Source organism: Aedes aegypti, chromosome 1 (assembly GCF_002204515.2).
Source record: "Aedes aegypti strain LVP_AGWG chromosome 1, AaegL5.0 Primary Assembly, whole genome shotgun sequence".
Lineage (NCBI taxonomy): Eukaryota > Metazoa > Arthropoda > Insecta > Diptera > Culicidae > Aedes > Aedes aegypti.
The window spans coordinates 305,302,822-305,591,179 of record NC_035107.1 but is presented as its reverse complement, the minus strand read 5'-3'; the positions used below and the strand labels follow the sequence as shown (position 1 = coordinate 305,591,179).

At 39.0% G+C, this 288,358-nt stretch overlaps 5 protein-coding genes across 13 annotated transcripts; 2 read left to right on the top strand and 3 right to left on the bottom strand.

The window, feature by feature from the left end:
• Nucleotides 1–18,309: 18,309 nt before the first annotated feature.
• LOC5576138 (UDP-N-acetylglucosamine transferase subunit ALG14 homolog) lies at nucleotides 18,310–20,149 on the bottom strand. Its single transcript, XM_001662435.2, has one exon. It carries the CDS (start codon nucleotides 19,406–19,408, stop codon nucleotides 18,707–18,709), a length of 702 nt encoding a protein of 233 aa, XP_001662485.2. The 5' UTR covers nucleotides 19,409–20,149; the 3' UTR covers nucleotides 18,310–18,706.
• A 29,657-nt stretch (nucleotides 20,150–49,806) lies between these two features.
• On the bottom strand, nucleotides 49,807–51,487 carry LOC110674230. Its single transcript, XM_021838430.1, has 3 exons — nucleotides 51,252–51,487; nucleotides 50,178–51,194; nucleotides 49,807–50,057 (listed from the first exon to the last, which is right to left on the bottom strand). Exons 1-3 carry the CDS (start codon nucleotides 51,318–51,320, stop codon nucleotides 49,902–49,904), a joined length of 1,242 nt encoding a protein of 413 aa, XP_021694122.1. The 5' UTR covers nucleotides 51,321–51,487; the 3' UTR covers nucleotides 49,807–49,901.
• A 9,906-nt stretch (nucleotides 51,488–61,393) lies between these two features.
• Nucleotides 61,394–231,011, top strand: LOC5576136 (DNA-binding protein RFX2). Of its 9 annotated transcripts, none has more exons than XM_021838428.1 (11): nucleotides 61,394–62,137; nucleotides 85,993–86,464; nucleotides 86,582–86,625; nucleotides 86,704–86,932; nucleotides 178,050–178,140; nucleotides 192,747–193,089; nucleotides 193,849–193,968; nucleotides 208,091–208,531; nucleotides 208,594–208,899; nucleotides 209,111–209,788; nucleotides 227,931–231,011. In XM_021838428.1, exons 2-11 carry the CDS (start codon nucleotides 86,230–86,232, stop codon nucleotides 228,123–228,125), a joined length of 2,682 nt encoding a protein of 893 aa, XP_021694120.1. In that variant the 5' UTR covers nucleotides 61,394–62,137; nucleotides 85,993–86,229; the 3' UTR covers nucleotides 228,126–231,011. The 9 variants fall into 9 exon arrangements, with proteins under 9 accessions (XP_021694120.1, XP_021694119.1, XP_021694117.1 ...); XM_021838427.1 differs by having other exon boundaries at nucleotides 86,689–86,932; XM_021838425.1 differs by having other exon boundaries at nucleotides 86,686–86,932.
• A 12,260-nt stretch (nucleotides 231,012–243,271) lies between these two features.
• On the bottom strand, nucleotides 243,272–264,105 carry LOC5576135 (zinc finger and SCAN domain-containing protein 31). Its single transcript, XM_001662432.2, has 3 exons — nucleotides 263,820–264,105; nucleotides 263,589–263,754; nucleotides 243,272–244,363 (listed from the first exon to the last, which is right to left on the bottom strand). The coding sequence occupies exons 1-3, from the start codon at nucleotides 263,858–263,860 to the stop codon at nucleotides 243,611–243,613; spliced, it is 960 nt and encodes a 319-aa protein (XP_001662482.2). The 5' UTR covers nucleotides 263,861–264,105; the 3' UTR covers nucleotides 243,272–243,610.
• Nucleotides 264,106–287,225: 23,120 nt separating this feature from the next.
• LOC5576133 (electron transfer flavoprotein regulatory factor 1) lies at nucleotides 287,226–288,090 on the top strand. Its single transcript, XM_001662431.2, has 2 exons — nucleotides 287,226–287,653; nucleotides 287,731–288,090. The coding sequence occupies exons 1-2, from the start codon at nucleotides 287,609–287,611 to the stop codon at nucleotides 287,938–287,940; spliced, it is 255 nt and encodes an 84-aa protein (XP_001662481.2). The 5' UTR covers nucleotides 287,226–287,608; the 3' UTR covers nucleotides 287,941–288,090.
• The last annotated feature ends 268 nt before the right edge of the window (nucleotides 288,091–288,358 follow it).

The following is a 288,358-nucleotide window of genomic DNA, read 5'->3' as shown; positions in this document are numbered from 1 at the left end:
GGTTCTATCACAGTCGGCAAAGAAAATAAACCACTAGATTTGTAGCTAATCCTGAGGCAGTGATCTGAAACAAGAACTATAGGATAGTCAAGGTAACTTACTTTAGTAATACATTATCAGAAGTTAACAAAACATGCAATATTGAAATGCAGGTATCAGGCACTGCACCCGCAGCAATACCGTACAGTACCGATTTTCGGACCCAACGGAAATTAGGAAATAGACACTAAACGTAAGTAAATGTAAAATTTCGAGATTTAACTAAAGTGACTCTGGCAAAGAATTCGTCAAGATGAATAATCCATAAATTTGAATAATTGTATCCCAACAGGGAAAATTTAACGTGCCAGCCGTAATAATAAACGTTGTAAATTGAATTCGGCGAGTCGTTTAAGTTTTTGGAAGTTCGTCTACCGTATTGTTGCCGATTGCGGGAACAAATTAAATTTTCCGTTTAATTCCGGAATGTCAAGCGGAAGCGTAGCGGCTGCCGGGGAATTTTCCCGAAAGAAACGGGATTCCCCTGGTGGTGAGGGAGCGAGTTGCGGGTCGTGCCGTCGTGTCGATAATAGTCGAATGGTGCAATGTGACGAGTGTGACGTGTGGTACCATTACGACTGTGTGAATGTGGACGACAGCATCCGGAATCACGATTGGAGCTGTAATGGCTGCCTAAGGACAGCACTGGAAAAGCAGAGATGTGCTTTGAGCGAGCAGATGAAGCGACTTGAGCAGCAACAGAGACAGTGGCAACAAGAGCAACAGAAGCGTGTTGATCAGATGGAGGAACGGCAGAAGCTTGAACAGCTGCGGAAACAACAAGAGTTGCAGCGGCAGAAGCAGGAGCAGTTCTACCAGACGCAGACAGCACAGTTGCAGTTGCAGCCACAGAGTTTGCGGTTCGAAGCAGCTATATCAGAACTTGAAGCTCCTTCAAAATCGCTTGGTGTTATCCCGAAGCAGCAGCAGCAGCGTGTCACGATCTTGGAGAAAGCTGCATCGAAAGGAGTCGAAACGAATGATCGACGTGATCTGGAACCGTTGGCAAACTCAACCGTCACTAATGCGAAACCACCTAGCAGAACCGACGGAGCTTCATCGATGTCATCGAGGCGGTCAACAAAACTTCGGCTTTTGCAAGCTAGAGCTCTGGAAGCGAGACAATCGTTGGAGAAGAAGCAGCTAGAAGAGCGGTTAGCTTTGGAGCGTGAGATGCTCGAGACCAGCGATTCCGAGGTGGAGTCGATTATCAGTATCGAAAAGATAAATGATTGGCTGGAGAAAACGGAGAACATGGGGGAAGAAGCAGGAATCTCGATGAACGATACGCCATTGCCGATATACGACGAATTATTGCGGAAAGCGACCGTGTCATCATCTCAACTACGTCCCACATGCAGCGGTGCTACAGCTGGACACTCCGTTCAGCAACAGTTCATCGGGCCGATTGATTCGATTCAGTCACGCATTCCTCGGCAGCAACCTGGTGGAAGTTGCACTCACGCGAAACATCCACAGTCTGGCGTAAACATCTCAAAAGCTTACCAGCCAGCGTTTGGTGAATATCCACCAGCATTATCCGGTTTCGCTTCGCTACCTGTACACGGCGTAGCATCGCAGCAGCCACCGTCAACAGCCTACCCGGCGGCAAACCATCCACGCCACGTCGTTCAGAGCATGACGTCCGCTGTTCAAGGTATCGGGCAGCCACCCCTGACCACATCAACTCCGCGGCAAAATGTCGAGTCCTCTCAGCAACAATACCCACTGCAGATGAGTAGCGATGCTGTACCGCTGAACAGTGGTCATTTAGCGGCGAGGCAGACGGTGAAAGATTTACCCAAGTTCGGAGGTGATCCAGAGGATTGGCCGCGATTCATCGCTGCCTACGAGCGCACTAGCAGGATGTGTGCATTCCGGAACGATGAACTGCTCGATCGTCTGGAGCGTAGTCTGCACGATAAAGCGCTCAACGCCGTTAAGAGTCTGCTGTTGCATCCCGACAACGTTCCGGTGATAATGAGTCGGTTGAAAACTCTCTTCGGCAATCCGGAATCCATCGTCGAGACTATGGTCCGGAGAATCCGTATGATGCCACCACCGAAGGCAGAAAAAATGGAAACAATTGTCGACTTCGGCGTTGCAGTACAGAATCTGTGTGCGACTATGCAAGTGTGCCAGATGGACGAGCGACTATACAACGTCGCATTACTTCAAGAGCTTGTCGATAGCCTGCCATCAGCGTTGAAAATGAAGTGGGCGTTCCATCGGAAAGATAAAGGAGCTGTCACACTATTGGACTTCAGCGACTGGATCGGTGAGCTGGTGGATGCCTTATGCCAAGTGATTCATCCAGCGGTGTGGGCCAAACCACAACGGTCCGAAAGCAAGCCCGAGAGGAAGGTAAGGAGAGATGAAGCCTTTGTCCACGCGCATTCGACAGACCCGCAGGAACAGTCAGATAGGAAAGAATGTCTAGCGTGTGAAAACGAGTGTACTTCCCTAGAAAAATGCGACAGCTTTCTCAAAATGACACCGAATGCACGATGGACGCTAGTGAACCAGAAAAAGATCTGCCGGAAGTGCCTTACCAAGCATTTCAAAGCCTGTGAGAGGAGGGTTCCCTGCAACCAGGGTGGGTGTAGCTTCCTGCATCATCGGCTGTTGCATGATGACAGTAGACACCAAAGGCCGTCACCCAGCATACCGACGCAGGTCGCCTCAGTCAACACTCACAGCTTGCTGGGAAGGGTACTGTTGAAGTACGTTCGTGTCACGGTATATGGCAAAGGTAAATCAATCACCACATACGCATTTCTCGATGCCGGATCGACTTCAACGCTGATGGAACACAGCTTATGGGAGGAACTAAACCTCAGCGGAGAGAAATCCCCTTTGTGCATATCGTGGACTGGCGGACAAGGCCGATACGAGAAAGATTCGGTTGTATTCTCTGCAGAGATCACCGGCGCCCATACGCCAAAACAAAGCTACCGTCTCCCGGAGGTGCACACAGTTCGAAGTCTTGATCTTCCTGCACAAACACTGTCGGTATCGACTCTAGCAAAGAAATTCCATCACTTGTCGGGTTTACCGATCGAATCATACGTCGCAGTGAAACCACGAATTTTGCTCGGCGTCGACAGTTCCAGACTGGAATATCCGCTCGACTCCAAGGAGGGTGACGAAAATCAGCCGACAGCAGTCCTGACGCGGCTGGGTTGGATAGTTTACGGTCCGTGCTCGGCGCCAGGGCAACCAATCCCGAAGAAAGAAGTTTCTTACGGCTACCATATTTGTCAATGCGAGGGGCTTCATTCGACCGTTAAAAACTACTTTTCCATGGACAGCCTCGGAGTACAACTTGCCGATAAGCCACTGATGTCCAAGGACGACGAGCGAGCGCTTGAGCTGCTGCAAAAGAATACGATTCGCCGAGGAAAAAGATACGAGACGTGTCTGCTGTGGCGTTATGACGACCTTCGGATGCCGGAGAGTAAAGCCATGGCCTTGAAGCGACACGAATGCTTAAACAAGCGCATGGCTCGCGAACCAAGGCTAGCCAAGGAATTGCATGAGAAAATCATGGACTATAAAGCCAAAGGGTATATCCGAAAGCTATCGGCACAGGAGGAAGCAACACACACCGAGCGTTCGTGGTATCTACCAATCTTTCCGGTCGTGAACCCAAACAAACCTGGAAAGCTGCGAATTGTTTGGGATGCCGCCGCCAAAGTGGGAAGGATCTAGTCATGCCACTGCAACACGTCCTACAACGGTTCAGAGAGTTTCGAACAGCGGTGACAGGAGACATACGCGAAATGTTCCACCAAGTCCGAATTAATCCTGAAGATCAACACTGTCAGAGGTTCCTGTGGAATGATGGCGTTCCCGGAAAAGTTCCTTCGACGTACGCGATGCAAGTGATGACGTTCGGTGCGAGCTGCTCCCCAAGTAGCGCACAGTACGTGAAGAACCTGAATGCAGAACGATTCAGAAGCCAGTTTCCAGATGCGGTTGAGGCTATATGTAACGGAACGTACGTGGATGATATGCTCTGCAGCGTTGAGTCCGAAGCAGAAGCTGTGAGGCTTGCGCAAGATGTTCGTGCAATACATGCAGAAGGTGGATTCGAGATCCGGGGATGGTTATCAAACTCCGAGAAAGTTGTGGAAGCCATGGGCGAGTCAAAATTGATTCAGAAGGACCTGAACAAGAATGGTGAGCTGTCCACCGAGAAAGTTCTGGGAATGTGGTGGCACACAACCAACGACACATTCACCTTCAAGATTCCGAAGCGATGCCAACATGAGCTGCTATCCGGAGCGTGAAGCGTGAAGCGTGAAGTGCTACGGATCCTAATGTCCGTCTTCGACCCACTGGGACTCCTTGCGAACGTGCTTATGTTCTTAAAGGTACTACTTCAAGAGATATGGCGTTCTAAAATCGGATGGGACGAACCGATAACCAACTCCCAACTAGAAAGGTGGAGAACCTGGCTCAGCGTGCTGCACCAAGTGGAGAGTGTTTCTGTTCCTCGGTGTTATCGGACAATAACGACGTCGTCAGTCAAAACCAACGAAATTCAACTGCATGTCTTTGTTGATGCCAGTGAAAATGGATACGCAGCAGTTGCCTATTTCCGATTCGAAGAACGAAGTACAATAGAATGTTCATTTGTCACTGCGAAAACACGTGTTGCACCCCTCAAGTACGTTTCCATCCCTCGGCTGGAGCTTCAAGCGGCAGTGATTGGTACTCGTTTGGCAAAGGATATTGCTGAAACCCATCGAATCCCGATAAGAAAACGGTTCTTTTGGACCGATTCTAGGGATGTTCTATGCTGGCTGTGCTCGGACCACAGAAGATACAGCAAATTCGTCGGTGCCAGAATCGGTGAAATTCTGGAAAATACTGGACACTCGGAGTGGTTTTGGATTCCAACAAGGGAGAACGTGGCAGACGAAGGCACAAAGTGGCAGAAGCTTCCCAATCTTTCTCCATCAAGCCGCTGGTTCAAGGGACCGGATTTTCTGTGGCGTAGTTATGCGGTGTGGCCAACTCAGCCGGCAACCCACGGCATAACCACGACCGAAATAAATGCTTCAGTTAATGTCCACGCGGTACACGAACCCATCCTAAACTTTGCTAAGTTCTCCAGCTGGCGCAAGCTTTTAAGGGTGACGGCATACGTATTCCGGTTCATCAGCAACATTCGAGCCAGATTGCAGAATCGTCCATCATCTACTGGCATTCTCGATCAACCGGAGCTGATCGCAGCGGAACGTTGTATATATCGGCAAGCCCAACTAGAAGTCTTTGGCGAGGAGATCTCTCAACTGAAGCTTTCCACGAATGCAGAAGGAAAGTCAGTGGCACCAATTCCTAAAAGCAGCTCACTCTACAAGCTATCACCGTTCCTTGATATCCACGGAGTGCTGCGTGCGAGTGGACGGACCGCCGGGTGTCAATTCATCGATGAAGACGCTGTTCACACCATCATACTGCCGAAGAAGCACTCAGTTACGACACTCGTCGTTCAGTTCACCCACGAACGTTACCATCACCTTAACCACGAAACAGTAGTCAACGAGCTGCGACAACATTACTGGATTCCCCAGCTGCGAAGAATTTGCTACAAAGTCCGTCTGCATTGTCAGTACTGCAAAAACGCTGGAGCTCGACCACAGCCACCCGTTATGGCTGATCTACCACCTGCTCGCCTAGCCGCTTACTCGAGACCGTTTTCCCATACCGGGATCGACTTTTTTGGACCAATGCAGGTTATTGTTGGGCGGCGAATCGAGAAGAGGTGGGGAGTGCTAATCACCTGTTTGGTGGTACGGGCTATCCATATTGAAATTGCCCATTCACTCAACACTAGTTCTTGCATCATGGCCTTGCGGAACTTTATGGCACGACGTGGAACCCCTGTGGAGCTATTCAGTGATAGGGGAACAAACTTTGTTGGGGCTAACCGTGATTTAAGCGAAGCGCTCCGAGCTCTCGACAAGGACAGGCTCATGGAGGAATTCGTGACGCCAAACACCAAGTGGACTTTCCTGCCCCCAAGCAGCCCGCATATGGGAGGAAGTTGGGAAAGGTTGGTGCAATCGGTGAAGAAGATCCTTGGCAACATGCACCTTCCAAGGACACCCACCGACGAAGTTCTTCGTAACAGCTTGATGGAGGTGGAAAGCATCATCAACTCGCGCCCTCTCACCTATGTTCCCATCGAAGACGCCGAGTGTGAAGCACTAACGCCCAACCACTTTCTTCTGGGTACCTCTGGTGGCACGAAACCATTAGTGCCCTACGACGATAGCCCCGCTACGCTAGTGAACAGTTGGAAAACTTCGCAGGTTTTTGCCAACATGTTCTGGAAACGTTGGCTTCGTGAGTATCTGCCAACGATTACCCGCCGGACTAAATGGCATTATCCAGCTAAGCCAATCCAAATCGGTGACATAGTTATAATCGTCGATCCAGACCTACCCAGAAACTCGTGGCCAAAAGGGCGTGTCGTAGACGTGAACCTTAAAAATGGACAGGTACGTAGTGCAACGGTACGAACACCCTCGAACGTTTACGAACGCCCAGCAGTGAGACTTGCAGTATTGGACGTAGGCGCAATAGGTAGTACACATCAACCCGGATCCTGTGTACCGGGGGGGACTGTTCCGCCATCCGCGGACGCGCCTCCGCTACCAATAAGCCCCCACAAGGATTCGACGCCACTGACTCAGCGTGATGCGCTTGTGTCGGTGGACAAACCTCAAAGGCTTGCGTATGTATAGCTGAGAATGTGTAGGCATACGAAGTAGGGAGACAGAAAAAATATCCAAGTATAAACAAACAACCTGTGAACACTTCCCTGAATTAAAATCCACTTCATTTGCAAATAATTATAAAAAAAAAACCAGTAGTGAATTAGATCGTTTTTGAATTAGTCGGTAGTGGGTTTATCACTGAAGAATCAGCAGGTAAAAATGAATTTATTATCCTAGATTGTAAACTTAAAACTATATGTACTTATACTATGTTGTAAATATCACAGGTTCTATCACAGTCGGCAAAGAAAATAAACCACTAGATTTGTAGCTAATCCTGAGGCAGTGATCTGAAACAAGAACTATAGGATAGTCAAGGTAACTTACTTTAGTAATACATTATCAGAAGTTTACAAAACATGCAATATTGAAATGCAGGTATCAGGCACTGCACCCGCAGCAATACCGTACAGTACCGATTTTCGGACCCAACGGAAATTAGGAAATAGACACTAAACGTAAGTAAATGTAAAATTTCGAGATTTAACTAAAGTGACTCTGGCAAAGAATTCGTCAAGATGAATAATCCATAAATTTGAATAATTGTATCCCAACAGGGAAAATTTAACGTGCCAGCCGTAATAATAAACGTTGTAAATTGAATTCGGCGAGTCGTTTAAGTTTTTGGAAGTTCGTCTACCGTATTGTTGCCGATTGCGGGAACAGGTATCATACGCTCCATTTCAGAATGGATTAGTCGAACGTTACAATCGAACACTTTTGAAGTCCATCAAAATAAGCGTTGCCCAAGCACGTGACTGGAAAAATGATGTTTATGATTTTTTACTAGCATACAGAAACACACCACACTCTATTACAAATGAAACGCCAGCGAAATTAATGTTTGGTCGTAATTTGAAGGATAAACTTCCAGATTATTCAGATGCAGATGTACAAGGATCATGGGCTAAGCTCCAGAAAACTGATCATATAAAGAAGGAGAAAGGCAGAATATATGGAGACAACAAGAGACGAGCTAAGCATTCAGCGATTGATATCACGAGATCACGTTGTAGTGAAAAATTTCTTGAAACGTAACAAACTAACGCCAACTTTCGATCCACAGCCATATATAGTTACAAATAAAAATGGAACCCGTCTCACTCAGGAGAATTTAGAAACCGGGGTTGAGTATGACAGACACATCAACCATACCAAACGTTTAACTTGTATTGCTGTGTGCGTTTGAAATGCAAATATCAAATGCGGGAACACTAAATGCGGTAAGATTTTCAACAAGGAAGGCGATGTCAAAATTTGATTTTCTTTGCTAGGTTGGCGGTGATTTGCATCATGGTTGCTAAGTATCCTTTGGTTACTGTGTGTTACCGCATTTGAAGCTCAGTTAGACTGGATTTGCACGTCAAACGCAAACTGCAATAATAGCCTGTTTTTCAATCTTGACCAGCCAGCATTGGTATTTGATGAAATTGTCAAAGCAACCGAAATAATTGACCATCCGAAGGCGGAAGATGATACACCGGCAGCATCTGGACCTGTGAGAACTAAGAAACGTCGTGAAGCTTGAAAGCCAGAATATTTGAAAGATTATTTAGTATATTATCTATCTATATAAATAAAAATGGAATGGTGTTTGTATGTCACGAAATGGCTTGAGAACGAGCTATCGGATATTGAAAATTCTTCCACAGTTACGTTCCTTAAGTGTTCCGACGTGTTTCTGTACATAAAAAGCTAAGGATATTGAACGGAAAAGTCAGAAAAACGGGAGTGAAAAAAACTGTCATTTTGTACGGAACGTTTCATGATGTTTTACAACAGCCTACTTGATGGCAAGACGAAGTTTGCCGGGACCACTAGTTTAGTATATAAATGTAAGAGAATTGCTTAGTTTTACGGAGTTCAATTTAAATAAATTAATTTAAGATGAAAGGAGAGATGTAGTAGGCGGATATTCATGTATTAGATCATAGTAGGAGTTGGAATAAAAACCTCATTCATTGTTGTGACTTTCACTGGATCAGTCAAGCTTTGAATTCTTTCCGTAATCCGAACGACTGGGACACTACATTTTCGTAATGGAAATTTCCTTGTCTTCCCTGGGCATAGAGTATAATCGTTCCAGCCACACGATGTACGAATGGCAAAGAAAGCTCTCAGTTAATAGCTGTGGAAGTGCTCTCAAGAACACTAAGCTGAGAAGCATGCTCTGTCCCCGTGATGACGTAATGCCAAAAAGAAGAAGAGCCTACGAAGTAAGATTTTTTCATTGCCTTTCGAATGCGCTATAGAAAGTTTTAATTAGACATGTAATCACAGAGTTATGATACTTTTGTATGTTTTTAGGGGGTCAACCCGAACTATGGAACGGGGGTGTATCTAGGTATTTTATGATCTGTCTTTACTCCAATCATTTGCTTATTTCTTGATTTTTTAATCTACTTTGTATAATCACGTGGTAGCTTACAACGTGCATAGATAACTCCAATTATCGCATGCCATAGTCTTACTTCAGACTACGCGATGGACGTCGAACTTAGGCAGAACAAATCTTCAGAACTACCCCAGCGACATTTCAAACTGTTGGTAGTACATTTTCCAAGTACCTCCGCCGACACAAGAGACCAGTTCGGAATCACGCCGTTGGGAAATGATTAAGTATCTACCTTTCACGGAAGCCGAACCTCTTCGAACCAGACCAGGCCTCCGCCTAAACTGGCTCTGGAAATTGTTGCATTGGCGGCGCAGCAATTATATGCGTGCGAGGGTACCTTCGCTACTTGGACGACTGGTAACTACAGTCGAACCTTCATGAGTTGATGTTCCATGATTCGGTACATCGACTCATCAAACCATGCCGGAAATTAAATCTGACTCTTGGTACCATATTGGCGTAACTTCAATGATTTTTTTTCCTTTTCGTCAATTTTTCATTGATACGTAATTCAGCCGATTTTCAGTACCATAAACCAAATTGATCACTATTTTATAACTTTTTGTTATATTATCCCTACGGATTAGGACATTGTCAGCTTAATTTCGACAAAACCAGTACCGAAATTTTTCAATCGATCGATACATATAACTTTTTAATGAATACTAGATTGAAAACACCGGGTATTTCCGTTTGTTTGACCGCTTTTAATCTGAACACTTTTTAATTTGTACCAGTAGAAGCATTAACCTTAGAAAGCTAATGTCGCTGCTGTTCGTGTTACCAACATCTAGTTTGCCACGAACTGACAGCCTGAGTACCGGGCATCAAAGTGTCAAATTAATTATAAAAACATAAACAACGACAAGGCATTGAAAAAACAAATAATAACCATAATTTAAGGTAATAATAATTAAAATCAGTTTTGTGACAACAGCGCTACTAGCGTTCTACTACTAATATTTCTATTTTTGTACCCCACTAAATTGCACATCGTTCAGATTAAAAATGGTTTAAACTTCATTTAGCTCATGCGACGGAGTAAAGTGAGAAGAAGCATTATGTAATGGAACGCAGAACAAAACAAAACAAACGAAAAAGTTGAAATTTAGCGTGACATAATTTGTGTACCATCCCTTACTGCTAAGGTAGTGATACTTTTAAAAAATGGTTGTAGATCGTCGCAGTTACTTCAAATCGTGTTGGTGTCTTCTGCGCGATTATTCCTGATTTTCCGATCATTCGCGCAGAAGACATCAAGACGATTTCAGGTAACTGCAACGATCTACAAGCGTTTTTTTCTCTTTAAGATCCACGGCGCAAGAATTTTCTGAGCCACTCATACACAGTATTGCCATGAATTCATGGTCCCATCAATTTCGACCCGCGAAGGATTGACTGTGAGTTCCCCAGGTTGAGGTATCGCAGTTCAGTTGCGCGTCGTCAGAGCAATGCGCGTAAAACCAAATTGAATGGTAATCATGCTTAAGGAGATCTCAGATTGTAATGTGTGTTTGCGTTGATATTTGCTTACTTACCCAGCTACTTACTTTGGCTTGGCTCGGGTTGGAAATTGCTTCCGTCGTGATCGTCGACGTCGAAGAAGTTGGTTATTGCGCTTAACTGTGGCGGAAAGGCAAGCCGATAATTATGTTGATTGAGTTTACGCAACTGTTGGTGAGAGTAATATTGACTGCTGGATTATATCGATTACTACTCACTGAGGTATTGCAGCATAAGCTAGGACAAAGCGCTTGAATTCTTTGAAGGGTCAAACATACACTGTAAACTAATGTTTGTTTTCGTGAATCAGAGTATGTTAAAACGGAATATCTTTCATAACATGTTTTATCAATCAGTTAACGATTGCAAAAGTTAAGGGTATTTATATGATACATACTTCATGTTAGAGCTGACGGATTTCACGCCAACTCGACACGCGATTGGCAGCACCCCTTCAGAATTCAATGAAACTTTCTGGATGTCAAAAGTATGTGAACTAAGATACTTTGCATATATTGTATTTTCAAAATCGATCTAGACTAACATTTGGAAAGGGTCAAAGTTTTTTTTACTTTTTTTTATAAACCCGTACAACTCGAAAACGGTAAGACCTACAAAAAAGTGTTGTATGGGGGACTGTCGTGAAATTTTAGAAAAAAAGTTTTAGAAAAAAATATTGAAAAAATAAAAAAAACATTTTCTACACCGAAAAAACAATGATTCAAAACTTTAAAGTCGATTTTAAAAAAACGGCCATTTCAGATTTTGATCATCCTTAAGCAAAAAGTTTCGTAATTAAATTTACTAAAAGTCGTCCATACATTGCAAATTGGGCATATTTTAGGGAAAAAAGTTTTTCTAACAATGAATTTTTTAAGCCCTAATTTATTTTTTTTTTTTTTTATTTCGCTTTAAATAGTCTAGTATGCTCATATTTTGAAGTGATAAATGAGTTTTAATCACAAAATAGATTATATTTGTTTTATTGGGAGTAGTTAAAAGAAATAAAACGGAATTATACAGAGTTTTTTTTTAATTAAATACAATTGATCTCGCACCAAACCGCTTATGAGAAAATGAACTCCGTCTAACAATCCGATGGGTTTTTAATGGTTGGAAAGATATCACAATAATATTTTATTTCTTATTTGGTCAAAGCCAATCTTAACAGGTGTTTGGAAAGGGTTAATATTATGCTTATAAAAAAAAAGTCGTGGTTTTTTTTATCATGCATCATTATTTTTATTATTGCTATATATCCTAAAACGTAGTATCTGCACATGAATATTTACATTATTTTTGGGCTTTACTGAATATATTGAATATTTTTGGTTCATCCTCTGAATTGGTATACCGTTTGCCTGCAATTTGTGTATCACTAATAGGCATAAAACAATGATATTTTTGGGTACCAGGGACAGTTTTAACCTTATCAAACAATTCCATCAATTCCTCTGACATTTAACATACTGTTCATTAGATATATAACAGAAATTTAATTTGGTGATACATGTATCAGTTTGTTGCACTGTCCAGTCGAATAGTTCTCGCGGAGTTGCGATTGTGTTTCCATAGTCTTTTGCAAGACTTGGCCTTGCGTGAATTAAACAAGTCGTTTTCATGTATTCATTAGTATTATGTATATTATATGTATGAATATTATGTATATGTATAAATATTATATGTATATGTATATATGTATAAATTAAAATGAATTAACAGATTACACGAAAATATTTTTTTTTTTACCAGGATATTTTTTTTAGAGTATGATTGATGAGTTTCTAAATGTTATATATAAACTTTAAAAGTTTTGGATTTGGGTATGCGTTATGAGATCATGAAAACATTTTATTAATACTTATTTATTTATTTATTGTTATTCATTTTTTTTACAATATCGAACACTTTTGCATCATTATCAGTACAGTCCGAGTATAGTTTTGCTTTAATTTTATTTTCTGACATTGGAATGAAACAGTGAAATTTTTGGGTTCCTTGGATCGTTTTCGCGTTATTATATTGCTCGCTGAGCTCTGATGCCGTTAATTCGTACTCTTCAGTAGTAGTAAAACAAAATGATAATTTTGTTAAATCTTCTTCTTTTCTGCGATTCGCCCAATCAAATAGTTCTTTTGCAGTTTTAATTGGATGCTCACGTTCTTTGGCTAAACTTGCTCTTGTGGCCATGTGCTTTATGGTTCCTCCAATAGCATCACAAGGACCTTTGCCATGTGACGTAGCAAAGAAATGCCATTCTGCATCAATTCCGTACTTTGATTTAAATTGACATAGGCTCGAAAAATTCTTACGGTTTTTGTACTGCGATGCTGCTCCATCAGACATGAAATATATCTTTCTGATTTCTTTATCCTTATCAACGCGTAAAAAGTTAATCATTTTGGCAATGAACAAATTTACAGATACTGAGTCGTGTCTCAAATCTTCGGTAATTACAATAAAACTAAAATGTTCAATTTGCGTACTTCCATTGAAATAAATAACGAATGGATGAATTGTAGCTTGTTGTACGTTCCAGTGATGGGACTGCACTTCATCTTGCAATACAAAGCTATAGTTTTCAGAAAAATCACAAATGACTAAAAATTCACCATCTTGTAATGTATTTTTCGTATTTTTTAAAAAGCGGGATTGCTCTGTTTTAATAAAGTCGTGAGGAATTAAACTTTCTAATTTCAAGCAAAAAAATGACACAAACTCATCTACAGGTTTTACAATAGTTTCTAGGTCACACCTATCCGTGGTCACCCATTGCTCAAATGATAACTGATCAATATAATTTTCTTCAAACTCAGCGAATAAAGTATTTTCCAATGATGAAGAATCTGGACAATCCGAACAAGATCGTAGATAGCAATTTGATGTTGTATTTTCACACAAAAGACTACCAGTTAACATTTTAATATCCTTTGATAAATTGATTCTTTTCAAACTATGTAAGATTAGGTTAATATTTTCGTGTGTTGTGCACACACAAACATTATGTGTTCCTGAATTGGATAGAAGCTTGCATTGCCTTGGACGAAGGCTTGCAAATGAGGAAAAACCTACCTTAATATTTTCGTTAATTTCCTTGAAGCGTGTATACGCTTCTTTCAAAGTAGTCATCATTAATCGTTTTTGGATTGCTTGACGCTTTCCATCTTTTTTTACAGATACATAATCTTTTTGGCCAGGCATAGCTCTACTTACTTCATCGTCTTCAAAACATTGAATTATTTTTTCTTTTGTCTCATCTGTTAATGAAGTACTCGACCTAGCATTTTTGGTTGCAAGACAGTTATTTTTGAATTGTTTTGCCTCTTTTGCTGTATTTCTATTGGTTTTGAACTCATCAATGGCGTCTTGAATAGACCACGAGCTTGGCAGCATCGACAAAATCAATAATTTTTCTTTCCTTGTCGTGGCTAGATTCGAGAACCTTTCCTTCATATTCATAATTACCTCATCGTAGTCTGTATTATCCTCAGATCCTAATTTGAAGAGGTTTCTTCGTACAGCTTCGTTGATTTCACGGTATTTTTTCTCGGGATAATTGACGTAACCCATCTTCGTCCATTTAATCGGAGTCACTTTTATTCCAGCTATCCCTTCGTTGAAGCGTTCGATGTTGACCTTCTGGATGCACTCATCTTCTGATTGATTTGTTGAAACAGATGTCGCTGATGGTACCGTGGCAAGACTATCTGCACTTGGTACTTCTGGTAACTCCTCAGTTGTTGTCGGTGCATCTAGTAATTCCTCAGTTGTTGTTGTTTTCGAACTTCCTGCAACCTGACCCACCGATGATGTACAGATTGCCCGTTTGTCAACGTTTAAACGGCAGGACGTACAAATGCGTAAATTTGTATTCAATGTAGACATTGGAGCATAACCAGCCGCTTTCAGATTATCTATGGTGCTTTCGGTGAGATTTCGTAGCTCTTTCGAATACTTTTTTTCTGCAAACGGCCTGCAACAGTTGAGAAAGCGACTACTCATGTTGCTCGTTAGATTTTAATAAACAAAATCACCTTTAAGTTTTTACTGACTAGTTTGGTGTCGTTTGCTTGACTGAAGAAAAATTTTACAATTAAATCTTTTATAACCATAGTGGTAGTATATTTTTAGCTTGTTCGTGAGTATGTTCATGGTATGTACCTATCATGTTTTTTAAGTTGTTGAAGTTACTCGCTTTTTCCCAAATATGATTAACAAAGTCTATTCTCTACCAAGGCGGGTCTATACCCAGGTGTAATCAGATTTCAACTTTGTGGAGAAAACCAGCGCCGAGAAAACCGACCTGCTTTACGTATACTAGATCACCTGGGTATAGACCCGCCTTGTTCTCTACGAGGTAAACTTTTTGCAGGTAAACTAGTCGTATACCTGTATAGAAAACTTTTTTTGTAGCTTTTGTCTTCAATATTAGATTTATAGGTTTCTTTTATCAAAAGGTTTCAACACTATTGAGAGAATTTTTCTTCAGTTACGTACAATAAAAAATATGACACAATCAAGACTTTAGATCACAACACTTGATCGCGTCTAACTTTCTAATAGATGCTATAATAGTTATGAATAATTAAATAAAATATCATGAAAACAACTTGTTAACCTCATGTGGTACCCTTAACAAAAAATTCAGCAACAAACTGCGGTCCTAAAAAAAATTAATGAAAAAAAAAATTCACTAAGGGCAAATTTGTGAAATATTTGAAATGTCATAACTTTTTTGTTTATTGGCTTACCATCACCAAATTTTTATGGTAGATAGCTAATATAATGGACCGTTTTCCCTCAAAAAATTACCTTGGTATTCCGATAGGGTTTTGAGATATTTGAGTTTTTGTGACAAAAATGATGTTTTTTAATGCAAAAAAAATTTTTTTTTACTGTGTGTATTTTTTTTGGAATCTTTATTTAGTTGTCTAACTTTGTTTCTTTAGTTGTCTAACAATCGAACGAACCGTTTTTGCTGTGCAGCTTTTTGAATATTTTTGAACCATTTTCACATACACCCTTTTGAAAAGTTAGTCGTGACTCAACTTGAAGATTTGATATCGGAAAATGACGATTTAGATGGAACTGAAAAACTGTGCAAAGTTTCAGATATTTTTGAAATGGTCGATCAGAATCGACTTGCATGCCTCCGTGGAATCCCTCAACTAGACTGTAGTTAGTCTTTTCGAGACTGAGACAAATTGTTGATAACGCTCGCATTTGAATATCTTCATCGACGACTTGACCCTCCTTTTGCATAATAGCGCACCAGGAACCTTCACGTATTAAGGTCATCTTCATGGCGAACGCCCATGACGCGTAATTTTCTCGGCCTTTGAGCTTCTCGATCGAAAGACATATGCTATTACTACCAGTCGCACGAACCACTCTCGGATCCACAGTACTTCCTGCCCTTGATCCAGATTGAACTACACCGGAAACTGCATCTCCAGATCCTCCGCTACCAGCGCTCGAGAACATCTTCACAATTACCGTTTGATAAACTTGAAACTTCTTCAAGACTACGTTACGGCCAAATTCGGATTTGCGTTACGGCCAATGTCCTGGGCCCATAACCAATCGTAAGTAAAACACGTCTGATAGGGTTTAACGTTGGAAAGCGAATTAAAAGTTTTATTGATTATTACAACTAACAAACTTCGGTTACTAAGGTCGTCATGGATTACTTGATGCTAACAAATTCGTTCCAATATCTCTAAATCTCCTGATCCTCTTCCGGATGTAAATTGTTGACCATTTGAAATAACCACACGAGTTGTTTTTTAAGGCTCAAGAATCCATCATTCAATCATCATAAATTAAAAACCAGTTTTTTCGCTCAATTTTAAACAAATCCTCATGAAAATCTATCATCGTATTACAGATGGCAAATGCAGTGCAATGATAGATTTTCCTCAACGTTGCTTCAATTTTGAGCAAAAAACTGGTTTTGAAAATTTGTACATCGATGATGGTTATTTTCCTCTTAACGATGATCGAAGTGTTCATCTCCTCTAGAATGAATTCCGCTGGTCTTGATTCGTTGGTTTTTCCACGTTGAGCGAGACTCCCATCCCCAAGAATGGATTGCGCAGGTTTGTTTCCCGAAGTTCTTACAGAACGATTTCTGCTGGTTTGGATCCGTAAGATTGCATTTCTTCGGTACCTAGTCTTCTGGCTACGTAGAAACATCTTGCCGGTAATCCCACTTCTGATGTTGCTAAAGATTAAAAGACGATCTTCTCTTGCCAATGGTTTATTTCAGATTAATTGTCGCTTCATCATTATGTCATGTCAAAGCCTACTTAATTTAGAAACATTCACCACAGCCTACTGCATTCGCAAGCAGTTTCGGGTATTCGGATATAATAATTTTACCTATGATTAGGAGACCCAAATAGCCGTAGATGTTTAGCAAAACCAAGCTGAGTAGAATGGGGTCGACTCCCACCGTTAGAGGATCTTTTCAAGTTGGAGAGAAGTCCAGGGTACCATGTTAGAGTTTCATATCTTTCATATAAAGCTTAAAGAACGAAAATCGGTTCGAAAATGGATTTTGGTGGTATTTCAAAATTATGAGTCATTTTTGACCCTTAACGATCAACGATCCGTCATCGTAATCATCGTCATCATCGAAACTTCAAAAGCAGTTTTTCTGTTCAAAACTAAAAATTAGTTACATAAAATGTGTTCACTGTGTTTCGGTTGAAAAATAGAATACAGTGAACACATTTTCCTGTAAATTTTCTTGATTTTGAACGAAGAAGCTGCTTTTGAAAATTCCGAAATCAATGACGGATCCTGCCCCCTTAATGCATAATGTGTTACTTTTTTGTAGCGCCACTGCTAGAGGTCACTTAAAGCTTCTTTCAGTACGAATATGTACGTTTTCAAAAGTCAGAAAATTTCAGATTTCTATTTATTTTCTCTGCAAAGTTACAGGTTAAGGCACTTTTAGAGCCTAGTGGATTGAGCAAATTTCTACAGCATGCTGTAATTAAAATAATATTTATATATCAACTAAGAAATATGATTTCTTGCATTTAGAAAATTAATATTTCTGTTTGGCTTATCTCAACACTTAGGAAATTGTGAATATTATATTGATGCCATGTATTAAGTTTCCAGTCTAAACACGGTCTTACCTAACATATAACATCTTTCGAACGTTTCAGAATTGCAATCGCCAGCAGAGTATAGTATAATGAAAGATGTTCCAACGATGATACCAAACGATAATCGTTTCATTACCACACCGACACCGGAAGCGAAGAAAGACGCAAATTTATGCTTCAACGCTATTTTATAACGGGAAACTATTTCTCGTATCGTATTGGCCTTCGCTTCGCCGCTGAAAGACATTGTCGTTTGTATAAGCAAGTGGTTCTCGCGAAAAAAAACTCGCTCTCCTCCACCACCACTGAATTTAGCTTTTTTTTGTCGAATTTCATTACTTTTTTTGGAGTTGTCTCCTCCCTCGCACTCAAAGTGTAGTGTCTCCCCCTTTCTGCTAACACTATTCAAACGGAAAGTCGGTTGATGATTTCTTTCATCTGCCTCAAAGAAAATGCAATTAGCTACAAGTTGAACCTATAAATTATTTATAAAACATTACGACGACAATACATTATATTTAAACGTAAAGATAGATTGTAAAAGAAAAAAACAATGATACACCAGAGCACTGCTAATCCATCTATTATAGCATGTTTCAAATCTAGTAACCGATAGGCGATTACCTAGGCGATAAGTGATAAAAGATACATAAGACTCCGCACTGAAATCACTCGCCAACTTTGTGATTCGTTTCTCTCACTCTTGCACGCACGCACGCACGTTCGTCTGTTCTCTTTCTCTCTCTGTCGTTCTCACATCGGATCATAGTAGGTCGGAGGAATTGGTAGAATGGTTGGTTGGTTGGGTTGCTTGGATGTGGGGACTGGGACGCTCTCTCGCCTGCGACGACTGTTTGGCTTCAAGACGATAACCGTCCAAAGTATTCCTTCTTCCGGCCGAGGGCGGAACCGTTCGCTGCCGTCGAGGCCAGCCCGGGCCACTGCACCACAAACAGATCCGTTATCCACTGGAGAATTTGGCCGCTCAGAGAGAGGCTTTTCACGCGGCAGAAGCTCTCTACGAAAACTATTTTACAGTTACGGTTGATGAAGAACAACTTGGACAGGAATGCTACCAGGCAGATCGGAACGCACGTTCCGGGCCCATTGGTCAGGATTAGATCCGGTCGCGATCGCAACACCACCGGAATGCTGTTGGCCACCGCCATCAAGGTGGTGAATATCGAACTGAAGTAACCCTGGTGGACGTGACGACTTCGTGTGATGGTCACGATTTCGTACTGCTGCTTGGCCAGATCAGGTTCCCGACGAACCTCTACGTCGATCACCTTCACGACACTAGTCTTGTCGGCCTCGGCGATCACGTACTCCCGGGGAGCATACTTGGCAAAGTCCAACTGCTCCACGATCTGCAGCATTTCGGCCGTATGACCTCCGGAACCCATCACGATCATCGTATTGGCCGGACCTTTCCGCTTGGTTCCCACAACCTGAGCACCATCTTTCCGCCTTGAAGTGGCTTGGATCGCCACCAATAGATAGACTAACCGCACCAGGACCAGCCCAGCCAACACTAGCACCAACTGAAGCCACAGGATCATCTTCTACAGAGGAGCAAAAAAAAACTTTCTCCTTTGTCACCGAACTGAACAGCACAGCACAGAGTCTCTTTGCACTTGACGATCGTCCTCGATCATCCACTTGTCCACCTCATCACTTTTGTTTACATGTACTTCTTCTTGATCGCAGCAGTCGTCGTCGCGGACGTCGGACGTCGTAGTAGACCCGCAGACAAAACGGCACACTGTTTTGTCAGAATCCTACACTCGATCTCAATGATCTCCAATATGTAGGAATATAGTAAGCGAATGATCGAAGAAGGCCTCACGCGCTGACAGGTAATCTCCACCTTCCAACACTTCTCGCGTCGCCACGACGACGGCAACGAAAAACGGATGAATGAAATTCCTTCGACTGCCTTCCCTGTCTCGTCTTCTCTGGGGCGTCTTCTGATGATGACGATGACGATCACGGCGACGATGATGATGATGATCTACCACCACTTTTGCGCATCGGTATTACTTCCAACTATTGCTATCTGCACTGCATCTCTTGGCACTTACGATGGTTAAATCTGACCGCACCGAATAACTGCCTACTGGGATCTGAACTGTGGTGCGCGCGCGAAAGCTCGGTTGTCATGGACGGATAATACCCGTAAATTACGCGAGATTCAAAACCTGTTGAGAAGGGATGCAAGAGGTAGGCTTGCCGATGGGTATCTAATGCCTTTACGCGAACGAACTGTCTGTCACTTTGCGCGAAGTGCAGATAATTTATATCGCATATCGGAGCGGACTGTCACGATGACACCCCACAGTGGGCAGGTCGCAAATTTCGCGCGTGTCATCATCAAGCACTCCGTTCCCGATGATGACGGCACATGTCATCGTGCGCTTGTGGAAACTCCGGTGCCAATCCGTGCGTGCGCTTGAAATGACCGTTATTGGTGGTGGTCGGAGGTGTTGCACTAGACGTGCGCTTTACTTGAGTTCGATTGCGATGGCACATGTTCAGGTCGTTCAAGGCTTCAATTGTCTATCGTTGTATCATATCGATATTGAAATAAACTTGAAAGGGAACAAAATGTTGTTAGCATTTAAGGAGTTAATTCCATAAACTTACCTCTTTGGTTGGATGCGATTCAAATGGCTTTACATTCCCTAAATTGGAAGCTGCTAAGTAGGCTTTGGATGCACTTCGGCTAGGCATATATTGATGCGCGCAAAATTCAAGCAACGAATCGATAGCAAGCGTGTGCTAGAATAAGGGCGTAAGTCGCATGATCGATTTTTCTTCATCGATCCTCTCTTCTGTGGATAAAGGCGACAAGATGCAAGTTTGTCAGCATTTTTTCATCGCAGGACGCAAGATTGCATCGCTGCCTAGCGTCCTGAGGTGAAAGAATACTAACAATCCCGCATCTTGTCACCAGATGCGGGTTTGTTGGAAATTTTTCACTTCAAGACGCTAGACAGTGATGTAATATTGCGTCCTGTGGTAAAAAATGCGGACAAATATGCGTCTCATCGTCTTTATTCACAGAAGAGAGGATAGATTAAGAGAAATCGATCATGCGACTTACGCCCTTATTCTATAACACGCTTGTTATCGTACTGCACCGTAAAATATTTCGGAAATCGATTGAATTTCATGTAATAATGCACTGTGTACTGACAGCTTTAGTAATGGTGCAGAGAGGCGATTCATCGATTTTCGACAAACACTAGGTGAAAATTTTCCATCAATCAGAACAGAAATCAATGCCACATGCACTATACACTAGGGATACGGAAAATCTCGCTCAACTTTTCTAAAGGACCTATCTAACATTGAGAGGCTCTCTTTGTTTACTTTCTTTTTAATCAATAACTGAGTCACATTAACCTCCTCTGTTGCGTTTTTTGTATGAAACGCTAGTCAAGGAAATTGCCTTTCGATCTATAGCGAAAAACTTCCCAAAAGCTTTAGTATTCCACTGTTATAATTGAAAGAGAGCGAGAGAGGAGAGAATCTCTCATTTGTACATAGGTCCTTTAGTAATGTTTAGCGAGAAATGTCATAGGGTCGATAGGGGCAGTATGGTCCACCTAAGCAAAATGCCTTGAAAAGCATAGAAACACAATAGAATTTAATATTTCCATAAGGTTAATTTGTAGTTCGAAATATCTCCATTCATACCTCAGTTGTTTTTTTGTAAAAAAGGTTACTTAGAATTTTCTTGTGAGCATTTTTGAAAAACATTATTTTGTTTGTGATTTTACACTGTACGGGGCGAAATGGTCCTCCTTACGGGGCTATAGCAGCCACCGCACAGGTCCGTCACACTCGGGCTCAGATTGTGTACCACTTCTAGTACGCATTTGGTCCCTCGGTAGTACAAAAGGTACCCAAGTTTGACAGATCGCAGTACACTTTTCACGGCATTCTAGATTACCTTATGAGCCATAAAATTTTGGGCAACTGCAAGGGACATCGGGGTCTTTAATTTGTCTTTGCACCGCACGAAACCTCATTACTTTAATTAGAAAAATCGTTTACAAGACATAATGTAGAAAAAGACAATATATATGAAAGAGTTTTGTACAAAAACTGGGCAAAAGTCTGATTTGAATCGTGAAATTTGTTTTGCTGACAGTTCAATACATTACGGTTCTAAGAGTTTCATTTTTCAAACATTGTTGTTCAAATAAGTTTAGCCAGTCAAAAATTCTAGTTTTAATCAAAATGACGTGCGGTTATATAATATTGCAATGAACCTGCAAAAATGACATGCATTGATTGTCTATTTTCGTGATAAAATAGCTTTGACTGGCTATGGCTTTTTACGCTGGCTATAAAACTGCAAGGGATGATTCGTTTTTGGCATTTCTTGCCTACACATTTTATACCAATAGTTCAATATCCAGCTTTTTACGCTGGCTATAAAACAACGAGGGGTGATTTAACTTTGACATTTCTTAGCATCCGATTTTATAGTTTAATCTTAAAAGGCAATAATTTGAAATTGTTTATAATGTCAATTATTTTCACTGGCTTTGTTTCGTAGCAGCGTTTTTTTTTGTGCTGCAATATCTACCCCTTTTTTCATCAATTTTTATTCTTTTCATTTTAGGCATAAGTGGACCCCAATTTTATACATAGAAAGCGTTTCTGATCGAAAGGAGAACATTTTGTACACCATCTTTGGCTTGAATATTCAGACAATTACAGTCAGCAAACATAACGGAACCCTGACGAGCTCGGCCGTTAAATTTTTGAAAACTCACGTAAAAAAATGGTGGAGGAAAGGAAAAATTGAAACATGAACATTTTCTAAAGTCTACAAGACGTGGTCTGAGTTGTTCCAATATCGATGGTCGTCAAGGTCTGTTGTGTCGTTCATGAACAGTACTTTGCTATTACATGACTTGAACCATTCCCCATGGCTGGACTGGTCGAACAATTAGCTTTTTTCAGTAGGGTCAGTGTTCCCTTAGTGGACAGTCCCCTATAGTCGCACTAGTGGCTTTTTACGGCCGTTTCGCTATTGAACGGTTCAAAATATTTTTTGACATGAAGGTCAGGAGCTATTTATCTAAGTAACATTAATACACATCTTGATTTTGTTCAAAAAATGATCGAAAAAATTAGTTTTGCTTAAAATTTGAGCTCCCTTGAGCCTATAGTAAACCTATTGTTCCTATAGTAGCACTACTGAGAGAAACTATTTTTTATTATACGAAATTATTGATAAATTAAGAACTTTTTATACATCAAACGAAAGCTTTTGATCCACACTTTAAAGGAAAAATATAAAAGTTTTGTAAAAATACGGGTTTGATTTGTATTTTGCCAACGCCGTGGTGCTAGTGCTACTATAGGAACAAAAATTAGAAATAGTGCTACTATAGGCACATTTGTTCCTTTAGTGGCACAAGCGATAATAAATACAAACATATGAGTTTTCGTAGTTTTCGTATTTTTCCTACAAAACCAATATGAAAAGCTTTCGGATGATGTAAAAATAATGACGCTAGCGTCATTTTTCGATTTTATATGAATATTTGTTCTTAGCTATGCGGCTATTGGTACATCGACCCTACTATGAATAACAATTGTAAGGGACAGTTGTTAAAAACTAGACAAAGGACGGTGGAAGACAAAGATTGTTTTAAATCCTCCGCAATCCACACCAACCTAACGAAAAAAAGGGGTCTTGAATTGCTTCAGTCACGCTTTGGGCTGTTCTATTAAGCGAGATTATCCCCTGAATTTTTAAAAGGCACCTACATATATGTTCACTAGTCTTCGATAGTCTGTGTTGCAGAGAAAACTCAAATATTTTCATTAGTATATATTTGATTATTAAAGTAATCAGTTAGCCTCCGACGTTTTGTTTAAAACACTCTTGCATGTAGCTCAGTCATATACCAAGAACTGGAATCAATTCATCGGATGGTTGCTAATCATAAATCATTGAACAGAAAAATATGAAAATAGTTTTAAAATTCCCATTCCCTGTAATTGCGAAATTTTGACGTTTCACTTATATCAATATGAAAAAATTTACATCGCAAAGTTTGCTTTGATGAAACCATAAAAATATTATAGTGTGGGCAAGATACGTCAAAAAGGGGTGATTCAAAGTTTATAGCGAGCTAGCGTGAAAAGCTGGATAAATACAATGTACTGCAATGTGTTTGTCTTGCTATAAAAAAGTAATGTCATCCATTCACGCTAATTTTCTCCCCATGGTGAGTCATTTTGGTAATTTGGGCCAGAGTTACTTTATTCTGACCAGATGTCTAGAGTATGCAAGAAAAATGGTCTGGGATGTTCCACGTCTAGGTTTATGTGGATTATGTAGAATATGGTATAACTTTAACATAGTTTCCCGATTGGGTCTTAAGGTAAGGAGGAGTATTTTTTCTGACTGATGATACGTCTCAGTGAACGTTCTTCTTCTTGGCATTAACGCCCTCACTGGGACAAAGCCAAATGGTGGAGGGCAGCTGTCAAATGGGAGTAAAATTGAAAAGCCGCCAATCTAAGTCCAGAACCAATTTTAAGGCTTAACGCGGAAAAGTAAAAAATATTTTTCGCAAAATTTCAGGTAATCAAGCAGTTATTTGCTACGTGCTACTGCAGTGCGCTGTTGGCAATTTGATCAGCAAATTATGCTAAATTCTCAAAATGAATGTTTTTGAGAAAATTGATTACGCCTTCACCATTGTTTGGTCGTAATTTTGTATGGTTGTTTACATTTTAGAACCAGCGACACGTTGAGGTAGCAGTATAGAGCCAGTACCGTAAATTCGGGTGAAATTGATCATTTTTCACTGTTTTCACACTTTTCTTCACTTTTATCAATATCATACAACTAAATGCAGGAAAACAAGTACGACGGTGAACCTAATTGGCTCATGCACCGAAATTTTCTAACAAATGTGGTATTAGTACCAAAAATCAGCTCTAAAATTAAAAATCGTGGGATCCCATTTCGGGGTGAAATTGATCACTTGTCAATGTGATTATTGTTTTTTTTTTTAAATCAACCCTACATACTTAATTTGGGCCTCCTGAATTCAAATATGCTTGCCAAATTCTTAACGAGACAATATTTATGGAACTAATCAATAATTAAATTTCAAGAATACCGCAAAAAACGCCTATATGTAGACAATTTCCAAAGGATTTTTGTACTTTGTAGCAGAAAATCAAAGTTTCGATAGTAAAATCTGTTTTGGAGATATATTTTTAGCATCCTCACAAACTTTCAGGTTTACACCATGTCCAACTCCTTGTTTAGAACTATAAGTTTATGAATGGCTATCAATTTCATACCAAACTTGATTCTGGAAATTTACATTTTTTCATAAAAATAAGCATTCTGTGGCACAAAAAACTTCACTTTACACAAATATACATTATTTAAGACAAATATCGTTCATTTCCTATAGGTTGCAATTAATTTGGTGCACTATTAGTAAGAAATAAAATCGCTTGACACGGTGATCAATTTCACCCTACTGATCAATTACACCCGAATTTACGGTACCTCCCTTTGACAAAGCCTGCTTCTCAGCTTAGCGTTCTTATAAGCACTTCCACAGTTATTAACCCAGACAACCAGAATGTGCGTATAACCAAATCACCTTTTGCGTTATGCGATGCTTATATTTGCAAAGTTTCACGTATAAGATTTCGCGAAAAGGCCTTATGCGTACAAAAGTGGAGGCGATATACGTGCATATCTTATATGACGAAACATAACATGCATTGCGAGTGTGTAGATTTTCTTGCGAATTTGTCTGTACTCTTATGCGACTTAATTTATGATAACAAAATTTATTTGACAGCTGCTACGGATTGATCCGACTTACTTTGTACAAGTATACGGCACGAAATGGAATGTACAAACGAACTCATAAAATAGCGTTTTATGCGGGGAAACTCATCGATCAAACGATTTCATCCACCATGCAGTGCGGGAGTGATGCAGTTTGTACAAATAAGCGATTTTGTTCGTATACTGCTATGCGACTTCTGGTTCACAATGGTCGGAAAAAAATGAAGTTTGGCCAAAACTAGTTTTATCGCCTTAATCGATGAAATATGTAATCTGATTATGTTATTTGACGTTTTTATTGTTTCAGAAGGGGTTATTCAAATATTACGTAACTTTTTTTAAAAAGCTTTTTTTTTTATTAGAAATGCAATCAAATTTGGCTGAAAGCACAAATTTTGTTTCTATTTTAACGAGTTTGATCAAAAAATGTATGAAGAGTGGTTAAATATATTTTATATCAACTTTGTATGAAAATTATCGTAAAAATGTATGAAAATATTCAATAATTCAAATAGCTCTAACTTGCAAATCAGCAAATTTCTGCAAAAAAATTAAACGTTTTTTGTAAGATCTAAGGATGTATTTTAATGTGCAATATTCGAAATGGCGGCGACATGACGCGACAAGAGTTGTTTTCCATGTTCAAAATCATCAAAATTACTAAAATGTAATATTGAATAGTATTTAAGCTTCAACCAAATATTTTTTTCCATCCTCATGCTCGATAAAAGTGTTGAACCATGAGCTTTCAGAAAGTGCGTAACTTTGCGAAAATATTGCAATCCTTAAAAATGAATTTTGTACTTGATTTTATTGTTCCATTTTTCAATTTTTCGACTTCAGTCAGTTTGACGCCATAAAAGTCGAAGAAATTTAAATTTTAGTTCAATTCCAATTAAGAATTATAATAATATAATACATGAGGTATGTTTTAAAATCATTAAAACCGTAAAAATCTCAAAAAAGTGTTTTGGTAGTTTTGGCCGCTCCTTTATATGGAGCCCGACCATTGTGTGGTTGTCTGGGAACTGAGAGCTTTCTTTGCCAAAGTTGCCATTTTCGCATTCGTATATCGTGTTTCAGATACGATGATACTTTATGCCCAGGGAAGTCAAGGAAATTTCCATTACGAAAAGATCCTGGACCGACCGGGAATCGAACCCAGACACCTTCAGCATGGCTTTGCTTTGTAGCCGCGGACTCTAACCACTCGGCTAAGGAAGGCCCCATGATGGTTTAGAACGGGGTTTCTCAACCGGTGGTCCGCAGACCCCTAGGGGCCGTGACGACTTCCCAAGGGGTCCACGAAGTCTGTAAATAACTATCGTTTTTCTTGATTGATGAATAAAGGTGAGGAATCTCTTATTTTTTTTTTGTTTTACAAACAGCATAATTGGGTCCTAAAGCCCTGTCCCAATTTTAGTTGCAAACGCTTAAGTTTAGGCCATAAACACTTGTTTACTCATTTTTTGAATGTTTTCCGTTTGTTTAAGTCCACACAACATTTTTTATGTTTTTTATTAGATTTTGTCACACCCCTTGGCTTAAACTCAAATTTTGGGTATATTTTGTTTTCCGTGTCCCTTCCGAAATGTCAGATAGGAACAACCCCAGTGAAAAAACTATAACCCCTGTGGTGTTTATGTCGACTGTGCGAACGTCAAACATGATCTTAAGTGTCAAGGTTCATTTATGGACCCAATTTTTAAATAAAAGTTCAAACATGATATAGCCGTTATTTGAGCGGGAAAAATTGCTAAAGTAGTTACAGTAACATGCTCTTTCGTGTTATTAAATAAAAACAAGATTTCATTCAACATTTTAGGACCCTATTAGCATAATATTATCTTGTCGAAGAAAATTCATGAAACAGATTTAAAATATAACTTATTTGATTTTGTTTTGTGAATACGCGAATAATGTTGAAACACAGACAAACAGACGTCACACTCTCACCATTGTCCATCGACCACCTTTTTAACGGTCGATTTAAAAATATAGTAGGTGGCCAATCCATCACCCGCAGCGCTCGCATCGTTTTTGTTTGTATTTGACATTTACACACTACCGCCATCTGTTGGCCCGTCGGCCAAACACCCCGATTTTAGCATTGGGCGTGTATGTCCTCGTGACTATGATTTTAATACAGATTTGTTCTAAGTGTTACGTCTGTTTGTCTGTGGTTGAAATATAGGCTATGCCATTTTGTTAATAAGAGATTGTGAGTCTTATTTTACTGGAATTATAACTGGAATTGTAAAATGAAACTAACATCTTTCCGAGACTTCCACATGTTTCTGAACATCGGCAGCTAGATAAATATCAGTCTATATTTCGTGTGATTGTGGTGAGACTTGCACCCGTCGATTCGATCCTAAAGATTTCAACCGGAAATTCCTGGAATATTTCAAGCTTAGTCCTTTGCAAATTTTAGCAAAATTCCTTGAAAGTTTATTATCAAACTTTTTATGGATTGGAAACATTTGAAAGCATTAGCGGAACTCTCTCGAATCTACCAGAAGGATTGTTTATAAAGTATTCAACTGATATTTGAGAAGATTTCTGTCAACATTTTAAACACATTTTTTTCAACGACTGTATGTTGGCTCCTTTAACCTCAATAGTAAGTTTCTCAGAATATTCAAACGAGCTTCTATCCACCAAGTTGGGTATCTAATCGATCATTGGGAAAATTCTTGGCGAGAACTTGGTGGATTCTGGTGGAATTATATTGGATACTTGGAGAAATCTTTGAAATCTTGTGAAAACTTTCAGTGATGATTCTCAAGGAATCTGCATCAAGATTGTTTATTGGATTTTGGTTACTTTTTAAGAATTTTCAAATCAGGCTCTTGGAAAGATGTTTTGTAGACTCGTACTTAGATTCTTAGTAATTTTAGTGAACTCTCGACAATCATAGCAAAACTCTTACATTATCTGTGGTGAATTACAGGCCTGCGTTTTGAGAGTAGGTACCTTCTAAAAATATCTGTTGAATCATTAATAAATCTTTCCATGAACTTTGATGAGCTTGAACATCAATTTTTAGGGGTCCGCACCATATTTGAAGATTCTCAAAAAGGGTCGCCACTTCGAAAAGGTTGGGAACCACTGGTTTAGAAGTTACAAATGACTGTTCTATCATTTACCAACTGGATCGAAAACGTTTCGCACTTATATTAGTTTAAAGATTCTGGTGTCATCAGATAAACAGTAGGGTAATGTAAATTAACCAAGTTCGGTATTGTTTTGGATTTTTTTTTTTTGATTATTGGTACGTACGAAACTGTGTGTTTGGGATCATCAGTGATTTAAAATTCACAATATTGTTAATTAGACCTTAAGAAATTGACTTCCGCTTCCTTCTTGTGCATGACTATTCGGATGTTTTGGATTTTCTAATCACTATGAGCGCTTTAGTTAACTCCCTGAATTGGTAATTTTTACCGACGAGACTCGCGGAGCCAACTGAGGTTTTTAATAATAGTTTATTTCGAATACAATACTTGTCACTTTTTCAGCCATAAAAACGACGGGCTGCATTTGACGTTTCGTGACAGCAGAATCTGGACTGCGTATGACGTTGATATTTTTCCTCTTCGCGAGTCCCTTATAGATTTTTACCACATTAGTTTTTGCGTGTTAAAAACGCTATGAAAATCTTATCCAGCTTTTTACGCTAGCTTGCTATAATTTTTTAATCACCCTTCACTGACATTTCTAGCAATCACTGAGAGCCTCTGTACGTGCCATGAATTCTTTTGTTCTCCTGACTTTTACTGTGCGCCGTGTGTAGGTGCTGTCTCGCTCCCTCTTACGGGCACAGGGTGTCCATTGAAAATCAGTTTTCCGATTCCCGGATTTTTCCCGGGTGTCCAAGAAATTTTTTTCTTTTTTATACGATATTGACAAATTTGGAGGACATGATCTAATTTATTTATAAATTATTATTAATACAATTAAAAAAACGGTTTACATTTTAAAAGATTTAAAATATTTCTGCACATCTTCATCGATCCTCTCTTCCGCTAATAACTTTGCTAAATTAGATAAATCTTCAATATTTCTTATTAATGAAGAAGATATAGTAATTCTTCATTCTACGACAACAGAATCAGTTTTCTGCAATAACGCAAAGAGATTAACGATGAAGAGAAATCGATGAATGTAGATAGGCCCTTATGAAAAAACAATGCTGATTTGCTGAAATATCTAAAAAACCGTTACCCCCTGGAATTCGTAGGAAGTTCAGAGAAATTATGGAATAATATAAATGCCTGCTTTGTACATCTAAACTTCCACAAAAAGGTAAAATTCAATAGGTTGCTATTACCTTCTAAGAATGCCTCAAGAATTATGCGTTAGGCATGGCTTATGCTTGATTTATGGAGAAATGATTGATCTGTGATGAATCTCATTTTGGATCCAAGAAAAGTTCTTTTAACAGAAACAATATTTCCAAATACATGTTATTGTTCTCCTATGAAGCTGGCTAAAACTTTGGCATGAATCCAAGATTGCATCTTCCAAGTAATCTTCAAAAGATTTAATCAACATATCAATAATCTAGTCAAATACTTTACAAAAATTTTACCAAGAGTACCTAAAGGACATCTTTATTTATTTATTCATCAAAGAACTAGCCATGACATTTGTTTTGGATTATTGAAAGAATTAGCTGTCAATCTGCAGAAATCTATACAAAATCTCGTCAGAGGCCTCATAAGAACCATCTAAGCCAGTGGTTCCCAACCTTTTTGGAGCTGTGGCCCCTTTCAAATTCTACAAATATCCCGCGGACCCATGCAAACAAAAATTGTAGCACAGACAAACAGACGTCACACTCTCATCGCTGTCCATCGACCAACTTTTTAACGATCGATTCAAACATTGAGTAGGTGGTCAATCGACCACCCGCAGCGCTCGCGTCTTTTTTGTTCGTGTTTGACGTTTACACACTACCGCCACCTGTTGGTCCATCGGCCAACTACAGTGTTTTTAGTATTGGGCGTACATGATTTCGCGACTACGATTTTGATCGAGATTTATTCTAAGTGTTACGTCTGTTTCTCTGTGATTGTAGAAATCTTTTATTGTTAAATAAATGAAAAATATTTGATTGGTTTTTAGTATAAGGTGAATTAAATGCAGATCAGAAAAAGGATCCACGGTGTCTCTGGTAGAACAACATTAATATAAAAAAATCAGTATCGCTAAAACATCTACCAAATGAAAGCTTAGGCTTTTCCCTTTCATTTGAGACCTGTTTGGAAATGTTCTATCGGGGGGTCCTGAACATTTTTTTCAAAACAGTACAATGCCGTTTTTTTCAGTACTTATTTCTAAATTATGGTTCACATAGTCATTTTCTTTCATGCTTATCTAGGTAGCCATGAGAAAATTTACTACGAATAAATAACCAATTAATAAAAAGGATTTACCATTATACCATTCTATTTAAACCAATTACAAACACGACATATCGATACAGTTAATACGGCCTACAAATGCTCACTATTGTACATTACTACAGCTTAAAGATGTTGTCGATCACATGCTTTGGAGTTCTCCGGAACCTTAACATGATTCCATGCAACTTGAAGATCGAAATGCACGGTTTCACTGGCTTGTTTCCCGTATTTGCTCAAACCACTTCCTGTGATTTTACAAAACTCCGGGATATGATAGCGCCAATATGGAACTTCCAGCTATTGGGTGAGCAATCCACGTTTTTGAAAAGTTCTCAACCTATTCTGCAAAATCATCATCCAGACTCCTTTGAAAACAACTTTTATGTACCTGATCAAAATGATCAAGCGCCTGAAATACATTTTTTCATTGAACATTGATAATTTACAGAACAGTACGATAAATTTCAATTGCTAGCAAACTTGGATCTCATTTTACTTCCAAAACATGCCGATTTTTCAAAAGATTCTGACAGTTTCAGCTGGTGAATCCATATTTGCTGTGGCTTAGGCCTCACCTGTAATAAAAGAATTAATTTTAAAGTCAATTCCTCGAAATTATTTGGATTAATGTATTATACTTTTTTGTCAATTGGATTGACAACACCTAGTGAAATATGCAAGGAAGGTGGCGGGCAATTTGTTCGTCGGGTGATCTATCGAGCAGTGGATAGTAAATACATGCTCCTCCAGTTTATGGTCCGAGCCGAGACTTTTCCATTTCGCGGACGCGTATGTAACCAAGTATTCGTGGATGAGCAGCTACATTGGATAGATCTTTTTTTGTGTGGTACAGTATGAGCAAGGAAATGTTGAACTATCTCCCATTATAACGCAAAATTGACAGATTGACGATTTTAAAACCTCCAGCAATGAAGCACCTTTTTTTTTTTTTTTTTTTTTGTTTTTTACAAGGGGGAAATCTGCAAACAGATCCCCTGAGAAGATAACTCAGGGAATGCGGGGATGACGCACCAACGACGACCCGCTAAAACCAGCCTATGCACTGTGCATGAGCAATTCAGTTAGAATTGCTCAAGTGGTGAACAGTGCATCGACTGACCCTTGGACTCAGACCCTCATCTCCCCGGAACCACCTTACGGTATTTCTTTGGGTTCGATTCCCACTCCAGTCGGTGGAAACTTTTCGTCAAACGGAAAATTCATCATTGGGCTACTGGGTGTTTCGTGTTGTCCGTTGCCTAATGTTTGTGATTGTTCAGTCTGTGCAGCCTTGAGCTGAAGACGGTGTAAATTGTCTTGCCAAATTGGTCGTCAGGGCACCTGTGAACCGGAAGTCATCCACCAACCGGAATCGCAGGATCGACCTTGGCTCCTATCCGGGCAGCATCGGTACCGGAAGAACTTCCACCTCCGGGGAAGTCTTCGTCGGGGTAGGGTAGATTCACCGCCGGGGACTATCCGAATAGTGCGCGAGAACCTGGAGTGCTAAATGGCATGCGTCCAGCACCGAGAGAACTTCCTTCGTCAGGGAGTTTCTGGCACCCATGGTATCGTGAGCCGAATGGCTGAATATGGCATGTTTAGATCACAAACTAGGAATACTAACAAATTATTAATGGGAGCCGAAGGGCTCAGCATGGCATGGATTAGGAACTAACAAATTAATGATGGAGCCGAAGGGCTTAATGAAGGGTGCGCGTAGCATGTGTCGCCTTTTCTTCGAAGTAATACCGCAAGGTGGTGCCGGAGAAGAATTCTTTACGGTGACGGTGTACCTAGGAGACTGTTTTTTAGTGGGTAGGCGCCCCATTGCGAATCCCACACAGTGCCAAACCATACACTGTGGCATGAGCATGAACAAATACAGGCCAGTCTTGAGAAGATTTTTTAACTCCTAGAGATGCATGAAAAAAAAAAAAAAAACATACACACACACATACGCACACACATACACACACACATACACACACACGGACATGTGCTCAGTTCGTCGAGCTCTATCGATTGGTATACGAGACTTGGCCCTCCGGGCCTCGGATCAAAAGTCGGTTTTTCAAGCGATCTTTATACCCTTCTTATGGTTGTAAGAAGGGTAAAAAGGCCTCTGAGTTTTCTAGACTTCAGGGGATTTTTATTTGTCTGTCAAAACCATAATAAATCTCACCTTGTTTAGTTGCACGCGAGTAAATGTTCACGAACATTTTAATATTTGTACTGGTATGTTCTCCCGTGCAGGCAGGTGCAAACTAGTGATCCTTTATAGAGAGATAAGCGGAAGTAAAATGGAATGATTTGGCAACAGACCAGCAGTGCTGATTTTGCTCGGCGTCGAGAATAATATTGTAACACGGACATGACTTCATCATTGCTAAAAAGTGTATTTTGTTTCTTTGAGCTACATATCCAATCTAATAACCAGCCGAAAAAATCAACAACTAAAAATCGCATTGACAAAAATTTTAAAAAGAAAAATATTTATTTATTTTTTTGCTTCAGAGGGATTCCACGGAGGCATGCAAGTCGATTCTGATCGACCATTTCAAAAATATCTGAAACTTTGCACAGTTTTTCAGTTCAATCTAAATCGTCATTTTCCGATATCAAATCTTCAAGTTGAGTCACGACTAACTTTTCAAAAGGGTGTATGTGAAAATGGTTCAAAAATATTCAAAAAGCTGCACAGCAAAAACGGTTCGTTCGATTGTTAGACAACTAAAGAAACAAAGTTAGACAACTAAATAAAGATTCCAAAAAAAATACACACAGTAAAAAAAAATTTTTTTTGCATTAAAAAACATCATTTTTGTCACAAAAACTCAAATATCTCAAAACCCTATCGGAATACCAACGTAATTTTTTGAGGGAAAACGGTCCATTATATTAGCTATCTACCATAAAAATTTGGTGATGGTAAGCCAATAAACAAAAAAATTTCAAATATTTCACAAATTTTTTCATTGTTAATTTTTTTAGGACCGCAGTTTGTTGCTGAATTTTTTGTTAAGGGTACCACATGAGGTTAACAAGTTGTTTACATGATATTTTATTTAATTATTCATAACTATTATAGCATCTATTAGAAAGTTAGACGCGATACAGTGTTGTGATCTAAAGTCTTGATACTGTCATATTTTTTATTGTACGTAACTTAAGAAAAATTCTCTCAATAGTGTTGAAACCTTTTGATAAAAGAAACCTATAAGAAATCTAATATTGAAGACAAAAGCTACAAAAAAAGTTTTCTATACAGGTATACGACTAGTTTACCTGCAAAAAGTTTACCTCTTAGAGAACAAGGCGGGTCTATACCCAGGTGATCTAGTATACGTAAAGCAGGTCGGTTTTCTCGGCGCTGGTTTTCTCCACAAAGTTGAAATCTGATTACACCTGGGTATAGACCCGCCTTGGTAGAGAATAGACTTTGTTAATCATATTTGGGAGAAAGCGAGTAACTTCAACAACATCAAAAACATGATAGGTACATACCATGAACATACTCACGAACAAGCTAAAAATATACTACCACTATGGTTATAAAAGATTTAATTGTAAAATTTTTCTTCAGTCAAGCAAACGACACCAAACTAGTCAGTAAAAACTTAAAGGTGATTTTGTTTATTAAAATCTAACGAGCAACATGAGTAGTCGCTTTCTCAACTGTTGCAGGCCGTTTGCAGAAAAAAAGTGTTCGAAAGAGCTACGAAATCTCACCGAAAGCACCATAGATAATCTGAAAGCGGCTGGTTATGCTCCAATGTCTACATTGAATACAAATTTACGCATTTGTACGTCCTGCCGTTTAAACGTTGACAAACGGGCAATCTGTACATCATCGGTGGGTCAGGTTGCAGGAAGTTCGAAAACAACAACAACTGAGGAATTACTAGATGCACCGACAACAACTGAGGAGTTACCAGAAGTACCAAGTGCAGATAGTCTTGCCACGGTACCATCAGCGACATCTGTTTCAACAAATCAATCAGAAGATGAGTGCATCCAGAAGGTCAACATCGAACGCTTCAACGAAGGGATAGCTGGAATAAAAGTGACTCCGATTAAATGGACGAAGATGGGTTACGTCAATTATCCCGAGAAAAAATACCGTGAAATCAACGAAGCTGTACGAAGAAACCTCTTCAAATTAGGACCTGAGGATGTGGAAAATACAGACTACGATGAGGTAATTATGAATATGAAGGAAAGGTTCTCGAATCTAGCCACGACAAGGAAAGAAAAATTATTGATTTTGTCGATGCTGCCAAGCTCGTGGTCTATTCAAGACGCCATTGATGAGTTCAAAACCAATAGAAATACAGCAAAAGAGGCAAAACAATTCAAAAATAACTGTCTTGCAACCAAAAATGCTAGGTCGAGTACTTCATTAACAGATGAGACAAAAGAAAAAATAATTCAATGTTTTGAAGACGATGAAGTAAGTAGAGCTATGCCTGGCCAAAAAGATTATGTATCTGTAAAAAAAAGATGGAAAGCGACAAGCAATCCAAAAACGATTAATGATGACTACTTTGAAAGAAGCGTATACACGCATCAAGGAAATTAACGAAAATATTAAGGTAGGTTTTTCCTCATTTGCAAGCCTTCGTCCAAGGCAATGCAAGCTTCTATCCAATTCAGGAACACATAATGTTTGTGTGTGCACAACACGAAAATATTAACCTAATCTTACATAGTTTGAAAAGAATCAATTTATCAAAGGATATTAAAATGTTAACTGGTAGTCTTTTGTGTGAAAATACAACATCAAATTGCTATCTACGATCTTGTTCAGATTGTCCAGATTCTTCATCATTGGAAAATACTTTATTCGCTGAGTTTGAAGAAAATTATATTGATCAGTTATCATTTGAGCAATGGGTGACCACGGATAGGTGTGACCTAGAAACTATTGTAAAACCTGTAGATGAGTTTGTGTCTTTTTTTTGCTTGAAATTAGAAAGTTTAATTCCTCACGACTTTATTAAAACAGAGCAATCCCGCTTTTTAAAAAATACGAAAAATACATTACAAGATGGTGAATTTTTAGTCATTTGTGATTTTTCTGAAAACTATAGCTTTGTATTGCAAGATGAAGTGCAGTCCCATCACTGGAACGTACAACAAGCTACAATTCATCCATTCGTTATTTATTTCAATGGAAGTACGCAAATTGAACATTTTAGTTTTATTGTAATTTCCGAAGATTTAAGACACGACTCAGTATCTGTAAATTTGTTCATTGCCAAAATGATTAACTTTTTACGCGTTGATAAGGATGAAGAAATCAGAAAGATATATTTCATGTCTGATGGAGCAGCATCGCAGTACAAAAACCGTAAGAATTTTTCGAGCCTATGTCAATTTAAATCAAAGTACGGAATTGATGCAGAATGGCATTTCTTTGCTACGTCACATGGCAAAGGTCCTTGTGATGCTATTGGAGGAACCATAAAGCGCATGGCCACAAGAGCAAGTTTAGCCAAAGAACGTGAGCATCCAATTAAAACTGCAAAAGAACTATTTGATTGGGCGAATCGCAGAAAAGAAGAGGATTTAACAAAATTATAATTTTGTTTTACTACTACTGAAGAGTACGAATTAACGACATCAGAGCTCAGCGAGCAATATAATAACGCGAAAACGATCCAAGGAACCCAAAAATTTCACTGTTTCATTCCATTGTCAGAAAATAAAATTAAAGCAAAACTATACTCGAACTGTACTGATAATGATGCAAAAGTGTTCGATATTGTAAAAAAATTGAATAACAATAAATAAATAAATAAGTATTAATAAAATGTTTTCATGATCTCATAACGCATACCCAAATCCAAAACTTTTAAAGTTTATATATAACATTTAGAAACTCATCGATCATACTCTAAAAAAAATATCCTGGTAAAAAAAAATATATATTTTCGTGTAATCTGTTAATTTATTTTAATTTATACATTTATACATATACATATAATATTTATACATATACATAATATTTATACATATAATATACATAATACTAATGAATACATGAAAACGACTTATTTAATTCACGCAAGGCCCTTAACAATAAAATCAGCAACAAACTGCGGTTCCCGTAATAATTTACACCGAAAAAATTTTTGTTTTTTCTACTAAATGTGAAAATTGTGACATGTTTGAAATGTCATAACTTTTTTGTTTATTGGTTTACCATCACCAAATTTTTATGGTAGATAGCTAATATAATGGACCGTTTTCCCTCAAAAACGTTTGTATTCCGATAGGGTTTTGAGATATTTGAGTTTTTGTGTCAAAAATTATGTTTTTTAATGCAAAAAAAAAATAATTTTTACTGTGTGTATTTTTTTTGGAATCTTTATTTAGTTGTCTAACTTTGTTTCTTTAGTTGTCTAACAATCGAACGAACCGTTTTTGCTGTGCAGCTTTTTGAATATTTTTGAACCATTTTCACATACACCCTTTTGAAAAGTTAGTCGTGACTCAACTTGAAGATTTGATATCGGAAAATGACGATTTAGATGGAACTGGAAAACTGTGCAAAGTTTCAGCTCAATAGAAAAAAATGAATTAAAAAATTTACCAAATTTTGGTGCTGTTGCTTGGAATCACTCATCTGTTTTATCGAAATGAAAAATTAAAAAAAAAAATTCGTTGTTTTTCAGGATAGGGAAAATATTTGATAGTTTTTATTTAATTTGAACTGTTTGCTATTTCAGGATGAAGAACAATTAACGGCGTCCCCATATTCAAAACCAAATCGTGGTCATCCAGTAGGAGATACATATTTCCGTTACGATCACTGATCATTACGACATGCAAAGTTTGAAAGAGCAACTGTAATTGTAATTGCTCAATCCACACCCTGGCAGACAATTATCCGCCCATCTAGACACGGGCTGGGTGAGGACCTACCAAGCCTCCCCCGTTAACATGTCCTATACCGTTTAGCACACCGGGATCTTCCACAAGCAGGCGCCGGAATTAAAGCGGTCCCACAAGCTTCAGATACATTAAATAGATATAGTCCCTCTGGCACTAAACCGAATGGCGCCCTCCGCTTCACCACTAGTACTGCTTCCCCACACGCCAAGCACAATATCGAAAGTAGCGCGTTGTATAGCAAATACAGTACACCACCTCCGACACTATGCCAAATGTACAGGAAAAACAGCACCAGTAAGAAAGCGGAAGCCGCACCACTCGGTTCAGTGCCAGAAGGACTATAAGTATAACGAAGAAGAAATGAAAAGATAGTAGAGTTGGTTCGGTTATTTGATTGCTGAAACGAAAAAAAACAGAAAAAACAGAAACAAAGTGTTAACATTAAAACGGGGTTTTATAATTGATAAATGTATCGATAGTTTCTCATCTGTTACGTTTCCTTATCGTAGCGCTGTCGATTTTTTCCATCTCCAGGGTGTTCGTCTCCGCTCGAGCAATGAGGACCATGATGAAATGAGAATATAAAAATGTGAGCATTAGTGTTGATCTAGTAATAGATTAATTTAAACTGCTTTTCATGTGCTAAGTAACTTGTAAACTGCTACTCAATTATGTTTTGTTGGCCTACACGTTTTATTTAGACACAATTTTTATTTAGAAAACTATTTGGATCCGAGATTTTAGGTGCAGATTGAGCATGTTTGATAAAACAAGCATCCTGTTTTCAGTTAAAGAATGTTCAAGAAGTTGATGATTCTGTTAATTATACTGGCTACATACAAGAAATCACTATTGATGTAATATATGGATATTGAAAGTTCCAACACGCGATTATAATACTTCAGTTTTCGTGCTGTTGTATTGGTGTAAGTAGTGGGAAACCAATCAGTTTGGTGATTCTAACGGTAACAAATAGCAAGACGAAAGGAAAGTTGATAATCTATCATCATTATGATTTCATTCCTAATTTCATGATCCGTTTTATAAATTCCGCGTATGATTCGGCAATTTTAACAATTTATACATGTGTATTCGAAGAAAACAGACTACGAGCATTTATTACCTTGCAACACATTCCTAAGTGATCAGATATTTATCATTTTCTACAGCCTAATTTAATAATAACTACATTGGGTTGTAACAAAAATTTGATCTTGGGATGTTGATTTGCCTCCTAATCATAGTTTCGACAATAGTCACATGCTTACTATCCCTTATGGCAGTGTTGTTGATTCTATTGTCTATCGCTCATCAGTTTCGCGCCACCCGGCAGGGACTTGGTCCTATGTACCCAATACTCTGCTGTGTCTTAACTTCACGCAATACATTCTGTAGATGTGTGATACAGTTTGCGGAATATTATGATTTATCACTTCGTTCAGATGGAAAATTCTGTTATGGTACCATATTCACATATCAGATAACTCCCACCTGGAACGATGTAATACATCGGAGACATGTAGATTCAGATGTATGTATACGAACTATGCCTAGTTCGGCTCTGATCGACAGGCAATCAGTGTATTCAGTTTTTCAACTAGCTTGAAGCGCTGAACGTTTCAAGACAAGCTCTCCACTATATCTGCTAGCAATCACCGGTCTTCGATAGACATTTCGGTTCTTTTCTGCTAAAGATAGATCCGATTGTATGCCAAAGACTATGGCTCATGCTTTTCAATACAGCTGGAAAAACAAGAACTACACCCAGCACCAAATAGTAAGTAACTATGAGGCGGACCGGAAGGTTTGATGAGCAATCCCCACCACAAAGTTTGAAAGAGCAACTGATTTAGAAAAATACATCCCCCTCCGTGGGCGTGTAAATTGCGGTTCTTCAATTGATTCTTTGGAGGTTCTAATGATAACACTGCGGACCACGGTTTTGTCTCAAGCACCGAAATGCCGCTAGTCACTCAATTAAGAGTTGCTGAATCCATTGCCGTTTTTAAAAATATCATAGCACCTCTAGTTTTTGAGATATTTGCTATTGAAAATGCAAAACTATTTTAGCCAACTTGCATGCAAGTTTACCAGCTTGTGAGGCAATCTATTTGCTTAAATTGCCACAGAATTCAAACTTTACGTGTATAACAATACTTATCAACAAAGTTTATAATATTTTAGATGCGGAAAAGTCATTAAGAGAAACGAAGAACTTTGTATGGAGACTGCAAGCATGTTGAAAAAATCGGTTTAATCTAAATTAAATCGTGCAATTTCATCCAAATCTCATCTAAAATGAAAGTTTAAGTGTAAAATGTATTGGTGGTTTAGATCACAAAAAAGTTTGATAAATTATACTTTAAATTTTATGTAAACATCGTTAAAACCAGTGTTTTATACAACTTTGGCGACCTGTAGCTAAAAATTGTGACGTGCTGGAACATTTCTGAGAATGGTTTCAGATTCAGCAACCCCAAATCTACCAGAGACACATAATTTGATCCTTGAGACACGCAAAAATGTCATTTTTGTTAAGCTGTGTAATTGGTGTTTTTATGACGTTACATTCAAGATATTAGAAAAAAAATCACATCTATGACCTCCGCAATATGCTGAATCTCCCATATCCCCTTCAAAGAATATACACTGTACCTAGGACTGTCTTAGCACTGTACTTTTGATTCTTTGTGTATAAAATTGCATGTGTGCATCTTGCATGCAAGAAAATCCACGCAGTGTGCGGTGATATTTCAAATGAAAACAAACATCAAATATGACTGACAGCAGTGGCGCAACCAAGGGGGGGTTTTGGGGGTTAAATCCCCCCCAGAGCCAGAAAAAAATATAATAATTACCAAATATATTTTTGAAATTCAACACTACACATCGTACAACTAAGAACAACGAAGTAGTAATTAAGTTTGGTTTGAATTGAAATTGTGAAATTCAATGGTTTTCACAGTTATATTCTCCTAAAGTGTTTTCTTTTTATTTGTTGACCCCTGTAGAATTTCAAAATTACATGCGAAATTAATGAAATTTTGTTGCCTTTTATGGAAAACAAACAAAGGGCTTTATGTGAGAAGTTTGTTAAACATTCAGATATATGGGGACCTTTTTAACAGAAAATTGACGCAGTTCCCGAAGCATCAAACAATTTTACGCCTTTCAGAGCATATGAATTCCCGAAAAAGCTATTCTTCGGTTTTTACAGATTGAAAATCTCAGAATGCATTAAACATCTGGTGGAAGCATCTCTGTCTTATTGAGCGTTCTAACATTTTCGATATTTTGCAGGTGTTGATAGTGAATAACATTGAATTTTTAGGAAAAAGGATGCATGAAAATTGAGTCTTTTTTAGGATAATAAGCGTCCCACTATAGTAGTTGTTCAGTCTGGTTACAGAGTCATCCTAAAACAAAGTTGGTCGCATTGAAAATTTTGAAATATTGCACAGTTTTGTTCATAAAATCTTCACAATGAAAGCAAAACACCTTTCTGACCCTCAACTCAATTTTTTGGATTTACAAGTCAAGTTCTCCAATGCTGATTTACTTTTGATCTACTGCAAGAATCGTGGCAATGAGTTCTATTGTAAATTGCTGTGGTCATTAGCGTTAGCGTTAGCGTTAGCGTTAGCGTAGTTACGGTATACTTCGTAGATTGGATACTAGCAACATTCATGTTTCTTTTTAATAATCTCATCCTGACTACTTTCAAGAACAAGGCAGGGGAGTATACCTTGTTCAAATCATAAACAAGAATACTAAAAGCATGAATATCGCTATTCCCGGCCACGCCCATCTTTACCGTAACTTGGGATAGGGGAAGGAAATGTTGATGTAGCACTTACTTAATGAGAGGCCACCGACTCAGCGACACCCTCATAAGTGCTATGGAGTTGGAGGTTGGGGAAGGTATATTGTCAGGATTCGCCTAGAAAGCTGGCGATAGACCATAAATATTTGTTGTTTAAGCGTTTTCAAATTAATCTTTTGAATGCCGGCAATCAAAAGAGAAAACAATAGCTTATTTATAGTATAAATAGTATTTCGCGAAATGCTTGTCGATTGTGCAGTAATATTTTTGCTCAACAACCAGTAAAAAGCAAAACCGATCCCTCCAGGGTCATCGGATTGTGTAACGATACGCGTAAAAAAAAATCACGCCTATTGAAAAACTGTACTGTGCTCATTGAAAAACTGTACTGGGTGGTACTGTATTTTTAGATAATCGAAAAACGAAAGGAAGCGCGTTCGAACTAAACACCCTAGGACACAGTCGGTTTTTCTGCTCAAAATTATACGAAAAGCAGGATCGATCCCTCCAGGGTCATCGAACAGTTAAAAAGCATCCACAACCGATTGTTAGTTGCGTTACACCCGCCCGGATAGAATGCGCAATCTGAACATAATTATCAAACTCCGAAAATAACATTTTCCGTTCAAGAAACGATCAGAAGTTCCACGACGCGAACAAAAACGATCCGGAAGGCTCACAAAAGAAAAAGTATCATACTGGAACAAACTCACCGGATTGATTCTCTAAATTTATGTGCTGCATGTCACTTCCGGATGGTTCGGTGAACTCAGGGCAGCCAAAAACCAACAGTACTGAGGACACAAATCAAACAAATCACTTTTTCATTTTTCACTTTTCACTATTCCATTTCTGAATGTAAAAACGGTCCTGCTTGGGCTTCACGAAGCACTACCCAGCAAGACGCTCCAAAACAGGAAAAAAAAAAAAAATCTCCGGCGACGAAAACATGCGCGAAACCGTGAGCCAAATCTATCGGACGACGCAAAACCGAACTGTCCTGCTTGGGCTTCATGAAGCACTATCCAGCAAGACACTCCAAAACAGAAAAAAATATCTCCGGCGACGAAAACATGCGCGAAACCGTGAGCTAAATCTATCGGACGACGCAAAACCGAACTGTCCTGCTTGGGCTTCACGAAGCACTACCTCTATTGTAAATTGCTGTGGTCATTGTAGAAAAACTTGAAAACATATTTAAGCAGTAACACAGACGAAGAGCGATTGAATCGTATCATGCAAATATATTGTTATATTGTTCAATCTATTTTTGACATATGTGTTAAAAAGGTGTAATATACATGAATTTCTCGACTAATTTTCAAACATAACTACGTTTTCAAAAATAAACCTTAAAGTTTACAAAACCCCCCCTAGAACCAAATCCTGGTTGCGCTACTGACTGACAGCAAAACACTTTTGGGGCGGCATTTTCAGTGGCATTTTTCATTAAAACATCTCAGAATCCAAAGATGGCTGCCACAATGGCCGACTTGTGCCCCTACTCACGTTTTCAAAGGCACTAAACTAGAGAAATAGTTGGCAAACTTTTCTGATCTTCTTATTTTAAGCTTTCTGCTAGTTCACAAAGCCATAAAAGTGCACTGTTGTTGGATGCTTCTCTCGCGAGATTTGTGCCTTTGAAGTTTTAGTGCAATCTTAGAACACAGACTGTCTGTGCTTAGAAGTTGATTCCAAACTGTTTCACCTTAATAATTATTATAGGGAGTCGATGCCGGTTATGGACCCTTTGCGTATTATGGACCCCCTACAGAAAAACATAAAATTAACACTCAAAGCAACTTTATTCCTATGAAAATCCACCGGGGGCGATTACATTGTTAGTCAGCAGTTTCAGGCAAAATATTTGGTTTGAGACGCATAAATACAGATATTTGAACAGTTTTGTAAATGAAACCACACAAGAGGGTCCATAATACGCATTTCCAGGTGGGTCCATAATAGGCTCGTCGGCAGCGAGCCGGATTACATGGGAATCAAATGGAGGGTCCATAATACGCAACGTCAAATCTGTAAACAATCCTATTATGGACCCCGGGAGGGTCCATAATAGGCATTCGGACAACAGTTTTTCAAATGCATATTGCGCTGGAAAAATCGAATGATTTTGTATGTTTCATAGACGTACTATGAAGTAACGACATTGAATTTGTTGTTAGACTCCACAAAACGTATATGGGGTGTGATTTGTGAGCACCCCTACTGCAGTGATTTATGATCACCCCTGTCGCAGCGCTTCACGAACATTGGAGACAGAGTGGAGAATGAAAAGTGGAGACAACTGTGGCGCCATTCATGTTGCGCCAACCGAAGAGTAAAGAATCACGTTCAGACTTGTGAATAGGAAATAAAGTAGTTATAGATTCAATTCGGTGTATTCATTCTTAATCGCTTCCGTCCACCACAGTTGGTGACCCCGACGTGATTTCGCGGATAAGTTAACGCGTCAGTGAAAATCTCGTTAAAATCCGGATTCGGTTTCGATCGGTTCAGTTTCTGGTTACGTTACCTAACTTCCGCCGATTTTCCGCCATGCCAGATAACGAAGTTCAAAACGTTGCGTCGCAAGCTGCCGTTGTGTCCGTGAAGCTTCCAGAATTCTGGAAAACGGATCCAGAAATGTGGTTCGCCCAGGCGGAAGCGCAATTTGTCCTTGCGAATGTCACGAAGGACGAAACGAAATTCTACCACATTGTGGCGAAGGTGGATCAATCGGTGATATGCCATATCGCCGATCTTGTGTCGACACCACCTCAGCAAAATAAGTACCAAGCAGTTAAAGATCGACTGGTTTCTCGATTTGCTCTTTCGCCACAAGTACGGTTGGAACGTCTTCTGGGTTCCTTTGATCTCGGTGACATGCGTCCAACGCGTCTTTTGGCCAAGATGCAAGAACTGGCCAGCGGCCTGAACGTTAACGAAGAGCTCCTGAAAATGTTATTTTTGCAACGGATGCCGTATAACATCCGGCCCATATTGGCCATCAGCGACGGTACGCTGGCTAAGTTGGCGGAAATGGCCGACAAAATGGTTGAATCGCCTCAAACATCTGCAGTGTCTTCTACGCCAATCGTCAACGAGCAGATGGAAAAGATGAAGGAGCAACTAGAGGTGCTTAGCGCGGAATTTCGTCGTTTGAAAGCCAGCCCATCTTCCGGTCCGGACCGGCGTCGTAACCGCTCAGCATCACGCATCAGGAATGGAGCAGAAATATGTTGGTACCACCGTAAGTTTGGCCAACATGCCGAGCATTGCAAGGAACCCTGCAAATACAATCAATCAAAAAACTAAATTCCAACCCATCTGAGTCGGCTGAGGTGGGTAGTATGTTTTCAAGCCGGCGACTAAAGCTATTCGACAAAACAAGCGGTATTCGTTTCCTGATTGACACCGGTTCCGACGTCTCCATCGTTCCAGCTTCAAGACAAGACAAACTCTCCGCTCCGATTCCGTTTGTACTTCATGCTGCTAATGGCTCGGAAATAAAATCATTTTCGACTAAATTCATTACAACGGATCTCGGCCTCAGAAGACGTTTCACTTGGAATTTCCTGGTATCTGACGTCAGCCATGCGATAATTGGAGCCGATTTCTTGGCTCATTTCGGCCTTCTTATCGATATGAGAAACAGAAGCCTCATCGACGTCAAAACAAACTTGCGATCCGCTGGAGAATTGATGATAGCTGATATCCATACTATCACCACCGTCAGTTGTGAACACCCTTTCCACGAGCTGCTAAAGGAGTATAGAGAAATCACCCTTCCAGCCACTATGCAAGCCGAGACTCAACATGACGTCACACACCATATTGTCACCAAAGGACCCCCCGCCGCATCGAAGGCAAGAAGAATGACAACCGAACGCTATCGTGGAACGATCAGACAACTTCTGCTTTTGAACGATGCAAGACTTCTTTAGCTGAAACCGCGCTCTTGTATTATCCAGATTCAACTAAGGATTTAGCACTAATGATCGATGCGTCAAATACTGCAGCCGGTGCGGTTCTTCAACAATCATCTGGGTCGTCTTGGCAACCGATTGGTTTCTATTCAGAGAAGTTCACGGATTCACAGAGGAATTATTCCACATTTGGACGCGAATTGACGGCTATGAAGATGGCTGTCAAGTATTTCAGATATTTCCTGGAAGGTCGAAAATTCGTCATTTTTACCGACCATAAACCTCTCACTTACGCCATGACCACAAATTCCTCCAGTAGGCTTCCCCATGAAGAACGATACTTGAAGTACATATCGCAGTTTACCACTGATATCCGTCACATCAATGGTAACGAAAACACCGTTGCTGACGCTCTTTCCCGCGTGGAAGGTATAAGTTGGCATTGACCTTTCGGTCATAGCAGAGGATCAAGCGACTCTTAGGATTGAACCTGTCCGAATCCCCAATATCTCTCGGCCCGTTTATTGCGACGTGTCCTTGGAAAATCGTATTCGACCCTTCGTGCCAGAAAAGTATCGTGCCACCATCATGCAGCACTTTCATGGTCTAGCTCATCCAGGGACGAAAGCCACAAGGAGACTAATCTGCGATAGATTCGTATGGGCGTCGATGAATCGAGACATTAACAAATTCGTTCAAGCTTGTGTCGATTGCCAGCTATCAAAAATAAATCGTCACACTAGTTCGGCATTGGCTCAGTTTGATCCACCTAAATCTAGATTTCGACATATACATATTGATCTTGTAGGTCCATTGCCGCCATCGAAAGGAAATCGATATGTATTGACTATCATCGATCGTTTCACACGTTGGCCCGAAGCAGTACCATTGCCCGATATGGTAGCCCCCACCGTGGCTAGGGCATTAACTTCGATCTGGATATCCCGATTCGGTACTCCTGAGACCATAACATCGGACCAAGGTCGTCAGTTCGAGTCGGATTTATTTCGTGAGTTGGTTTACATTCTAGGATGTCATCACATTCGCACAACTGCATACCATCCTCAAGCAAACGGATTGGTGGAACGTTTCCATCGAACCTTGAAGGCAGCTTTGATGTGTAAAGGAGGAAATCAATGGAGCGAGGAACTGCCGTTAGTACTACTTGGTTTAAGAAGTGCTTATAGAGAAGATTTGAAATGCTCTGCTGCTGATCTCGTCTACGGCCAGCCATTGCGCCTACCTGGAGAATTTTTCGATCCTCCCGCTTCGAATGTTGATCGATCGGATTTCGCAAAGGCACTCCATCAGTATTTCTCGAATTTGCGTGCACCCAGAACTCATCACCACTCCAAGCCATCGGTCTTCAAACACAGTGCGCTGAAAACTTGTAGTCATGTGTTTGTTCGTGTCGACTCGGTTCGACGATCTCTGCAGCAGCCATACGAAGGACCCTTTCAGGTGGTAAGCCGCAACGACAAACATTTTGAAGCAGATCATTTCGATAGATAGAGTCAAACCAGCGTTCATGTGCGATCAGCAAATCGGAGATCACCCAACAGATGATACGCGAACAGTAGTTACCCAATCTGGTCATCGTGTCCGATTTTTGGTGTAACTGGGGGGGCGCCTATGGGGTGTGATTTGTGAGCACCCCTACTGCAGTGATTTATGATCACCCCTGTCGCAGCGCTTCACGAACATTGGAGACAGAGTGGAGAATGAAAAGTGGAGACAACTGTGGCGCCATTCATGTTGCGCCAACCGAAGAGTAAAGAATCACGTTCAGACTTGTGAATAGGAAATAAAGTAGTTATAGATTCAATTCGGTGTATTCATTCTTAATCGCTTCCGTCCACCACACGTATATGCGTCTGAGATATCATTGCGAAAAAGCGTCTAGAATGAATTTCAGCTACTAAGGGTTCCATTACTAGCATTGAAACCCTATTTATTGGGTCTGAAAGTCTATAAAACATACAGTGGCTCAATTTCATTTTCGTACGGGGCACTGTTTTCATATCAAGTTGGTATAAAACTATTAAATGGTGCATGGACTTCGATATACTTTATCAATAATGAAGGTTATAGGTGTCATCTATTGTTTGGCAATGACAAACTGTATTCATTTGCTTAAATCTTTGGAATAATGGAAAAGTATTGAGATTGTGTCTATAATTGACCCAATTCCATATTCGTACACCTAACAAAAAAGAAATATACAGCATTCAAAACTAATTTTTAATGGACTAGATGACTACTTAAGCTCTTCGCTATGTTGTTCAGATGCAGTAGAATACATTTGGAAAATTTATAAACGGATATATTTGAAACTTAAGTAAATTTAAGAAAAATACCAGTTTTCCCATGTTTTTTGCTAAAATATTCGGTAAATCGAACAATAAATTGCATTTTTTTTTTCATCATCACTTCCTTAAGAATGATAATTGCGAATATTGCACAAGTTTCAAAAAATTATAATCAGTTTTAGAGTAGCTAAGAGTGGATATCGACAACTTATACTTTTGAATCTTAGGTAATATAATATTTATAACAAATCCAAAACCAAAAATTTTAGTCAATTTCTTTATGTTTGGCTCCTAAATGTATATACATAATCCATAGTTAATGTTCCTATCAAAACATTGCGTAATTATCATTTTTAATTTACATTTTACTACCAAACATGATTATAGAGATTTATAGAATAAATATTATTGCCATAACCGCAACACAAACGAGTTTTTAAAATGATGAAAACAACAGGATATATTCTATTAAATAGTGTATCAATGCTTTCTGCTCATTCAAGTTATTTTGTATTTTTCTTATAAAATCAATAAATTGCAAAATAGGGTGCTATTTTGAATATAATTTAAAGATAATTTCAAAGATAATTGAATATTACGATGACATCAATTACGTGGAGGTATGTACAGCGTAGTTTAGGGTACTTTATTGTAAAACGAAGTTCGTAGTTCAAATTATTTTTACAGACAAATTCGAAATTAACATTTACCTGTTGTTTAGAATGAAAATTTGGTTTACATTGATTGAAAATATCATTTTAGAAGAGTTTTGAACTTATGGCACAACAATTTTCTGAACTCAAAAGGGATAAAAACTGTTTATGATTTCTGTAAAGTGTATATATTTCAACTAAATTTCTATCAGAGCTTACGAGTATAATCTATAGATTGGATCCAATGACAAAAATAAACGTAATTGTTCGAATTATTGGATTTTATAGCAAAAATCATTGGAAAACTGGCATTTCTCATAATTTTACCTAAATTTTATATATGTCCACTAATAAATTGTCCAAATGTATTTCACTACATCTGAACATCATAATAAAGCACTTCAGTAATCAAATAGAGCTTCTAAATTTAGTTTTGAACGTTGTGCGTTTGAATTTTGGTAGGTGTACGAATATGGAATTGGGTGAATTTTAGACATCAATTCAATACTTTTCTATTAATCCAAAGATGAATGTAAATGGAAACATTTTGTGATTGGCAAACAATAGATGACACCTATTACCTTCAATGTGGATAAAGTAATTGTAGCTCAATACTTCATTTAATAGTTTTTTACTAACTTGATGTGGAATCAGTATCCTGTACGAATATGAAATTGGGCCACTGTAACCACGCGATTGCCTGAATGCGTTAAGAAGGTTAACACATGAAATGTGTAAAGCCACGCTAACACAAATTTGATGTTGTTTTACAAAAACTCGATTTACACAATTGTGCTTCAATTGTTTTAAGCGTTTAGATTTTTTGCGGAGCAATTCAAATTTTGATTTCATCATTTAAGGCCTCGAAAAGAAATGTTTGAGCGTGAACTTTCGTGAAATATTTCAACATTGAGCTAAAAAAAGTTGCACTTGCGCCAAAATATAGGCACGTTTACGACAGCGCTCGTCAGTGAAAAGTATACACAATAAAAAGATTCTACTCGATTACTTTACTCAGATAGTAAAATCTTTGGAGAGGAACAACTCATTGCTATGAGTTATTCCATTATTTCATACATTTAATGCGAAAGTTGAAAGTATTTTTAGATCGTTACAAAAAAAAGTGTAATAGTCAGAACAATAAAAACAAAGAACTTGTCCTCTCCGGTCTACTTACTCTCCCACTACACGGTTATCAACGTGTAGGTCAGGCGGCACGTGGGCCTGATATGCTGCAACCGGTACAGCATACTGTACTCGATACACCGCCTGGTGCGAATCACAAACTCCTTCATGTTCTCGTTCTGCATCAGCGTCGCCTGGATGGTTTCCATTCGGAGCTGTAAAAGAAAAAGGTCAGATTTGATTCGTTGGATACATATCCAGGGTGGTCACAGGGAATCCGTTTTGTAATTCCCGCATTGTTCCCGACTTTTTCCCACATGTGGAATGTTTCTTACCTCATTGCTGCACACGAACAGATTCTCCACCGGCAGCGCCCCGCACCCCTCGAAACGACAGTCCGGATGCTTTCCGGTCAGCGTGATCGATAGCTTTCTCAGCTTCGTCAGCCGATGGATGAAGCAGAACCCTTCCCTCGTGATCCTGTCCGAGGCGAAAATCAAATCCTCCAAATTCGCGCAGCGCTTGGAGATCTCCCAGAGGCAGAGATTGTCGAATTGCATATCGTCGGAAATCTCCAGGTGGGTTAGCAACGGGAAGGCGTGTGGAAATCCGGCATAGAACGGGCGTCCGGAGGTCACTCCTTGAACAGTGAGCTTCTTGAGCAGGAATGCATCTGAAAGGACGATTAGTCCCGTCCCGTTGATCTCCATCTCCTGGAGACGTTCCATCTCTACCCCGACGTATCGGAGCGTCTTGGTCCGGGTGTCCTTATAGTTGTTGACTCGTTTGATCCGGAGTCGTTCCAGCTGAAGGCACTGCCGGTACATAAAGGCCAGGAAGATTTCCTCGATTCGCCGGTATTTGGCCTCCTCCTGCCAGAGGTTGGATTGCCGTTTGAGCTTCTCCTTAGGAACCGCGATCAGCAGCAGACACCGGTCGTAACTCTCTATCTCCTGCTCCCAGAGCATTTGCTGGTGTTCTTCCAAACCCATTTCGATGTCCTTCATCCGAGTGAAGTGCAACTGCATAAACGACGGATAAACGCACCGGTGGTCCAGCGTGAGGCTCAGATCGGTCACGTTCCGTCCAAACTTGCGCAGGGCCATCACCGCCACGACGAAGGACCGATGGTCGCGGATCACGACCTGTAGTTTCCGGTAGGACCGGTTCGATCGGCTCAAGAAGTATGCGTATGCCTTAATTGAGTTTTCGTCCACCAGCGAAAGATCGATTCGGAGGGTAAAGCTGTCCAGCAGCTCGCTTCCGCTAATAACCGAATTCCAGCGGGAGCAGACTTCGGTGGCCGGAAGTATCGCGTACCGCGGCAGGCGCCGGAAGATGGACATTAGCATCTGGAATTGATTGGTCGATTTTGGCGCCTTGATGTGAAATATTTCACCACCACTCACCTGATCGGGAAGCTGCGTGATGGAACATTTTGGGTAGACTTTTCGCTGAGCCTGCGTTCTCATAAGCATTTTGGGTTCGAATTTCGCGCATTTAGTGGACTTGTGTATTCTTAATAGCTTTTCGATAAATATTAAGCAGTTATTAAGACGAAAACGGATCAAAAATTTGGATTTTTTTCTGCTGTGGAGACGATCGAAAGTGTTGTGTTTACAAAGCACAGTCTGTCAGAACAAAATTTGTTGCGGAACAGCATTGGGCGATTCACAAATCTAGCACAAAATAAAAAGAGAAATTATTGCAAGCACAATTTTTCAAAACGGCGTATACGCTGAACGAAAGCTCCTTCCGTGAATTGAATGATTTGTAATTCACATGGCTGCAAGTCTTTGCTTTCCTAATTTTGAATGAGTACGAAACAATATGATGCATACACAGTCCATTGAACAAAAATCATCCAATTATGTGATGACGTTCACTATAGATTTGAGCTACTATAAGCCATTTTATGAGACGTTTCAAATCATATGTTTTTTATTTGTTTATCAGCTTTGAAACTTGCTGGCGGGCACATTTATTTACGTTTCTTCTAGCGCCACATTTGGGAGGAGCTCATTCATTATTGGCGTGCAACGAGCTTTTAAATCTTCCCCAGTAAAATTAAAATCAGCAGGCAGGGAAGAATTTATTTTATTACCAGTAAATAAAATAAATTCTTCCCTGCCTGCTGATTTTAATTTTTTTTTTACATCAGACATGTAACCGCGTAAAAAAAATAGCCAGAAAGAGGCGAAAATGTCATCACCAACAAAAACGTTGCCAGCGCCATTCACATATCATGCTAGTTTTTAAAACAATAACAATGAGCGGCCCGCCAGAAAACGTCAACCGACTGTCTCGTAAAATGACTTATAAGCAGATAATTGAATTATAATAAAACAAATGACTAACGTGCAACTTATGGTAGATTTTCTTTTCCCCATGTCTCAAACCGAAAATCATCCAATTATTGTCTGAAATACCAGATGGAAAACTGATTATTGAATATGTCAAATTATCTTTGCAAACCGCATCGTAAACATGGCGACATCAGTAGGAAAGTGTGCTATTCATATGGAATAATCCACAATTATCCTTAATTATAGCACCTTTTCTTTACATTTTAAGCGTAAGTACCACCCACAAATTGATCATACCAGGTTTCCATGGAGTTGAAGCTGTGGTGCCCATAGAATAGGAGGAGCAGCGCATCACAAGGCATCTAGGAATCTATTCTCGATAATTGTAATAATGATGATTGATAAACAAATAAATACTAAAATACATAAAACCAACATCGTCGGGTGATTCTTTATTTTCCAATTGAATTTGTTTTAACTTTTAACTTACAAGTAATCGGGGTTGTTTACATTGGAATACGATAATCATTTAATTTCAGGCATCTATCTGAAGGGTAAAAATCGTTTCAAGACCGGATGATTTTCATTCGGTGTGATTTGTAAACAGATGATTTCCGTGCAGACGAAAATCATCTTGATTGTGTCTGATAATAGGTATGGGGCGGAGATGAGGCAAAAATCATTCACTTTATGGCGGGAGATTTCGTTCAGTGTATCTAACATTCGGAAGGATTCGAGAAAAATGCGATGCCATAGTCACAGACAAACAGACGTAACACTGACGAAATTTCCATCGACCACTTATTTAACGATCATTTCGAAATCGCTATGTTACAAATCTCACATCCAGAGGCGCGCGCAACGTTTTTATTCGTGTATGACGTTTCACACTACCGTCATCTGCCGGTCTTGTTGCACGAAATACCTTTTCGTGCAACATGCTCACCAGATGATGATGGTGTAAAGTGGGCGATGGATTTTGAAGAAATTTGTTCTAAGTGTTACGTCAGTTTGTCTGTGCCATAGTGTTGTGTCTTCGGCAGGCTTGATAGAAACCAGGGGGGGTATATGCAACGAGGTTCGCCTACCGTTCATGTTTTGTGGGTGTATTCGTTTGGCTGACAACGGTGCTAGGCATCCCGCTGTTTGAGTGTTGAAATGCATCAGCATTTGCTATCTGGCATGGCCCGCGTTTCGACCTGTGCTGTTTGGGTTGGCCCGCGTGAGAGATGATGCTGTTTGGGACGGCCCGCCCGAGAGATGATTGTTAGGTGAGCTTTGTTTGTAGTTGACAGCCATACACCCACCCTGATAGAAACTCCTCTGCGATGCAAAGAGGAGGCGATTTCGCCGCTTTTCTGAGGAGAAAAAATTGAACTCAAAATTTGAAACACAGATCCTCAAGCGATTCGAGTAAGAGTGCAAAAAAATGCAGGGATTTTTGTCTGGTGCTCTTTTTTGATGGAATTTTACTCTGGTGTGTTTTGTGCTGCATCTTCCTCGCTCAATTTTCGTTGCCTCTTTGTTTAGCATTTTTTCGCTCCCTTGCAAGTAGGCAAAGGCAGCACGCTGCTCTACAGTATGTCACCGAACTCTGATGATGTTGAGGAGTATTATCAAGCCTGGTCATCGGAGTAGGCACGACCTGAGAGAGACTCGCGAAGAGGAAAAATATCAACGTCATTTATGCAGCCCAGATTCCACTGTCACGAAACGTCAAATGCAGCCCGTCGTTTCTACGGCTGAAAAAGTGAAAAGTATTGTCACAGACAAACATACGTCACGCTCTCATCATTGTCCATCGACCACCTTTTTAACGGTCGATTCAAAAATATGTTAGGTGGCCAATCCGCCACCCGCAGCGCTCGCATCGTTTTTGTTCGTGTTTGACGTTTACACACTACCACCATCTGTTGGCCCGTCGGCCAAACACACTGATTTTAGCATTGGGCTTACATGTCCTCGTGACTATGATTTTGATCGAGATTTGTTCTAAGTGTTACGTCTGTTTGTCTGTGGTATTGTATTCAAAATAAACTATTATAAAAGTCAGTGTAGCAGTTTTTCCAAAGATGCTGAGAAATCTAAACACAAGACTGTTTATTTATAATGTCTGCTACGTTTGCTGGCATGAAATTTCACTCAAAATGCCGTTCATGCTTCGGTGTGATGTAAACGCAAAAGTTTTTTACTGAGATGGCCAGTGAGAGCTTAAACGGTGTTGCCAACACTGGAAGCAACTGATTATGTTGCTCGGATGTCGTTGGCGCCATACCAACCGGATAACGAATCGAAGTGAGCTGCTGCTGAAAAAATTAAAAACTGAACGAAAAATTCAAGCGGTTTGCGAGAAGAAAAACATATCAAACTAGTTAAAATTAGAAAACTTAAGGGCCTGTTCACAAATTTCATAACGCTTAAGGGGGTGGGTGGGTGTCCTTGAAATGTTACGGCTCATACAAAATTCGTAAAACATTCATACAAAAAGCGTTACGAGGGGGTGGGTGGGTGTAAAAAATGACCATTTTCAGCGTTATGAAATATGTGAATGAACCCTAATGTTAAATTAGTTCCAAGAGACAAATGCCCCTTCTGGGTAAAGTCTCTATAAACAAAAAAAAAATTTGAGTCAATCATGCTTTCAATGCAAAACAAGATTGATAATAGCGTATGGATTTCGCACATACTATCCATGTGCAAACACCCATTGTAAAAATCCATGTAAGTTGGCACAAGAAGACCTAATAATTGTCGGAGCAAGCGCCTAAACCCCCTAAAATAGTAGTTTATACCATATGTTCGGGAGTAACGAAGGCTCCCGCTCATTTCAGGGATGTAGTTCAGGGTGAGCAACGTTACTCCCGAACATCCTCACCCACCCAGAAACTGCTCCAGTTTATGAATTGTATATAACATTCCTTGCGTATGCATTCTTAAAATGTAGCCGCCGTGTGCCCGATTTGCATGGAATGGAAGTTCATTTGCGTAATAGATGAATCCTCTCTTGCCGTAGATGAGATATCGGTGTAGTTTTCCTGCTTCGCCTTCCTTTGTATATGTTTCCAAATATCGTTGTTCTTGTTGAAAACAAACTCCGCATGTATGGTTTGTTGATGTCCAAAGCACTCATTCCAGAGTGGTGCAAGTATAGATAGGCGTTGGAGAGGAAATTCAAGTTAGAAGAGTAGGAATTGGGTCCTAAAATTTTTAATGAAATCTTGTTTTTATTTAATAACACGAAAAAGCATGTAACTGTAACTACTTTAGCATTTCTTCCCGCTCAAATAATGGCTATTTCATGTTTAAACTTTAATTTAAAAATTTGGTCCATAAATGAACCTTGGCACTTTTGATCATGTTTGACGTTCGCTTAGTCGACAAAAACACCACAGGGGTTTTAGTTCTACCACTGGGGTTGTTCCTATCTGACATTTCGTAAGGGACACGGAAAACAAAATACACCCAAAATTTGAGTTTAAGCCAAAGGATGTGACAAAATCTAAAACAAAATTGTTTGGGCTTAAACCAACGGAAAACATTGGAAAATTGAGTAAACATGTGTTTTTGGCCTAAACTTAAGCGTTTGGCACTAAAATTGGGACAGGGCTTTAGGACCCTATTGCTCGTGCTTCGGCCAAACATATACGTATGTAGTACTGACCTGCGAAACCGTATCATGCTGCTACCTCTACATACCATAACCAACCGTTGGAAGTTGCTCATGTGGAAGTGACGAGTTTAGGAAAGTGTTGGGTAGAGCAGATCAAACAACTCTCACCCACCATCGAAGTGTTATCTATCACCATCCGCGCCGATTCTCCGTGGTTTCCGTATTACGATCCAATATCGCTTTAGGGTTTGCTTAAATTTCTCGTTGTATTATCGATTTGCCGTGTGTTGTCGTATTACTGAAGGTGTAGTGGATCCGTGTGAGTAATAAGCTTGCAAACCTGCAATCCATTGGTGAACGGTTAGTACACCGTGCGCCGTCGCAAGTAAGGTTTCCTTCGCTGGGTTGAATTAATCCGTAGTTTGGTAAATCCGATTTCGCCAATCACTATAGTCAAGTGCCATTGTGAACTGTTGAAGCTAATCAAAGGAGGTGTTGACTATGCTACCATTCAGGGTCCTTAGATACCCTAGATACACTATTGATCATTATTAAACAAGCTTTCAAACTGAACCGACGTGTTTTTTCTCTTGCCTGTAAAAGCCCAATAGTCTATAGGTTATGGGCCCAGGATTTCACTTTTGAAGAAGAATAAAAAGAAAGTTGAATTAGAAGATAGAAAATGGCGTCTACGGCTCAGAAGGCAGGAATTACGCAGTTCGCTGGAGAGGGTTTTGATACCTGGCTGTTCCGGGTTGAAACGCAACTTGCGGCACATGGGGTGAAAAAGGCAATTGTTGAAGACCCACCAGCGGATGGAGCTACAGCTGAAGTGAAAGCGAGTTTTGAAGAACGAGATGAAAAAGCGAAGGCGTGATTGTATCCTATATTGCTGACAGTCATCTAGAGCATGTTCGCGATATGGATTCAGCTAAAGAAATGTGGAGTAGTTTGAAGAGAACGTTTGGTAAAACCGGATTTGCTGCTTTAAATTTCATTCGTCGTTGTTTGCATAATTTGAAAATGCCGGAAGGAGGATCATTGAAAGAACATTTTTGCAAATTTGATGAACTAGTTCGCCAGCTGAAGAACGCAGGATCAAAAATGTGTGATAAAGATGTAATAAGTCAACTATTCATGACGCTACCACCATCATATGACACGGTAACAACTGCATTGGAAAATTTGAAGGACGAGGAACTCAAGATCGACGTTGTTAAGGCAAGACTATTGGCAGAAGAACAGAAGAGAGCAGGACGAGAAGAACATTGCGGAGCAGCGCATGGCGAGGCGGTTCTCGCAGCAAGATCAGGGCAAAATGGAAAAGATGAAGGTTTCATTGGACATGGTGAAGCAAGGCCAGGATTCAGAGGCAGGAACAAGGCAGTTTTTCCAGGAAAATGTTTCGGATGCGGTGAATTCGGACATCGGCGGTTCGAATGTCCCAAACTATCGGAGAAAATTAGTAGAGCACATGTAGCTGAGGTACCAATAGATCGAGAAGTAGCGCTGATGATGAGAAGCAATAACCAACCGTTGTCAGAAGAAAATGTACTGGAATGGATTATTGATAGTGGTGCAAGTCGACATATGGTGAATAACGAAGATTTATTTGATATGCTCGAAGATTTGCCTGAACCAGTGAAGATAGAATGCGCCAAGGATGGAGAGAGTATGTTGGCTTCAAAAGGTGGAACTGTATCAGCAAGATCTGTTGTCGAAGGAGAAGCTATTACATTTAGAGTTGGAGAAGTCGTTTTTGTCCCGAATCTCAAGTTTAACCTGTTATCATTGAGGAAGTTGGTGAAAAATGGAATCACCGTTGATTTTCAAGCAGAAAAAGCGGTAATAATGCAAGGCGATCGTATAGTTGGAAATGCTGAAGTTCGTGGAAATTTGTACTACTTTCGAATGTGGAAACTGAGGAAAGATGCTGCTCTGGTTACGAAAAACGAGACTGAAACACAAACCGTTCTATGGCACCAAAGATATGGACACCTTGGATTGAAGAACCTAGAAAAGCTAATGAAATCAGAGATGGTTGTTGGTTTGGAAAAGCTGAAGAAATGTGAGAAGATTTTCTGTGAACCTTGTGCTGAAAGCAAGTTAGTTCGGCTGCCGTTCAATGGATCGAGACCCGTGACAAGTCGAGTGCTAGAAAGAATTCATACTGATGTATGCGGAAAAATAACGCCCACAACATATGACGGAAAAAATTACTTCGTGTCTTTCATTGATGATTTCTCACATTATGCTGTTGTATTTTTAATGAGCAACAAAGATCAAGTTTTCCAATATTTCAAAGTGTACGAATCTATGGTTACAGCCAAATTTGGAAAGAAAATCGAATATTTGAGGTGTGATTTGGGTCGAGAATATTTTTCGAGGGAACAACTACTTTTCTATGAAAGCAAAGGCATCCAAATAGAATCTACAGTGGGATATACACCCCAGCAAAACGGAGTAGCCGAAAGATTCAATCGAACAATCGTAGAGAAGATGAGAACAATGCTAGTTTCTTCTGGCGCTCCAAAGACACTATGGGGAGAAGCAATTCTAAACTCTGTATATGTAACCAATAGAAGTCCTTGCGAAGCATTAGCAGATTCAACTACACCTGCGGAATACTGGAATGAAGTGAAACCTGATGTTAGTAAGCTGCGTGTATTCGGTTCTTTGGGATTTTCCTGGATTCCGAAGCAGAAACGTGGAAAACTGGATCCGACTGGACAACGATGCATGATGTTGGGTTATGCTCCAAATGGATATCGACTATGGGATTATGAAAAACGAAAAATGTTTGTAGGCCGTGATGTCAAGTTTATTGAATCTGTATTTCCTTATAAAGAAGATGATACTGTGCCATCTGGGATTTCAGTTTCTGCTGAAATACCAGTTATGCAACCCAAGGCAATCTCAAGTAGTGCTGAACTTGGTGCTGAAGTGGATATTGAAACTAGCATAGTGAATTCTATTCAACAAACTAATCAAATTGATGAAGAGTGTGCAGATGAAGATTACACTTCAGCAACCGAGGAAGAACAAGTTGCACTCCCGCCACAATCAAATGGGAACTCTCAAGAGGAGAATGTTCCGAGGTCCAGTGGCCGGGAGTGCAGGAGACCAGGTTGGTTGCATGATTTTGTTTCTTCCTATCGAGCATTCTCTGTTGCTGTAAATGATTCACAGATCCCATCAAAATACACTGATATAGAAGGTCACCCAAACCAGAACGATTGGAAAAAGGCAGTAGATGAAGAGTTGAGGTCCCTTATAAAAAATCAAACTTGGGATTTTGTCAAATGTCCTAAAGAAGCTGTTCGATTGGTGCCTTGTAAATGGGTTTTCACTGTCAAATCAGATGCTGATGGGAATCCGGTAAGGTATAAAGCGAGGCTAGTAGCGAAAGGTTTTCTGCAGCGCAAGCACGTGGATTACGAGGAGACATTTGCTCCAGTAGCTAAATTGGCAACAATAAGGACGTTACTTGCGGTAGCAAATGAAGAGGACATGAAAGTTTTTCAAATGGATGTCAGGACAGCATTTTTAAATGGAAAATTGCAAGAAAAAGTGTATATGGCAGTACCAGAGGGAGTTACAGCTACAAGAGGAGAAGTGTGTCTACTAAAACGTTCTTTGTATGGCCTGAAACAATCTCCAAGGTGCTGGAACAAGCGTTTTAATGAATTTTTGATTGGACTTGGTTTCCGTCGTTCCCGCCATGATTACTGTCTATATGTTAAAGAAGGAACTGAAAATGCTGTATACTTGGTAATATATGTTGATGATCTACTACTTGCTGGAAAAAATGAAGAAACTGTTAGAGGTATTCAAGAAAAACTAAAAAAATAAATTCGAGATGGCTGATATGGGCGAAGTACATCATTTTCTCGGAATCAAAGTAGAACGCATTATGGAAAAAGGGTCGATGGCACTTTCTCAAACAGGACAAATTGACAAGCTTTTACTCAATTTTGGAATGGAACGCTGTAATCCTGTCAAGACTCCAGCGGAAGTTAACCTAAATTTGGAGAAACACAATGGTGACTGTAAGAATCCTTATCGAGAGCTTATTGGCGGTTTAATGTATATAATGATGGGAACAAGACCTGATTTGTGTTACATTGTTGGATATTTGGCTCGATTTCAAGATGCCGCTGGTGAGCAACACTGGCAACAAGCAAAACGTGTCCTAAGATATCTACAGGGCACTAGGAATATGAAGTTGATATATCAGAAGCAATCAAATCAGCCTATTGTTCAAGCGTTTGCTGATGCAGATTATGCAAGTGATGAAACTGATAGAAAATGCGTGTCCGGATATCTTATGAAAGTTCATGGCAACACGGTTATTTGGTCATCGAAGAAGCAACAATCTGTTGCCATGTCATCTACGGAAGCAGAGTATGTAGCAATGAGTTCTTGTTGTAGTGAAGCTATATGGTTAGGAGGACTATTACACGATATGCTGCCTTTAAAGAATATATTCCCAATACATGTGTTTGAGGACAACCAAGGTGCGATAGCCATGGCAAAAACGGGAGAGACAAAACGTGTGAAGCACATAGACGTTAAATATCATTTTATTCGAGATGCTGTAGAACAACAAAAAATTAATATTAACTATGTTCCAACTCGTGATCAAGAGGCAGATATTTTGACGAAACCATTGACTACTACGTTTTTTGAAGGATTCCGGAGGAAGATAGGTTTGCTGTAATCACTCAAGCAAGTCAACAAGAGGGGCTGTTGAAGCTAATCAAAGGAGGTGTTGACTATGCTACCATTCAGGGTCCTTAGATACCCTAGATACACTATTGATCATTATTAAACAAGCTTTCAAACTGAACCGACGTGTTTTTTCTCTTGCCTGTAAAAGCCCAATAGTCTATATGAACTAAAGTGAGTCATCACCGTTGATGCCTCGGAAGCCAATTTGCGAACACCCCTTGTATTTGCTTCGGATCAGTATGGATTTGCTGCGCCGTGCAACATACGAGTCCCAGTGACTCGCATCCAGGAAAATGTGGAACACTCATTGTGCTCCGGATAGCGAAGACATTTGGTAGTCTATCGCCAAGCCATAGTCTCCGTCCGTGGAAACTAGTTCGAATTTCTTTGAACACATCCAGTATCCAAAGATGGGTTTGGACGCCCCCAGCAGCCATCTAATGTACCTGAACTTCCTAATGTTCAAGCATCTAATAGGTAAGAGGACACCCACGTGTCGGTTGGAATGATATTTGAACATCCCTGATGCCCAAAATCAAAGTTTCGGTGTGCTCAGATGCCCCTAGCATGTGAGATCGTGTAATCCTCTGAGTAATGATGGCTGTCTCATGAATGACCAATTGTTCCTGTCGGTTTGATGTCGGGAGTAACGTGGCTCACCCTGAACTACATCCCTGAAATGAGCGGGAGCCTGCGTTATTCCCGAACACCATACATTTTTTTGCGTGTAGTGACTGTAGATCGGACGTGTATTTTCGGTATTTTCAGTGTGCCAAATTAACCGTCCTTTCAAATTCATATTCTACTTTACCATCTCAAAGCATTGAACGCACTCTCCTGTCACGTTTGACATGTTTTCGTTTTCCCCCGCGAAATGTCATCCGTTTTCCAATTGGAATTTCCCTTCGTGCCAGAGTTCTTTTTGCGTGCGGCCAGCAGCAGCGGATTGTCGCCTTGGCAACCAGTAAGGTGAAAAACGAAAAACAAAATAAAGATCCCATCCAGCAGGCAAAGCAGCCAAGAACATCTTTTCGGTTTTTCGGGCAGAAAATCGCGTTTTCCCGGGTGTAAAATGTGCCATTTCCGCGGCCGTCGCGATTCTTTGTAATTCGGTGATTGTTTCGAGTGGGGAATTGACCGGAATCAGGGAAGAAGAAACACGGAGATTTTCGTTCGCAAGTCGGTCAGTGTGTGTATGCAATAATCTATGTCGTGAAGCGTGTCTATTTTGCACAAGCGAATGAATGATTCTAATCGGCCTACTCTGTTGGGGTAGTGGGTGGAAGTTGTCCGTTCTCAGAGTTGTGCAATAAAACAAGTTCCGGAAGAATAATCTTCCAGGATCTGTTCTCGTAGTAGGCCGTACGGGATTGTGAATGTCATTGCAGTAATGCTTGGGGAAAGTGCTGGAAGACGACTTTTTCCGGTTCTGAAAACGTAAACGTTACCATCGCGAAAACATCGATTTCTGTGACGGAGAATCCCTTTAATTTTGGTGTGCGATTTTTTGTGTTGTGTTTGTGATTGGGAATTGCTCCAAAAAGAAAAGTGTTTTAGTGAAAATTATGACGGAGTTGCTTGAGAAGACAAAAGCATCTTCATCATGAGAAATGCATGTTTAATGCCAAAGGAAGATCATACCGGAGGGGTAAGTTTTATACCTTACTTAAGGGTATTCATTAAGATTATGAAATTATTTGCCTATCTTTGATATCAACGTTAACCCGTAATTGCGCAAAATTATTTTCGAACAACATTACCCATTGTTTGGTAAAACTTAATTTTTTTTTTTTCAAACAAAACCTGATTTAATTAGTTAATTTTCAAAAATCCAACATGCTTCAGCGTTTTTAAGCAAAATATGTATCTGGTTATTGTTTGATTTGGTTTTTGTTCTTTTTATGTTTTGTTTGATCTGTTTCTTCATCATTCTATTATTTTTTTCAACCCCATTTTTAATTCTTCTCCCCTACCTGATTTTTTCTTCTTTTTTCTCTACTCTTCTATTTTTTGACATCTTTCTTCTCTTCCGTTTGTTTTTTCTTCTCTTTCTTTATTCTTCTCTCCTCTCTTTCATCTTTCTTCTCTACTGTCTGATATTGTTATTCTTTTTTCTTTTCTGATCGACCTTTTTCTACTTTTTTTCTACCCTATCAGAACTTAGTCTCTTCTTTTCTTTGATATTTGATCTCTTCCTTCTCTCCTGTCTGATCCATTTCTTCCCTATTTTTATCTCTTCTTCTTTTCCTTCATTATTCTCTGCTGTTTGAATTCTTTCATCTCTGCTATCCAAGATCTTCAAGATCTTTTGTTAATTTTAGACTGAGAATCATATATCTTTTTTTGTTCTTCTCACCCGATATCTTCAACCTTCGCAATACGTGAACCTCTTTCTTCATTTTTTATTTTCAGTTTGTGATCTCTTTCTTCTTTATTCTCTCCTGTATGAGCTCTTTGCTAATTCTTCTATCCTATTTGATGTCCTTTTGTTTATTTATCTTTGCTGCCTGTTTCTTCTCGGATCTTTTCTTTAATACTTTCCAGATCTTGGCTTTAATTTTTTTTTCTGATTTCTTCATTCAATCGTCTGTCCTGTCCGCTGACATACATTATTTTGGTCCTGTTACAAATTAATCTGCTGTTTTTTTTCTAGAATTAACAGCATTGAACAAGGGAAAATGGAAAGATTACTAGCAAACTTTCTTAAGATGAATGCAGGCTGATGTATTATGTACATTTCTACTTTTTTGCTGTATTTTTCTTAATTCTTCTTAACCTATCTGATCTGATCTTTCAGCATTCTTCTTTTCTGTCTGATCTTGCCCTTCATTTCTTTCGTCCGATTTCTTTCTTTATTTATCTTTTCTATTTGATATTTTTATATATTCTTTTCTCCTATTAGACGTTTTTCATTTTTGATCCTATTATTTTTTTTCCTGTTTGATCTATTTCTACTTTATTCTCTCTTATCTAATCTCTTACTTCTCTCTTTTGTCTTCTTTGATTTCTGTCTTATCTCTCGTGCGATATCTTTCTTCTCTCTTACTCTTTCTTCATTGTTCTCTTCTGTATAATATCTTTCCTAATGTATAATTCTAAAATAAAGAAAACATATCACGCCAAAAATAAGTTACCAAGACTTGAGTAGTAAGTAGCCATTTTACGAGACGTTTGAGAATATAAAAGGATCTTCAGCCAGTGATGGAAAGTTGCTAACATGTCTGCTGAACCGGAACAAAAAGAAAACAAAATGCTCGCGAGCATCAGAGTGCTGATTTATTCGCATCTGTCGTGCACGACTTAAGAGTTGCTCCGAAATTTCTGGTTCTTAAGACGAAGTAGGCCGTCATTGAAATTTGTACGCGTCGATAATGATTGTTGCTAATTCATCTCACAATTTCGAATCAAAGCAAATCAATTGATTTTGCACTGACACAGCTGAAAAAGTATCAGCATACTCTATGCATGCTAGCGCGTACAGTGATACTTTTTCAAGTCAATATAAACTATCAAGACTGGGTTTTATCACTTTGAAATGCAAGCTGAAAACTCATCATTATTGCCAAAACGAATGATGGGATACTTCGCCTTAAGGGTTTTTGAATACAAACTGGTGGTTTATTGTCGATTTGATGGATATACAATTGATTTGTCTGTCAAAATAGTAATAAATCACATCTTGTTTGGTTACTCGCGAGTAAATGTTCGCAAACTTTTTGCAATTTCATTTAATATGTTTGTTGGGAAAGGGAAACTCACTGCGGCCGAAACGAAAGACGTGGTTGCGTAGGGTATGGATTTCCTTCGAAATTCTAGGTCACTTTCACTGCACTCGCGATCACACTAGCGGACTTCTCGGACGCGAAAGGAACGAAGACGAGGAGCACTTGATTTGATCGTGTATTTCTCCTGATGGTCAAACACTAACTAGCTACAAGAATCTCAACCTCTATCTAGTTATAATGATCCCAGCGTGAGTGCCACCTATTGTGACCGACTAGTGAGAGATAAGATATTACTCTGAGAATCATATTCATCTAATCTTATCTACGCTTACATACTAATTCAAAATTTGCCATTGTTTGGTTTGAGTTTCAACAATACAATTCATATTCAACAAATAAGTTTCAACAATGTTCTGCCGGGTCCTTCCTTAGCCGAGTGGTTAGAGTCCGTGGCTACCAAGCAAAGCCAAGCTGAAGGTGTCTGGGTTCGATTCCAGATTGGTCCACGATCTTTTCGTAATGAAAATTTCCTTGACTTCCCTGGGCATAGAGTATTCATCGTACCTGCCACACGATATACGAATGCGAAAATGGCAACTTAGGCGAAGAAATCTCACAATTAATAACTGAGGAAGTGCTCATTAGAACACTACGCTGAGTAGCTGGCTCTGTCCCAGTGGGGTTGTAATGCCAAGAAGAGAAGGAGGACTATTTGTGCAAGAATATAATTTAGTTTTTCAAACAAATCAGTAATTCCAGCGTTTTAAGCAAAATATTTGCTTTCTTCCTTTTGGGTTCGTCAGATCGCATTTCTTTCTTCGGTATCATCTATTTTTTTCTGTTTTATTCTTAAAAAAAAAGACACTACACGTTAATGCTTCCAGTGGGCTATTTGCCCTTTAAAGGAAGCACCACACTAGACAACGGACTAGCATGCAACGCCCAGTGGCACAGTCGGAAAACATTCATCTCGAAAAGTTTTACGGCCTGAGACGGAAATCAAACCCACACTCCTTAGCACGATGCGGCTAAATGCCTCGGTGACACTATCCGCATGGCTACGAAACCCACATCATCCTGTACACTTCATACTGTTTTTCAACTTCTTACTTCTCTCTCTTTGATCTCTTTCTTTTCTTCTCCTTGATATTTTTCATTTCTCCTGCATTTCGTGTTTCATCATTCCTTTCCTGTATGATATTTTTCTTATGTTTTCTCGCTATCCGATCTCTTTCTTCGTTCTTCTGACTGAACTCATCCTACGTTCTCCTATCTGATATCTTTCTTATTTGCTCCTTTGATTTTTGATTTTTTTCACTCCTCTCTGATTACTCTTTCATTACTTACTTCTTTTTCTTCATTACTTGTTTCTCTCTGCTGTGCGATACATTTTTTCGATTGCTTGTTATTACTTATATCTTGCTTCTTTTACTATCTCTGTTGTCTGAAGACAGCAAGACAGTAAGAACTTCAAGTCAAGAATTCTTTGCAAGGGTTGAATTTTGAGAAAATTGTAAGAAATGTAATCCAGGGGCAAAGAAAGAAGAAAATTTGTGATGTAAAAAAAGGTGCATAATCCACTATGGTTACGACTGGTGATATGGCCAAAATCGGTGCGTCTACTCTATGTGGTTTTTCTCTTTTTTTCTCGTCTCCCATCTAATCTTCTTTTTTATTCTATGCTTCTGCCCGATATATTATTTCTGCTTTCTCTGCTGTCTAATTTCTGCTCTCGTTCTTCTATTTTGACATATTTTCTATTGTCTCATATCTTTCTTCTTTCTTTACTCCTATCATATATTTTTTCTCTATTGTCTCTCATATGATCTCTATCTTTTTTTTCTTCTTTTATCTTTTCCTTCATTTTTGAACCTGTATGATCTCTTTACGCAGCAGCATTTCTTACGTAACACTAATATCGAAAATGTACGACCCCCCTTCCATCGTAACACTTTTTGTATAAGCAAAATTATTTTTTTGAATGAGCCGTAACGCTCTAGCTTACCACCCCCCCCCTTCCAACGTTGTTTGTAGACGGCACCTTAGGCTTTCTTTTCTCCTATCTGATCTTATTCATTCTTCTCTTTTGTCTGATTTTTTATCCTCTGCTGTCTGATCGGATTATTCGTTATTATTTAACTTTTGTTCTTTTCTGTTCGATATCTTGCTTATTTGTTTCTGTCTAATCTCCATCTTCATTCTTCTCCCTTGTTTATTCTTTCTCTTGATTCTTTTATCCTATTTGATCCCCTCCCCTTTTGATCTATTCATTCTTTTTTATGCGATGTCTGATCTATTTCTTATGTATTCTCCTGTTTTATCCTCTCTTCTCTCTTTTAAGATCATTTCCTTTTTCTCTGCTGTATGGTTGCCTTTTCGTTCTTCTATTTTATCTTTTTTCTGTTTGATCTCTTTCTTCATTCACCAGTTCCGACTGACCTCTTTCTTCTTTTGTATCTTTAGTTGAATAACTATCTCTTTTTACTTGCTCCTATTTGATCTCTTTTTGATCTCTTGTTCGATCTCTTTATTCTTTCTTGTCCGATCTCTTTCAATTTCCTTCTCGCTTGTCTGTTGACATATCTTGATTAATTTCTGTTGCAATAAAGCTTTTCAGCATTGTAGAGATTAACATTAATTTCGGTCTGTTAAGAATGCAAAAAAATGGAAACCCTTCTGAAGCAGAAAGATACTTTAACTACATTGCTTCCTGAATTATTAGAGGATTTTTTGTGAAAATTCTGGTAAACCACCTTTAGGTGTTGTTAAAATTAATTTCACGCCTCAAACTATAAGGCTAATTTATCTCCCTAACTTGATATCTATTTTGGAAACTTTTTTCGGAGCCATTTGGACCACTTTTTGTTTGGAAGTGAATTAAGTTTTGCAAATTGTAATTAAAGGCGAAATACATGTCTCATAATTCTGTAAAACAATTGTTCATTGAATATCGAGTTAAGGAGAGTTGACTGTATCCTTATAAATTCAATTAAAATTTTTAGTGATCTTCAGAACAGGTTGCAGCCAGGTGTTGCACATAGACATTTTGAAAAATCTGTGTCTGAAATGAATGTCTGAAAATGAATACCAGAAAGATACCAAACACGAATAAATAAAAAATAACAAAAATAGACCAGAATTTATTTCAAGATACCATTTTGATTCATATTATGGACACTTAAGGCCTCAGTGAAGTATTACTCATCAAAAAGCATATACAGTCAACTCTCCATAACTCGATATTGAAGGGACCATCGAGTTAGGGAGGTATCGAGTTACAGAACACAAAACCAGTGCAACTGCGATCCAAGGGACCATCGAGTTAGCCATGAAAACTAACTTTTACTATGGATTTCTAACTCGATATAGAGATACGGAATATCGAGTAAGGGAGAGATAACTGTTAAATAAATCAGTTTGTATGATTCCTCCGCGTTATCGAGCCTTGAAGGATCTTAGCTTTCTAATGGTGGGTGAAGTTATAAATAAATGGAAATGTGTCGACTTCCCATGATTCTTATTCCGGACGCTTCCTTACTTTTGCCTTGATTTCCGGACACTTTGATTCGAACTCCGGACAGCTCATGAAAACAATAAAAAGAGAAGTCAAATAATCGATTGACATTTCCAAACCACTAAACAGACGTCTAAGGCAGTTGGGCATTGTATATTTCCATAGATATTTATGAAAAACGCTTATTAAAATGAACTTTAAAATTGCAAACTTTTGAAAAGCAAAAATTGAAACATTTCGTGTGAAATGTTTCCCATACAATGAAGATTGTCCGGAATTAAAAGCTGTCCGTAATATGAATCAAACCGGTACTTCTTTTAAAAGATTTTGTCAGATTATGCCAGATATTTTGTCACGATTTTCTTGCTTCATTAATTTTATTGAAAAATTAATCATGTATTTCCTCAAAGAATTCCCCGGATGATGTTTTTTTCAGGAATTCATCCAGTGATTTTGTTTTAACAATTTCTCTAAAATTTCGTTCAGTTTCCTTTCATTTTTCTGTAGGATCTTCTTCTTCTTGGCATTACGTCCTCACTGGGACAGAGCCTGCTTCTCTGCTTCTTATTTAGTGTTCTTATGAGCACTTCCATAGTTATTAACTGAGAGCTTTCATTGCCAGTGTTGCCATTTTCGCATTCGTATATCGTGTGGCAGGTACAATGATACTTTTTGCCCAGGGAAGTCAAGGAAATTTCCATTACGAAAAGATCCTGGACCGATCGGGAATCGAACCCAGACACCTTCAGCTTGGCTTTGCTTGGTAGCCGCGGACTCTAACCACTCGGCTAAGCAAACCCCTTTTTTTAGGATGTCTTCATGAATATAAACAAGAGTTTTTCTAGTAATAATACCTCCTGAAATTACTCTGAAAATTGTTGAAGTTTTTCAATGAGGTCCTCAAACCGTACATAAATTTATCCAATGATTTTGTATGGATATTCTTGTATGATTTTTGTTGCGGACTTCTTAAAAAAATACAATCGGTATCATCAATTTTCTTGGTATTTTCATGATCCCGTTGAAACTCAACCAAAAATTTCTCTTAGCATACTTCCATTAATTACTTCTTCCATGAATTCTTGCAGGATTCTTCATAATTCTCTATAAATTTCTCCAGAAATCTATTTAGTTTTTTTTTGATTATATTTACTTTCTTTTCTATATCTTTTCTGGAATTCTTTAACAATTTCATCAGTAATTCATCTAAAAAAAGTCCAGAGATTCCGTTAGGAATTTCTCCATAAAATTCTCAAGAAATTTTTGGTGTGTTTTTCAGAAAATCCTACCGCGATTTATCTATGATTTCATTTATCGGATTTCATCCAAAATTTTCATCCATGAGTTTCTTGATTTTAACCTGGTTTATAATAATACCATCAGAAATGACTTCAGAATTTTCTTCAGAGATAATTTTTTTTTATTGAAATTGTTTGTTTTTCTTATGATATTCCAAATATTTGGCTAGGCTAGGAAATTGATCAGAAATTATTAGTATTGGAGGTATTCTTGATAAAAAGGAAAGGTTTTTTTTAAAGCAGGTCTTTTCTTCGAAACGTAGCCACTATTTTAATGCATGTCTCCAAAAGTGTAATTTGAATAAAAGATCTCCAGAATGGTCTCTGAAGTCACTTTTTTCACAGTCATCTTCTTCTTTCTAACGTTACGTCCCCACTGGGACAGAGCCTGATTCTTCTTGTGAGCACTTCCACAGTTATTAACTGAGAGCTTACTATGCCAATGACTATTTTTGCATGCGTATATCGTGTGGCAGGTACGATGATACTTTATGCCCTGGGAAGTCGAGAAAATTTCCAACCCGAAAAGATCCTCGACCTGTGGGATTCGAACCCACGACCCTCAGCTTGGTCTTGCTGAATAGCTGCGCGTTTACCGCTACGGCTATCTGGGCCCCTTTTTCACAGTCAATCCTGATGAAAAAAAAATGAGAGACTCTAGAGAAACCATCAGAGGCTCTTTTCTCCGACTATTGAACAGATATTTCAGAAATTTCAGGGGAGTTCTCCAGAAATTTTTTAGAAAAATCATTCATTATTCCATAAATTCCCTTAGACATTCGTTTAGAAATTCCTCAGCCGATTTTTCATGGGATGCTTAAAGGAAGTTCTCTAGAATTTGCTTTCCAAAAAATCCTTGAGCACTCCAAAGCTACCACTTCCAGTAATTTCTTCAGGGATTACCCTGAAATAAAGATCTTCTAAAATACCCAAAAGGAGCATTAAAAAAATCAAAGTTGTGAAGATTTTTCAGGAAACCTTTTTAGAACTCCTCCAAGAGTACCTGTGCTAAATTTCCAGTAATTCAACCATTTTCATAAACGTTTTCTCATGAAATCATCCACGATTTCTCTCATGAAATGCTCCAACAATTCCTCCAGAGATTGTTCCAAGAAATCTATTGGGATCTGATTTTAGAATTCTTCAATAATGCTGCCCATGAAGTTCCTCCAAAAAATATCAAGGTATTTCTTCGGAATTCCATCCTGAGATTACTTCTCCTTGAGTAAGATATTCCTCGAGTAAGTTTTCAGATAAAATTTCTATGAATATTCGAATTTCATTTAAGGTTTCATACAGCAATCGTTCCAGTAATTCCTCTAATAATCCCTAGATCATATTTTTTTGAATCCCGTCCGAAGTTTTTCAAATAATTTCTTATGAAAATCATGCCTGGTATTATACAGATATTTTAATGAATATTTTTTCAATAATTATCTTGGTAATTTATCTATAAAATTCACAAAGACTTATTACATAAGTTTCATCATTAATAATTTCTAAAAAAAATTCTAAAAAAAATCCTACGCTACTTATTGGAGAAATCCCTGTTGGAATTCCTGGACGATTTTATGACGACATTGGACATCTCGATATTGAAAGGACCATCGAGATCATGCTCCATGCTGTATGCAGCATGAAGGGACCGAAGACATCATCGACATAAAGAGATATATCGAGATATAGAACATCGAGATGTGGAGAGTCGACGGTATCTTAATGGATTTCTGGAATTTTAGATTTTTGTTTTCTGAAGTTCCCAGGAAACCGATCTCAACAATGGAGTGTGCATTAACTTTCATAGCAACACCACTTCCAACGATTTAACATATCTCTCCCTGAATGAAACGTTGGTACGGTTGTCCTCGTTTCTTCCTTCGTAAAATTGAAAAATTTTCGTGTATCATATTATTCATTCGTGGATAATTTAATCGCCGTGATTTTCGCAATTATCTTCAAACCCAAGTCTGCACAGTGGGCCTGGCCATTTTAATACTTGTATCATGTTTTCAATATGCTGAAAATAATAATGCTGACAAAAAAATGCTAGAAGAAATTCTGGTGTTTCCAGGATGCTTTCTAATATTGGCTGTGCACGTACTCAGATTAGATTAGATTAGACTAGAAGTTTCTAGTTTAAGTCTTAACAAAATCTTGAACTACAATTTTAGAGGCAATGCTATGAAATCTGTGAAAGCATCTCTGGAGAAATTGCTGGGTGAAATCTCGAAGATGTCGTAAACGAACTACAGTTAACTCTCCCTTACTCGATATTGAAGGGACCATCGAGTTAGGGAGGTATCGAGATACAGAACACACATTTTTCAAATTTTATTGTTTTATTATTTTGACAAAATACATTCAGAACAGTTATTTTGACGTGAAAAACAATACAATTTTACCACATTTACTTAAGTGACACTTTTCTACCGGTCAGCAAAAATTTAAAATTTTAGCACCCAGAAATTGGCAGTGAACCCTAATTTTACTATCAATTTAATCATAATAATCAAATTCATGAAATTTATTAACTCTTGGAGGATATTTGGAACTTTTCATGAAAATATCGAGTTAGAGAGGTAAACTTACTTGGAAAACTGAAACAGATAGCATCGAGTTAGGGAACATCGAGTTAGAGAGGTATCGACTTACTGAGGTATCAAAGCATGCTAGATTGAAGGGACCGCGCATTCCATCGAGTTAGGGGAAATATCGAGATACAGAATATCGAGTAAGGGAGAGATGACTGTAAATCCTATGTTAATCGATGGAAGATTCACTGGAAAGATTATTGGAGTGCTGAGAATTCCTGGAAAAAAATCTTAGTCGAATCTCTGGACTAATTTCTGGGGTTGTCTGCGTGTACAACTGCAGGTTGAATTCAATTCTTGAAGGAATCTTGAAGGAATTCCTGTAAAAATCGTTTAGGTGATACCTAAAAGAAACTTTAAACAAATACCTGATTCATTTTCTTATGAATTTCTTGGAGAAAATCATGAAAAATGCGCACAACAAAGCGTAGTAAAAATGTTGCAAAACAAATTTACGAATATCCTTAGTTAAACGCTTTGTCAGATTCTCTGAAAAATACTAGTAAAAAATCTTATCTCCAGATGCCTGTTTGGTTTCTTCTTGTTGACTCGGGTCCTGTTTTTTAGGCATGAAGTTTCCAAAGTTTTTATTTTTAAGGCACTTGATTCTCTGTAAAAATCAGGTTGAAACTGTTTTTTTCTGATTCCTGTTTGTTTTTTTTTTTGTTTTTGAACATGAACCGTAAGGTTTATTTTCTTTATTTTAGTTTGGTTTCTTTAGCTTTTTGATTCCTGCTTGTGCTCTTTATGATCTTTTTTTCTGGCATGAGGTCTCTGAAATTCCTATTTTCAAGACACTCATTCGTTATCAGCCCTGCTAAAGGAAGTTTTGGAGCAATCTTCTTTAGAAACCCTTAATATGACTTTTGTAGGAGACCCATGTAAAACGTCGAGCTCCCGCAGAGATTTGTACCTATATGAATGCTTCGAAGTACCATTTGTATAATTTCTGTAGTATTTGCTGATGGAGAGCCTGAATAAACGTCAACTAAGTGACGGATAAAAAAAATGGAAGAATCTCTTGAGGAAAATCCTGAAGGAGCTTTAAGATTTAAGGGGAATTCCTGGAGGCATTGATTGAGAATTTCATAGTAAAGTTCATGAAGGTTTTATGGAATAGCCTTTGAACATTTTTTGGGAGAATCACTGTAAAAATGGCCGAACATGGTCTCCAGGATGAATATCAATTGACAAGGGATAACATCGACATATAACGAAATGCATCTTCGAATTGAATTTCTAGCTGACAAGAGCTATTCGTGTCGCAAACATCTCAATAAGTTATGATTTAATCAGGGTATTTTTTCTCCAATATGTACTGAAAACACGTATTAAAAGTTTACTATACAACTACGGTGGCCTCAACAAGCTTCAAGTTTGTATAGAGTAAATCTATCAAATGTATTGAATAGACTGCTTCAAATACGTTTACGGACACAGATGGCGCTCTTTTTCTTTTGATTTTGGATTTCAAGATTCTCCAATCAATGGCGAAGAGACTATAATAAACTGGATATCCTTTTGAATATAAATAATTTTTCAACAAATCTTTAAGATTTTCTAAGAAGAAAGTAATCTAAAAAAAGATCATTGTATTCAGTGGCGATTCCCTAACCTCAAATCTACCTGTTCCTCGAATAGAAATTCTTGAATATCAGCAGCAAATTTGCATGTAATGAGTAGAGATTTGTTAGAAAAGGCGATTACAATAATTTACTTTTTGATTTATAATCTTAATTTGTTGAAATAGTCTTTTTTAGAGTCGTAGAACAGGTAGAAAGTGAGGTTACGAGTCGCCACTGATTGTATTCAATCGCATTCGAAAAATTTATAAAAACTGCTCAATTTTACTCAACGCTACGGTACTCGGTAGAAAAGGGCCATTGATCTTTGCTAAAAGAAAGCTCAACAGACAAAGTACGTTTTCACTGAAGAAAAAAGCTTCACCATTCACGTATCAAACAACCGAACGCAATCTAAAAGGACAGTATGTAGTTGAAAGTACATTTGCATCGGAAGTATCGACAGGATACGCTCGGTGAGCACGAGCCAAACTGAACTGAACCGAAGGCTCGACTCGAGAGTCCGTTCATGCACATATGGCACCAGGCGCGCGCTACTACCAACCAGACAGCGAAAGACAACGGGAATAGGCATAAAACCACCAGGACCTAAACCCCCGAATGGAATCAGCAGCGGATGCACCCAAGCGAAACGACAACGAGTTCGTTTTTGACCCCCATCATGTGCCGCCACCTTCTCTTCTCGGGCGCGCTTTTCGTTACCACCGTGTTCAGGAAGGTAGTCTATTTAATGCAGCAATAAAAATTTGAAAATGCTAAATGGACAATTGAAAACTGCTTCATAATAAAAGCAGTTACTCTCTATTACAATTTCTGACATGCTTCATAAATAATTAGTAATGCTCCATAAATAACTTTAGTGATACCGATAAATATATAAATTTTCTGTACTATTTTACGTATTCGAATCATGCAACAGTTCCATGGAGCAGTTTCATTTTCTCATAATCGCAAAAACCTTTTGTCCTCTAGGGACGCTGACGACGGTTTGGATGAAGTCCTGTGACAGCCGTTAGTTTCACTACAGTAGTTGGAGGGGTTCTCAACTTGTTCGAACATTGAAGAAGATTCGTTATTTCGGTTGTTCTTGAAGAAATTGTTCAAGTATTTCAATTAATTTCTAGGAAAATTCTTACTTGCAGCACATTTCATAAAGCACTCTAACTCCATGTGTGATCCTCATCAAGCAATCGAATCGTCCAGCTGGGAAAATTCGAGAACCCCTCATCCCCAGAGAGCGGTGCGTTGTTTGCTGCTGTTTGATCAATATGGCACTTCCCCCTCCTCCACGCTAGGATACCTCGAGAGGAAGGCACCCGTTTCTACCGGAGAACCATTCAGCCAGCCAGTTGATCGTCGTCCCTATGGTGATACATTTGGGTACCAAGGAGTCGAAGAATTGGCGTTCAAGTTTCAGTTCAAGAAAGCCAAGTCTGCCGCGAGGCTGTTTGTTTAGTCTGGAAATCTTCAGCAGTGCGTTCCTTGTTTTGTAGTCGACTACCACCGGAAGTGAGGACAAAGCTATAGTTTTCCGTCTAGACACATCCGGGAGAAAAAACCACCGGGCGATCATCGTCATCGCTAGGAAACCGGATTTCCAACGAACTCTCGGTTTAGTCGGGCGCTTTTTAGTGGAAATGAAATTATTTTGCGTCGTCTATTCGCGGAACTAAAGGACTGCCCTCAAAGAGTGCAAAATTAAATGTAAGTGTAACTTGGATTATGCTAGTGAAGAACTGGTCATCCTCGGTGGGGGAGAAGGGAAATCCGTTTCTATCTTGAGTGAGTTGGTTCGCGGAAAGCTGGTGCATTCATTAGGCTAATTCCCGGTAATGAAGTGATTATACTTACCTGCGATTGCTGGAAAGAAAAATCTCCGTCTTGCGCTTTCCCCGCCTCCCTCCTGGGTGAGGTTAACGCTACGCCACCGCGAGTGCTTTCCGGGGCTTCCCCCCGTTGTCCGTGGAAACGGCGGCGCGGTTTCGATGCAGGATTTTTCCGCAAGTGAACCGGGAACGCTAGACTGGTTTAATGTTGCGTTTTGGGAATATGGCTTAAAAACACATGTCTAGTACACGACACTTAAGACGGCCTCTCAGTTGAGGTCGAAATACGCGTATCTGTCAAAGGATACAAACTCTAGCGGAATTAAATGGTGTAGTACTAAATTCGGTTTTTCGTTTATTTATAGGTATTCCACTTAATATCTCGAAGATTTATTAACATATAGTTTAGTTCGATCTTAATTTTACGTGAATTTTCAATGAGCCCATTTTACCGGCAGCATCAGAACCGACATTGGCGACATTTATATTGGAGGAAGGGAGGGTAACGCAGACCACCCCCACGAAACTTGAGGTTGACCACCAACAAAAATAGAAAAAAATTGCAGATCGATAGCTCAGCTCTATATTGAATCTACATGTTAAAACTTTTGATAACCATTAAGAATGCAACAATATCAATAGTTATGAAACATATTTTACTGCTTAACGCTTAATAAAGCGTTAGGGTGTCTGCTACCTGGAAAAACCTGGAAAACTTTGAATTATCAGGGAATTTGATTCAACCTGGAAAAAAAAACCTGGAATTCGCAGGGAATTTCGGCTACACTTAGGGAAATTATTTTGAAGCAGTAGTACATCGTAGCATTCAATCAAAAAAAAAATTCCGCTATCAAAACGTTAGTTGATATATATGATTCTTTTAACGTTTTTTTAATTATTCAGCATAAAACATGTTTAGACAACGAACAGACCTTAAGATTGCCAAGTCGGTAAAGGCAAGTAAAGTTCCAGTTGGGTGTCGTTCATGAGCATATGAAACATAAGTGTAAACATTCTAAATTTTCTTCCAAATTCTTTTGGAATACTTCCAGGAATACTACCAACGATTTTTCAATGGATGCCGAGAGAATTTCTTCAGAACTTTGTTCAGCAAATCCTAGTGCAATCCAACGCTTCCACAAACGTTTATTTCAGAGTTGAAAAAAAAAAAACTGCAGTAATTTTCACAAAGATTTTCCCAGGATTTCCTCCAGATGCTTTTCCACGAAATTTTTCACCAATATTTCCTGTTTATTCCTTATTTGAATAGTTACTTTAGAAGATTTCTTTCAGAAATTAGTCAGAAAATTCCACCACGCATTATTTAATGAAATCTTTTATAAACTTTTCCAAGAATTTCTCAAAAAATCGATCTGGTATTTCTTCTTAAGTTCCACAAAATTTCTCTCTCTTCTGTGGATTTCTCTAATAATTTTTCAAATAATATTTCCAAACTCCATGGACTCTTGAAAACTTCATTCAAGGTTCCACATCAGTTATTACTACAGCCATTCTTACAGGTATTTTTCTAATTATTCATACTTGAATTTATGCAGGTAGTTTCTCCAAGTTCCTTCACAAAGTCTTGTAGGACATTATACAAAGATTCGAGTGTTTTTCAGTTATATTATCAAGAAAATCCCAAGCAGTATTTCATCAATGAGTTATTTCAGAGACCCTCGTAGGAAATCATCAAGGCGTACTTGGAACTCACAAAAAATTTCTTTACAAATTCCACGCGGATTTTTCTCAAAATTTCCTCCAAAAAAATTGACACAAATCCTTGACATTTCCCTGGAGATATCTCTGCAAGCATGAATGGATTTTTTTTAGATTTCTTTGGCAAATAACTAAATGAATTTTGAATTTTGAAGAAGCTTTATGTCTTTTAAAGAAAGTTATTGAAAAATCACAAAACAAACTCCTGAAGAGATCGTTGGAGTTTTATGTGAAAGAAATACACAGTAAAACAAGCAGTAATACTTGTCGTAATGTCAAATTACTCTAAAAAATCATTATTATAGAAATTCATGTATGGTCTCATTCTGGTACATGTTTGGTTTGTTTTTCAGGCAAGAGGTATCTAAAATTCTTATTTCCAAGACAATCAAACGCTACCAGGCCCGTTTTCTCCAAGGTATCATCTTGAAAAAAATACAAAACGTCCTCTAAAGAAATTTTGTGGGTGTATCACTGATGTCCGTAATTCAGAAGGTTTCTTCCCTTAAGAATAGCATATTTTCTTCATATCTGATTTTGATGATTTAAGGCACTTCCAGATCATTTGGTTAGAATATTTTTTTTAAGAAATCAAATAAAAATCACCAAATTTTTATTTATTTTTTTAATGTTGTTTACATGTTTAAAACAAACTGATAATAAAATATTTGTTTGTCAAAATGAAAAATACGTACATTGAAATTTATCTTTTTTTTTTAATTTAGGTGCTTTGAAAAAAAATAGTCGTGTAAAATGAACTATTTGTTAATCATGTATGTATTTTGGAGAATATCTAGTACCTGGAATTGTTTTTCTTTAAACCTGAAAAACCTGGAAATCTCAGGGAATTTCATTTCTGTAAATGAGTAGACACCCTGTTGTAGGACATTACTCCGAGATTGTAATTGTTTCCAGTTATCTTAGCAATTTATCAAGAACATTCTAAGAATAATTTTATCAAAAATATAGGAGTTCATTCAAAGATCCTTGTAGAAATTCATCAAGGCATACTTAGAACTCACATAACACATTTTTAACAGTTTTCTCCAAAACAATCTGAACGTTTCTCTGGAGACATTCCTGTATGAATGACTAGAAAAATTCTTTGAAGACCTCCTTGAGTAATTAAAAAAAATGGAAGGATTTCTGAAGGAGTTTTGAATTTTTGAATATGCCCTCCTAATCGGGAATGCTAAAGAAAGTCATAAGGAATTCAATGGAATATTTTTTGGTGAATTTGATGCATAATTGAAAAATGTCTGAAACGATCTTTGTATGTATTCTTTATGGAATCTTCATAGTAATTTCTGTAAAAAAATCTAGATTGAATTTTCGAAAATATTCAAAACAATTTTTTTTTTTTTGAAGAATTATTTAGAGAGGTCGTGAATCACAGTAAAACGAGCAGTTACACTTGTAATGTCACAAGGAATTCCAAAAAAGTCTTAGAAATAGTCTTTTAAAAATGTCTGTTCAACTTAGGAATCTATCTCTCATGTCGTAGTTCCTGTTAGGTTGCTTTTTGTATTCATAATTCATGTAAGTAAGATCTCGTTTTAGTTCGTAATTGTTTCTTTTTTTTCAAACTAGAGGTCTCTCAAGTTCTTATTTTCAAGACGATAAGTCGCTACCAGCATAGAGTTTTCCAATATGTTAATAACGAAAAAATACAAAATGTTCTACAGAGAAATATTCTGGGTATGTCGCTGATGTTCATAAATCTTAATTTCATTAGATGAAGAAACCGAATTTAGTACTATACCATTTAATTCCACTAGAGTTTGCATCCTTTGACAGATACGCGTATTTCGACCTCAACTATAAGGCCGTCTTCAGTGTCGTGTACTAACCTCGACTTTCGTCGGAGGAATTAAATGGTATAGTACTAAATTCGGTTTTTCATCTAATTATAGGTATTCTACTTAACAGCCCCAAGATTTATTATCTTAATTTCATTTTAAACGAAAGATTATTTTTTCCTTAAGATCGAATAGACTGGGGAATATCTGACTTTAATGATTAATAGCATTTTCAGATCAGTTGATAAACATTCTTGTGTTTTGTGGAAATTAAGTAAAAATCATCATTTTTTTTCGAATGGTTTTTCCTGTATTGCTTAAACTTTTAAAACAAAACAGATAGTTTTTAGAAAGGAACAATACTTTCAAATTTATCGTTACATTATTTCTTTGAATACCATCAGTGCACCAGTTTCCGCTCATGTTCCAGTAGCCCGCTCACACTGAAAAATGATAAGTTTACACAACGTAGATTTGAAAACTTTAGCCGCTATACAATTCAAATGGACAAATAAAATCATTCTGTAGACATTTTTTTGTGCATTTACTCCAATTACCTTACTTTTTGAACTCGTGAGCGGGCTACTGGAACATGAGCGGATACTGGTACGTTGATGGTATATATTTTTGGTTATCTAAAACTAACTATTCGTCGATCATTTATGTATTTTGGGGATTTTTTTTTTTGATCTGGAATATTTTTCCAAGACCTGGAAAAAACTGGAAATATCAGGGAATTTCATTTCGGTAAACGATTAGACACCCTGAGCGTGTACTCAGCAGCCAGAGTACAGGGTGAACGATCATGGTATTGTAAATCATCAAAAAACAATAAAAGTAAAGTGTTGAGGATCATTTTTTTCTTTGAAATGGTTCATTTTGTTGAACGCTTTTTACTAACTATGCAATCAAAAATCCTTTGAATCTATATAAATAAAAATGGAATGTTGTTTGTATGTCACGAAATGGCTTCCCAACGGGTCAACCGATTTGAATGATTATCTTTCCATTTTGTTCGTCAAGTGTTCCGACGTGTTTGTGTGTATAAAAATCCCAGCATATTCACCGGGAAAGTCGAAAAAACGAGCGTGAACGTAACTGTCATTTTGTATGGGACGATCCATAGCGTTTTTCAACAGCCTACTTGATGGCAAGACGAAGTTTGCCGGGACCACTAGTAATGAATAAATATTATTCTAGCAAAGTTTAAATAAAAAAAAAGTTTGTCAGTCTGCATGGTAGAATAAAGTATTTCGATTTACAATGGATCTGCTGAAATTCTGTCTTAAAAAGTCTAATATATAATTTAATTATATTCCTGAACATCATGGGGTTCTCAAGTAGATTTATCGATAATTGTTTAGGTCATAAAGAAATTAAGTATCGATAGGTTATCAACTCGTGTTTCATATCAATATTATTCAAAATTAATATTCATGAAACTAAGTACGACCACTGTTCAAGCCACGACGTCAAGATCACCATAGGAGATTTGAACGCTCAGGTTGGCCAGGAGAAGAAGTTCAGACCGACGATTGGAAAGTTCATCGCCCACCGGCTGACGAACGAGAATGGCCTACGACTGATAGATTATACCAGCTCCAAGAACATGGCCATTCGCAGCACCTACTTCCAGCACCTACTTCCATACCGATACACCTGGAGATCACCACAGCAGACAGACTCACAAATCGACCACGTTTTGATCGATGGACGGCACTTCTCCTTCTCCGGCGCTAACATTGACTCCGATCACTATCTAGTGATGGTGAAACGACGCCCGCCTCGGTATAATCTAGCGCGACTGGCCCAACCGAACGTCGCCGCTGCATACGCACAGCATCTCGAGGTAGCGTTGCCGGAAGAGGGCGAGCTTGACGAAGCCCCTCTTGAGGACTGCTGGAGCAACATAAAAGCAGCCATCAACAACGCAGCCGAGAGCATCGTCGGTTACGTGGAAAGGAGGACATGTAACGATTGGTTCGACGAAGAGTGCAGGCAGGTTTTGAAAGAGAAGGATGCAGCGCGGGCTGTAATGCTGCAGCAAGGAACGCACCAAACCTTGGAGCGATATAAAAAGAAACAAAAGCAGCAAACCCGCCTATTCCGGGACAAAAAGCGCCGCCTGGAACAAGCGGAATGTGAAGAAATGGAACAGCTGCATCGTTCGAACGAAACGCGAAAGTTCTACGAGAAGCTTAACGCGTCCCGAAAAGGCTTCGTGCCGCGAGCCGAAATGTGTAGGGATAAGGTCGGAAGCATCTTGACAGACGGACGTGATAAGATTGAAAGGTGGAAGCAGCACTACGATGAACACCTGAATGGTACGGAGAACACAGACGCAGAGGGTCACGACAGCGGAGGAAGTGACTACGTCAGCACGGCGGATGAAGGAAACCAACCTGCCCGCACATTGAGGGAAGTTAAGAATGCCATCAACCAGCTCAAGAATAACAAGGTCGCTGGTAAGGATGATATTGGAGCTGAACTCATCAAAATGGGCACGAAGAGGTTGGCCGCCTGTCTTAACCGGCTGATTGTCAGAATCTGGGAAACGGAACAACTGCCGGAGGAGTGGAAGCAAGGAGTCATATGCCTCATCTACAAGAAGGGCGACAAACTGGAATGTGAAAACTATCGTGCGATCACTATCCTGAATGCCGCCTACAAAGTGCTATTCCAGATTATCTTCCGTGGTCTATTACCAATAGCAAATGAGTTTATGGGAAGTTATCAAGCTGGTTTCACGGCCACTCGACGACGGACCAAATCATCACTGTACGACAAATCCTCCAGAAATGCCGTGAATACCAAATCCCAACGCATCACCTGTTCATCGATTTTAAAGCGGCTTATGATAGCATCGACCGCGAAGAGCTATGGAAAATCATGGACGAGTACAGCTTTCCCGGGAAGCTCACAAGACTAATAAGAGCAACGATGGACGGTGTGCAGAATGGCGTGAAGATTTCGGGCGAACATTCCAGTTCGTTCGAATCCCGCCGGGGACTGGACTTTCGTGCCTGCTAGAAGGTGTCATGCGGAGTGCCGGGTTCAATAACCGAGGTACGATTTTCACAAGATCTAGCCAATTTGTTTGCTTCGCGGATGATATGGATATTGTCGGCAGAACATTTGGAACGGTGGCAGACCTGTACACCCACCTGAAACGTGAAGCGACAAAAGTCGGCCTGTTGGTGAATGCGTCAAAAACAAAGTTGATAAGTTCGTCTTTCTCGGATCCTTGTTAAAGGCTGATTACAACGTTAGTCGGGAAATACGGAGACGCATAATCAGTGGAAGTCGCGCCTACTATGGGCTCCAGAAGAAGCTGCGTTCGAGAAAGATTCACCCCCGCACCAAATGTACCATGTACAAAACGCTAATAAGACCGGTGGTCCTCTACACGAAGCATGGACCATGCTGGAAGAGGACTTGCAAGCACTTGGAGTGTTCGAACGAAGGGCGCTTAGGACGATCTTTGGCGGTGTGCAGGAGAACGGTGTGTGGCGGCGGAGAATGAACCACAAGCTCGCTAGGCTCTACGGCGAACCCAGTATCCAGAAGGTTGCGAAAGCCGGAAGAGTGCGCTGGGCAGGGCATGTTGCAAGACTACCGGACAACACTCCTGCAAAGATGGTGTTCGCGACGAATCCGGTTGGTACAAGAAGGGGAGCACAGCGAGCGAGATGCAACAAGATCTGGATAGCGTGGGCCAAAATCGAAGTTGGAAGGACACAGCCATGGACCGAGTAAATTGGCGTAACATCGTTAACGAGGTTTTATCAAATTAATTGATCTGCCACCAACTAAATAAATAAATAATGTATCAAGTCTTGTAAGCTCACGTGGAACATTTGAATTGAACCACAATAATCACTTGACCATTTCATTAGATACAGGAGACCGGAAGTCTTTGAATGCGGACACACTCAAATCAAACGTTGATTTCCATGCTGTGCCAATTAAAATCATATGTATTCGACGAAATATAACCTTTGGAAGCTTTTCCCGCCATTTTAAATAGAGATGACCAATTTAAATCTAGTTTCATAACCACTTTTTTGATTTCTAAAGACCGATTGTTGTTATGAGAAAACACATATTATGCGAATCATCAAATTTGAACTTATAAAGTTGGAACATTCTGAACATTTTGAGTTTTGTTAAGTAACTCCGGTATTTAGTACTAAAGTTGGAATACTAATATGTTTAAGAAAGAATTATCTTGTAGCACAAAAAGGTAAATTTGAAGGATACACGCATCATGAGAAAAGTAAAATACAACTGTTTCGCAAAGGTAAATCTATCGGAAGCTAATTAAGAGTATTTAAGATACAGTCGAACATGCCGGAGCACAGTTTTAGTAATAAAGTTCCACTATTTTATTTCGGAAGATCAAAGATTCATTTATGTAATTTATACTGGGAGTCATTGTGCGAATCCTTGTAAGATTTCAATCCTGAAATGATTCTAATGAGAATCCTGAATGGGTTCTGATTAATATTATTATTATTTATTTCATAATTCATCGAACAAAAATGTCTACATGAATATTCTTTATTTTAACAGTAAACTTCACAAATTTCTAGAATATAAACGATTACGGAAGACATCAATACTAACATTAAAATCAAGCATGCCATACACACAGTTAAAAACTTCGCACATTCTTCGAATTGGCTCATGCTGAGCGTAGTCAGTTCGTTGGAAGTCCAGCCTAAGGAAATTTCGAGTACGTAGGGGTCTGGGTACTACATTCAAATTGAATCTGGATTGAATAAAAGGAGCATCAATGTTCGCGGTAATGATTTTTCCAGCAAAAACGGCTATCATCATCTTTCTCCGTTTTTCAAGTGTGTCCAGCGCGGCATCGATTCTTATATGGAGGAAGCTCATCAGGGTTGCTCCATGGAAGAAATCGCAAAGCGTACCGGATAAATTTAGCCTGTATTGACTCGATTCGCTTTATCCAGACGTCATGGTACGGACTCCACACAGTTGAAGCGGTTTCACGAGTTGAACGTACCAAAGAACAGTAAAGAGCCTTTATACAATGTGAACTCCTTAGACAGACGAAAGATAAATCCTGAGCTCCTGTTGGCTTTAGCAGTAATGTACGAGTAGTGTTCTCTGAATGTAAGCTGGCTATCAAGAATCACCCCGAGGTCTCTAAAGCTTGCAACTCTTTCAATCGCATTTCCTCTGATTGTGTAAGGCCATATCAAAAGATTCCTACATCGTGAGAATGATATCACAGCACATTTTTCAACGCTTATGCACATAAAGTTGGCCTTGCACCATTGGGAAAACAAATCTATGAGTCTCTGAAGTTGCCTACAGTCGTCTGCAGATTCAACGATAAGAAATATTTTTAAATCATCCGCATATACTAATCGGCATCCAGCAGGTATAACAAGGCACACATCATTTAAATACAACGAGAAGAGTAACGGTCCAAGGTTGCTTCCTTGAATAACGCCTGAATGGTTAGTGAACGCAACTTACTGACAATTGCCCAGCTTCACACACAACTGTCGATTCACGAGGTACGATTTCAACCATTGTACAAAATCCGTTGGTGATCCCAGTCGATGTATTTTTCGGAGCAGTAGCTGATGGTTGACTCGATCAAATGCAGCTTTCAGATCCGTATTAACCGTATCAATTTGAGCACCTTCTCCCATATTGGTGATACAGAAAGAAGTAAATTGTACTAGATTCGTTGAAATAGATCTTCCCGGAAAGAAACCATGCTGGTCCGGCGAAATGTAAGTTTTTGATGCGCACAGAAGGTCTTGGCTTACTAGAGTTTCCAACAAATTAGATCCACAACAGAGTGAAGTTATTCCTTTATAGTTCGCCTAGAATCCTAGAAGGCTTCTAATGAAATCCCTGGAAGGTTTCTGATAAGTTCCTTTATTCCTGGAAGGTTTCTGATAAAAATCCTGGAAATATTATAATGAGAATGCTAGAAGAGTATCTTTGAGAATCCCATAATTTCAGGTTAAATATCTGCCATTTTTGCGATGAAAATTCTAGAATTGTGGAAACATTTGATGTGAATCCTGTAAAAATTCTAATAAAAATACAAAAAAAAAATCTGATGAGAATCCAGAAAGGGCTCTAATCAGAATATTGAAAAGAATTGGATACAAATCCTAGGAGGATTGTGTCGCAAATATTTACCCTGGAAGGATTCTGATGAGAATCCTGAAGTATTCTGAAGAAAAAAGGTTTTGATAAGAATCATGAAAGGAGTCCTTTAGAGATTTTGATGATGGAACGATTCTGTTGAGAATTCGGCATCGATGCTGATGAAATCCTGGAAGGATTATGATTTAAATCGTGAGAGGATTCTTATGGATACTTTGAAAGGAGTGTGATGAGAATTCTCGGAAGATTTCTGATTTCTACGAGAATTGTAAAAAGCATCTCAAGAGATAATCTCTGATAAAAATCTTGAGAGGGTTCTGAAAAGAATTCTGAAAGAATTTCAACGAGATTCCTGAGAAAATTATGAACAGAATCCTGAGACATTTTGATGAGAATCCTGCAAGGAATGGATGCAGTTGGAGGTGGCCCAAGCTGGAAGGATACGATGGGCAGGGCATGTTGCAAGAATGCCGGATAGCAACCCTGCAAAGATGGTGTTCGCTTCGGATCCGGTTGGTACAAGAAGGCGTGGAGCGCAGCGAGCTAGGTGGGCGGATCAAGTGCGTATCGATTTGGCGAGCGTGGGGCAGAACCGAGGATGGAGAGATGCGGCCACGAACCGAGTATTGTGGCGTGAAATTATTGATTCAGTGTTATCTGTTTAGATGTTAACTAAATAAAAGAATGCCTCAAAAACCTACACCACGAGATCAACTAATAATTTGAATCAAATTTCGTGTACCATGAACCGGTCTATTGGGGCCTCTCCGGCAAACGCTAGTATGAATGGAGCGGTTTGGCTATATTGACCCAAAGCTTCCCTGAATTTTATTTTTTTTTCAGGTTACTTCCAGCCATTCGTTTGCTCAAATTCTAAAAGTAGTGTAGTTTTATTTTCCATAATGCCGGAGGATATGCTTCTGCTGCTGAAAAAAAAGTATTAACGAAGCGAGCGATGGCGTGGGTTACTTGCAATAAATGACAATTTAAATCATCTATATGCCGGATATCTTTTGGAAGGGACTAGAAACAAAATAAAAATATAAGAGAAGAAGGTCAATTCTAATGTTGGTGATCGCAATGAAATCCTGTCTCAATTAGGAATAGGGGTGTATTCAACTTTGTACCCATTTATTTTTTTTAATAATGATGACTGTAGTTTCAGTAACTCTCCCACTCTCCATGGATGCACGGGAGTATGCATCCACAATAAAACATTTGTTGATAGAATTCGTTCAAGACTTTCAGTAATACATTATTAATAGCATTTTTATTATACTCTCCATTTTCAGATCGCCTTATCTCCCATAACCACCCAAGAGCCTTAAATCAGCAACCACAGCGTTTCATTTTACCGCTATACCAAATAAGCCGTGCATGAATATCCAAATAAGTCCAACACTATATCATACTAGCAGCCGATCCGATACTATTCGCACATAACATAACCGATACAGGGTTCAACATAGTAATATCATTTTGACACATAATTACCTTAAAAAAGCACAACCAACCTAGTTTACACCAAAATGGCCACCCGTTTGGCGACGCAGCGTAGTTTCATAACTGTAACCCCAATTGCGAACCCCACCCCAACATCCCCCACCACAACGGTTGCCGCCCCGGTAACCTCTTCCCCAAGTCCCGTTGGTGCAACGGGAGGAGGATCTCCCTCGAGCGTTGACACCTCCTCCATAGTGGTAACGTCCCCAACGGCGGTGACTCCCAGCATTACGGCGATCCCCACAGCGGCCCTCAAAAACGGTACAGGAAAATCCATATCCAACCAATCGACGGTAGCGGCCTCAGCCGCGGCCACAACACCCACCGTCATCCCGACCAGCCTGATCGCCAATAACCTTAGCATTGCAAATCTTCTAGGCACCGCCAATGGCAGCTTGACCTTGCAGCAGATCATCCAACAGGTATGCTTCCTCCCTCCTCGTAGTTTTAAGGCTTTTTGATCAGCGGAACTTTACTCCCAGCAGTGTTCCACATTGCAGAAGAAAATCGTAATCCACCCGAATGGAACCGTCATCGACATTGTGCCGATCGACGAGGCCGACTCGCCGGAAGACTCCAAGGTGGGCGTACAGTTGGCAGTGGGTGCGGAGAGTGCGGAAACGGCGGCAGCGGTCAACGGAAACGGCCAGCAGCATGTGACCGCCCAGGTGGCGGTCGTGCAGGCGCAGAGCCCCAATGATGGCGGACCGCAGTACATCACCGTGACCGGTAAGTCGATTATTTTTTTCTCTATTCCCCTTTACCAAGCAGAACTCCTGAACAAACTTGTTTTTCGAGCTAAAGTATATCGAGGATTAATGGCATAAAGATTTACCACCTGACCAAAATCTCGGAAACGTAATAAGGTGAATTACCAATTCGGCAGCTAGTAGATATATTGTAGGCACTCCACACATAAGAGCGAATATTTCCGATTAAAAACAGTGCAGTATCTACCAAGTGAGTAGAATTGATTCAGCATCAGCTCACGAGAAAATACACCAGTACCGACTCTATCTTCAAGAAGGGAGCCATCAGTTAACATACTATATTATTTGACATACTGCTTTCCAGATGTCTACTCTTTCGGAAAAGAATGTTTTGTGGAAAATTGTATGTAAGAAAAGTGACAACCACCAAAAGTGGAAACATCCAAATTACTTGGATTTTTAATGGATGAAGAATATGCGCAACCAGTCAAATAGATTTCCCAGTTGGTTGATCGCGCATTCCTAAAACGCAAAATCTGCGATGTTGCATTCAAATGTTCAAAGAAGATGTAGCTATGGTCAGATGATGGTTCATTATCTGATACATGACAGTTGGTCCACTCGAGACTGATTCTGTTTTCTGGCAGATACGGCATCAGGAGGAAAAGGATCAGTTATAGGATCAAAACGATTGATATTGGTCATGTTCTTGATCAAGGTGAAGCATCTCTCAATGCAAAGATAATCGGCCGCAATAATGCCCGACTTATACATTTACTATCGTTTCCAAAGGCACTAAGCTAATGAACTAATGAACCCGATATAATTATATTAAGCTTTCTGCTGGTGCACAAATAGCAAACTTGTTTGTTACTTTCATGGTTAGATTTGTGCCCTTGTGGTACAATACTAAAGATGGGTTCAAAGCTATTTCACCGTAACAAAAACTTCATACTTATAATCCATAACATTTATAAATGTGATGAAGTCAAATTTTGATCAATTTACAATCTATTGTGAAAGATGATTGAAATCAACTGTTTGAACCATTCTCTACTAACTAAATAGGAATTTTAAGTGAAAAATCGTATATTTATTTTCGTAGAGTAGGTAGATTTGAGGTTAGGGAATCGCCACTGGATGAAGCTGAAAAATTTTGAAAGTATAAATACCTACTTATACTTTCAAAATTTTTCAGCTTCATCCAGTGGCGATTCCCTAACCTCAAATCTACCTACTCTACGAAAATAAATATACGATTTTTCACTTAAAAAGCTTTTAAACAGAACTTTTGTACGCTGCTCTCTTACTGGTCAGCACCTGAATTTCTTACGTTTTGCAAATTATTAGCACCGAATATCCCATCAATTTGGTGCTGGAGAGCAACTTGTGCGTAAAATTTGTAGTGCTTTATCCATTTATTTTTCGCAAAATCATAATTTATAACACTTTTAGCACCCTTGTTTTGGGGTTATTCTAAACATGAAACGGAATATCATCACTTATACTTTTCTTCATTACATTAAGTGGGCAAAGCGGAATAGAATTTTTCGGTTAGAATATGGGTCCAGTAAGTACGCGGCAAAACGTGGAACGATACAGACTGAAGCGGAAACAGCAAACTCGCCTATTCCGGGACAAAAAGCGCCGCCTGGAAGAGGTGGAATGCCAAGAGATGGAGTTGCTGTACCGTTCTCAAGAAACGCGGAAGTTCTATCAGAAGCTCAACACATCCCGCAAAGGCTTCGTGCCGCGAGCTGAGATGTGCCGGGATAAGGATGGGAGCATCTTGACGGACGGACGCGAGGTGATCGAAAGGTGGAAGCAGCACTACGATGAACACCTGAATGGCGCAGAGAACACAGGCACAGAAGGTCAGGACAGCGAAGGCGATGGCTACGTCAGCACAGCGGACAGCGGAAATCAACCATCTCCCACGATGGGGGAAGTTAAGGATGCCATTCAACAGCTCAAGAACAACAAGGCCGCTGGCAAGGATGGTATCGGAGCCGAACTCATCAAGATGGGCCCGGACAGGTTGGCCGCTTGTCTGCATCGGCTGATAGTCAGAATCTGGGAAACGGAACAGCTACCGGAGGAGTGGAAGCAAGGCGTTATATGCCCTATCTACAAAAAGGGCGACAAACTGGAGTGTGAAAATTATCGTGCAATCACCATCCTAAACGCCGCCTATAAAGTGCTATCCCAGATTCTCTTCCGTCGTCTATCACCTATAGCAAACGAGTTCGTGGGAAGTTATCAAGCAGGTTTCATCGACGGCCGCTCGACAACGGACCAGATCTTTTCCGTGCGGCAAATCCTCCAGAAATGCCGTGAGTACCAGGTCCCTACGCACCATTTGTTCATCGATTTCAAGGCGGCATACGATAGTATCGACCGCATTGAGCTATGGAAAATCATGGACGAGAACAGCTTTCCCGGGAAGCTCACAAGATTGATCAGAGCAACGATGGACGGTGTGCAAAACTGCGTGAAGATCTCGGGCGAACACTCCAGTTCGTTCGAGTCTCGGCGGGGACTACGACAGGGCGACGGACTTTCGTGCCTGTTGTTCAATATTGCGCTTGAAGGTGTCATGCGGAGAGCCGGACTTAACAGTCGAGGCACGATTTTCACGAGATCCGGACAATTTGTTTGCTTCGCGGACGACATGGATATTATTGGGAGAAAATTTGAAACGGTGGCAGATTTGTTCACCCGCCTGAAACGCGAAGCAACAAGAGTCGGGCTAATGGTGAATGCGTCGAAAACAAAGTACATGCTGGTTGGCGGAACTGAGCGCGACAGGGCCCGCCTAGGAAGCAGTGTTACGATAGACGGGGATACCTTCGAGGTGGTGGACGAGTTCGTCTACCTCGGATCCTTGTTAACGGCTGACAACAATGTTAGTCGGGAAATACGAAGGCACATCATCAGCGGAAGTCATGCCTACTATGGGCTCCAGAAGAAACTGCGGTCAAGAAAGATTCACCCCCGCACCAAATGCACGATGTACAAAACGCTCATAAGACCGGTAGTCCTCTATGGGCATGAGGCGTGGACTATGCTCGAGGAGGACTTGCAAGCTCTTGGGGTTTTCGAACGCCGAGTGCTAAGGACGATCTTCGGCGGCGTGCAGGAGAACGGCGTGTGGCGGCGAAGGATGATCCACGAGCTCGCTCAACTCTACGGCGAACCCAGTATCGTGAAGGTAGCTAAAGCTGGAAGGATACGCTGGGCAGGGCATGTTGCAAGAATGCCGGACAACAACCCTGTAAAGATGGTGTTCGCCACGAATCCGGTCGGAACAAGAAGGCGTGGGGCGCAGCGAGCTAGGTGGATGGACCAGGTACACCAGGACCTGGAGAGCGTGGGTCACAGTCGAGGATGGAGAGAAGCGGCCATGAACCGAGGGAATTGGCGAAATATTGTTGGCGAGGCTTTATCAAGATAATTGATGTAAAGCCAAATAAGTAAGTAAGTAGTAATGGGTCCAGTAAACTGTTTTTGACAACTTGGAAACAAGTCTGAAGATTTAATTGATGGCAGTTCCATTGAAGGCGATTTTGTCCTAATTAGTTTGAGGCCCGTTATTAATCTGACGATACCTTCAGGAGAAATTCATCCAGCGTTTGTTCCAGTAATACCTCTGAATGTCAACAGCCATTTGGTTCTCCGAAAGCATTTCTTATGATTTTATTTCGGAATACCTGTAGAAATTGCTTCAGGAACTTGAGGAGCATCTCCTAAAAAAGCCATAAGGTAATCTATCGAAGGTATTGCTTTCAAAATCGTAAGATATCATTTCAGGAGTTTTAGCGAAGATTCTCGAGCTTGAGTTTAATAAGCCACCCGTGGTTGCTACTCAAATTACCAGATCAGCTTTACTTACAGAAGTAATCAATCAAATGACTGTTCGGGATACCTCTCTAGATATTACTACTGAGATTCTGCCAGAAATCATTCTATGAATTCCTCCTCGAATCGCTTTAATGACAACTTTCTCAAGAGATACTAAATTAAATCTCGCGTAACTTTTTAAAAAGACCTATTGAAAGGCTCTCTTTGTTTGCTTTCTCTTTAATCAATATGTGAGCCACATTTAGCTCTTCTGTTGCGTTTTTTCGTATGAAACTCTAGCCAAGGACATTGGCGGTATGAATAAAATGTGATAAAGTTCAGTTTGCAACATTCTCGGTTGTAAATGTTACACGAGTGGAACATTTTACTTTTGTACACCTTTCGAACATACTACAAAAAACGCATTGGTATGACTGGAGGTAGCATTAACTACAAATCTACTGGTAGTTAGCTTCAGAGGTTGCTACACATGCTTTGAGATTGTGAATTGAATGGAACAATTGACGTTTGAGTGAAAATCTTGGGAAAACAATGTGAGTATCGATATTTCGAAAGGTATTTTGAGATCACCATAGAATTTCTAAGGTTTTAAAAATAACCCAGAAATTTCGGTAAGATTACCGACCGTATGTTGTTTCCTAGGAGTTCTGGGATGTCGGTGGGAGTTCAACCCAAGTAACAATAGTCTATTAAACAGAAATTAGCTTAAGAGTGATTAGTTCAATTCTTATTCCGCAAACATGTTTGTTGGGAGGTATTTATAAAGCAATTCTGAGTTTTACGGGTGAAGTCTGATATCCCAGATTTTTAGATTTCCTTGTGAATTCCGGAAACCCTGTAGGAATTAAGATTCCGATAGGCGTTCTGGATTTATTATGATAATATTTTGGAATTTTGGAAGCCATTCTAGGAATATTGTGGAAATATTAGGAATCTGCTAAAAACTCTAGAATTCGAATGGGCATGGGATTCCGGTTATTAATGATTCGGAATTCTGGGGGTATCTTTGGGACGGCATTTCTGTAAGAATCTATGAGATTTAGGTATGATTCCTGCGAATTTCGGTGTCAATCTTTGGAATTCTGATTTTAATCTATGGAATTTTTGTAAAAACCATTGAGATTCAATTACGTTCAGTTCCGTTGAGATTTCCGAGCAAATCTGAAGTATAAAATATAAAACTGAAATGTAGATAAATATCTTCTGAATTCCGACGGAATTTTTGTGATATCGATAAGAAACATAATAATTTCGATTGAGTTTCAGGGGGGATCCTCATTGAATTCTACGATTACCTTCGGAGTAACTACAATTCCCATGAAAATCTCAACATTCTCAGCTGGATTTCAAAACTCCCACCAAATCGAATGGATAGCAAGCTAAAATTCCCAAATTGAAACTTGTTATTCGTACTAGGACCGAGGATTTATGGCTCAAAGATTCACCAAAAATGTCTGAAACGTAATAAGGTGAATTACCAATTCGTCAGCTTCCAGTAATTTACGTGCTTTTCCCTGGTCATTCAAGAATTTTTCCAAAAAATCGCTGCATGGTAGAGAAGTTCTAGTATAAATTAAAAGATTAAAAAAAGTCTTAGTAAATAACAATAAACTAAATTTCTAAAATCTCTGTAAGAAAATCTTGAGGAACTTCCCTAAAATTTACAATGAGAACTTTATAATGCTTGAATAAAACTTTTTGAAAAAAACCTCTCATAGAACCGTTAGAATTTCCCTAGTTGTAAACGCTTTTGAACTTGTTTGAAGAAATGTCTGAGGTGATTCATGGACGAATCCACAAAGGTGCGTTTGAAATTCCCATCATCTTTCCTGAGAGAATGTCAAAAAGAGTTTTTAGGGCAAAACTCAACAATTTCTGGAAGAATCTCTGAAGAAATTCAAAGATGAATTAAAGAATGAATACTTTAAACAATCCCTGATGGTATTTATTGGCAAATCCCTACCAAGAAATAACTAGGATGTGTGCTGCCTCAGTGAGTCCTCAATGTTTTCTTCATGTACCATACCTACAAAGTCACGGATCACACACGTATATGGATCGCTTTGGTATTTAACATCGGATAACTCGCTCAAAACATACACGTTGACGTTAAACATAACATTAAATCGCAAAATAATGATGTTTTTAACAAATGTTGAGTTGGTATTACAAAGCTATCATTAGATTGTCGTCTTCTGTAAGAAGTGCCGTCAACAATTCCACAGGTTCCACAGGTTATAAAATTCAAATGCAATAGCATGAAAACTGCTCGTTTGCTTAGATTCAGTATGATTTCATCGTTGGAAAACATGTTTCCTGATTGTTGATTCTAAATACTGAATATTAGCAGTTTCAACTAGTGATCCATAATATGAGCCAGGAACTGATTGTTCACTACAATTATGGATCACTTCCAAATAAAGCAGAATTCTGCAATTTCAAGCATTGGATTTGAAATTTTCTGGCAACATCAACATCAAGAGTTGTAAATTTCACTTTTATTGATGCATTCCTAATTCTTCCTACTGCCCATAAAGGGAAGTTTTACCCTTGTTTGAAGCTCCAACTATGCTATTTTTTGCTATAAAATGTAACGAATTGTTAACTTTTGCCAAGTTACTGCAATTTATGAACAAAAGTTGGGTTATGTTTCTGAAAATTTGATAAGCTAATTCTGACTTGCTACCGCCTAAATGATTTTCATTACAATTAAAGTTAAACGCCAATGAGTTTTCAAAATTGATAATGCAAAATTTAACCTCACGTTTATTTGTCAATACAAATGCATACTATGAAAATTGATTCATAATAGTGTTTTTTTTAGCAACCAATAAATTGTGTAATTATTATGCAATTCTGTGTAAATATTACACGCAAAATTATATTTTTATATTGAAATTTTATGTTTTCAATGTGAATTTAATGATTTAATGATTTAATGAATTTATAGGTTAGATTTGCAATTAATTGATCCTTAACTGTGGTACGGCATTTATGTACTAAGAAATTTAAAAACAGGCTATATTTGATCCCCTCTTCTTCTTCGATAAGTTTTTTTTGTAAGGTACAGCGGGGCTTACCCACTTGGGGTAAGTGAAAATAATTTGTATATTTCACTAAATATGTGAACTGACGTTGCATACCCGCAATTTGATTTTCATAACAGGAAAAGAACACACGATTGTCTAACTTTAATAGTCAGATATTTTACTAGTACTAGTGGACAAGGAGCAATTGCTTTTAAGAAGCAATAGGTTTCACTCTCGGTCAATTAACAACTACTAGAATTAGCTAGTATGAGCTTTTTCCAAGGCTCATGTCCTAGTCCCTTGCTTCAAACAAAATCAGAAAAAATCTGTCACAAACGGAAAGAAGGCCAGTAAAATATGGAAATATCGTATTTCTGGTATAATTTCAGATGTGTTTGATAGAAAAGTAATTTCAGTATCCCGATGGTAAAATCAAGAAAATGTATGAATTAGCGAGCATCTTTATCTTATCAAGATCATTCCAGGACATAGGGCACTGTTATTTTGACAATATCGTTTTAGAAAGCTGTGTAAATTAACCCGAGAAGAGTATTAAAGTTTTCTAATTTTATAAGCACATAGAAGAATTTTCATTCAAACTTAATAGTTCAGATTAAAATCATTTGGAATTAGCTATTAACTATCAAATAACATAATCTCCTAGCAGAATATCTCTGCAAGAAATCGTATTGGATTTGTATTTTACATTTAAAATCATTAATGTAAAAATTATTCATTGAATTGTCTTTAACTTTTTTGACTCCTCGGGGGGGCCCGGGGCATTTGCCCCCTCGGCACCCCCCCCCCCCCCCCCAAATCCGGACCTGGGCATAACAGTCTCTATATAAACTTTCAACCCAAATAGCAACTGCAAAACGTGAATTGTGTTCAAGTTTATATTTTTTGCTGATCAATAGAAGCAATATAAGTAATCTTTGCGGAATTCCAATGAGCATAAGGCATGTAGAAATGCATTAGAAAATTATGAACATTTGTATGGAAAGACAAACTTTAAACTTTGAGCGCTATTTTCTCAATGCCTACTTTTTCCATATGGAACATTCAGTGCCGGATTTGGGCTTCGGAGAGCCCGGGTCAGATCTCTTGGCGGGGGCCCTTGGTACTAAATTAACAGAAAACGCTTAGCATAGGAAAGTTTAGTATTATAAAATTTTAGGATCCGGAAAACTCCAAAAAATGTAATATTTCTCAAATTTGACTAAACCCTTTATCACTTCGTGAATGTTGCATAAAAAAATTGTCTGAATAAAATACTTGAAAACCCATGCATAATAGATTATGAGATTGAATTCTGACTGAATCAAGTCTAAAGTTAAAAAGGTTCTAGTTGAAATCAAGACTATGATTCGTCATCATTGAGATATTTATAACAATAGCAAAGATTATATTTACTTATTTATTTATTTTTATTTTGCTGCAGATATTTCAATTTAATAGAGTTGAACGACAGTCGTTAATAAAGCAATGCAAATCGATTTAATATGTTATTTTTTTCTGATTTCCTACACGAACTTCACTCTCGTTTAAAAACAACTTTCAGAATTGCTTTAGAATTTTCATGTTACAGATATTGACAAAAGTTTGGAAGCATTATGCACGCTTAGACAACCCTGTAGATAGCCGTTCAGCGGAAATCTTGCAAAGACTACAGCAAAATCATCTTGGACTAGTAATTCAGGGATCGGAGAAAAAATTGATGTATTTAAATTCTGTAGATTTAGGTAAAAATTATGTTAAATTCTAACGTCTTAGTTAAAATTGCAATATCTAAACAAATTTTGTGGAATTGGGTCTAAATTATAGTAAATTATAGACTTCATGCTCTGTCTGAACCAACAGGTTATAAAAATCGAATGCACATCGATTTTTTTTTCTCGCTAAAGATCAGTATTATATTAATATTTTCATAACCGAAAGTTTTGAAATATTCTATCGGTGAATTATGCTTCTATACATTTTGTGCGGGAAAATGAGCCACAAAACTGTCTCTTAGTATGAAAAATAACTGAAAAATAAAAATAAATCAAAAGTGCACAGATAGAATATTTTGAAACTTTCAGGTTATGAAAAAAATGAACCGAATACTGATGAAAATAATAACACAAAATGTTAAAAATCAGTCAGGAAAAGGATTACAATAGAATATGGATATATCGAAATTTCGGTAGAATAAAGTCCTAAGGCCTTGTCCAAATTTTAGTACCAAATGTTTCTATTAAGACTACAAATGAACTTTAACACTTCACTTTTTGCAAAAAAATTAAATACTAAAATCACTAAGGTGAGCAAATACCTTTAAACTCTAATATGTGTTGCTTATCTTGACAGATAGGCCTATTTCGTCTGCGACTTACAGACTTCTTCAGTGTCGAGTGCAAGTCGAGCACTCGACACTGAAGAAGTCTGTAAGTCGCAGACGAAATAGGCCTATCTGTCAAGATAAGCAACACATATTAGAGTTTAAAGGTATTTGCTCACCTTAGTGATTTTAGTATTTTATTTTTTTTGCAAAAAGTGAAGTGTTAAAGTTCATTTGTAGTTTTAAACATACTCTAATAATCCCTCCCAAAGTGTAATATAAAAAAGTGTAGTTTCTATTAAGGCCAGAAACACATGTTTACTCAATTTTTTGATGCTTTACTTTGGTTTACGGTCAAAAAACTTGAGATTTTGTCACACCTTTTGGTTTAAACTCAAATGTTGAGTGTATTTTGTTTTTTGTGTCCCTTCCGAAATGTCAATCGCGTCGGATTTGTATTTTAAATTTAAAATCGTCAATGTAAAAAATAATTCGTTGGATTTTGCTTCACTCTTTTCACTTCTCGAGGGGCCCCTTTGATCGGGGGGCCCGGGGCATTTGCCCCCTTGGCACCCCCCCAAATCCGGGCCTGGGGACAGTTATGCCTTTATGGGCAGTGGAGGTATTGAACTACTATTGAAAACCTTCACTTTTATATGAAAATCCATCATGTATTATTTAGGTATGGCAATAGATGATCTAATTATCAGTTTGATGTTTGTAGTATATGCTTAAGAAATTATTTGGGGTATTTTACCTCTCATGCAGGGCTCATTCATAACTCATTCAAGTTGTAAGTATTGAAAATTGGCTTGTATGGAATACCTTTTGGTATTCAGTAGAAATTTCCTTCTGCCCGGTAATGTGCATCTATTATTAATATCTTGTTTATCTAATGATACAATTTTCTTCCTGCCTGTGAATTAATGTCAAGCACCTTGTTCAATAGATGACACTCGAAACCATCTAGGTAGGGAAGTTTTTGAATCATTACGCATGTTATGCAACAAATCTGCTTGATTGCTTCTTAATTTGTTTTCGTTTTGTTGCCATTCCTCCTCCCGATACAAAAAAAATACATTTTAATTTCATGCATCACATTAACTAATTTCGTCTTCGTTAATTGCTTTCCGTTTGTTACCTAATTATAATTACTACACCCACGTGCCACGCTCCTCAATTTCATCAATAACAACAACAACGACAACATCGCAATCAACACTCACACACACATTCACGTGCCCATGCATAACAATCCTCATCTTCATCATCACCGAATCTCCAAATTTCCGAACAACAAAACAACGACGACGACGGTGCCGCCGTGCCGATTGCTGACTGCATCTTGGATTTCCTTCTTCTGGTGGGTTGCTTCCGTTGTTAATTGGGGACCTCCCACCCTCCTGTACCTCTCTACCCTGGTAATGATATACCAGCCACGGATCAAGATTCTGGAGCAGCGATGGTGATGGCGGCGGAAGTGGACGAAGACGACGTTCGCTCCTACGCTTCGATGACGGCGGTTGACGGTAAGTGGCGCCAACTGTCGCGTGGCCTCCGCGTTTCTTTAGATACAGTTTGGGATAATGCATTTGCGACTTATGAATCGATTTGAACGAAATTTTTACAGTTTTTCAGACATAACTTGAATTTTGAAGTGATTTCTCCAAACACGAGTTCAAAAGCAATATCGTTTTGAAGTTAATTTCTAAACCAATTTTTTTTTTCTATCTTTATTAACGAGATTTTTAGCCCTGGGCTAGTTCATCTCGACCAATTTTTATAATTGACAACTAAAAAAATGAAGGAGTAGCTTCATGGTGTCTTTAGCAAAGTTGTAGAAAAGATAGACGTTTGCCAAACACAGTTTTTAAGTAGGTTTCTTTGTTCAGATAAATTGTTTTCGTAAAACAATTAACAAAAGTCAAATCGTTATTTTTTTTTAAATTGTGATTGGAAAAAAATACTCAAAAATATATTCAAACATTCAAGTTATTTCATTCAAACCAAATTCCAAAGTTGATAATTTTGTGTGAAATACCGAAAAAGTTGCAAATGTATTGTCCAATACTGTAGGTACTTTCTTCGCGTTTCCCCGTTAACGTAGGCGAAGAAGTGCACTCTTTTGCTACTTTCTTGGCAGCTTTTAGCTAGAAGTTTGGGATTTAATTCCCTAGACCAACCACTCATCAAATTAGTCCTTACTGTTCTTTCTAGTAGTACCGTTCTTCTGTAAAGTTCTGTCTTTGTGAGTTAGATTTCCAACTTAGAAAATGTATACGTAGTGTTGCACCAAACGGTATTGGAATTTGATATTTTCTGTTAATTCATCCATTAATTTACTGCGTTTTCGCGCCACTTTAGATTTGATTTGCTTTTGATCAACGGTCGAGGAAAATATCCTTTAGATCTTCGAATTACAATACACTAGGCTATTGTTCATAGCTTAAGAGTTTTAGCTTTCTTCAAGATGGATTTTAGAGTTTATTTGCGAGCGGAACCTTTTTCGATTAGAAGTCATGAAAGTGGGTCATTTATTAATATGATTATTTTACAGTTTGAGGATTCCAGTCTAGTATTTTACCCGAAAATGACTCAAGTGAACTGCAAATGTATGTATTATTTGATTAACTTAGTAGACTAGAAGGATCTACTAGTTTTTCTATTTAAATAGTCTAGTCGACTGTATTCATAAAAATATAGCTATCTTAGTGATTCTAATTTGAGTATCGCGGTGTGGACCGTCTAAATTTTATGCAACTTATCAAAAGTCAAAATATTGATAGAACTTAAAAATATTGTTTATTCAAATTGCTCGCTAAAATGACCACCACGCTTGTGCTATGTACGACCAGCGAGGTTGAGATCATACTTCATAGTCCATATTAAAATTTCAAACAAATTGCAATCAATTGTTATAGTCATGACATGAACCAGCCTAGGGCTGAAAATCTCAATAATAAAGAAAAAAAAAATGTTATAGTCGATTTGATAAAAATGCATCGCTTTAACGTTATTTCGGAGTAAAACTAAAGTTGACAATTTTTTGACATTATTAAGGCATCCAGCGTTTTGTATTAGATATATTACTACTCTCGAATTTTTAAATTTTCATTATCGGATATCATAAGCAACTCAACTGTTACGCAGTTGCTAAAGATGTTGATTTTACATGTTATGTATTTCAACGAAAATTTGGTCCTGTATTTCTCACGACCTTCATTGTCTATTTCTATACCACAAAAACGTTTCAATGAAAAGGGCTCTAACAAACATTGCTTGCCTTTCTCAATCGTAATGAATTTTGAAGGTTCGCTCCAGGATTTCCTTGAGGGATTTTTTTTAGGAATTCCATCCAGGAATTACTCGAGAAATTGCTCCAAAAATACCATTAAGTCTTCAAATGTTTTTCTAAAAATTCTTTTAAAGATTTTTTTAGGAACTTCTACAGAGGTCCTCCATAAATTCTCCCAGATATTTCACCAGGAATCCATTCAGCGATTTCCCCAGGGATTTCCTTAACAATTTCTTCAGATATTCTTTCAGAGAATTCTCCAGACCCCAGGAATTTCTCTAGAAATTCCTCAAGAATTCTTTCATTCATTCCTCCAGAGACTTTTGTCAGGAGCTCTTGTAAGGATTGATCCAGGAACTCTTAGAAGGATTCCTTCAGAAATCTCTTAAAGAATTGCTTGAATGATTTTTTCAAGTGTTTTTTTTTTCCAGAAATTCCACTAGGAACTTCTATATTAGTCGATGAATTTCCGCAATGATATCTCCAGAAATTCCTTCAAGGATTCCTCCAGCGACTTCTCTAAGGATTCCAAAAGTAGTAGTCCTCCAGAATTTTCATCAGGAGTTCCTGCAGAGATTCCTCCAGGGATTCCTTCAGAAATTTCTCAAGGGATTCCTCTTACAATTCCTCCAGGTATTCTTCCATGTATCTCCAGGAACTCCTCCATATATTTTTAAGGGATTCCTTAAGGGAGTCTTACAGGGATCTATTCAGGAATTTATCAATGATTTCCTACAGGAAGATTTTCTCCATGAATCCTTCAAGATTTATCAAGAAATTTCACAAGAGATTTCTCTAGAAATTTCTTAGGGCCTTGTTCCGAAAATGTCTTAAGAAATTCCTTCAGAATTATATTAAAGGAATCCTTCAGAAAATTTGCAGGAATTTCTCTGGAAATTATTCGAACGATTTCTACAAAATTCTTCAAAATATACAAAATATATATATATATAGATGCCCCCAAGAATTCCTCCAGAAAAATCTCCAGCAATTTCCTCAGATTGTTTTCCAAATAGTTCAGATTGAATCCAAATAGTATTCTAGGTATTATCTCAGAAATCAAAAATTCTTCATAGAGTATCTTGAATGAACTCCTAGACGAGATTTAAGTGGGGTTCCGGAGAAAATATCTGGTAAAACCTTGAAGAAATTTTTGAAGGAAGCCATTTAATAATTCTTCAAAAAATCCATTGAGACATTCTGAGGATGACCTTTCTTTAGAGGAATTATTGAAGGCATTTTCGGGAAATATTGTGGAATGGTTACTGCAGGAATCCCTGTCGAAATTACTGGTGAAACTCTGGGAGGAAATTCTCGGAAAAGTCGCGGGAGGTATTCCTGGAGGAATTTCTGGAAAACTCTTGAACTTATTTTCTGGAGAAATTCCTGAGGGAATTCTTGGAAAAGTCCCAGAGAATTCTCGGGGAACCCCTAGAAGAGTCTCTGAATGAATCCTGGAAGAAATTTCTGGAAAATGTGCCCTATGGAGGGTTTACTGAAATCCTTCTGAATTATTTTGCGGTGAGATTTTCCAAGAGCCTTCCTTATCCGAGTGCAAGCAAAGCCATGCTGAAGGTGTCTGGATTCAATTCCCAGTCGGTCCAGGATCTTTTCGCAATGGAAATTTCCTTGACTTCCCTGGACATAGAGTATAGTATTATCGTACTTGCCACACGATAAGAATGCGAAAATGGCAACTTTGGCAAAGAAAGCTCTCAATTAATAATCAATCAATGCTGAGAAGCAGGCTCTGTCCCAGTGGGGACGTAATGCCAAGAAGAAGAAGAAGAAGCCAAAGGCTGCATACTAGACCAGTGGATAACAACAGAGTTGTGACAGATTTTGTTACTCAGGTAGCGCATTTTTTCTAACAAAATGTGTTATAATTCTGGCTGATTAGTAGTTAAAATAACAAAAATTATAACACATTTTTCTACACTAAATAAAATTGAAACAAAATGTGTTATGAGTTAAACAAAAAAAAAATACATATTATGTTTCAAATCAAACAAAATTATAAGTCATTTCGTTATTTTCCATAGCTGAATTTAAACAAAATTTGTTAATTTCTTTGCTCTCAGATTTTTTATAACAAATTGTGTTATAATTTTGTTTTGAATTGAAACAAATTTGATACAGCTTTTGTCATTATCACTAATTTTGTTTTTATTGTGTTATAATTTCCTCCATCAACTCAAAGTTCTTCTAACAAAAATAAAACAAAATTTGTTATTTGTAACAAATTTTGATATAATTGTGATATGATTTTGTTGTAATTCATCAATCGGGATGCTATGAAAAAGAAATGGAATGATGCTGTTTTCTTAAACTTTTCAACACTGTACCATTCAAGAACCCATAAATGTTATATCCCATCACATCAAAAGCCTCACTCAATAAACACAAATTTAGGAACAACTTTCGATAAGGATCACTCCTATATATCGAAACATCACAGCAAGGTCAATTAGGGCTTCCACATCGCCAGAGTTTCAAGTCCCCTTGCGATCTTTTTTTGGCAAAAGTTTTAATTAGCTACTGACTGCCATTCAACCATGCCATCCGAACAGAACCGTATCCCGGTGCAAAACAACCCTTAGAGAGCATATTCGTTTCCATCATCGGCCGTAAGAACTGATTATTGTTATTATCATCGGTGTGGTCCAGGCGAAAAGGTGAAACCGTATCAATTTCACCCCTCGATGATGGTGATGATAGACGAATGGTACGGAAATCGTGTTTTCGGTGCAAACTTGTCGCTGAGTATAGGCGCTGGAGTTGATGTTTTTCTTTGTTCAAATGGCAATGAGATGAGATACCGTAGAAAAGTTTATGGGATTATTACCGGTTCTTCCAACTGGCTGTCACTCGACTTCTATGGAGGAGTTGGCAGTGATACCGCTGCTTTATCCATCCTGTTGCGGATGATACATTAGCAGAACACGTGCAGATCGATGAAGTAGTGCGAGCTTAAGATCAGTGCGTCATCGGTCGAACGGCAAGAATCAAATGATTAATTCACCTTTAAGGGTTCTGGGATTTTTACCTTACAGGAATATGTATTTCTACTAGGTACTTGTTGCAAAGGACAACATATGAAATAATCAATTTCAATTCAACTCACGACTTCCAATCCGCTGAACGGGCGCCTTACGTGGCATTGTTGTTAACGCGCCAGTCTAGCACTCTGGGAGCCGTGAGTTCGATTCCCACCGAGAAGACCTGTATCCTTTCACTTTAACACGGAGAAAGAATAATTGTTCAGGCAATGATATTTGCTGGTCAATCAATCATTTTACACTGAGTTTCAATCATTGTTGGATCAACTATGTTGTATGGTTGAAAAGCAGCACGAATCTTCTTCATACACATTTGAAAAATGCGACAAAATGCAAATAAATATGTTAGTAGAAATACGAACCGCTATTTTAATTAACTTCATACCAATCATAAGTTTACAACGATTGAATCCAGGCATGGTAAAGAAACTATCGGAAAAGGTATGTCAATCTCTCAAGACTTTTTCAATCCAATTGAAAATGTGAGTTCCAGATGTTTGGAGGATTTCAATACTAATCACCACTATCACACTGATAATACAACTCATCAAAACTCTGCACGGTCAGAAAGGGGAATGGGTCCGGGGTACGAGGACGAGATAATGAGCGAATCACGCCGCATTTGTACCGACTATAGCATATTATAACGAGAATAGGTACTTTTCACCGAACAGCAAACAACCCACTTGTTGGTTGGTTTCGCTTTTCCCCGACTCTCGGAACCAGTTTTAGCCAGCTGCTTGCTGGTATAGGCACCTTTATTCTGTTGTTTATCCGTTCTGCCATATAAGTGAGTAAGGGTTCCGTATGGTTTTCCGTTCATCCCCGAAATTAAAGGGATACACAATCGGTGTCTGTTACATTTAATTGAGATGCGAAGTGCGTGTCATTGGTACATGTGTTTTGACAGATTAAGGTGCGTTTGTTGACGATGGTTGATTGTAATGGATATGGTGCTTTTTTCGGGAATTATGGGCCGTAGAAGTAGTGTACGTCGATGCGTCATCATGATTATGATTAAATCTTCAGGTTTTTTTCTAAATTGCGGGAGTAAGACATACTTCATATTTTCTTATACAGTCAACTCTCCATAACTCGATATTGAAGGGACCATCGAGTTAGGGAGGTATCGATTTATAGAACACAAAACCAGTGCAAACGCGATTTAAGGGACCATCGAAGTAGCCATGAAAACCAACTTTTACTATGGTTCTCTAACTCGATATCGAGATACAGAATATCGAGTAAGGGAGAGTCAACTGTACTTCAAACCTCTTCTTTTTATTCATGTAGCTTCAGGATACAAATTTTTGTCATCCATATTTCTATTTTAAAAGACCTGATATTATGTGTCAAATAATAAGATTTTGTTCAGTTCATTATATTGTCACTTTCTACAAGGCATGTGAAACCGGTTCCAGACCACTGCCAGGTGTCTGTATTACTAATTTTTCCTGTCCTAACGTCCCTACTGCGATATACACCCAAAACAAGACCTTATACAAAAATTGTATAATATCCTTACACATACAGAAAATGTCTGATTGTCTTTCAGAAAATATAAGATTTGAATACAAATAAACGTTTTCTTGTAGATTTTTATTGAAATCTAGCATCTAGTTGGTTGCATTTAAATTGGGTCCTAAAATTTTTAATGAAATCTTGTTTTTATTCAATAACACGAAAGAGCATTTTACTGCAACTACTTTAGCAATATTTCCCGCTCAAATAACGGCTATATCATGTTTAAACTTTAATTTAAAAATTGGGTCCATAAATGAACCTTGACACTTAAGATCATGTTTGACGTTCGCTTAGTCGACAAAATCACCACAGGGGTTTTAGTTTTACCACTGGGGTTGTTCCTATCTGACATTTCGGAAGGGACATGGAAAACAAAATACACCCAAAATTTGAGTTTAAGCCAAGGAGTGTGACAAAATCTAAAAAAATGTTTTTTGAACTCAAACCAACGGAAAACATTAGAAAATTGAGTAAACATGTGTTATTGGCCTAAACTTAAGCGTTTGGCACTAAAATTGGGACAGAGCTTAAGGACCCTATTAAGAAAATGGCAATTGTTATTAGGGAGACAAATAAATGCAGATAAAACCTCCCTGGGTACAAACTACATTATAATCAGTTACGTATTCTAACGGTTTTACCTTATCCAAGAATATCCAATCGAGGAAGCTTGAATATCATGGGTCACTGTTTTTAATTTTTCTCAATAAAAAAGACCATAACTTTTCTTTTTTTTGCGTTTTAGAACCCTATTCACTTCCTCAATGCTGTGTATTTTGACTATCTACATCGTTTTGTAAACTATTATCATCAAAAACTTTGAATTTTTAAAATATTCGAACAAAACGATATTTTGAGTTACTTTGTATGAAATTTCTTTGTATTTCGTTAAGGTGACCAGATGGAGACCTGGTGTATTCAGCATACTTGTTTCAATTTATTTAATCTACAACTTTGTCAATGACGCCAAACGAAAAGGTTGAAATTTGCAGCGCCACCTGTGGTGGGATTCTCAACTAAATGTTCTGATCACCCGAAGCGCCACATTATTTGATAATTTTCATTCGATGACACCTTACCGATAAAAGCACGCTTAAACACGTAAAAGAAAAAAAGTTCACGATTTTGGGCACTCGTCCTACTGTGCACCGGTGGGAAAAGAGTTCGAAACTAGGGGGCAAAAGTTCGCTGACTGAAATACAAAATATAGATACTTTCATGACAAGCATACTTAACACCAGCCATAAACTTATGTTTGCAGGAAAATACACACTAAATTTCAATTAAAAATTTGCCCAAAACAAGGTTAAATGTAGTACACCCAAAAAATCGCAAAATTAAGGTAAAACGTGTTTTTTTTTCTTAATTTCTTTCCCACGATCAGGCATATTTTGACAAATAGGTATATACAGGTTATTTACAAATATTTTACGCGAATATTATTTCGCGTTGAACTTTTACTCTATGGGGTAAAAAATGGTTTCCAATCATTCATGCAAAAACTAATACACCTTAAAGCATCCTTATGATAGGCCTAGAGACGCCCCTAAATAAAAAAATTGTATAAGATATTATTTTCTTTTTGTTCCATACAATGAAAGTTTGACCGAAAATAACAATTTTCCCCTTCTTAAACCAATAAATAGTCATAGCTTTTTGAGCAGCATTTGAACCACCTTGATTTTTATAGTATTTGTGTTGAATTGAGCTAAAAATCATAAAAATAAACTTAGTCTTTTGTCCCACTTTACACTAAATCGTACAGGCCAACGCTGATTTGTTCAGTAATTTTCACTAGAATTGCTTCAAAAATTCCTCCGTGGATTCGTCAAGGATTTCCTTCAGAAAACTCTCCACAAATTTCACGCACAGATTCTTCCGGTACTTCTTTCATCGATTTATTTACTATCTTTTAACAATGCAGAAAAATTCACCATGATTGTAAGGCAATTACTTAAGGGATTTACAGTAAATCATAAAATAACTGCAGCAGTTCCTACTTAGATTTTTTTGTTATTATGGCAATTAAAAAAAACCCAACGGATTTTCCCAGGAATTGCTCTAGAAGTTCTTTAAGGTATTATTCCGGGAAATTCTTGAAAAATCTTCTAGGAGATTTTGCCCAAATTCCTTAAGAAACAACTCTAGGATTTTTTTCAGAAGATGTTTGAAGGATCCCTACACAAATTCCACCAAAATTTCTCCGCAAATTCCTTATGAACATCTTCTAATGATTTCTTTAGGAATTTGAAGTTAACCCCTCTACCGGCAGCTTCATTTTTTACCGCTAAAAAAATATTCAAATCGCGATAACTCTTTTGTTTCTCGATATTTTTGCACCATTTTTTCACAGGACCGCAAAAAACTCTTCTTGTTTAAGAATCCGTGTCGATATTAATCATTGGTGATCTAGTTATGATGATATTCCGATGTTCCTTGGGGGACCGACATTTTCCATATAACATGTCTTTGGCGGCCATTTGGTTTTGGTCAATTTATCAAAAAAATAAAATGTGTACCATACAATTCCAGGTAATAAGGAACTACTATGAAAAAATCAAACAAATCGGATCAGTATTCTTGGAGAAATCAGAAAATTTCGATATAAGGTTTTTTAGCATTTTCAAGAGCTATATTTGTCCAGTGTGATACCAGAAACATAAATGCTCATTACTCAAAGAAGGCTGCACCAAATTTCTTATTTTTTTCACAATATACTCGCTTTAATGTATCATTCCGAGGAGTGAATATCCGAATACGATAAAAAATCTGTAGCCTGAGATATTCACGTGGGTTATGGCTACACGTCGGAATTTTGATATACCGGGTACCCCCGTTGTTATGACCACATTTAATCTGAACACTTTTTAATCTGTACCCCGCTAATTTGCACATCGTTCAGATTAAAAATGGTTCAAACGTCATTTAGCTCATGGAATGGAGTGAAGTGAGATGGAACGGAACGCAGAATCAGAACAAAACAGTGAAAGAGGTAACCAGAAACACGTTTCTAGGGTGACTAGATGTTCAAATTAAAAATGAACCCCGATGGTTTGCATGAGGTACCGTTCAAATTAGCGGGGGTGCACGGTATCTGTGGGTCCAGATGACCAATTATCAATACCGACACATATTCTAAAACTAGAAGTTTTATGAGAGTTTGTGAGATAATAGTGCAAAAATATCGAGAAACAAAAAAAGTTTTCGCAATTTGAATATTTTTTTTAGAATTAAAAAATGAAGCTGCCGGTAGAGGCGTTAATGAGTGAATTTATTGAGAAACTCGTTGGGAAATTTCTGGATGAATCTCGAGAATAATTATTGTAGAAAGACCTAAAGGAATCCCTTGTGTAATTTCTGAAGGTATCTTTAGAAGACTCCTGGATGAATTCTTTAAGACATTTTGAGCAAAAATTTGTAGGAATTCCTATAAAATGAAAAACGTTTTTGTTTCTGAGCTACATAAAGTACAAAACATTTCATTTGACATCCCGTTTAAAATTGGATAGGGTAAATGTACCATTAGTGGCGCACCTGAGAGAAAATACGCTGATAAAATCATAAGATATATAAAATAAATTTAAAATCCTTCTATCATTCAAATATATAAAAAGCACGATTTATTTGAAATTTCCCTGCAACAAATATCGTTTTACTCTGTAAAACTTTTTTTTTCTTGTTATCTTGAGTTTAGTTTGAATTGTGCGTTATGTCACATCAACAACCCCAGAAAAAGGGGGAGCGTCAAGGAACCATCCCAGACTCTCAACTTTCAGCCCAACTCTTCCATGAAGCTATTTAATCAAACAGTTTCTAATCCGATAGACTATTTTCTGAGAGCAAAGCATTGGAGTAATTAAATCTCGTTACGAGTTTTTGATAATATCTAGCCACTAACTCATTTGGTGTAAAATTTTGCCAAGCGGTAAATAATATGCTATAGATAATTCGTAGGTATTTGTGAAAGATGGTAGATGTAGGTCTTCGTTACTTTCATGTGTTCGTCGTAGTGCTGTTTCCACCTTTTGATCACCTCTCGTCCATCTTACTGGATGCTTCCATCCTTAAACCTCAACTTTTAGATTCGTTGCGAGTGTAATGTTGTAATAGACTCTATGACACTACCCCGAACGCCACTACCCCGAAAGCCATTATCCCGAATACGTTATTATCCCGAACGCCATTACACCGAATGCATAACATTTTGAGACTTATTCTAATTAGAAGGTGGGAAGATAATGATACGATTCCTTATGACTATTAAACAAGCTTAGCTTAACAATGTATTTTTCAAATATTGTAAGATAAAAAGGAGCTAGATTTTCAGCAAATAATTTTCACATACTAAGTTTCGTTTGGTTTTGTCCTCTAAAAATGTGATTCACACAGCCACACTGCAATGCTCTGTAGAACAGCCTATTTCTAAAAGAAGGGAGGAATTTATTAGGAAAATGATAGTTACAATATGCACAAAATTAGGATGTAGTAAAGTTTCGTTTTGGATGGTGCTACCCACTTCCTTCACTCAATTTTTTTAGATGTCGATCTAGTAGCATTAAGATCTTCTAAAAGATTCCGTTTATTAAACGATGATAATAAAAGATTACCCTGCTATTATCGCTGCAAGTGTTGTACTTTGGAACCCGCCTAAAGACCAACATGATAGCCAATCGTTCTTTCGTTGGTTTGTGGGATCATTCAGCTGAATTTTGATGATATTATCACAAAAAAAATTCCTTAGTTTCGAGAAAATGAAGAAATGATGATGGCAGAAAAATGGTAAGCAGTTTTATATTATGTATCCGGTAGAAATCAAGACCAACATTTATTTATAATTATTGTTTTCTCGGGCCCCGTGCGTCGCGGCTAATATGTGAATAGTGCGCTGTGTTCATAAAAATCGTAAGAATGCAGCGCCACACTAAAAAACTGATTTCAAAATGCGGCGAGTCGAGCCGCGTCGCGAGTCTCATTCGCGCGATCCGGTTTGGTGGTGGTGCGACAATAAGAGACCTGACTGTTTTAAGGCTAAGTAGCCCGTCATTCGTTTTCCCTGGGCTTGGGATTATATTTTCCAGGGAGCGATGAATTTTGATAATTGATCGCTGTTGTTAGTAGTTTTGATTAGATGTTGGGTAAATTTCAAAGCAATGGCAACCTTTTTATTACAAAATTTAGATTTTATCTTCTGACCTAAAGATTCTGGTTAAACTACTGTACTATGCAGTTGGGCTGCACTACGCTATCACTCATCAAAATTACTTTCACTTCGGGAAAATATAATTTCAAACTGGCGAGAAGATTACAGACTGAGGGTGGGTTAGGAGCACAATCAGACCCTTGAATGTGCAATGTGGGGTAGTAATTGGGAATGCCATTGACGGTTTGTAATCTTCTACACACTTCGAAAAAATCATGTAAATTCAAGTCTTAGCAGATGCACATAAAAGAAGCGAGATGTTAGACTTGAATTTACGTCTCTTCTGAAATTTACATGATCACTGAAAACCAAAAAAAAAAATACACGTCAAGCTGTAAGAGTGAATCATCATGACTCACTTTTACAACATGACGTGTAATTCATTTTTCATGTCAGGTGTTCAGTAATCCACTAAATAAAAGAAAATGAAAATGCATACCTTTTTGCGATTATTGATGGGGCTCCTATTTAACAATTGAAAACCGCATAAAGTTCCGGCACTACATCCTACGAATGTGTTGATCGAACGAAAATGAATACAATATTGGCCACTGTTTCGCACTAATAATATCAACACTATTCCTACTGCCCGAGCAGAAGAAAATAACTACTGAATACCAAATTGAGGTATTCCATACCAGATAATTTCCAATACTTAATACCTAAATGAGGTATGAATTAGCCCTGCATAAGAGGTAAAATACCTCAAATAATATCTCAAGCATATTCTACGAACACCAAACTGATAACTAGATCAGGTATTGTAATACCTCAATAATACTTGATGGATTTTCATATAAAAATGAAATTTTTCAATTGTAGTTCAATACCTCCAGCAGACCTCAATAGCTGTTTAATACCTCAATGAAGTATTTTTAATTGTTTTAAAGATTTTTTTCAATACCATTATAATACCAAATTGAGGTATTGATAACTGAAAAAAACCTAATTTTGGTATGATATCAAAAAATGGTATGCATAAGTTATTGGGGAGTTATTTGTTCCTCCTCGGGTGGTTACACTTTACAGCAAATTGAATTCACTAAGATTCATTTAGATAAATTTCTTCGATGGATCGTTTGTTCAGCAACCAATTTACAAAACCAGGAAAAAAACACAGTTTTCTCCATTCGGTTTGACTTTGGAACGGCTGTTGTGGGTGGTGATTATGCTGCTAGTCAACGAAGATTCTATCCTTTTAATTACACAACTCTGTTTATTTTGCACAATTGAGAACTCTCACCACACAAACACTATTCACGTTACACAATAATCATTTATTTTACTCTTTTTGAACGAACAACATCAGCGAAAGATGTGGAAACTTAAAAACCCGACCTGAGAACTGTTTCTATTTGACGTTTGATTCGGTTGACTGCCTGACGCTATCAACCAAGTCGAAGAACATGTAAATTTACGCCTTATGGCATTCATAATTAAGCTCTGTGTCTACTTTTCATGATTTGACTCACGTAAAACTAAAAACTTGACTCATCTGTTAGAAAGGGGCCGGAAAAGTAATGCACAGTACCAAAAAATAATGTGATTTACGTCTTTTGGGATGCACATAAAAGAAGCGAGCCGAATGACGTAAATTTGTGTCAAATTTCAAATACGTTAGTGTCTGATTCGGGAAATGTCGACCTCAGTTCCATCGTTTTCGTGTCCTTTAACATGTAAAATTACATTTTTTGTTCAATACATCTTCAAGGACACGTTTTTGTGTCGTTCCATCACTTACATCATGTGTCATTCAGTCATAACCAGAATTACGTCCAGAGTAATTTTCATTATTTTTAAGAGTGTGTTTGTTTCTGCGTGCATCAAATAAAACGTAAATATTAGTGATATTTATGTTTACGTCTTCAATTATTTGTGTGTAATTAGGATTAAGCAGTGGCGATTCCCTAACCTCAAATCTACCTGTTCCACGAATAGAAATTCTTGAATTTCAGCAACAAATTTGCATGTAATGAGTAGAGATTTGGTAGAAATGACGATTTCAAAAATAAACAGTTTGATTTATAATCTAAATTTGGCGAAATAGTCATTTTTAGAGTTGTAGAACAGGTAGAAAGTGAGGTTACGAGTCGCCACTGGGATTAAGTCACATGTAAATTTAGATTTTTTTAAGAGTGTACGAGGTTTTCGAAAACCAACAAGGCGCGTGCACCGGGTTGCGGATAGGAGCAAAGGGAGATCAATAGCATCTACCTAAAATAATAGAGCAAAAAGCCGTTCCATGATTAGGTAATGTTAAGCGATCTTCTATGGTGTTCTAGTACTATAAAATTCTTCACTCACTGGGAATTCTGGCCTTGATAATATCAATAGTGATAAAAACATAAAATAATACCTAATACTTAATAAGTACAATGTAGCTTTAATGTAGTAATAAATGAAATAAAATCAATTTTCTATACTTGACAAGGTTTTGAAGACAATCAATGAGTGAAAGAACTACCTATTAGAAAAGCCACATCAGCTAAGTCTATACATATACAAATGTTGGTCATAGGGTCATGGCGAGCATTCGGTATGTATGTATATGACTGATTCTGATCTAATAGGGGCACTAGAAGACCACGCGGACAATTTCGAAACAAATTATTTTTATACATCGGTCTAACGTTCCGAAAGGCTCAGCTATGCTGCAAAGTAATTTTATAAGTTATTCATTACTGCTGTTTAATTGTTTATAATTCTAACAAAACTACATAATTAACTCATTACTAATCACTGTTCCTATATTCTCTTTTTCTCTCCTTCTTATCTGTTGCATGATTATGAGCATCACTAATATAATGCATGAGCATGCACAATAAGAATAATTTCAGGATTGAAAGCAGTACATGGATACCTGGATAGAATAGCTTCGAAAAGGGCGCTCAAAATATAATATTTCTGGTCAGGGAAGTATTTCATCAAGGGTATGTAAAATTTTTCCATTATTAACACCTAGATCACATAAACAAATGAACTAATATCAAATATTTTTTAAATATTTTTATATAAATCAGCATCGTCAATCAGTGTAAAAACAGATAAAGTTTGTAAAGTTATCACCATCGATTAAATTGCGCTCTGTATAGTAATGTTCATTCAGTATCAAAATCTCCTAAAGCGTCGCATTGTGCCATCAGCAGCCCTTAGCATCACTCTCATATTGTTATTATTTTGTTGTTTATAAAATTTCTAGAAAGCGATCAGCATATTTTTTCTTACTTGTACAATGGCCGATCTATTTGGAATTTTAATAAGTCAAATCAAACTTCAAAACTCAAATTAAATTGCTTTCAGCACATTTACATTTTGCAGCATTAATCGCATTACTGTGTCAAGTCTTCTCCATTCCCTATACCCTACCCCAACCCTTCTTATCCTTTCCGATGGTGTTCAAGTGGTCCGCATAGACTATTACGGCCATTACCTATCCCTTACCCCGGCTTTGGACTGACTTGCGCTCTCATTGCCCCACCAAACGCTGCAAAATGAAAATGAAAATGAAAATGAAAGTAGCCCGTCATTCGTTTTGGCAACAATGATGACTTTTCAGCTTACATTTCAAAGTGATAAAACTCAGTCTTGATAGTTTATATTGACTTGAAAAAGTAGCACTGTACACGCTAACATTCATTAAGTATGCTGATACTTTTTCAGCTATGTCAGTGCAAACCCAACTGATTTTCTTTGATTCGAAAACGTGAGATGAATTATCAACAATCATCAACGACACGTACAAATCTCAATGACGGCCTACTTCGCCTTAATGCAAGAAGGTAAAAGAATGGCGAATTTCTGATTAGAATCATTGCAGGAATAACGTCAATGAATGCCTTAAATATATCTGTCTTTCAAAAAAAAAAAAAAAAAATCAACGAATCCTCAGAAGAATTTATGGGCTAAAACGCCTCTAAGAGGTTTTGACCGTCAATTTTTAGTTTCGTCTCACTGTGTGGAGTTCAGGGTAATGGGATGGAGCCGTTAAAACAATAACTTTTTATCTAAGGATTTCTTGGATAATCGTCCGTCATGATCGCATATATTAGCATAGATTTTTCAGAAACTCCTCCTCTTAGAAGTTTACTGACGCCTGGAGAAAGTTTTAGGAATCTTTTTGACGAAATTTTTGAACATAACCCTTTTTTATTCAATATCAATTAAATTGAATTGATTACAAATCCGTAGGAAAGACCAATTCGATTGATTTGCAACGTGCGACTTGACCCATATGACGATCGGCACGATGCAAAAAAGGCGATATATTTCTGAAACACCCATTCATTTCCCTCAATTTAGACTACACAATAGATAAACCATTGAATGGAAAAGTCCGCGATAAGATTTGAAACAGCGAACATCCTTACTTATCCTGCATCTCGCCGAAAGGTTTCGTTTTTGAAAGAAGCAAAAAATCGTCCCACAATGGAGAGATATTTCGCCCAGATTGAAAGATACTCGCTCCCTCCGATTAAAAAACGAAGTCCGCGCCAGTTCCTTTGAAGTTTCAGATTCGTCCTGCCAGAGTAATGTCGGGAGTGACACCACCTGCGATGCGAACTTTGCATTGCGAGAGCAGCAAGGTAGACATTTCATCTGTTTGTATCTGGCCCGGTAGCTGTCAACCTGCGAATATTTCATGAACTCGATTCGCATCTGAAATGCATTCTTTCGGAAGGTAACAGCACGTGTGCCATTAGTTGTGATGTGCGTGCCCGCGCGTTTCTGCGGCACGTGCTTCCAAAAGAAAACTGTATCACATCTATCCATCAGATAGTAAATCAGGTGAGAAACGATGTGATGTGTGATGTTGACCAGAGGTTCTCAACCTGATTTAAGTAGGACGTTAATTTTTCGTTCAAAATTGATTCCAAAACCAAATTTTTGATACATACAGAATTTTGAAGAAAATTTTAAATCTAGACAGTTGGACACAGATTCTACTGAAATTATGTTCATTCGAACATGCATCTCGATGGACGACATTACCAGTCCCTGTCCACGCAGTGGTGCTTCCCACAGAGATGCAGTGGTGCGGAAATTTGCCTGATCTGCCGCTGTCTCTGGATGTCTGATGCGGCAGGGGTACACTATACCTGTCCCTTCCCATATCAAACATTTTCAATTATAATGATCTGAGCTATGATTTGGCCGGGATCATGACTGATGCCGAAAGGGAGGGTTAGGGATTCTTCCCAATTGAATGCAACAGCAGAAGCAGCTCCGTTACACACTCTGAATGAGACATAATCCTAATTAATTGATGCGAAATATTTTACCGGTTCAGCCCCTGGTTTGCACGTGAATCAGTACGGCCGTGCGTGTAGGTTTGAATCAATTGAAAAGAAAATTCTACTTTTAACGAAATAGTCTTACCTCTCCGCCGACAACGACGACAACGGGGGCACGGGAATTAAAGCTCTGGTCGGCCTGTCGGATGGTACTATTCTGTGCATGTAGGCCTCCGTTCATTCCCAATCGTGAGTAATTATTTTCGGATTAAATTTGCTTCACTTCACTTGGGTGCACCCATGCTCTGAAATACCGTTTGGTTTGTCCACCCCCCAAGTGCCCTCTCTTCTGAGCGAGTTTCACTTTGTATACAGGTGGAACAACCAGCCGGAGGATTTCATCCTTACAATGAGGTATCATGACGAAAGAATCAAAACATGTCTGTACCTTTAAACCGGATCCGATCGGATTGGGAAAGTTCGCAGTTTGCATTCAATGGGTGACGTTCTCTGCTGCCAATGTCGGAGATACTCGTGCTCCCGAACACAATGGACGATAAGTTTGTTATTGTTCAGGGATCAGAATTGGTGACCTCTTTTCGGTGCCTGGAACAAACTGCGATGTCAGCAGTGATTCGATGGGAAAAATCACATTGATATAAATTATACTTATACTTTTATTGAAACATAGAGTTTCATAAGACTTATCAAATCTTCAAATCGATATCATATAAATTTAGAATCAAATCAAAACACCGTATGTCACAATAAGATTCTACGTTTGTCTGCAGATGAACCAAATGTTTGCGTAGTGAGTGCTTTTTGAAAGAAAAATCTGTCGAATTCCTTTTAGCACATCATCGGAGTGTTTTTACATTCCAGCTTTTGCGTGTTGATGCCGAGATTATGACTGTTCAGTCGAGCATGGATTACCAACTGGTGAGCTCGTTTCATGCTCGTGATAACACATTTGTGTCATTGTAACGTTACATTTATGTAATTTTTCAACACACTATAGATGTTTCGTCACCATATGTGACCGCATAAGCCGTTAATCATCTTTTATAAAGTATTGAGATACACTCCGCAATTATTGAAACATATTTTTGAATATTAAAAATTTCGACGCATTGATAAATTACTTTTTAAACTGAGGTTATAATCGCATCGTTTACCGAGGCGATGTTTAAACATGTAGTTTTTGAACCCTCCTACTAACAAAAAACCATGGAGATGCAGAGGTGATCTCGGGCTACCAGTCTGGTCAATCACGAAGTAGCAACTACGTTCATTAACCCGTATCCGACCGGGTTAAGAAAAAAATTCAAAAAATTCTCGTGAAGCTATTTTCTATCCGATTTGCAAACTTCTTTCACTATATGAAATCCAAACTCTTTTTTTTTCCTAGGCTGGAGAAAGTGGTCCAAAATTTTGCCTGTGGCCGGAGTTATTCCGGTGTCCTCCTGGGTCAAGTCGGGTAAAAAAATAATCAACTTCCTTTCCTGAACAGTTTTATAGTACTGAACTGTCATTTAACTACTCAAGTTTTGTAGGAATAGTCAATCGGGCAACATGAAAGATATTCAAGTGATTTAAGGAGTCACTTTCATGGAAGTTTCATTGATAAACTGAAATATGCCTTCCGGAAGATCCGGAACATCCGTAAAAGTGGTCAAATCGTTAAAAACAGTCTTCAAAAAATCCCACTCCAAGAGCTGCTGAGATCGAAAACCATCAGAGCAAGATTAATTCCGCGCGCACCTTTTGTTCAAATCCAGGCATGCAATGAATCATGCCACGTGTATGAGAGGATTGAATCCCAGGATTCAATCCTTGATCGATTGTTGGCGGGGTAAATTAATCGAGTAAGCATTGATATTTCATTCAATATCGGATGAAAACTTTTGTCTGACAGGACTCATTTGGAATGTATCTGATAGATTTTATGATGCACGGCTGCTTCCAGTAAGGGCCTGTCCATTTATTACGTAAGACATTTTTCGGGGTTTTTCAAAGCCCCCTCTCCCCCCATGGTAAGATTTTTTGTTTGAAAATTTAAAATTATTTGTATGGCACGTAAGAAATCTCAGACCTCCCTCCCCCCATAAACCCTTACGTAATTAATGGACCGCCCCTAAACAGTTACTGGAAACTAGCAACAATTTTTGGTAGTATTCTGATCTGACGGAATGACTCATCATGTAGACGGGACTCCGAGCTCTTGAACTGAAAATATGAATCACAAGCAAATGATTCCGTTGAAACAATTCTGGATTCAACGAAACTCCGGAGTTCGAATTTTTGTCTAAATTAATTTCGCTCTGAGTGAAAAAAACCACAAGTAGGGAAAGTGTACCAGTTATGGCCATAGTGGTTCCCTATCCCCTAGTCCCGTGATGAGTCATTCCGTCAGATCAATTTGCAGTGGTATGATACCATTTCTACTCTTTTTTTATTTGCTGAATTTCATTGTCTTACATATAACTTTGTCTCTTGTTCGGTAGTCAGGTTTTATTTGTCCCATTTCCCTACGAAACGTCAAATATTCCATACGAAGATCATTTTACCTTCAATCGATTGACTATGAGCATAATGACAGAGATTCAATCGTGGGATTGAATCCTTGCATAAATCCCGCACGCTGAGATTGGAAAAATCAGGATTCAAAACGATCCCCCGCATTGAGATGATTTCAAAGCATGCTTGTTTAAATCTGGGAGCAGAAGGATGCTCTTAGAAGACTGGTTAAAAATGACTTGGAAAGCCGCGGTTTTTTTCAATCTCACTAGTTTTCAACATACATGGACATAAACGATGCTTTGAGTGCATAAGACCCTGTATGGCCATTGGGGGGCTCACCGGAAGATCCGGAACATCCGTATAAGTGGTCAAATCGTTAGAAATGACTTGGGAAGCCGCGTTTTTTTTTTCAAACTCACTAGTTTTCACCATACATGGACATAAACAATGCTTTGAGTGCATAAGACCCTGTATGGCCGTTTTTGCACTCTTATGCACTCAAAGCATTGTTTATGTCCATGTATGTTAAAATCAAGTGAGATTGAAAAAAAAAACGCGGCTTTCCAATTCATTTTTAACAATTTGATGTTCCGGATCTTCCGGTAAGCCCCCAATGGCCATACAAAGTCTTATGCATTCAAAGCATTGGTTATGTCCAGGTACGTTGAAAACTAGTGAGATTGAAAAAAAAACCGCGGCTTTCCAAGTCATTTCTAACGATTTGACCACTTTTACGGATGTTCCGGATCTTGTATGCCCCCCAATGGCCATACAGGGTCTTATGCACTCAAAACATTGTTTATGTTCATGTATGTTGTAAACTAGTAAGATTGAAAAAAACCGCGGCTTTCCAAGTCATTTTTAACGATTTGACCACTTTTCGGATGTTCCGGATCTTCCGGTAAGCCCTCCAATGGCCATACAGGGTTTTATACACTCAAAGCATTGTTTATGTCCATGTATGTTGAAAACCAGTGAGATTGAAAAAAAAACTTCCTTTTCCCGATCAGCCTAGATAGCCGCGTAGTGTACGGACTGCCTGTTCCGGTGGTAAAAGTCCACCTCACAGGTGACCCCTAATTCATACGGCTTTAAGCTTACCGTGCCTAAGAATGAATGGTTAGGGGGGTCAAAATAAAACCTAGCCGCAAACGGAGCCTGTGGAGTTCCAGGGCGCCCTCTACAGTATTAGGCCTTTCCTGTGCTACCCGGAGCAATGGTGCAGGTGACCTTGTGTTTCTCCGAGATAATCGGCTGCCCTTATTCAGTCTCAAGCCTGAGGCTAAATAAGGGTGGGATTATTAATACTTTGTAATTTAGTTTAAATTTTCACCTATATGGTTTCGCATTGTGCGTTTTATGCAGTGTATTCTGTGCTTTTCGCCTTTGGCGATTTTTAAGAGATACCGATCTGGTTTTTGTTCGCTACTGATCTTTTTCGTTCTGAGATTGCGAAAAGCTTAATCCTGCCTAGTTTGGGTAGTGGCTTCGGCTAGGATAGCTTAGTTAGATCAATCTCCAGCATAAAATGTCAGCAACGATCAATCTTTGTAGACTCATGCAAATGGTACAGCTCAAGTGGCGCTAGTTCAAAAACCTTACTTTTGTGAACTTTTATGTAGGTAACCTAGTGGACCCAGTTTTTGCTACTTTCAGAAACATGAAATGGCATACTCGCGTGCTATACCTCGTGCATGCGTGCTCGTAAATAGCGCTGACGTCGTTACACTCATTTCTGAGTTTACAACCAGAGATGTATGTGCTGTCACAATTGATATTTCTGTATGTGACCTCAATAGAAAATACGTCTTTCGTTTTGTGATGTATTTACCACATGATGAACCATCCCTAATGGATGATTTCAAACGAGTTGTCGTTCACTGCCTATGAAAAGGCCTTCTGCTGATTGTGGGCAGTGATGCTGATATTCATCACATCATCTGGAGCAGCTCAGATATCAATTTGAGAGGCTCCAGTCTGATGGAATGCTTAAGTAGTTCAAATATTGGATTACTTATTGTAGGAAATCGCCTACATCTCTATATGAACATAAGAATGTAAATTCGCAGACTTTGCATTTGTTATACTCCACAAACTGTGAATTGGTTGTGATCAAATTCCATGGATTTTCTCCGTCCATTGGAAATCCTAGTGATTTGGATGTTTCCACTTCCGGTGAATTGGGACACAATTGTCCTTGCTTCGAGTGATCTCAAAATCGCTTGTCACTTTGCTTATAGGAAATGTTCCTCACAACTCCCTTCGCGGGACGAGTGGACGTCTGTACATTACTGAGCCACCCCAAAGGTGGCTAGGTATTTAACAAATCTGTCAAAGCAGAATTGCAGTCGCTTGGTTACAACCTTAACTGGCCACTGCTAACTCAACTATCACATGACAAATATTCAGTGTGTTGATACATTTGTGTGTGATAGTTGTGATTCCGATTATGGAACTTCTTATCACCTGATATGTAACTGTCAAGTTCTCGCGTAATTGCGATTCCAATTACTTTTTTTTTTTTTTTTTTTAAAACTTTATTTGAGTGTATTTTAACGCACGAGGGCTAGTTCTACACTATTCCAATTACTTGGTAAACACTTATTAAGTGAAACTGATTTCAGTTACCTGAATCTTCAGGACCTCCTGTTATTCTTAAACCGCTGTGGTAATGAGCTATAGGCTCTCTTTACGCTCATGCGTTTTGCAGTGCCCTTTTTAGGGCGCTGTTCGAACCCATTGTGGTATGGAGCTACATGCTCTTAATTCGCTTATGCGATTTTCCCTCTTCAAGGGACCCCACTCCTATTTCCTCCCATCTTTCCCTTCCCTTTCCTCTCCCATCGGGTAGATGATGAAATAGGCTCAAATATGGCGATGGCACAAATCTCCCAAATGGCGGGAAACGTGCCTCTGGAGCCGGCCTTCTGATACCTGATACCTGATGTTGTAAACTAGTAAGATTGAAAAAAACCGCGGCTTTCCAAGTCATTTTTAACGATTTGACCACTTTTCGGATGTTCCGGATCTTCCGGTAAGCCCTCCAATGGCCATACAGGGTTTTATACACTCAAAGCATTGTTTATGTCCATGTATGTTGAAAACTAGTGAGATTGAAAAAAAAAACCGCGGCTTTCCAATTCATTTTTAACAATTTGACCACTTATACGGATGTTCCGGATCTTCCGGAAGGCATATTTCAGTTTTTTTTAGAAAACTTCCAAGACTCCTTAAATCACTTGAATATCTTTCATGTTGCCCGATTGACTATTCCTACAAAACTTGAGTAGTTAAATGACAGTTTAGTACTATAAAACTGTTCAGGAAAGGAAGTTGATCAATTTTTTACCCGACTTGACCCAGGAGGACACCGGAATAACTCCGGCCACAGGCAAAATTTTGGACCACTTTCCCCAGCCTAGGAAAATAGAAGAGTTTGGATTTCATATAGTGAAAGAAGTTTGCAAATCGGATAAAAAATAGCTTCACGAGAATTTTTTGAATTTTTTTCTTAACCCGGTCGGATACGGGTTAATGCTAATGCTAATATTTCAAGGACTTTGCATATTATTTATAAATTTCATATTTACACACTCCGAAAAAATCATGTGATTTTACGTCTTTTGGATGCACATAAAAGAAGCGAGTCGAATGATGAATTTATGTCACATTTCAAATACCATTGCGTCTGATTCAGGAAATGCCGATCATAGTAACATCGTTTTCGTGTCCATTAACGTGTAAAATTACATTTTTTGTTCAATACATCTTCAAGGACATATTTTTGTGTCGTTTTATCATTTACATCATGTGTCATTCAGGTATGCCATGACTTACGTCCACAGTGATTTCCATTATTTTTAAGAGTGTACCTTAACAACTTGTGTTTAAGAAAAACGACTTGTGTCTAAAAATCAATAGTAAGGGAAGCAAATATCTTTAAACTCTAATATGTTGCTTATCTTGACTGATAGGCCTATTTCGTCTGCGACTACAGATTTCTCCAGTGTCAAGCACTCGACGTTTTCAATCAATCGTTTTTTTTAATTTTCTTTGAATTATTTTTATAAAGAGTTAAGATCAAGTCCTAAAAATTCGTACCATTTTGTATTAAAAAACGAAAAAGTTGCAAATGTTTTGATTAGTTCAGTATAACTTCAAAATCAAGCAGCTAGAGAATTTGCAAAATCCTTCTAAAAGTTTGTGATTTTTTTTAAGGAAATGCAATACTATTGCTAATATTTGACAATTCATAGCATGGAAATGAAACGGCGTTTTGATACTATCAAACTGCATAGCTTTTTGATCGGTTAAAAAAATCTTATTTTCTCATTGAAAATATTGCTTCGAAATCCATAACCTAAAAATAAATATTTTGAAAGCCAATCAAATTTTAAAACTTCCTAAGGACTGTTCATTTTATAAAGTGGACACTTTGGACATGCAATATCTTTTTAATTTATCAATGAAATCGAAATCGGTTTTCTGTACATCGTTCGACTAATACAATGCTGTGGTAATAAAAAAGTTACCAAAATAATATGATTTCACACTAATAAGGCACAACGTTTAGAACGGTCGATTTTTGAAGGTTATCAAAATCAAGGATTATTGAAAATCTGCAGGAAAATTCGACAATTTATATTTTTTATTTTCAAAAAATGGTTGTACTTAGAAAGCATCATCAATTAGAAGCTTGCTAAAAAATATCAAGTTATTTTTGGAGAAGCAATTTTGTAGATATCATAAAATCATTTTTTATCATTTTTTTAAAGAAAAATATCTTAAATTTAAATGGAACTGATATGAGTAGAATTTTAAGGTTTAAAGTACGTCCAGACGGAAGTAATAATATAGTATTTATAATAAAAATAACTTACGCCTTCATAGAGTTGCTGATTTAGTCCCCACGTCATATTTTAAGCACAATAGAAAAACAAATAATTTATTTTCAGAAGACCACTCAAAGCACAATGACAATCATCAAGATTGGGAACACTGCTTGAATTAAATCAAATTTATTTTGCATGCATTATTTTCAGAATGTGTTATTCTGAGACTACCTATCAAAATATTTTGAGAAAACACGCTTACAGTTTGCTCTAGATCGATAAACATGCGTATATAATTTTAAAAGTATGGGATTTTTCAATAAAACGACCATAAAGAATAAATTTGGTACCCAAGAATGCGGTTAAAACTCAAGATTTTGCTTTTTTTATACATATATAGTTTCTTTAGTAATCTAAACCAGTTTCGAACACGCTTATTACTTTACTTTTTTGCTGGTAGTAAAAAGATGGTGTATCAGCAAATTTGACCATAAGGAATAGATCACTAAAGTGACTCAGCGTCAGGAACTGATGGAATATTATTGATGTTTTTAAAAGCTCTACCTTAAGGCTAAGTAGCCCGTCATTCGTTCTGGCAACAATGATGACTTTTCAGCTTGCATTTCAAAGTGATAAAACTCATTCTTGATAGTTTATATTGACTTGAAAAAGTATCAATGTACGCGCTAACATGCATTAAGTATGCTGATACTTTTTCAGCTGTGTCAGTGCAAAACCAACTGATTTTCTATGATTCGAAATCGTGAGAGGAATTAGCAACAATCATCAACGACGCGTACAAATTTCAATGACGGCCTACTTTGCCTTAAGTTGAATAGTAAAGGATACCAACATACAATTTGTTCATTAAATTTAGGGTTTTTTTTTCATGCGAAAAATAATGCTTAATCTTGACGAACAGTTTTTCTTAGGAGTTTTTGCAAAAACTATTTAGTTCTTCAACCGAAAGCATTTTGTAAGTTTCTGTATTTTCATAACATTGTAGAATAATAGTTGAACGATACACAGAAAACCGTTTACGATTTCATCAATAAAGAAAAAAGATATAGCATAAACAAGGTGTCCACTTTATAAAATGAACAGTCCTTATTAAAAATGTCTTAAAATATGACATCGCTAAGCCATGATGTCCTTCGGGTTTAAACTTTTAGGCATTCGGCAATTCTCTGGATTTAAATGGTTTTGAATGAACACTCCGTCTAAGGAATTTCCATATAATTCTCTAGAGTATGTTTAAAGCAGTAAAATGTCATGGATATCACGTGACTTCGACAATTGAATGTTGAGAATATCTTCAATTCCCTTGAAAAAAAAATATCGGAAAATGTTTTTCCTGGTGACCATTTATAAATTGCTATCGGTTGATTCAGAGCTCTACTCAAAAAATATTATTCGAAGCTCTTCTCAGAAGTATGATTGAATAAATCCCTATTCTAACTTATGACCAATTCATTTGATGAACTCGTTGGTAAATTTCTGAAATGATTCCTAATACATCCTTGACAAGAATTCCTGGTTGAGTTCTGAGAAGAAATCCAGGAAGGATTCCAAGTAAGTCCGACAAAAGAAAGCTGGGAAAAATTCAGGAGGAACCTCCTAAAAAAAACAACAATTACACAGCGTAACAAAAATTTTTTTTCGCGTGTCTCAATGATCAAATTATGTGTCTCGAGTAGATTTGTGTTTGCTGAATCTGATGCCATTTTCAGAAATGTTCCAGCACGTCACAATTTTTAGCTACAGGTCGCCAAAGTTGTATAAAACTCTGTTTTCATTGATGTTTACATAAAATTTAAAGTATAATTTATCAAACTTTTTTGTGATCTAATCCATCCAGCATGACATTTTGCACTCAAACTTTCATTTCTGATACAATTTGGTTGAAATTTCAGGATTAAATTTAGATTAAACCAGTTTTTTCGCCATGCTTGCTGTCTCTATACAAAATTCTTCGTTTCCCTTATATGGGAAAATACAATACTTTTTTAAACCATCAAAAAATAACTTTTCCGCATCAAAAGTATTAAAAACTTTGCCGATAAGTATTGTTATACACATAAAGTTTGAATTCTGTGGCAAATTAAGTAAATGAATTGCCTTACAAGCTGGCAAACTTGCATGCAAGTTGGCTGAAATAGTTATTTTTTTGCATTTTCAACAGCCAATATCTCAAAAACTAGACGTGCTATGATATTTTTGAAAACGGCAATGGATTAAGCAACCCTTAATTGAGTGATAAGCGGTATTTTGGTGCTTGAGACAAAAACGTGTTCTGCAGTGTTATCTGAGAGATCGGATTCGTATCTTGTCGGTTGAAGATTTTTCCGCGTTGGACATTTTCTCAACTTTCCAGGGCCTTCGTTGCCGTATGGCAACGGCGAATGCAGAACTAGTCAAATGGCAAGAAAGGTTCTCAGTTATTATCTGTTGAAGTGCTCATAAGAACACTAAGCTGAGAAGCAGGCTCTGTCCCAATGAAGACGTAACGCCAGACAGAAGAAGATGTACTGACTAAATCTGTGAACATTATAAAATCCACATCCCAAGAGGAAAACTCCGTCAACTAATCTGTCTGTGTCGAAATTGGGCATTCACGCGTATGAACTATCTCCTCATAACTCAGGAATGCTTTTCCGTCGTCGGTATCCTAGTTTGCTGCACCTGGCCACCGTTAGATATCGTAATCAATCTACGGAACTCATCCTCGCAGTGGACATGGAGGACATGGAGGCATGAAATAGTAGAGGTGCAGTCCTTATATGAACTGCATATTTGAACTGACCTCCATCCGAATCCTCCGCAGATACTGACAATGCCGCAACTTTGCAAGAATCTTTCGCATTCCATTCGGCTTTCGAGCGGCGGAAATTATTCAGGTTCACAGATTCAATGGATACTTACATATGTACATTAGGGCAGCTCAAATTACATAAAAACGTTTGAAAATATAATCTTCCTTGCAATCCTCACGATAAAAAAATAAATTCTGTGAAGTTTTCAGAGTTTACGCTGGTGATTTAAAGACGTAGTTGTTTATAAGAAAATTACGTTGAGGAAATTTTGAAAAATGTTCCGAACACGTAAGTGCGATATGTGTGAAAACTCATGCTTCAAACATGATCATGACAGCCCACAGTTGCTACTCCGTTATTTCAAGAAGAGATGTACTTCCGCAGAGAACCAACAGACGCTACTCTGCATCTCCAATGTGTAAGAACTGGTGCTTTCGCTATTAAACAATAACGACGCCGGCTGCGTCCGAGTGCAGGTCAATTTGGGGATGGGAGGGAAATATTGACATGTTACTTGCTTCATGGAAGCCGAGGAGTCCTCTGCACTTCCACAAGAAAGCACTGGGAGTTTCGATATGGGAAAGGATTGTTGAGGGGTTCGTTTTGATAAAGGAATAAAATATAATTTGAAATGAATACGTGAGCACAAGCATAGAAGACCGATACTCTTTTCTTACGCGCAAAACGCGAACCGGACACGATCCTGATTTCGTCGCTCGCTCCATAGGAGCATGCATCAGATTTAACGGATCAAACTTTCTGTGAAAACTCATTTTTTAAACCATTTTAAAGGAACCTACTGATGAGAACAAATGTATTCCGACGGATAGAAGAAGAGTTATCCGTCAACTTATTTGTTATTGTTTAGCTATTTGTCAGATTGTTAAGCTGTTTGTCAGAATAAAAACTCCAATGTCAAATGTCCAATAAAATTCTGTAAAAACCCCAAACAAAATTAGTTTAAAAACAAAAATTGTTATTTCAGTAGGTTTCTTCATCATGGCTTGAGTAAAGAGATTCCATGTCTTTGGGCGACCAATGAATCCTCACCAAAACCGCTGACAATTTGACAGATCTCTATTTTCATTATATTCTATTATATTATTGAAAGATATTAGAGGTGAAATTTTCAAACCTTTTTTACAATTTGCACCACTCTAATGTACATACATGATTGCATTGGGTCGCTCTGTGTCGCGTTCCGTTCCACGACCCCAGTGATGGATGAATATCGGCGACGGCGGCTTCCACCGCAAATTGACGTTTGTCCGAAAAGTCGACACAACTGACAGCGATAGAACAATATAAACGCTCGATACGGTGCATGTCTCATGAGTGCATGGAAGATCCTTTACACTACGTGGTCATGTTTGGGAGATATCCGCTTCCGCTCGACGGACGAAATGGTTGGAAAGGATTTGAAGGACGTTGGTGACGAGTTTAGTTGTGGAGCATTGCTTGGTAGATTCTTTCGGTTTAGAGTTCTCCGCAGAAGTTCTCTTTTCGTTTGAAGTGTTGCCAGAAAAAGAACTTTCAGGGACATACAATTGTTGACAAAAAAAAAAAAAAAATCTTCGCATTCATCTTTCGCTGTTGATGCCATTTTATGATCTCCCGGATCAGCTGGGAAATGCTTAATGGTTAAATGATTGTTGTAACTAAAAATTTCCATAGTATGTTTGGAAACGAAAAATATGATTTTTGGATTATACAAAAAAAAAACACTTAATGTTTTTTCTCAAGAACCTTATTACATTCTAGTAGGAATTTGACTAGAAGGGTTTCAAGTTATTCTAATAAGAATAATAGGACTTCTCTTCATTAAATTCTTCAAATAACGGGTAAATGCGTCGATATTCGTCATAGTACCAGAATTCGTAACACCAGATCATTTACCGTTCACCGATGCAAGTAGACAGTAGACAATAATCGTTTAGTTCTTTTACGTATTTGAACCTTCTGAGCAGAATCACAATAAAGAGACTCAAAAAAGTAGATTTCAGTATTGTACTTTTTAATTCCGCCCTAATTGCTTATTGCCTTTGACAGATACGCGTATTTCGATTAGACATCATGTATACGCGCTTCATATCAAGAGCTTGAGATCAGCTTGCCATGAGCGCACAAAAACAATCGCGCGCTTGTGCACGTGCTATGGTGAGATACATTTTTTAGATCTCATGTAGCAATGTACTAGCTCAAACGATCACATCTGCACTGGCTCATGCGCCGTCTCATGAGAAAATCTCAATGTGACAGTGCATTTGAGCCTCGCAGGCGAAGGTTTCAGAATTAAGAAAAAGGGAATCAACTATGAAAACTGCCCTTAGCCAGTTTGAAAGGACTGACGTGGTTCACACTCAGTTGAGTTCGGCTAATTTTCATTCTTTTGCCGAGATCCACACAGCCGAGTGATCAGCAACTAAACTTTAGCTGATATCTCAGCAAAAAATCAAGTTTGTTTATAGCAGCACCTGTGAGTGCCGCTGACATCAAACGTCGCTTTTGCTGATATGTCAGCAAACGAACTTTAACCGAGATTTGCACAGCTGAGATCGGCATTCTGATTTAAGTGTGTTCAAATAGGTTGAGGCTGTAGCATTTGAATTGAAAAACTTGTGCTGGCCATCGAAGAAGTATAGGTATAGAACGAAGTCGTATGCTTCCGTGGGGTTATTGTGCTAGGGAAACATAACTGCATAGAAGTACTCCTAATAAGCGCATGTGACGAGCCTCACGAGATGTCTCATGAGACTCGTTCACTAAGATATATTTTGTACGTATCCGCATCGCGTGTCTCACATATTCTGTGAGCTGCAATATGAAATGTCGCATGGCACACTAGCTCATTCAGGTATACATGAGAAACACGACACTCTGATTTCGATTACCAGTAGTAGTAGTCTCCTTTAGTATCAGCTACTCACATCCACTCAGTGGAAATATGACAGTAAAACATGGCAATAAACCAGATTAATTGGATTTGAAACGGCTGGTACGAATGTTCCCGTTTCTTAGGCTTCTTTGTTCAACTTCGTTTCAGACAGCGAGCAATGGCGCTTAAGCCTAGGCTGATCAGCCTGGGCAAACGTCACTCCCAACGATTTTGCATATACCCTGAACATGGAACGGTTGGTATGATTGGCCCCGTTTCTTTTTCGTTTTCGGATTCTAAAAACCCCAACTCTGAACAGTAGTAGAACAACTCTGAAATTTTGGGTGTTTACTGTTTGAATTGAAGAAGAAATTTTTTGCTGTATCCACAAAAGGAAAGCTAACTTCCTGAGATTGAACTTAACTCTCGGCAAAATTATGAAGTAATTCTAATAAAATTAGAGAAATTTTTAAAATCTATGGATGTTTTCAAACACTTTGTTTCTAAAGAAACTGCTTAGAGAATAATTCAAGAAATTCTTGGAAATGGTTTCGGGAAGAAATTACTGCGACATCCCTAGATTCACTCGAAGATTTTTTTTCAGGGATGCATAGAAGTATTCGTAAAAAGCTCATTAGGGTTACGAACGACCCCTATTAGGGGAATGGGAGTACAGTTCAGCAAAGCGTGACAATCCATTTTTTTTTTTTGATGATCCTATATAAAAAGTGGGACATAGGAGGAAGAGAAGTCAATTCTTACGTGACGATGGACGACACTTTAAAAAATCTTTTATTTATTTTTGGAGGCACTGCTTGTATAGATATTTTTTAAGGGAGTACTTGCCGGAAACAGTCTGGAAAAATATCTAGAAGATATTCTTGAAGAATTTCTCATATTACAGAAGAAAACATGGGGAAACTCCTTTTGTATTTTAGATAAATTTATAGGAGAACGTTTTAACGAGTAATCACTGGAAAAATCTTCAAAGATATTTCTCGCAGAATTTCAATGAAAAGACATATATGGTGTAATCCATGCAAGAATTCTTTGACTGTTGAATAGAAATTTCTGAATTTATTCAACGGAGTTGTTAGATGATTTCTTGGGAAATTTGTCTTCTTTGTAAAAATTTCCGTAAATTTACGCCATCCAAATGACGAAGAATCCATGAAAGGATTGTGAGAAAATTGAAAAGGAAATTCTGTTTTTTTTTTCTGTAATCTATAGAGTTGTCATCAGAAGAATTCCTAGAACAATCATTTTAAAATTCCACTAAAAACCTAGACTTTTGATAAATGCAAGTAATGGTTGTTGCTGGAATTTCTGTAAAAATATAAGCTTTAAGAAGTGTTTCCTAGCACCTAGTGTTTCGGAAGAAATTCTCAGTTTCTTGATATTTTTCCAAGGACTTTCTGTACACTATGGCCCATAAAAAATGCGAAAATGACTTGAACGTGAATTCAGCATACACAAGCGTTATTTTTATTTTTTTTCTTGAGTGAATGTAATTTCTGACTACTGTAGTATATTACCAAACAAAAATAGCCATCAAAACTTTAAACGTCAAATGGTTTATATACCTATTCTACACCTCTTTTAAAAAAATCGTTCGACAATATTTTAAGTGTCGCCCCATTAATGAAATATAACATTAACAATGTATTTCAATACTGAAAGCCGGTTTGGAATGAAAACCTTTATTTTAACTATAATTTACCATAATTAATCGATAATGTACAGGCTCAAGTGCTATAAGTCATTACGGAGCTGATTAGATTTTGTAATTACTTACAAACTTCATTAGTCAACATCGCAGCTATCTAGCAAGATAATGCTATGAATCGTGGTTTCGAATCCCGCCAATCTATATATGTTTAAGTAATGAAAATTTTCCCCCGACTTTCCTTGACATACTTGTTACATGACATACGAATGCAAAAAGTATCAAACAAAGCTCTCGGTCAATAATTTTGGAAGTGCTTATAAAAACGCTAAGCTGACAAGCAGGCTCTGTCTTAGTTAAGACGTAGCGAAAGAATAGAAAGAGTATCGTCAGTTCTGGATCTTGAAACATAATTCTTATTTGCACTTACTGAGTGTATATTATATAACAGTGGATGAATCTACGCTGTCCTTTGAAAAAAGCACCACACTGGACGCTCAAGTTCGTAGGATCTGTAAGTATGATGACATCTATGCCTTTTGATTTAGAGGTTATTCACAACATAGAGGTGTTCACGACGTGAAAGCCGATTAAAAGCTTCAAAAAAGGACAACGATATGTCATACAATAAAAGCATCAAAAGTTTTTCTAATTTGAAAAAACTTGGATATTCCATATCAAAGGTTGTCTGTATACATTCTTCGGGTTGTGAATAAATAAGCTGCTAGAAATAATAAGCCATGTGAAATGGGGCATGGTGGTTTCCAAGAAGTCGTTCACTCTATATAAAATGTAGACCCGTAAGAATTATTTGAAACAAACATACACTTTGTAATATAACTTGCACCTAGTAAGAACATATAAAAGTTATGTTTCGGACACCAGAACTACAAATTATTAACATTGTTACGTTGAAAAATGAAGTTCGTAAGTAATTACAAAACCAAATCGGCTCTGTAATGCCTTATAGCACTTGCGCCTATACATAATCAGTTAATTATGGTAAGTTCTTATAACATTTAATGATTTTACATTGTTGAAAACATTCCAAACAGTTACGTTTTCAAAATGGCGTAACCTAAAATGTCGTAAGGGATTTTTTTTTTTTTTGAAAATCTGCTCAGAGATGTAGAATAGGTAGGGGAACTTACGTATTCTCGGCAGGCTAAGCCGATGCCGCGCTTCTTTTGTAATTTTCTCGGACATCAGCAGACAAATTACTTGTTTGTCTGTTTACATTTATGCACTGTTCAATCCTCTATCGACAGTCTTGTTGAAATCTTTCGGGAAACGTTTTCACAACGCTGCAAACATCTCTTGTCAGTGTGACTATTGTCGGCAGCTTCATTCACTTCGGCAACTTTCCCATAAGAGCTGCAGGCGAATCTGTTCGGCAGCTCCAAATCAGTCGCATTTTGAGGCGTTTTCATTTGAATTGATGGCATCTCTGGCGAAACTGTTTGATCCGTCTCGGAAATCTCGTCAGCGGGTAACTGACAGAACGAAGAATCATCTGAATGTTTTCATTTGTGTGTTTTGATAGAAAAATACTGTGTATTTGGTGTTTGAAATTGGGTTGCCGATAATAGTCGAATGGTGCCGAAGCCGTAAGTCTCCCTATGTAAACCGTCTGGCGTTTACAGCTTTGATGGCTATTTTTGTTTCATAGTAACGGTAAATGAAGCACTGTGGTTTTTTTATAGTCATAAAAAATATTTTTCCAGGGTCAAGGTTTTGGGAGCATTAGCGTCTTATAGGTTTGTTGTGCATTTATTTTTTTTTAAACCAAAAAAAAAATAATAAAGAGGCCTGTAAGATGTTTGAGGAAGAAGTTTTTTCCTTTGGTTAGAGACAAACTTAGATTAATACTACTTCGAAGGTTCTTAGCAAAACAGAGTCGTTTATTGCACTTATATAAAAGTTCAACCACGGCTCTCCAGAATGAACCGTATATTCTAAAATATGTCCAAGTCTCCAGCGCTCCAGTATGACATTTGACATGGACCAATGTTTGAGACAAGGCCTGTGAAGAATGTCACCATATCGTTGACGTTTTTTCCATTACAAATATATTCAACGTGATAAAATTTGAAGGTAATTACTCTCTAGTAAAGAGACAGATAAACAGATAAAAATCTTGTCCGAAGGGAAAAACAGAGTCTGAACAGATTAAACAATCAATTAAAGCATACTGTAGACGATTTTTCTGCACAAATTCTTGGAAGATTTGTAAAGTGAAATTCTTGAGGAATGTCTGAAAATATTCTTGGAAGATTTTTCGACAAACACGTTGTAGTTATTATTCTGGTGGAGATTCCAGAGGAGAACTTACTACAACGAGTTTGGAGGAAATTTCGGAGAAAGCTTTGTGAAGGTTCTTTTAATCCCTCTCAAAAAATGTTGAATTTGACATAAGTTGACGAAACAACTGTATTCTGGAAATTTGGATTTGTGTCCTACAAATTAGAATTCAGTGTCGTGTACTAGACTCAACTTCCGAGTCGAGTCTAGTTCTTCTTCTTTCTGGCGTAACGTCCCAACTGGGACAAAGCCTGCTTCTCAGATTAGTGTTCTTTATGAGCACTTCCACAGTTATTAACTGAGAGCTTTCTTTGCCGATTGACTATTTTTGCTTGTGTATATCGTGTGGCAGGTACGAAGATACTCTATGCCCTGGAAATCGAGAAAATTTCCTTTACGAAACGATCCTCGACCAGCGGGATTCGAACCCACGACCCTCAGCATGGTCATGATGAATAGCTGCGCATTTACCGCTACGGCTATCTGGGCCCCAGTCTGAGTCGAGTCCGAAAATCGAGTCTAATTCACGACACTGTAGATAGCCATTCAGTCAAGGTCGAAATACGCGTATCTGTCAAAGTCTAGTAGAATTAAATGATATAGTACTAAATACGGTTTAAATTGATCAATCATGTTGATTTTTTACTAATGAGAAATTAATTTCTTTAAAGGGGGGCTGAAACCCAAATCCTGTTGCACTTATTGAACATCGGTTATATCGAAAATTTGCTAAGTTTCTAATATTTCAATCGATCTGACAGCACTGCCTGGCAGGATGCTGCATCGTAAATCCGTGTAATCATACTACCTACCTTTTCGGAGATTCTTCCTTTATGCTTGCTTCGCATATTCTCTGAGAGCATGCGCCTGTGCTGCGAGAGTAATAGCGACCATTGCATCCTGCCGGAAAGGGGCGTTACCATTGTGCTGAGTTGTGAATTTCGAAACGACTTGCCAAGGATACGCCCTTTCCCATTCTCTTTGCTCTCGTCAAGAGCGCAGCAGCCAGCCAGAGCATCATCGGCCATTCTGCATCTTCTGCTACCATCAGGATTCAGAAGAGAATGCAATGGAATGAGTCCACATCCTGCGAGATTTCTCGCTCCGAAACACAATGGAGACTATAGAAAGGTTTTCGTGAGCCGCGGGGCTAGCTAACTCTTCGTAGTCGTCGTCGTTGTCGTCGGAAGGTCGTAAAAATATGATCAGACTAATCAGCTCACGGCAATTGGGGCTGTGAAGATTGGGTGGAAAAAGGCAAAGGAAACGTGAATCCATCGGGCAATTATTCAATTTGAATTGCTGGGGGTTTGGAGGGTGGAAGGGTGGCCACACCTCCTCTTCCTGTCAGATTGGGGCAACGGGTGGGAAATTTCTACTATCGTTGTGCCGATAGCTCTCTTAGCTTAGCCAGCCACTAATTGTCGAGCGAGATTCGCAGAAATATGCTGTGCAGATTGCATCAATTCCGAGAAAAGCGACGCACAGAGGTCTAGGTTTTCAAAAAGAAGGCAAAACCCATTGTACAGGCATAGTTTAATTTTGAAAAAGGAGAAAATGAGAAAACAAAAAATCTAATAAAAGGATCTAATAAGGAATAGCTGTTTCAATACTTAACGTTGACTACTTTACTAAAACCCGTGCAAATTTGGATTTTAGCATAGTTTTTTTCTGGTCAGTAACTTTTTTACATAGATTTAGCATTCCCGGATGCTAATTCATTTTCATCTTCGTTAACCTTATTAAATAAACAGTTATCATCTTCTGCTACAGCTCTGATTAGATCGGGGGATTACAGTGCAGGATAAAACCCGTCTTAACAAGCTCCAGTCCTGGGGAACAGTATTGCTATCGGATGTTAAAGGATTGTTTAATATACCAATTTTGTTAGAATTTTGTTCTATGAAATCTAAAAAAGATGACCACGCCAAAAGTAAGGTGTTAAACCCTAAACTAGGTTCATGGCTAAAAATAGTGAAATATTGGGAATGTAGAGTTTTTGCCATGATTTTCAAAACCAGGACCACCGTGCGGCGCGAGATGATGATGATTTCGATGTCGATGACGATGATGGGGATGCGTAATGATTGCGAGCGGTAGTGACGTTGCACGTGTTTACATTGTTATTTCGATGCAAGTGGGATTTTCTAAATCATTGCACAGATGCGGCAAAACATGGAACCGTGTGCGCCAGACGAGTTGATTCAACACAATGGTCGTTTGGTGAATTATGTTTTCCAGGAATTCGATAACTGTCGCTATGTTTGGAGCTGAGAGTTTGGAGTGGTTCCAATGCTGGCAATTTAGTTCTCTGTTTAGGTTCTGCAGAAGAATGATTGTGGGATGAATGTTTTACGTTGCAATATGCAGTTCGACGTACTCTTGGGCTGAATTACATCAAAATACTTTGCGTTTGTTTCTATTTCGTGATATTTATAGTGTTTGAACAAAAAACGACTTTGACATCGTCGTTTTAAACGATGAGATGAGAAAAACTGTTTTTGGTAGATTAGTTTTGAACTGACTTAGAAAAATTGTATGTATCTTTAAACTGACAATCCGAAACTCGCATGATTCAATCCAATAATTTCACATTAACTTTTCTACGAGTGACCTAGATTTTTTTTTTCAGTATTTGCTTGTCAGAAATCATGATGGCATTTTCAGATGAATCCTTATAATACAGTCACCTCTCCCTAAATCGATATTTTATATCTAGATATCGAGTTACAGAAATGGGAAAAGTTGGTATTCATGGCTACCTTGATGGTCCTTGAACCGCAGTTGCACTGATCTTATGTTCCCTAACTCGATAGTCACTTGAATACCGAGTTATGGAGAGTTAACTGTGATTAAGAATTTCATGGAGACATTTTTTTAGGGATACTAGTAGCAATTCCTGGAGGTGTCGTGTGGGAAATTCTAGCTTATTTTTGTAAGAAAACCCAAATAAAATTAATGTATGACTTCAGGAGGAATTTCTGAGAGATTTCCTATATGTATTCCAGGAAAGAATGATGAATTCCATAATTGGCAGAGAAATGCTTGAAAAAAAAAACAAGAAGGTATTCTTTAACATATTTTAGAACATTTCTTTGAAGCGTTCTTGAAAAAAAAAATCGTAGCACACTCCTTCGAAAAATCCTTGAATTGTTAAAGAAATTTTTGGGCGATACTTAGAAGATAGTCTGAACAAAACTCTAGGCACACATTACACATTTTCGGTATATCTTTGAATAGATGGTGTTTTCTGTTACTTTTAATATTGTTTTCTTTTGCGTGTTTCGGGTTTTAGAATTATTGATTTTGTGGTTTTGTATATTGTGTATTTCTTTCACTACTAGACTGCGAAGTGCGGCCTCATAAGTGCGAAAGTGTGAATAAAAGTGCGGTATTGCATTGAATCCTTTTGTTGTATTCAGAGCACTTATTCTTTGATTTACGAAAAATAAGTCCCCCGAAGACACCTACGCGATTTGATGTAATTGTGCAATTTTATTAGCGTTTCCGCACTTTAAAAACTTCTGCGATAGTCCAATTGTGAAAGAAATGCGCAATATATTTTTACTACATATTTCATAGAGAACTATCAACTCTCAGTCTAGCAATGCCTGCTAGCGCCAGGACTCCAAAATGTATAAAGATCAGAACTGTAACTTAACTTCCTATTAATTGAAGTGACTTTGAATTATCGGTTTAAATCAAAATTAACAACTTATTTTACATTTGTTCCATTTTTTTCTATAAAACTACGTGGGTTCTTAAAACTTTCTGTCAATATGACGAAATAGTTTGTTAATGCATTTTTTGATCTATTGTCACTAAACAGAGCTTTATTTACACGCTTGATATATGTTTTAGAATATTACTTATTAAATGTAACATACCTGAAGTGTACATATGAATTGGATTTCATATTATCGATGGGGCCTAGATAGCCGTAGCGGTAAACGCGCAGCTATTCAGCAAGACCAAGCTGAGGGTCGTGGGTTCGAATCCCACCGGTCGAGCATCTTTTCGTAATGGAAATTTCCTTGACTTTCCTGGTCATAGAGTATCATCGTACCTGCCACACGATATACGAATGCAAAAATGGTCAAATGGCACAGAAAGCTCTCAGTTAATAACTGTGGAAGAGCTCATAAGACCACTTAAGCTGAGAAGCAGGCTCTGTCCCAGTTGGGATGTAATGCCAGAAAGAAGAAGAAGATTATCGATGTTTGAATTTTACAAATTAAGATCGTCGCAGTCCTTATTTCGATGAAACGAAATTCTGGCAAATGGCCACCTCGACAGACGGTATAAGGGTAAATGGCACTTAAGAAACAATAGTCTTACCCTCTTCTACCCCAACTTTAAATCAAAATGCAAATAATTTCCATAAATGTTTCGGAAAAATAGGTTGTTTTTCGGGATGATTTTTTTTTCTGGAAAAACTCCTTCAGACAAACTGCAATCGGGAAAATGGTTTTCGGGGATTTGTCACAATATTCCACAGTCAAATTGTTAGTAAATTATCTGGAATAAATAAATAAATAATAGTAATATGAAACGAGCTCACCGGTTTTTTTTTGTAATGGTCAACAGATTTCGATCTTTTACTGATAAGTTGTCTGAGGTACGCGTAATTATTTTAGATGTGATGATCAATACAAATATTCATTTGATTGTATACCTCATAAATTCTTCTTTTTCAGGGGTTTCGTCCCAAATGGGCATAGCCTGCTTCTCAGCTTCTTATGAGCACTTCCACAGTTATTAACTAAAAGCTTTCTTTGCCGATTGACCATTTTTGCACGTGTATGTCGTGTGACAGGTACAAGGATAATCTATGCCCACGAAAGGCGAGAAAATACTAAATATATCGATTTGAGAATGTATCACTGTAATTCCAAGTAACCTAATTAAGTTTCAGCTTCACCGATCCACTAAAATTCGAACTCTTTCTGAAAAATGTTGTTTATAATCATTAGAATGAGACAAAAGGTAGGGTAAATTACATGGTTTTCCGTTAGCGTAGTAACGGTATACCGTAAAATGGGGTGTTAAGGACTCGTGGGTTTTAAGGAATTGAACTTCTTCATGACAAAACGTCGAAAGTCGATGTATCAGTCATCTGAAAAGCTTCATTTGTTCGGAGAATTGTGAGCTGCATTATGTAATGTAATATGGGATGTCTATTAAGATAAAGTATTGTGGAGTCTAGATATTGAAAACGATTCAAAACGTTTTTATTCGAATTGTACAGGCTAAATACATTTAACTACAAAACTATGAAACTAAATTAAGAAAAACATGTTACTAACATTATTCGATTTATGCCGTAATATATTCCAATATACTTTTGGTTTGTTCCGTGAAGTTAAACTTCATTGTAAAAGTTAAGGGGTCTATTTTATTTGTTACTCAATATCACCTAAATGTCATATCTCGAAAATCGGTAAAACTGGTAGAAAAATCTTGATAACAACGCATTAAAGTAAATATGGGATTTTTCTTGATACTACTTATTTCCAAAACTTGTTCGCTCACACTCGTAAAATGTTTGAAGAGTTTAAATGATTCTTCAATTTAGAAATGGGTTTGAAGCCATTTATCCTTCAAGTTGTAGTTCTATGAAATGGTAAACAATAATAATATTTTGTCATTTCTCAGAGTGTATGAATGATGAGTTGCGCGAAGACTGAAACCAAATCTAACTATCGAACTGTCAAACCGTCTACCTATCGAAAAGATCAGCAAATAGGGTTTTTTTTCGAAGACGAGGGAGAACAATCATTCAAAGAAACCTCTTAGCGCAACATTCTGGATATAGACTCTGTCATTTTTGAACCCATTTTGAAAAACTTCGCGGCCTTCGGGCACTAAATGAATTGTGTTATAGAGTGAGCGTTAGATTTCCACTCCATACACTTTTCTTCTTCATTATTTTTCCGACCATTGCACTGGGTGTTGCATGCAAATACTTTGTTTAGTGTAGTGTTTTATTTACAGGGCAAGTTGGTCATTACTAATTTTAAAATTTAAATCTTGTTGAAATTATGCTTACACTTTTTATAAAGTTTATGCAGAGCTTATAGGATTCGTAAACTGTAAATATAGGTTATGATCCTGTTGCATTTAAGTATAAAAATCATTTCAAGACAATTTTACGATGTATTGATAGTTTCCGAATAGAATTAATAACTATGAACGATTTAGCAGGTAAAATAAAACGGTTTGCGTTTCTGATTAAGGTTGAACATAACTTATGAAATTGAATGAAAGCATCAAAATTATTGTCCAAAAAGATTATGTTTTGTTGTCGGCAAACTATGGTTTTATTTACGGAATTTAAATTCCTTAACACCCCATTTTGCATTTCCGTAATCTCCGATTATCTCAGAACTCTGTCGTAGGATCCTCTTAATTGTATTTGGCTTTTGATATACACGACGAGAGAATGGTAGGACTGTCCTTTGTTCAATTATTGACATACTAGAAGTTGCTTGAAATTCGAGTCGAATTTTTTTTTTCATCCCTTAACACCCCATTTTACGGTACTTCGTAGATTGGATACTAGCAACATTCATGTTTATTTTTAATAATCTCGTCCAGATTGCTTCTAGGAACAAGGCCGAGGAGTACACCTTGTTCCAATCTTGAACAAAAACACTAAAAGCATGAATATCGCTATTCCTGGTCACGCCCATCTTTACCGTAACTTGGGACAGGGGAAGCATATGTTGATGTAGCACTTACTTAATGAGAGGTCACCGACTCAGCGACACCCTCATAAGTGCGGTAAATTGCATGGTCTTCGTGTTACCTTTAGTTAATAGCTCCCGATAAACGAGAGTCTTGCGGTAAAGTCTCCTACTGAAAGCCCTTATCATCTTTGAACAGTCATAATGCAAACTGTATGACTGTTACTAAATCTAAACGGGAAAACTTATCTGTATATTTAGAGGAATAGCTCATTCGGGTTGATGTTTTTCGGCATCTTTCCTTCGGATGGTAGAGTAAAGAAGGGCAATGTGCTTTAAGTAACAGACCTTCTCTCCAAAAATTATAGAAATCGAAATTTCCTTCACAATTCCATTCACAAATGTAAAATGGTTGATCCACTAATATCCACCATGGGTTTAGTGGAGATTTTTTGAGGTTTACTCACTTTTGTCATAAACTTCTCTGAGAACTTACCGAGTTTTTTATGAAAGCAAAATATAGCTTTACGCACTCTATTCTAATAAATTCTAGATGTAATACTGGAGACACACCTCCAAGAATTAATTCTATATTTCTCCGTTTATTTGGTTTACTTTAAAGGTTCAGATATTTTTCTGAGGACCTTTGGGAAATAATGATGACTGAACTCGTCGGTTGGCTCGATACATGATGACTGAAAAGTAGTAGATCGAAACGCGTAATGATAATTAAGCTGCTCTCGTCTTTTTACACCGAAAACCAGAAAAAAAAAACAATAAGTTAAGGACTATGGGAAATTCCAAGACACCATTGTGTGCCAAAACATCACTTTCTTCAATCCGATAAAATTACGTGGTTGACCTTGCTAGTCAAACAACTCAACGCCAACGTGTAGCTTTTCGTGATAATTTGTCCGGTTCCCCCCTAAATGACCACGTGATTTATGGACGGCCTTTTTTGGGCAATTTCTTGATGAAAAATAAGTGTTTTTTTCTGCAAACATAAGTTTTTGGATGTATGCCTGTCATAAAAGCATCGATATTTTGTGTTTCAGTCAGAACACTTGCCTGGCCGATGGGGTGAAAGTTCGTATAAGGCAATCAATTTTAAAACTATTGTAACTAAAAATGGATTATTATTTTTACATAAGTTTAAGCAGCAAAATTTTAGCTAATATGTTGAAGGTTCACTGTGTGGTTTTTATTTCTTTTCAAATGTTATAATGTTTCTGGAAATATGTTTTACTCCACTAAGGTCGAACCCAATTTCGGGAAAATTTCGCACTAGTATACGAAGAAAAAAATAGAGAATAGTATTTCATAGTAAATTTCCAGTTAAAAATTAAAAATATTATAGAACGAGCTCACCGTTTTATTCGGTAATACTCAGTTGTTGTCGCTGATACGTTCTCTGATGTTTCAGATGCGATAACCAACACAAACAATTACCCTTTCTACCGCTCGAAGAAGTAAACTATTATTATTTGCGTACATACATTATTAAATGAAACGCAGTACAATAATTTTTATCAACGAGAGAAATAGGTGGTTTCTTAATGCGGATATGACTCACAAATTACAAAATGTAAAAGAAAGTTACATTTTTGACGATTAAAAAAATCTGAAATCTACGAAAACCGTTTAATAATTTGATTTTTGATTGCGAAAGTAAATCGCTATTCCACCATTTTCAACAGCATTGGCTTCTCTTACACTATTGACCATATGTATGTAAGCCGATGCCACCAATTGTATGACGGCGGCACGCGTCCATCAATCTATAAGCAAAGCATATTTCAACTCCCACTTTGTGTACAATGGATTTATTCGGAACAGCTCCGTCAATGTCGATGACTGCAATGATTAGGATGACGATTCTCTCCCCCGATTGAAGTCACGCTATCAGCATTACAGGCAATGACGGCGGTCTTCGTCAGTTTGGTCCAATATGGCCGAAAAAAAACAAGCTGAAACCCCACCGATATGCTTCCTATTGCATGGCATCTCGGTATCACGTAAAGTGAGAGAAACCATCATCCGCTGGGGGTGGTGTGGAAATGCGTGCACAGACACAAAATCATCCCTCCTGCCCCGAGGCATATCCCATCTGGCCGGACTCACCGCACTCTGGCAGGATGAGCAAGGAGGACAGCATCAGCAGGACCAGGATCAGTGCGAGAGCGAGGAAGAAGACGACGACGATGAAGATGTGTAGCAGAAACGCAGTAGCTAGCAGCCGCCACCGCCGCATATCTCACAGATATATTTCGGTATCGAATTCAGTTCATTCTACACCGTCGCGTCATTCCGTCGTCATCATTTGGTTGGCCACTTTTCGTCCTTATCGGAAGCGTGGCGTTACCAAGGAAAGCAGTCCACTTTTGGCGTCTGTTTGGAACGGTAGCAATGTCCGCTGCTGTCTCGGAAAATCTGTTACTATAGGAAAAACCCTGCCGAGGAAGATAGCTTACTTTCCGGAAAACGTGGAAATCCGTCTTGTGCTGCGGCATTCTTTCCCAGAAGTGTCGGCGAAACGAGAGAAAGCCTTTCCGTGTCGCTGATATAGGCAACTGGAGTCTAGCAAAGGGGTTGGGCAAAAAGAAAAGCGGAAGAAAGAGGAAGGACTTTCGATTTTGCACCCTACCATCTGTTAACGAGGCGCCAGGCGGAGACGAGCTTTAAATCAGTCCGTCAACACGAAGTTGTCAATACCATCGTCGTCGTCAGCTGAGGTATCAGCATCAAAGGGATCCAATTTCTGAAGAGGATCTGTGCTTCGCGCGCTCAGCCGTTGGTGTATTGATTTTAGCAGAAGCATCAGAAGCAGAAGCAGTCACCCTTGGAGACGATCTAATTTCACTTTCACTTGTATAGCCATCGAGCATCGAAGGAGCCCAAGACGGAGAAGAATGGGTGCCAGCCAGGGATCGCAGTAACCTTGGACTGTGTGCTGAGTGGCTCCCAGGACGACCAAAGTGGAAATACCTAGTAGTCGCCCCTCATTCAACTATCGATTTCATTCATTCAATCCAAACTCTCACACTTGGGACGCTGAGGGCAGAGAGCTGCTGATATCCTGGAATCTACAAAACTGGCATTTCCAGGAAACTCCCTCCAGTACTCTGCTGGAGTGAAGCCATTCGCAATAACCTATATCGCATTGAGTGTGGAAGCTGCCATACTATCCCGGTAACTATTGGTAACCCATCATCATCATCGTGGTTTCTGACTGCACCCGATGCTGTTTCCGTAACCGGTCTGAATGCAACGCCTTCTCTGCCTTCCCGATACCAATTTCCGATCGGCGCCTGCTTCGATTGACGAGGAGCGTCTAGTGTGATTGTAGTTTAGTGATAAATGCACACAGAGCAGGCCAGTAGTTCAATCTCGATTCCAGGAATATACCGGCAACCAGTCGACCTTCACAAGGACCCAATCCACGCCGAACGTAGTAGAAGAAGTATTTAGAACAATAAATCCCGTCTCGTCTCGTCTGGAATCGATGGCGGTATTACTTCCCTCTTGGGAAACTTCTTGCCGATACTGACATTTTACACCTTTGGCCGGGTTTCAAAACTCGTTGCCCGGATCAATCGAGGTCAATCGATTCTGGTGTGTTGTGTTTCTAATTGTGGATTGGAAAGTTCAAGTGCCGGTGGTTGTTCAAGTCACAAACTACTCTGAGATGGACGGGAATGCTTAATGCTGATTGCAGTGGAATTAGTGTAATTGTGATAAGGAGAATTCATCATAGAAAAATTATTTTGAGTTATGCCGGAATCATTCCGGGAGATAAATAGTTGAACTAATTAAACAGTGTGCGGTTTTGGATTGTTTTGTGCTTTCTGTGTAATCCGTCAGTTGCAAAAGTTTTCACCCGACGGCCATCATGATGTATAATCGAAGACAGCATAATATGCAGTACTGCGGTAAATTTAACTACGGTCAATGTAAGTAAACCCAGTTTTAATGAAATTAAATGAATGAAATACAAAGCGAGAATACGTCAAAATGAAAAGGGTGATGAAAATTGAGAGCAATGAAACGTGATGTGGAAAGTACTTATGAGTAAAACTCCCAAATATATTTGAAAAATATCTGAAAATGTATTCCAATTATGTAGCGAGTATTAATTAGCAAATCCATTTTTTATGGAACTTTTAACTATTTGTGGAAGTATTACAGTTTTTGGAAAAAACGTTGAGGCACTTTGAAAATAACTATAGATGGCAATTTCATCAAATTATTTTGCAAGGTTTTTGGCTTGTCATTGAAAGAAGTTTATAAAGGGATACTAAGGGCGATTGGTGGAATAATATATGTTCAAATTTCTATGGATATTGAAATTTTTCAATTGATTCTACAATTTTTTTCAGGAGTTCGCCTTTATTCTTACAGATGCTACAGAAAATCCTGCAGAAATATAGTAAGAAATTTTACCCACACTTTGGCCACTGGTAATTTTGCCAGAAGCAGCAATTGGTGAAATTGTTGAAACAATATCATCAAAAAACCAATTCAAAATTCGGCAACAACTCAAAATTTACAGTGAAATTTTTTAGACACATGTGTCTTATCTATTTTGAATGCATTCGTAAGAAAATCAAACGTTTCGATGAGTTTTCCATAGCTCACTATATTCATTCTATATTCGCTCCTATATCCATCTTTGTTTGTTATTATGTAACAAACATTCAATAATAGAAGGCAAAACATACTGCACTTCAATCCATATCCGTGTGATTAACAAATGAGCACTAGGATGTACCATTGGAACGCTTACCCTATTCTTGTAAAAATCGAAACTCAATGAATAACTTAAGAATTTCAACAGTAAATCTTCCCACTATTTTCATTAAGAATTATTTCGAAATTCACTCCTTTCGATGCTTTAACAACTCCATTTTATATTCTTCAAAATTATTCAACAAATGTGTTTACCATCTCCTGCAGAAAGGCAAAGCAAACTTTTTTTTATTTGAAATTTTTCAAACATTAATGCGTTTGAGATTTTTTATATCCTCTTTTTAATGCTTACCATAACCCCACAGTTATGGATCAAATATTGTGGTGTCCAACCTACAAAATTCAATAAAATGACATGGAAAACGTAAAATTGTAATTTAAAAGTACGAATAGAATCGTTTTAAATTGGAACTTCGGTTAGTAAACTGTTTTGAGTGTAATATAAACATAGGATTGCATAAAAATTAAAAATTGGATCGGTTTCTGAAAACCATATTATGGATCAATTTTCATATTATGGATCAAATTGTGACATATTACGGATCAGTGCGCAAAATCAAGAGATTTTCAACGCAATGCATCTGTATTGCATGATTAGGTGAAAATTAACAATGTGTCACATATTACTGCAAAAAATAGCAGTGTTAGAGCTGGAAACAAGGCTAAAATGCCTTTTTTTTTGTGATACTGCATTGTAGTAACTGAGACATGAACTGTTTTCGCTCCACACCAAGTTTTCCACCCATTTTTTCTGCTAAAAAACGAAATTGACAAACTTTGGTGTTTTATTAGTTTTATACTTAGTGCTATTGTCTAAAAATTTAATATAATAATAAATAAAAATTCTTTGGAAGTGATCCATAACCGTGGTAAACAATCATTTCCTGGTCCATATTATGGATCACTAGTTAGAAGTGCCTTATATTCGGTATTTAGAATCAACAATCAAGAAAAATGTATTCCAAAGATGAATTCATACTAAATCGAACAGAACGAGCATGTTTTATGCTATAACATTTGAATTTTACCATCTGTGGGAGCTTATGAATGCTGACGGCACTTCTTACAGACAACGACCATATAATGATAGCTGTGTGGTACCAACTAAACATTTGTCAAATTCACCGTTATTTTGCGGTTAAATGTTGTGTTTAACATCACAAATGGTAGAAGACATATAGTACAACATGGGAAAAATATGTTTTACGTCAACGTTTATGTTTTGAGCGAGTTATCCGATGTTCAACGCCAAAGTGATCCGTCACTGTGGGTGATTCGTAACTGTGTGGGCATGGTTTATCAATAAATCAGTCAGAAATTAAGACTGCCTTTACAGTAAATAGATATTTTTCTTTTTATTCGTGACATTACTTCAACTAGGATAGCACGGATTTTAGCATAGTAATTTATGGAAACTGGCGCTATTTTCAATTGATAATCAAAATTGCTCTCTATGGTCAGGAAAGTCCAAAATATTCATAACCTGATACTTGCAATAAGGCCCTGCATCAAGGCGACACACTTACACTTCAGAACTTTCGCGAATGGCCACTAAAAGCAATACCACGCTTGTATTGTGTACAATAAGTGTGCTTTTTAGATGGTGATGGTGTAACCACTGGCACGATAATTTCCCTTTTTTTTTATAAAACTGTTTACGGCTACATGCCGGCTCTTCAATAGCACTATATAAGCACGTAGGGCTATTTAAAGTGCTATTTGGTTACTTGGGTCATGACTTTCCTGCTCTTAATTGAACATAAGAAAGCTCCCAGACATCTTCCACATCATTCGTAGTAGTTTTATTTATTTTCTGACACTTCTAGAGATTACAATGATAAAAAATGAACATTTTAAATTTCCCGAATTGGGAAACATTCCAGATTTGGCAAAATAAAATTATTCATGATACATTTTAAATCGGTTTTGATAGGGCTCCATGAATACTTTCAGCAATTCCTTTAGGGGTCCCTCCAGGAATTCGACAAAGGATTCCTCCAAGAAAATATCTACATGGATTCCTATAGAGTTTTCGCAAGAAGTTCCTGCATTAATGCCTCCAGTGATTTCTCCATAGATTCCTCCAGTTAAATCTTTACTGGAATTCTTCCAGGTATTTCTGCAAGCATTGCTCCAGGATCTGTTTCAGGAATTCTTTCAGGAATACTCCGAAGAATTCTCCAGGAATTTTTGAAGTGGTTTCTTCTGGTATTCCTCTAGAGATTTAACTGGAAAAACTTTCAGAGACTTCTCCAAAGAGTTCTTCAGGAAAACCACTACAAGGATTCTTGCATAAACATATTCAAAACCTTCTCCAGGAATTCCTTACAGAAATTATACTACAACAATCTATTCAACAATTACTCAATATATTTCTCTAGTGATATTCTGGTACTGATATGTCCTTCCGAAGATTTCTTCCAGGATTCCTCCACGGATCGCATCAGGGATTCTACCAGAAATTCCTATAGGGGTTCCATCACAAATTCCGCAAGGTGTTCTACGACTCACGAATTCCGCAAGGTATTCTATAAGAATATACTCCAGGAATTCTTCCAGATTTACCAATAAGAAAATCGTGTCGTGACTTAGAGTTCCCCTTGCAATATTTCAGAGATTCTCTCATGAATTACTACACATATTTTATTGGAAATTATCCTAGAAATGTTTCTACTAGCGATAACATTAGAACAATCTCTACAAAAATTCCTCCAGTAAAATCGCTACATAAATTCCTTTTGGAAAATCTATTCATTGATTCTTACAGAGATTTCTCCAGCAAATTTTAAATAAATTCCTTCAAGGATTATTACAGGAATTTCTCCAGAAAAATTTACAACGGTTTTTACCAGGAATCCCAGCAAAATATCTACCGTGATTCTTCCTAGGATACCTCTATGGTTTCTCCAGGGAATACTCTGAAGATGCCCCTTGGGGTCCTTCAGTAATTAACTTAGACAACTCTTCAGAGATTCCTTAAGGAGTTTCTCCAGACACTCTTTCAGGGATTTCTCTAGGATGATCTATACAGGAATTCCTGCAGAGAATTCGCCAGCTATTCATTCAGGAATTTCTCCAAGGTTGTTGCAGAAAAATCTCTACATGATTTCATATAGAATTTATTCCAGGGATGAGCTGATGGAGATTGGACTGTATATTTTAATGAAATATGCTTTTCATCTACGCAGATCCTTGTTATCAAAATAAAACCGTGAAAAATTAAAAAGTAGCTTAAAAATGTGATGCTCCAGAGATTTGCTCGGGGATCCCGCCATAGGCTCCTGCAAGAATTTCTTTATGGATTGTTTTTGGATTTATCCAGGGATTACTATAGAACCTTGAGGTTCGCTAGGATTGCTGCATGAATCCCTCCAGGAAGTTATCCAAGGATTTCTCAAAGAACTCCTCCAGGAAAGGAATTCCTGGAAGAATTTCTAAAAATTTCGCGGAGGAAACACTGGAGAAATTCTTATTTCTTTTATGATATCCCTGGATGAATTCATGGGTGGATCTCTGTAGGGTTTTCTAGTCGAAGTCTTAGTGGAATCTACGAAATATTGTTTGGAGTCCCGAATTTCTGGATAATTTTCAAAGTGAATCCCTGTAGAATTATCTGAAAATATCATTAGATTTAAAATAATTGAAATATCCATGGGAGATATCCTAAAGGAAACTCTTGAGCAATCCATATAGTAGTCCATTAAGTTATATCTTGTAGAATCCCTAGATGCATTTCTGGTAGAATCTCCGGAAAATTTTCTGATAGAATTCCTGGAGCAATCTCTGGTTTAAATCTTAGGAATAATACCTAGTGGAATCTCGAGAGAACTACCTGAGAAATTTCTGGAAAATATCTGAAGTAATCCTTGACGAAATTGTACTGTAACTTGTAGAAAGAGTTTAATACATCTCTGCAAAAATTCCTGTAGTGATTTTCCTTGAGGAATCTTTAGAGGAGTCTCTGGTAGATTTTTTTTGGAAGTTCAGAAGAATCTTTAGACGAATCTCTGGAGGAGTCCTCAAAGTAATCTCTGCTATTATTCCTGGAAAAGTACCCTGGAGAAATTCAGTAAAGATTTTACCGGAGGAATCTGTTGAGGAATAACTGAAGAGAATCCGGCAGAAAATGCAGGCGAAATCGCTAGAAATAATTCCAGGAACAATCGTTTGGAGAAACATCTAGAAAAAATTCCTGAACGAATTGCTGAAGGTATTTCTGGAGCCCTATCGGAACTGGAGTAGAAAATTTGGTAGTGAACAAAAGTTCTTCCCGGAGACATCTCTGGCAGAAACACTAGTGGACACTTTGGAGGAATCGTAGGGTGAAATTTTCTGGTAAAATATCTGCAGGAATCTTCGAAAGATATCCTGGAGAAATCTCTGGGAGATATTTTAAGAGGAATTCTGAAAGGTGCAATCTCTGGAGGTTTTCCTTGAGGATTTACTGAAGCCATATTTGAACGGGTTCCAAAATTTTGATTTCTGTCTATAACATTCGTCAGCGAAGCTGAGAGGCAGGCTCTATCCCGGTTGGAACGTAACGCCAGAAGTATGAAACAGAATTTTATGTTTGATTTTTGGCATGGTGTCTTTTTAGATCTGGTTGAAAAATCATGACTGAGCTGTCGCATGATGGAACTATATAATGATCTGAAAATGTACACATCACACGCTACCGGAACCGGTTCCGGAATATTCCGATCAAATCCGGGCAAATCTAGTTGTTGTTCCTCTTGATGCTCTTCTAGATCGGAATAAAAAAAAAACATCAAATTTGAACCGTCGTACCGAACATGCGTATGAACTTCTGAATATGATTCTGAAACAGCTACTAGGTACCGAAAAGCTAAACATTACATATAATTTGCAATTGGATTAGATGGACAAATTGATGTGAAGATTTGCGAAAAAGTTACACGTCTTCTCAGTGAGAATCGAACTCACGACTCCCCGATCTCTAGTTGGGGCGCGTTAACCACTACGCCATGAGAGGACTCATGAACGCAGAAGTTAACCTGAATTCGATTTCAGCTCAATAATCACGTGGTTCTTTTTCGCAAAGTGCACCTCTTTCGGAAGAATTAGATGCCCATCCAAACACAACGCTTTCTATATATATCCAATGCTTAGCCCGAGAGCGCATTGTTTTTTAGGTATAGGAATAGCACACTACACTAGCCAGCAACTGCGCTGGCTGAGGTTTCTATTGTGTGGGCTTCCAATGGGTCGCGACGTTCTCAAACGACCGGTTACGGAACATGAGTCCGTTGCTCGATAAATACTTGTTTTTAATTTGAATCGTGGTTTACGGCTAACCAGCCGAGTGGAAGTTTAACAACTACCGAAAAGCTAAACATTACATATAATTTGCAATTGGATTAGATGGACAAATTGATGTGAAGATTTGCGAAAAAGTTACACGTCTTCTCAGTGAGAATCGAACTCACGACTCCCCGATCTCTAGTTGGGGCGCGTTAACCACTACGCCATGAGAGGACTCATGAACGCAGAAGTTAACCTGAATTCGATTTCAGCTCAATAATCACGTGGTTCTTTTTCGCAAAGTGCACCTCTTTCGGAAGAATTAGATGCCCATCCAAACACAACGCTTTCTATATATATCCAATGCTTAGCCCGAGAGCGCATTGTTTTTTAGGTATAGGAATAGCACACTACACTAGCCAGCAACTGCGCTGGCTGAGGTTTCTATTGTGTGGGCTTCCAATGGGTCGCGACGTTCTCAAACGACCGGTTACGGAACCTAAAAAACAATGCGCTCTCGGGCTAAGCATTGGATATATATAGAAAGCGTTGTGTTTGGATGGGCATCTAATTCTTCCGAAAGAGGTGCACTTTGCGAAAAAGAACCACGTGATTATTGAGCTGAAATCGAATTCAGGTTAACTTCTGCGTTCATGAGTCCTCTCATGGCGTAGTGGTTAACGCGCCCCAACTAGAGATCGGGGAGTCGTGAGTTCGATTCTCACTGAGAAGACGTGTAACTTTTTCGCAAATCTTCACATCAATTTGTCCATCTAATCCAATTGCAAATTATATGTAATGTTTAGCTTTTCGGTAGTTGTTAAACTTCCACTCGGCTGGTTAGCCGTAAACCACGATTCAAATTAAAAACAAGTATTTATCGAGCAACGGACTCATGTTCCGTAACCGGTCGTTTGAGAACGTCGCGACCCATTGGAAGCCCACACAATAGAAACCTCAGCCAGCGCAGTTGCTGGCTAGTGTAGTGTGCTATTCCTATACCTAAAAAACAATGCGCTCTCGGGCTAAGCATTGGATATATATAGAAAGCGTTGTGTTTGGATGGGCATCTAATTCTTCCGAAAGAGGTGCACTTTGCGAAAAAGAACCACGTGATTATTGAGCTGAAATCGAATTCAGGTTAACTTCTGCGTTCATGAGTCCTCTCATGGCGTAGTGGTTAACGCGCCCCAACTAGAGATCGGGGAGTCGTGAGTTCGATTCTCACTGAGAAGACGTGTAACTTTTTCGCAAATCTTCACATCAATTTGTCCATCTAATCCAATTGCAAATTATATGTAATGTTTAGCTTTTCGGTAGTTGTTAAACTTCCACTCGGCTGGTTAGCCGTAAACCACGATTCAAATTAAAAACAAGTATTTATCGAGCAACGGACTCATGTTCCGTAACCGGTCGTTTGAGAACGTCGCGACCCATTGGAAGCCCACACAATAGAAACCTCAGCCAGCGCAGTTGCTGGCTAGTGTAGTGTGCTATTCCTATACCTAAAAAACAATGCGCTCTCGGGCTAAGCATTGGATATATATAGAAAGCGTTGTGTTTGGATGGGCATCTAATTCTTCCGAAAGAGGTGCACTTTGCGAAAAAGAACCACGTGATTATTGAGCTGAAATCGAATTCAGGTTAACTTCTGCGTTCATGAGTCCTCTCATGGCGTAGTGGTTAACGCGCCCCAACTAGAGATCGGGGAGTCGTGAGTTCGATTCTCACTGAGAAGACGTGTAACTTTTTCGCAAATCTTCACATCAATTTGTCCATCTAATCCAATTGCAAATTATATGTAATGTTTAGCTTTTCGGTAGTTGTTAAACTTCCACTCGGCTGGTTAGCCGTAAACCACGATTCAAATTAAAAACAAGTAGCTACTAGGTGCCCTGATGCCCTTGTGCCCAGGATGGTTCCGTTCTAGAGATCCACATCTGTCATATAAAGCTAAAAGAACGAAAATCGGTTCAAAAGCGGATTTTGGAGAGCGTTTTGAAGGCATGGGTCATTTTTTACCCCTACTGCATAATGTGTCTTATGCATTAGGAGATTTCCCCTGAAATTCTCTCAGATATTATTCCAGAAATTTTCCCAAGAAATTTATCCAGGAATTGTCTTAGTAGAGTGCCTACAGAACCGAGGACCCGGAAAATGGCGGGAATTCGACTTAATCGAAAAAAAGAGGATTTCTGTTGGTCACCGGAAATTGTTATCAATCGTTAATTTTTCAAATCCATATCTTTCATTCACCTTCTCTGGCTTTTGGTAACGGATTTGAGAAAAAAAAAACTTGGGAAACTTGGGCGAAAGAAGGAATTTATTAATTTTCTATGAAACTTATCAAATGGTAGTTTTTTAGAGTTAAATTTCTCTTTAAAAGTTCAATCTAATTCCAATCATAATTCAACATTCATAAATTTCTTGAGTGCAGGGGAGTTTTTCTCGGCCAAATTGTCTGAAACTTTGCCATAAGAAGCATTTCAATACGATGCATATTGTAGCCGAATATGAACTCAGTAGCTTTCAAAAAACCCCACTGCCGAAGTGAATCAAAAGTTCCAAGAATAGGATCCGCCTCCCTATCAAAGATAAAACTGCATTACAAAAAAAAACAATAACTTTGAAGTGTCCTACTATATGCAAAATTTAGAATGAAGCAAAATGTCGACCTTAGTGGAATAATCTGGAAAACTATAGTGGTTGAAAAGAAACCTGTGGATTTTTAATCTAGTGTCTACAATTTTGATGAACAAATTTATGTCAGAATGTTTTTTTTTGCTAACCTTGAAATTTTAGTAACTTTTTCCATTTTATTAAACATACTCCACTGGGTCTAGAGGTACTATTTTCATTGCATACAATTTTATAACTTTTTACCTGAGACAATATATGGTTCGAACTTTTGCCCTACTGATTCGATTTTTTGCCCCACTATGGGCTAACAACGGATTTATAACATTTATGCTAAAACTAATACACCTCAAAACATCTATATGATAGACCCAACTAGGCCCTTACATGAAGCATCGAATAATATTTAATTTTTATATTGTTCCATGTGAAGCAGTTAGATCAAAAATTACAGTTTTTCCCTTACTTTAACAGCATTTGAATAGAGAATTTTTTTAAGAAAGTTGGAAAAAATATTACTGTTTGGAGAAAACAACTTTGATTTTTGAGATTTTGGCCGCCCTCGGACCATTGTGCAATGTGAGGTAAGTTTCTTTGAAAGTATTTTAGAGTTGAACTTACTGATCCTTTAAAGATTAAAAAAATGGTTTGAAAATTCACATACAAAAAGCAACATATTTTTTTTAACTTTACTGCTTTCTTGTTTTATTATCATTATGAAAAAATATTGAAATAAGATATCAAAATTAAGGCGATAATTGGATACCGGGAAAATTACTAATAATTATACCGGTAAAAAAGCGACAATATCAAAATAATCGGTGGACTTAGAAAATGGGCAAATAAATGTTTCATACATTATTGAAACAATTCCTGAAGTAATGTAGAAGATATTTTTGAAGAAATCCTTAAATAATCTCTGATGAAACTTTAAAAAAAATACTAGATGAGCTCCTGCAAGGACATTTGTAAAAACTTCTAGACTCTTGAAAAAGTCTTGGAGCATTTTCCTACAGCTTGTAAGTGGAATAGCTGTAAGTAAATTAAACTTCGAAATAACTAAAATGTTCGTCATCTGATACATGCATTAAGTTTATTTTTAAAAACGTAAGAAATAATGTGAAAAAAGAATAAATTTGTGGGAATCCCGGATTGATACCACCAACTTGTCATATTACACTGTAAATCTTCGCACTATGACACGCGAAAACCAAACATTACAATTTAACTATCTTTATCCTTCTTTCGTCACACAGATCGTATCGTGCGATCTCACGTGAGCTTCTACAACAACACATAAAAAACTCTAAATTGATATTTGCAATAGTCTTGCTGATATTTTGCAATGTTTGTCTTGTAAAAGTTCTGATCAAGGTCCATTATTCTATAGAGGTTGATAGATGACCTCTATTAAGTTTATTCATAGTACCTGAATCCAAAAATCAGTTTACTCATAGTTAATCCCAAAGACTTCAACGTTCACAAACAACGAACCTGTACAAAAGGAGTGATTTTCCATGATAGTTCAAAATGTTTTGCGGTAGAAACTTGTTTTAAGTAATTATTAGATAAAGTTCATAAGTTTACACAGTTTACTAACATATTGTTCTTCTTCTCTATGGTTCCGACGTTCCTTGAGATGGAGTTTGATTATGAATATCTCTGCAATATTTTATTGCAAACGCATTATGCAAGTTTGGTATTTCAAGAAAGAACTCCAATCAACCTTCTGTTACATTGTACAATGTTAACATATACACTACCCACCATAAGTATGGAATCGTGTATTGCAACACTTTTTTTTTTCTTTATTAACGTGAATTTTAACACTTATGGCTAGTTCTTCACTCGTATTGCAACACTCATACTGAATATTGCAGCACCTTGAAAAGTTTAGCATCACCTAAAATGAATATTATCTCGTGATTCTGAAGTGCTATATCAATGTATTTTTGAGGTCATCTTAAAAATACGTCTTTAAGCCCCTGCGATTTTTTATTTTTGTTGAAATTTTTTTATCACTGGATTTTGGGTGATACTAAACTTAAAAGTGCTGCAATGCTCAGTATTGCAACGATTCCATACTTATGGTGGGTAGTGTATTTTACGTAATTATCTTGTACAACAATCTGAGTATTACACAAATAGTCCAAAAACCGCACTTTCCATTTGTAGCCTTCCAACACGGAACAATTTATTACGAGAGCATAACCCCTTAGCCACCCACTTTAATTACGAACAAAACTAATTTCAGCAACAAATATGATGGCATCGTAAAAATATATAAAAGTTACAACATACTTACAATGGTGCTTCAAAGTTGCCTCCCACATCTCCCGAAACCTCATAAAAACTCAACACAGGCAAAAACTGCAATACAGCACGAGGCTGGGGTTGACCACCCCAAGCCGTCATCTTGAGTGATGATAAAAAAACGTTATGACCCAGTCGAACATCATCGCCGTAAAACACACACGAACAATTCGATTAGCAATATCCTCCGGTTCGGTTCACTGATGCGATTGGCCACGCATTCATCTCCGCGATCGGGGTTTTATGGAAATGGCCCCCCACCCGGATCGTTATCCTGCCTGACAGAAGCTTTTCCTTGTCAGCGGAAAAGTTTTCCACTTCGAATGTTTTCGGGAAACTCATCTGGTCGGGGGCTAACGGTTACGGCTGAGCCATAAAGCGATAAAAGGCGGGGTGATATCGGGAGGCCAATATATCCCGGCTCTTGACGACGATACGCAGAATTCACGCTGATGTTTTATGTGTCGTTTGTTTCTTGGAAATTTTCTCCATTTGCTTGCGGAGGCGGGGGAGGTTCCATTTTGCACATCCGGCGCCCGCGCCACACAGAGGTCCAGTATTGCGGAAAACTGTCAAAAACTCATTTTTCAAACATGGTTGGTCTACTAGCAATACCATTTTTTCACCATAAAAATTATTCAATTTGCAATATAGTTTTGTTTATGCAACATTTTTTCACAAGTTCTCCAAAAACTCTTATACTTTTAGAATTTGTGTAGAATTTCGATCTTTATTCATCTGAGTAATAAGCATGTTTCTGGTATCACTCCGGTCGAAAAAAGATCTTGAAAACTTCAAAAACCTCTATATTGTATTTTTTTTTAGATTTCTTGAAGACCTATTTGTATGATTTTTTTTTTTCAAAAAAGCTTCTTCTGAAGCAACACAGATGTTATAATATAATATTTTTAAACTATACATGACCATATTTAGTCATATATCAGTTGATAATGCTCAATTATAACATGTATGCTACCTGGTTAATACCTGACATTGTATATAACATTATTTTTGATTAATTGACTATAAACAACATGGCGACCGAATAAGATGTATATGGAAAGTGTCGGTCCCCCAAGGAACATCGAAATACAGTCATCTCTCCCTTACTCGATATTGAAGGGACCATCGAGTTAGGGAGGTATCGAGTTACAGAACACAAAACCAGTGTAACTGCGATCCAAGGGACCATCGAGCTAGCCACGAATACCAACTTTTACTATGGTTCTCTAACTCGATATCGAGATACGGAATATCGAGTAAGAGAGAGTTCACTGTAGTCTTCATCTTCTTTGTATTAACGTCCTCAATGGGACACAACCTGCTTCTCAGCTTAGTGTTCTTATGGGCACTTCCACAGTTATTAACTGAGAGCTTTCTTCACCAAAGTTGCCATTTTTGCATTCGTATATCGTGTGGCAGGTATGATTATACTCTATATCCACGGGAGTCAAGGAAATTTCCATTACGAAATGATCCTGGACATACCGGGAATCGAACCCAGACACCTTCAGCATGGCTTTGCTTTGGCTAAGGAAGGCCCAGTGGACTGTAGTACAATTGCTCGATTTTTGCCATACATTTTTAAATCTGAACCACTGTATGTCACCCACCCTGTTAGGGGGTGCGCCTCTAGGATGCTGCTTGCTGCGGCTGAAGAAGATGAAGGCCCGTAAATGTGCCCGGATGTTATCCATCTCGAAAAACCACTCATATTTTTGCTTCTCTCGTTCGAACCCCCTCGAAGCTCGAGTTCACTTTTCCAGTTTTACTGTAGATTGGATTTCCGTTTTATATGGCATGGTCCCGGATCGTAGTAAAAGTTTTATCTTTATCGTTTTACCACGCGCCATGCCCCGGGAACTGGAACTGTTTGGGTTTTGGCACCGGAGCGCGGATGTAATTGCGGTTATGAGTGGGATTAAAAATCCAATAACAATAAAACCGGGAATGCTGTTGTTTTCGGAAACTACGAGATGAGGTCGTTCGGATTTGTCTTACCACACAGAAGAGGTTACATCAACTGCCACTGGGGATGTTTTAATAGAGAATATTCAGGATTTGCATTGTTTTTGTGAATATGTCTCCAATTGTTAGAATTGATAATGAACAGAGATGACTGTACAACTCGTACAAAAATTGCTTCTTAATGATTGAACAAAACTAGCAAACAAGTATATTCATTTGCCACATGTGCATGTTGTAATGCTCGAATCGATACACATTAAAATGTATAGAGAACGAGCTCACCAATTTATTCGGATGTTTAATTACATATCCAAGACGATAGCAATGTCATAACATTCACATTTCGTGAGATTTAACGGTCTAAAATTGAGAAATTGATAATTTCTGTTAACCATCCTTTTTGAGATTATGGAAGAAATTCTTTTAAGATTATGTCATAATCTTCAACTGGATTGTGTTGGAATTTTAAAAGATTTTAAAGAATTCAAAAGATAGTCTAGGATTAAAAAAATCTACAAAGATAAGAATGGTACACAAATTATGTCACGCTAAATTTCAACTTTCTTGACCCTATTAGTCCTCCAAAAATTTTGTAAGGCTTGTTACGTTTGGCTTGACCCCCTCCCCCCCCTCGTAGCGTTGCGTAGTTTGTGCATGACTCCTAATGCACATAGCGTTCTATCAGAATCCAACCTTGAGAATCCTGTTCAAGGTTCTGTGACAGGGTGTCTACTACCTGTAACAACCTGGAATTATCAGGCAATTTTATTCAACCTGAAAAAACCTGGAATTCTCAGAGAATTTCGGCTACACTCAGGGAAAATATTTCGAACCAGTAGGGGTAGAATATGTCCTTTTTGTAACACAAAATGCCTTTAAACATAAAAAAAATCGGCTGCTCCGCTATTACAACTCTGCTTGAGATATTCAGTAATTTAATTTGCAGTTATTTCTATTGTTTCAGATTAAAACTTGTCTGAATAAGTCAGTTGGTCATCTTTCATGAGTATATGAAATAGGTGATTAAAGATAACAACAGGTACAAATCAAATATTCTCAGGTAACCAAGAGTCTATTTAAAGATTTGGTTACTATTTGAATGCATGTCTCTAAAAAGTGTATATTTTTAGTTAAGGTATCTAAAGACATTTTAATCACTATGGTCTCTAAAGTATTTTTTTTTTGCCAACCCTCTTTATCCCATGGTAGCACCAGAGCTCCATTATTTTTCGACGTATTTACGACAAACCGAACCAGATGAATACTATGCATTAGTTACTAGATTATGATTCTATACTCATCAGATAATCCAAAACAAAACTGGCTGAATAGTTAAACTATTGATTAACAATCAATTTACTATTGTAAATCAACCCAAAATTTTCAAACAGATTTTGAGAAAAAATAGACTATTTTTAACATAGTTCGTTCAATTACTTTTAATTAAAACGCTTTTTGAACGCTTTTTCAAAGTCGTGGGAAAGAGCAGGTTAATCTGCTTGCAGTGAATTCTTTTGTAACATTTAGAGGGTCCAGAAAACCCTTCAGAGACTATTACGTGACTATTTCTCCAGGGATTTCTTCTGAAATACTTTCAAGAACTCCACCAGAGTTTCCACTAGTAAGTTTTCAATGGATAGTTCCCTTTCAAGTTTCCCTTAGTTTCCTTCTTCAGAATTTGGACCAGAAAATTTTAAAGCTCTCCTACGCTACTACCTCCAGTAATTGGTACAGGGATTGCTCTGAAGAAAAAATCTCTGTATATCCTCCAGATGTTTTCCACTGATTCTTTCACCGATTTCTCCAAATGTTACTTTCAAGATTCTTCCCACAGGCCCTACAGAAGTTCTTCGCCAAAGGGTTATTCCAAAGTTTTCGAAAAAAAATGACATTTTTACAGAAATCCTACAATAATTCCTACGCTTTTTTCATTTATTCCAGGTAAAAATGAATAGAGATTCTTTAAAAAAATCATTCACGATAACTCTCTGGAATTACTCAATACTTTCTTAAGACATTATTGGATGAAATCTATTATAAACTTTTCCAAGAATTCGATAAATTGCACCTGGGATTTCTCACTAGGTTCCTCTAAGAATTTCTCCAGCATTTCATCAAAATATTATTGCTGTGGTTCAAACACTTCACTAACATTTTTTTCAAATACAGTTTCCAAATAGATTATTCAATACTCCATTCAAGGTTTCACAACAGTTCATTCTGCAGCAATTATTACAGTTATAAAGTTCAACAATTGTTAGATATATATTTTTTTATAGATTTTGTCCGAATTTCTTTTCAAAAAAAAAACCTTGTGGGACATTATTCAGTGCTTCGATTTTTTCATTATCATAGCAATTTATCAAGTAAATCTTAGAAATAAATTCATCAAGAATCCAAGAGTTCTGTTAGAGATCCTCGTAAGAGTTCATCATTATAACTCACACAAGTTTCATTAGAAATTACACTAGGATTTTCTGAAAAAAATCCTCGCGAATTTTTAAAAATGGATGGAACCAGGAAAGAACCAGCACCAATATGATGATCTTTTGAGCTAATACCTACCAAGGCTCGTAACAATAAAACTGTAGAAACCCATTCGTGGTAGATGTAGGAGTGTAGTTTTATTGAAATATCGTGATTTTCATTAGACATAAAAATTTGTGAAAATTTCATAAAAAGATCGTAAAAATCACAAAACAAACTCCTGAAGAGATCTTCGGAGCAATGTGTGAAAGAAATTTACAGTAAAACAAGCAGTAATATTTGTCGTAATTTCACGAGGAAATCTTAGACATATTCTTAGAATGTCCATAAATCTGAATCCCATTTCAAGGGAAAGGTTACTTTTTCTTAAGGATCAAATGGAATATTTTTTTCATATCTGATTTTGATGATTAAAGACACTTTCAAATCATTTTATAAACCTACTTGTTTTTCGTGGAAATTGAATCATATGAAAAAAAATATTTAATTTTCAATGTGATGTAAACTGAAGTCTGCTGTAAAAATAAATCGAATTCATGTGTTATTACAGCACCATGTAAACTTAAATGAATATACATTCAATTTTCAACTAAAAATGGTTAAATATTACATGATCGTGTAAATTTAAAGTTAATTCGATTGAAAAATAATGGATTGGTCGTTGAAATTTAGGTTTATTTCGATGCTCCAAATATGTGCATGAAAATAAACTTAAATTTACAACATTTTTTTAGCTGTGTAAGCAACAAATTTCTCTAAAATTTTTCGTATGAACAAACTTTGAAATATATCTTTAGATTTTTTTTGTTCTAGTGTTTCGGAGCCACACAACCTATCTTTGGAATTAAATTTTTAGTCACCTAAATTTAATCATTCGTCAATCATTTATGTATTTTGGAGAATTTCTTAAACCGGGAGAAACCTGGAATTATCATGGAATTTTATTTCTGTAAATGAGTAAACACCCTGTGTGAGGATTCCGGCAGCCTCTTGCCAAGGATTTATTTTAAGCTATTGTGCTTCAATCTTCTTAAAAAAAATACTATGCAGAATTGTATAGAAAATGTAGGAATTTTATTATGTGAAATCTCTGTCTAAAATTTGAGAGAATTTTCTCTAAGAATCGAAATAATCCTGGCTAGGATTCTGTAGAATTCAGCAGATCATTATATGATAACAATGCTCAATATTCATTTTTGTCCAATTTTTCTGTAAAAATCATGTCCAGGATTCTGTGGAAATTCAGCTTGCCCAGAGTTCTGCGTAAATTCCTCCCATATTAGAGCAAAACTCATACCCAAGACTCTATAAGAATTCAGCATATTTTCGTAGCACCTTTTTATTGAACTTACAAGTAAATCAGGTATTCTGTGTTGCAGGCGAACCAGCCTGTGGTTAAAAGCCTCTCTAATAAAGAAATTAAAAAATCTGTGAAATTCAGTTCCGTTCATGAAAGTGAACATATAAATTTGATATTGAATCATTTTGAATCATGTCCATCCGGTTTTGTTTAGTACGACAATGGGCTCTGATCGCCATAAGTTTTATTTTTTTAATTGAGGCGTCACTATTCGATTTGGGTTTGATTCAAGCATTTTCTATGAAAATTAGAGAACCCCGAATGTTTCTACAAACATTTCTTTGAATGTTTCCACCAGTAATTTCCTCAAACATTTCACAACTGTCTTGTAATTTCACCAAGTTTTTTTTTTCTTTTCCAATATTTGCGAAAACTTCCCTTAGATTAGTCTAAATTGCTTTACAAGAAATTCTCCATAAATTATTAAAAAAAAATGTTCTACAAATTTAGTAAAAATTAGCTCTTATATTGAGCCAGCAGCTCGAGAATGAATAACTAATCAATAATGGCGTTAAAATTCACATAAACAAAGATAAAGAAAATATTGAAGTTCGACATTAAAATGCATTTCATTTTTTTTTCTTATTCAAGTTTCTCTGAGGTTTTTTTAGGAGTTTCTATAGGGTATAATGATGATGATGATGATTTGGTTCTACCATCTATTGTAGCAAGGCATCTGCCTATAGCACTGGAATAATCTGAAAAGCGATTTGATCAAGATTGTACTGTTGTTTGTGAGTAGTCAGTCTCCTGTATGAAGTGCCAAAATGGATGTGCGGACCCACAAGCATAGACACTTGCACGAAACCCGCGTTAGGGGAAGAGAATCTCCTTCCAGAAGAAAGCTTTCACGAACAACTATAAAATCAAGCCCTCGATTGACAGAATACTCCCAATAGATGGGGTCGAAGAGCCCGCCCTCAATTCACGAAATGTTAGCAACAGGGAGGAGGCAGTCCCAAGCTCCCTGTCCAAATCGCTTCAATCGGGTGCCCTGGTGGTCCCAGCCCAGCCCAAAATACATACAATAATTAAAATATAATCAAATATGATATAATAAATGAAATAATTATAATGAAATGTATAAAATTTGAAATTATAGTTATATATGACTTAGATATAGATGTTCAATATAAAGACTAAATAACGATTTCTGGAGAAGAACTGCATGCTGTAATATGAAGAGCGGTGATTAAGCTAGTATTTCCGCTGCGATTTGCAGACTTCATGGTGCTTCTGGAAGTTGAACCAAGGAGTTTCTATAGGGTATAATAGTCTAATACCTAAATCATCCAGTTCATTTTTGTTTCCGTGCGGAATAAACAGTAGACTTGATGGCAAAGCATATGCAGAAGTAATTGCAGTGACTCTGTGGAAAGTGGTTAAATTTCTTTATTTCATGCTGAAGTGATTGCTAGATTATTTCAACAATTCTGAATGAACTTCGTAAAGGGATTTTCAACAGACTTTCCAGTAGATTTTCTTTCATAAATTCAACCAGATTTTTTCACAGGAATCATTGCAGATATTTTAATTAATTTGACCTGAACTTCCATTAAGAACGCCCACAATCATTGCTATGAGGATTTCTCATAATCTCTCTCGAGATTACTTCCAGATCCTTTCTGGAATTCTTCCAAACAAATTCTCGGAGTTTTAGAACTTACTTCTGGCAATATCTAGGAACATCATTCAAATTCATTTTTGATTTTATCCAGAGTTTTTACTGGAATGTCTATATGGAATTATCTAAAGTTCGAAATGGATGCCTTTCGAAAAATTTGACCAGAAAATCTTCTAGGAACACCTCGTTCCCTAGGAAATTGTTTCACACATCCCAAAATGTATTTTATCTTGATTACACTCTGGAATTACACCAAAAACACCTTCAAGGATTTCTTCAGGGCTATGGCCAAAGTTTAAATAAGGCCAAAGAAATAAGATTCACTTTCCAGGAATCTAACCTTTTTTAATATTTTATACAAGATTCTTAGAAGAAAACTCATACTTAAAACACATCCTATACCTTATTCAAAGATCCCTAAAAAAATACTTCACATCTCAAATTCCTCACCATTTTATCAGGATTTCTCTAAAAATGCATGCAGTGATTACTGGAAAGGCATATCCAAGATACTATTTTTTTTTTTTTTTTTTTTTTTTTTTTTTATAGTAGGGTTTAAAAAAGCTTCAAAAGCCTGGCCTGTTGTGTGTTGGCACGGTGTGGGACTCACGTTAGGCGTGCTTAACCACTAAAAAACTTTCCCTACTGCTCCTGTGCCTCGATCTCCCCCGGAACTACATCAGGCAACTTCATCGGGGGAGGGCTGTGCTCATGCACTTCTGTGCTCATGCACTTCTTCAATCTCAGCCTCTAGCTGTTCTGCTAGTTCGCTGTTGGAGCGTTTTGCCCAATTGGCGGTTGAACCTCTCGCCGGGACTTTGGACAGCTTTCTGTGCGACGACGCATACTTCCCTTGGGCTGGCCTCGCATCAGAGCTCTGTTGATCTTCTACTGGACGCTCATGTGCACTTCGTTGCTCTACGACGACTTGTTCTCCGCTGCTGCTGTTCGAGCTCTCCTTGTTGACCAGTTGGATGCCGAGGTCGGTCCAGCGATTCCGGTTGGAGGATGACTTCCGGTTCACTGGCGCCCAGACGACCCAAAACTGGTTTGTGACGATCGATGCTACTCGGCTTAGTCCCCGACGGTGGAGCTAGCCTACTCCGGCTACGCGCTTCTTCATGATTCGATACAGGCCGGTGGAGTGCCGAAGTCGGTCCAGCGATTCCGGTTGGAGGATGGCTTCCGGTTCGCTGGCGCTCCGACGACTCAAGCCGGTGATACGCTACGTACTACTCAGAGTAGTCCCCGGCGGTGGATCTATCCTACTCCGACGAAGATTTCCCCGGCGGCGGAAGATCTCCCGAACCGATGCTATCCGGGCAGATGCCGAGGTCGGTCCTGCGATTCCGGTGGAGGGAAGCTTCCGGTTCACAGGCGCCCCGACGATCATTTGCCGGTGCAACAACGCGATCTACTCAACTAGTCCCCGGCGGTGGACTTAGCCTACTCCGAAGCTGGCCGGGCAGATGCCGAGGTCGGCCCTGCGATTCCGGTGGAGGGAAACTTCCGGTTCACAGGCGCCCCGACGACCATTTGCCGGTGCTATTTCGCGAATTACTCAGCTGGACCCCGGCGGTGGACTCAGCCTACTCCGACTCGACGTTGGTCGGCCAAGTGCCAGGGTCGGTTCTGCAATTCCGGTTGGAGGATGGCTTCCGGTTTGCAGGCGCCCCGACGACTATTAACCGATACTACGCTACGCCCGCTCTACTCGGTCTAGTCCCCGACGGAGGATCTAGCCTACTCCGATCGCGACCCGGAGCTCTCTGGTCTTCACGCCATCTCCTTTGCAGCAACGACATAATCGCCGTTATTCCCCTGTTCACCGCATTCCAGGTGCTTTCATGCTGGCACATGTTCTGCACGATGTTGTCCGGATTTAGAACGCTTGCGGTTTCTGACATCATCTCGCTTCGTATATCCCTGAATCGAGGGCAGTCGAATATAACGTGCTCCGGTGTCTCCTCGATATTTGGACAGGCCGGACAATGTGGCGATTCTGCGTGTCCGAATCTGTGCAGATATTTCCGGAAGCATCCATGGCCTGACAGAAACTGGGTCAGGAAGAAGTTAACTTCTCCATGTTTTCTGGTCGTCCACACCGACACGTTAGGAATGAGCCTCTGGGTCCACCTTCCTTTCTCCGAGTTATCCCACTCCTGCTGCCACCTGGCCATTGTGTCCAACCTAATGGTATTCCTCACATTCCGTGTGTCCCTTTGCTGGTAACATGCGATGTCTTCAGCCAGAGTGATGCAGATGGGGATCATTCCGGCGATAACGCACACTGCCTCCGATGATATAGTGCGGTAGGCACTCGCAACCCGTATAGCCATGAGCCGGAACGTACCTGCCAGCTTATCTCGATTACGTTTGGTTCCCAACGCTGCAGCCCAAACCGGGACTCCATACCTCAGTATAGACGATGATACGGTCGCTAGAAGACGCCTCGTGCTGCTTCTTGGTCCTCCAATGTTGGGCATGATCCTGGCTACGGTGTTAGCAGCTTTCGCTGCCTTTTCGCAGGCATAGTCTACGTGGCTGTTGAAGTTTAGCCTGTCGTCGACCATTACTCCGAGATGCTTTAGAGAGCGCTTCGATGGGATTACGTGCCCTCCGACGTTGATTTCCAACTGCTGTACCGCCTTGCAGTTGCTGACCAGCACCACCTCCGTTTTATGATGAGCCAACTGCAGCTTGACTCCAGTCATCCACGATTCGATGGTTTCTAGCGATTCCGCCGTCAGCATCTCCACCTCTTCCGCAGTCTCACCAGTTATCGCAAGAACGACGTCGTCTGCGAACCCGACGATCTCGACTCCATTCGGCAGTGACAAGGTTAGCACTCCATCGTACATCATGTTCCACAATGTTGGACCAAGTATGGATCCTTGTGGAACTCCCGCCGTGACTTTAATTGACATCCGTCCCTGATTCGTGTCGTAGACCAGTACCCGGTTCTGGAAGTAACTTTGCAGAACTTTACACAGATATCCGGGAACCCGCATTCTGTGTAGGGCTGCGGCAATAGCCTCCCAACTGGCACTGTTGAACGCGTTCTTGACGTCTATTGTTACCACTGCGCAGTATCGATTGCCTCTCCTCTTCTGCTTGGCCGCTTTCTCCGCGCACGCGATGACTGCCCGAACAGCATCCACCGTCGAAGTCTTTTTACGGAATCCGAACTGCCTTTTCGACAATCCGTTCTCGCCTTCCGTGTAGATCGTCAGCCTGCCGAGGATGACCTTCTCCAAAAGTTTGCCAAGAGTATCCAGCAAGCATATTGGTCTATATGAAGCAGGATCTCCTGGCGGTTTTCCCGGTTTTGGCAGTAACACCAGCTTCTGCACCTTCCATCTGTCTGGGAAGCAGCCTTCCGCTAGACACTTCTGCAACGCTGTCCTGAATATGTCTGGGAACGCCAAGATTGCTGCCCTTAGCGCAACATTAGGGATACCATCTGGTCCGGGAGCTTTGTTCAGCTTCAATCCTTTCGCAACCGTTATCAGCTCGGCGTTAGACACTTGTATACCGGCATTTTCCTCATCTACGTCAGCGTACGGTGTGGGCGGCCACGCTGTTGGAGCATGCGTAGGAAAGAGACCGTTCACTATCGCCTTCAGTTTGTCGGGACACATTTCAGCTGGGGTAACTGGGCCCTTGATCTTCGCCATCACTACTCGATAGGCGTTGCCCCAGGGATTTGCGTCAGCTTCCCGGCACAACTCCTTGTAGCAGTTCGTTTTACTCGTCGATATTTCCCGTTTGAACGCGGCTCTGGCCAGTCGGTAGGTCACTTTACGCTCTTCCATGCTGGCTTCGGATCTAGCTCTCTGCACGCGTCTTCTGGCTCTTAAGCAGGCTGCGCGAAGGGTGCTGAGTCTGTCGTTCCACCAGTATGCAGGACGCCGTTGATTCCTTGGCTCCAGTTTTCTCGGCATAGTCGCGTCACACGCTCTCGCCAACGCTTCTGTCAGCTCTCCTGCATCCATGTTTGGAGCGTCGCTTACTGCTCGGAGTGCTTCGACGAAAAGATCCTTATCGAAATGCTTCGTCTTCCACCTTCGTTCTCCATTCCTCCTCTGCCATACTGCACAACTTCTCTGGCCAACGCAGTAGTGGATCGCTTGATGGTCACTGTGGGTGTATTCTTCGCTAACTCTCCAGTTCATATTGGTGACTAGTGACGGGCTGCAGAAGGTCACGTCGATGATGGACTCCCTACCGTCTTTGCGAAATGTGCTAGCGAGACCGTCGTTGCACAGCCTTACGTCGAGCTTCGCTAGAGCTTCCAGCAAACTGTATCCTCTCGCGTTGGTCAGTCTGCTACCCCACTCCACGGCCCAAGCATTGAAGTCTCCTGCTATTATTACCGGCGTTCGACCGATCAGCTTGTCGGTTAGCACATCCAACATCTGGGTGTACTGCTCCAGTGTCCATCTCGGGGGGGCGTAACAGCTACACACGAAGATTCCGTTAATTTTAACGATCACGAAGCCCTCGTATGAGCGTTCGACAACTTCTTGGATAGGGAATCGGCCCATTACTTGAATCGCCGTCGTCTCTGCTCTGTCTGCTACCCAATTGCCGTTATCGGGAGGAACCCGATACGGTTCTGCAATGATCGCAATGTCGCACTTTGTTTCTGTTGTCGACTGCCACAACAGTTGTTGTGCGGCGTCGCAATGATTGAGGTTCACCTGCGTTATCTCCATCATCATTACTGCCCTGCCTTCGCCTTCTGATATTTGGGGCACTTGAAGCCACCCGTCGTATGGGCGTTACCTTCCTCCACCTTACACAGCATGCACCTAGGTGACTTCAGGCAGTCCCTGCCAACGTGACCTTTTTCACCACATTTCCTGCAGTGTTCGGACCTGTCCGGGCCTTTGCAGTTTATTGCCCGGTGGCCGAAATCCATGCATTTGAAGCATCTCTCCACCGGATTTGTCTCCCGAGGGATCAGTTTCAGCGGGCAAACCGACCATCCCACCTTGATCTTACCAGCCTCGACGAGTTTTTTGGCTGCTGCGACTGGTAATCGGATCGTCGCTATTTGCATACCTCCGTAAGCTCTCCTCAGCCGGATGGACTGTGGTGCTTCTTCCAGGTTGCATTGAGATAGCAGTGCACCCCTCACGTCGTCTTCTGTTGTGATCTCGTCCAGTTCTCTACATTCGATCACTGCCTCCTGGGATAAGGCTCTCACGCTTGCCTCGTTGCCCAGCGACTTCGCGATGAGCTCTCGGCAGGCCGAACTCTTGATCGACGGATCTTTTTTAAGCTCAAAGAGCATGTCACCTTTCTGGGTGCGCCTGGTTCTCACCACGTTTTCACCCAGCTCCTTAAGCTCTGGGTCCTCCCTCACTCTCCTGAGAATCGCCGCGTAGCTTGTCTTATCGCTTGCCTCAATGACAAGAGCATCGCCCCTGAACCTCTCGCGAGGTGACCGTTGCTTTTCTTTCTTCTTCGGTTCCTTTTTTTGCCGCTTCCTCTCCTTACGAGCTGTATTCTTCTGCTTTTGACCTTTCACGGTGCGCCATCCACTGCCGTTCTGCTCACTGACGCACTCATTGCCGCTTCTCTGCTTTTTGGGATCTTCCTCCTCTCCTGGTGTATCCCTCGTTCTTTTTTCCGTGCGGGTGGTCGGATTGCTCCTAGGCGTCTCCTGTTCAACGGCTGTTGCATTCACCGAAGTTAATGCTTTTTCGGCTTTTTCCGCTCTACTCCGCAATTCCTTCTGCCCGCGTTCTGCGGCTGTAACGGCAGACTTGATGCTCGTGACCAGCTGCAAGATACTATCAAGAAACTTCTAAAAGCACTACTCTAGGTACCCCGACCAGACAGAAGAAACAATTCAGACAACCAGAATGTACTTAGAACGGAATCACCTTTTGCGTTAGGCGATGCTTATATCACAGACAAAAACACATTACACTCAGAACAAATTTATTCAAAATCCATCGCCCAGTTAACACCACCATCATCTGGTGAGCATGTTGCACGGTAGTTTGACACGTCAAACGCAAAGAAAAACGATGCGCCCGCCTCTGGTGAGATTTGTAACATAGCGAATTTGAAATGATCTTTAAATGAGTGGTCGATGGAAATCTCGTCAGTGTTACGTCTGTTTGTCTATGCTTATATGAACAAAGATTCCGTATAAAATGTCGTAAAAAGGCCTTATACGTACAAAATTGTGGGTGATATATGTGCATATTGATTATGATGAAAATTGGCATACAATGCGAGTGTATCGATTTTATTGCGACTTAATCTGTAAGCTCTGTAAGTCGCATAGACTTATTAATTTACGATAACAAAGTATTCCAGTCAAACAGCTACGAGTTACTTTGCACTGTATATGGAACGAAACAAAATTCACATATGAGCTCAGAAAATACCGTTCTACGCGAGAAAACTCGTCAATCAAACGATTCATTCAGTAATTAGGAGGAGGAAATTTTCTCGATTCCCAGGGCATAGAGTATCTTCGTACCTGCCACACGATATACACATGCAAAAATGGTCAATCGGCAAAGAAAGCTCTCAGTTAATAACTGTGGAAGTGCTCATATGAACACTGAAAGCCTGAGAAGCAGGCTTTGTCCCAGTTGGGACGTAACGCCAGAAAGAAGAAGAACCATCGGTTTCGTCACTGACCGGTGACGAAAAATTAAAAAAAAAAAACAGTGTGTGAAAGATTGTCATTTTCTTTGTCTCCCATGACTGACAAGGACATCACGAGGCAACAAAGCCGTAATAGACAACGAGCAATATATTTCGTTACTCTTCGCGTCATCCCTTCGCACTGAACCAACATTAGATTCTAATCGTCACCTAGCGCACAATTTCAGACAAAGAAAGTCTGAGCTACGAGCTACTAGCCAACAAGGAATATTGTATTGGCATTTGGGCAAGTACATTCTCAAGAAGTTGTGTTAGCCCTGATGGCAGGCGCGTGCTACCGCTAATCCAAAGGTTTTTTGTTCAACTCCGGAAGCGCGCTGATGCTTTTATTTTTGCGTGTCTCTTTTTTGGTCGGCCATTCAATTGGCACCGATTAGTTGTCTGCCTTTCTATTCAAGCTGAACGTGTTCAACGAAAACACAGGTAGAGAGAAACGGCAAAGATTTTTCGTCGCGACGAGGAGCTTGGTTGCTGGTAGTTGAGCGTCGTTGGTTGCGCTGAGCTGAAGCAGTGACGAGAACTTTTTATTTTTCGTCACCGTCACTGATAGTCTGTCAAATCCGGCGACTAATAACAACTCTACTTTTATATCACCAGTTGTTATTAAATTTGTACCGTTAGCATTAAAAAAAAACCTTAATCTAACAAAATTCGCATTGAATGAAACAAAAATATAACAAACACTATATAATCATTATAAAATTATTACAGCATTTGTTTCAAAGATGTTACAAAATAAAAAAAAAATACATTGAAAATTATGTTGCTGTTCTTAGCTTCATATGTTACAGTCGAAGCTCGTTATAGCGACATCGCAAGGGACCGTCGGTATACGGAAATGTCGCTATAAAATCGTCGTTATAAAGAGGTTGGATGTCGTTATGGAGCATGGAGGAATAAATTGATCACAATATGTATTAAAATAGCTTAACGAATGTCATTATATTGAGTGTCAATTGAATATAACACTAATGTCGCAATAGAGAACGGTCGAAACAGAGAAATGTCGTTAAAAAAGCTGAAATTAGTATGGGAATTTGAAGGGACCATTGGAAATGTCGTTATAGAGAGGTTTGTCACAATAAAAGTTGTCGTTATAACGAGCTTCAACTGTATTTACATCAAACTTACAAATGCAATGTCTAAAACACAACAAATTGTGTTATAAATGTGTTACAAAAAGGACGAAGCCATATTGAAAACAACTCCAATTGTTTTAAACTGCTGTTGAACCATAATTTTATCCCTTTTATACGCCCGCATTCACACAACACGCGTGACTTTTATCGTTCGTGGAAGAAAATTAATCACGAAAGAGAAAAATAAAGACAACCACCATCCTCTGTTTGGTCTCGATCACTATGTGTCACCCCTTGTAACATTCGCTGATACTCTCTTATTCTGATCGAGAAGATTGTCCGACGTTACCCCGAAAATCATTTCCCCGAATGACGTTTTTCCAAATGAACTTTCCCCGAAAAAAAATCGTAATGTAATTTTCATACTGAACGCTATGATCCTGCTGCCAAAGGTGTTCCACAAGTTTGCTATACAATCCATATGTTTGAAGTAACTGGTATTCAAAATGATGTGTCACGTGCGTGAAACTAAAAACATTATTCGGCCAAACGTCCTTATGCCGTATGCCCGTTAGGTCAAACGATTTGTTTTTAATTATACTCAACGTGACGTAAAGCAATTTAACTACAGTTCCCATTGAGCCTTCGTTCTTCTTCTTCCTGGCATTACGTCCTCACTGGGACAGAGCCTGCTTCTCAGCTTAGTGTTCTTATGAACACTTCCACAGTTATTACCTGAGAGCTTTCTTTGCCATAGTTGCCATTTTCGCATTCGTAAATCGTTTGGCAGGTACGATGATACGCTATGCCCAGGGAAGTCAAGGAAATTTCCATTACGAAAAGATCCTGGACCGACCGGGAATCGAACCCAGACACCTTCAGCATGGCTTTGCATCGTAGCGGCGGACTCTAACTTATTCAGCCTTCGTACGTTAGGCTAAAGACAGAATCTATCAGTTTTCCAGATAAATATCTTGTTCATGATAAATATCTTTGTCATGTCTAAATGGAAGCAGCTAGCCGAAAACATCAAATTAAGTGAGCATGTCTAAAATTAACACTTAACCCGTATAGGCCTGAGTGAAGGCAAAAATCCTAAAACCCTCACCGCTCAGCGAATTCTTAATGGATTCAAATGATTTTTTGTCAGTATACTGGCACACATATCTAGTTTCTAGAAGTGGACAGAGGAACGCGGAAATATTCATGTGGCCGGAGTTATTCCGGTGGGTCACTGGGTCAGGTCAGGTGAACAGGTCACTGAGCGTTTGTGCCCCTGGAGGTAGGCAAATTTCAAGTCACAGATAATTTCCGGAATCGGCAATAATGTGGCCACTATATGACGGAATTTTAAGAAAATTGCATCATTAGAAACCTTTTGAGAAAAGATTGAATTGGATAACTATGAGTTTTGTATTTGATTGATCCTACAAATGACTATTTTCGGGTCCCGGGACGCCTCAAACTTACGATTAAGTGGCCAATTTGTATCTGAACATCTGTGCCAAGCTTATGGGAACGCATTTTTGTGCACAATTATGTTTGATTTCTACTTTTAGAGAATTAAAATGGTTTAGTATCCAACAAATCTATAGCCGGTTCTTCCGGGCCTTACGTCCGAATTGCCACATCGGGTATATTTTAAACGATGCAAAACTCTTCATTTAAAATGTTGAATATCAGATCTTAACGATTTATGCAAATTAAAATGATTGTCATTGCAATTAAATAAAGGTAACTTGGCATGTCCCAAAAAATAGCCCTTTTTACCAGACTTGACCCAGTGACCCACCGGAATAACTCCGACCACCGGAATATTTCCGAGTTCCTCTGGCCACTTTTAGAAACTACATATGTGGGCCAGTAAACTGACAAAAAATCATTTCAATCCGTTAAGAATTCGCTGAGCGGTGAGGGTTTTAGTATTTTTGTTTTCACTCAGGCCTATACGGGTTAAAATCTTCATCAAGAATAGAACGAAAGCATCAAACAATTTTATATCAAACCAGGGAATGTCTGAAAACTCAGTCCTGTGCCAAAAACATGCGTGCCACACATAAATTAATTGGGCGTCTCCCATTATTTGCGAGTAAACTTAAAGCAAGGTGCAAGAGACAATTTAATTTTGTGCGAAGCAAAGTAAACCACAATCTCTACTCTTTCAGTCTCTTTCGTGGAAGCACAAAAATTCGCTCTAGAAAAATTACAGGAAAGTATGCTTTGAAAGCGTACAAGCTTAATAAGTGCTATGCAAAAACTCTATGAATTTTCATTGATGTATTGATCTATGAAGAAAAGCCTTCCAATAAAAGAATGGTATATCTCTGTTGGAATTAGTAACAGCTACGAGCAAAACTTCGAAGATCTGCCTACGATCAAAAGAAAGCGAGACTAACTTCAAAATTATTAACTATTTTTATGCCAATGATTTTTATACTAGTAAAATAAAAAGGAACAATCTTTGTTACAAAAAGGGGTATTTATAAAATTGAAATCAAGCAACTTTTACGTTATCAATTATTGCAACAGAAAAAAAACATTAAAATATCTGCTTATGTTTTATGAAACACAAACTAATAACGTGGAAGTTATAATCGAGTAATAGCCTCAACAACAATGAGTCCCAAACAAACGTATCGACTTATTTATTCCATCAAAGTTCTTATGCAGTGAAGATCAAGATGTACCTTTGAATCCTGCCGACTTTTTTCAACCTGTCATAATTATTTCATGATTCTGCCGTTGCCCGTTCAGCCAGATTTCACCTAGATGAATAATCTCCGGACAAACGACATTGAGCATCATTTTTTTTAGTTTTTGAATAATATTTAAAAAGCTACCCTCTACGTATTATACGTATTTTTATAATGATTCTTAGCATAATACAATTTCAATTCTGAACTTAATTTTGTCAACATATTTTTAAAAGCAGACCTGCCAATAAAAACTGTCATCGATTTCCAATCCAAATATCTCCTCTGTCGTTTTTCGAGTCAAATCATTTATTTGAAGCGACTATCAAACTTGCTGAATTCAGGCGATAATTAAAAAAAACTGGAAAAAGCTTTCGGGGAAACAGTACAGTTAGGGAAACAGTGCATTCGGGGAAAATTCTCCAATAAAAAATCATTCGGGAAATGGTTCTCGGGGAAATGTCAGACAATCGATCGACAAACATAAGCGAATATGTAGTATATTTACAACAAAAGGGGTGTTTGATGAACCAAAAGGCTAGGAACTAATTATCGAATCTAAACGAAATATAAATCTCTCGAATGGGTCGATATCATCGTCGTCTGTGAGCGGTGTTGCTTTTGAACGCTCTCTCACGTACAGGGCTGGTAGCGAGTCACTTTTTAGTGACTTGGTCACTTTTTTGAGGCCAGTCATTTTAAAGTCTCTTTTTTGAAGCCATTTCAACTAAAGTCACTTTTTTCGTCCAAAAGTCACTTTTTTCAACTATTTTGAGATAATTTTCGGGAGAAAATTTTGAATCGGCCTTCTTAATTTAATTCTGGAAAACGTGGAATTATCAGGAAATTTTATTCAACCTGGGAAAAAACCTGGAATTATTATAGGATTTCGGCTATACGCAGGGAAAATACTTCGAACCAGTAATTATTATGGCAGAATGTGTCCTTTTTGTAACACAAAATTTCTTCAATCAAAAAAAAATTCGGCTGCACCGCTGTTATAACTTGACTATTCAGTAAATTAATTTTAAGTTATTTTTAATATTCCGAATAAAATTTGTTTAAATAAGGAAATAGGACTTAGGATTGCTAAAATGGGAAAGGCAAGTACGATTTCCAGTTCTAGTAGGGTATCTTTCATTAGCATATGAAATAAATAATATTTGTAGGAAAAGATTAAAGCTTACAACAGGTACGAAAAATGGTATATTTTCAGGTAAGCAGATCTTTTTTAAAGGCTTGGATACTATTTAAATGCATATTTCTAAAAAGTGTTTATTTTTAGTTAAGGTCTCTAAGGACATAATCAATATGGTATCTAAAGTCACTTTTTTGCCTTAACCCTCTCATTCCCATGGTAGCTCCAGACTTACTATGGTTCTCCAACTCGATATCGTATATTATAAAAACGCTTTTTCATATAAAAACTGTCGATTAAAGTCGTCGGAAATAGATGGTTAATCTGCTTGCAATGAATTCTGGTGCAACATTCTAGAGGCTCTAGACAACCTTCAAATACTATCACGTAACTATTTATCCAGAGATTCCTTCTGGAATACTTTCAAGAACTCCACCAGGAATGCCACCAGCAATTTCTCAATAGAAGCTTAGAGGAATTTCTTCTTAGTTTGGTACTAAACATTTTTGGAGCATTCCTACGATACTACCTCCAGTAATTTGCACAGAGATTACTCTGAAGAAAAAATATCATTATTTCCTCCAGATTACTGATTCTTTCACAGATTTCTTCAATCGCTGCTTCTAGGATTATTCCCGCAGGCTCTACAGAAGTTTTTCCCAAAGGTTTAGTACAGAGTTTTTGAAAAAATCGACATTTTTACAAGAAACCCTACAATAATTCCTACGCCTTTTTTCTCCGGAATTGCTCAAAACTTTATTAAGGTATTATTGGATAAAATCTTTTCCAAGATTTGCTCGATTAATTGCATCTCGATTAATCATTAGATTCCTCTAGAAATTTCTTCAGCATTTCTTCAAAACATTATTACTGCGGCTCAAACACTTCATTGATTTTTTTTTTCAAATACAGTTTCCAAGCCTCCATAGATTCTTTAAAGTTTCATTCAAGCTTCTACACTAGTTAATACTACAGCAATTATTACAGTTATTGCTGACCATTGATGGATAAATATGTTTTTATTATCATAGCGATTTATCAAGAAATATATTCATCAAGAATTCGAGAGATCTTTCAGTGATCCTCGTAGGTATTCATCATTATATCTCACACAAGTTTCATCAGAAATTACACTAGGTTTTTTTTTTTAGAAATTTCTCGTGGATTTTTCAAAATTACACTAGGTTTTTTTTTTTAGAAATTTCTCGTGGATTACAAAAAAATATGAATTTTTTTTTTGATATTTCCCTGAAGACAACCCGAGTTATCGCATTTTCTCTAACAAAATATGTTATAATTTTGGCGGGTTGTAGTTAAAATAACAAAAATTAGAACTATACAAAATTGAAACAAAATCTGTCATAATTCAAGCAAAAATATTACACATTATGTTTCAAATCAAATAGAAATATAACTTGTTTTGTTATATTCCATTACTGAATTATAACAAAATTTGTTATTTTCTTTCCTATAATTTTTTATAACAAATTGTGGATTAATTCAGTTTTAAATTAAAATAGCTTTTGTGATTATAACTGATTTTGTTTTAATTGTGTTATAATTTCCTCCATCAACTCAAAGTGCTTCTAACAAAAAAAAAATGTAACAAATCTTGATATAATTTTGTTGTTATCCACTGGTCGGGAATCCAGGATGAGTAACTGGAAAAATTCTTTGAAGATTTCTTAGGGAAATCAATGAAAGAATCAATTGATAAATTTCCGGGGAACTTGGGACTTCCTTGGAAAATGTCTGAAACGATCTTTGGAGCAGTTCTTAATGGAATCATCGAAGTGATTTTTTCACCATGATAAAGAACCAACCAATATAATGATCTTTTGAGCTAAAACCATGGCTCGCATTAAGAATATTGTAGAAAACCATCCGTTATAAATGTAGGAGAGTATTTTAATGAAACAACGTGGTCTTTCTTAAAAAAAAAAAAAACAGATTGAATTCATGAAGGTATATAAACGATTCTTAGAAGAATTGCGTAAACAGTTCGTAAAAATCACAAAACAAACTCCTGAAGAGGTCTTCGGAGTAACAAGAAATTTACGGCAAAACGAAAAGTTACTTGTCGTTATTTCACGAGGAAGCCTTAGAATGTGAATACCTTCCATTAAACTTACTGATGGAAAATTTCTTCCTTATTCGGCGTTTAAAGGACGCGGTTTAAGCAGTATTTCAATCAAATTCGATCTTCTGCCATCATTTTTTATTTGAAATATTGATTAGTGCATAAAAATGTTGAGCTTATTAGGTAGAAGAGCTGGAATCTAAATGGAAACGTGAAATGACAAAAATTTCAATTTTACAAATTGTTCTTATTAAAATTTACAATATAAAATACTTTGGTAATATAAAAGACACAAAATTTTTAAAAGATTGAAAATCTACTAAAATAGGATTATTTACGTAAATATAAACTACCCTGTTTGAAAAAAATCTAGGCGATATCTTGTAATTATAAAAATGTCCAAATATGGTACTCAACTAGACCTACTACCAGCAGAAGATCATATGGAATATTCCCAATCATAATTGATATTGATCGTAAAACAGTATACTAGAATTGAAATAAAATTAATTACGGCTTGCTTTTCAAGTCACTTTTAGTCACTTTTTCAAGAATCGAAAGTCACTTTTTAGTCACTTATTTCTCAAATTTGGTCACTAAAATAACTTTTTTCGGTACCAATTCTTGCTACCAGCCCTGCTCACGTACCATACGAGTGAATATCAACACTCATAGGGTTCTCCGATTGCAATGTGCCATGAACTGTTATGGTTCACGAATTGCTACAATCTCTGAATATGGTTCTATCGGCTTATTCGGATCAAAATACAAACTCTGGTTGTAGTCTTGTTATGTGATTCTGGTCGGAACCAGGCAGATAGAATAGCCAAAATTACACAAGAGATTTTTCCAGAGATTCTGCTAATGATTTGTTTTGAAGCGTTTCTAAAAAGTAATAGCTATTTTTCCTTTCAAGTGTACCATTAGGATTTTTTCCAAAAAGTCATCTAAAGATTTCTAGACTTTTTTTTTTCAAAAAATTCTCGGTAGTTTTTCCAGGATTCGTCTATGAATTGATATAAAAATATGTTCGAGAAAAAATTAAGGTGCAACATTTTGGAATCCAAAGACGACCGACTTGTGATCCAACTCACATTTCCAAATGCACTAATGCACTGTTGAAGTTGGATTCCAAGATGTTTCACCTTAAGGAATTTCTGCGAGAAAGGTTTTTGCCTTTCAGTAACTCCTGATGTAATTACTACTGTATTTTCTTGCTCGATAACATTTTAATTAATTTCTTTGAGTGTTTCTAGATGAGTACTCGTGGACCTTCAGTAACCCAAGGCCTTCCTTAACTTGTTTGTCTTGCTTAAGAATACTGAGTAAATCACTTCAAGTATCAAAATATCGAAAATATGTTTTTATATGATGAGCAAAAATGTCAGTCACATTCAAATTTTTGACAGTTTTTTTTTGTCACGAAGAAATCGGGATAATATTTTGATGTTTTTGTATCAGCCCCCTGGAAATGCATCAACACATTTTAAAGCGTATGCCTTCTATAATTTCTGCTTTAAAACAGGTCTACAAAAATAGTTCAAAATAATGTCTGCTTTTGAGAAATACGGACAACTCTCCATAACTCGATATTGAAGGGACCATCGAGTTGAGGAGGATTCGAGTTATAGAACACAAAATAAGTACATATGCGTTTCAAGGGACCATCGAGGTAGCCATGAAAACCAACTTTTACTATGGTTCTCTAACTCGTTATCGACATACCGAATATCGAATAAGGTAGAATTGACTGTAGTAAGCTTCAAAGAGCATCCAGAAATATTTACAATTTGTCACGGTATGGCCAATGTTTGTACACTGGATACTCTTCCTCAACCCGAGTGGTCAATTTTCCCCGAAGTTCATTGTTCCCACAGAACCCTTCGTTTCGCTTCCGAAAAAAACAATTGACACGTCCAACAAACAAGCTATCCGAGAAATCGCTGCAAACCAAAATTCCGACCATTTTTATTGCACCACTTTTCTAAAAAACCTCGTCTCGGAAATGCCCGCAACTACTGACTGCTGCGCTTTGGCTTCGATCCCGGTGGAAAAAACAGCTTCCCCGTTGTTACCAAAGGAGGATGAGACCAAACCCTGGACAACAAGCGCGCTCTAATTTTTACCCTTGGCTTGAAACGCTTTTATGATTGTGCCAGCTCACGGCAAGAAGGGGGTGCTATAAAGTCATAAATCAATCTGTGCATATCCACTCTTATCGCGTATGCGAAGGTTCATTCTATTGCGAAACGATTCGTATCCTTACCGGAGCTACAAACTCATCTGCTCATCTGGACAAAAAAAAAAGAGAAATCATAGAAAATTGCTTGTGGCATGAATTCCAGGTTCGTTTGTTCCACACTCAGCACAAAAAAAATGCACGACACAAACGCATACGAGTTTCATATGGAATCCTTAGTTTTTCCGAGATATGCATGGCATCCTTTGATCTCTCCCCAACAGCAGCTCAGTGTGCCATGACGCTCAAACTTCCTTTCGGTTCGGGTGGGAATTCTACCATTTTGATTTCTCCCTCCCGGTGTGAATGTGTGTGCCTCAGACTCAGTGCCTGCTACGATACGATTTTTGCGTCCGCCGCGCGCATTCAAGGCGAGGCAATAAAGCTGCGGAGACAATAAAAATTCATATTTGACATTTGTGAAGTCAAATATGGCACCCTTCTCGTTCATCCATGCAAACGCACGCATACTCAGACACACAAACCTCGTATCCTTTTGTGATTTGGGATTCTATCTTCAACCACGGGAGACGGTGAAAAATTCTTCCTGAGTGATTCTGTACGGTGCCAGCTGGAAATTGTTTAGTTCTACAAATTTTGAACAGCAAATGAAATGTAATATGTATGTTGTTTACAAAATGATAACAAATGCGTAATTTAGTTTCAGCAAATTAGGATGACAGTGTTGCCTACCACGAGCACCCGGTTGAGATTTTTGAAATGATTCTTAGAATTTAAAAAAAATTGATGATCTCACTCGATGATAGTGACCAATCTATCAAATTTTCAGCATGAATGACTATCTGGTTCTCCAGATTTGTGTTGTTGAAGATTTGAGTTTCAGCTATGATTCATCTTCATCTTAACGCACGATATTAAACAATGATGCTCTTTCAAAATCGTTTCTTGATAAGTTGAGTCTCTGTAATACCCATGGCGAGTTTCAAATTCGACCCAAGAAGCAGACCACGTGTCTCGCAGAGAGCTAGGAAATTTGTTTTCATTACCAAAGCCAAATTCCCAATTTCCTCGGAACGTCATTTTCCAGGGATCAAGTGCTAAGGAAATTTATTCCCCAGAGGAAAACGGAACACAAATTTTCCTGGGACTGGCAATTGGATCCCCGACTGGGCCAATACATCTCTTTCTATTTTCGGTACGCTCGGAATGCTTGTGCGGTCGTTGAATAGGAAAAAAAATATGTAAGGCTATGACAGATGGCAACTTTTGACGACCAGCATATTTATTTCGATGGCTTATATTGTCTCGTCTTTCCGGTGACTGTCTGAGCCAAGCCAAGGCAATGGGTACAATGCAGTAATGCATGTCGGTACAAAGCATGGGGGATTTACTTCTCGAAGGAAATGGGAAAACTTTCGAGCAACAAGATAAGTCGATGGATTCCGGGAAATGTTTGAGTCTCATCAGTTGAATTTCAAGAACCATTTCGGAAATGATATTTGCTTTGGGTATAGGTCATTGAAAATATTGTATTCCAGATACCGGTGAAACCTAAGATGATTTGGACTTCTATGCTCTAGCTATTCTATACCGTTCTATTTCTAGTGGAGAGAGTATTGATAAGTATATTTCTTTTGTTTTCAGTGTCTTCACCGGAAAATGTCCAGAACCATCACACATATGTGCAGTATGTGGATTCTGATATGTACACCAGTGGCCAAGGACAAACTCAAATGTAAGTATATCTGACAAATAGGGTTTGTGTTCCCTTAGTAGGCAGTCCCCTATAGTCGCAGTAGGGGCTTTTTACGGCTGTTTTGCTATAAATAATTGCAAAATATTTTTTGCCGTGAAGGTCAGGACCTATTTATCAACGTACCATTGATTCATTTGAAAAATTATCTAAATAAATAGTTTTGATTAAAACTTAAGCTATAGTAACATTCAGGGTTGGGAAAAATCTTGAAATTCACTCTACAGTAGCCAAGCAAAGCAAATCACAGTCAGCGAAGCCAGTGAAACTCACGCTCATCGCTGCTGTAGTCAAAAGCCTTGAAAATTGCAAAACACCCGTTGCTAAGGGCAACCCAAACTGCCGTGAGTCGCAAGTCAGCCCCATCTGCATTTTCGTCAAAATTAAGTTGAGTTCAGTTTTCAACACATCTTCAGCTGCCTTAATGAGATAATAAGATTTGTTCGGAAAAAGTTGAAAAAAACAGAAAGTCAAATTGTCCCATAATGAAAAGTAACCGCATATCAGTCCCACTACAGATTTTCACACCGTGTAACACAAAAATGAAGCGTGTTCTGATCATCTTTATATTCTTCTCACAAAGATATCGTTGTGTAAAGCAAATTGTGAAAGTATCATGATGATTTTTTTTTTTTCTTATTTATTTATTTTATAGGCTCAAGCGCACTAGGCATAACGGAGCCGATATTCATAATAATTTAATTACATAATAATTAAATCCTATAACCTTGCCTATATAACTCTTCTATTCTCTGAGCTTCCTCTTCTATATATTGCTGACGAAGAACAGGGTCATCGATGTGCGAAAATGAACCACGTCGTCTCCCATTTCGTGCCCGCGCAGGAGAGGCATCAGAAACGACTACGCTGCTATCGCTTTCATTTGAAGTTGAAACAGATACATGGGGTGCTACTCGCTTGGGTATACGGTTGTTTGCGGTGTCTTGGTCCGAATCCATTGAACGCTGACGCTTTGGCTCCGGCTTGTGGTGTGTTTGTTTTTTCGGGATGTTTGTACCAATTGTCTCCGGCTTGGAGAGAGATGGCCATTGTTCCTCAAGAAGTGCAGGTTGGTTTTGGTGCTCGTTTAGTTTAATCGGACTCAATGATTGTGGATTTGATGATGTAGGAGCGGCGGCTTCGGAGCACCTTAGTTTTGGATGCTCCTTACGGCCACAGTTTCGGCAGGTCTTCAATTGCGAGAAGTGAGAAACATAGGTCACTTCTTCGGAAATAGTAATGTACGATGGGATGGCTTGAGTCAGCTTCATTCGTATCACACGTATACCGTTGCTAAGGCCCGGAAAATAACTTCTCCAGACATCGTTCCGTATTGAAATCACTTCACCATACTGCTGCATATGGCGGGTGATAGTGTTGTTGTCGATCTCCTCCGGGAGATCATGAAGGCGGACATCTACAGCGCTACTGTCGATGTAAATGGGCAATGGGATCGTTTGTCGCTTCCCGTCGCAAGACATGTAGTGCTTCATGTGATGATTTGTAGCAATCCTGGCAGCTACTTCTTCACAATGCACAATCAAATAAACCACATTCTTGACGTTATGAGTTTGGATGCTCTTCACTAACGTCATGTCCAACTTTAGTTCACCATCGAGAAACTGCTTTAGATCGGCAATACTGGGTCGCTTTGGAAGAACAGATGTGTCTAGCACAATACAATTCTTCCTCGTCACCGGCATGATTGAAGCGAAGAAAGAGCACAAAAGAATCGAACGCGTGATGTACGGTTGGGAGATGGATAGCAACTGATCATGATGATTTGAACATGTTGAAATTTTATGGAATTTTTTGAATATTCGTATGGAAAACGAGTTTGGAAACTTCACACCCCCTTTTCTCAATGCCTACTTTTTACAGATGGAACTGACTTGCGATTCACGGCAGCAAAATTACTGTAGAAAAATGTTCTATTTACCGCTGAATTTCCCGCATTTACAGCCTATGATGACACTACAGATTTAGAAAATTCACACATCAAAAATTACTTAAGGCACAATAGTGTTACCAGTGCTGGGAATGGTAATAGTAGTAGGCTTGAATTTCGAGAAAATCACGTTATTCATGAATTTATGAATCTCATCAAGTAGCCTTACTTGACTCAGTCTATGCTATGCTATGCTATGTATCATTCTCAAAGAATCCTGAATATGGTTTTCAGGGAAAACATGCCTTGGATTGTCATAAAACATTGGGCAAGATGAGAGCTGGATGTCCTACATAATTCTGGGCAGTACCAGTGCACACTGGGACGGATTGGGGTTTTAGGAGGTAAGATGGAACTCACGCCTCCAATTGCGATTTTACGTAAAAATGGTGTTCTACAAAGTTGTTCCTATTATAAAAACAATTTTTTTGGTCGGAACGAAAATTACGATGGCCCTTTGTAAAAAAAAATAACCATCAAAACTTTTTTATTTGAAGAAATATTGATATAGTTTGTTCTACAAATTTGTTACAAATTTCAAGCTGATTTGACTAAAAAGGTTTTTTCCTTGCTCAAAAATTGACCGTTTTAGAGCATTTTTTGCTATTGATGTAGGGTGGCCCATTAAAAATGGGTTTTTGTGTTTTATTTTTTTAATTTTAGATTTGTTAGCAAAGTTGTCTCCCCATCACTTTTCGAGCTAATTGAAACGAAAACATAAAAGATATAGCTAATGGAAACAAATAGATACAAGAGTCTTTTGCAATGAAAATTTTATTTACAGTCGAAGCTCGTTATAACGACAACTTTTATAGTGACCAAAGCTCTCTATAGCGACATTTTTCGGTCCGTTGAAATATATATATTGATGTTATAACTATTCTCTATAGCGACTTTTCTCTATAACGACGGTCCCTTGCGATGTCGTTATAACAAGCTTCGACTGTAGTTACTTGGACATAAAGTATCATCGACAGAAATCCATGCGATACACGAATGCAAAATGACAAATATGTCAAAGAAAGTTCTCAGTTAATAACTTTGGGAGTGCTCCTAACAACAATAGTCTGAGAAGTATGATCTGTTCCAGTGGGAACGTGATGCCAAAAAAAAAGCATATCGCTACATTTTTTTCTGATGAAAAGTTAAAGATTTTTTAACAACAACATGTGTGGGCATGACGATAGTGTTTGTCAGCTTAAAAATGTGAATAAAAATCGTATTATTCTTCGGCGGATCTGTTTGCTAATGATATGACTGGTTCATATGTTAATAACCGTTAATAACAGATTTTTAAAAGAACTCCCAAATTTACTTTAAGGTTCAATGAGCATGACTGTCTCTAAATTATAGCCTCATCTACCACGATCAAATAATGTATATAGTTGTTCTCCTTAATCTAGGCTTGAAAGTCAGCGTCATAACCAGAAATCGTACTCTAGTAATATACCGTATTAGATACGATATATCTCCTACGGTGGACAAATTATTTGTAAACGGATTTGCGGCATTTAAGCATTCGTTACTTCCAATCAGAATGTTTCCCAAAGAGCATGGCAAATCCTTAAACTATTCACCGACAAAATTGTACAGGCCTCAAAATATGCGTTTCAATCGGCTCTAAAGATGAAGGGAGACAACTTTGCTAAGAAATCTAAAATAAAAAAAATAAACACAAGAACCTATTTTTGAAGGGCCACCCTACATCAATAGCGAAAAATGCTTTAAAACGGTCAATTTTTGAGCTAGGAAAAACCTTTTTAAGTCAAATCAGCTTAAAATTTTCTGATCTTTAACTTTGTAGAACAAGCTACATCAATATTCCTTAAAACAAAAAAGTTTTAATGGTTTTCTTTTTTTACAAAGGGCCACCCTAATTTTCGTTCCGACCAAAAAAATTGATTTTATAATAGAAACAACTTTGTAGAACATCATTTTTACGTAAAATCGCAATTGTAGGCGTGAGTTCCATCTTTCCTCCTAAAACCCCAATCCGTCCCACTGTGCAGTGTGTGTCAACATTTCAGGAACAAATCTCACAAGCTCCTGCGCAGGATTGACGCACTATCTTGGAATTCTGTGTAGGATTCTTATTAAATACTGGGCATTATTATTTCATAGCCTCTGACAGCATTTCGAATAGAATCATGGACTAGATTTTAATCTTGAGCATAATTTTTAAACAATCCGAGGAAAGATTCTGTTATATATTCTAATTCTGTTATATATCCTTCAATATCTAAAAAAAAAACTTGTATACAAAAAAATGGCTCGTCGCACAATATTATTTCTAAATGTCTACTTCAGCATTAGGGTTTCCGCTAAAGTTTATGAGTAGAACTTGAATCTTTTACAAAAATCTTCAAAAGACACGGACACCGTCTTCAGCCATTTAGCTGCACAGACTGTAAATTAACACTAGATAACGGATAAGCATGCTCCAGTGGAACAGCCGAGAAACATTCCTGACGAAAAGTTTCAATGGCAAAAGTGGGAATTGAACTCACATCCCATGACACGATGCGCTTAAATGCCTCACGACACTAACCGCACGGCCACGAGGCCCACTTTAGTTTTAGGAATTGCTGCAAGGCTCCCTAGGTTTGTTTGACTAGAAAAAAATTAATAAAATACTAGAAAAAAATGGAACCCCTTGTAAACCTTCCGATGCATTCGTGAGAGAATTTCTTATGAGCTTCTTCAGGGTATCTACTACCTGGAAAAAACCTGGAAAACCTGGAATTATCAGGGAATTTTGTTCAACCTGGAAAAAACATGGAACTCTCAGGGAATTTCGGCCACAATCAGGGGAATTATTTTGAATTACATGGTAGAATATTCCCTTTTTTTGACAAAAAATCTTTACAATCAATGAATTTTTCGGCTGCGCCGCTATCGAAACGCTACTTGCGATGTTCGGTATTATAATTTTTAGTCTTTTTTATTTATACAGAATAAAACATGCTTAGACAAGGAAGCTAATTTTACAATATTGTTTTTTATTTATTCTACAGAAATAATATACATTGTAGGGAAAGAGCAAATATTACAACAGATTCGAAAAAAGTCTCTATTTTAACCCGTATAGACCTGAGAGAAAGCAAAAATATTGAAACCCTCACCGCTCAGTGCATTCTTAACGGATTGAAATGATTTGTTGTCAATTCACTGGCCCACATATCGTTTTTCTAGAAGTGGCCAGAGGAACTCGGAAATATTCTTGTGGCTGGAGTTATTCCGGTGGGTCACTGGGTGAAGTCGGATAAAAAAGGGATATTTTTTGGGACATGCCAAGTTACCTTTATTTATTTGCAATGACAATCATTTTAATTTGCGTAGATCATTTAGATCTGATATTCAACTTTATAAATGAAAAGTTTTGCACCGTTTAAAATATACCGGATGTGGCCTTTCGGACTTAATGCCCGAAAGAACCGGCTGTAGATTTGTTGAATACTAAACAGTATCAATTCTCGAAAAGTATAAATCAAACATTATTGTGCACTAAAATGTGTTCCCATAGGCTTGTCACAGATGTTTAGATACAAATTAGCCACTTTATTGTAAATTTGAGGCGTCCCGGGGACCCGAAAATGGTCATTTGTAAGATCAATCAAATGCAGGACTCATAGTTATCCAGTTCAATCATTTCTTAAAATGTTTATACTGAAGCAATTTTCTTAAAATTCCGTGATGTAGTGGCCACATTATAGCCGATTCTGGAAATTATGTGTGACTTGTAATTTGCCTACCTCCAGGGGCACAAACGCACAGTACCCTGTTCACATGACCTGACCCAGTTACCCATCGGAATAGCTCCGGCCACATGAATATTTCCGCGTTTCTCTGTCCATTTCTAGAAACTAGACATGTGTGCCAGTATACTGACAAAAAATCTTTTGAATCCATTAAGAATTCGCTTATCGGTGAGGGTTTTAGTATTTTTGCTTTCACTCAGGCCTATACGGGTTAATCTAAAGTCGCTCTTTTGCCCTTATCGGCCTGCAGTGAATCCTGGTGAAAAATTTTAGAGGCACCAGAAAAGCCTTCAGAAACTATTACGCGACTATTCCACAAGTTACTAGAGTAAGGTGGGGCAAAAGTTCGACCTTAGTGGTATAATCAAAGTTTCCAGGAAAATAATAGCAGATGCAACAAAACAAATACCATACAGCGAACCTTTATCATATTGGCTATAACTTTGTTGAACAAACTTGTTTCAAAATGTTTACCCATTTTTAGTTATAACAGTTTCAAAATTGATTGTCTTATTCGAACTTTTGCCCCACCGGTGGGGCAAAAGTTCGAATCTAGTGTGGGGCAAAAGTTCGTTGGCTAAAACACAAAATATCAATACTTTTATGCCAGGCATACTTTATACCAGCCGTAAACTTATGTTTGCCGAAAAATATACACTAAATTTTAATAAAAAAATGCCCAAAACAGGGTTAATTGTAATACACCCAAAAAATAGCAGTTTTTCGCAAAACTAAGGGAAATGTAAAATTTTTGTGACATTTTTCGCACGATCAGGCAAATTTCGCTAAATTTGAAGATAATATGTAGATTTCAGGAAATTTGAAAAATTTTCCGTGGGTTTATACATGGGTCGAACTTTTGCCCCGCAGATTCGAACTTTTGCCCCGCTATGGGCCAAAAATTGATTCCAACTATTTATGGAAAAACTAATCCACGTCAAAGCATCCTTATGATAGGCCTAGAAACGCCCTTACATAAAATATTGAAAAATATTTTATCTTCATTTGGTTCCATGCATCGAAAGTTTGACCAAATATTACAATATTTACGTCGAAAAACATCAAACAGCCATAACTTTTCCAAATCTCAATCGATTTTTATGATATTTGGAGTGAAAGTCTCTTACTTAAATAGCATTCGAACCACCATGACATTTCTAAGTTTTGATTTGATTTGAGCTAGAAATCTTAAAAAGAAACTCTTGCCCCACTCGAACTTTTGCCCCACTTTACTCTAAAGATATTTTTTTTCAGAAATTCTATTGATTTCATCCGTTATTCCTTCTGGAATACTTTAAAGGGTTGCTTAGAGGAGTTTCTTAAGGCTAAGTAGCCCGTCATTCGTTTTGGCAGTAATGATGACTTTTCAGCTTGCATTTCAAAGTGATATAACTCAGTCTTGATAGTTTATATTTACTTGAAAATGTATCACTGTACGCGCTAACATGCATAAAGTATGCTGATACTTTTTCAGCTGTGTCAGTGCAAAACCAACTGATTTTCTTTGATTCGAAATCGTGAGATGAATTAGCAACAATCACCAACGTCGCGTACAAACTTCAATGACGGCCTACTTCGCCTTAAGAATTTGGTTCAGAAACCTAAACCGCTGTAACAATCCAACGTACTTCCTCCAGTGATTTTCACAGATATTATTCTGAATAAATCTTAGTGATTATTCCAGGGTTTCCTCTAGATATTTTTTTGTTTCACTGGATCTTTCATCAATTGTTCCAGTTGTTACTTCTAGAAGATTGGTTTCTCTCAGTTTTTGGAAAAAAGTTGTTCAACTATTTTTTTTTATTCTGGAAACCCTATAACAATAGGGCGATATTCAAAACTCAAAAGGCAATAGATGGCTCTTTTTCAATGGTAGTAAAAACGAAATGCTGAAGCAAAGAAAGCACCACGGAAGATGAACTAAACACAAAAAGTTATGTATTCACTTTACACTTGATTTCTAATCATTATTGTTTTGATCCAGTTTCCTAATTGCAAGTAATTTACGATTTTCATTATTTTTCATTCGTTTTGACAGTTCTCCGACTACCATTCTTCCATGCGCTTGTGTTGGAAGTTTGAGAAATTTGAGAATCCAGCTTAGCGCGATCAGTGGGTGACATACAAACAACAGTGTCGTCGCTCGGCGGCCGGTATGAGAAACTGAATGTTCGAAAGGTTGTTGTCTGTAATTTTTGCTGCTGGCGCCAACTGTTAGCGTTTAAGAACAAAATAAACAGTCATTACCCTATTCCTACGCCGATTGTTTTATTTATTGCAGGCATTATAATAAGTAATATTTTGAAAATTCATCTATGATTACTCTCAGGAACTACTCCAAAAAATCATCAGACATTATTAGATTCAATCTCTTATTTTTTTTACAAGAATTCCTCAATAAAATTGACCTGGTGTTCTTCACTGATAGGAACAATGGGAATTAACGGCAAAATTCTTGAAATTTCGTGGGTGTTTCAGACGATGAACCAAAATTTCGCAGATCCATATTTTTTGGTAGATTTTAGCACAAAAAAAGCATGTTTCAGTTAAAATATTTCATCGTGTTAAACTAGCATAATGTTAAAAACACGTTATTCAAGATAATAAAAAGACCTGTTAATGTCACTTAATGTGCTCATTTAAAGACTTTTTATCTTGATTAACGAGTTTTTCATTAATCACAATTATTATTTCACAAATTATGATGATAATTTTATTAGTAGATTTAAAAATTTAAAATGAAACAATAAAGCTAGAACGACGTTCAAGTTAAAATTAAATGACAAATTTTTGAACCATGCCTCCGAAATTAATTAAACGTTTTTATAAGTAAGTCACCAGAATTTACTGCGATTGTCATTCAATTCTCCAGATTCATCAAATTTCGCTGCTTTTCGCGGGATTTCCTAAATCTCGCGTTGATTGTCAAATTTTGTGGATTTCGCGAATTTCCATCGAGACACTTTTACAAAAAATATCTACTCATTGAGTTTCTCCAGAAATTTCCCTCGGCATTTCCCCAGCATTTCATCAACATATTATTGCTGAGGTTCAAACATTTCTCGAACATTTTTTTATGTAAAATTTCGAAATCTCAATGGATTTTTCACAACATCATTCGAGGCTCCACACCAACAATTATTATAGTTATTGTTCCGATCATTCATACATAAATTTCTTCAGAGATACTGTCCAAATTTCTTCAAAGAGTTTCCCCTAGATATTATAAATGAAAAAAATACCAAGCGCCCTCCAGAGAAATTTGCATTTTGTGTACGTCACTGATGTCCATAAATCTGAATTATATTTTAAGGGAAAGGCTATTTTCTCTTAAGTTCGAATAGAGTATTTTCTTCATGTCTGACTTTGAGTTTTGATAAGCATTCTTGGTTTTTGTGAAAACTGAAACAAAATCACATTTTTTTCTTAAGTTGTTTACATATTTAGAACAAACTGATATTTTGTTTTTTATTTTAATGAAAAATACTTTAAAATTTATTTTTAAAGTATCTTAATGCCCAACTCCTATCTTTAAAAACAAATAATAAATTTTTAAAACCTGGGAATATAAGGGAATTTCATTTCTGCAAATGAGTAGACACCCTGCACAATGTTCGTTTTCATCATAATTGAGGATTTCAATGACAATTGCAATCAATTTTGTTGCGCGGGTTAATGCTTCCAGGCGCGGATGAGATTTCAGAAGTCGCGATTTTCGCGGATACGATTTTGAAGTTTTTGTAACAGCCCTGACTGGAAGAAATAGGACAGATAGAGTTCAGTGGAAGAGAGAGAGAAAATGAGGGGAAAAGAGGAGAGTTAGTAAGACTTATTGAACGATAGAGGGATCAGTAGGCGCTAAGGAAATTACTCGTTCTACTTATGAAGAGGACCTCAGCCAAACCAGTTGTTAAAAACATTGAGGTTTATTAAAGGAGGAAAGTTTTAAGTGAAGCATGTATGAAGAAGTTTAAGGACAGTGGAGAAGTTTTTTAAAAACGGAGAAATACGAATCAGGACTTGCAAAGTACAGTCCGGAGTTCCGTTACGTATTTACGGTCGTACGGACACCTTTCCGGCGTAGAAGCCAGTGACGAACCACGGAGGCGTCTGGATCTAGAAGCAGATCCAGACGTGCCTGGGATCCAACCCATACCCACCCTTCCCACCCCCTCAAAATAGGTCCAGCGAGAGAACACGTTATTCTTCGACTCCAGAGCTGTTTCATATCCTCCAAGTTGCCAGCAGAGACCGGCCGGTATTAAATAATAACGCTAAGTACAACACACCACACTCACCCACAAAGCACTGTAAAGTTTAGGGAATAAAAGTTGAAATTGTACCCCATTAGTTTATTGAGTTACACCCCCACATATCGGAGGTCTGATTAGCCAAGTAGATCCACTCCAGCCGATCTTGAGACCGTAGAAGTGCTCCAGGTCGAGCTAGCCGTAGAAGAGGTCGTTGAAGAACCCAGCCTCATTTCCTTGACTTCTGAGTTTTGTTTGATCCTTCGACCTTGCTCCTGCGGGGTGGGCGACAAGGGCAGGATCAAGCATGTCGCGCGTCGGTCGAGTTGTGTAATGAAAATGCGCCGCAGATCGTTAGTAGTGTTTGATCTATTGATCGCGTCACTTGCTCTTGCGTGGGCGAGTGATGAACACTTGTTCGGCGTACAACGCGATTATCGAATTATATCGTGAATCCGATTAGGCGGGATTACATCATGGATCGCATCACCAACCACTGGTGACTCCCAGATCTTTACCTTATCCCACTAAACCAATATCCTTTCCATGACAACTGTGGAGATGCAGAGGAATACTCGGTCTCTAGTAATAACAGTTGGACGTGGCGGGCGCCGTTATTGATTTCTAAAATTCGAGCTCTCGATTTGTGCACATTGAAGAATGGTAAACTAATCCCAAGACCCATTCATTTAATCTCTGTGCAACTTCGATTGTTCTGGTCAATCACGGAGTAGCAACTTCGAATTGTACGGTCATCTATGTTCACGCTCAATATTGTCGTCGCATATGATTCTGAGAGAAACCAGTATTTTATAACTGGTCAAAATTAGCTGAACGTCAATGTTCAAAAAGTAAAGTTCAGAGAATCATGGTTTATTGAACTGTCACCAAAAAATACAATTTCATTATTCAAATCAGGCATTAATCCAGTTTTTGTACATTCTCTCATATACCTACGGAATTTTTCAGAATTCTGTTTTTCAATCGTTTTCTCGTTTTTCAAATAAAACCACCTGTCAAATTTTCATTTTGGTAAAGGTTTAAAGGTGGCCCAAAGACGATGAAAGTTTGTACAAAAATACGAAAACCAAAAAAAAAAAAAAACTAAAATGATGCTTCTAACACCGGTAAACCAGCATATCCATATTGATGCTAGTATAAATGATCGAACTACCCCCCTGCCTTAATGAAGAAAGTTGCTGCCGATACTAGTTCATTTTGATTGAAATTTTTACAGAAATTTATGTTTAATCAGACTAATAAGATATCTTCTCCTTCATTCGTCGGAATTTTAGAAGGCTCTCTTAAGCAACTTCGTTTATTATGGTTTGAAGAATGATTTTAATTTTGTGTTTGGGCCTACCTTAGTCCGCGGCTACTAAGCAAAGCCATGCTGAAGGTGTCTGGGTTCGATTCCCGGTCGGTCTAGGATCTTTTCGTAATGGAAATTTCCTTGACTTCCCTGGGCATAGAGTATAATCGTACCTGCCACACGATATACGAATGCGAAAATGGCAACGTTGGCAAAGAAAGCTCTCAGTTAATAATTGTGGAAGTGCTCATAAGAACACTAAGCTGAGTAGCAGGCTCTGTCCCAGTTGGGGACGTTAATGCCTATAAGAAGAATAATGATAATTTTGTACTTACATTACAGTACCATCGTATTTGGAACATTTTTCAAAACTTCTCCAAAGTAACTTCCGTACAAACCTACTTCGTCTTTGGGCCGCCTTTAATTCAACATCGAAAATATTAAATTTAAAAACATAACACTATTTGGATTGCAAAGAAGATATGGGAAATTTTTATAAGCTTATCTTCCCTAATGGCTAACCGCGCCAGAATCGGAAGGTCAAGAGAAAAAAAAGGTGTAAAGTGCCATTCTGACAACAGTCTGAACATTCTTGTGGAACTTTATACCAGGGCTTCCCAACCGGTGGTCCGCGGACCCCTAGGGATCAAGACGACTTCCCACGGGGTCCGCGCAGCCATTGTCACCAAGCGTAATTGTTATTCATAAATAAAAGTTATCTCTTATTGTTGATGTGTTGGGAGTGATTCAATCACGACACTGATTTTTTATAGCAGATCGAAAGTCCGTTTTATGTTGATCAGCTTAAACTAAATAGATTTATTTGAATATTATAGCTAAATGTTACTGCATATCTACTTACAAATCTCAGTGTTATTATCCGATAGGTTTTAAAGCGTCTATCAACCAATTATAATGAAGCTGCTTTCCAAACAATCCTTCTCGAATTCAACTCTTTACAGGCTGTCTTTTCTTCAACAGATCTATTATTTTAGCTAAGCTTGTTTGCTTTGTAAAAAAATGATTCCTACCTGACCTTACCTTTTTCATATATTTGGAAACAAAACATATATCGTTCCTAGAGGAAATTCCTGACAAATATTCAACTTAATTTTAATGCTTTCGACTGCTTCTTGGGTATTTTGATAAGTTCCTCGATGAAGGGATATGGAAGTCAAAATTCTCCACTGTTCTCACTCAACCCATCGGCGGAATTTTCTTTTAGATTTTGGACTGATATCTGATGGCTGTTTAGTAAGACATCTGGTCTTAATGCTTTTTATTGCTTTCAGGGAAACCTCTTCAAGCTTTCAGAACTAAATATTTAGATTCTATATTGTAATATTGGAATTAACACAATTGATAAAACATTTGTACCGTCAAACGGGTTGACTTGCAACACTTTTCAACTTCAATCAACCAAAACCATGATCTAAAAGTCATCTAAAAATCTAAATTCCTTGTAGAACTTTGAATGGCCGGCCAGCCCACAGAATGAGATGACAGAAGATTGAATCGAAATATTTTGTCATATCAAAAGCCATCAAAAAGGTGAAATTTTTAGAATGTCCTTGTGCAACACTCAATGCTAATTTAGTTTTTGACAACAAAATGTTGATATTTTCTATTAGTAACGCTTGTTAAATATTGTTATTCATGCATTTAAAGCATTCGAACCAGCACAAAAGCATTTTGTATAAACATATTTGCAGGCATTGCAGAATTCGCTCTCATTTGAGTATGAAGCACGATCAAAGCCAGCAAAGACAAACATCTCATCTGTTGCGCTCCACGATCTTCATTGTATCGCAAGGTGTAACAAGTCTGATAAATGGAAGCAGCGAGCGAGAGCCCCAAAGAGAGAGCGATGATAAAATCCATTTTTCTCGCTTGTTTATCGTTGGGGATAGGTGTTTTTCTTTACTGGCACGATAAACAATCCACGAACTTCCAATAACAATAGTGTCCCCCAGGCTTGGAGCATGTTTAGAGGGGTTTTATCTTGCACTACTATACCCCCAATCTGATCAAAGTTGTAGCAGTATACGATAAACAGTCTCTCATAATGTGCAGCATGTTATGATAGTTACAGAGAGCGATACGTGTCGTGGCCGTTACTTGAATTGTGAGTCACACGTATTTTCTTTTAAAAATTGGGTTTGATAGTGAAATTTAGTTGTAAATTACAATGTGTTGCAAGTCACCCCGTTTGACGGTTTATCAAATTGCAACGAAAAGCTCTTAATTTCTGGAGTCCTTGAACAACTTTTACGAGACCAAAATATCACCATGTCTGGTCTGCCTGAACAGCGATCATCTGCAAACATGGGGAATACTCGCTTGATTATTGAGTTCCCCTCAATCATTTCCACACGTAGTCAAGAGCGAGGTTGCGATTTCTCCAATCAAGCTAAGTGTTTCAATTCCCGATCGGCCTTGAAAAAAATGAACTTTAACGATTCTCTTGGATAGGGTAAAAAACAATCTTCGCATTAAGAAATCGCACTAATAAACACAGAATAAATGTACGAAGGGAGCAAAAACTAGAACAGGGCGAAGACTAGATTCTATGAGAATCTTTAGGGATGGTTCTTGAAGAAATCAGTCATAGCAATTATATTTGACAAATTGCTGTTGGAGTCTCATCTTGGAATATTCTCCACTGCATAATTCTGTAGGGTTTTTATCGGAAAACATATTTAGTAGAATTCTACTAGTGGACTTCAATTGATCTTAACAGAAATCTGCCATTATGAAAGAATACAGACGTGATGTTTGGATGCGTGAGCCAAAGATATCTGCTGCTTCAGAACTTAGGGAAGTTTTCATGAACTTTCTTTTCATAAACGGTTTAAGTGTCCGTGGGAAGTTTGTAAATCCTTCAAGAGGGTCCTAGCATAAAAGAGTTGCTTCATATAATTTTTTTTCTGTAACACATAATGAATTTCAAGAAAACCGAAGATAGACATTTTTCAACGAAAAATTAATACAAATAAATTCTCAGCTAATGAATGTCTCAAGCTCTAATTTTGTTTCAGGAGCTATCCCCTCTAAGGGGTCGTCCATTAATTAGGTAAGGGTTTATGGGGGGAGGGGAGGTTTGAGATTTCTTACGCGCCATACAAATTATTTTTAATTTTCATACAAAAAATCTTACTATGGGGGGAGGGGGGGTTCTAAAAACCGCTAAAATTGTCTTACGTAATTAATGGATCGCCCCTAAGCGGTCGGTTAGCTTTGATTTAACATTAAAATAACATTTATCATCAAAATTTAAAATTGCATCTAACAAGTGCCCAAAACTCCCTTTTCCGTTTCAGGAGCTACCCCCTCTACGCGGTCGGTGATTACAGTTCGTCCGGCGGGCAGCAGTACTACGGAGCCGGCGGCAGCGGCGGAAATCCCGCCGGTGGAAGTGCAAACACCGGTTCCGGCGGCACCGGAACTGGCAATTACAGTGCTTCCTCTGGTAGTTCACACTCGTCGAGTGGAACCGGTGCCGGCGGTGGATCGAATGGGAATGGGACTTCCGGAGGTGGTAACGGCGGAGGAGGAAATGGTAACGCCAATCAGCAGTACATTGTACCGGTGGATGAAGCCACACTGCTTGGGACCGCGGCCACCAACGGAGCCCACCAACGCGATTCACCGCAAGCCATGACGGTAAGAGACCATCAGGGGTTGGGTGGGGGTTTATTTTGCGGTTAGCCGCAAAAGCCACTCCTAGGGCTTCCGAACCGCACCGAAAAAGCCATCCATCCGACGGTTGGCCACCGAGTGCGCAAATTATTGTGCTCATCCAGGCGGATGAAAGCTATCGATCTCTGTCGGTTAGTGCCGATGATTGGTGATGGGCTTTTGTGTTATTCGGTTGGATTCGAGCTTTCTTTTTTTTTCCTCTTAAATTTTTCATTGTCGGTATCAATTAATTTCACGTCACCATGAAATGCGAATGCGTTTTCCAAATGTCTCATTCCTCGTCAGCCGAATGGACTCCCATTCCACCCGTTTTGACAACAAAAAATAAATCCCACAGGAACCGCCTGCATTTAATTAACTCATATTCAGTTCAGTTCATTATTGGTTTCCGAAACCGAGAATCCTCTTTATTTTTTTATTATTTATTTGTCTGTTGTTTCAATCACATTCTGTTCAGTGATCTGCCATCCATCGTTTGAAATGACATTTTTTCCTCGATTGATTCCAGTTCGGTTTACATTTCCCATTCAAATTTAACCATCATAACCAATCGGACGAATAATGGCTTTAACATTTGCTTTAATGAGTACTTAAAGAGGATCATCTGTGGGCATTTCAACTGACTAATGCTTTCTTCCCTTCAAACTAACACCGATTTCCATTTTCTCGCTTTTCTTCTAACTCTGCCGACACTAACAAACTCACTGGCTGTGGGGAAAAAAGGATGTTGCTTCTTACATACAATCGCACCAGGTGTCGCACCATTCCAACTCGACGACGCCCACACCGGACGTGGATCCGACGCCGAGTCTGAGCCACGCGACACGAGTTTCACCAGCGACGGTAAGCAGAATAATTTTGTTTCTTTAGAATGAATAGTGCTAAATGTAGACTAGTGATTACTAACATTCACTTAGATTATTTTGGAAATGGTGTCAAATTGTGGAACTGCTAGACGATGTTTCATAGACGATTTGCAACAATCTGATGCTATAATACTGGATGTAATGATTCATGCATACACATTCTCAGCCAAATGTATTCTTGGATGCGCATATATTACGAGATAGAAGTATTCTTCAAACTAATTGAAATTCGGAAAAATGTCACATTTTGCATAACTATCTCAATATTAATTTGATTTTTGTTGGGAGCTGATCGAAAATTGGCAGCAGTCATTCGATAGCACCTGAATGGTGCTAAAAGCGCAGGTAGTGACAGACCAAATGTCCAATGGACAATAGAAACCAACCAGTCTTCACTTTGGGGGAAATTAAGGATGTCTTTCAATAAAGAGCTCAGGAATAATAAAGCAGCTTGTAATCGTAAGAAAAAGGTAATATACTCCATCTAAAAAAATGGCGACAAGTTGCAGTATGAAAAATTCCGAGCGATCGCCAATCTGAATGCCCTTTACGAAGTTTTAATTGAGGTCGTCATCCATCACCTGTTTAGTAAACGAGTTCTTATGATGTTATAAATCTGATTTCATGAACGACTTCTTCGCGAAAAACCAGAATTCAACTGTACGGTAAATCCTTCAACAATGCCGCGAATTCCAAGCTCCAATCTTTTCATCGATTTTTGGGTGACACACAATAGTATTGATTGCATAGAGCTATGGAAAAACATGGATAACTAGCTAGAGCACAGCATCTCAGGAAAGCTTACAAGATTGATAAGAACGACGACCTACCTATAGGGTGTCCCAGAAAGTATGGGCACGGCTTTACTATACTGCAGAGTGTCCATCCATCCGGGAAAACCGGGAAAAATACGGGAAATACCCGGGAATTTGGTGAACACCCCGGGAAAACATGTATTTCAAACATAAGACTACCGGTTTCACTACACTTTTTATATTAAATTTAGGGGAGGGTTTATTAGAGTATGTTTAAAACTACAAATTGAACTTTAACACTTCACTTTTGCAAAAAAAATAAAATACTAAAATCACTAGTAAGGCGAGCAAATAGCTTTAAACTCTAATATGTGTTGCTTATCTTGACAGATAGGCCTATTTCGTCTGCGACTTACAGTGTCTACCGGTTTATTGAAATTTTAAGTACTATGGAATAAAACTAGAATTTTTAACAAGAGGTGAACTACCATCTGTTATTCGTACTTCGCATTATGATTATTTTTTGGTGAGGTGATAGAGAGATCAAGTCAATAGAGAGATACTTAACGATTAGGATCTTCGAAACATTTGTAGAGGGGTACTTCTGGATTTCTGACAATGTTCTTGGCGAGTTCGATTTCCATTTGAAATCATGGCAAATTTTATATGAAATCTTTGCTGGAATCCTAACGAAAATCGAACCGATATTCGACCAGTATTTGATTTTTTTTTCTAGAAAAGGTCCTTTGCTGATTTTGCTTTCATTTCTTAGAATTCCCTCTGACATAAAATATATTTTTTTAAATATTAGCCGTTGATTTTTTTTCTCACAGGAGCCCTTTCTACTCAAAATTTCAATCACTAACTACATAGTAAATGTTCATTCAAACAGCATAAATGTTGATACATATTTTTTAAATAGCAGTTTCCTAAGAAAAATCAAATTAGTTCAATGTGAATTTAAAAAAAAAAAAACAAACAATTTTATATGATTTAAAATTGTTTTATTGAAAATTTACACTAAGATATTTTCTTGAGAAATGCGCAGAAAATTACTGACATATTTTTGATTTTCCTCGGTGGATTTTTAGCGAGATCTTTGAAAAAATATCGTAGGGACGAACAATCGGTGAAATTTTTGAAATTCAAAATTCTTCACTTATTGCAACATACAGTTAACTGGATTTCAATTTGATTCCTTGTGAGATTTTCACATATTCCTGCAGCAGTACTTCTTGGGAAGATTCTTGAAGGTTATCTAACAGCTTTTCTGACAGTTCCAGGCGAAATTCATCCCACGGTTTACAATGGGCTATGATACCCATTAGAAAGTGTCTTGAAATATTCACAGAAGCCGCCAAAGTTGATGCTTGCTATATTCCTTACAATATCTTCGAAAAATTGCCTGGCAAAAATATCTTCACGGGAACCTTTCAAGACGATTTTTGGGGAAATCTTTAACGCTAATCCCTGGCCATCAAATTGATCGTGACATTATTTGTTGGAGTTTTCGCAAGAGCTTACACGGTGTGTTTCGTAGAGCAATTTCAAAACAAAACATTCGGCATGTCTGAAATGTTCACACAAGAAAGCCATGATTTGTCCCTTTCATTAGCAACCAAAACGAAAATAATCGGTTGGGGGGGTCTGGAACAATTTTTTTTTTTCAATTTTTTTACGGAGTTTGGGATATAACTGAACCTAAGTAAGGACCTGGGTCGTTTTCGACCCATTTCAAAATTCAATTTTTCAATTTCATTTTGCGGAAACAAAAGTGTTGTATGTCCTCTTAGGGAGCTTCCATAAAATAAAAGTTACAAATTGTGACTTAGGGTCGTTTTCGAACCGAGAATTCAAACAGCTCGAAAAAATCAGTGTGTTGACTGAATTTAGTTCTGTTGGGCTGAAATGAAACACATGTCGATTTTCGGAAACCCATCCGGAGATTTGGAATTGTCTCATTGTGGCCACCGGGAACCTGCTACATCTGAAAAAAAAAGTCCCTTTAGAGACCCTTACTTTGGCAACCTGTAGTTTCGTAACTAAACAAGTAATCTGAAGCGTCCTCAAATTTTTGAATAGGTATTTACGTGGACTGTAAATAGAGATTCTCAAATCATTCAGTTATTCATACCCGGTTCTGGAAAAACTCGGTCCAATATGGTCCATGCGGAACCGGTTCCTGGAGACCCGGAAGGTAGCCAATGTGGACAATTCGATGAAATTACTCGGATTTATGCCAAAAACCAAATAAATTGTGTCCAACTCATAACGATTTATCATGTTTGAATGTATTTTGCCAAAAGAATGAATTGATGGTTTTTCTGGTCCTTTTGGAGCACCGAAATGACCACCGGAAAACCCGTAATATGGGACCACTAGGTTTTAGCACCAAAACTAGGCATGCAACAGCTCAAACTTCATGATTTTGAATCGCTGTGACTCTTCTAAATCAATTATTGCGCCAACTCGAACGTCGTTTGATGGAAGATTAGCATCAAAAGTCGTTCGAGCTGGCGCTTTTATAAGTTTTGAACACAACAAAGCTATACTAAACATAGTAGGGAGCCGGATCCTATTCTTGGCACTTTTGATTCACTTCTGCAGCGGGGTTTTTCGAAAATTACTGGGCTCATATTTGGCCACAATATGTGATGGACCATAGGAGAGGTTAAAAAGGCTATCAGCGAGCTGAAGAACTGTAAGGCTGCTGGGAAGGACGAGATCCCGGTCGAGCTTCTCAAGCACGGAAGCGAGCAGCTTTACCAGTCGATCCACCGAGTACTTCTGAAGGTATGGGAGGACGAAGAATTGCCCACCGGCTGGTTGGATGGCCTCATTCGCCCTATCTACAAGAAAGGGCACAGACTGGAGTGTGCCAATTACAGAGGAATTACCCTGCTGAATTCGGCGTACAAAATTCTGTCGCGTATCCTGTTTAACAGACTGAGACCGCTCGAGGAGTCCTTCGTCGGCGAATACCAAGCTGGTTTTCGTGAGGGCCGTTCGACAACGGACCAGATGTTTAGCTTGCAAATGATCCTAGACAAATTCCGGGAGTATAACTTGCAGACTCACCATCTGTTTATTGATTTCAAGGCGGCGTACGACTCAGTGAAAAGAAATGAGCTTTGGCAGATAATGTCTGAAAATGGTTTTCCGGCGAAACTAATTAGGCTGATACGTGCTACGCTGGATGGTTCGAAATCAAGTGTTCGGATCGCAGACGAGGTGTCAACCTCGTTCGTGACGTTAGACGGATTGAAGCAGGGAGACGCACTTTCGAATTTACTGTTCAACATTGCACTTGAGGGTGTTATTAGGAGATCTGGCGTGCAAAGAAATGGCACTATTATCACAAGGTCGCACATGCTCCTTGGCTTTGCGGACGATATAGACCTGATTGGAATCGATCGCAGGTCAGTGGAAGAGGCCTTCGTGCCTCTGAAGAGGGAGACAGCGAGGATAGGCCTGACCATCAATTCTACCAAGACGAAGTACATGGTTACAGGTAGAGATAGAGTCAGGCATGGTGGTGTAAGTGCTGAGGTAGTGTTTGATGGGGATGTGTTTGAAGTTGTTGAAGAATTTGTTTACCTTGGAACACTTGTGACATGTGACAACGACGTTTCCCGCGAAGTGAAAAGACGTGTTGCGGCTGCGAATAGGGCCTTTTACGGACTACGTAACCAGCTTAGGTCCCGCAGCTTGCAAACCGAAACAAAATTCGCCCTGTATAAAACATTGATTCTTCCGGTGGCTCTCTACGGGCACGAAGCGTGGACGTTGAAAGAGTCAGACCGGAAAGCTCTCGGTGTTTTCGAGCGTAAAGTGCTGCGGACAATACTCGGTGGGAAACTCGAAAATGGTGTGTGGCGCAGACGCATGAATCACGAGTTGTATGAAGTGTACAAAGATGCGAATATTATCAATCGTGTAAAATACGGCAGACTTCAGTGGGCTGGTCACTTAGTGCGAATGTCGGAAGAAAGAATTGCGAAAATAATATTCAGCAGGGAACCAGGTAGAGGTCGGCGGCTTCGGGGAAGACCACGAATACGCTGGCTGTACGCAGTGGAAGAGGACCTGGCGACCCTAAACGTTCGGGGCAACTGGAGAAGTTTCGCCCAAGACCGACGAAGATGGAGCTCTACAATACGCCCGGCAATGGCGTGATGCTACGCTGTAGCCATCAAGGCATCAAGGTAGGTATGTGATGGGGCCCAGATAGCCGTAGCGGTAAACGCGCAGCTATTCAGCAAGACCAAGCTGAGGGTCGTGGGTTCGAATCCCACCGGTCGAGAATCTTTTCGGGTTGGAAATTTTCTCGACTTCCCAGGGCATAGAGTATCTTCGTACCTGCCACACGATATACGAATGCAAAAATGGTCATTAGCATAGTAAGCTCTCAGTTAATAACTGTGGAAGTGCTCATAAGAACACTAAGCTGAGAAGCAGGCTCTGTCCCAGTGGGGACGTAACGCCAGAAAGAAGAAGAAGAAGATGTGTCGCGTTGAAGTGCCTCTAATGGCAAAGTTTCAGACAATTCGGCCGACAAAAAACCCCCATGCCAAAGTGAATCATGGAAGTGCCCAAGTAGCTCTGCACCCTACTTGAGATCTGCTGAATATATATAGCAAACAAGTCCGAATGCACTAAAGTTCACCTTTTTTGGTGTAATCGATTCACTCGATATATTTGTTAAAGCTTCGTATGATTTCGTTGTTAACCCCTCTACCGGCAGCTTCATTTTTTACCGCAAAATAAATATTCAAATCGTTATAACTTTTTTGTTTTTCAATATTTTTGCACCATTTTTTCACAAGTTCTCAAAAAAATTTCTAGTTTAGAAATCCGTGTCGATATTAATTATTGGTTATCTGGTTTAAAAGATATTCCGATGTGCCTTGGGGGACCGACATTTTCCATATAAAATGTCTTTGGCGGCCGTTTTGTTTTTGACCAATTTATCAAAAAAATAAAATGTGGGCTATATAATGCCAGGTAATAAGGAGCTTTTCTGAAAAAAATCATTCAAATCGGTTCAGTAATCTTGGAGATATCTGAAAATAACGATAGGATGTTTTTTGAAGTTTTTAAGATCTTTATTTGGCCAGCGTGGTTCCAGATACCTAAATGGCCATTACTTAGAAACGGCTGCACCAAATTGTTTCATTTTTTCACAACATACTCTCATTAATGTATTATTCCGAATAGTGAATATCCGAATACGATTAGAATTCTGTAGCCTGAGAAATTTACGGGGGGTTCTAGTTACGGATCGGTCCCCCAAGGAATTTTGGAATATCTTCAAAACCAGATGACCAATGATCAATATCGACACAGATCCTAAAACTAGAAGAGTTTTTTGAGAGCTTGTGAAAAAATAATGCAAAACTATTGAAAAACAAAAAAGTTATAACGATTTGAATTTGAATTTTGCGGTAAAAAATGAAGCTGCCGGTAGAGGGGTTAAGCTAGTAAAATCGAAAAAAATACTGAGTAACATTTTCTAAGCTGATTGAATGTATTTGTTTTATGGATTAGTATAAAATTTCGTACAACTCTAATAAAACTATGCTAAAACTAAACATTACAGGACTTATTGAGATCTCTAAGCAAAATGTTACGATCACACATCAATCTTTCACAGGTAGATTTGTTATGAATAAAACCTTTGCGATGTTTGTATGAATTCATTTGCACTTTTTCTACCATCAATTTAAAAAGTAAGTGTATATTCGTCAGCATTATTATTAGTAGTTTTATCTTTTTTTACGAGATTTTCAGCCCTAGACTGACTGCTAATCTGAGAATATTTGTCAGCAATTCTGTTTGTTTTACCATCGCAAACAACAGCAATGTTCCGTCAATTCTCACAACAAACACATGGACAATAGTGTCAACATTGCAATGCTATTGCAATTAGGTTGGAATATAAGGCTATCCATGAGGACTTTTCGTGATAGGACTGACAGCTGAAAGTGTGAATGCAACCGAAATGAAAGAGTAAACAAATCATGCGAGTGTTATCGGAGCTTTACATTTTCCTTTGTAATCGAAAGTCACTCCGATCGCGAAACGTCAAAAGCACATGGTAAACAAAAAAAAAGCTGATCGCAGCTGTTTCATGGATTGCTTTATTGGGTTTATGAAATGTTATATTGCGTCTGTCATTGGCACAAATGTTAACTTGTCAATTTTCTAGAATCTATGACATAAGGTCGAAAGGGCAAAAGATCGAAGAGGAATAAAGAGGGGATAAAAGGTCTAAAATCTTCTTTCAAGAATGATTTCATTTTCCATAATGCAAATCGCTTTCAACCTTTGGTCCTTATGACCTTTTGCATTTTCGACCATTTGTCTTGTCTTCTTTTTGTATTTCGACTTATTGTCCTTTCGACCTTTTGTCTTTCGATCGCTTGTTCCTAAACCAAGTCAGAAAGATGAATATTGCTCTTGAGTTACAAATAAAAATTAAAAAGAGGTTGTTTGACATACTTAGTTTTAAAAGCAATGCAAATTTCAACAATGGATGAAAGCAAAAGAGAGGCAACTCAAAAATTTAAATTTCGGCGTTGACCTGTAATTTTTTAGGCTGTCTAGTATATAATCTACATAATATTGACACTGGATTTTTGCAACATTTACATCTAAATCCGTTTAAACAGTTCACCTCACCAAAATTTATTAATTTACGGTGCATTTAAAATGATATTACAAACAACAAAATTTCAAAAAAAAAAATTGCACTAGACCCCCAGATGGATTATTTTTATTTTGACAGCAAATAAAAGAGGAAGGTCTTGTCTTTCATTGGCCCAAATTTGGGACATGCCGAATTTTTTGTTATAAAGTTACATGAAATTTTGTAGGATTTTAGCAATATTCTTTAGAGATGTTTCTTAGACACTAGTTCCTTGTTATTTTCACTGTAGATCCATACAGAAGGCCATAGACGATATTATACATGGAACGCAGACGTGATCTCTGTGAGACCCTGTCAAGGATATTTATTGATAAATGTATAATTTTTCGAAGGATTTCCATATACCGCTAATTAGGTTCCTTGCCAAGGTGGAAATCACGAAGCATCTTACGCGTGTAAACCAACGCAAAACACGACAGACTCGCGAACAAACTTGATGAGAGTAGGTTTGCACCCGCCTGCACGGGAGAACATACCAGAACAAATATAAAAATGTTCGTGAACATTTACTCGCGTGCAACTAAACAAGGTGAGATTTGCATTGCGCGATTATTTATCGTGACGGCGATCTCTTAAAATTGTTGTAGATTGCAGCAACTACTTCAAATCATTTTGGTGTCTTCTGCGCGATTATTCCTGATTGTCCAAGGTATGATCACGCAGAAGACACTAACACGATTTGAAGTGCATGCGGAGATCTACAAGCGTTTTTTAAGATCGTCGGTGCGAGAATTTTTCGCGCCACGCATAATATTGTGGTTTTGACAGACAAATCAAGTGTACATTCATCAAATCGACAGTAAACTACAAGTTGGTAATAAAAATCCCCTGAAGTCAAGAAAACTCAGAGGCCTTTTTTACCAAAAGCCCAATTGACTTCGAACAGCTCCGAATACGTACACGGAAATATTTATCATCGACAGATTACAGCACTCATATTCGTGAGTATTTTGCTTGTTTTTGTTCTGGTTCAGCAGACATGATCACCACCTTCATCACTGGTTCAATGACAGTTTTTTTTTTCAATGTCATTGATCATAGAAAAATTCTTTGTGAGATCTATTTAGATATGCTGGGTAAACGAGGAAGAATATGTTTTTGTAAGTGTAGTTAATTGAATCTGATCTTCTTTTCTGATCTGCATTTATTTCACCTTATACTAAAAACCAATCAAATATTTTTTCATTTATTTAACTAAAAAAAGATTTCTACAATTTTTGTTTGCCGGGGTCCGCGGGATATTTGTAGAACTTGAAAGGGGTCACAGCTCCAAAAAGGTTGAGAACCACTGGCCTAGATGGTTCTTACACACTTAAATTATATTACGGATTCCTGTGAAATCTCAACAGCTGAACAGTTCGGTAAAATAAATTAACGGAGTACGGTAAATTTTTACAGTATTCGGTAAAAAATCACCGGAATCCGTTAAATTCCGACGAAGTTACGGTGTTTTATTTCACCGAACTGTTCAGCTGTTCAGATTACGGTGAAATTCACCGTAAGAGCTTAGTGTGTATGAGGCCTCTGACGAGATTTTGTATAGATATCTGCAGATTGACAGCGAATTCTTTCAATAATCCAAAACAAATGTCATGACTAGTTCTTTGATGAATAAATAAATAAAGAGGTCCTTTAGGTATTCTTGGTAAGATTGTTGTTAAGTATTTGTCTAGATTATTGATAATTTGATAATCTTTCGGAGATTACTTGGAAGATGCAATCTTGGATTCATGTCAAAAGTTTTAGCCAGCTTCACAGGAGAACATATATTTGGAAATATTGTTTCTGTTTACAAGATCTTTTCTTGGATCCAACATGAGATTCATCACAGATCAATAATTTCTCCACTAATCAGGCATCAGCCATGTCTAACGCATAATTCTTAAGGCATTTTTAGAAGGTAATAGGTTGGCTATTGAACTTTGCCCTTCTGTGGAAGTTTAGATGCACAAAGTAGGCATTTATATTATTCCATAATTTCTCTGAACTTCCTACGAATTCCAGGGAGTAACGGTGTTTTAGATATTTCAACAAATCAGCATTGTTTTTTTCATAAGGGGCCTATCTGCATTCATCGATTTCTCTTCATCGTTGTTCTCTTTGCGTTATTGCAGAAAACTGATTGTGTTGTCGTAGGATGAAGAATCACTATATCTTCTTCATTAATAAGAAATATTGCAGATTTATCTAATTTAGCAAAGTTATTAGCGGAAGAGAGGATCGATGAAGATGTGCAGAAATATTTTAAATCTTTTTGACCAAAACTCTTTTGAAATGTAAACCGTTTTTTTAAATTGTATTAAAAATATTTCATAAATAAATTAGATCATGTCCTTCAAATTTGTCCATATCGTATAAAAAAAAACAAAAATATCAAAACGCAGGATTTTTTTGCTATCTGTTTTTCAATTTCTTGGACACCCGGGAAAAATCCGGGAATTGGAAAAATGATTTTGAATGGACACCCTGATACTGCTATTTCGAGACTGATTCTCACACATTTTATTCTTGCACTTATTAAGGCCCAAGTGAAAATAGAGTAAATGTCAAAACTGGAAAAACAGTTTTCGCCTTTCAAACCGAAAAATCGAAGAAAATGAAAACACACAGCTGTTTCAGTTGGAAAATAAAAGAGCTGTGTGTTTTCATTTTTTCAATTTTCCGATTTCAAAAGAAAACTGCTTTTTTCTGTTCTGACATTTGCACCATTTTTACTTGGGTATTAAGAGCATACTTTGAATTTTGAGCGATTTTTTTGCTACCTGTTTGTTGATGGTGTTACAATTCTAGTAGTTTCTCTTATCAGTTTTGCACGAATCGCGGCAGCATTTAAAGTGCGCCAAAGAAAAATACAAAAATATAAAAATATTTATTTGTTTGAAAAAATATTGTGATTCTCGTTATCAAAGTCGTGCCCATACTCTTTCTGGGACACCCTATACCTTGAACCACTTCACTATACTTCAGATAAACGATACTTTTAACGCTTTGCATTGCAAAATATCACAATATTTATGATTTGGACACTGATATACGATTTAAATTTAAACACCGTGCATAGATCAACTTTCATTGCTTTCGTCACTCCCTTGTACTCAGAGCATGTAGTATCGCATTCACCGAAAAAGCCAATAAATTTAAATAATGATAAACTCATGCTGTGATTAAACCTTGTACAGTTAAATCTCCCTTACTCGATATTCTGTATCTCGATATCGAGTTAGAGAACCATAGTAAAAGTTGGTTTTCATGGCCAACTCGATGGTCCCTTGGATCACAGTTGCATTGGTTTTGTGTACTGTAACTCGATACCTCCCTAACTCGATGGTCCCTTCAATATTGAGTAAGGGAGAGATGGCTGTATACCGTTTTGACTCATATTCCGAACACTTGAGGCCAACAGTGACTTCAAATGCATCTGATAGGCATAAATTAGCTGATAATTGTGAAAATTTCAATTTATTCACTAAGTCTAACTGTTAGCTGTTGGGTGTGCCGATAAAATTGATTATTTTAGCTTATTTAGTATTGTTTTTACGTTAAAGTATGGAACACCATTTTGATTCAAATGCCTGAACACTTCTGTCTCATATTCCGAACACCATGATTTGAATTCCGAACAGCACGAATAAATTGTATTCAAATGAATAATTTCGCAAATAAATTTATCTGAGCTAGTTCTACTGGTCTCAAACTAGAGAATTATCACTACTCCAGAGGTATAAAATAAATTGGAAGACGTTAAAATTGAATTGCAATTGACTGTCATTTCCTTTTAATTTGCTGACATATTTCAACGAAACATTTCAGCCACATCGCCGTACAAAAACCGAGTTTTCGGAATGAGTCTGTTCGAAATTTAAGACAAAACGGTATATAACTTTTAAGATTGTAGATCGTATAGTTAGTCCTCTCGATTGTGTACCCTCACAGCCAAGACTCCCCTTGCATGAAGATTACTATGGCAACGCCACCGATCATCACATCCGTGATGTTTATTTGGCAAACATGCCTCTTCATGTGAATCAACATGCTTACCAATCTGGAAAGTCCACTGTGACTCTTTTACACAAAGTTGTATACGATATCGAGAAAGCATTCGCTCAGAAGCAATCCTGCTTGGGTGTTTTCTTGGATATTGAGGGTGCCTTTGATAACGTGTCTTTCGATGCCATATTGGAAGCAGCACGAAACCATGGGCTACCTACAATGATTACCAATTGGATTCATCAAATGCTCAAAAACCGACATCTCTTCTCGATATTGCGTCAAGCAGCGATTCGAAAATTGAGTGTTTGCGGATGCCCCCAAGAGGGAGTCTTGTCACCACTTTTGTGGAATCTCGTAGCAGATACGCTATTGAGGCAACTCAATAATAGCGGTTTTGCAACATATGGATTTGCCGACGACTATCTAGCTCTGATAGTTGGTATGTGCATAAGCACCCTATTCGACCTGATGCAAAGTGCTCTTCAGGTAGTCGAGAGTTGGTGTCGCCAATATGGCCTTTCGGTTAACCCGAATAAAACATCTATTGTTCTTTTTACGGAAAGACGAAACCGCGATGGAATTCGACCTTTACTTTTTTTTGGCACTGAGATTAATGTGACTGATCAAGTAAAGTATGTCGGAGTCATTCTAGATTCCAAACTTTTATTTCAGAGTCAAAAAAGCTTGCATGGCCTTCGGTCAATGCCGACGAACCTTTGGTAAAACTTGGGGCCTCAAACCCAAATATATCAAATGGATTTACACAACAGTTGTTCGACCAATATTGGCGTATCGATGTCTTGTGTGGTGGCAAAAGGGCGAAGTGAGAACAATCCAATCAAATTGGGCCATCTCCAAAGGATGTGCTTGATGGCGATGTCTGGTGCGTTCTCTACAACTCCCACAGCAGCGCTCGAGGCCCTTTTCGACGTTGCGCCACTACACATATATCTTAAACAAGAAGCACTTTCTTGCTCTTACCGTTTATGGGTACTGGATCTACTGGAGAAAAATCCAGTGAATCGTAGATCTACACACACTTCGTTGTTTCCACTTTTGGTGAATTGGGACAAAATTGTCCTTGCTCCAAGTGATCTCACAATTGCTTGTAACTTTCCTTACAGGACATTTATCACACAATTCCCTTCACGGGAAGAGTGGACGTCTGGCTATTTGGAAAGAAGTATATCAAACAATGTAGTATGTTACACTGATGGCTCCCTTCTTGAAGGTAGAGCTGGTGCAGGAGTATATTCTCGTGAGCTAAGGCTGAATCAGTTTTACTCACTTGGTAGAAACTGCACCGTTTTTCAGGCGGAAATATTTGCTCTTATGTGTGGAGTGCAATCAGCACTTCAACAGCGCGTAATGGGTAAAGTCATATACTTCTGTTCAGATAGTCAGGCTGCTATAAAAGCTCTCGCTTCGGCCAACTCAAGGTCGAAGCTTGTTATCGCATGTCGAACTCAAATTGAGGAACTGAATTCAGTCAACTCTGTAAACCTTGTATGGGTACCAGGCCATTCTTCCATCGCTGGAAATGAATTGGCTGATGAGCTAGCTCGCGATGGAGCATCGCATGACTTCATTGGCCCTGAGCCGGCTATTCCAATTTCGAAGTGCTGGGTGAAGCTTCAGATAAACTCTTGGGCGGCAACTCAGCACAAGCAATATTGGAATAGTTTGGAGTCATGTCGTCAAACAAAATTGTACATTACTGAGCCATCTCCAAGGGTGGCAAAGTATTTAACAAATCTGTCAAAGCAGAATTGCAGTCTCTTGGTCAGAGCGTTGACAGGCCACTGCCGACTCAACTATCACATGGCAAATATTCAGCGTGCTGAGTCATTTGTGTGTGATAGTTGTGACTCCGATTATGGAACTTCGTATCACCTGATATGTAACTGTCCAGTTTTTTCGCAAATGCGATTCCAATTACTTGGTAAACACTTATTGAGTGAAACTGAATTCAGAAGCCTGAATCTTCAGGACATTCTGTTATTCTTAACCCGCTGTGGTAATGAGCTATAGGCTCTCTTTACGCTCATGCGTTTTGCAGTGCCCTTTTTAGGGCGCTGTTCGAACCCATTGTGGTATGGAGCTACATGCTCTCATTTCGCGTATGCGATTTTCCCTCTTCAAGGGACCCCACTCCTATTTCCTCCCATCTTTCCCTTCCCTTTCCTCTCCCATCGGGTAGATGATGAAATAGGCTCAAATATGGCGATGGCACAAATCTCCAAACTGGTGGGGAACGTGCCTTTGGAGCCGGCCTTCTGATACCTGAGTGTTCGGAATGAGTCTGTTCGAAATTTAAGACAAAACGGTATATAACTTTTAAGATTGTAGATCGTATAGTTAGTCCTCTCGATTGTGTACCCTCACAGCCAAGATTCCCCTTGCATGAAGATTACTATGGCAACGCCATACAAAACCTCCGACTTTTACTAGACTTGAACGCGCCGAAGGGCGGTAACCTTGGTTATTCGATTCACCGCGTGGTTGGTTGCCCTGGCCCACCATGATGTCTGTTTGCGTTTGGTTTCCCGGAACCGGTACCTTTAAGTACGCGTGTCTGTTACCCCGAGCAATGGACTCACCTGTTGATTTTCTCAAACCGTGCCCTTCGTTTCTTTACTCAACAGGTCGCTTGGCTGGTGGACAATTACGAAAACGCCGAAGGAGTTAGCTTACCGAGGTCCACTCTCTACAACCACTACATGCGCCACTGCAACGAACACAAACTGGACGCGGTCAATGCGGCAAGCTTTGGGAAACTGATCCGGTCGGTTTTCACCGGTCTGCGAACGCGTCGATTGGGAACACGTGGCAACAGCAAGTACCACTACTACGGAATACGGATCAAACCGGGGTCATCGCTAAACAACGCCATGGACGATCAGAAGCCAATGAACGCTAGTCATATGAATAACAACAATAGTCATAGTCACAACCACAATACCATGGGAGGGGGCGGAGGTGGTCATGGCGTCGGAGCCGGGGGGATGGGCCACGGAGGCTCGATGAACCATCGTGGATCGAAGAAGGGCTCGATGAAGAACGAAATCCCCGAATCGTGCTCACAGGTAATGGTTGAAGTTGGAATTATCTTATCTGCTAAAATCTAATTTGATTTCTATATCTGCAGTATTTGGGAGATCCGTCCCAGGCCATACCGCAGTTTCCAGTGATCAGCTTGAACCACCCGTTACCGGAGGACATCACCCTGGAGGACGTTGATACGTTGCGGTCGATCTATCGCGAACACTGTGAAGCCTTTCTGGATGCCATACTGAATTTGGACTTCAACACGATCGAGTCGCTGTGGCGCGAGTTTTGGCGGGCGGAGAACATCAACAACAACGCCGACGAGTGCGAAGAGGAAAAGTACCTCAGCAAGACCAAGCTGTACGTGCTGACGCAGTGCGAACCGATTCAGGACTTTATCAAACAGGTGAGACAGGGCCACTACATATGGTCCAGAATGCAGATTTTCGCGGAAAAATGCATTTAGAGCTTTACAATGAAACTTCAGATGAAAACTGTTTTCTAAAGAGCAAAGTTTAAGACCATTTAATTTTAAGCAACTTCTCCAAACAAAGTTTTTTTCAGTGACGTGAAAAACTTAAATTATCATAATACTTACACTTACTTTCGATCCACAGGTGGACTTCATGTTCTACCAGAACATGGTGGACGTCCTGATTCCGGACGTGCTGCGTCCGATTCCGACCGGGTTGACCCAAGCCATCCGTAACTTTGCCAAAAATCTCGAGAGCTGGCTCTCGTCTGCGATGAGCGGTTGCCCGGAGTCGATCGTGACCATCAAACTGTCGGCGGTGGCCGCGTTCGGCCAAACGCTGCGGCGGTACACTTCCCTGAACCATCTGGCTCAGGCAGCCAGGGCCGTGCTGCAGAACAGCACTCAAATCGCTCAGATGCTCAATGATCTCAACCGGGTCGACTTCCGGAACGTGCAGGAGCAAGCTTCCTGGATCTGTCAGTGTGATACGGCCACTGTGCAGCGGCTGGAGAATGACTTCAAGGCCGCCCTCCAACAGCAGAACACTTTGGAACAGTGGGCTAGTTGGTTGCAAGGTGTGGTCGATGATGCACTGGAAGAGTACCGTGGAAAACCGTCGTTTGTGAACGCAGCCCGGCAGTTTCTGCTCAAGTGGAGCTTCTACAGCTCTATGGTGATTCGGGACTTGACGCTGCGGTCGGCGGGAAGCTTCGGGAGTTTCCACCTGATACGGCTGCTCTACGACGAGTACATGTTCTTCATCATCGAGCACAAGGTGGCCGAAGCGACGCAGACTACTCCGATTGCCGTCATGGGAGAGGTGAGTTGGAATTTGGATATGTATTTTTTGGTTTCAACCGATTCGAACCCAGTTTGATCTTGTTTGTATTTTCACCCTGTTTTTTCTCTTTTAATGTACCATGTTGTTTACATGATGACACAATGTTAATGAAATTGGCGTGAAAATTTTTCAACGATTGCCTCCGGCATTTGTAGTAGCGTCTATGAGAAATTTAGGAATATTTCCACGGGTTCGCCATGCAGGTTTCGTCAGGAATCTGTCGATGTTCTAGGGTTTCCACTACAGATCTTCACATCAACACTAATGATAATGGATGTTCTAAAGGATTTGTACAGGTTTTTCACTTGAGTTTCTTCTAGGAATTGCTCCAAAGATTCTTCCAGAATTTCTAACAGAAACTTTCTCAAGGTTTCTTCAGAAATTCATGCATACTTTTTCAAAAATACTTTCAAGTATTAATTCTTCTTTTTAAGATACCTCCAAAAATTCCTTTGTAGATATCGAAAGAAAGTGATTCGTTTATTCTTTTTTTTTGCTATTACGACCTTTTTTTCAAAATTGAAATGCTTACAAAAATCTATTTTGGAATTGATATTCGTTCTTTTAGCTTTATATGAAAAATATGAAACGTTAGAATGGAACCGTGGACAGGTGTGGCCACTCTGGACACATGGTCACCTGAAACCTGTTTCAGAGGGAACTGGTACATATCATGTCTAGAAGTTCATATGCGGTTCAAATTCGTCATTTTTTCTTCAGATTTATAAAAGCACTTAGAGGACCAACAATTAAATCCGTCGTAAAATTCAAGAAACCGGTTCCAGTAGGGTGTGATGTAGACATTTTCAGACCATTATACAGTTCCATCATGTGACAGCTCAAAATCCATGATTGTTCATCCAGATCTAAATAGACACCATACCAAATATAAAACATAAAATTCTTCTTGTTTCTGGCGTTACGTCCCAACCGGGACAGAGCCTGGTCTCAGCTTAGTGTTATGAGAACTTATACAGGTATTTACTGAGAGCTTTCTCTGTCGATTGACCGTTTTTGCGTGTGTATATCGTGTGGCAGGTACGAAAACATTTTAAGCTCTGGGGAGTAGAGAAAATTCCCAATCTACGGCTATCTTGACATCATAAACGTAACATTATTATATCCGTTAGGCCAAACTAGAAAAAAAAATACATGTTACAAATCGGCATCATTTGACAAGTCATTATACTTGTTTTTACCTCTAAGTAAAATGAAGTTTTTTCGTTGGAACTAGTTCAAATAGGACACCAGGAAATCCCCCAAAAATTCCTTCAGGAGAACCTTCCAAATATTCCTTCAAAAATTCCTCCCGAAATATCTCCAGAAATTTTTACAGAGGGGCTCTTCCTGAGATTTCTTCAGCAATTCCTTCGAAATTTTCTGAAGGGATTTTACCAGAAATTCTTCCAAGATAATTTACAGTAGTCCCTACATCGATTACTCCGGGGATTCCTCCGGGAAGAGCTTTTGATCGGTATTCTTTATTAGACCGGTTCTGATATGGCTCCAGGAGATACCTTCAGCAATTTCGCAAGGTTTTTTTTCTAGAAATTTCGCAAGGAGTTACTGCTGTAATGCCTCCTTCAAAAATTCCTCGAATGTGGTTTTACTGGAATTTCTCCAAGCATTCCTTCATTAACCTTTCCAGGGATTCTTCCAAAGATTTCTTCAAGCGATTTCTTCTGATATTCCTTCAGAGATTCCTCCCAAAACTCCTTCAAGGATTCATCCGTGAAAAGCTCTATAGAAATCCTTGCAGAGATGTCTTTAAGTCTTTTTCCAGGGGTTACACTAAGACAATCTCTTCAAGGATTCCATCGTGAAATTCTCCAGGGATTCTTTAGGAAATTACTTCACGAATTTCTCGAGGGATTTTTCAAAAGATTCCACCGGGAATTCGCCGCTAATTCCGATAAAAATCGCTACATTAAATACTCCAAGGAATTTTCCAGGTAATCTTCCAGGGATTCCAGATGGAATTATTCTAAAGGAATTCAATCAGAAAATACCCAGAAAATTGCTCCAGGGATTACATTAGGATAATCTCTACCTAGATTCCACTAGGGAAATCTCTTCATGGATTCCTCCAGAGATTTCTCCAGAAATTTCACTATGAACTCCTCCAAGGTGTATTCCAGGGGTTTCTCTGCAGATATCTGCAGAGATTTTTCCACGGATTCTTCCAGCAAAATCTTCATAGTGATTCTTTCAGAGATTCCTCTAAGGATTCCAGCAATTCCGCCAGAGATGGCTTCAGGGTTTTATTTAGCAATTTACCCAGGTAATCCTTCAGAGATCCCTTTATCATTTTACCCAGATAACCTTTTATTGGTTCATTCTGCAGTTTACCCAGATAATCCTTCTGCGATTCCTACAGGAATATCTTCAGAGACTACTTGCGGAAGTTCTCTACAAGGATTCCACCAGTAATTTATTCTCCAAGAATTACCGTAAGGACGCCATTCACCGCTCATGCTCCATTCACCGCTCATTGAATTATTTTGCAAAATCTGAACAAATTTTCGCAATAAAAGTTTTTTGCATATATTAGTATACCAAAATGGATTGTATCAGAATGAAATCCGTATGATTGTATATCATACTTTATTTATAAAAAATAAACTTAGGTTGTTTAAGGCGGTAAACATGAGTTTGACAATGATTTTATTATAGCAGATCGGAAAATGCTTCTTAGCTGCCACGGTTCTGCATATAGGGCCTCATACTTAGGATGAGCGGTGAATGGTGCCCTTAACATGTATCATTGGCATACATGTCATTCGGTACCATTATACATTTTTCACATTTTATCTTTTTTCCTACAAAAACAAATGTTTTATCTTGCGTCTAGCGCAAAAAGTTTCGAAAAATATCGAGCGACTGATTTTTGACCGAATTTAACATGTTAAAATGCTGTTAAATGAGCGGTGAATGGCGTCCTTACGGTACCACATACACCTTTCGATGGGTTCATCCGAAAATTGTTCCAGAGATTTCTTCAGGAATTCCCCCAGACACTCCTGCAAGAGTTTCTTTAAAGATTTTCGAAGAAATCTTCCAGGGATTTAAGCAAGGATTCCATCATGCAATACTACTGAGACTTTTCCATACTTTTTTTCCTAGAGGGGATCACCCAAGGATCTCTACAGATTACTCTAAGGATCTGTTCATGAAAACATTTTTTTTCTAGAGTTTTTCCAAGGAATAAGTCAAAGAATTTTTCCAGGAATTACTCCAAGGGTTTCTTCAAAAAACTTCTTCAGTAAAGAAGTTCCTGGAGCAATTCCTGGTAAAATTCTCGGAGGAATTCCTGAAGTAATTCTTAGAGTAATTTCTAATGAAATCCTTTGAGGAATTTTCGGAGGCTTATAACGAAGATCTGGAAAATTTCCTGGGGGAATTCCTGGAAAAATCTTTGGAGAAATTCATATAATGGTTTTCATGGAGATATCTTTGGAAGAATTCCTGAAGGAAACTCTTGAAGTAAATACTTGTAGAATACCTGGATTGGACCGATCTTTGGAGGAATCCCTGAAGAAATCTCCGGAATAATTCCTGGAGAAATCTCGAGTTGGGAAAATCTCTGCAAGATAATCCATGGAGGAATTTCTGCAGAGATCTGCAGAAACTGGTCAGCTTATTCCTTGTATTAATGAAGTTCCTAGAGGCCTTCAAATATTTGTTTATGCAGACGACATCCTGATCTTGGCTATCGACAAAAATGTGAAAAAGGTTCGACGCAAAATTCAAGCAGCAGCAAAAACATTAGAAGAGTGAGAAAAACAATACAAAATGTCCTTTTCGGTGGATTTTTACATCTATGTAAGTAACGCAAAGGGGTCGTACATACACCACGTAGACATTTATGGGGGGAGGGGGTTCACGCCAATGATCTTCTTCTTCTTTCTGGCATTACGTCCCAACTGGGACAGAGCCTGCTTCTCAGCTTAGTGTTCTTATGAGCATTTCCACAGTTATTAACTGAGAGCTTACTATGCCAATGTCGAGAAAATTTCCAACCCGAAAAGATCCTCCACCGGTGGGATTCGAACCCACGACCCTCAGCTTGGTCTTGCTGAATAGCTGCGCGTTTACCGCTACGGCTATCTGGGCCCCTAATGACGCCAATGATCACGGTTCATGAAAATTTTAAAATATTTGTATGGACAATTGTCCAAACATCCTCGCAACGACCTGGCAGTACCAGAAAAGCAACATGCCAGAATCCTTGGAGTGACTGTAGAAAGAAGACTAAACTTCAAGTGTCACGCAGCAGGTGTCCGACAACATGTGCAAGACATGCTGAATTTGTTGAATGTTTTGGGGAACAGAATTCAAGGAGTAACACGGAAGCCTTTGCTTCAAATTACAAATTCGATAGTATTATCCAAATTACTTTATGGCTTATAACTTGTCGACAGTGGGAGTGCAACAGCAATTCAAAGATTGCATCCACTCTACAACTCAGCTATACGAGAGTCTTGAGCAGTTTTTCGTACGAGCCCAATCGATTAGCGGAATCTGGTCAACTTCAATTTCAACACTTGACGACCTTCATGTCACAATCAGAGCGATTAGATTACTTTAAAAAATAGGACCCATCTTTCCAAATAACAATCGAAATGATATGATTAGATGTATGCCATTGATCAACAGAGCATTTTCTAAATATCAAATTATGATAGGTGAACAACTTCCACAAATTGCCTCACTGGTCAAAGTTGGGGAACGACCATGGAATGCAACTGTTTCTAGCAACATGCGCTAATAAGTATCAAAACCACAAGAAAAAAATCACCGTTGAGTCAGTGTCAGACCAAGCAGTTGGCTTTGCAATCCACTCGGATACTTATGAACTTGTACAAAACGTAAGTAAACTACACAAATTGAACTTGAACTTAACTGAATGACGCATGGAATGTATGAACTGAACGCGGTAACAGAATACGAACTAGTTACATTAATGTGAACAGTCATGTCTTATATAGCGTTCTTTTCTAAAGAATCATTGTTCTGAACAATCTTCTGGTACTCTTAGTTCGCCTATATAATTTGGCGCCAAGTGCTGAGTGCATGAGTGCATAGCTATTGTACATAGATTCCATAACAGTATGCTCTAACAAATCCTAACTTATCGTTTTTATACTATGATTTGCGTCAACAGCCATTGACCATCAAATGGCCTGATAGGGGTACACCTACGGAAAGACAAGCGGTAAGTCGACTTAGAATAGGCCATGCAAGGCTCACATCTCACATCCAATAATTGCTGGGTTTGCGGAGTTCCAGTAACAGTGCAACGCAGCCTTGTAGATTGCAGATTGAACTCCAAAGCAATAATAGTAAACTTAAATCAACAGTTTGCGAAATACTACGCCCAAGTGAAATCGAAGAGAAGAAACTAATCAAATTTCTTAAAGAAACCGAATTGTTCAAATAACTATAATGTAACGTTTAATGACAGATGAATATTTAATAAAATCAAGCAATGGGATGAATGGGAAAGCATGGAATGAATAACCGCATTCACGGTTAAAAACGCCAATCACAAAAAAAAAAAAATACAAAAAACTAGAGACATATCACGAGTAATCGTTGAAGGTTCCTAGAGGAATTCCTGGATAAAACCTTAGAGACGTCTTTGCAAGATTTTTTGTAGAGATTTTCCTGATGGAATTATTTGAGGAGTCTTTGGAAGAATTTCTGGATGAATCGTTGTAGAAGGAATCGTTTGAAAAATCCTTGAAATCCCTGGAATAATGCCTTGAAAAGTTCTCGGGGGAATCCTTGGATAAATTCCTGGAGGAATCCCAGTAAAGAATGTACTGCAGGACTTACTGGCAGGCTTCCCGAAATCTCACGACCGCATGAATGAGACCGTGAGCAATGCGATCGGCTGTCACATTTCTCTTTGTATTATGGAGAGCGACACAAGCAGAGCACACACATCTCAACTGGTATGAGTGCGACATGTCGCATGCTCTTTATATTCTGATGTGTCTCACGAATTTAAAATCTCATCGCAACCTTGTCGCAATGTGCACACGAGCTTGACTGCACATGTGCTGTTTCATGCGCTATGCGATTTGTGAGATGTCTCATGCGCTGTTTACAGGGTGTCCATCCATCCGGGAAATCCGGGAAAAGCGGAAAAAACACGGGAATTCCAATTGACCGGGAAAAATACGGGAAATACCCGGGAAATTGTAGAACGTACCGGGAAAACCTCTATGGGCGAAAGAAGACAATTTGCAATTCACGTCATTATTAATTGTTAACATTTTTTTCCTGAAGAGATCTTTGGCAGGGTTTTTGTGCATAAGATGCTTTGTGAATTTCTGGATAAAAATATCAATTAGATTGATCAGATGATCAGATCATCAGGATCCTATTTTTTAATTGGGTACCTACTTAGGGATACCTGACATGGTTCTTGATGAGATGATTGATGAATTTCTATTGAGATTCATGCCATATTATTGATGAGATCTCGCAGGAATCTTATCGGGAATCAAGGCGATAATTATCCAGGTATTAGAATAGGTAGTTAGTTCTTCGAAAAAAAAAAAACACTGAAAATGTAATGGGTGGATTGCTAATGATATTTTGATTGGGTTCTATCAAAGATACTTTGCTGATTTTTCTCAAGATTCTTTGTGATTCCTAGCGGTTGGTGAAACGTTAAGCTTAAAGATTTTTTAGATATTTTGTGTGTTATCTGAGTGGTTGATGATAAATAAGGACAGATTAATTGAGAATTCATTTTTGGCAGATTCCTGGGTATGCTGATACTAATTCCTAAAGAAGCCTTTTTTGGATAACTTACTTGACTAGTTCGTGATGTATGGTGAAGTCTTTGTGAGATTTAAGGCGAGATTTTGTATACGTTACTGCAAATTTACAGCGGATTTTTCAAGCAATTCTTCGCGAATTTCTTGTGAGATCCTTAATTTTTGTTTAGTTTTCAGTACATTCATGGCAACATTTTTGAAGGATTCCTAGGAGATGCTTGTTATTTGTTATTCCATTTTTTGAGCAAGGCAGCAATCACGTGTTTTTGGCAATATATTGTCATAAAGATCTCTCCTTGGGTCCAATGAGATCAAGATTTTTTCCAGAAACCAGCCATGGATCACATCTAATGCATACCTTTGAAGGCGCTTCTGAGAAGCAAATGGATCGACATTTTTTATTATAAATTGCCGTTTTTTGGAACCATTGTTTCAATTTAATACACAGAGTTTTTTATATAATTCCAAAATCTCAGAATTTCATAAAAATGAAATAGTGTTCTTGGGGCCCGGTGCGGAGTTCGATTAAGAGGCCCTCAAAATTAAGGTGAACGCCGTCTAAATGCACGATGCTAATGTTGAAATAAACATTGAACAAATAGCTTATGTAGAATTATGTCTAAAGAGATGGAACTTATGTTGATATGTTTTGTAGTAGTTTATTGGCAAAATTGCAATTGAAGTCTCTACAGTTCTTCTTTGTTTAATTTATTATCGAGAGGAGCTGCAGTGAATAGGGTCCTAGAGGCCTGTCCCGATTTTAATGCCAAACGCTTAAGTTTAGGCTAAAAACACATGTTTACTCAATTTTTTAATGTTTTTCTTTTGTTTAAGTCCAAAAAACATTTTTTTTGGATTTTGTCACATTCCTTGGCTTCAACTTAAATTTTGGGTGTATTTTGCTTTCCGTGTCCCTTCCAAAATGTCAGATAGGAACAACCCCAGTGTAAAAACTAAAAGCCCTGTGGTGTTTTTGTCGTTTAAGCGAACGTCAAAAAAGATCAAAAGTGTCAAGGTTCATTTATGGACCCAATGTTTAAATTAAAGTTTAAATTTGATGTAGCCGTTATTTGAGCGGGAAAAATTGATAAAATAGTTGCAGCAACATGCTCTTTCGTGTCATTAAATAAAAACAAGATTTCATTAAACATTTTAGAACCCAATTGACATGGAAGTGGAAATATTAGCTGGCGAAATAGCGCTAGAAAGCAATGATTCATTACAGCTTTAATTAGGTATTCAAAGATAAGTTAGGATATTTTCTCAATTTTGCGTTTTTGCGTCGGGATTTATTTTGAAGCTCTCGATGACAGAAATGCCTTTAAGGTCGACAAATTTGCAAGGTTTGCTTAAAATAAATTACCAAATGAACTCCAATGATTTCTTCAGGAGTTCATTTTAGATTTTCAAAAATTCAACGTAGAATTTTTTAAGGGTAACCATAGAAATGACCTCAGAGATTCCATCATGAATTTCTTCAAAGATTCTTTCAGAATATTTTTAAGTAAATCATAGTTGCGCATGGAATGCATCCATGATTTTACCATCTTTTTTTAAGCTTCCATTATGATTCTCGTTTACAACATCTTCGAGATTTCAACTATTATTTTCTCCAGAGATTTTCTAAAATTTCCATCAAAACTATCGTTCAGATTTCAACCAGAAAATTCCTTCAGGAATTACTCCAGTGATTCTAGAAAATATAGAGAAATTTTCCAAAGATTTCTTCAAAAATTTATCCAGTCATTTTCTCAGAAATAACTCCAGAATAAGATTTTTTCAGAAATTATTGGTGAAATTTTTCGATAATCCGGGAGATATTTTAGAAGGAAATCTGAAAGTGACATCTAATGAAACTCGCACAAAATTTTCTGAAAGAAATCTTGGGCTCTTGGGACTTCGTAAGTGAATTGCTGATTGAAGATGATTGGAGGAACTGGCATAGGAATTCTCGCAGATCTTCCTGGAAAAATCCCCAAATGCGTTTATTTTTTTTATAAGATAACTCTTGTAGGAAACTTTGGAAGATCTTCTATTGTTACAACTGGGGAAATCAAAAGAATTTCCTGGAACAAATTACGAAAAATACCCTCTAAGCTTCCCTTGAAACAAAGGAACTGGTAGATTTTTTGAGAGGTGGTGGAATCAATGGAGATATTCCTTAAGGAGATTCCAAAAGTATACCTGAAGACATTTTTGAATAAATCACTAGAAGAATACCTTAATTTTTTCCACGAGGAATCTGAAAAGAAATTTCTGTAGTAGGTACCTGTGAAACCTCTTGAAGCAAGATTCACTGTATGCAGAATAAAGAAAAAAAGTGCCTATTTTGCCTAAAATAGAGATTTAGATTTAGAGTATTTTGCCTAAAATAGAGACTAGACTTCTGAAATGAAATCTACTACTAGTCTTGAATATGTACAAAACATGTCTTACAAATGGTAACTGATTTATTTGTTTAACTATGATTGCAATGAAAATCAGCTAAATTTGTTGCTGAAATTCAAGAATTTCTATTCGTGGAACAGGTAGATTAAAGGTTAGGGAATCGCCACGGCTCCAAATCAGTTCTAGATACAATTATGGGCCCCGCACATTTAGATAGATCCGTCTGAATTACAAAATTAAACCAAGCTATCGAGAATAAATTTAGAATAGGTATTTAGGCTACTCTAATCACTAATAACATTGATCATGAGGCCCCTGCCAAGTTCCATTCAAGGTCACCTTCAAACTGAATTTTTATCTGCTTGTTTACGTGTTAGTTTTCTAGAAATCAATATCATATTATTAAATGAAATTTTTACCACAATTTGGGGGCCCCTATTAACTTGGGGCCCTGTTCGGACCGCACCCACCGCATCCCTCTAGGTACTATGCTACTGCTTAAACCCATAATTTGAAAACGAATATTTTTAAAGTCAAATCAAATATCAAAAAGCATCTGAAAACTATGGAGTCGTAGAGCTATTTTGCTGTCCAATTTTAAATGTTTACGCACCCGGGAAAAATCCGGGAATTGGAAAACTGATTTTGAATGGACACCCTGTGTTTATGTGATACTGGTTTCTTAGCTCCAAAAATTTAAAGCGTTTTTTTTTTCTTAAAACGGTTTTGACTGTATTGCTCGAGTATTAGGATGCAGGAAAAAAAACCAAAACTGTAAGATCAAGCCATTGTAGCACCTCGGTATGGAAGGCAGTAATGTGCATAAATGACATATGGTATAAACATTATCGCAAAACTGTCTGAAGCGCCAATTTCATTATTTTCTATGAATAAGGTTGTACTTAAATTGCTCATACAGACGTTAGCAATTATTTGCAAACATGTATCTTTTTACATTTACGCCTTTAAGCTTAAAAAATTAAATAAACTTTGAACAAAATCTTGGGAACTACATTTATTATTTTAAACATAAACTTACTCTGGTGTAAAGTCTGGTTAAACCGAGACAACACAGTATTAGGTACAAGATCACGAAAAACTTATCAATATTACTTTGGATTCCGGTACATAGAAAATGGAAGTAAAAAGACAATGTTTACTAGTCGAAAAATTTTATTCCGATTTTAGCTCTTTCCAGATTAAATGCAGCATGGGGCTGACAAAATCGGGACATTACTGTACATGATTGGGAACAAAAACGTGGCTGATCGTATTTTCCGGAACAAGTTTTACGGAAATGGCCGTATCTCGGAGGATTTCCAATGAATCTTAATGCGTCCACCAGCATTCAATCTTCAATTGGATCTAGTTTCTTGGAAAAATGTTAACATATATAGAATGACACACCGCACAAAATTACAAGCGACAGAGAAAATAACATTTGGACATGACCTTGGAAATTGATCTCCGATGTCCGGTGGCCAATATGCACGGCCAAGCGAGTTTCTAAAACTAGACCAAATTTGCCATCGAATGCTTCCAGATAAATCCAATTTCATCCATTTTTCAAAAAGTTATAAACATTTAAATTTGGGCAAAATTTTGCCTATCTCAATCATTTTACCTATCCCCTATAGATAACAGCTTAAAAATATTAGTTCCATACGATTTTCCCGGTGATCTTCTCAAATTCCTGGTTTTTCCCGTCTTTTACCCGGTGAATTCAAATTCCCGTCTTTTTTCCGCTTCTCCCGATTCGGTGACCACCCTGAAGAAGGCCCTAGTGTGCAAAATTGCGCAAGTGAGGTAAAACCGACCATTGTTGATGGGGTAAGACCACTACCCCTAATTTATTCCACATAATATGTCTAAACCATTGGTCATGCCTAAAGTTTCAAAAAACTACATGCTGCGTCGAAAAACGATTTATTGATTTTTGATTTTGACATATGAATAAATTGCTTACGCAGGTGGTCTACCAAAATCTTGCATAGAACTATATTGTAATCTTGCCCATGATTCAAAATACGTATAGAATTCTTTGAAAATCCTGATTTCAAGTTTATGGAATCTTTTAGAAGTTTTTGCAAGAATCCAATCCTGCCCTTGTTATTGAAAGAAATCATGTCTAAGATTCTTCAACAATCCTGATCAAGGTATTACGAAAAGCCTGTCTAATCTTTTTTATAATCATGCCAAGAATTTTGCGTGAATCACGCCTTTGTGTTGGTAAATTTCCAGGATTCTGTGACATCTGCTTCAAGTCTAGCTGCAAAAGATCCAGATTTTAATTATTGCTTTGATTAATTTTTAAAATGTACTTCATTCAAAGAACTAAATGAATAACCTGAAACCAAATTAAAAACTAAAACAACCGTACTATGTTCGAATTTTATGTTGGAAGAATAGTGAACGGGCCAAACATAAGAAAAATGTTCGTACCCTTCGCGGGCCGCATGAAACTGATCGGCGATCGCTTTCCGTATACTATTGACAATTCGAGTGACAATTAGAAGTTCGGCAGTCAAAACTTCGGCGAAGTTCGGCGTCGGCATTCTAATTTGGTGCTTCGCCGACGCATAAGGATTGCCTTTGTCGGCGTGGCACTTCGGTAGAATGCCGACGCCGAACTTCGGCGAACTTTCGGTGATATTTAATATCTCTTATGAAGTTCGGTCTAAAGTTAATCTGAATGCACAATATACATTGACTACACCGCCTCGTACATGGGGAAGCCTCATGAGACGATACATGCGCTACGGTGGCATGCGGTTCGCACATTGCTAAATGCGACAAACTATGCAGTCGCATAGCGCTCGGGTTTCCTATGTACGTGCGATGCGACAAACAGGAAAAGAGAGAGAAGAGAGAAGTCTCATTTCAAGCGCACGTCAAAACGATGATCGTGTGCTTCTTTTCGGTGAGTCTCACAAACAAAGTCTCACGCACTTGAAGCCTGCTTACTGGAGAAACTCCTAGCAAAATTTCCAGAAAAATCCTTGTAGAGAATTGCCTGCAGGAATTCCTAGCATAATCCTTGGGGGAAACCCTGAATTAACTACTGACAGAATTCTTGGAATCCTACACTCAAAATAATCCACACGTCAAGGCTACGTGAAAACATACGTAGTTTTTTTTCTATCGCACTTTCCACGTATCAGCTACGTGGATCATAGGTGGCACTGAATGAACTCACGAGTTAATGAACTTTTTTCGATCCACCGGAGTTTCACGTAGTAGTTATCAGGGTTGTGAGTACCTTTTACGGAGCGTAACATTGGATTCTAAACATTTTTCCAGTATGTATTACGGGAACTTTAGATAGGAAAGACATTAATTTCAGGTTCTAAGTTTTTTTTTTTAAATTACTGGAAAGAAATTAAAATTGAAACTAACAAGCAATAACATTTAAACATTTATTCAAACACAAAAAAACACTCTAGCTACACACTGAAAAAAAAAAAATTCCGTCTGCCATCGTGGTCCAAATCATCGTCTCCAACTCCAAATCCGGTTCCAACTCTTTTATAGACCAGTAGATCCGCCAAAAAAGTTTATATGCTGATCCCTAAACAATTCGGGCCACCATAATTCCCACATTACTGTAAAAATGTCCAATCATTTTTGTCTTTCTAAATATGGCTTCTCGAGCAGGTGGAAAAAGCTGAATAAAATTATAATTTGTTATTCTAAAGTAATTAATGACGAAAATATTCAGCTATTGGTTTGTAAGTAAGGAGAGGTATTGAACAATATCTTGTTAAGATATTATAAGATCAGAACAATATTTGGCAAGTTTATTGATTGACCAATAGACTGGCCCAGCTCAGCATGGGAGAAAAATAAAGTTGTATGATTCCACGGGGCACCCCCCAGGATTATTTCTTGGAGTTAGAGAAAGCCTTTCTGAAAAATTCAGCTCATTTGGTCGTTCCATGAGCTGGCGCATTTGAATTGAAGTTAATATGGGATTTTCAGCTCAAACATATGAGCAACAGCACATCATCTACTGTTTGGTTCAGGAAAATTGATGATCGCGTTCAATTGGACCCAGAATTTCAAAAACACTACTTGATATAATAGCAAAGAATATTGTAGAAGATTGTACCACGATCAAAATTAATAAAGTTGGTGTTTTAACCATCTGAAGTATATCATGCAATACTGCTTGTATTTCTTCAACATAGCTTGGAGGTAACCACTAAGCGCATCATAGCCACCTATGACGCTGGGCGAGCTGAGGCACATGTCGCATGCATATAAGTGACTGTACGGGAGTGCTGATCTAAGCCTAACTTTCAACAACTGAAAGAGTAATGAAAATGAGATTAAATCCAGATACAACCTTCTGCAATTATGTTCATTGGGGTATCAACTAGTGTATTTGTCACTCTGGGCTTATTTGAACGCGAACAATTAGTATACGGAACGAAACAGTGACATAGGGTCAATTTTCAATATATTTGAGACGAATATCCCATACAATCTTTCAGAGCGTTAATGATTAACGGGTCGCAATGATTGATTAAGTAATGAATGATTACATTCAATTTTATGATGATTAATGATTATGATTATTGATTAAAATTTTTGAAGTCATGATTAATGATTGTGATTGATTATTGAACCAGAGTATGATTAATGATTATGATTATTGATTTAATTACAATTTTAGATGATTAATGATTATGATTAACCCTTACATGCCTAATGTCAAATTTGTTCAAAATTTTCAACTTCAAAATAATAGTTTTTTTTTAAATATCATTTATCGTATTTATATTAAAAACGTTGCACTATACAAATCTCGTCCAACAAGTCGTTGGCGAGTAGTGTGTGATTGTTGAGTTGAAATCGAATTCAGGTTAACTTCTGCGTCCATGAGTCCTCTCGTGGTGTAGGGATAACGCGGCCTATATAGTGAACAGGGAGTCATGAGTTCGATTCTCACTGAGAAAACGTGTAAATTTATCGCAAATTTCACATCATTTTTTCCATTTAATCCATATGTGAAGTAGGGTAGGTGTACCAGTTATGGACATAATGGTTCCCTATTGCGCTATACGGGATAATTAGATCTTCTTCATTTTTTTTTTATTCTGTGTGTCAAACTATTCAATTTGATATCAAATATATCTTGATGATGTTGAAACATTCAAAAATATTCAAAATGTGAAAGTTTTCGAGAAAACCCATATGGCCAAATAGGGAACCTCTATAGCCATAACTGGTACACTTTCCCTGTTTGTAATGTTTAGTTTTACGGTAGCTTTTCAAAATTATGTTTTTCAGTCGTTTTCTAACGAAATTTCGTAAATATCAGGATTGCTGTTTGTCTTTGAAACTACGGGTATCGATTCGTAAATTACGATAGTTCCGGATTCAATTACGGGGAGTACTGGAGTAGCCCCATTAAAGAGCCAGAAGCCACCTTCATATCGATTCCCAAATCGATTCCCTTTATTAACGATTAATCAAGTTTCATTGTTTTGCAAACCTAGTCTAAAGAAGGATGGTTCAAGGGAAGAGTGTTAAGTTAATCATGATTGAAAAATGGATGATTGAACGAAAAATCATGATGGGAGCTATTTGATTCAGATTTTTTAAATCATAAGTGTACTGAAATAAATTTTCAAGAGTGTGATGCATTAGTTGCATACTTAAAGGTGTTTTGGGCATTTCATGTCATTTAATTATTGTTTTCATGATTAATCTTTGATTAATCATTAGTCATTCAATAACTAATGATTAAATGCCCGAAAAGATGCACTAAACGACTTGAAGTATGCAACCAGTGAGTTATATACTAACATTAGATAATGAAGAATATTACTCATGATTAACAAACAATCCTATATAAACAACTTCGTTATGACAAATTAATCACAGTTTTTAATCACAAATCGTGATTAATTGCTCTGGTTCAAGAGCCAGTATCCTGGAGGTAGTGGTCAATATATTGACTTTGTGAAGCGTAGCTTGCGACACATCCAACTTCATCAATTATTTAGTTTTAAACGACGATTTCAAGCGTTATTGATAAACTTGAACATATGCCGGGTTGTTAAGGTGTGTCGATTTCCCGGGGAAAATGTTCAAAATATTGGTGTTGAAAAAAACATTAGCAAGTGAGTATATTATTATTATACATATAAAAGTTTAATGGTATTTGCTCGCCTTTCTAGTGATTTTTAGTATTCTTTGTAAAGTGTAAAGTGGAATGTTAAAACTTAATTATTCATACTCCAAAATGAAAGTGAAGCACTATATTGGTAGTTCTGAAACCTAGCTTTTCATATATTAAACTTCATAAATTTTGCAAACCAAGCCATTAAATTCATTTTCAAGGGAATTATTGAAGTATTAGACATTAGGTTTTTCGTAGGTTTTGTGTAGGTGTATCCAGTTTTTTGTATATTCTGAATCTACATTAAAGTTTGAACCAGAACTCAAAATTTCAAAATTGCCCGTGCCCTGAAACTATTTTAATAACGTTCGATATTAGTATGGAAATCACTTTTGCATCACCCCCAGCAAATTTAACTTCAAGCGAACTGTCATTGTTTAAATTAAAATGTCTTTGAGTCTACGGATTGAAATCTTTTTGATATACTTAATATTCTTAGAAAATGTGATCTTTCGAACATGCTACGAAACACTGCAAATATGTCGTTACTAAACAACCCAATTCTTGGAGAAATATTGGGCGTAATCAGTTTGAACATATGCTAGGAATTTCCTAACGAGATCTTCATGGAACACTGGAAAAATATTTTTTCAAACGATGTTTTAAAGGAATTTCAGATCTTCCTTGATTTGAATCTAAATTTCAGTAAAAACGGTTTGCGATTAAAAATTTGCTGTAATAAAGTTCAAAAGATTTGATATCAGTTTTATTGCTAATCAAGAGAAAAAATCATCATTATGTAATGTACAACTTATTTGCTGCATACTTCAAAGCGTTTAGTGCATACGTTTGGGCATTTAATCATTAGCCTTTGAATAATTAACCATTAATCAATGATTATTAATAAAAGTAATGATTAAATGGCATCTTCCTAAGGCACTGTCCACAAATCACGTAATGCACGAAGGAGGAAGGGGTAGGCTCATACGGTGCGACTCAAACAAAGTTTTGAAAATGTTTATACAAAAAGCATTACGAAGACGGGAAAGCTTTTTTGATCTCGAGAATGCCGAATGTGCCAATTTTCGGATTTTTGTACAAAGTATACAACAATCTTATGAACGGCCAAAAAACTAGTGATAGGTCGAAATGTTGTGATCTGCCCCTATGAACAGCAATCCTTCATGTAGAATGGTACCATTCACAAGCTTTCAACTGCGTCTTCGGATTCGGATCAAATAAAACTGAGAATGGGGCCTTCCTTAGCTGAGTGGTTAGAGTCCGCGGCTACAAAGCAAAGCCAGCATGGCTTTGGGTGTCTGGGTTCGATTCCCGGTCGGTCCAGGATCTTTTCGTGAAGGAAATTTCCTTGAGGGGACAAAGAGTATAATCGTACTTCCCCTGGACATAGAGTATAATCGTACCTGCCACACGATATACGAATGCGAAAATGGTAACATTGGCAAAGAAAGCTTTCAGCTAATAACTGTGGATGTGCTCATAAGAACACTAAACTGAGAAGCCGGCTCTGTCCCAGTGAGGACGTTAATGCCAAGAAGAGGAAGAAAACGGAGAAGTGCACCGTCTTACACGGAGGAAATATTTAAGGGTCTTTTTTAGTCTTATGATAACGTCCGCGGATACAAAGCAAAGTCATGCTGTACTTGGTTGGATTTGGACGTTCCTTGGGCATAAACTCTCATTGTTCATGCCACAAGACATAAGAAATGCAAAACTTATTTATACATTAGAAGGTAATGTTGTAAAATTTGTTAAATTTTGTTAAGTGATTGATTAAATGTTTGACTTATGATTAAGATTATGAATACTGAATAAATTTTGCAATCTCTATGATTATGATTAGTGATTAATGATTAAAACATAATATTGCAATGATTATGATTAGTGATTAATGATTAACTCTTGTTTTTTTATGAATAATGATTAACATTTTTGATTAATCATAATCATTAATCATTATCATGATTAAATTTATGATTAATCATTAACGCTCTATAACGATTGCGCCAGCTGGTGGAGCAATCAATTGAGTTGAAATTTTGAGAGAGCGTTTTTCTTACCATAATGCTCATATCTAGGGGGTGCCCCGTTAAGTTTTACAACTTTTTTGTTTAAGGGCCAGTCTATTGACCAACAAATCAATTAAAAAAAAACAGATGGTGAAGAATAAAGATAAACAAAAAGTCGACAATCAGCATTGAAACCCTCGTCCTTCAGATCTATACACAGAGATGCTAACCATTCGACCATGCCTCACTGCTGGAAGACGAAGAAAATAAGAATACCATTTTCTTAGTCTCTTTGAGACTACTTGTTCTTAGAGGTTGTCCCGACATCCCACCGTTCAGTCCGACCATTGAGTGCGTTTTGTTTTATGTCGAAGAACTAATTTTGATCTTGTATATCGTGTGGGACCTAAGAAATGAATCTAAATCCGTCAACTTCATACAAAACACCTACTATTTGTATGAAGTGTACGGATTTTGAGCCTGTACGGATTTCGGTCCCCCACTGTACATATGTTCAGATGTCAAGCTATCGCGTTGAGTTTTACCAAGTTTTCGAACATCTTTTAAATATCAGATGACGATGTGATCAAAATTGGTTCGTTTCTAAATATGATTTTGGAATTCCCTTCCCGGATTTGGGACCAATGTGCATGGGTTCGAATCGGTTAAATAACAATGGAGATTTTTTGGTTTTGATTTACGTTTATAATTTTGTGTGCATTTTCAGCCGTGAATCTCTCTCTGTGTCGATATTTGAGCCATTACGGTAACTTGTTTCATTTTAGAAAGACGCCTCCAGCGCCGGTCGCCAATTGTTGCATTCCCAACCATCCCACCATCAGAATCAGCAGCAACAACAGCAACAGCACCATTCCGCCCAGCAAACGCAACCGGACGACATGAGCAGCATGTTGTACACGTCCGACTTCGAGGTGGTTAATGTGAAGATGGAACCGAGCGCGAAGCGAATGCGCAGTTAGTCAATTTTTTCCACAACTGGTGCTGCTGACTTCCATCATCATCATCCCCATCCCCATCATCATCAGCAACAGATTCAGCTTCAGCAGCACCAGGCGGTCGCATTGCTGGCCCAGTGTCAGCGTGAGGAGTTTAGCCATCTATCTACTAGTACTACGACAACGACTTCGGCGGCGGTGACTCCGGTATCGGGTCAACAGACCGCCACCTGGTACCTGGCCCCGTCGTCATCTTCGTCGCCATCCAACAACAGTAGCACCGGAGCGGCCAGCGGAGGACCGGAATCGCCCTCGTCCCCGTTTGCCTCCTTCTACTGTGGCCATTAGCAGCATCATCGAATAGTATAGTCCCTATATTAGTAGTGAGTAAGGGTTTTTAGCCCCATGGGTGTGAGCTAAACGAGATTTTTTATTTATTCTCATATTCATTCCCTTAGTATTTGGTTGCGTCGTTTTAGTTCGTTAAGTTCTCCTACGTTGTTTTGTATGTTTAATCGATTCCACGCCGGAGTCGCGTGGATTATTCCCTCAATTGTAAATACTTTCGAAAGCGGATTTCAAATTTTTCCAAACACCATTCACGTACTATATTAGTCAAGAGTTTTTTTTTTCAATTTATTTATTTATATTATAGTAAGTTAGTCCTAGATAATCTGCACGAGCTCAACACAAAATATTTTAAGCAAATCCTATTGAAACAAACGTCTACTGAATAGTTATTGTAACAGCTCAACTCAAAAACTGTTGCAACAATCTGAAAAGAAAAAAAATCTGTCATTTCCGTGTTTTCTGTGCTGAGAAAAAAAAAATCGAACTTGAATTTTCCAATTTTACACATCTCTAAGCTAACTACATTTCGTGTACCACGCGTTTTCAAGACAAACCCCCCTAACAGTTAAGGAATCGAGTATAATCAAAAGACGGCCATTATTCTCTTTACAGCAGATTTGGTATAAGGATGCACTCACCACTCGTATATTTATTATAGTTGTTAGGTGTTAAGCAATTGACATTGGCAGGAAGAGTAGAGAGACCCATTTGGTCTCCTGGGAAGAGGTTCGAGGACTGATCACATCCAAATGTGCAATTTGCGTGTGCTGTTTTTACTAGTAGGATGTACGGAAGGTGAGATAGGTAAGTAAGTGATAGGCGACAGGCTGATTTTGTGCTGCAGAGGAGCTCAAATGTATTTTTTCATTGATTGCACAATGTCAAACGAAATTAGAAGAAAGTTTACTTGTTTGGAGCAGAAATTGAAGCTTGCTCACACGTAACAGAACATTTTAGCTGCACAAACCAGGAATGAAAATAGAATTGATATAGAGGACAAGTGATCGAAGCACGGACAGCATGTTTTATTCATATTGAAGTAAGTGCAAAAATTTAAAAAAAGCGGAAAACAGAAATACACGGACGGCAGACAAATGTATTACATTAATATACACTGATAAATGTTTGTGCCTGTGGACAATGGGATAGCGAGGATTGAACGAATAATGGATATATCTACACTCCCGTGAAAAAGTTTGGGTTCCCTCTAAAAAAAACATACAGAACGGTTTTTTTTTTTACATTTTTGTCCACGTCCAAGTGAAAATCTCTATGGCGCATTCGAAAGGCAATGAGTTATTCTTACTTCGTAGGTATTTTTTGAATTGTATTTTTTGAATTTTGTACATTAGTAGTAAAATTTTTTTCAAAAAAAAAAAAAAACAATGGAAGACATGGTTGATTTCCTCAGATGCCTCAGCAAAATTTTAAATCATAGTGTCATTAGAATCGCAATCTTATATTCTTTGAAGAGCACTCGAAATTTTGACGGAAAAATCTGAAAACTATTCAAAATCAGTGAAACAGTCATTCAAGTCATCGTGCAAAAATTTGGTTCCACGTTTCACCATTGTTTGAGCTAAAAATTTAGCAACCAGTAAAAAAAACAAGAATGAAATTTTTGTTTTGAGGATCCTGGCCATTTAGGAATATGGCTTATTCGACAAAGTTGTTCAGTAGCTCAAAGGCTATCATTATTTTAGCCAAGGGGAAGGACAGCTTTGCTCTGAGCAGGCTATGCGCATCGAGTAAACTCTGAGTTACTCACATTTGCTCAGAAATCAACCAATCTTCTTCTTCTGCTACCAGATTTGTTTTGAATTTGCATCTGTTTTCATCAAATGTCGGTGGGTTTTGCTAACGGTTGTCAGTATGAAAAAAGTATTTCATTTTAAAAATGTTCAAGAATGTGATATGCAACTGAAATGACGAAACTAGGTCTAGTGATTTAGTCGGCATTGTAAGCCAATGGATTTCCCATTTATATTGGGATTTTGCGAAGAAATTGAATATATCATTGAATGCTCTTACTGCCTATTTTCGTTTCTATCCCAGCCTTGGAACATGGAGCGTTCATTTAAAGAACTACAATACATCTTAGAACCAAATGAAATGTAACACTTCTATGTCATTGTAAACCCGATTCACTGCATGCACTTTTGAACCAGAATATCAACGTGACAATATGAGGAAAGTGCTTACATTTTGCTCATTAATAGCCCGTTGAGCAAAGCTGCTTACGACTCGATATGAAAATTTTTCACTGTAAAATAAACAACCCAACACTAACGGTTGCTATTAACACAAAACGACGAACGAGTCGAGTTGCTCTGAGTTGTTAAAAGGCAAATCAAGATCTAGCACAAGATCAGTAGGCTGTCCCGCCCCTTGATTTTAGCCAATCTCTAATTGCAAGGCTTAAATAATGATAGCATTTGATCTACTGAACAATTTTTCCGTCAAGATGGTATTTTTATAATTACCTCGAGTTATGTCATGTTCGAATTTGGGTACAAGTTAAGCGAAATCAGATCACATGTTATCAAAACATGTCAATATTTGAGCAAGCCAAAAGTAAAATAGGCAAATACAGTCGATCGATACCTATCTCTCCTTGTGTCGATGATTTTTTCAATCTCTTCATTCTGCATACATTTTTACTCTCCATATCTCGATATCCCCATTGTCTCATTATTATTATTATTATTATTATTATTATTTTCATTCCCAATTTTCTCTTGTGGGCTCAAAAGAATTTGCGAAAACGATATTACGTCTGTTTGTTTTTAACTTTCCTGGTAACGGTGTGATTTTCAATCTAGCATTCATCAAACATTTCAGCATTGTTTTTTTTCACAAGTTCTTCATCGATTTCTCTTCTTCTTTGCATTATTGTGGAAAAATTATTCTCTTTTTGCTACCAAGGCACCGATTTGCAACCAAGCAAGCCTTGGAAGACGCCGTCGCTAGGAGGAGAAAAATATTTCAGTTGTCCTGTATTAGCTTTTGACAAGAATAGACGTAATAAGCAGTTACTACGAGTTTTTTCATTCCCACCGATCATAACAATTTTTGGCGACGAGTTTTGAAGTCCTGAAGATTTTGCAAGCGAAAATCGATGTCTCGAAGCGAAAATCCGGACGGTACTCAAGATGGAAATTCTGGCGGAGGAAGAAATGTCGTGCCAACAGGTTAGTTGTCGGAAGTGATGCGTCAGATGGCAATCCAGAACACCCGTCTGATGGCCCTCTTGGAACAATTCACCGGAGGAACACAACCAGCACTGCAGCGAAGCGCTCCAGAGCACATCATTGAATCCCTGTCATCCGCAATCAAAGAATTTTATTTCGACCCGGAAAACGGACTAACATTCGACCGCTGGTTTTCAAAATACGAAGATCTCTTCAGGCAGGACTGCAGAAACCTGGACGACCCGGCGAAAGTGCGGCTATTGCTGCGCAGCCTTAGCGTTCCAGTTCACGAGAAGTTTTTGAATTATCTCCTGCCAAGTCACCCACGCGATTTTACCTTCGATCAAGTTGTGGAGAAGTTGAAGGCTATTTTTGGACAGCACAAGACATTATTCAGTAAGCGATACGACTGCCTGCAGCTGCGGCAGTGCGAGGAGTTCGAACTACAAAAGCTTTCCGTCAATCAATTCAAAAGCCTTGTGTTCATTTGCAGATTGAAGACAGCGAAGGACTCTGATGTCAGGACTCGACTTTTGTCAAAACTCGAGTCTGATGCAGCCGACACCAACATTGAAGGCCTAGTGACCGAATGCCAGCGTCTATCAAACTTGAAGCATGATACGGCGTTGGTCGAGAAGAAGCATTCATCTTCAGCAGTTCAAGCGGTCCGACAATCGAAGACAAAGTCAAGCAGCCACTCAAAATCGTCAACAGCAGACAATAAAGTTCCACCATCTCCATGCTGGCAGTGTGGATCCACGCATTTTGTGAAGGATTGCCTGTTCTATCAACACACCTGCAAGCAATGTGTAAAAATGGGACATAAGGAAGGATACTGCAGCTGTTCGTCGAAGTCTTCTGCACCAACGTCCGCAAGCGACAAGAAGGTCAGCAAGAAAGGCAAGAAAACTCAAATGAAAACTATTCAAACCGTTAAGCATATCCAGAGCCGAAGGAGGTACGTAACCGTCACATTCAACAGAACTCAAGCAGAGTTGCAGCTAGACTGCGGCTCCAACATCACGGTGGTCTCACAAGAAACCTGGGAGAAGATTGGTCAACCGACCGTCAAACCGACTCAAAGGGAGGCAACAACTGCATCCGGAGAATCCCTGGAGTTGGTGGGTGAGTTCACTGCAACAGTCACAATCAGCAACGTCACTCGGGAAGATCGCTGCTACATCACTTCGGTCAACGATCTCAATGTGATTGGCCTAGACTGGATGGACGCTTTCGATCTGTGGTCGAAACCGCTTGCTGCACATTGCAAAAAAGTGAAGCTTTCAAACCTACCTCGTGATGAACAGTATTTCCCAGCTCGATATCCTGAAGTCTTCCAGGAAGGATTAGGTCTCTGCACCAAAACTCAAATCAGTCTGAATCTGAAGCCAGATGCGCAGCTAGTTTACCGGCCCAGGCGGCCAGTTCCATTCCATGCCACTGAAAAGGTCGAAGAGGAATTGGACCGACTTCAACGTTTGGACATCATAACACCCACCGATTTTTCGGACTGGGCAGCTCCGATAGTTGTCGTCAAGAAGCAAGGCGGAAAGGACTACTCCACCGGACTCAATGCAGCTCTAGAAGCGAACCAGTACCCGCTACCAACGCCAGATGAAATCTTCGCCAAGCTCGCCGGCAAACGCGTGTTCAGCATCATTGATCTTTCCGACGCGTACCTTCAAGTAGAAGTGGACGATGAAGCGAAAAAAATGCTGACAATCAACACCCATCGTGGCTTGTTCCGATTCAACCGTTTGGCACCAGGCGCATTCCAGCAGCTGATGGCGAAGATGACAGCAGGCCTAGAGGGAATCGACGTTTTCCTTGATGACATCATCGTTCACAGCGAGAACGAAGAGAAACATTTTGCAGCTCTCAACGCACTCTTCAAGCGACTACGTGAGTATGGTTTTCGTTTACGCTTAGAAAAATGCCGATTCAACCAGAAGGAGATCAAGTACCTCGGACACATTGTTGACGTAAATGGAATCCGACCCGATCCAGCGAAGGTTTCAGCGATAGTCCAGATGCCAGCTCCGACGGACGTTACAACCCTACGATCGTTTCTTGGCGCCGTAAACTTCTACGGGAAATTTGTACGAGAGATGCACCAACTACGCCTTCCTCTGGACAACCTATTGAAGAAGGACGTCAAATTCATCTGGAGCCAGGAATGTCAACATGCGTTTTCGGATATGAAGTGTGTCCTGCAATCGAATCTGCTCCTCACCCATTACAATCCGGAGCACGAAATCATTGTAGCTGGTGACGCATCCAAGACGGGTATTGGAGCCGTTATAATGCATCGCTTACCCAACGGAAGCATCAAAGCGGTTTCTCATGCAGCCAAATCGCTCAATCAAGCCGAACAAAATTACAGCCAGATTGAGAAGGAGGCCCTTGCGCTAGTATTTGCCTGTACAAAATTTCATCGTATGCTCTGGGGTAGACGATTCACGCTTCAAACTGACCATCAACCGCTCCTGAAAGTATTCGGATCGAAGAAAGGGATTCCGGTACACACCGCAAACCGTCTTCAGCGATGGGCGCTCACACTCTTGGGATACGATTTTGCGATCGAGTACGTTTCAACACAGAATTTTGGGTACGCAACATCAACAACCACGAGAAGCCAGATGAGGAAGCAGCAATCGCAATGGTTCGAGTCGAAGATGATGTCAGTTCCAGTTTGGAAGATACTCTACAAAACCTCCCTGTCACTTCCAAGATGGTTCAAGACGCTACAGCTAAAGATCCAGTACTGCAGAAGGTGTCATCCTACATCAAGGTGGCCAGCGCGAGCTGAAGCTGTTCCAGACGAGGTAAAACCTTATTTTGGTCATCGAGAGTCCTATTCATTGATCGGAGGCTGCGTGATGATGGTGGATCGAGTCGTTATTCCCAAGTGCTTACAAAAACGTATCTTAAAGAGAATTCACGATGGTCATCCCGGAATCGAACGCTCGAAGGCGAGTGCTCGAGGAATTGTTTTCTGGCCACGAATCGACAACGATATTGCTGACTACGTCCGCCGATGCTCAAGCTGCGCCAGTGCTGCCGAGTCCCCTCCACAAGCCAACCCACAACCGTGGCCGGATGCGGATGGTCCATGGCAACGGCTACATTTGGATTTTGCTGGTCCATTGGATGGATTCTACTATCTGGTCGTTGTGGACTCAAGTACGAAATGGCCAGAAATTCTGCAGACGCCATCTCTGACAAGCTCAACTACAATCTTTTTCCTCCGCGAATGTTTCGCCCGATTCGGCATACCAACGGTAATCGTAACAGACAACGGAAGTCAATTCGTCAGTGCCGAGTTCCGGAAATTCTGCGAGGAGTTAGGAATCGTTCATTTCCGCACAGCGCCGTATCACCCGCAATCAAATAGCCAAGCGGAACGATTTGTTGACACTCTCAAGCGCTCTTTGAAGAAAATCATTGGGGGAGGAGAGACTTCAACAGCAACAGCACTCCAAACGTTCCTGCACATCTACAGATCCACACCATCCGTTGTTCTGGGAGGAGAATCACCGGACAAGAAGATGCTCTGACGTTCCATGAGGACCACATTGGACCTTCTACGTCCCACGTACCAGCCCGTCAGAGAAACCCCGAAACCCAACCGAAAGTTCGAAGCTGGAACCGCAGTCTACGCCAAAGTACATTCTTCCAACGAAGTCTGAAAGTGGATGCCAGGTGTTGTCATCGAAAGAGTTGGCAATGTCAACTACAACATCCTCCTTGATCACCAAATTGGCCGACGAAATGTGCTACGATCCCACATTGACCAGTTGAAGATCCGTTCCGGCGAGGACATTGAAACAGAGCAACCAGTTCCATTGAACATTCTAATCCAGGATTTCGGTCTTCACCAACAAGCAGAACCCGAACAGCAATCCCAGTCGTACATTGGTAATGTGATGCGACCATCGTTCCCGTTCAACAACCTCATGGTTCCGGCGATCAAAGAGGCCACGTTACCGAACAACATTTAGAATCCGTGGTGAATGATTCGCTACCAGCTGAGGATCCAAGTGAGGATGAAGAATTTGATGAAACGCTCCTGGAAGATTTGCAGCGAGAACCACCGTCGTATTCAACACATTTGCAGCAGCAACTGCCAACTCAACGTCCTCAGCGATCCGTGCGTCCACCGAAGAAGTTTGATGAGTACATCCGGTACTAACCAAAAGGGGGAGATGCTACCAAGGCACCGATTTGCAACCAAGCGAGCCTTGGAAGACGGCGTCGCTAGGAGGAGAAAAATATTTCAGTTGTCCTGTATTAGCTTTTGACAAGAATAGACGTAATTAGCAGTTACTCCGAGTTTTTTCATTCCCACCGATCATAACACTTTTCGTAACATATTTTTGTGCTGTAGGATAAACCACTATATCTTGCTTCATTAACAAGAAATATTACCGATTTATCTAATTTAGCGAAGTTATTAGCGGAAGAGAGGATCGATGAAGAGAAATCGCTCATGTCAATTAGGCCCTATTGAACTAACAGTGCAGATTGATTATATGTCTCAATCTCTCCCTATCTTGATGGTCCCTTCGATATCGAGATGTGGACGTATGCTGCCTTGAAATCGATGAAAAGGTGATGCGTTGGGACCTGGTATTCTCGACATTTGTGGAGGATTTGCCGTACAGTAAAGATCTGGTCCGTTGTCGATCGGCCGTCAACGAAGCCGGCTTGATAACTTCCCACAAACTCGCTTACTATAGGTGACAGACGATGGAAGATGATCTGGGATAATACTTTGTAGGCCACATTTAGAATGGTGATCGCTCGGAAGTTCTCACAATCTAACTTGTCGCCCTTCTTGTAGATGGGGCATCCTTCCTTCCACTCCTCCAGTAACTGTTCTGTTTCCCAGATTGTGCCTATCAGCCGGTGCAGACAAATGGTCAGCTTCTCCGGGTTCATCTTAATGAATTCAGCTCCGATACCATCCTTTACCATCAGCTTTATTTTTCTTTTTTGAAAGCTATTGAACTCATATTTGGCTACAATATGTGTTGTATTGAAGTGCTTCTTATGACAAAGTTTCAGACAATTGGAACGAGAAAACTGAAACATGGGAGTGCCCAAGTAGCTCTGCAGCCTAATAGAGCACAACATTGAATTCTAAGAAAAGTGTACTGCGATCTATCAAACTTGGGTATCGAGTGTGGTAGTATATGGGATACCCATTCTGAGCCCCACTACGTCTTCATTCCGTCTTTGGTTATCCTGCACACTGCTAAAGTTGGTTGTGATATTAAGATGGGCGACTAGTGTCTCTACGGTTTACATCCACAGTGTAGACGTATCCGCTGCCTAGACTATGCGGGGTCTATTCACGTGACTCGTCTGTAGTCATTGTCGATCAAAGTAAGCTTGCATATTTCAGATGTCACCCGTCGACTCCCATAGTAATGCAGTCACATAGAGTGACAATTGTCAATAAACTCGAGTGACTGAGCCAAGTCGAGCGAAATTTTTGGTCGACAGTGACTCCAGTCGAATCATTTTGATCGACTCGACTTATAAAATAAGGCCCTAGGGTAACGGTCGTATTTTGGACTCCCTAAGGAAGTGATTTTAGTTTTTTGTCCCAAATAATTTATTGCACAGCGTAGGGTGATGTGCTAGTATCCATCGTATTAAGTGTTGATCAGTGAGAACTGCAATTTTCCCAGTATTGCAGTGAATGATGCTGATACAAACCGATGCCAAACAATTCTTTCTCAAAACGGCTTTAGCATTGTACAATAACATTTTGATAAATCTTGATCTCTTTTTGGAAATAATGCAAAGAAAATGCATCTTACCATATTCTCAGTCCGTCGTATCGTTTTCAACTCCGTCGCAATCAGTTTCCAGATTCGTCTCACAACTTACGGCTCACTGTGTGTATTGAATGGTTAAAACACAACATATCAACGCTATAATAAAATGTTTTACTAGAATATATAGATCTACGGGCATCTCCCTCCATTCCTTCAGCATGTTGGAATATACTAATTTCCTTTAAAATTAATTGTTCGTCATCAAAATTCAGCCCAAATATATGAACACAATTCCTTTTGACCGTACAATTATGGCATTTGCTCACAGTACAGCGAAAACAACACAATCAAAGGAACCGTATTTTTACGTCGAGCGTGTGCACACATTGATGCGCACAAGCTTTTTTTTTCTCAGTACGACGGATAGAACTTTGTTTACATTCTCAATTATACGCGGCGGTTGAGGGAATTTTGTAAAATTTGGTGATTTATGTCGAATTCGTTTTTGTTCAGTTCCAACCTAGGTTCGCACTAGTTCCAACCTAACTGCTGTCAAAACGTTTTTTTATTCGCTCAGGTTGGACCTAGTTTCGCACTAGTTCCAACCCCTAAACCGATAGGTTCGCACTGTGATAAATCACGGTTTCATGACTGGGTTCACCAATACAACTTCATACGAATTGTCAAGATTGTAACAACAAGAACTGTTCTTCAGTACAAACCAACAAAAAAACATCCAAAATGCAAAATTGTGTGCTTGCGGTTACGCTCGCTGCTTCCGAGGTCAAATTATTTGAATCAGAATCTGAATCAAATTTTAACTCGAAACTCCTGCCAGTGAGGTGCAGATTTGGTTTTATCAGTTATTTCGAAAAAAATATATAATTAAGCGAAAGCGTGTGGGCAATTTTATGAACGACGTGGTGGAGAACTACATGGTATGGATAAAAAGGTAGTATGTACCGTAATCCGGGGTCAAATTGATCACTGGAATGATCAGTAGGTAAATTCCGGCGAACAATTTCTTCGAAGAGCAGTAATTTTCTTCCATTAGGCTGATACAAATATTAATTTTCTTTTATGTCCGAGACCACTTGGAAGGTACGAGGAGGGGGATAAAAATAAATAAGGAACAAAAAAATAAAAAGGAAAAAAAATATTTTTTCGAATTTTTATTTTTAACGATAATTGTTAAACTTTTATCAAACGTCCTCTGGTTAATTATTTTACTTGTTTTTAACTTTAAAAATTGAAAAAACCTAACTGATGTCAAAAAAATGATGAATCTTTTTTTTTTCTCCCCTTCAAAATGATCGGATTTTTGAAGGGGGGGGGTGACATAAAAGAAAATTAATATTTGTATCAGCCTTACTCGCCAGCAAGAATTTTTTTTTTTTTCGATGAAAATACGCGCCGGAATTCGTCTACAGATTTGTTGTTTAATGTTTCGTTAACATCACAGACATGTCATATTTTCTACTTTTTAAACATTCAATGATGATTTTGAACTACAGGCGACTCTCCACAACTCGATATATGCTATAAATAGATGGATTTATCGGTAACTTCGAATTTCCTTACATCGTGCTCTCCTCAGGTCGATATTCCCGTAACTCGATATCTCCACTAGTCACTGTCACGTTAGAGGTATATGTCTCCATAACTCGATATTTATTTTAAAATACTAGTTCTTGTTTGGAGGTTGAAGGTTTGGAGGAATAAATCCTTGTAAGTTGTATTAAAAGTTCAAAACATTAACAAATAAAATTATTGATATAGTCTACAACTCAATAATTCTTTAAGTCGATGGTCTCTTGGATATCGAGTTATGGAGATTCCAAAGGATGGCATAACAAAAAGTTGTGAAACGTGCCTTGCGATGTGATCAATATGCCCCCGGATTACGGTATATGCATTTGTATACAATTTGAGTACAGAATTATTTTATTCTAGTTTCGACGAAATTTCCGCCTGTAAAAAGCAACAGCTGAAATTATTGTCATGAGTTTTGCGCAGTTTTGGAAACGGATACGAAATAGTAGTTTACGGAACAAGTTGCAGAATGATGATTTTTACAGCACGCGTCGTAAATTTATCTTACGAGGCTTGCCGAGTGCTGTAAAAATCGAGTTCTGCAACGAGTTACGTACAACATTTTTTGCAATTCAATACAGTACCAGATTTACGGCCTAACTGACAAATGTAAACAAATTGAGTTTTGTTCACCTAACAGTTTATTTGATAAATTACAATCATATAATGCACAACTGTTTCTTAAAAATAACGTTTTTCACGAAATAAGTGAGAAAAACATAAAGGCGCATTTGATATTCTCTTTCGATACAAACTCTGATGTCAATTTCGCCCATCTTCCCCCTTTGCGATAACCGGGCGCATTTGCGATTGAGTGTGGCAGCAGGGCGCATTTAAAACTGAGTGTGCAGAAGGTCGATAGTGAAGAAGGTTCGTGTGAAAGAGCGTAGCAAAACGGCGAAGCTAATGATAGTCAAAACAGAAGGACGAGGTCAAAAGGCGCAATCGCGGCTGTCAAACTGAAGGAGACGAAAAACCGAGGGGCGCAACAACCCTTAATTTTGATGAATGGCGCATGATGCTTTTTTGTTTATTTAAACATGTTGTTCATAATATGAAAATAAATCAAATGATTTGTTACAAAAATAATATTGTAATGGATCATACAAAAATGCATCATGCGATTAAATCGATCGGAAACATAATATAGAATTGAAATTATATCCGCTGAACTTCAAACCGATTTTACTGACAATGTATTAGTGTTCACATTCGCCCTAATTCTGACTCTGTATTGAATTTCGTAGAAGATCACTTGACGGTATCAAAAATTGTATCGGAATGCATAAACCATATACAATTTCTGATTTTTTTTTGTAATTCTTTACGCAATTCAAAACAGTTGCGTAATGAGAAAGCGTTGCGTAATGAATCATTACAGTACTGGTTTCAGTTGCGTAATAACTATTCCCGCACTGCATAATCATATAATACTTATAATATTTATTGTATTTTTGTGTTAGCTTGGTAAAAACGGCAAACACAGGTTGAACAAGAATAAGGTTGAATAAGCACACACACCAACACACGGTTTGACAGATTAACCTGAAAACGTTTTTTTATTCTGGAGTCAGGTTAACACTAACCCAGGTTTAAAAACGAAAACGACATTAGTGAAGTTTTACGGCGTGTGATTGGAATGAGATCCTTCAGTGAAGAAGTACGAAGGTTTTCCATAGTGAAAATAAGTGCCCGGCGAAGTAAGTCACCCACGGGGGCAGCAAGAAACTTGTGTTGGAAAGTGGTGTGACTGATGTCGATCTCTAAGCATTTCTCTCAAATCGTGTTCGTCCATGCGATTTCGGTGAAAAAGTGTGAAGTGGATAATTGAACTGAAGATATTTATCGAAATACATTAGTTTCATTGCATTTTTGGTGTACAGGTGGACGAATCATAAAAGCTTTCACAAAATTACATTTGGAAAATGAATCTATGTTGCAGGTAAGTGGGAATATCCGCCGTAGTGGAACATTTTCAGTTTGATACGACGAATAGTAGCTCTTACGACGATGTAGAACGAAACCCTAACTAAGTCAAAAAACATGCCAACATGTAGAGAAAAACATTCTCTACGAGTTTAAAATGTCCATACTTTCATGCAGGATCCAAAAAACGTCGAAAATAGTTGAATTGTGAAGTACTGTTTTCCATTATTATGGACACACCAATACATTTTGGACCCTCAAAGTATATATTTTGGACCCCCGGCATTTATTATCGTTTGTCCACGACACTGGTTGTATAATATGCTTGCCCATAGTCTAATCAATCAATTGACAATGGAAAACCGAAGAAATTCTAAGTTTTTAGTTCGGAATTTTGAAAAAAGTTCTTGTTTACATTTGCAAAATTTCTGACGGCTTTAATTTCTGAGTGTAACGTGTTGTAACGGTTGCATGGATGAACTGATTAAAATAAATTAATTTCAGATAAAATAAACACATTTTCTATGTACAAACGGTTGATGCAAGTGCAGAATAGTCCTATCTTTACAAATGGCATGCGGATTGAGTCGGTTTTTCGATTTGATCTGGGAAATTTGCAGGAAAATGGCCCAGGGGGTCCAAAATATATTGGTTACCCTATATGTACCTGGCTCCTCATTCAAGTGTTCATCGTAGTGCTGCCTCCACCCTTCATTCGTTTTGGCAACAATGATGACTTTTCAGCCTGCAATTTCAAAGTGATAAAACTTGAAAAAGTATCACTGATTTCACCTAAAAAAGTATCACGGATCACCAACTGATTTTCTTTGATTCGAAACGGATCAATGCACGAGTTCACTAATTTGACGTCCACAAAAATTCGTATTGAACCGCCAACGACGAAAGTAGCTCCGGGTCCAATCGATGGTAGCCTAAAAGCTTCGTTCAACTGAATTTTCGTTGTTCAACGTGCTCAATTAAATTAACCTAACTGTGGCGCTCGCTAAGCTTGGATTCCTGTTCTTGAGTTTTACTCTAAATTTTCCCCATTGTCCATATATATTTGCTGACTTGAATTTTCATGTTCATTCAACAAATTGATAGATATATCTCATATTACTTTCTGCCTTCAATTCATTACGGTAGACAGTATCAGAATGCTTCTTCCTTTTCGTAAGACAAATTTGGCCATAATTCGAAACTTAGCACGGAAATTGTGATGATTATGTGAAAGATAGAGACGATAATGTTTGTAGTTATGTCTGGCACAGTAGTGAAACCCAGCCATGGATGTTCTTATAATTTCGTTTGTAAGGCTTATCAAAGTATTTTTAAAACCTGTCACAAAACAAGTCGAAACAGTTGTGAATGTCTTTTATACTCTGTATGTAACATTTACGAAATACAAAAAAAAACGGAAAATCAAATTATTTTCGACAAAAATAACTAACAAACAAACATTAGAAGTGAAGTTTACACAAAAACAAAAAATGACAGAGTTGAAAACTAAAATGTTAAAATACGACGAAGAGAATTTAAAAGAGTAAGTATAAAATTTAAAAAAACACAGAAACAAAAGAGTCACCAATGATGTTTAAGAAGAAAACGAAGAAGAAAAAAGTCATCTAAGTGGATGACTACCTAGCAGCTAAGGTTCGATTTTTAAAATGCTGCAACAGAGCATTAATAGAGTGAGTTAAACAAATGGTAATAAGTTGCGGAGGACACTTCATTATGCCGAAATCTCCATTCAAGACATCATCGCGAAACGAACAAATCGATTGGATCTGCTGGAAATCATCGCGACTATAGAACCCAAGACGGGATCAATATGGGTCTCAATGTTACTACTACATTCGATCTCTTAGTGCTCAAGTTTGAGAGTAAAAATCCCCAGACATGGCTATTCCTAAAAGAAAAAAATGGAAAATATTACTATCAACATTTTGTATAAGATTCTCATCATAAACTACTCCAATTATTTTTCCAGGAATTCCTCCGAAGATTTCTTTAGAAACTTATTTGTTGATTCTTTAACAAATTCTTCAGAAATTTTATTCCAAGAATTGAACTTGAAGATAACCCCAGAAATTACCAAAGAGGTTTCACCATATTTTCTCCAAAGATTATTCTACAAATTTCTCAAGGAAATCTAACTTGAGTATCGATTGTCCGAATGTAGTACTTGCAGAGGGACCCATTCTGAGCCCGAATACTACGTCTTTATTTTGCCTTCGGTTTCACACGTCTACTAAAGGAGTTTTCCAATACCGATTGGCTATGGGCTGTGATATTGTCCATTTGAATTAATAACATCTCACTCTGACTTCATATCACAAACCACTTCATTTGGAACGTGTTTAACTTAAAATTTATTTCGCCTAAAAAATAAATCACATCAAATAAATACGATAATTGCCACTGTTTGCTACCGTTTTTGTGCAATTTTTAAAATCTAAAATATTCCGTCCGTAAGATTTATTAGAATACATTGCGTTCGAGCTAAAATCTTTAGCTAATTTGCTGCTACCATGCACTACTATCTACCCAACTTCAATAAATTCCGTCACAGCTACATACTTCCTTGACTCATGTGTGAAAAAACTCAAGTGTGTAAGTCCAAACGAGATCCACGACTACATCCGCACCACTCCCCCTCAATCTAGTACTGCAACAGATGCACCGTGTTGACGTGACGGCGCAGCGTGGCCTTGTGCTTGAACTGTGACAGACACTCCTGGCACTGGTAGGGAAAGTCGCTGGCGTGGATCTTGATGTGTTCGGCCCAGTCGGCCTGCTCCAGGAAGCTCTCGGTGCAAACGCGGCACCGATACTTGGTAAAGGTGAAGCACGTCCTGTTGCGGATGTGCCTGGCCAACGACGGCGCATGCTGGAACTGTTCCAGACAGTTCGGGCACTGATGCGGTCGGTTGTGATTGCGCGAGTGCTCCGTCAGTCCGGCGGCCGTTTTGAACGACTTGGGACAGTACCGGCAGCGAAACTTGCCGCCGCCGGTCACGCTAATCGAGGCAATGATCACCGGCGTGGGGATTAGTTTTGGGCGGGGTCGCTTCACTCCCACCGCCAGGAAGTCCCCCGATGGACGCTTTCGAGGTTCGATTGTGCTGTTTAAAGTCTTCTTAGGATTAGGGGCGGGGCTTTCGATGCGAACTTCATCCTGAATGATCTTCCGCTTCGATTGGTCTCTGGTTTCCTCTGATTCATTGCTTGCTGGAAGTTCGCGGTCTTGTTCTAGTAGGTCAGTCTTATCCGTTTCGCCAGTCGTTTGCTCTAATTGTCTAGATTTGATGAGTTCGTCAACTCGCTTGGCGCGGGCCCGAAAGCGATAGAATTCCTTCAGCGATCGCATGCAGTGCTGACAGACGGCGCAGGGGGCTTCGTTCTCCGGAGAGAGCTGTAAATAGACATAGAATAACGGTCAAATAATGTCGGAATGGAACAAAAACCGCATTTGCAAAGCTGTGCATGCCGGAAAAGCCTATAAAAAAATCAAGAAATATGTTGCAGTGTCTCACTCAGTGCTGAGAATGGTATTAGTAGTAGGCTTGAATTTCGCGAAAATCACGTGGCTTTTCCAGTACAGTAGTTCAAAAACGTGAATCTCATCAAGTAGCCTATGTTGGGAGCATGAATTTTTCAAATCGTTAGTGTCATTGAAGGCTCTAAATGCGGGAAATAGAACATTTTTCTACAGTAATTTTGGGTTGCCCTTAGCAACGGGTGTTTTGCAATTTTCAAGGCTCTTTGTCTACAGCAGGGATAGGCGTGAGTTTCACTGGCTTCGCTGACTGCGATTGGCTTTGTTTGGCTACTGTAGAATGAATTTCAGATTTTTTCCCAACCCTCACTGTCTCTCTGTGTCTGCCTCCGTCTTTCTTTGCCCCTCTTTTAGACTCTTAACGATCAACGCTCCGTCATCGTAATCATCGTCATCCTCGAAACTTCAAAAGCAGTTTTTCTGTTCAAAACTAAAAATCTTTCTTTAAAAATATGTTCACTGTGTTTCGGTTGGAAAATACAATACAGTAAACACATTTTCCTGTAAATTTTCTTGATTTTGAACGAAAAAATTGCTTTTGAAAATTCCGAAATCAATGACGGATTCTGCCCCCTTAAGAAAGTGTCTTTGATGATAGAGACGATTGATCTCTCTTTTTTTCGTCGTTATCCGTATCTCTTCTTCTATCTCTATCTGTCGTTTTTCTGTGTATCTATTCGTATATGTTCGTTTCTCTCTGTTTGTTTTCGTGTTTCGCTTTCTATATTCTGTCTCTCTTTTCGTCTATATGTCTCTCATCTTCTTTGTCTCTCTGTTTCTCTCAATCTATCTCGCTCACTCTCTATATCTCTTTGTGACTCTTTCTGTGTCTCTTCGTCTTTGAATGTCTCTCGGTCTCTTCTTCCGTTACTCTTTGTTACTCTCTTTTTATTTCTGTTTTTTTTTCTGTTTCTCCTTGTCTCGATCTCTTTCCGTCACTCTGAATTTCTTCATCTCATTTTTTATTCTTTTCGAATCTCTCTGTGGCTCTGGGTCTCTTTCTCTGTCTCCCTTCATCTCCCTCTTTCTACCTACACTCTTAAATCGTTTACACGGATCTATTGTATCTTCAGATAAGAAAGAAAACGACTTGTTCGTTTAACGTGTGAACAGAAAGTGAAAAATTTATTTAAACCAAAGTCATGGCTTACTTATATCTAACACTCCTCCTTAAGCTAGGACTCCTATGGCTTCACGATTCTTTTCAAGCTTCATGCGTGGTAATGGTTTCGTGAGGCCATCGGCGAGTTGATTGTCCGATTCAATGTATTTGATATTTATTATTCTTCGTTCCAGCGCATCCCGTATGTAATGGTGACGGATGTCGATGTGCTTGGTCCGAGGGTTGTAGCCACCGTTCTTAGCAATCGCAATGGTGCTCTGGTTGTCGCAGTTGATGGATATTGGACCCGTCGCTCCGAATTGTGCAGTGAGTCCTTGCCACCACGATGCTTCTTGAACAGTAGCAGACAGTGCCATATACTCTGCTTCGCAGGTCGATAAGGCAATCGTCGGTTGGCGCTTGCAGCACCACGAGATAGCTGCCCCTTGCAGCGTGAAAACGTATCCGGTGGTGGATTTTCTGTCGTCCACGTCGGCCGCCCAGTCTGCATCACTGTAACCATTGATGTTGTTGTCGCCATCCTTGCGGTACACCAACTTCATCGATGCTGTTCCGCGCAAGTAGCGAAACAGGGTTTTCACAGCACCCCAGTGCTGCATTCCGGGATTGGAATTGTACCGACTCAACTGATTCACGGCATACAGAATGTCTGGCCGAGTACATTGAGCGAGGTACATCAGGCTTCCAACTGCTTCCTGGTACGGAATGTTGGTCATCTGCTTCGCTTCTTGATCCGTCTTGGGAGACATGTCCTTCGTGAGCTTGTCGGTCATCGGCACCTTCGCTGGTTTACAGTTCGCCATGTTGAACTTTGCCAGCATCGCTTCTACGTACGCTTCCTGATCAAGCGCTATGGTTCTATCCGTCCGTGTGATTCGGATTCCAAGACAGTTCTTTGCCGCACCAAGATCCTTCATCCGGAAATGACCACTCAGGAACGCCTTCGTTTGCTCAATCCATCCGCTGTCATTGGAGAATATCATAACGTCATCCACGTAGACTGCCACGAATATCATGCTGCTACCCTCGATGCGGTAGTACACGCAGGGATCGTACTTCGCTTGATTCAGCCCGAACTGCTTCAGCATGTGGTCCAGCTTCTGGTTCCAGACTCGACTGGACTGCTTCAGCCCGTATAGCGCCTTGTTGAGACGACACACCAGGGATGGATTCCGCCGATCGACGAACAGCGGAGGCTGCTCCATGAAGATTTCTTCCGTCAGTTCACCTTGGAGAAAAGCGGTGACAGCATCCATCTGTTGAACCTCCAAATTGTGTTTCGCCGCCATGGCGAACAGATATCGCAGCGAACTGTGACGGACTACCGGGGAGTAAGTTTCGTCATAATCTACCCCCTTTCGTTGCGAAAACCCTTTGATCACAAGTCGCGCCTTGTGTCGATCAAGGTTTCCATTGGCATCCAGCTTCGTTTTGTAGACCCATTTGCAACGGATCGCCTTCCTATCCTCAGGAAGTTCCGTCAAGGTCCACGTTTCGTTCGCCATATGAGCGTCAAACTCCTCCTGCATGGCAACCTTCCATTTGTCCGAATCATGTCGACTCATTGCTTGTTGATGCGTGGTCGGGTCATCAGAAATCGTGGCTTGTTCGTCACTCTGCTGCTGAGAGGCCACACCAGTGAATTGGCTCGAGCGCTCAGGACCCAGGGATGAACCGCTTGCTTCACCGCTCGCCACATCGGAATTCAATGGGTTGTTGTCATCGATTGCAGGAATCTGGGAAAAACGAGAACAGGGCAAGCCTTTGCTCGAAATAGCAAAATCTCTATACTTGCCTGGAAGTTTGTGCTCCCGACCACTGCGCCTCAACACCTGTGACGGAGGTGGATTTGAAGTTTGTCGTGGGGGGAGCACGGTGATGTCAGTCACGGTATCTGTGGAAGAACTACTGATGTTGCTTGCTGCTTCTTCGAATTCTTCTTCGTCCCAATCGCTTTCATCGACTTCAACTGAACCAGTTGCACCATCCGCTTGAGTCGGATGCCCGCCGGTAGCTGCTTCTGGGTTGGGAAACGATACCGCCTCTTCTACGTCTAGCTTGATAATCAGTGGTTTGCTGCTTTTGATTGTTGCCGCCGGTGTACCGGCGTCGCTCTCATTGATGAACGTTACATCTCGACTTCTTGATATAGTCTTCGTTGCCGGGTCGTATACACGATAGCCTTTCGTATCTTCATCGAATCCAACTAGACGACATTCATGGGCCTTCGCATCCCACTTACGCCGCTTCGGTTTCGGGACATGAACCATCACCTTTGCTCCATAGATCCGAATGTTGGACAAATCCGGCTTCTTTCCGCTCCAGCATTCTTCGGGTGTCATCCCATGACCGCGAGTCGGTGATCGATTGATGAGGTACACCGCCGTCGAAACCGCTTCTGCCCAAAACGATTTTTGCAAGTTTGCTTCAAATAGCATGCACCTAGCACGCTCGACGATTGTCCGGTTTGCTCTCTCAGCCATACCGTTCTGCTGCGGGGTGTAGTCATTCGTTCGCTGATGCCGGATACCAAACTTTTCCAAATAGCTCTGGAATTTCCTGTTGGTATACTCCAGCCCGTTGTCGGTTCGGATGGTTTTGATTTTCGAACCGGTCTGCCGCTCAGCCATCACGTGGAAAGCTTGAAACACCCTCAAAACTTCACCTTCGCATTTCGTTCGTAGGAAGTATACGAACATGCGGCGTGATTTGTCGTCCACAAACAGGATATAGTATCTGCTACCCCCTAGCGACGGTACCTCCATCGGACCGCAAATATCCGAGTGAACGATTTCCAGCAATTCCTTTGCTCGGGAACCCTTTTTGCCAAATGGTAATCGGGACTGTTTTCCTTTGGCGCACACGCTGCAATCACTAATGCTACTTGAATTGAAATTCATGCCACTCACCATACCGCTCGCTAGCTTTTTCAGATTCGCCTCGCTGAGGTGGCCCATTCGCCGATGCCAAACGTCCATGGAATCATCCGTCGGACAAGCCAACGTTTTGCCGGCTCCTCTGCGCTCGTGCTGTTCCAGCTTGAATAGTCCATTTTCGTGGCATCCAGTAGCCACCAGGTCGCCGGTCGAATTCATCACCTTGCAGCCAGCGTTGTCGAACATCATCGAGTACCCTTTACTTACGATTTTGTTGACGGAGAGGAGATTCACGGACAGCTGTGGAATGTAGTGGACATCGCTATAACCTATTGTATCTTCAGATAAGAAAGAAAACGACTTGTTCGTTTAACGTGTGAACAGAAAGTGAAAAATTGATTTAAACCAAAGTCATGGCTTACTTATATCTAACAGGATCATGTGTTAAAGTTACACAGTTTTGTGTTGAAGTTTCGTCTCTGGCTTTGTGTCTGCCTCTTTTTTTAGTTTTAGAAGGTGGTTTACGAGTTTAAGTTTATTTACGAATTAAACCCAGCGATCATGTTCGATATGTAGACTAGTCATATCGAATTCGTTCATCGTGCGCCTGAGTGTCGGAATCCACTACCGACTAAATTCACCTTCGCTCACGAGCCACCCCCCTCGGCACTGACTCTTGGCATTACTTCATGGGGGAGGCTATTGTGCTAAGCAACACTGCTTCTTGCTTCACTTTCTGCGTGTAACTCACGTGCACCTTGTGCTCCTGTACTTCCCATGCTCTTTCCATACCGCATTTGAGGCTGGCATCTCGCCAGAGCCTTGCGCAACTTCTGCGCCTGCTGCTAATCTACTGATTCTCGAGCTCTCCAGATTTGACCAGTTGGATGCCGAGGTCGGTCCAGCGATTCCGGTTGAATGGTAGCTTCCAGTTCACTGGTGCCCCGACGACTTAAGATTGCGCTACGGACTACTCAGAATAGTCCCCGATGGTGGATCTATCGTACTCCGACGAAGATTTCTCCGACGGCGGAAGATCTCCCGAACCGATGCTATCCGGGCAGATGGCGAGGTCGGTCCTGCGATTTCAGTGGAGAGAAGCTTCCGGTTCACAGGTGCCCCGACGACCATTTGCCGGTACTGTTTCGCGATCTACTCAGTTAGCCCCCGGCGGAAGGGCATACTCCGACGCCATGTTATCCGTTAAGTGCGACGCCTATGTCGGTCTGTTCCCATCTCTTCGGATGTCCTTTTCTCTGTTTTTTTCCGCCTCTCTTTGTTTCACTTTCTATATTTGTTCGACTCACTTTCACTCCTATTATTGTTTACGTTTGAATGCTCTTTCGTACCAAAACCGTTTTGCATTTCCATTTACGCCAGTTAATTCATCTCTTTTCGTTTCTATTGTTTTCGCGTTTCACTATCTCGCGCTGACTTTTTTCATCTTTTTATCGCTGTCTCTTTTATTCTTACTATGTCTCTCTTTCTGTTATTCCGTCACTTTCAGTTTCTTTTCGTTCTCCGTCTCTGTCTCTCTCTGTCATTATCTTTTTTTATTCACTATCACCTCTATTCTTGTTTACTCCCGTTTACGCCAGCAAAATCAAGTGGGTCGGGGATTCGATCGAAAGTTGAATGAGGGTGATATCTCTTCTTTTCGTATCTGACTGCCTAGCTTCATCTCTTTTTTTTTTTTTCGTTCATCTATATCGGTTTTCATACTGATCAATACTGATTCAAATTGCTCATAATGATCCTCTCCAAATTACTCATGACCAATCTGTAATGCTATTGATTGTTCTTTAACGTTCTTATTTGCTCATTATCGCTCCAAATGTATCTCAAAGGTCCTCAACTCACTCCAAGTCATTTTTATCCGCTTCTTCTCTTGCTACTAATGGCTTTTATAAAATCTTCTTATGGTTCACACCACATTCCTATTTCGTCCATCGCTCTTTACTGCTCGCTATTACTCAATGACCCTCTTTTTTTCCAAATTGCTCGTAATTCCTTTCTATCACTTTAAATTTCTCCTGATTGCTCTCCAACAATCTAAATAGCGCATTATCGCTCCAAATTGCTCCAAATGCTGCTTAAAAAGTAGACCACGAATCACTCCAAATTGTTCTTAATGGTCCTCTGCTATTTAAAATTGCTTCTAATTACTTTCTACCGCTCCAAATTGCTTTTTACAGCTTCGACAGACCTACTGATTAAAACAATTCTAATCGTGCCAAGTTGCACCCTATCGCTCTCAACTGCTCTCGATTGCTCCTAATAGTCCTTTTCTACTCCAAATTGTCCTAATCGACACTCTTTCTTATTAAATCGCTCTCTACCACACCGAATTGCTACTGATCGATCGCTTCAAGTTTCTCCAAATAGCTTTCTAGTAACTCTTAATAGTTTTCTATCGCTTTAAATTTCGCTGTATCGCTCTCCACCGCGCTGGATAGCTCTATACAGCTCCGAGTTGCTTCCTCTCGCTCTCTATCGCTCCATTTTTTTCCTAATCGCTCTCCATCACTCCAAATCCTTCTGTTCTACTTCAGGAGGCTGCTAATTGCCCTCTATTGGTCCGAACTGCTCTTTATCTCTCTACTGCTCCAAAATGGGCTTCCGCTCTTCTAATTTTTTCCGTTCCTAATTAATCCTAATCAAAATGTCATGTCAGAAATTGATTTCTACCATTTCTAATTGCTCCGAACCATTCTATTGCTCCAAATTTCTCTTTACCACGCAGTATTGCTCTTAATCGCTCTCTACAACTTCGATTTGCTCCTGCTTACTCTCTACCGCACTGAATTGATCCTCATCGTCCCGAAAATTTCAGAATTGTTGGATACTGCGGATGGCTCCTGATTGCTCCTATTGGTTCTCTTTTGCTTCAATTTATCCCTTATTGCTATGTAATGCTCCAAATCGCTCAAAACTGCTTTCTACCGCTCCAAGATGATCCAAATCGCTCTGGATCGCTCCAATTTTCTCCAAATAGCTCTCTACCGCTCCAAACAACTCCTTATCGTTCTCTATCTCTGCAAATTGCTTCTGACTGCTTTCTGTCACTCTAATTTTATTCTTAAAGCTCTCTACCGCCCTAAATTGCTCCTTATGCTCCACAGTGTCGCCTACCGCGCCAGATTGCTCTCTATCGGTTCAAACTGATATTGATGGGTTTTTACTATTTTAAATTGCCCCTCAAATCTTTCTATAGCTCCAAACTACCCCGAAACTTTCTTTTCTACTGCAATTGGCTGCTGATTGCTCTCTATTGCTTCAAACCGATCCTTTCCTCATCATTTATCTTAAATTGATCTAAATGACTTCCTACTGTTTCAAATGACTCCTCATTGCCTATTACTGCTTAAAATTGTTGTTAATCGCTTTCTAACGCACCAAATTGTGCATCATCGCTCACTAGCGCTTCATATTGGCGCTCTCCTGCTCCAAATAACTCCTATCCAAATTATACTACTATAAACTAGTTACTCAAAATCACTCTCTATTATACTCTCAATAAATCGGTCGCTGGGGCACCGAATTGTTCCTGACAGCTTCAAATGGTCCCTGAGTGTACTCTACCGCTCAAAATTGCTCGTTATCGCTCTTCATATTGATATTGATCTTGATGATCCTCCACACTTTCAACTTGTTTTTTTTTATCGATTTCTACCGCTTCATTTTTATTTTTACCGCCCCTTCTACTGCTTAAAATTGCTCCTACTCCAAATATAATTATATTAATTATATTAATCACTCCAAAATGCTCCTTATTGCTTCTGTTTCTGTTCGGGATGAACCACTGCGACCAAATAATCAACTTCAAGCAAATTGCAGTTCAGTCGAACTTGAATCGGGTGTGAGTTGAAAATGTGAAACGGTTTCTCCAGTTCCATCTCAGGTTCAAAAACGAGTTCAACATACCGTAAAACGGGGTAACTTTGATAGTTTTTTCGAAGAAAATTTGAATATTTTTGCATGCTGTTTCAAAGATTTACAATTTATATTTTTGAAACAAATCCTGGCATCCTGGCTATCGATTACAGTCGATAAATTGGCAAAAGATTTATCTTGAATCGATATATAATTTTTCATATAATCGAAAGTTGGTTTTCTGTTTTGGGGTAACTTTGATAATGGAGTATGATTCGAACAAAATTAAATGAATTACGAACATTTGTAGGGCATTGCATACCTCTAGGCGTTTAACGTTATATGGAAATTTCTGACCTAGATTTCAAAAATGGTCCCAGTTTGTGAAAATGCTTTTCGCTAAGAGATTTGAGACCGTATTCAAGTTCTATGATAACTAGGCTGTCAAAGATAAGTGGCCAACTATTCAAAACTACATCAAATAGTGATCGTAGAACAGATTGTTTGTAATCGTTTCGAAAATGCTAAAATTGTGTAATTTTTTTAAATTCGTATAAAAAGCCTGAAATGTTCTTGATTCAAATGAAAACCGCTCTTACATGAAGTGTCATACTAATATTATTTAGTTTTGCATTCGTTTTGCTTAACTGATTAACAGAAATTATGATATTTCGATTGGTATGTGGTGAGTTACGCACTATCAAAGTTACCTGCATTATCAAAGTTACCCCGTTTTACGATATGTAAAAGTAGGATAAACATAAATGAGATGAATGTGCGTCAAATATTCGAGTTTTATTAATTTACATTGAAACCTCCAAGAGTCGATGCTCAATGACTTGATATCGACTCATGGATGCAAACTTAATACAAAGTTTTATGCTTGCTATGATGATTACCTACTTAAAACATTCCTGTGCCATGACATGGTATTTCTCTGAGGCGATGGTCTTTTCACAACTGTATTTTTGTAAAATGACAATGAATCATACTACACTGCAGCAGCTATTTGGGAGAATATGCTAGATTTTTTGATACGATTCTACTCTCCAATTCATAGAGTCTTCTGGAACTATATTTCACAACATAAGAAACACTACAACAGCATATAAGGCTATAATTATTTCAGATTAGAACACTACAGCAGTATTGAGGCCACGTGCTTGATGGAGTATTGCCTGAGCATAAATTTAGGCGATTTTGAGGTCATCAGTATCATGCGATTTGAAAGTTTATACAGTCACCTCACAGTTATGGATCAGCTAAGGGTCATTTTTTAGAACAAAATATAACTACAAATCATGGTGACCTTGTACAAAACAAAATTACCCACCTGGCAATGCTGAATATAGTTGTATTCGGAAATGCACATAAAAAATCGCGGTTATTTACGAAAAAGTATCGATTTCGATAGAAATTCCAAACAGTGTCCATCCCACAGATGTGGATCAGTGGAACAGGAGGGTCCTTATTATGGATCAAATCGACTCATATTATGGATCAGAACACTATAAAAGCAATTTATCTGTGAAGCAAACGAATGGTGTGTTAGTGAAACTATACGTTTCGGCGTTTCTTTCGGAATCGTCTTATTATTGATTCATAACTGTGGTACGGGTTTCAATGCCCTACATGAATCAACGATTCTATGAATACGGATAACATTGTATTTCATACGTACGAATAAAATATGCTCGAAGATGTTATGATTGATTGCAATGAGATATTCTCCGTTTAAGCCAACTTTAATCCATATCTGTGTGCTATCCATAACTGTTGGGTGACTGTAGGTAGCTTTTCGCTTAAGGCTTTGAACCGTTTAACCAATTCGTTTAACTATTAGTTAAAATTTGACATTTCGATAGTTATTTTCCCCTCAAAAGGTTAAATTGAACTTCGCGGTCAACCCATTTGAGCTTTGACAGTCGAGTAGTTATTTCTGAACAAAGTTGACAGAGGGTTAGTTATTCTCAAATACTCGGGAGCGGAAAATAACTTTCGAACTGTCAAGTTTAATCATGCTTCAGAGCAGGGGTACTTTCAACCGAGGGAGAAATAACTATCGAGCTGAGAGCCTCTTTTATACTCTCTCTTGCAAAATGGTGAGTCGACAACCAGGAAGGAGCGTCCAATATAGCTCTGGTCCTCACAAGTCCCTACCTCATGCTTCCACGGGTCTAACGATGACAAAGACCGCCAGCTAAGGGTTGCGTACTTAGCTGGTAGTGCAACCTGGGCACTGTTGTCCTTCTGACATCAGCTAGAGTGAGGAGGTGCCAGGTGGGAGCTTGGGATTTTTACCCTTTCCAAGCGAAACTCGTACATACAGCCGTATGGAATACCACCTTTAGTACTTCCTTCGGGAGGTGACCGAGCGTCTGGTCCATCTGACCAGGGCCTCAAGCATGGTCTACCTAGGATGTGGCGGGGGTTCATCAGTGGGCTCTGGTGAATCTCTACAAAAAACCACATATCTGCAAGTAACCCTGAACAAGCGACCTGGTACCGCTTTCAAAGTACCTTAGCCCTCTGGAGTGCCAACCGGCACATCAGGATGGATGCCAGTAAAATCCTGATTATGGTATACTGGTCACAACGCAGAACAACGGACAGGACACGGATTACGGATTGGATACGTCGACTAACAGTCGTGGGCTGGCAGCGTACTCTACTGTTCCCTGAGTAAGGAAGGGTGACACCAACTTGAAACGGCGAATAGGACTATGAGGAAACTGCCTCCGTCCTGATAAAACCTTGGCAGGCCTTCGTGTACGTTCGAAACTCGTCACCAACCTCGGTGAGTAGTAGGCTCAGATGTAACATTCCTGACTTACGCCGATCCGGCTCTGAACACAACCCCCATGAAGGATTGTGTCAACCCTAGCATGGCCTCCCTGCTTGCATAGACAACCATGGGATCACGAGAGGCGACTGTTTACAACGAGTAGAGATAGCGGCCCGAATCGATTTGGATGGAGAATCTAGTGGAGGAAACGAAGACGCGAAAGTATTTGCTAGGAGCGGAAAGATGCAGAGATTGCCAGTGATACCACAGACGGTAGCAGCTAGCACTAGCAGATGCAGCACACCGAGTGAGCCACCGGGAAACCAGAGGGATGCAGGCTTCCTGAGTCAAGTGCTCACACCAAAATCGGGGAGTAGCACCGCTCAAGACGACAGGCAGCATGAGAAGTCGGAGCTGTCGGAAGTAAAGAGGAAGGTCAATGAACTCTATGAGTTCGTCAAGACGAAAAACAACGTCCACCTCAGAATCAAGCAGCTGGTCACTAGCATCAAGTCTGCCGTTACAGCCGCAGAACGCGGACAGAAGGAATTGCGGAGTAGAGCGGAAAAAGCAGAAAAAGCATTAACTTCGGTGAATGCAACAGCCGTTGCACAGGAGACGCCTAGGAGCAATCCGACCACCCGCTCGGAAAAAAGAACGAGGGATACACCAGGAGAGGAGGAAGATCCCAAAAAGCAGAGAAGCGACAATGAGTGCGTCAGTGAGCAGAACGGCAGTGAATGGCGCACCGTGAAAGGTCAAAAGGAGAAGAATACAGCTCGTAAGGAGAGGAAGCGGCAAAAAAAGGAACCGAAGAAGAAAGAAAAGCGACGGTCACCTCGCGAGAGGTTCAGGGGCGATGCTCTTGTCATTGAGGCAAGCGATAAGACAAGCTACGCGGCGATTCTCAGGAGAGTGAGGGAGGACCCAGAGCTTAAGGAGCTGGGTGAAAACGTGGTGAGAACCAGGCGCACCCAGAAAGGTGACATGCTCTTTGAGCTTAAAAAAGATCCGTCGATCAAGAGTTCGGCCTGCCGAGAGCTCGTCGCGAAGTCGCTGGGCAACGAGGCAAGCGTGAGAGCCTTATCCCAGGAGGCAGTGATCGAATGCAGAGAACTGGACGAGATTACAACAGAAGACGACGTGAGGGGTGCACTGTTATCCCAATGCAACCTGGAAGAAGCACCGCAGTCCATCCGGCTGAGGAGAGCTTACGGAGGTATGCAAATAGCGACGATCCGATTACCAATCGCAGCAGCCAAAAAACTCGTCGAGGCTGGTAAGATCAAGGTGGGATGGTCGGTTTGCCCGCTGAAACTGATCCCTCGGGAGACAAATCCGGTGGAGAGATGCTTCAAATGCATGGATTTCGGCCACCGGGCAATAAACTGCAAAGGTCCGGGCAGGTCCGAACACTGCAGGAAATGTGGTGAAAAAGGTCACGTTGGCAGGGACTGCCTGAATACACCTAGGTGCATGCTGTGTAAGGTGGAGGAAGGTAACGCCCATACGACGGGTGGCTTCAAGTGCTCCAAATATCAGAAGGCGAAGGCAGGGCAGTAATGATGATGGAGATAACGCAGGTGAACCTCAACCATTGCGACGCCGCACAACAACTGTTGTGGCAGTCGACAACAGAAACAAAGTGCGACATTGCGATCATTGCAGAACCGTATCGGGTTCCTCCCGATAACGGCAATTGGGTAGCAGACAGAGCAGAGACGACGGCGATTCAAGTAATGGGCCGATTCCCTATCCAAGAAGTAGTCAAACGCTCATACGATGGCTTCGTGATCGTTGAAATTAACGAAATCTTCGTGTGTAGCTGTTACGCCCCCCCGAGATGGACACTGGAGCAGTACACCCAGATGTTGGATGTGCTAACCGACAAGCTGATCGGTCGAACGCCGGTAATAATCGGAGGAGACTTCAATGCGTGGGCCGTGGAGTGGGGTAGTAGACTGACCAACGCGAGAGGCTACAGTTTGCTTGAAGCTCTAGCGAAGCTCGACGTAAGGCTGTGCAACGACGGTCTCGGTAGCACATTTCGCAAAAACGGTAGGGAGTCCATCATAGACGTGACCTTTTGCAGCCCGTCGCTGATCACCAATATGAACTGGAGAGTTAGCGAAGAATACACCCACAGTGACCATCAGGCGATCCACTACTACGTTGGCCAGAGAAGTTGTTCAGTATGGCAGAGGAGGAATGGAGAACGAAGGTGGAAGACGAAGCATTTCGATAAGGATCTTTTCGTCGAAGCACTCCGAGCAGTAAGCGACGCTCCAAACATGGATGCAGGAGAGCTGACAGCTGACGCGTGTGACGCAACTATGCCGAGAAAATTGGAGCCAAGAAATCAACGGCGTCCTGCATACTGGTGGAACGACAGACTCAGCACCCTTCGCGCAGCCTGCTTAAGAGCCAGAAGACGCGTGCAGAGAGCTAGATCCGAAGCCAGCATGGAAGAGCGTAAAGTGACCTACCGACTGGCCAGAGCCGCCTTCAAACGGGAAATATCGACGAGTAAAACGAACTGCTACAAGGAGTTGTGCCGGGAAGCTGACGCAAATCCCTGGGGCAACGCCTATCGAGTAGTGATGGCGAAGATCAAGGGCCCAGTTACCCCAGCTGAAATGTGTCCCGACAAACTGAAGGCGATAGTGAACGGTCTCTTTCCTACGCATGCTTCAACAGCGTGGCCGCCCACATTGTACGCTGACGTAGATGAGGAAAATGCCGGTATACATGTGTCTAACGCCGAGCTGATAACGGTTGCGAATGGATTGAAGCTGAACAAAGCTCCCGGACCAGATGGTATCCCTAATGTTGCGCTAAGGGCAGCAATCTTGGCGTTCCCAGACATATTCAGGACAGCATTGCAGAAGTGTCTAGCAGAAGGCTGCTTTCCAGACAGATGGAAGGTGCAGAAGCTGGTGTTACTGCCAAAACCGGGAAAACCGCCAGGAGATCCTGCTTCATATAGACCAATATGCTTGCTGGATACTCTTGGCAAACTTTTGGAGAAGGTCATCCTCGGCAGGCTGACGATCTACACGGAAGGCGAGAACGGATTGTCGAAAAGGCAGTTCGGATTCCGTAAAAAGACTTCGACAGTGGATGCTATTCGGGCAGTCATCGCGTGCGTGGAGAAAGCGTCCAAGCAGAAGAGGAGAGGCAATCGATACTGCGCAGTGGTAACAATAGACGTCAAGAACGCGTTCAACAGTGCCAGTTGGGAGGCCATCGCCGCAGCCCTACACAGAATGCGGGTTCCAGGATATCTATGTAAAGTTCTGCAAAGTTACTTTCAGAACCGGGTACTGGTCTACGACACAAACCAGGGACGGATGTCAATTGAAGTCACGGCGGGAGTTCCACAAGGATCCATACTTGGTCCAACATTGTGGAACATGATGTACGATGGAGTGCTAACCTTGTCACTGCCAAATGGAGTCGAGATCGTCGGGTTCGCAGATGACGTCGTTCTCGCGATAACTGGTGAGACTGCGGAGGAGGTGGAGATGCTGACGGCGGAATCGCTAGACACCATCGAATCGTGGATGACGGGAGTCAAGCTGCAGTTGGCTCATCATAAAACGGAGGTGGTGCTGGTCAGCAACTGCAAGGCGGTACAGCAGTTGGAAATCAACGTCGGAGGGCACGCAATCCCATCGAAGCGCTCTCTAAAGCATCTCGGAGTAATGGTCGACGACAGGCTAAACTTCAACAGCCACGTAGACTATGCCTGCGAAAAGGCAGCGAAAGCTGCTAACACCGTAGCCAGGATCATGCCCAACATTGGAGGACCAAGAAGCAGCACGAGACGTCTTCTAGCGACCGTATCATCGTCTATACTGAGGTATGGAGTCCCGGCTTGGGCTGCAGCGTTGGGAACCAAACGTAATCGAGATAAGCTGGCAGGTACGTTCCGGCTCATGGCTATACGGGTTGCGAGTGCCTACCGCACTATATCATCGGAGGCAGTGTGCGTTATCGCCGGAATGATCCCCATCTGCATCACTCTGGCTGAGGACATCGCATGTTACCAGCAAAGGGACACCAGGAATGTGAGGAATACCATTAGGTTGGACACAATGGCCAGGTGGCAGCAGGAGTGGGATAACTCGGAGAAAGGAAGGTGGACCCACAGGCTCATTCCTAACGTGTCGGTGTGGACGACCAGAAAACATGGAGAAGTTAACTTCTTCCTGACCCAATTTCTGTCAGGCCATGGATGCTTCCGGAAATATCTGCACAGATTCGGACACGCAGAATCTCCACATTGTCCGGCCTGTCCAAATACCAGTCTCTCTCTCTCTCTCTCTCTCTCTCTCTCTCTCTCTCTCTCTCTCTCTCTCTCTCTCTCTCTCTCTCTCTCTCTCTCTCTCTCTCTCTCTCTCTCTCTCTCTCTCTCTCTCTCTCTCTCTCTCTCTCTCTCTCTCTCTCTCTCTCTCTCTCTCTCTCTCTCTCTCTCTCTCTCTCTCTCTCTCTCTCTCTCTCTCTCTCTCTCTCTCTCTCTCTCTCTCTCTCTCTCTCTCTCTCTCTCTCTCTCTCTCTCTCTCTCTCTCTCTCTCTCTCTCTCTCTCTCTCTCTCTCTCTCTCTCTCTCTCTCTCTCTCTCTCTCTCTCTCTCTCTCTCTCTCTCTCTCTCTCTCTCTCTCTCTCTTTTTTAAGTCGCTTTTTCTCAGGCCCATGAGAACCATATATCGATACACAGTGTTCTTCGTAGCCAGGATGTCCCGGGCGATAAGTGTATATCGCCCACTGTCAGTTGTAAGAACTGTGAAAATAAAGACCATTGTTTTGTTTAATTGTTTGTTATGATTCGATTTTCAATTTTTGATATTGTTAAATCTGCTAATAATGTGCCATAGAGTTGAAACACATTCAACATTTCGATGGTTTTGGAAGGAGAGCAATCATTAAAAGTCATCCTGCAAGCCTCCAAGCAAGCAATCAGTGATTTGATTGCGACTCTTGCTCAATTATGAATCATAAACATTAAACAAAACTTGGCATTCTGATTGCACTCCCGATTCAAATTACCCGAAAATGAGTAAACACATGGAAATGTTGACTACGCTAAAAGTCGTCCCGTGCCATGGCCTGCTTTTTCTAATGCCCCAAATTGCTACGACTGATAATTATTTCTAATGGGTCACAGCAGATACAAATTTCGCCAAATTGATCTTTATCGTTCTTTACTGCTTTCTATCGCTCCAAAACACCCTCTTCTACCGCTAGAAATTGATTGCAATCACACTCATCATGTCTCATCAAACCGCTCTCTACCATACCGAAGTGCTCTTAATCTTTCTCTATTTCTATAAAGTGTTCCTGATTACTCTTTGTCGCTCAATTTTTTTCTTTATCACCATATCGCTTTAGTCCATATCGCTCTCTACCGCTTCAAATTGCTCCTAATCGCTCTATAGGGGAAGGCGGGGCAGTATGGTCATACGGGGTAAAATGGGCCGTGAAAACTAGGCAAAAAACTGATTTGGAACTTCATATATCGATAAAAATCTGAAATGTTGATGCTACTACGAAAACCTTATAAGATTTTGGATGTAAAAATAAGCTTTGCATAAAGTTTTGAAGTGCGAACAGAAGCACTTTCCGACATGTTTGAATGTGTACAACTTAAACCATTAATAAATTAAAACTATATTGTAAAAAGATTTATTAAAATATTGTATGTTTCTATTCACCCCGCAATGGTTTCATTTTCAAAAGCATCTTGAAGAAATATCAACATGTATTACTTAGTAAAGAAAAAATATATATTTTTTTTAAATCAAGTTCAATTTTCGAACATTTTGGAATCAGCCAAAATGGCGGATGTTTCAAGCTATCAAAAATGATTGAGATTTCAATATTTTCTTCTTATTTTTTTAATGAGAAATGTAGCAAAATTTTTAATTTGAAAATAGTCTATTCGCCCCACTTTTTCTTTTCACCTCGTTTTACGGTACCTCAGACTTTCCGGTTATTGCTCTAAAATTATTCTTTTGGGTCCGCTTTTGTTTCAAAATGATCATAATCCCCCCAAGTTGTTCCTTATCACTCTCTACTGATCCCGATTGCTCCTAATGATCCTCTTTTGCTCCAAATTAATCCTTATTGCTCTCTACCGCTCTAAATTGCTCCTTATCGCTTTTTATAGCTCCAAAAAGACTCCATATCACTCCAAATCGCTCTCTACCGCACCAGATTGCTCTTAATCCACTCCGCATTGTTCTCTTTCGTTCCGAATTGTTCATGATTGCTCTCTACCGGTTTGAACTGCTCCTAATCTCTCTTTACCGCCTCAAACAGATCTTCATGGTTTTCTACTGTTTTGAATTGCTCTTTTATATCGCTCAAGGCGAAGTAGGCCGTCATTGAAATTTGTACGCACCGTTGATGATTGTTCCTAATTAAGGGGTATATTTTGTAAATCGAGGTGAATCATGTGACTCGTCTGTAGTCATTGTCGATCAAAGTAAGCATGCATATTTCAGATGTCACCCGTCGGTCGAGTCTAGTACACGACACTGAAGACGGCCTTACAGTTGAGGTCGAAATACGCGTATCTGTCAAAGGATACAAACTCTAGTGGAATTAAATGGTATAGTACTAAATTCGGTTTTTTCATCTACTTATAGGTATTCTATTAAACAGCTCGAAGATTTATTATCATATTTATTGCTTTATGCAAAACAACTTTCACCGAAATAATTTCAAGCGGATTACATCACTCCTCAAGAAAAGTTCAAAACAAACATAACGCATGTTCGTTTGGCTCACACTTTGACAGCTCTCGCTGCTCGATTGGCTCACACTTTGACAGAAATGTCAGCTTCCGCGAATCTCTCTTATAAAGGATTTCTAGTCCATAGTAAGCCAGTCACATAGAGTGACAACTGTCGATAAGCTCGAGTGACAGAGCCGAGTCGAGCAGAATTTTTGGTCGACAGTGACTCCAGCCGAGTAGTTTTTGGTCGACTCGACTTATAAAATAGGACCCTAATCTTACGATTTCAAATCAAAGAAAATCAGTTGGTTTTGCACTGACACAGCTGAAAAAGTATCAGCATACTTTATGTATGTTGGCGCGTACAGTGATACTTTTTCAAATCAATATTAACTATCAATAATAAGTTTTATCACTTTGAAATTGCACGCAGAAAATCTTCATTGCTGCCAAAACGAATGACGGGCTACTTCGCCTTATTCCTAATCGCTCTCGGCTGCTCCTAATTGTATCTAATGACTTTTTCCTACTCCAAATTACTCATACCCAAACTGTAATATTACAAATTGCTACCAAAATTTGCTCCAAATCACTTTCTATTGTTCTTCTCTAGCTCGCGGAATTGATCCTAATCACTCTCTATAGCTTCAAATTGCTCATGGTTGCTCTAAATTGCGTCTTATCGCTCTCTAGCGCTCCAAATGACTCCTCATGATCCATTACTCCTCCAAACGGTCGTTAATCGCTCATCAACGCTCCTAATTACATTGTATCGCTCTCTTCCGCTCCAGATAGCTTCTTATCGGTCTTTATCGCTTCACATATATCTGTACTGCCTCAAATAGCTACGAACGTCTAAAACTTTAAACTTCTTCTTTCATTCTTGCAGTTTCTATGATGAGCAGAGTGATATTAAAAGTAACACGATTTTTTTTTTGAAAATAAATAACTGAACATAAAGAGGGATGCTTTTATAAATTAACTAGCTTATCCATAGCTAACTAATTAATATAGTGTTCGCTTCTTATCATTCTAATCTGTCTACCTATCCAAAAATTGGCATTCAAACCCGTTCTAGCGTTTCCAAAAGCATTCATTTTTAACCGTTTCCTAGTGCCCTTCATCGTTTTTGATATCTAAACGCTTTCGAGGATGTTAGAAGCATTCTAGTATAATTCAGTTGCTTCCAATCTTCCGTATTCGTCTCTTATCACTGTTCAACAGTATTTCAAATCATTCCCAAAACAATTCTTATCGCATTCCAGCTCGTCTAAATTTAGAATCTGTCAATGGTTGTTAAACATTACTTACACAAAAAGTATGAACTTTTTGTAAATTACGAGTAAACGAACTGCAAAGCTGATCCCTAGAGAATCTATATAGTCGTTCAACAACTGCGATGCATTTTGTCCCAACAACCCGTACATCTAAAAGCGGAAAGGTCAACGAGCCGAGCATTTCTCGCCTTTACAGGCAAACAGGCTAAAAGTGGCATCATCGCCCGATAAAACAGCTGAAGGCTGTGTTCAACTCTTTACAGAACATTCATTAAATTGTGTGTACGTGTGATAAGTCTTCTCGCACACCGCCTACTCTTCTGCTGCTCGCCTCCTATCGTCCATTTTTTCTAGAACACCACTTGCCCTTATCCTATTTTTTCTTTCTGTGGTTACTACGATTACTTACCCGTACATCGGTACACTCAAAAATAAGTTCCGTAAGTCGAACTGCTTGCGTAGCACTCGTTTCGTCGTCCGACGATGGCGAATGCTGAAGAAGGTTCGGCGACATCTCCACCAGATTGTCCCTGGCCAAGCAAAGCCGGCAGTAGGCGGTCGACCCCGCCGAAGGCCTACGGAAGTGAAACAGAGGAAAAATCAATATCAATCAGCGTCGCTCTGGTCCAGTAGAACTCACAATTCCAGGTGTTCTAGGGCAAGCACTCCATTCTGATGCATCTTCCTATAGGATTCTCGATTCCGATTAGCCGTCGACGAAGGCAAAAAAAGATGAGTCAATTTAAAACTGTTCGCTGGTCCAACTGAAGTGAATTTCACAATTGCACCGCTTGGCAAAGTTGTATAGGGGATGCCGTTTTCTGATTGTCGTCGGGTCTCTTTGTCGAGTGTTGATTACATCTACGTTTGGATGTGTTGGTACAGTTGAGCTTAAGGTGATTTGAGACATGAACGGCATATGGTAGACATTTTGAATCTGAAATGAGTGATTTTTGCATTATTTGAATTCAAATTTGGGTCCAAAGTTGAGTAACATCTAGTTTTTAGAAACGCACAAAATTTAACCTAGTCCCATTTCACCTTAAGCGGTTTTGATGATAATGATATTAGTGATTGTTTTGCTTCGCTTTTGCACCCTTCGTTCTTGTTTGTATACAACAAGCTCGAAAAAAAAGCATAAACAGGCTGCAAGGCGAGGGGTGCGCGACCTCCAGCGCCTACTTCGACCCCGGCCTCTTGCCGTCGCAGAGCAGGTTTTCCGCAGCTAAAGTATCGTCTGCCTCTGGGTTGGTGTCTGTGTAGAAACCAGAAATCCACCCATACTGGTGGAACGGTTTTCAAAACAGCTGTGCAAAAATATGCGAAGATGGCACGTTTTGAATGAGCACATCTTTTTTTTTCAATTTGAAGAAGTCAGATGGAAGCTCTTCAGGCTAGAAGAAGTACAAACGAGAGATCAACTAGGCTACTATTATTGGTTTATGCAGTAGAGTTTCTGTATCATATTTCTGTCTTTCTTCTAGATTATCTTTGACATTTTTGAATTCTCTTCGTCTCTCTACTAGATTTTCTTTTTCTCTGATAAATATTTCCTTAGTTTCTTCTCGATTATTTTTGGTTCTCTTTGTCTTCTCTTATTTTTTTCTAAATTCTATCTATCTTTTCTCTTTCTTCATTTACTAAACATTTTCATAAGCTCTTCAATATATTTTATTCGATTCTCTTATAAGCAGTTTCGTCACCATCGCTTAGGCCTTAAACCTGGTTTAAACGTATGGGTAAACGTAGTTTACGGCTTAAGGTGAAACATCTCGGAATCCAAAGATGGCCGGCACAATGGCCGACTCCTCCCCCTACTCACGTTTTTAAAGGCACAAAACTTGAGAAATAGTTGGCAAACGTTCCTGATCTTCTTATTCTAAGCTTTCTGCTAGTGCACAAAGACAAAATAAAAAGTTCACTGTTGTTGGATGCTTTCTTTGCGAGATTTGTGCCTTTGAAGTTTCAGTGCAATCTTAAGAGTTGATTCCGAACTGTGTCACCCTAAGCGAGGGTGAAAAAATAGGCCCTTATACATTTAGTTTGTTTTATTTCTAGATTCTATTCGTCTTATCTAAACAACTGATTCACCCCATCACTCTTTTTTCGCTCTTCTCGCTTTTTTTTTTTGTCTCTTAGGGGTCTATTTTGTAATTCGAGCGAAATCATGTGACTCGTCTGAAGTCATTGTCGATCAAAGTAAGCTTGCATATTTCAGATGTCATCCGTCGACTCCCATAGTAATCCAGTCACATAGAGTGACAACTGTCGATAAACTCGAGTGACAGAGCCAAGTCGAGCGAAATTTTTGGTCGACAGTGACTCCAGTTGAGTCGTTTTTGATCGACTCGACTTATAAAATAGGGCCCTTATAATTTCTCTTTTATGAGCCATTTTACGAGACGTTTCGGAACAGCTGATCGCCGCAACGGCGTCAATTGACAGGAGACCTGGGATTAAATCCAGCGTGATTTTCAATAACGCCTCATCTTACCAAACGAGGACATGGAGAAAATGACAAAAATGAGATCCAAAAATGTTCGTTACTGCAACATTACACCTAGTTATTGTATCAGCTACCTCTTTGTTACCTATATTGCACATAAAAAAGCACTTTTGTGATCAGAAATATTTTAATAATTTTTCTCCATTTAAGTTTTCGCCTGGATGAAAAGCTACGCTAGAAATGCGCACAGTCATCAACCATCATCATCGCGAAAACTGACGCCGATGATTGAAAAATCCCAGGTCTCCTGTCATTTGACCAGGCTTCGTAAAATGGCTTATTGCTTTGTCTTAAATTCCGATCACTCGACTTCGGAATTTAGGGCAAAACAGTAGATTCTCTTCAATTGTTTTTGTCTTCCAAGGTTTTATTCATCTTGAACGATTTCCAATCTCTTCGACTTCAATTCATATTCTCTTGGTAGGGTAAATGATGGCTTCGGCACCCTGAGGGTATTTTCGGCAGCACTAACTTATCGTCCTAGTTTAAATTTATCTACGGAACAAGAGTTAACTTCAATGTACTCAACATATTCCTTGAACTATAATCTTCCATGTAAACCTCATCTTTCACAAAAATATTATATAACATGGGTTTTATCATTGAATGGAATAAATGCTTACGAAATTATCGTCATTCGTGAGCTGCCGAATAAAACAACACAAGAATAGCTTAAGAAAAACTCACCACTTTGAAAGGTCGAATTCTCCGCTCCAATACCAATTTGTCACAAAAGCTACGCACCGATCACTCATGCACTATTAAACTTTTGATTTGTCTATAAATCACTCGAAAATACTGATTTTTTATGCTTCAAATCACAAATTAAAATTAATGCACTTTGCTTTCCTCGGCAATCACTTTTTATTGCGGGAATAGGTTGCCAGAAAACCATATTCAATTGCGGTGTATTTTTTATTCACAATTCAAATTAATTGAAAAAATCGAACACAACTATTTAATTCATTGGAATTAGGCAACAAAGCATGCATTGGTAATAATTGAGCCTTTCAATACTTTCCTTATCTGAAGATTGTAGTGCATAAACTTCAATATACTGAGAAACATATAAAATATACGTCTTAAAATAGGTTAACTATTTTGGCAACACTCCAGTTGTTCTACAGGCAATCAGAGGATGATGTATTTGTGTCAAATCATAAGTGGATTGATTTGCAAAGGGCCTATTCTGATTTTCTCATACACTGAGAATAATATTAACGTAAAAAAATGTAAAAAAGTCTGTAGCATTTTCAATTTCGCGTTACTTTTTAGCGATTTTTTGCGCATAGACACTAGGGTGCGGCTTATTTTTCAAAAGTTCTCAAAACAAAAAATTCGTGTGCTTTTATGAATTCAAATCATATTCAAAGAGAAACCTCAAAGTTTAAGCAAACAATATTAAGATTTAGGGTGGCGCAAGCGTCTTAAGGTGCATTTTCAAGTTATAAAAAATGACCTTCAATGAAGTCACCATAACTTCGGTTATTTCTAACCAATTTTGAAACTTTTAGCATCATTATTTTCAATATTAAATTTATGAAAACTTTGTAGAACATCAAATTTGTATTAAATCAAAAAGTATTTGTTAAAAGTAGTTTTCTCGAAAATTTTCTTCATTTAACTGAAAAATTCATATTTGTTTGGCCATAACTTCGTAAATACTCAACCGATTTCAAATATTTGTATGTACATGTTCTTGAAGCAAAAAATAGTTGTTCCCATATTGTTCATACAACACATTTTCCTAAAAAATGGTTTTGGCTTAGTTTTGTAACAAAAACTACCCAAAAACGTGATTTTTTAAAGAAAAAATCGAATTTCTTTGGATGATTTAAGTTTCTTCGCCAAAAATTACATTTTTCCTATAAAACTTCTGTTTATAAAGCATTTTGTTTTAATTACGAGTTGAATAGTGAATATTTTTTAACATGAGCAAATATATTATTGTTTCAAAATTATTTAAAGTCCTTTTCAAAGGTTTAACAAATGAAAAAAGCCAGTTTCAGCTTTGAAAATATTGTTTAACTGCCAAAATTAAAAAACCTGACGTTTTTCGTTAAAAAATCATGTTTTTGTGCAGTTTTTGATGAATAATTTTTTTAGTGAAATGTGGTGTATGAAAAGTTTGAAATAGTTAAGTAAGCTTCTAAACCATGCAAAAAGATTTGGAATCGGTTGAGTATTCATGAAGTTATGGTCAAACAAAGATATTTTTTTGTAAAATGAGGAAACATTCGGAGTAAACTACCTTTTATTGAAACTAGTTTTGATTTAACACGAATTTGATATTCTACATGAAAAATAAATTTAATTTTAAGATAATGTGCTGCAAAATTGGTTAGCAATTACCGGAGTTATGGTGACTTCACTGAAGGCCATTTTTTATAACTTGAAAATTTACTTTCAAGACGCTTGTGCCCCCTCTAAATCTTAATATTTTTAGCTCAAACTTTGAGGTTTCTCTTCGAATATGATTCGAATTCATAAAAGTACAAGAGTTTTTGGTTTTTAAAAGGTTTTGAAAAATAAGCCGCACCCTAATAAACAGTAGTGTGAGGGCCTGCATGTAACCCATTCAAACGCAACTCTGACATTCAAGTTATCCGATAATCGTGTTCCATGGATTTTTTTTTGCAGAGCACAATATTATGAAACAATTAACCATGACGTCACGCTGCAACTTCTAGGTTGGATTCGCACTTGCTGCAAGTTTATAACCATGACATGGCAATTTTTACAGCCGAAATGCTGCCATAGTGAGATTGAATACAAAAAATATTCGATAAAATATTTATTTATTTTTTATTTAAATGAAAACGACATTAGGCAGCGTCTATTGAAGACATAACGTTAAAATGTACAATTTGCGACCATTCCCCCCTCCGCAACGGTCTTGCATGAAAAAAATAAATGTGTTTGAGCCTTCTCCCCCTCTCCCTAGAGCGTTGCGTAATTTGTGGACGGCGCCTTAGTCTGCATACATTTAGTGGCGTTGTTTATTCAATTTGACTCTCTGCTATTTTATTTATAACTGCAATTTTGTTCTCAGTGTAATCTGTATTTTTCTGCATTGGCCCTTTCAACGAGTCGAAAATAATGAGTGACGTTTAATTTCAGGATTTGTCAACAAATACGAAATGTTATCAATACATTAACTAGTTTTTACGCAGTTTTGGATTGCCGAAGTGAACATTTTTATTGCCGACAATAGAAATTGCATTGCCGATAAAAGAACAAGTGCCTCGTGACTTTGGTGAGGAAAAATAGAAGATTAAGAGAATAAAATAGTGTTTTGTGTATAATAACTAATAGATGAAGAGTGCTCAAGTGTTGTTCAGGTGTCTGCTGCTAACTGTTGTGTTCTATTGTTGCATAAAATTGCCCTCTTAAAAGTTCAGCTGCTTAGGTTGCCGACAATACGTAAGTTCCCCTATCTCTTCTAGATATTATTTTTTTATTGCTATTCATGATCCTCTTCTTAAATCTCTTCGTCAATCTTTTAGATTCCATTGCCCGAAATTTTCTTTGATTTCCTTTCAGATTTTGCAGTCATTTTTCTGCACTTTCTTCGAGATTATGTTCTTTTATTAATGAACGCAGAGCTCGTTTAATTAAAACGTGTGGTTTATTTAGAGGTTAGTTTGAGAATGATAAAAAGTAAAAGATGTCAAAGAAGCCAAGGTTACTGTGTTCAGATAAACGATTGGTCCAAACTAGCAGGTTGCTTCGATGTCATCCCCTCTCAATCGTTTAGCCCTAGTTTCCGTCGCAATTCTTGAAATCTGCCAGGATCCAGGGACTTCGTAAATATATCGGCTAATTGATCTTGAGTACCAACGGCTTTTACTTGGATTCGTCCTTCAGCAATATGATCCCTGATGAAATGGTGTTTAACATCGATATGTTTTGATCGTTTGGTCTCCAAGTTGTTAGCCATCCGATACAGCCTCGGTTGTCCTCAAATATCGTCACAGGTATTTCTGGATTCTTCATCTTCATGTCCTCAAGAACTTCAGCCAGCCAAAGAGCTTCAGCAGTAGCGGCACTCAAAGCGACGTACTCGGATTCACTTGAGGAAATGGCCACGGTACTTTGTTTTTTGCTGCACCATGACACTGTCGATCCAAAGACCTTGAAGGTATATCCGGAAACAGACTTCCTGTCCTCGCTGTCAGCCGCCCAGTCGGCATCGGCATATCCAATCAGGGGCGGAGCATCAGTGCGCTGGAACGTCAGTACAGTATTTGAGCTTCCTTTTAGGTATCGAACGACTCTCTTCAAACTTTGCCAGTGAGCTTCTGTTGGATCGGCCCAGGTACCCTACTGGAAAGCAGATATCCGGGCGAACGCTCAACATGATATACATTAGAATGCCTAACAGCTCCCGGTAGGGTTCTCTTGTAGGTGTCCCCTCTCGTTGTAGTTGCAGTCCTTTTTCCATGGGTGACTTGGCGGGATTGCATTCTGCCATTCCGAAATCGTTTACAACCTTTTCCACATGCGCCTGCTGCGAAAGCTGAAGAACTCCTGTTTGCCGGTCGTACGCAATCTTCATACCCAGGAAATGACGAGCTTCTCCACAATCAGTCATACGAAAAACAGTTGAAAGTTGCTTCTTCAAACGAACGATGGACTCCAATTTCCTCCCCACGATTAGTAGGTCGTCAACGTACAGTACGATGTACAGCTCATCATCAGCTTCGCTACGAATATACAGGCAATAGTCGTGACGAGATCGGCAGAAACCAAGCTTGATTAGTTGACTGTTGATTTTTTCATTCCAGAAACGTGGTGATTGCTTCAATTCATACAGTAACTTCATCAGCTTACATGCCATGTTCGGTGGAGCCTTGACGCCGGCAGGAATTTCCATGTAGGGGAAGGGGTGGTAAAATGAACACCTTAAGGAAATCATCCTGTTTCTGATAGAAAACCGAGGAATTTGTATAGTTCTATCCCACAAAATCAAAAACAGGGATGTTGTCTATAGCAGCGACACGAATTCAGACTAAAATTGCTGAATTTTCACATATTTTTGTCACTAGCAAAAAACGATATAAATGTTCATTTTACCTGTACTATGTGGGTAAAATGAACAGCTGCTGGTGGTAAAATGAACACCATGCAAAAAACGTGAGCAAAACAAATATTTCAGAAAAATTTTATTGCCTTATCAAAAATATATCCATTAATGATTGTAACCCATTCAAAAAGAATTCTAAAGGTATCAGATTTGACCTCATATCATAATGATATTTACCTCACTGAAAAAGTTCAAGTCTTCCCAGTTAAAAGTTACATCAGTTCTAATATTCAAACGTGACATTCTAAAAGCTTTGTTTTCGTTGATATTTTCACTTCAATTGACCTACGTATCAACTCGAACACTCTGATTTATGCTATAAATCGTCCGTGAGTGAAAAAAAATCATTGAAATTTGTTTTTTCTCGATAAAAGTCAAGGTGTTCATTTTACCACCCCTGTTCATTTTACCACCACTTCCCCTACATATCCTCCTTGAGATCTCCATGTAGGAACGCAGTTTTCACGTCCATCTGGTGAAAATGGAAACGCTTGTAGTCGCCTACTGCTAACACCGTCCTGATAGCTTTGCAACTGGCGCATAAGTCTCCTCAAAATCCACGCCATGACGTTGCAGGTAGCTCTTCGCTACTAATCGGGCCTTATAACGAGCAGCTTGACCATCTTCATTTTCCTTTACGCGGAATACCCATTTGGTTTTAGGGGCTTCACACCACGCGGGCAGGACGCCAGCTTCCACACACCGTTTGCCTCCATGGATCTCAGTTCGTCATCGATAGCCTCCAGCCATTTGGTTCGATATCGCTGAAGCACTGAGGGGCATCTGTGGAATACGACGCAACAGAAGTTGCTCTGTAACCGGTAAAAAAGTTCAACAACTTACCGGGGAGCCTGCGCTCCCGTTCGCTGCGCCTCAACGTCGCTTGTCCATTGGACTCGAGTTGTTCTATTTGCGAAGGGAGCGCCCCGGTTTGATTCGCCTCGAAAACTTCCTCGTCGTCAGCAATCGGAGAACCAGCACGTAACAGTGATGCATCGTCAGGCTGCCTTTCATCACAAGGATCAACACCAGGATCAGGAGTACCCTCATAGCGTTCGTCTACTAACAGTTGATCTTGAGTAACAGTCTCTTCATGCTCATACGGTACAACGACTAGTGGAACCTTGTCATGCTCTTCGCGGTTCTTTTCGTACGGGAAAAAAGTTTCATTAAACTTGACATCTCGAGCGAGTACGATTCGTCCAGACTTCCTGTCCCACAAACGATAGCCATTGGGAGCATATCCAACCATGACGACTTCGGTACTCTTGGCATCCAATTTCTTTTTGTGCTGGTTGGGTATCCAGGCAAACGCCTTACAACCAAAAACACGGAGTTTTTCCAAACTTGGCCTTTCATTGTACCAACACTCAGCCGGAGTCAGACTTCTTGGCAGGGCGACGGTACACAGTATTTCGATCGGCCGAAATCGTGAACTTAATTCTGTAGCACCTTTGAACGTGATTTTTTCGGAATGGTGTCTTCGGACGAAAATTTTCTAAAAATATAGCGCATATATTGACGGTAAATGTTAGTTCGCAACTTTGCCACGGGCGGCGCAGCGAAAATATTTTTTTTTGAAATGACGATCTTTAAATATGATGTCTTCGGCAAAGTTGTAGATAATTCAAATACAAACAACTTTGCCAAAGACACCTAGTGTGTATTCAGCCGCATTTCCAAAATACGGGAGTATTTTATGAACGACCCCGTAAAACTGATTTTCTCCGATATTTTGAAAATGCGAAGTTTCCGGTGCAACACTGTTCTACAAAATTGTGTAAACAGTCAAAATGAATCATTCTATAGAAGACACTAGGTTTCTAAAGACCAAGGAAAAGCAGTTATAACCATTTAAGTGCAAAAATCGGTCATTTTTGGGGTCCGTGTATTTATTCGGGTGGCAGCTGGTGGCAGATGAAACCTAGTAGGATTCAAAACACATCATCAGTAGTTGTAAATGTCGATAGTGTCATTAGTATCCACGAGTAGGGGAAGGGGTGGTAAAATGAACACCTTAAGGAAATCATCTTGTTTCTGATAGAAAAACGAGGAATTTGTTTAGTTCTATCGCACAACATCAAAAATAGGGATGTAATCTATAGCAGCGACATGGATTCAGACTAAAATTGCTAAATTTTCACATGTTTTCATCGCTATCAAAAAGCGATGCAAATGTTCATTTTACCTGCACTATGTGGGTAAAATGAACAGCGGTTGGTGGTAAAATGAACACCATGCAAAAAACGTGGACAAAACAAATATTTCTGAGAATTTTCATTGCCCCACCGAAAATACATCCATTAATGATTGTAACCCATTCAAAAAGAATTCTAAAGGTATCAGATTTGACATCACATCATAACGATATTATCCTCACTGGAAAACCTCAAGTCGTCCGAGCTAAAAGTTATGTCAGTTCTAATTTTCAAACATGGTTTTCTGAAATCTTAGATTTCGTTGATGTTTTCACTTCAATTGACCTACGTATCAACTTGAACACTGAGATTTATGCTCTAAATCGTCCGTGCGTGATAAAAATTCATCAAAATTTGTTTTTTTTTCGGTAAAAGGCACGGTGTTCATTTTACCACCCCTGTTCATTTTACCACCACTTCCCCTATCCCTTTTACTTAGAGAAAGTTTCATCAATGACTCTTATTACCCTGTAGTACTAAGTTATATGATGGGTAGAGGGCTATGTGGCTCCATACTTCTTCTTTTTCTTCTTCTTGACACATTCTTCATCATTACGCACAACCAATAGGTTCCAAATACATTTTTGAAGAAAGTTCTTAATCTCCTGAAAAAAAGCTTTACGAAATGACTCGCCCTACAACTATTTTTCACTTGAGATTTTTGCGTTTTTTCGTACATCCCAAGTAACCAAATAGCACTTTAATTCACTCTGCGTGCTAGCATTATACAGCTGACACGCTTAATTGGTCGAATAATAGCACTAAAAGACCAAAAAGATAAACTAGCAGGCTAGTGTTTACTGCATGACACGTGCAAGAACGATGCGGTGAGTAGCAAATTAAGTGATGTATCGAATTCAAATCCAAAATCAGGCATGTGCCTAAATATGAGATCATTTTGTAAATGAATGTTGCAACCATAAGAACTGCGTTAACATTTAAACACTGATTTGATTCACAGAATAGTGATTCAATGATTTATTCTTTTCTCAACAGAATATTTCACCAAATTTGCATAGTTTGCACTTACTGTAGTGTCTATGTACGAAAAATAGCTAAAACTGCAAGCGAAAAATAGTTGTATGGCGAGTCATTTTGTAAAGACTAATTGAGAACTTTCTTCATAAAAGTATTTGGAACCTATTGAGTGTGTGTATAAAGATGAAGAATGTGTCAAGGAGCAGAAAAAGAAGAAGTTTGGAGTCACATAGCCCTCTACCCATCACATAACTAAGTACTTCAGGGTAATAAGAGTCATTGATAAAACTTCCTCTAAGTTAAAGGGATACTCGTGGATACTAATGACACTATCGACATTTACAACTACTGATGATGTAGGTCACGTTGGCAGGGACTGCCTGAAGTCACCTAGGTGCATGCTGTGTAAGGTGGAGGAAGGTAACGCCCATACGACGGGTGGCTTCAAGTGCCCCAAATATCAGAAGGCGAAGGCAGGGCAGTAATGATGATGGAGATAACGCAGGTGAACCTCAATCATTGCGACGCCGCACAACAACTGTTGTGGCAGTCGACAACAGAAACAAAGTGCGACATTGCGATCATTGCAGAACCGTATCGGGTTCCTCCCGATAACGGCAATTGGGTAGCAGACAGAGCAGAGACGACGGCGATTCAAGTAATGGGCCGATTCCCTATCCAAGAAGTTGTCGAACGCTCATACGAGGGCTTCGTGATCGTTAAAATTAACGGAATCTTCGTGTGTAGCTGTTACGCCCCCCGAGATGGACACTGGAGCAGTACACCCAGATGTTGGATGTGCTAACCGACAAGCTGATCGGTCGAACGCCGGTAATAATAGCAGGAGACTTCAATGCTTGGGCCGTGGAGTGGGGTAGCAGACTGACCAACGCGAGAGGATACAGTTTGCTGGAAGCTCTAGCGAAGCTCGACGTAAGGCTGTGCAACGACGGTCTCGCTAGCACATTTCGCAAAGACGGTAGGGAGTCCATCATCGACGTGACCTTCTGCAGCCCGTCACTGGTCACCAATATGAACTGGAGAGTTAGCGAAGAATACACCCACAGTGACCATCAAGCGATCCACTACTGCGTTGGCCAGAGAAGTTGTGCAGTATGGCAGAGGAGGAATGGAGAACGAAGGTGGAAGACGAAGCATTTCGATAAGGATCTTTTCGTCGAAGCACTCCGAGCAGTAAGCGACGCTCCAAACATGGATGCAGGAGAGCTGACAGAAGCGTTGGCGAGAGCGTGTGACGCAACTATGCCGAGAAAATTGGAGCCAAGAAATCAACGGCGTCCTGCATACTGGTGGAACGACAGACTCAGCACCCTTCGCGCAGCCTGCTTAAGAGCCAGAAGACGCGTGCAGAGAGCTAGATCCGAAGCCAGCATGGAAGAGCGTAAAGTGACCTACCGACTGGCCAGAGCCGCCTTCAAACGGGAAATATCGACGAGTAAAACGAACTGCTACAAGGAGTTGTGCCGGGAAGCTGACGCAAATCCCTGGGGCAACGCCTATCGAGTAGTGATGGCGAAGATCAAGGGCCCAGTTACCCCAGCTGAAATGTGTCCCGACAAACTGAAGGCGATAGTGAACGGTCTCTTTCCTACGCATGCTCCAACAGCGTGGCCGCCCACACCGTACGCTGACGTAGATGATGAAAATGCCGGTATACAAATGTCTAACGCCGAGCTGATAACGATTGCGAAAGGATTGAAGCTGAACAAAGCTCCCGGACCAGATGGTATCCCTAATGTTGCGCTAAGGGCAGCAATCTTGGCGTTCCCAGACATATTCAGGACAGCGTTGCAGAAGTGTCTAGCGGAAGGCTGCTTCCCAGACAGATGGAAGGTGCAGAAGCTGGTGTTACTGCCAAAACCGGGAAAACCGCCAGGAGATCCTGCTTCATATAGACCAATATGCTTGCTGGATACTCTTGGCAAACTTTTGGAGAAGGTCATCCTCGGCAGGCTGACGGTCTACACGGAAGGCGAGAACGGATTGTCGAAAAGGCAGTTCGGATTCCGTAAAAAGACTTCGACGGTGGATGCTGTTCGGGCAGTCATCGCGTGCGCGGAGAAAGCGGCCAAGCAGAAGAGGAGAGGCAATCGATACTGCGCAGTGGTAACAATAGACGTCAAGAACGCGTTCAACAGTGCCAGTTGGGAGGCTATTGCCGCAGCCATACACAGAATGCGGGTTCCCGGATATCTGTGTAAAGTTCTGCAAAGTTACTTCCAGAACCGGGTACTGGTCTACGACACGAACCAGGGACGGATGTCAATTGAAGTCACGGCGGGAGTTCCACAAGGATCCATACTTGGTCCAACATTGTGGAACATGATGTACGATGGAGTGCTAACCTTGTCACTGCCGAATGGAGTCGAGATCGTCGGGTTCGCAGACGACGTCGTTCTTGCGATAACTGGTGAGACTGCGGAGGAGTTGGAGATGCTGACGGCGGAATCGCTAGACACCATCGAATCGTGGATGACTGGAGTCAAGCTGCTGTTGGCTCATCATAAAACGGAGGTGGTGCTGGTCAGCAACTGCAAGGCGGTACAGCAGTTGGAAATCAACGTCGGAGGGCACGCAATCCCATCGAAGCGCTCTCTAAAGCATCTCGGAGTAATGGTCGACGACAGGCTAAACTTCAACAGCCACGTAGACTATGCCTGCGAAAAGGCAGCGAAAGCTGCTAACACCGTAGCCAGGATCATGCCCAACATTGGAGGACCAAGAAGCAGCACGAGGCGTCTTCTAGCGACCGTATCATCGTCTATACTGAGGTATGGAGTCCCGGCTTGGGCTGCAGCGTTGGGAACCAAACGTAACCGAGATAAGCTGGCAGGTACGTTCCGGCTCATGGCTATACGGGTTGCGAGTGCCTACCGCACTATATCATCGGAGGCAGTGTGCGTTATCGCCGGAATGATCCCCATCTGCATCACTCTGGCTGAAGACATCGCATGTTACCAGCAAAGGGACACACGGAATGTGAGGAATACCATTAGGTTGGACACAATGGCCAGGTGGCAGCAGGAGTGGGATAACTCGGAGAAAGGAAGGTGGACCCACAGGCTCATTCCTAACGTGTCGGTGTGGACGACCAGAAAACATGGAGAAGTTAACTTCTTCCTGACCCAGTTTCTGTCAGGCCATGGATGCTTCCGGAAATATCTGCACAGATTCGGACACGCAGAATCTCCACATTGTCCGGCCTGTCCAAATATCGAGGAGACACCGGAGCACGTTATATTCGACTGCCCTCGATTCAGGGATATACGAAGCGAGATGATGCCAGAAACCGCAAGCGTTCTAAATCCGGACAACATCGTGCAGAACATGTGCCAGCATGAAAGCACCTGGAATGCGGTGAACAGGGGAATAACGGCGATTATGTCGTTGCTGCAAAGGAGATGGCGTGAAGACCAGAGAGCTCCGGGTCGCGATCGGAGTAGGCTAGATCCTCCGTCGGGGACTAGACCAAGTAGAGCGGGCGTAGCGTAGTATCGGTTAATAGTCGTCGGGGCGCCTGCAAACCGGAAGCCATCCTCCAACCGGAATTGCAGAACCGACCCTGGCACTTGGCCGACCAACGTCGAGTCGGAGTAGGCTGAGTCCACCGCCGGGGTCCAGCTGAGTAATTCGCGAAATAGCACCGGCAAATGATCGTCGGGGCGCCTGTGAACCGGAAGTTTCCCTCCACCGGAATCGCAGGACCGACCTCGGCATCTGCCCGGCCAGCTTCGGAGTAGGCTAAGTCCACCGCCGGGGACTAGTTGAGTAGATCGCGTTGTTGCACCGGCAAATGATCGTCGGGGCGCCTGTGAACCGGAAGCTTCCCTCCACCGGAATCGCAGGACCGACCTCGGCATCTGCCCGGATAGCATCGGTTCGGGAGATCTTCCGCCGCCGGGGAAATCTTCGTCGGAGTAGGATAGATCCACCGCCGGGGACTACTCTGAGTAGTACGTAGCGTATCACCGGCTTGAGTCGTCGGAGCACCAGCGAACCGAAAGCCATCCTCCAACCGGAATCGCTGGACCGATTTCGGCACTCCACCGGCCTGTATCGAATCATGAAGAAGCGCGTAGCCGGAGTAGGCTAGCTCCACCGTCGGGGACTAAGCCGAGTAGCATCGATCATCACAAACCAGTTTTGGGTCGTCTGGGCGCCAGTGAACCGGAAGTCATCCTCCAACCGGAATCGCTGGACCGACCTCGGCATCCAACTGGTCAACAAGGAGAGCTCGAACAGCAGCAGCGGAGAACAAGTCGTCGTAGAGCAACGAAGTGCACATGAGCGTCCAGTAGAAGATCAACAGAGCTCTGACGCGAGGCCAGCCCAAGGGAAGTATGCGTCGTCGCACAGAAAGCTGTCCAAAGTCCTGGCGAGATGTTCAACCGCCAATTGGGCAAAACGCTCCAACAGCGAACTAGCAGAACAGTTAGAGGCTGAGATTGAAGAAGTGCATGAGCACAGAAGTGCATGAGCACAGCCCTCCCCCGATGAAGTTGCCTGATGTAGTTCCGGGGGAGATCGAGGCACAGGAGCAGTAGGGAAAGTTTTTTAGTGGTTAAGCACGCCTAACGTGAGTCCCACACCGTGCCAACACACAACAGGCCAGGCTCCGTGACTTTTGATGATGTGTTGTGAATCCTACTACACGCAAAAAAATTGTGCGGTAAAAACTACTATTTTAGGGGGTTAACTTAAGCGCTCGCACCGGCAATTTTCAGCAGACCAGAAATGCGCTTGATTGTTGTAATTTATGTCTGTCAAATGCACCAGTAATGTGGTGGGATGTACCGTAAACATAGTAAATTGGTCTGAAATTCCATGGTAGTTTTAAGAATGGGCGTAGTCAGCTAAAATAGTCATTTTTACCACAGAATTTTTTCCCGTGTAGGTTTCATCTGCCACCAGCTGCCACCCGAATAAATACACGGACCCCAAAAATGACTGATTTTTGCACTTAAATGGTTATAACTTTTTTTTCTTGGTCTTTAGAAACCTAGTGTCTTCTAGAGAATGATTCGTTTTGACTGTTAACACAATTTTGTAGAACATTGTTGCTACCGGAAACGTCGCATTTTCAAAATATCGGAGAAAAACTAGTTTTACGGGGTCGTTCATAAAATACTCCCGCATTTTGGACTGGCGGCTGAATACACACTAGGTGTCTTTGGCAAAGTTGTTTGTATTTGAATTATCTACAACTTTGCCGAAGACATCATATTTAAAGATCGTAATTTCGGTTCGACCTGGAGCTCTCTCTCTCTCTCTCTCTCTCTCTCTCTCTCTCTCTCTCTCTCTCTCTCTCTCTCTCTCTCTCTCTCTCTCTCTCTCTCTCTCTCTCTCTCTCTCTCTCTCTCTCTCTCTCTCTCTCTCTCTCTCTCTCTCTCTCTCTCTCTCTCTCTCTCTCTCTCTCTCTCTCTCTCTCTCTCTCTCTCTCTCTCTCTCTCTCTCTCTCTCTCTCTCTCTCTCTCTCTCTCTCTCTCTTCTCTCTCTCTCTCTCTCTCTCTCTCTCTCTCTCTCTCTCTCTCTCTCTCTCTCTCTCTCTCTCTCTCCCCGTCTTTCATCTACATTCAGTTCTTTCTTCTCTTTCTTCTGAATTCTCTTCTCAATTCTGTTAGTCTCTCCTTATTTCACATTTAGTCTATCTTCATATTCATTTATCTATACTCTAGATTTTCTTTACCTCTCTTATTACCGTCGTGCGGGGTGACATTGGTCCTAGGGGGTGACTTTGACCGCCCTTTTCGATGCATCTCTTGACTAGCACGGGAGGCAAAAAACTAATCCATGACCATCCAGTGGCTATTTATAACGTATTCTTGAAGCTTATCACATTGTTTTCATTATTCTGGTATTAGTTTGCTGTAAAAATCTTGGCCCAAAGTCACCCTTTTGGACCAATGTCACCCCGCACGACGGTCCATATGAAATAAGATCGACTCGGGGGACCGACCTGTTGTAGTGGTTAGATCACACGCCACTCACGCCGAGGACCTGCGATCGAATCCCATCCCCAAGAAAGTCACAAAAAAGTTTAGTGACGACTTCCTTCGGGAGGGAAGTAAAACCGTTGGTCCCGAGATGAACTAGCCTAGGGTTAAAAATCTCGTTAATAAAGATAGAAAAAAAAGATCGACTCACCCGACTCGCAGCAAAAGCCTTAGTCTCTCTATTTCAACTTTCTTCGTTATTCTTTTAGATTTTATTTGCCTATTTTTTCTGTTATAGATGCTTCTTTTCTCCCTTTTCTTTTCGTATCTGAACAGAACATTCTTTGTCGCTGCTAAAGCTTACTTTCTCTCTCTTCTAAATTGTCTTCGGTTCATAATTGTCGTCGCCTTTTTTCCTAGATTTTCTTCGTCTCTCTTCTAGACTTCACTGGCTGGCTTGTTTAGTTTCTTCTTTATTTCTTCGTCTATCTTCTCTTCGTCTCCTCTCGGTCGTCACACCCTTCGCCACCCGTAGATCCACCACACTGATGCTATGTATGGCAAGCGAGCTTTTTGCATCAGTGTTGTACACAGTATAATAGCGCGACTACTGAGGTGATCAGTTTTGTCCCCGTTCCACTCTACCATCTCGATATGAAGTGAATATGAAACTTATCTAGATATTCTTATTATTATTCGCCACCGACTGTGTAACACATGCTTTCAACGTAGGGGAACTTACGTATTTTTGTTCCCATCGTCATGCGGCATTTTCGTCAGCCAAAGCTTCTTCGGCAAGACGCGCTCATTTTGAATTATTGATGCAAATTTTGAGCCCAATATTTTTCAGATCGATGACGAAGAGAACACTTCTGAGTTTCAATTCTGACGAAGTTTTGAAGGACTTTGACTGTCTTGTAAATTCTTTTCGTTTCCCTTCTAGATTCTCTTATCAATTATCATTATTTTTATTATCAAGACTTTGAGTCGGTTATTTTGCTGTCTCTTTATATTATCTTCGTCCTTCTATAACTTCTTGTTTCTGTTCTAGAAAACTTATCTTTAGCTTTCTTCCATCTGTTTGTTTCTTTACGCCATTTTTTGTCTTTTCGTTTCCTGTTTATTTATAACCTCTCTCTTATAAATTCTAATAGTTTTTTTTAACTTTTTTTTTGTGTCGGTTCTGAATATTTCTGCATTTTTCTTTTCTCTTCTTGACTCTTGATTTATTCACTGCATTGTATTAGTTTTTCTTCTAGCCTCTCATGGTCTCTCTTCATGAATCTCGTATTTTTTTCCTATTTTTTTTCTCCACCTCTCTTCTAGACTCTCTTTTTGTTTTGTTTTCATTTTTTGTTAGATTCATTTGAACTCTTCCTGACTGTCTTTCTGTTTCTATTTTATCTACTCTCTCTTCTTTTTTTTGTTCTAGGTTCCTATTTATCTCTCTCCATACTTCTTTTCGTTCCTCCACTAAGCCTTTTTTCGTCTCGTTTTGTCTTTCATCTTCTCCATAATCTCTTCGTTTTTTTAGAACATTCTCTTCAAATTTTTTTTAAATATTTTTCTGTCCTTACAAATTTTTCTTTGTTCTTTTATAGACTCCCTCTTCTAGATTTTCTTCGCCTATTTTCGTGATTACGTATGCCTCTTTTAGCCTATGTTTAAGACAGATTCACTTTTCTACAAAGAAAAACAAAATACACTTCTTCATTTTCTAGGATCATGACCGTAAAATGGATGATGGCTCACACCAGTCTGCAATTATTCGACGTACTTTGTAGGCAATATTTTGTTACAAACCATCAGATGGAAATCTTAATATGTATTGCGAGTTGCTGAATCATATCGCACACAACCATTCGGTTGGAAGGAGATTCTCTATCCCTGAAGTGAATTTCGCATAGGCCTAAAGTCTCTTCCTTTTTTCGGTTCTAATCTATTTTTGTTTCGTCACTATTAGTCTTTCCTTAAAATCTTTTTTTTTTGTTTCCATTTCACCTCTATATAGCCATTTTGAAGCTGAAACCGGTTTCCCAAATGTACTGCCTCACGACAGTATTTCGACGGCTGTCATCAATGAACTATCCATGACAGTCTACCATGAGACGGTCAAGCGACATGCAACGAAGGCATCTTGTACAGCACACGGCAGTTCTAGATAATTTTATTCTGTTTTTGTCTTCCTCTCATTTCTCAATTCTGTTGAAATTTCTTTTAAATTCATTTCGTTCCTTTTTGCTTTTCTTCCAGGCTTTCTTCGTTTTTTTTTTCTTGGTTTCCTTCGACTCTATCTAAATTATCTTCGTCTCCTTTCGCCTCTCCTATTTTTTTTGTTTTTTTTTATTTCCATACTTTTTTCTATATTTTTTGAGCATCTTACTTGTAGATTATCTTCATCTTTTCAACTATATTCTAAACCTTATCCATCTGTTAAATTATGTCCTTCGTCTTTTGTGTTCTTAATTTCTTGTTTTCATTCTTTTCTTTCTTTTATATTCTAGCGACCATCCATTAAGGACGTAGCATTGTAGGGAAGATCGGGGAGTCAACGATGTTGTGAGCAACCATACATTAAGTATGGAAAAATAGGCTACGATCGGGAAGGGGAGGGTGCCAAATTGGCCTAAAAAACTACGTCATTTATGGACGATCCCTTGTTTGTCTCTGAACTTTACCAAATTGTTTAGGTCCCCCTTTTAGATTTACTTTTTCTCTCATCTAGAATATCTTAGGGTTCTTTACAGATTTTACGTCGCTTCTCTTAATTCGATTATTTTTCCTTTTTTTGTTTCGCTTAGAATATTATCTCGTCTTCCTTCTGAACTTCGTCTTTTTTCTCAATTTCATTTGATTCTCTGCTAAACTATCTTGATATTGTTAGTGTATTTTCTTTTTTTCTAGATTATTTATCTCTGTTTGAGTTTTTTAGTTTTTTTTTTGATATTCTTAATTTATTTTAAGTTTTTCTTTGTCTGTTTTTAATTTAAAGCGAAGTTTATCTAGTTTTTTCTCATCTCATTTCGAACGCCATCGGTTCTCTTCATCTATATTCTAGATTTACTTTGGAGGTCTTTGTCTTTGTTGTTCCACATTACATTTGTGCCCCTTTTTAATGTTTATTTCTTCTGGAATCCAGAGTCGATTTGAGATATATTTCTCACTAAACTAGAACCAAATGCACGTTACATAACACAATTAACCTGACGACAACAGCCACACGGACACGAAGCCACGAAATTTTTAAAATACTGACAAAAATTCCAATTTGGAAACATGTCAAATGTTCATCAAATAGTTAAGTACACATTCGCAAATTTAAGTTAAATATTGTATCCTTTTATGTTTGGACTAAATAGGTGTACACGATTGAATACCGTTTTGCTCCAAATCCTGACTATTTTAACATTGCCGAAAAACTCTTAAAATTTCAGAATTCAGCAATTTTTTTACGATCGATAACTACTACTTCACGTACGTACGGAATAGTAAGAATTGCTCCTCGTCGCTTCACGCAGAGAAATAACGCTAAATTGATCTTTCAAAACTAAAAAATCAATTAGGAAAGATTTTTTTTTTTAATATTCTCTTCGTCTCTTTTAAAATCTCATTTCGTCTCTTTTCAATTCTATCCAAGAATATCTACGCCACCCTTACAACATAAACTATCTACGTCCATATTTATTTATTATTTTTTCTAATGCTTCCTTCATGTTCTTCTAGATTTTTCTTGATTCTTTTTGTTTTTTTTCTTAGTTCTCTTTGTTTTAGTTCATCTTCGTATCTCTTAATAAAAAACATTTCGTTTCTTTCAATTCTCTTCGTAGTGGATTTTCTTCGTCTACCTTTCGCTTTCCTTCATCTTGTTATAAGATTCTCTCTGTCTTCCTTCTTAATTCTCTTCATTTCTCTCACTTCTCTTTGTTTCCTTTCGTCTGGTTTTGTTTTATTTTTATTTACTTTTGTCTCTCAAAATCTTTTTGTGTTTCTTCTATTTTCTCTTCTGAATATTGTTCTTTTCCATTTCAGTTTCTAACGCTCCAAATTACTTCTTATGACTCCGAAAAGCTCCTTATGGCTTTCAACATCTCAAAATCGCTCTATACTGCTCGAAATCCCACTAAATCGCTTCCAAACGCTACTAATTTGTTTCTGCTGCACCATTTCGCTTTCTAAATCTCCAAATTGCTTCAGATTGCTCCCTAAATTTCGTCACTCTTAACCTCTCCTATAACTAGCGACTAAAGCTTCAAATCACTCTCTACTATTCTGAATAGCTCAAAATCCACTCTTTATAATTTTAAATTGATTCTGAACCCTTTCTACTGCTCCTTATCGCTACTATTTATTCTCTTTCATATGGATGCGAATAGAAGATACTTAGGTAGGCTTAAAATGTTAGAAGGAATAAGGTTATATGTCAAAAGATTGGCGATAGGGGCGATATTGAGAGACACAGAACACGCAATCTATACCTGATACCGTAAATTCGGGTGAAATTGATCAGTAGGGTGAAATTGATCACTGTGTCACTCGATTTTATTTCTTCCTAATGGAGCACAAATATCAATGTAACCTGCAGTGAATGAACGTAGTTTGTCGTAAGTATGTCCATATTGTGTGTTGTGAAGTTTTTTGCGTTGAAAAATGTTCAGTTCTATTAAAATAATGTAAAATTTCAAAATCTTATACGGTGCAGTGTTGACAAACATCAATAAACTTCTAGTTCTAGACAAGGATTTGGACATGGTATAATCCTGAAAGTTTGTGAGGATACTCAAAATATATCCCTTAACTAGATTTCATAACCAAAACTCGTACCAATTCGTTGATTTGGTTGATATCATTGAATTTCTGGTATATATCAGGAAATTCCTCAGGAAATTGCATACATTTAGGCGTTTTCTGCGTTATTCTTGAAATTTAAACATTCATTATTTCTATAAATATTGTATTGTTAAGAATTTGACAAGCATATTCGGATTCAGGAAGCTCAAATTTATTATGTAAAGTTGTTTTGAAAACCAACAATAATGGTATTGATAAGTGATCAATTTCACCCCGAAATGAGATCTCCCGATTTTTTATTTGAGACATATTTTTTACCACTAAAATTACATATTTTAGAAAATGTCGATACTTGAGTCAATGAGGCTCAACTTCATACTTGTTTTACTGCATTCAGTTGTTTGGCATTGTCAATATTATAGAAATCAGACAAGAAAAACCGTGAAAAGTGATCAATTTCACCCGAAATTACGGTACTCTTTATTGTTTTCTATCAGTCGTTTTCCCCAAACATGGACAGATACTCACCTATAGTAACTACAAAAGTAACAATACACTCATCATGGCACAGATTGAATTCCATGGATAGAAGCACTAGATAGTGATTAGGAGCACATGAGAGCCACTCGGAGTGTTTGTTAACGATTTGAGCCGCTAGAGGGCGATATAGAAAACTTGAAGACAACTTAACTGTTAGACCTACACGCAAACAAATTTTATTGTATAATCTACCGATTGCATAGTAGAATTAAGAACTGCACCAACGATTTTCAACCGACTACAAAAATCTGTTAAGTTTACTATAATCTGGTACAAATCACTGAGCAGTGCAGTAAATGTGACCATGTCCATAGTAGCATCCACTAAAAAGCATTGTATTTCAATCCGTGACACCCACCGTACAACACAGTGTGGTCAAAAGCACAATGCGAAACTTGTCAAATCAAGCATGTTTCTAGTCATAAATACTGCAACTGTGGTTAAATAAACCGAATATATTTTCTTGTGTAGTTATGTTGACTATGTTTTGGTAGAGTTGACAGAATAATGTAGTCGGTTGAAAATCGTTGGTGCAGTTCTTAATTTTACCATGGATTCAGTAATTTCAACAATAAAATTCGTTTCAGTGTAGGTAGCGATGAGAAGAAATGAAAGAAATTAGATAGTAATAATAAATAAATCTCGCGTAATTTTTCAAACAGAGCTATGTAAAGTTCTAAGAGAGCTGAAGAGCGATTATGAGTGCTAAGCGATCAGTGTTAGTTCACTCAGAACTAGGGGAAGTGGTGGTAAAATGAACACCGTGCCTTTTACCGATAAAAAACAAATTTCGATTAATCTTTATTACGCACGGGCGATTTAGAGCATCAATTTGAGTGTTCGTGTTGATACGTAGCTCAATTGAAGTGATAATATCAACAAAAATTTAGATTTTTCAGTGCGGTGAATATCGTTACGATATGATGTCAAATCTGATACCTTTAGATTTTTTTTTTGATTGGGTTACAATCATTAATGGAAGTATTTTCGGTGGAGTACTGAAAATTTTCAGAACTATTTGTTTCGCTCACGTTTTTTGCATGGTGTTCATTTTACCACCAGTCGCTGTTCATTTTACCCACATAGTGCAGGTAAAATGAACATTTGCATCGCTTTTTGATAGCGATGAAAATATGTGAACATTTAGATATTTTAGTCTGAATCCATGTCGATGCTATAGATTACATCCCTATTGTTGATGTTGTGCGATAGAACTACCCAATTTCCTCGTCTTTATATCAGAAACAAAATGATTTCTTTAAGGTGTTCATTTTACCACCCCTTCCCCTATATAATATCGTTTGAAGCATTAAAATCAAAAGTCTTAGAGTAAAATTAGAGATGCTAGAAACTTATTAACAATTATAATTGCTAGGTCCAGATAAGTTGGGGCCTTCCTTAACCGTGTGGTTAGAGTCCGCGGCTACAAAGCAAAGCCGTGCTGAAGGTGTCTGGATTCGATTCCCGGTCGGTCCAGGATATTTTCGTAATGGAAATTTCCTTGACTTCCCTGGGACATAGAGTATCATCGTACTTGCCACAATACGAAAATGGCAACTTTAGCAAAGGAAAGCTCTCAGCTAATAACTGTGGAAATGCTCATAAGAACACTTAGCTGAGAAGCAGGATCTGTCCCAATGAGGACGTTAATGCCAAGAAGAAGAAATGTTACGTGCTCTAGATGGAGCGCTAGAGAACGTTAGAAAGCTTTATAGTTAGCGTAATAGCTCACTAAATAAGAGGGATTAAAACTACTAAAGAGTGATAAGATGTTCAAAAAGTGTTCAATGTTCAATAATTTCAAAGATGCCTAAACGCTCTGCAGTGGTGATAAAGAGAAAGGTTACCTTTGCAACCATCGTATTATGTTACAAAAAGAACTTCTGTGCCAACGCTTTTGAGTCTGAACAGGAAAAAAAAACTTGTTTGTGATATGAACCGGACGCATACCATCAACGACATTGACAATGATGGTCTTTCTAGACCGGCCACATTCATTCGTCTGTTCCATTAGGAAAAAAAGAGCAGCCTACTGCGATTCAGTGTTTAAGCATTATTTAACCAAGATATATGTTTGCAAATCATCATAAGCAAGATATTTGATAGTTTTTGAAGTTTTGTTCAAACCCTGGATTGAATTATTCGAATTTGACATCTCAAAGTTTTTAAATTAGTTTGAACTTCTCAATCGGTTACATACGAATCACCCCTCGTCCGATTGTATCCAAACGAGTCCAGTCAGCTGTTTGCTTTCGTAATCGTCAACGATCATAAATAGCTGAAAACAAAATCGTCAATAACTGCGCTGAGGCGAATTATTATAAAAATAAACATATACATCGTCGCTAGTGCAAATGTTACGTCTCCAGTCGAATCGCCATGTCCAATAGCACTCGGAGTCGCGTTCTGGATCTCTACAAACGGGTAAGATCGCATCCACTTTAGCAAATCTGTATTTGTAAGAAATAGATCTTAAATATTTTTTTTATCATGAATTTTAGCTCCAATACCTGGGCCGCGAGTATCCCGGTGGGCCGGAAAAGTTCCGCCAGAAGTGCTACAATGCGTTCAAGCGGCAAAGCGGGGAAACCGACCCGGAGAAGGTGCAGAAGGCAATCCAGCTGGGCGAGTACGTGATCAAGGAGATCGAGGCGCTGTACAGTTTGCGCAAGTATCGTGCCATGAAGAAGCGGTACTACGACGATAAGTGATCGGGGATGGATCACGTTTGCGATTGATTTTATTCCTGAGTGATTCGAATGCAGGAATCAACTACATATTTTTTTCTAATTAGATCAGACTGATGATTGTGTATATTTACAGTTACCTAATAAAATAGAGATTGTATTTTTTATATTGAAGTGGAAGGGGCCTTCCTTTGCCGAGTGGTTAACGTCCGCGGCTACAAAGCAAAGCCATGCTGAAGGTGTCTGGGTTCGATTCCCGGTCGGTACAGGATCTTTTCGTAATGGAAATATCCTTCTTGACTTCCCTGGGCATAGAGTACCATCGTATCTGCAACACGATGTACGAATGCAAAAATGGCAGCTTTGGCAAAGAAAGCTCTCAGTTAATAACTTTGGAAGTGCTCATAAGAACACTGAGCTGAGTAGCAGACTTTGTCCCAGT

What these genes read in the sequence shown, in the direction of transcription:
- LOC5576138 (XM_001662435.2), bottom strand. Translation starts at nt 19,408, where the DNA reads ATGATCCTGTGGCTTCAGTTGGTGCTAGTGTTGGCTGGGCTGGTCCTG.
- LOC110674230 (XM_021838430.1), bottom strand. Translation starts at nt 51,320, where the DNA reads ATGCTTATGAGAACGCAGGCTCAGCGAAAAGTCTACCCAAAATGTTCC. An exon ending in TCACGCAGCTTCCCGATCAG is followed by an intron (nt 51,195 to 51,251) that starts GTGAGTGGTGGT and finishes AATCAATTCCAG; the next exon opens with ATGCTAATGTCCATCTTCCG. An exon ending in TGTTCGTGTGCAGCAATGAG is followed by an intron (nt 50,058 to 50,177) that starts GTAAGAAACATT and finishes TTTCTTTTACAG; the next exon opens with CTCCGAATGGAAACCATCCA.
- LOC5576136 (XM_021838421.1), top strand. Translation starts at nt 86,230, where the DNA reads ATGGCCACCCGTTTGGCGACGCAGCGTAGTTTCATAACTGTAACCCCA. An exon ending in TGCAGCAGATCATCCAACAG is followed by an intron (nt 86,626 to 86,685) that starts GTATGCTTCCTC and finishes CTTTACTCCCAG; the next exon opens with CAGTGTTCCACATTGCAGAA. An exon ending in TTCAGGACTTTATCAAACAG is followed by an intron (nt 208,900 to 209,110) that starts GTGAGACAGGGC and finishes TTCGATCCACAG; the next exon opens with GTGGACTTCATGTTCTACCA.
- LOC5576135 (XM_001662432.2), bottom strand. Translation starts at nt 263,860, where the DNA reads ATGCATCAGAATGGAGTGCTTGCCCTAGAACACCTGGAATT. An exon ending in GCCCTAGAACACCTGGAATT is followed by an intron (nt 263,755 to 263,819) that starts GTGAGTTCTACT and finishes TCACTTCCGTAG; the next exon opens with GCCTTCGGCGGGGTCGACCG. An exon ending in TTGAGTGTACCGATGTACGG is followed by an intron (nt 244,364 to 263,588) that starts GTAAGTAATCGT and finishes GTCTATTTACAG; the next exon opens with CTCTCTCCGGAGAACGAAGC.
- LOC5576133 (XM_001662431.2), top strand. Translation starts at nt 287,609, where the DNA reads ATGTCCAATAGCACTCGGAGTCGCGTTCTGGATCTCTACAAACGG. An exon ending in TTCTGGATCTCTACAAACGG is followed by an intron (nt 287,654 to 287,730) that starts GTAAGATCGCAT and finishes CATGAATTTTAG; the next exon opens with CTCCAATACCTGGGCCGCGA.